We start from the raw sequence: 232,527 nt of genomic DNA, 5'->3' as shown, positions 1-232,527 counted from the left end.
GTCTGTTTGTCTACTATAGGTGAAACACATTATGAATAAGAAAGGCATAATGAGCAATATAATACAAAAGCATCATACAGTTAGGCTTTTTGTTGAGGAATATAGTTAAGTTAAAGGACCCGCTTGTTAGTTAAAGATGTGTACCAACGGAAAGGTACAAACCCCATACAACCCCCCCCCACCCCCACTCACACATATACAACTCCCTATTAACCCTAATGCATCTGACTACTGTATCTACTTAGCATGGCGTTAAATTAAAAGAATTCATAAGTTACAGAGCAGTCTGTAGGCAGCCTGTCTGGTACGACAACAGTAGATACGAGAACCAGTGGAATACCATTTGCATTTTTCTTTTAGTTTTGCGATACCACATGATGATCCACACTTGAACTTGATTAACCTGCTCAGTCCTGTACACCTTGGATAATGATTATACCCATTCCACCTACAGGCTGAAAAAGTACCTCAACGGGGTTGAGCAAAGGCGAGTAGATGGGGCAGAACAGCAACGCCATTCTTGGATGGTGATATGAATGTGGAATGCTACACTGTACCATGTAATCATACATGTTTTCATAATTGTCTTCCGCCTACCTGTTGCCTTTCTGCTTCTGGAACCAGTTTTTGGTAGAGGTCATCCAAAAACAAAAGAAGGAGCTCAGTGTTGTACATTTACATTTACAGCATTTAGCAGACATTCTTATCCAGAGCGACTTACAAAAGTGCTTTGTCATTTACTCATAGAATACATCCTAGTACAGTACAGTAGGTTAGAATTAAACATACCAATGAACTAGAATACTGTAGAATACAGGGATGAATGCTGATACCTAGAAGTACAAAATACATAAGGTCTATCTTAAACAATGATAAGTGCAATAAACAATAAATGCTAGAGTTTGTTAAACAACATCAGCAATACCCTACAATAAGTATAAATGTAGTCAGTCAATATGGGAGCAGTGTCCGCTGTCCTTTAAATATTCTGCAAATTGATGGGTCTTCAGTCTGCGTTTGAAGACTGCAAGGGACTCTGCTGTCTGGACAGCAAGCGGGAGTTCATTCCACCATCTTGGAGCCAGGACAGAAAATAGTCTCGATGCTCGTCGTCCATGAGACCTGAGGCAAGGTATTTCAAGCCGAGCTGTACTTGAGGTTTGAAGTACTCGAGGTACGGATCGGGCTTTGACCATTGACCTCATGTATGAAGGGGCTGGTCCATTTTTGGCTTTGTAAGCAAGCATCAATGCTTTAAATCTGATGCGTGCAGCTACAGGGAGCCAATGAAGGGAATGCAGCAGTGGAGTAACGTGTAAACTTCAGAAGATTGAAGACCAGGCTATGGGCAGCTTCGGATGGTGATACCAGGGAGTTCTCAAAGAAACAGAGAGGTCATGGTAAGTCACGGTCAGTCAAGCATGCAGAGATACGTCTCAATACAGGTGTGTCAGAGAGTGGAAAAGAAAGAAGTAATTGAGTGTCATCACCATAGCAGTGGTAGGAGAAACCATGAGAAGATATTACATCACCAAGAGAACGAGTATACAAAGAGAAGAGAAGGGGGCCTAATACTGAGCCTTGTGGAACACCAGTGGAGAGTCTACACAGTTTGGATGTGGATCCTCTCCATGTTCACAGTGTCAAAGGCTGCTGAAAGGTCTACAAGAATCAAAACAGATGACAGTTTGGCAGGTTTAGCAGCATGAAGTTTTTCAGTCACTGCTATTAGATCCGTTTCTGTAGAATGTGCCGGTTTGTAGCCAGACTGATTGGGACCATGCAGCTGATTCTGGGTGAGAAAAAGAGACAATTGATTATAAACTGCTTGTTCAAGCCTTTTGAGAGGATAGAGAGAAGTCATACTGGTCTGCAGTTGGTAACGCTGGAGCTGTCAAGTGTGGCCTTCTTGAGGATTGGTACCACTCTGGTGGTTTTGAATGCAGTAGGCATGTATCCAGAAGATAAGGAGTTGTTGATGATGACAGAGATAAAAGGAAGCAGATCTCTTGCAATTGTCTGGAACAGAGCAGAAGGAATTGGATCCAGCAGACATGTAGTCAGATTGCTGGAAGTCAGGAGTTGAAGAATTTCATCTAAAGAAAGAGGAGAAAAAGAAGTCAGAGAGTTGGATGTTGGGGAATGCACATTGGTTGGAGGAGTAGGAACAGAGGAAAAGGACTGGCGGAATGCTGCAACCTTCTCCTCAATGAAGGTGATAAATTCCTCCGGAGTAAGAGATGAGGAAGGAGGGAGAGGGGGAGGATTAAGGAGAGAAGAAAAAAATAGTGACGAGCTTGCGTGGATCAGATGCTGATGATTCCAATTTCTCTCTGTAGTAGGATGACTTTGCAGATGACTTTGCACACTTCCAGTGTGAACTTGGAAAGAAGAGACTTGTATGAGCTGAGGTCTGAATCTACAAGAGATTTCCTCCACCGCCTCTCTGCAGTCGTTAGTTCTCACCTGTGGCAGCGAAGTGTTTCTGTTAGCCAGGGGGCAGGTGGGGAGGACTTAACAAGTCTAGAGGAGAGAGGGCACAGAAGCTCAATTAATCTGAATGAGGAGAGTGTAGAAATGAAAGAATTTGTAACTGTATCCAAATAGAGAGTCAGGGTCAGAAGATATTACTCAGAGATATAGAGAGTCACGGTGAGGAAGGGTGGACAAAATAGTAGAAGTAAGGGAAGAGGGAATTATGGAGTGCGGATTGTGACAGAAGGAGGAGGAACATGTTGGAGAGGACTGGATGGGAAGAGAAGAAAGGGAGAGAGAGAAGGATAGAAAGTGATGGTCTGAGAGGTGGAGGGGGGTGATTGCGATGTCCAATGTTGTGGTATACAGGTGAAGACCAGGTCCAGAACATTGCCCACTTTGTGAGTCGGAGGAGAGTGGTTGAGGGTGAGGTCAAATGCTGTCAACAGCAGAAGGATGCAGGAGGAATGCAGCTAGTCTGATGGAAGGTTGAAGTCACCAAGGAGAATGAGTGGATTTCCTTCAATGGGGAATTGACTGAGGAGGATGTCGAGCTCATCAATGAAGTGATCTAGGGAACCTGGAGATTGGTAGATGACAATAATAAGAAGTTTTGTGGGCAAAGACACTGTAATGGCATGAAATTCAAAAGAGGAGATGGAAAGAATATGAAAGGAAAGATAGACGATAGAAAGATGGAAAGAGAAGGAAAGTGGAGTGAAACGCCACTCTCGAGACAATAGTAAACCTGTGCCACCGCCCCTGCCGAGACGCCTCAGAGAATGGGTGAATGAAAAGGAAGAGGACAGGGCAGCCGGAGTCGCCGAGTTCTCAGGGGTGATCCATGTTTCTGTTGGAGCTATTAAGTGTAGGAAGTGGAGGGATGCTAATGCTGAGATGAAGTCAGCCTACTGGACAGCAGATTAGCAGTTCCAGAGCCCTCCTGCCAACATGATATGTGATGGTGCTGAGCGTTGTGAGTAAGTGAGGTTGCTGAGATTGCGACGTCTATGATAGCGTTGAGGAGATCTGCGGGATATGTGGACAGGAATTGTGAAACACATTTCAGATGCTTGATTTGTGTATGTATGCGATAAAAGATTGAGATAATATGGGAAGATACTTAGCTGAGTTTGTGAAGTCCTGTAGGTGAGATGTAGATGAACTGATTGAGAGCACCACCAAACCTTCTCCAGATGATGATTACCATCCTAATTTAACGCAGTCATCCTAATTTAATTAAATTTAGTTCAATAAGTGCTGAGCCCACCCCTCAATTCACACCTAAGGCCAGGGTGAAACTACACCGGTAACAACTAGGTTTAGACAACAAGCCTTGAATTTCACAGAATCTAAGGCAAAAGTAAGTGAACTCAAAGCCTACCTTAACCAACCAGAGGATAATCCAATGAAACAAACCAAAGCACACTGATACACAGATAGTATACTATTGCTAGGGCTAGTGTACTGTTGTTAAATCTAGTGTACTATTGTTAGGGCCAGTGTATTATCACTAGCTCTAGTGTACTCTCACTAAGGCTAGTGTAGTAGCACTATATCTAGTGTACCATTATTAGGGCTAGTGTAGTATCACTATGACAAGTGTACTATTGCTAATACTAGTGCACTATCAAGGGCACTAGTGTAGTAGCAATAGGGCTATTGTATCATGTATGGATCTTTGTACATAGTCCAGTTATGTTTGTGTCACATGCACTAATAGGTATCCATCACACTGTCCCACCATATAAGACCACATATACCATAGATGTACTGTTCCTAATGGAGAAGATTTATATTTAACCTCCTCAAAACGTGTGATGAGGAGCAATTTGCATCCTTCTTATGATGACTCCACTGTGTCAAATCTGTTGCCCCCAATACTGAACTCAATCACAAGAATCTAAAGTAGAGTCTCCCAGAAACACAGTCAGTAGAGGTTACCTGAATGAAAAGCCCACTTTTTAAAGAAACCAAGCAGAATCAGAAATACTGCACAGCCTGTTGAGTAAGCACATGCCCAGACTGTTTGTATCTTTTCCCAGCCCTTTTTTCTACGCATCAAAGTGCATGGGATCCTGCTGAATTCCTGCAATATGCGATTCTGATCATCATGTCTATCATAAATACATTCTACACATGTGATTCCTGAAAAAAAGAAAGCGCTCCGGTTCAGATTATTATATCACCACTCAAAACCCTGTCTTTGTGCCCACCTCCCTGAGCTTGGAGCTCAGACAATGGAGGGATACATGTTTTGAAGGCAGGAGGAATTAACATCAAAGGACCATAAGGATTCCCTTCATCCAGGTGATCAAAGTCAGGGGGAGCGGCCTAGCAGAACCCAGATCTGCAGAGGAGACCCTAATTTGCATATACAGTTATGCTTTCTCAGTGCTACACATCCACAACGCTGGGACCCTGACTGCTAGCCACTTGGGTGTGATATCCTAGAGTCCACTGGTTGTAGAAAATGTCCTTCTCAAGCACAGTTGAAAAACAGATAGAGACAGGGTCCCTGTGGCAAGAGGCATGCATGTGATTTAGTGATAGTTATCAGCAATGATTCCTGGTCAGGCTACTTACTGTACAGCAAACATGATTAATACATGATTAATGAAATGAATTACTATTGAAATGATTATTTACATTTAGAACACAGAAAGAGCAATACTATAAAAAGATATTCAAAATTGCTCCACACAAGAATGAGGGTCTTAATAAAGAATCTGGCTGTTTGTCCTGTATTTAAGTAGGCAGGACCAGATAGTTGAAAAGAAGCCTCAGAATGAACAAGTACAAAATGAATTATTCTCGTCTGATGATTGAACTTATTTGGTATAGCTGTCTAAGCCTTTTTTTCAACATAAAACTATACTCTTCACCCAGAAACAAGCTACCTAATGCAATTTCTGCCTTGGTGTCAAAATACAAAGATCACATCCACGCACACACACACACACACACACACACACACACACACACACACACACACACACACACACACACACACATACACACACACACACACACACACAAACAACAGTCCTCTGCCCAGTACGCTGTCTTTTTTGTTTTGCTTCTACCAAAGAAATTTCCGCTTGACCAGTAGGCGGTATAAAACAGAACGGCACTGTAGTTTGCACGCACTGCTGCTCTCATTAATTAAAAGCAGAAGCTGTGTGCCGCAAAGAGCACGCGCTTCAAGGAGCAGTGGTGCGGTGCTAACATTGTAATATCGTGTCAGCTTCCCGTGTGGGTGAGAAAAGAGCCTCTCTAACTGCCACTCAGTAAGAGCTTGCTTAACAACAGAGAGACGAGGCAATATACTTTAATATATCTGCAGTATGACACTGCTTTTTCTGAAATTCAGTGTACTAAATACATGCACATGAAAGAATACAGAAGTGGATAGTTGAGGGACAGAAAATAAAAATTGTTCTGTCTTCCCACTTCCTGCCTTTGTTATTGGAATTACAGTAATTAGATAAACAGAATAGGTGCTGCAGGACTATGTTCAGGAATTTAGATTAGGCTACCTTTTGAATGTAACCTTTACATCTCTGACAAAATCATGTTTTTTTTCTGTTTCCTGTCAAAGACTTGTAGTTTGTAGAGGTTTTCTCTCTCTCTTGCTCCCCTTCATACCCTTTTTATACCACTTCTTGGTCTAACATGGGTTGAGCAGTGGCGTAAAAGGATAAACCTGGTACAGCCAGTGTTGTGGTGTAATACAAGGGTAACATGAGATGTCTAGTATAAAAAAAATGACTGGGACTGAGTGAGAGTGTGAGAGTGAGTGAGAGAGAGAATAAGAGTGAGTAAGTGGGTGAGAAGGTGAGAATAAGTGAGTGAGAGGGTGAGAGTGAATGAGTGAAAGAAGGTATGAGTGAGTGGATCAGAGTGAGTGAGAGGGTGAGAGAGAGAAGGGGTAAGAATGGTTTAGTGTGAGAGTGAGTGAGAGGGTGAGAGTGAGTAAGAGAGTGAGAGTGAGTAAGAGGGTTAGAGTGAGTAAGAGTGGGAGTCAGCCACACAGAGGTCCAAAGCCAGAGAGAGGACAACCATCACAAGGGCCAGGCAAAGGGGAAATCAAAAAGACAATCTAAGAGGTACAGATCCAAAGATCAGTCCTACAAAACAGACATGCCAGATAGGAATCAAATGGAGACGGAAGCCAGGTAGCAAAAAAGGTTGGTAAACAGAGAGACAAACTGAAATAATGCTCAGTATACATGAAAAGTTCAAAGAAATATGTGAAAGGGAAATGACAGGTTCAAACAGAAAGAAGATAAATGGGTGACAGGTGGAAAGAGTTGGTAATCAGGAGAGGTAGCTCTGGTGAGCGTGTGACTATTGAAGGATCTGGACTGAGTGACAGGTGAGCTGCCTTTGGGAGGATGTTGGGAAATGAACAACACTTGCCTAACATTGTGTAGGTTCACCTCTTGTTGCTACAACAGCTCTGATCTGTCAAACCATGGACTCCACAAGACCTCTGAAGGTCCTGTGGTATCTGGCACATGAGAAGTCAAATGAGAATGATTCGTAGCAGGCACTGCAGGAGGGCTGTCAGTGCACCTTGTAGGGTGACTACTGGGGTGAGGCGCGCATCTGTCTGGATGGAGGCTGTGGTAGTCTGTCACCAATTCCAGGTTCAGGATGTCCCGTGCCAACACCCAGTATCTGTCCTCGGGATTGTAACCATCCCAGTCCACAAAGTATTGTTGCTGACCAGCCCTTCACCCAGAGTCCAGCAATCAATGGACGGCGAAGACCAGGGTATCTTCGACCTTGACCAGAAGTGGTGGACCAGTGTTGGGTACCACCTCATCCAGCGGACATAGAATGACAGGTTTGAGGAGGGACATATGGAATGAATCTGACACACAGTAGTTTATAGAGAGGTCTAAATGACCTCCCTACTTCTTTTCATCCATTCTTGGACAACAGGTATGTCACAAGGGTTGGCTGTCTATGGCAAGAGAGGAGGCTGGTAACAAAAACAGCACTCAAATGGAATTAAACCAGTGGCTGAGCTGATAAGTTAGTTTTGAGCCATTTCAGCCCAAGAAAGCAAATGACTCCAATCAGACTGATAATCTTGACAGAATATTCTAAAAGATTTCCCCAACTCCTGGTTTACCTGCTCACACTGACCATTAGATTGTGGGTGTAAACCATAAGAGAGGCTGTCCCTCACCTCCAGGCATTCCAGGATGTGTGATGTAAACTGGGGTCGGGATCTGATACAAAATCATCAGGGATTCCAAAAAAAGACATAACTGAATAGAGCCCCCACAGTTTGGGAGGTGGTCGGTAGTCCCTTGAATGGAATAACCTGAATTTCCAAGGAGAATCTATCAACCACCAAAGGATTGTCATGAATCGCTGGGGAGGGATCAGTGTCCAAATCCAACAACAGATCTGACAAGGGACGGGGATGGTACTGGTGTTGGATAGAGGGCTTTCAATGGATGTTGGGTGTGCTGAGGTTATCTAGGGAAATGTCAAGCAGAAATGAGCAAGCTTAGTCTGAAGTTTCCCTTGGCCCCTGAGTCTATCAGACTGGAACAGACGCAGGATTAGGGCAGTAAACGATGACAAATGTCATGCCACCCATTTCCCCGGATCACTAAAACTCGCAGCATTGCGATGATGACTCAGAGGAACACCCAGCCAATCACTGACAGTTCACATGGTCCTCATCACCAGATAATTAACTCCACTAGTAACCTATTTACTCAGTCTATTTAAACCTGCGATTTCCTTTTACGCTTTACAAATTATAGCTACTGTTTTCTGTAATGCATACGAAGCATTCTATCCTATTATTTATATTGCCGACCCTCTTCCAATTGCTTACTCTTGATTTTTGCCCACTTCTTTGGATTTGTTTGCCTGGTTGTAGTGTTTTCTGGCTTTTGACCTGGACTCTTCATTTACTCTGTGAGGCTCCCTGGCTCTGATAATCCCAAAGTGCAGGTTCTAACCCTTGCCTGTTTTTTGACTATCATGTTGGATTGTCTTCTTATGAATAAAACCACACGTTTTTTATTTGTGAGCATCTAGCTTCATCTGAAACATTACACAATACCTTACCCCCTATGCACACAGCTAATTCAGAGGTGTTGATGAAAGCTGTGTCCAATCAAGGACATTTACTCGGTCAACTCAGGATGATAGAGACCTCACCTCTCAACTGCAAGCCATGGCTACATCTACCCAGTGGGATCTCCCTTCAGTGTCTGCTCCTCCTCCCGTTTCTCCTGTCAGCAAGCCAGACAAATATGACAGCTCCCTTGATAAATGTTGTTTTTTTTGCTGCAGTGTTTTTTGCATTTTAGCAGCAATCTACCTTGCTCCAACCAAGCTAAGATAGCCTACTGCTGTATGGAACAATGTACAGATGTTTCGTGAGGATTTCTTATCAGAGTTTAAAACAGTTTTTGACCATTCTTATGACAGCCTGTGGTGAGATGCTTCCTAAATTCCACCAAGGTAACCACTTGCTGTCTGACTATGGCCTTGAGTTCCATACTCTGACTATGGCCTTGAGTTCCACACTCTGACTATGGCCTTGAGTTCCCCTCCTTGAGGGGGCTGCAACAAAGCTCTGCTGGAACCCTGATGCAGAACAGGCATTGAACCAGCTCCAATGGGCTTTTACCACTGCTTCTGTTCTCAAGCATCATGATCCCTCTTTACCCTTTATTTTAGAGGTTGATGCTTCTTATGTAGGGAGGCAAGAATTATAAGTTACAACTGGTGGCCTACTTTTCCTATAATCTTTTTCCAGCGGAACGTGACTATAGAATAGGAGAATGAGAACTGCTAGAAGAATTGGCATTAGAAGAATGAAGAATGTTTGGAGGGTGCCAACCATTCCTTCATTGTCATTACTGACCACAAGAACTTGGAGCATATGCACTTAGCTAAATGACTAAACCCCTGTCAAGAACGCTGGTCACTTTTCGCTGGTCAAGATTCTTTATCACCCAGGCTCCTATACCACTCCTTGTCTCCCATCCACCAGGATGAAACAGATGAGGACCCTGAAATCCAGGACACCATACTTCCTGCAAGCATCAGTGAGATGAGGGACTGATGATTGACAGTTACTCCCAGGAACCGAAATCCCGGTTGACGGTCCTGAGGGCAAGTTATATGCGCTTGTTTTTTGTAGAGATCAGTGATTATCCTGGGCACACTCTTCTCTCACTACAGGTCATGCAGGTGAGGCATGAACTTGTCATCTTCTGTATAGCTGTTACTGCTGGGAATTCCTCACTAGGGACATACACAAATTTGTCACTTCCTGCTCAATATGTTGTCAAAGTAAAACCCCAAAAACACTTCCCACAGGCAAACGTATGCTGCTCCTGGTACTAGAGGATAGGCGTGTAGAATCACAGACCATGGCTTCAGACCAGGTAATGGATCCCCGCGGAAGATTGGAAATGGGAAGGGTCTCGGGTGGTCCATAGCTCCTAACCTGTGGATGCCTTATCTCCCTTTTACATCATGTCGACATTATATGGTTCAACCAAATGGTGAGGGCAATAAGCTTCTACAGATCCAGGTCATCATCCTTGCAAGCAAGTTTGGATACAATGTCTGCATGTGAACTATTACAATAGACTACTTGCAAGGCTGTTCATTCCAACCACTTCCTGCTGCCAGAGTACAAAACTCTAAGGCATAATCCGCTACAGAATGATTACCCTGACGTATCATGGTAAGTAACTCCCCATTAGCTCTCCCTTCATGAGAATATTCAAAAAACGACATGGAATTCCTGCTCGTCCTTGCTTGCATCTTTGGCCTCACAGCTGTGGCCCAGCCAGCACATTGAACTTTGCAACATTAAAGTGACCTTGGGGTCCCAAGAACGGTGTCACCAGGTCATTGGTTGTACTTCCTTGGTCCACTTTTGGCAAACATCAGGCATACCAGAAACACCCCACAAGACCTGCTGTTTTGTTGATGCTCTGACACAGTCATCTAGCCATCACAGCATGGCCCTTATTAGAGTCACTCAGACCCTTACACTTGCCCATTTTTCTTGCTTCCAACACATCAACTTCAAGAACAGACTGTTCACTTACTGCCTCTCCCACCCCTTGACAGATGCCATTGTATAATCAATGTTACTCGCTTCATATATTAGTGGTTTTAATGCTGTGGCTGATTGGTGTGTGTATGTGTATGTGGGTTCTTCATAGAAAGCAAGAAAAAGAAAGACTGAATAGAGAAGGAATGAAGAAAAGTGAACACCAGTGAACACTGAATTTTGTGTGGATGTGTGTGAGAAAGAGACAGACATTTAGCAAGAAGTAGAGAATGAAAGACGGCCTAACCCAACCTTAACCCAAGTGTCATAAAAGAAAAGTGTGAGAACCAAGCTCACTGTGTTTTCCTTCCTCCGCTGACTGCTGGTGGAATGTTGGTGTTAGGGCCTGTCTCTATCATATTCCCCATCATAAACAACAGCAGCACAGAAGACCACATGACAATACAAAATAATCCGCTGTTATCTTCATGCGGCAGCTGTACTCTAATCCCAATCCCACTCCTCTTTCAGATATATTTGTTAACAGGGTCCCATCATTGCATATTACACACACCAAACCCAACTTCATAAAGGCAGAACACAGAAGGGAACACGCACAAACACACATACATCATAGACAAACACACACACACACACACACATTCACACACAGACACACACACAAACAACATGTGCTCACCCATCTAGAATGATACAATATTACACAGGGTACAAATGAATATTTGCTTAGGATTAACTGTTCTCTTTTTTCTCACTTTCTCTCTCTCTCACTCTCTTTGTTAAAGTGAAAATTTCATTATAGGCTACTCGGGTGACACACTAAATCTCCTTTATTTCAAATTTCAATAGCCTTAAGAGCAATGGAGCAGGTTTAACTGAAAACAACAGTTTGTTTTGGGAATCAAGGATGTCAAAGTTTTGGAAACAGACATGCAGTCAAAACTGTAGTTTATACGATTCATTAATCACCACAGATTTGTTGGTTGTAATTCCAATAGTAAAACTGTTGCTCAGCCAATTGTAATGTCTTCCAGTCTGAACCTCCAGGGCAGAATGCTTCTTTAAAGATTAGGAGAGCTTTAAAAGAGTCATATTACACATTTACACATCCACAAAAACCCAGGGCAGCTCAGTCCATGTCCTGTGCCCATCTGACGGTCACTAAACAACCGCTCTCGTTACCCAGTAGGAGTGATCTTTTATCAGAGAGTTGAGTTACACGGCACAGACGGACGGTGTGTATGCTCAAATGCAAACAAAGGAGAAGGGAGAGAGAGAATGAGAGGGGGGAGAAAGAGCAAGGAGAGAGGGAGAAAGAGAGCAATCAGCTGATAAACTGTGGCATACCTTTTCCCACAGGGTTCTGAGAGTTAATGCAGTATTGATGTCTACTGAGCGTATGTCTACACACACACACACACACACACACACACACACACGTACGCACGCACAAACACACACAGGCACGCTCACACGCACACTCACACGCACGCACAAACACACAGGCACGCATGCACGCACGCTCACACACACACACACACACACACACACACATACGCACGCACGCACGCACACACAAACACACACACGCACGCTCACACGCACACTCACACGCACGCACAAACACACAGGCACGCATGCACGCACGCTCACACACACACACACACACACACACACACACACACACACACACACACACACACACACATCTCTTTCTCTCTCTTGTTCTCTTTCTCTCTTGTAATAAGAGACACTGGTTCAACCTTGTCAATTGGCCTGAGGCTCTTCAGTAAAGAGCTAAATTTTGTCTGTCTTTAAGAGGAGGCTTAACACTGCACTGTCATTGTTCTCTCTCTCTCTCTCTCTCTCTCTCTCTCTCTCTCTCTCTCTCTCTCTCTCTCTCTCTCTCTCCTGTCCTTGGAGATGATGTCCTGGCTTTATCTCAGGAAGGCTGAATGAATCTAGACTTCAGTAAATCGACTAACATGTGCAGACAACATGGGGGGATCATATGGACTGTTGTCTTGTAGTGTGATGCAGCCTTGACCCACTGAGACAAAATGGACCAAACTTCAATCTTTATGTACTGGAGCAAAACTTGAGGAGGAGGAGGGAGTTTCAGAACTCTTTGTGTTATTTTACATGGATCATTGATTTGACTGATGCCAATTTTTAAAAATAATTTTCCTGTGATAAATTCTTGAAAATGAGCAGGAGAGAGCAAGTTAAAAAATTGGACTTTTTTTCACAAACTCAAGTGCACATGTAAGTCTGCTGGGAGTGAATGGTGAATGCTGGACTCCTGCAGTGTATGATCCATTTCTAAGTGTCACTCATTTCCACTTCCAACCTGAAAAGTAGTACTGTCCTCCAAAGATGCTCCTCAAACTGCAACCAGTAGACAAGGCAGTGAGGCCTGAAACAAAATGGATTCTTATATCATAATCAAACATATCTTAATGCCCCTATTAAGCTTTAAGTAATTATATTCATAGGAACACTAAGATGTACTCCAAATTAATTTGTTTAAACAAATCATAGTGCCAAAACCGATTCACCTGAAGTCATATGTGAAAAGTTAATAAAAGCTTGCATTCCAAATAACGTATAAGAGTGTGGATGACTGATTCAGCAATTACATATTGCATTACCTTCGTAAACAGGTTTCCCTGAAGCAACTTAAATGCTTGACTGTTTCTGCTATAATATTTACACAGAAAAAATAGAAACATTTCAGCTGTGCATATGCTTTAATATTTACACAGTGAAAGGAATACCTGCAGAGCGCACTGGAGATTAGGCCAACAGCATAACGCTGGGATGTCACTGTGTAAGTGTGATTATTTCATACAAGCTTGTAGTGCATCACTACACTTCACTAATAAGGTTTCCTCTTAGGTGGAGAGCTTGTTAATGAAAGCAGGTGCATGCCTGTGGCATTGAGAGAAGCCCTTATAGAGCAGCTGAGCTCAGGAACAGCACAGCACTGACTAGGTTACTGCTTCCCTAGTGTCCATGCAGCCACTTAAAGCATGAGGCTTGCATGTGATTGGTCTGTCCCATACATACCCATGAAGTGTATGTATGGGAAAGAATGATGAAGTGTATGAGGGAGAGTAATGAATTAATGAATATTAATGTGTTTGAGAGTGTTATAGAGGCACTGCTTAGTATTTAAAATTTTCTATTGCATTATCTCTCTCTGTCTCTGTCTCCTAAGCTTATGACCTCAGATTTAACATCCCTCAAAATGCAATCCTACCCTTACCAAACCCTTATCCTAACCTTAGACTCAACTCAAAACCTAATCTGACCTTACTTCTATTCCAACCCTGATTGCAATCCTAAAATGCTATGTAACTTCAAATCCTAATTCCTTTGCGTTTATGAAGAGTGATCATGACATATTCCCACAAAAAAACTAAAAAACACTGGCCAAATTTGAAGGTCGACAAATGATAAGACAAAATTAGAAATGAGGTTAACGTTCCAAAAACGGCTGTTGTAATTCACTGCATGCTCATTACGGTGCTTTGGTTTCTCAGTGAGAGTGGGTGAGACGTCCCAGGAGAGGCTGTCTTCTGGTTCTTTTCAATTACGGCCTAATTAACGACAGCGGCTGTTTTTGTTTGAAATCGGTCAAATTACTGAAAGCTGGATGTGAGACCTGTCTGACGGAGCAGGACTTAGTCTGCTAAGTTTGAACTTGATTTGACCTGACCCTGCATGCATCACTTTGTGTTTTACCTGTGTACATCACCATGGCAACTTATGCTGCATGTCTAACATACTCTCTAGCAGGTTAAGTTCAAGATAATGAGTCAAAACAATCAGCTATAAGATTCCTGGTGACCCAAATTTAACTGAAGCTTTAATTTAAACTTAATTAAAGTTTCTTTAAACTCTAACTTTATAACATCTCAACCATATGCAAAGTATCTGGGAATGTATGCCAAATCCTACTCCAAGGATTTATGATACGTGCATAGGTTCAGAGGAAAACATTACAGATATTGATACTGGTGGGATATAGAATGTGTTTGATCTTCCTTTATTTCAAACACGGAAATAGAGTTAATTTTAAGATAAAACTATTCAATCAAATTATAAAATCTATAAAGGAAATACAAAGAACTAAATTCTGAAAACAGATATTGCAAATGCATTAAGAAATAAAACAAAAATAAATAAATGTCATCACTAATCAGAAAGCTAAATGCCCATCTTCAACCATTTTGTCACTCCTTGCTTATTTTTTCCTTTTTGTGAACTTTGAAGATGTATTTGTTTCGTGAATCCTCCTATTCTAGAATTCTGTTATTCTGTCATATTCTGGAATTCAATTAATGCCTACATGTCAACTGGAATTCGGTGGAATAATCTGGAATTGGAACTTAATATTTGCTAACTCATCAAATATTAAAACTGATATTTATCGTATTGTGTGCTAGCCGCAGAGGTCCCACGTTTGTCATTAGGACTGTGAAATGCTTTTGGGTGAGGCTGATGAGTGACATCGAGCAAAAGGGCAAAAGCCTCCTGGAGGGAGCTCACATATCTTGAAAAAAGAAGGTGAAAGAAAGAATGCACAGACTGGAAAAATGCTAAAAATCACAAGGAGAATGAGCTGACAAGAAGGAACAGGCTGGTAATAGCACAGAGAGTGCCTGGTAGTTTTTATTGTTTGTTTTTATTGTGGAGTATTTGCATCATTTATTTTACATACTGATACTTTAACAATTTAATTAATTGCATGTGAAAAAGTGCCATGAACCTATTTTAATACAAATTCTGTCATTTCTCTGTGAATCAAATAATCTCCAAAAGTCTTGCTTGAACGATATAGGAACCGATCAAACTAGTCGATCTGAGCTGAATCTAGTGTCATAGCAGTCAAGAATGTACTGACAGCTGCACAAAAGAATACACCAAAGCCAGTATGATTTACTTTCTTGAATTTTAAACGTTTAAGTTTCGTTCTCATCACAGGTTTGAGTGTAGAAGGGTTTCATTCAGTTCTCCTGGTCAAAAAACAAACAAAATGACAGTTACTGAATAAATCAAATAATCTCCAAAATGTGATATTCACTCTACCTTGAATGATATAGGAACCGGTCAAACTAGTCGATCTGAGCTAAATCTAGTGTCATAGCAGTCAGGAAGGCTGGATGTACTGGCAGTTGCACAAAAGAATACACCAAAGCCAGTATGATTTACTTTCTTGAATTTTAAACACTTAAGTTTCGTTCTCATCACAGGTTTGAGTGCAGAAGTTTCATTCAATTCTCCTGGTCAAAAAACAAACAAAATGCCAGTTACTGAATAAATACAGAATAAATAATGGAATATGTCCAGTGTCATTTTTAACCTGATGAGGATGCCCTGTACCAATTTTAGATGAAAGAAAAAGTTCCTTCATGTTAATAATCTATCCTCAAGCTTTTTAAAACTTTCAAATGTATAATGACAAGAAAAAACAGATAATTATATATATGTATATGCTTCAGATTCAATAATTCAAAGTTTACCTAATACCAATGAGAATGCACAAAAATGCACTTATTAGAAAGTATAAAGGATGCCAGATCGTGAAGTGGTGACACCAGCCCTCTATTATGATCTGAGTAATGTTTTTTAATGAAATAAAGGGAATGTGTTGTCTTTCGCTCTACTCTGCTTCTGCAGTGTTAATGGAATAAAACATGCAGCTGTAAGTGTGAAACTGAGGTGTGAAACAGGTGTGAACTGGCTGATGTGTGTCAGACTCAGCTGATTGCCGAGTGTGTATCTGTATTTCTTAACATTTATATAAGACAGTGAAAATGTTCTCATATTGGAAGTCATCAGTTAGTGGACACAGTACCACTCAGTAACTGAATTGAATAACACTCCTTTTTTAAGTAAAATCTAGTGGTTTAAAAATTCTCAAAGGTATTTTGCAAAAGTTGACTACTTTTAAAAAGTCATAGCTGATACAGTTTAATATATGGCCTTGTGCCTCCTTCACATTACCACCTGCCCTCTGTAGCTCAATATAGTGGAGATGACATCTGGATACCAGAGGCTCCTTAATGCAAGATGTAAGCAAGAATTTTTTGTTTGTAATATGCAGGCTGGTCTATGTGTAATATCAAAGAAAACACATTCATATTCATATATTCTATTGCTCCAAACACTTGTGTGATGTCAATAATAAAAAGAGTCCAATAAAATGATTCTCACAGAACACTCAGACACATACACACTGTTGATCACACTGGGTTTAGACTCTTGAATTACTGCACAAATAATTTACTTTATAATAATAATAATAATAATAATAATAATAATAATAATAATAATAATGAGTTCTTAGGTTCACACATGCTCCTTCTTGTCTCACAGATGAATCCCATCTCAGACTAAAGATTCCAGAATCAGAACACAAGCCTAGACACACTCTAGTGAGGTTAAATGGTATGTCCAATATAGGATAACAAGGGAAAATGTATAATCATTCAAATAGATTGTTTCAAGAGCACAGCTTTCCTGGAGACATTGTGCACATGAATTTTACTAAATAATGTCTTTACAGTAGTCTTTACATAAATGTGTAAGTACAAAGATTATAGCATCTTATTACTTGTTGTGGTGCAAGTTTCTTCACATTATCATTGCTTTCTTCTCCAACTGCTTTCCAAAAACTAGCAAGGCTTGAATGGTCATTTTCCTTTGATAGTGTTCCTCCTTTGTGTGGTGCCATCCTCTGTCTGAGCATGCTCAGTGTGTCCTGGTGGGCTCTAGTGAGATGCTCAGCAGTGTAACCCAAGCAGCAGCCCAGAGGAAGGGCTCAAGATTAAATGATTAAATATTTAAATGCTTTGTCTGCCTTTGAGAGGTTTGCATCACCAGCTGTCCAGCGTTATGGGATTCAGACCATGGGTGTGTAGCCAATTGACAGAACCATGCCATTTGGCTGAAGCATGGCCCTGCTAAGCTTTGATAAATATGCATGTGCAATGCGCGCACGCACACACATACACACACACACACACACACACACACACACACACACACACACACACACACACACACACACACACACACACACACTTGCATGATTCTTCATATGAATACCCTTCATATGTAACATCATTTAGCTGTTACACTCCTACACAGCTGGAAGGGAAAAGAAAAAATAAAACTCATAGATACCTCTTTAATCAAGACACTGGAGATCAAGAAACTGGTCTTTAGGCCATGAAGAGTATTACAGGAACTCTCTGGTCTTTATGAGACTCACAGAACCAGCTGCCGGAGGCCTCATAAGACACATTCAAAAGATTCTTTAAGCCTTATACCTACACAGCAGTTCTGAGTCTGAGTCTCCTGCAGTCCTGAGGATGGAAGTATAATGGCAGGCACTGTCCTGGGCACCCACGCTGTTTTCTGTCCTCAAGATGTTTCCTGCCATCTGCCTTACAAGAAGAAGGCATGAGGCAATGGACAAGTTACTGACTGATCACTGGGAGACACGTAGAGTTCCCTTTGGGCTCTTACCCTGTTTGCCCAAATGTCGTACCTCAGGGTTCATGGCAATTCTTTCTCGCTGTGACCCTCTGGGTCTTGGTGTGTGCTGGGCATGGCGGTGCAGTAACCTGCTCCGGTAGCGCACCGACTGTGAGCGCAGCAGAAGCCGCGTATACTGCACTTCGGGCAAGATCATCCTCATGCACATGTCCTGTTGCAGACCGGAACCTTTGATCGAGGTGTTGGTAGGTAAGTCATAGCCAACAATGGACACCTTGGAGCTGGGCTGCCAGGGCCTCAGATCCTTGTTGACAATCTGTGAAGCCGAACGCAACTGGGGCAGGCGTCCGCCGAAACAGCCGCGCACCAGCTGGTCGCGAGCATGGCGCAGCAGCTGGACCTCCCTAGCGACACAGGCCAGCCCCAGCATCTTCAGCTGCCGCCACAGGGAGGTGTTGAAGTGGTCGTAGAGCGCAGTGTCGATGGCGTTCCAAGCGCGGATCTTGCCCCTGAGCTCTGCGGACAGGCGGTTCTTGGAGGATGCCGTGCGCATATTGAGCTTGACGTAGAGCACATCTTCCAAGTCCCACGACAGCAGTCGACGCAGCAAGACCAGAGACTCGTCGAAGTGTTCAGAGATCATAACCAGCGAGAAGACCCGCTCCACCTTGGCTGCGAAGCGCTTTGCGTACGCTGCTGCGTTCACTGGCAGCCGGTCCTTGTCGCCACCCAGGTCGAAGGTCAGCGTGTTCCTAGCGTACATGGAGTCATTCTCCTCCTGGCGATAGTACATCCATGGATGGTCCAGAAAGGTCTCCAGGGAGCCGTTAGGAACTCGTCTGAAGCTCTGGCAGTACTGGTTGTAGTAGCTGAACAGTGACTCAAACATTGCGCCAGGCTCCCGCAGGATGGTGATGTAGATGGTGTTGTTGGGCATGAAACGGCGCACCTCGGAATGGCTGAAGCGCATGTGGCTGGTGACAATGTCCGGCGGCGTGGTGTGCGGGTGCACGAAGTTCCTGCTGAAAAGGCGTGGGTAGCAGAACTGGTGATCACACGCGGTGATGGGTAGCCCCACCGTGAGGTTGTTGCGCTCGGCAAAGCGAAAGAGCATGTTCTGCACAGTGGTGCTGGCTGTTTTGTGTGTCTTCAGGAAGGCCACGCTGGTGTGCTTGGGGCGACCCCGACTAGAAGTGGAAACACCGTCTACAGAGGGCAAGGAAGAACGCATGGATGAGCAGCCCATTCGGAATGCCTCCAAAGTCCTACAGAGACAGAGACAGACAGAGAAAGAGTTTTATTTAGCACTGGTTAAATACAGTACTTTATATATAGAGTAGGAGAAAGTGCAGGTGACAACTTTCCCTCAACATCTTAAGTTCTTACCAGCTGAGGTGACCCCCATGATGCAACAGAAAACTGATGGTAGTAACTGCCACCAGAACCAGAAAAAGCTTCTTCTGGGACATCTTCCACAGGCTGTTACTGAAAGAAAGAGAGAGTGACATAGAAACAGAGGCTTTTGTATAAACACATGCAGTACCACTCAAAGGTTTGGCTACACCTGACTGAATGTTTTTAATAGTAATAAAGGCATTTAATATAATGGGTTATGCTTAAGTTTGTTTCTAAGACAAATATAATTTGCGAAGGTGTTAGCCTATATATGAACTCTTTTCGAAACACACACATACGCACACACGCACCCATGCACAAGCGATTACACAATATTGTGTATCATCAGCAAATATTTTTCTTTCAGAACTTTAGGTCCTCACCCTACAAGGGATCTGCATATATGAGAAAATCGGATAGTTACTTTGAAGAATTTAAAATGTAAGATAGCAATATTGATCACAGCATGATTTATCACAGATGTGTTATTTCATTGTTTTGATACTTTACCTATTTTTTAAATGAAGAAAATAGTAAAAATATACAAAGAGTAGGTGTGTCCAAACTTTTGTTTGGTACTGTATGTATAGATCTGTTGTGTATTTAGGGTGTGAGCACTGATGCACACAGTGTTTAGACAAAATGACACAAAGTTAAAGAAGGGCATCCTGGTGGGAGATAATGATTGTGTGTGAGGAATGAGGGAGAAAGTGACACACGGTGGGAGAGGGGAAAGAAAGAGAACAGGAATAAGAAAGTAGCCGTGTCAAATAACGGCTTCCCTACATCACCTGACAAGGGCGCCCGGTACAAATGAATTCTGGGAAACTGTCCAAGCAGGTCGGGGCCTCCTCTACTCTCACTTGCATCACAATGGCTACTGTTGGCGCCTGATTACACTATCTTGTTTCCTCATTCCATTCACTTTAGCTATCTAAAATATCCCCTCAACCCAAACCCCCTTCCTCCCAGTGATCAAACCCCGATATGCAGGAGTCAAATTAGAATTGTCATTACTGAAGGTTAATGACATCATTAGCTATGCTGCTAGCTGATCTGGCAAAACAGGGAAGGGATTAGTCAGGCCTCAGACCCACATGGCGCTAATGAAGGTGGATTAACTGAGTTGGTGCAGTCGCATCTAATCTATTCTTCTGGCCAGGGGTAAATGTATCCATGCCTCAGTACAATCATGGGGGTAAAATGTAAATACAAAAGTCATAATGCTTTATTGTTAACCTGGATTGTTGAGCATGACACAAACATTAGCACCATGAAAAGTCACCGCAGGTGCTACGTTTCCCATAATGGCCCAGGATCGTTCCAACTGCCTGAGTGGCTTACACTCTGTCACAACCAGAATCTTTCAGTTTCTTTGTTCACTATACAGAGCTGGCAATAGAAACTGACCTACAATAGTATTTAAAAGCAAATTACCATTTAAATTGGTAATGCATTCATTTTAAAGCTAGGCACATATAAAAATGTAGCCTAGCAAAATAATTTCACATGTACATGTGCAACAATATTATGAAAATGAAATATGAAATTATTACAAACAATAGTCAGAAGTCAGAAAATGAGCAGGGAACAGCAGTGTGAAGAGAAAAACAGAAATAGTGAAATCTAATGCAGAATAGGTGGAATAACCTAAGAACATGGAGAAGAGAAAGGAGTAACACAGCAGGGAGGAGGAGTGGGCCTTTTTTACACATGCACAGCTCTGCCCCTACGACTGACTGGCAAACAAAAGTGCTGAACAGTGCCCTCTTAGTTCTTAGTTTTCCCAGAACAACAGGTAATGCATGCCGTTGATTCTAGCTCGATACTGAAATGGAATTAGGTTACATACCGTACACAATAACCAGTAGCAACTGAAATACCTGAGTCCAGGAGTCTGACTCACCTTACAATTTTAGCAACTTGGACTCAGCAGACATACTTTTAAGTTTTGATTCATTTTAAAATGTTTGTTTCATTTTTAAACGGTCATTTTAAAACATATAATTTACCTTGCATTTAAAAACATTTAAATAAATCAAAAGCTTTTAAATAATGTCAATAATCACCAGTTCAGGTCAAACCTTGTAAATTATTGCTGCACCCAAGGTAATAGACAATTCTTATAATATTCAATAATTCATTTTTGGTTTTGCCATTTTCATGGGATGTTTTTTCCTGCTTGCTTTTTCCCAATATTTCAAACTGTTTTCTTGCTATTGATAAAAAAAAAAATTGTTAACTGCACCTTTGAAAGGAAAAAAAAACATGAATGTGATTAGGAATTAGGCATTAGGAAGACTAGCTATAAGAAGAAGAAGAGTGTTTACACACTTTGTCACACTCTTTTTCTTGGAATCTTGGCACCTTGGACTTGCAATATTGTTATGTTGAATCTGTATTTTGATGACAAAATATCCTTATTTATTTTGAAACCGTCCCTCAGTTTTTCAGGTCTGAAAACGAATGCTTTTAAATCTGATACATTTCCAAAATTTCCAGACTGTGATGGTTTGATTGCTAATTCCCTCCGCCACATGGTGGTATTTTCCAGGTGGATCTGTGTTTGTGTACCACCTTTGCACAGGTCACTCATTGTCTAAAGTCTCTGAACCTTTTGTCTCATTATTATTTTTCATTCATCTAAGGTTACCATTCTCATCTGATCCCTGTCTTGATCCATGTCCTGATGTATATATAAATACCCTTTTGTGATCACCAATGTTTGTCCATTATTGACTGAACTTGTGTTTAGCTGTCTGGAATGTTCTTATGTGAAAGTATTTATTCATTTCACTTTTGTTTAAAAGTTTAAACAAAAGGTTTAAACTCTGTCTACCTAGGTTGTGCTTGTGTTCTACATTCCTTGCATGCTCACCCTGAATTGCAGCAACATTTAAGGCCAAAATGCCAAATGCCTTTAAGGCTTTCCAAAACCTAAAACCATCTCATTAACCATGTAATTTTATACAGATAAGTATTACATCAGTCCCATTTAGAAGAGTAGTTTAGTAACATAATTGTTCATATATTAATTTATTCATTCAATTAATCAATTTGCTCATTCAATTTAAGACAAATTCCTGCAATTGCAAAGAAGCTTACTAACATTCCCAAACAAGTTGTTCCTTCTTGGGTTTAATTAGAAGTTCTGCTATAATTTGCTCAAAGAATGGTTGTAGCACAACGATTTTCTTTGTCCCATCCTGTATCTGTGAAAGGGTGGCACCGATGCCCTTATTGCTGATTTCCGTGTCTATGATGAACTCTTCACCTGTCCTGGGAAATGGCAGCTCCCCAAGTGGCTGAACATGGAGAACAGGGAACATACACTCAGCCTCCCAGCCCCACTGGAACACAGCCCCATTTGCCATGAGCTAGTTTAGTGGTGTGTCTGTATCAGCAAACCTGTGCACATTGGTAGTATGCCAGTAGACCGGTGCGTTACATAGCCCAAAAGCCATAATTTTGAACTGCTACATGCCATGCCACGTTTCTCTTTTGCATCCATAACAAGCGTCACATACCAACAGTGAGATGAATCACCTGACCCATTCCAAGGTGTCATCGATGCGGGTGAGCTTAGTAACAGTGTGGAATCACCAGTAGTCCACACAGAAATGCCAGCTTTTCTGCCAGTGCTCTTTTTTCCTGCCAGGACTACCAGTGATGCCTAGGGTGTAGTGGAAATGACAAAAAATTAACTTTTTTTCTTCAAGTAGCAAGATAAAGAAACGATAGAAAATGTAAAGTTCATCACAGAAAAATATTAGAAGAGTAAAACTGACTGGCATCATTATGTGTTAGGTTAACCAGTCTTGTTTTCTGTAACACATTTGGTAAATAAGTGAAGGTTGTTGCAAAGTGCTATGCATGATGCAAACCAAACACTGCTTATTGCCCTGAGAACACAATCCCCACAGTAAAGGACTGACCCTCCTAATTAAGACTTGGATCCCCAAAAAGATGTAAAAGCAACAGTTTTGTGGGTTTGAAACATGCATAGCCATACATAAATGTAAATATTACAATATATTTATATGTATACAATGTATATGGGATACAGTTAACCCCCACAATTGACAATGTATAATTTGCACTCTAGTGCAACAGACATATTTATTATGTCAGTACGTACCCAGGTGGATGTCTTCAGCTGGCTATAGACCTCTTGCTCACACCTCCATAAGTATCTGGAGCACCTTGTCAATGGCTATATCCATACAAGTATTCCAAACACCAGGACCCCACTTCGCAAACAAAGAAAACCATTTTGAGGAGGATGCAGTTCACTGAGCTTTATACCAGGTCTGCATGGACCAGGAACACAGCATCTAAGTTCCAACAGTTTAGGATGGGATATACTCTCTGCAAATAGATTTTAGGTATTTTAGCAAATTGCCCAGAGGGCAAACAATTAGCAATTATTTGCCTTCCACTCTGGCACTTAGCACAGTGGATCCTCAGGGCTTTGTCTTGATTGTGTCATCTTGTGTAGCAAGCCAACTAGTTGTGTTCCCGATTTAAATATTAGTGAGATGAAACAAAATCTTGTTTGCTTTTAAGAAAAGAACAATGAAGTACTGCACTGTACTGAATAGAAAGGACTTGAACATCAACAATGCGCTTCTGTAGCTCACCTGATAGAGCAGGTCAAGCAAAGCGCTAACGCCACCCAAGATGCTCAGTGTGAAGGTAAGTGTGTCTGCAGGCATGCAGAACATAAAAAAATAGGTTAATAGATCAGAAGGTGCAACTGCTTCTTATTGAGTGATTGCCATATCAATTATTTGTATGTTTATCTTTTGCAAGTTTATATAATTCCTGTTGTGCATAAGTCAGGTGACTGCTTGAGTAGACTGCTCTAGGGACAATGCCTACACAGTAAGGGGGCACATCTTCATGTTATATGCTGTAAACACTGCTTACAGGAGTTCTCTGTGTAGTTAAAGGCTGGCATCGAGACCAACAGTGTGCCTTCCTCCTTTGTTCTTGGTCTTTAATCGGTACTTCTAATCTATAACTCTCTAGTATTGTAAAATATTACAGTATTACAGGGTTAGATGGGTTAGAGGAGAGGGAATGATCTTTTTGGCATAATTTAAGTTTTAATTTACTTTAGATAAGAATGAACATATGTTTACCACATTATATTTCTACTTTTACACATATATGTTTCTACTTTTATTCTTTTTAAACCTTTGAAAATGTTCCAGATATTTATTAGGGATGGGCTTGTGGTTAGTGTCAGAGTTAGCTCTAAACAAATGCTCCTCTTGATCTTTTCTTACATCTTCTGCATCTGTACACAGAACAGATTTTCTCAAGAAGTCCCTAACAAGCCAGAATTAGGCAGGAAGAAAAATTCCAGAATAATCGCGCTTATTCATGGTAGCTAGTAAAACAGAATTTGAGAAAATGCATATTTATCAAACTAATAATCTTTACCGCCTCAGTAACATGACAAAATTATGGCTTCAGGCCTTCATATGAAGAGCTACCACTGACCTTTGTGTAACACCCACAACGAGCATCTACAGAAGCACCAAACCAATTGATGATTGGGACGACCGCTGATGGCTTCAACTCCAGGCCAAGCTTTGGGGAGTCAGGATGGGAGGCGGGGGCAAGCCATGGGGAGTCAGGATTGGAGGCGTGGTTAAGATATGGGGATTCAGGATGGGAGGCGGGATCAGAATGGAAGGCGAGGCCAAGATGTGGGGACTCAGGATGGGAGGCGGGTCAGGATGGGGGGCAGGGTGAAGCCATGAGGAGTCAGGTTGGGAGGCAGGGGCGGACTCTTTTCCCAGCCATCCTAACCAGGCAGCTGCAGCTGAGCAGCCATTTGCTGCACTCGAGGCAGACAGAAAGCCCCAGCCGCTCTGCTTTCTTCTCCAGCCGTAACACGAGCTGTGCAGGCAGCTCGGCGAGCACCAGGTCCTTCACCCGGCCTGCTCTGGGCCCCAGCTGGGACGCCGTTGGATCAGATGTCTGCCCGAAGCTCATAAGAAAGGGATTTAAGAAGCGGACTGTCGGAAAGCACCTCAATGCTGGCACACAAGAACCAATCCACCCCCACCTCCTTTAATTAAACAGGCCTGATTGGGTTTCTAACGATCCACAGTGATACAACAGCAAAGAGGAGAAACCTGAGAGTCACACAGAGACACCATGATTTAGTCCTGGGAGAGAGAAAGAAGCACACACACACACACACACACACACACACACACATACACACATACACACACACACACATACATACACACACACACACACACACACACACACACACACACATACACACAGACAAAGACACAAATATATATATATATATATATATATATATATATATATATATATATATATATATATATAAACAAAGTGAAACAAATTGATAGCAGTCTGACAGACCACAGAGATCATAATGCAGCCAATCCTGTTTATATTGTATATTTAAAAATTTGAGGGGCATGTGCTACACCTGCTGTTTTATTGCTATTTCAGCATGAGGCAACTCACTATGTACTGTGTATAATGCATGGAGCACATTCATTTTAAGAAAGCCTGAATGACCAAGATGATTATACTGGTGTTTGAGTGAAAATGTTGTTTTTTCTACTAAGTGCTGAATGCACTGTGCACTCCCCACTGAGACGGTGTGTGTGTGTGGGGGGGCGGGGGGGGGGGCTGCTTATTCCTCTCTCTCTCTTCCAGCCTTAGTCTCCCATCACACCCAGAGGGGCTTAAGCTGCTATCCTATCAGCTCTCTGTTCTGGACTTGCCTGTGGTCCTGTCAGGTCTCTGTTCTGGACCGGACCTGCCATCCTATCAGCTCTCTGTTCTGGAGCTGCCATCCTGTCTCTGTTCTGGGGGTGACTCCATGGTGGGCTCATGGGGCTCACAGTGACCTGATATCAGTGTCTTGACTGCTCCTCGCTGCTGGCCACTGGTCAGGTAGGACCCAGAGGCTGACCACAGCAGTGGCCAGCTGGCTCACACTGATCCACCCAACCTGGACAACCCTGAGAAGCCCTTACCACCAGGGAACTTTGAAAAGCTTACAGTAGCCAAGCAGCTAAAGATAAATGGATGAATAAAGCAACAATGGTGTAAATGTATAGTTTTATACTAAAACTACAACATATTCTGCACTGTTCTGTTTCACTGTTCTGTTTCACTGACTCAACTCCCACTTCCTAATGTCCAGCAGACAAACTCTATTGTTTGCAGTTATTGTCAGATATAAATAGCCCACAATTAATTTAGCTTGGAGTAGAAAGTAAATTTTTAATGTTGGTGCAGACATGCATGAGTTTTTTGTGTAAGCATGTGTATGTGCATTTATTGATCCAAATCTTTGTTAAAAAAAGGAATTGCTACTGGTTCAACAAGCCACAATACTGAGATTCTGAGATTCAAACAGGGATTCTGAGCTAGTTCCAAAAACATGGAGACAAACCAGATCATAAATAATAAACAGGACTCATGAGATCTGTGCTTATAAATCTGAAAGTAGCTGTCACTCTGGCTAGAGTCATGATGCCACGCATCAACTGACAACCACAAGTTTCCAGCTCATTTTATGAAGAATGCTGCTTATTAAACCAAGCAATCCTCTCACTCCTTGCCCTGGGAGCATTTCATAGAGACTTTATCTTCCAAATCCCTCAAATCAGTCTGAGAGACGAGACTTGAAATTGCACATCAGCCACCCTCTGACTAGCTCTGCAAATGTGAGCGCGCGAACACACATACACGCACACAGAAAGACTATGGACCAAATTTGGTGCCAGATCTTAAAGCAATCATTACAGAGTAAAGAACTCAAAATGTAAAAATGTCATAAACAAATTGATTTTTAAAGAATAAAATGATGAATTTGTCTCTGAAGTAAATGTAATCCACTTGGAAAAGCATCTTCTAATGTCAGAGCTATATGTACTTCATTGCGCTTCTTTCTGTGAGCCCACTGTTTCCCATCTCACAGCTCTCTATCAAACGTGGGTCCGTGGTTGTAGTCACGTCAGTCTGGAAGGGCCCAAGGAGAAGTTGCCCATTGATCAGTTGCCCACTGATCCAAGATCAGCTTAGTTAACTGGTATGTCTGAGAATCAACAACTGGCAAAGGTGCAAATGGAAGCTGTTAACGGCCTCAGAGTCAGATGCAGGTTTATTGTTATCATCACATAGTTGCATGGCTCGGTGAACTGATTCTCTCAGCTTGCAAGGTCTTCTGGGGCCGAGCCCTAAAGGTCAGATGGAGTAGCCCAGTGCAGTATACTCACGCTTGCAGCCCTCTGCTTCTAAATAAATAAATAAATAAATAAACAAATAAACAAACTCTGAAATTAGTTCATGTCCCATGTTTTGAAATGTTTCAAATGTTCTGTTCCCCCTGCTGAGTTCATCTGCAAATTAAAATGTGTGTGAGTAGTGTGTGTGTGTGTGTGTGTCTGTAGTTATGTGCATGTGTCTGTGTGTGTGAGCTCATGTTACTGGGCCAGTACATAAGTCTGATTTTAGGAGTCAGCGCAATTACACACACACACACACACACACACACATACACACACACACACACACACACACACACACACACACACACACACACACACACACACACAGGCAGGAGTGAGCCTCTCTAATCCTTCCCTTAATGAGGGAACACTGTGCATGTCTCTTTATGCTGATGTGGATGAACAGAACCGAATGCTAATAACAAGAGTGTAATAATTATGCTGGGGCATCTGCTCTCTGCAGTCTTCAGGCATTAAGTTGTGGCTCTTAACCGGCTCCTTACAGACAGACTGCCGTTACACTGAGAACAGCTAGACGAGATGAACAGTTCTCATGGCAGTTCAAAGGAGGGAGATTTCACACAGAGAGATCACTTTCCAAGGCTCTTGTGTGCAGTTCAGCCTGCTTCTTTTCATATTAGGAGCAAATACTACTCAGGGGTTGGAAAATGTATACCCACTGTGTCCTAGGTGATGGACATTACCCAATAGGTTATGGGTTCAAACCCCGTCAGGCATCCCTTAAGTAATCCTCTAGAGTAGGACGCAGTGGAGCGGACTCCACTTGGGCAAGTGAACCTGCAGGGAGTGGGGGTGGGGTGTGTGAGTGAGGCCTGAGTTGAAGCGTGATGTAACAATCAGTGGTCTGCTTCTCAGCGTGATGTAACAATCAGTGGTGTACTTCTCAGCCTTTCTGGGCTGCTGCCGTGTTTGTGACGTATAAGCAGATGGCACAGCCTCAAGCATCTCTCTGCCACTGTGAGACCACAAATAGCTAAACAACAAAAAACATGGGGGATGAAGTCAACTGAAAAGGGAATAAAATGACATGCAGGGATATAGAGGACAAACAAAAAAATGTCATAACGTACTTGTGTGTGTGTGTGTGTTTAAGTCAGAGAGAGCTGAGGGGAGGGAGAGTGTAGGATCTCTTGCTGTGAAGGGGCCACTGTAACAGACTGATAGTCAGGTCTCAGGCTGAAGAATGTTTACTGAATCCACCAGGGGCTGTGCTCCCATCCGTAGTGGCAGTGAAGTGTTAGAAAAGCAACTGATTTTAATGGTGCAGAGCTTGTCCCGGGAAAGGCCGGACTAAGACACAGGCTGCAGGACTCTGTCGCAGACATACATGCAATTCAGTGAGACCATTTTGATCTCATATGTTTGATGACAGATAAGAGAGAAACAGAGAGAGTAAGAAAGAGATGTGTGTACCCAGGCCCTGTGAGATGATGGTATAAAAACTGCTGCTTTGAAATGGAATCTTGCTGATGCCACAACAGAAGCTAATTTGGGTCTGTTCTAACACTGAGGTCAGAGTTGAAACGTGGGCTATGGTGGAGGATCAGGAATAGACAGGTGGAAACATAAGATGGCTCCGTCAGACAGGGGTTGGCTTTGTTGGATCCATTTTTTTTCCATGCCTTGAGAGGTTTCGTGTTCAGTAGCCCTCCGAGAGGCTAGTCTTTCGTCATGGAAACCACAGCAGTGCTAAGGTTCATGGGAATATTCACCAGGAGGTGAAGTCTGTCATACCTGCTGAGGTGTCAACCACACATTTACCCATTCAAAGTATTTCTGCCCCATTAATGACTCTGATCTTGAAAGGTACAATACACATGACTCCTCTCAGACTGGAATGCATATTTCATAGTTAGAAACAATTTCCAATGTCTGTTATGTTGACAGTGCATCTTACTGAGGAAGATGAGAGCACGGATATACTCTGAAGGTCTGTGGATTTCCATATAAGATTTAAAAAATGGGCACAAAAGGCTATGTACATGCAGTCTTTATATATAAAAGATTAACTTAATTTGAAACAGTCTTATACCTGGTGTGCATAAAATCCAAACAGGATGAGGAACACCTGTCTCTATCATAACTGAATCCTTACATAATGGCCAAAGGATATTAGCCACGCACTGTGGATGGATCTGCACAAAGCTGTCAGGTGCTGACAGGCTGCAAACAAATGTCTGTGGGTATCCATCTAGCCTGAGCCAAGGACAGAGTTATATCTGAGATTATGAGGGGGTTAAAGAATAAGGGTTAGGGAATAGGGGTTAGGGAATAGGGCTAATCACTTCTGAAAAGAAAGCTTCTCAAGACAATCTCAGTGGTAGTCTCAACTGGACTGCACAAAGGCAGTCTGATCTTAGTGCAATCCCAGAATGCCTCGCTGTTAGATTTGAGCTCTGGGAACAGGGATGTTTGTACATGTACCAGACAAAAAAGTAATAAGGAAAGCATGAGCTCTTTCTCTCTCTCTCTCTCTCTCTCTCTCTCTCTCTCTCTCTCTCTCTCTCTCTCTCTCTCTCACACACACACACACACAGAGCTACAGGTACATGTGCACAAACACACAGCTACAGGTACAAGCATGGGGTTACGAGTGTATGTTAAGTGCTGATGCTGAAACCTGGTATCAGTAGGAGAGGGAAGAATATCAACAAGGGTGAGCAAGGGATGTCAGCTTAGTCAGAGCAGTCCTGGTGAGTGACAGCAATGTTCACAGAACAAGCTACAGCCAAGTGAGTTAACTGAGGAGATGCAGGGGTTTATGTAAGCATTAAAATAGTTATCACACACACACAGACACACACACACACACACACAGACACACACACACACACACACACACACACAGACACTTCTTCGTGGCTGTGGAGAAACCACAAGTAAATATTTAATCATAGGCCAGCCTAATCAGGTTCCCGATTTAAATGCCAACACACACACACACACACAAACTTATGAACTCCCTAGAAGAGAAGAGGGACAGTGAACAGGCAGCTAGACATACTAAACACTTTTATAGAGTTTATCTCAGTTCTCACCAATCTCCACAGCATATGCGAACAGCAGCCTGCTCAGGCAAACACAGCAGAGTGTGCAGTTCACAATGTAGCTTGCTGTAGGTTTAAGGGCCACACCAAGCCCCCTGCACCATTCTCCCCTTCAGTGACATAAAAGGTAACCAGACATGATTTCAAGATTTCTTGAAAGTAATTGATCTGAATGAGACTTTCCAGTTTGGCTACAGAGCTCATCACAGCACAGAAACCACACTAACAAAGGTCCTAAATGATCATTAGGCCTAAATGATCATACTGTGGCCTAAATGATCATACTGTGGCCTGTCTACCCTGGTTCTTCCTGACTTCAGTGCTGCATTTGTCACAGTGGCACACTGTGTAAGATAAAATGGTCTAAAAGACTGGGTTGCTCTAACTGGTGTTGCTCTGAACTCATTACAGTTATATCTGAGTAGTCATGAGTACAATGTCGTAATGGTTGAGAGCAGATCTAAATGCTATGTGCTATCCTATGGTGTCCCCTAACATGCTTTAATCTTTATTCCATTGGGTACAGTCATCAGTAAATATAACATTTAGTTTCATCAATATGCAAACAACACACAATTTATATATATATATATATATATATATATATATATCTGCAATTATATATATATATATATATATATATATATATATATATATATATATATATATATATATATATCTGCAATATTATATATATATATATATATATATATATATATATATATATATATATATATATATATATATATATATATATATATATATATATATATAAATTGCAGATCCACAGGGTTCCATTGCCTTGATTTTTGTTTAGAAGACATCCAGTCCTGGATGAGTCACAACTTCCTGAAACTCGGTGATGATAAAATGAAATTTACTATCCTTGGGAATGGTCATATCTCATTATCAGACAAGGCCCACCACCATATCAAAAACCTCAATGTCGCATTTGACTATGACCTAAGATTTATACAGCATGTTAGTAATGTTTGTAGAACAACATTCAATTCAATTTTATTGTTATTATATCCTTCTATCTTCGTGACACAGCCAAGGTCGGAAGTATCCTCACAGCAACTGATAGTGAAAAAGTCCCATGCATTTGTGTCATTACTTCTGGACTACTGTAATGCAGTGCTATCAGGTCTAACAATGAAAACTATTTCAAACCTACAGTGGGTAGACAAAACAACAGGCAGAGCGCTACTGCACATGCCAAGATGTGAGAACATATTACATCGATCCTTTAAAAGTGGCATCGTGTCACTCGGAATCGACTTTCTGCTGCCATTGGCCCCCAACTCTGTAATTCTCTTCCAGACAACCCAAAGGTTCTCGATGACTTAGACACATTCAAGAAGACATTTTTTTATTCTGTAAGGACTTTAATTAGATCGCTACTGTTTTATCTGTACCTCAGTTGCAGCTACTTTTGTTTCTTCTTTATTTCCATGAAGTGATACTAATATATCTGCATTTTAACTTGTACCTTTCCTTTATTAATCTTGTATTTCTTTTTACAACTCTTTTATTAACCTTTTTTTTAAGTACTTTTTGTTTAAAAAGTGTCATATACTTTATTATTATTATTATTATTATTATTATTATTATTATTATTATTATTATTATTATTGTTATTATTATTATTGTCTTGAATATTATAGGATGTTATGTGTGTGTGTGTGTGTGTGTGTGTGTGTGTGTGTGTGTGTGTGTGTGTGTGTGTGTGTGTGAGAAAGAGAGAGAGAGAGAGAGAGAGAGAGAGAGAGAGAGAGAGAGGTGTCGATGTTCAAAACTTATGTGATTGTTAAAGTAACCAGCCGGCACGTGCCAACCAACAATCGAAACGGGCTAATGATATCGATGGAGCCGCGTACCGATGGGCCGCTTTACCCGGAGTACGGGTGCGTCCTGCCATTCGTACCGGCTTCCATGAGCACCTACAGATGAGAGATCGCTCAATTTTCATTTAATTATTTTTAAAGACATAAAGACATAATGAAGACATGAAGACATGTGAAGAAATAAATGTAAACAGATATTTTGTGTTTTTATTAAAAATCCTATGTAATTAAATACATTTGGTCTCATTGTATTTTATAATCTTTTTAACTGATTCTTTTAAATAGATTTTGTATTACATTTGCGAAGAACTACTTTACTTGTGATTTGTAACAACTCGGGTTAAAATTTATTTTTCTGTCTCTGATTAACTCGCTGGGAAGATATATGCCAGGCCCCATTAATTAGGACACGGTGCAGCTACGATTTTGACAGATCTTTTACGTGCACAGCACGAATCGCGAGCTTCACCGGCATCTAACACGGCCGATGCGTGTCAGATTGAGCTCTGCACCGGTACCTTGCCGAACAATGCGCACGTTAGAATACAAAAGGCTATAGAAATATACTAAAGTCTAGGGCATATATAAAAACCCATGTTCGAATCAATGCGCTGTGATATCATGAAAGAACATGGCTGGTTATCAAAATCAAATTCACTAATGTTTCTGCTTCTGAGGGCAACGAAATAGGAACATTATACACACACCCACCTTTGTCATCTCACGACTGTGCCTGATTGAGAGGTTTCTATCCGCGGATGATTCCTGCTTTCTCGCCGGTTCCCCGCAGTCAGACGCGTCTAATCACTTTATTCACCCGACGTGTATTCAAAATAACGTGACGTAAGAAAAGGGGAGTAAGAGAAACGGCTCGGGGTCCAGCAGGTCATGTCAGGGTGCCGGCTACAGCACCGATGATGCCGTTACCGACGTTCGTGGTAGACTCGGCCAGTTGGCCACTGTCATCGAGGCTTCACGATTCCTCGTGCGCAGGCAGGATGGTCATGCCTCTCTCGACTTTTTTTTTTTTTAATAGCCAATGTGCGCTTGCTTTTGAATGCACACACACACACACACACACACACACACACACACACACACACGCACGCACGCACGCACGCACGCACGCACGCGCGTGTGTATGCTTGCACACACAATCACAGAACAAACAGAGGACGTTTATGTTTGTAGTACTTGTCTTATGTCCGATGTTTTAATATATCCCCCTATTATATTATATTATATTATATTATATTATATTATATTATATTATATTATATTATATTATATTATATCATATATGTTCCCCTGTTTTCTAGCTATTACTCTACTTTGTGTTGTCTTATTAAACTACATTTACATTTACGGTAGTGAGGTTTATAGGACTGGGAACAGCGGACGCAGTGCGCGGCACATCAGCATTCCAGCTCATTATATGGTTCGGTACCTGTCGAATTACACCGCTGGTATTGAGACGCACTTATGTACATTTAACTGCACCATCCCACTCAGATTGATTAAAATAAAACTGTACAGTTTTTCTGAATCTTTAAAAGTCTTTAAAAACTATTTAACCCCCTTCTTACATGAACATATCAATTCACAGTACTGTTCTTTAGTGTTTTTAGTGTAAAAAACTTAAATTGTTGAAACTGTAATTCTCAAATTCACACATCCACCTACGATGTCACCAAGTGGGCATCTCAGATGTGGGTATGTATACACGCACCAATGAACGCAGAGGAAGATAGACATACACATGCAGGTTACAGGACATTCTACAAGCCTTTTCTGGTTTCTTTTCCGAGTTGTATCTTTCGCTGTACACAAAGCACATCTAACAATGCAAATTGCTGACTGACTGACTCACTCACTCACTCACTCACTCAAACACACACACACGCACACGCACACGAACACCCGCGCGCACACGCGCACACAAGCGCACATTTCATTTTCACCACTTCTCAGAGTTTTCTATCACCATTTTGCAAATTTCATCTCTCTCTGATTAATGGTAAAATACAATTTTCTCTTTTAGTCACTAGTCAGGCGCACCACTGTCTGGCATATAAGGAAGGAAACAAAAAAGGCTTGAATAAAATCAAACCGAAGAGAAGCATGAAAAGCTCTCTACCCAACACCGAGCAGAGCGTGTTGCAGAGCGCACAAACGAGACCGCTCCTCTGTACAAAATCGGCACAAACACATGCCTCGGGGATGGCGCAGGTCGTCCAAAAAGATTTTAGAAAACCAAAAACACGTGTGCAATTGTATATGATCAGTCTCACCAAGCCTGCCATCATATACTACTTGTACTACTACCACTACTGATAATACTACTACTACTAATAATACTACTAATAATAATAATCTCTCTCTTTCTCTATCTCATTCACTTTTCTCTTTGTAGTGACTCTGTCCTTGTAAAATCATGTGTCTCAAAACATACAGAGCGGGCTACGTTTAACACCCATTCCAGCACTGCTGACCACCCTGTGTGTTTGAGTTTGTGAGTCTATGTGCACATGTATGTATGATGGACTGGAGTTTTCTTTAACCAGGTTGAATCCATGTTTATTTATATGAGCACAGGAGACAGAGGACGACAAGGAGGAAGTGAGATACACGCGCATAAAGAGAGAGGGAGAATGAGTAAGCAGAGAGAGGAACTTTGTGAATTTCCTAGACCTGACTGGAATGGCTCATTCCATGGAATGAGTCATCTTTAATACTGTTAATGCAGCATGATCAGTTTTTTTTGCCACTCTGTTTCACACATTTCAAATGATGCACCAACAAGTTGATTATTCTCACATCTTTGTTTTCTGTCTGGCTAGATTCAAGTTAGAACAGGGGTGTCATGGATCGCAGCACATATCTGAGGTGTTTTATGGTCATTACATAAGATTGTTTACATTTAATTTATTTAATAAACTGTTCAATATCACAGTAACATAGGCTTTGTGACCTTGACACTGGCACCAGATCTCTAGCTGCAGGACGGATATCTCAGTGTACTATAGCACAAATGGCAAATTAGCTCTCATGCCATTGTAATAGGGTCTCTTCCACCAATCACCTGGGGAAAGAGTGCTCTTTAACACGGAGGCAGGTACAGCGCTCTCTCTCCAGAGACTAACATCACACTCTTATAAGGGAAACCAACTGAATTTCTGTCAAATGAGCATTAAAGGGTGTTCTATTAAACTTTAAATATTAATTATTAACACAACTTTCTAAAGTTTCGGTTTAAACCAGATTTTAATTTTGTTAACTCTACTGCTTCTTCTATTTATATTTATCATGTTTGTGATAAATAAGATTTGTATGTTTCTAATTTGTATTTTCTAATCGCTAATTTTCTTTAAAACATTCATACGTTGTGTATACTTAATATCTTTCTGTAAAGCTCACTATAAAATTATGGTGTGTAAACATGACTTTTTGTTATTAAAGGTTAAATTACAGCTGTAGTGACATTTCCCAGAGAGCATGAAAGGGATAATGGACATTCATCAGAGGACCATCAAACACGTAACATATAAGTGTTGGTTCATGGCGAAACATGATAATGCTAAACAGTATATATAAATAGCAATAATACATTTTCATTTGCAGTTCTGGTTGTGCTCTGCCTCAGAATGGAATATGCATGTGCATGCTAAACATGAGTTAGCAAAGCTTTTTTCAGTATCAAGGATAAAACACAACTTGCGCCTACACGCCTACAAAAATGATTTTGGTGAGACATTTGCATGGACATCAAACAGCGTTCATAGTTGTGAGAGGACATAGTGATGAGTGTTCATAGTGATGATTAAGTCAGTGACGTAGTTCCAGTAGACACTTTCCCGAGGTAGTGGTCAAATTCCTGCTCGTGTAAACAGACTTTGGGCTAAAAGTGAGCCCACTATTGCCTTCATCTTTACTGCCATTAACCTTTTCAAAATTCCCTGAATTTGTCTGAATGAGGGATTATACATGTTCAGAGATCTGAATCTCTCTGTCTTTTTCTCTCTGTGCATGCTTGTGTTTGTGTTACATACACTGCCTGGCCAAAAAAAAGGTCACCACCTGGATTTAACTCAGCAGATAGGTAAGAGCCTCCCATTTGATAATTACTGCACGGGTGATTATGTTTCAGCTGGCAACAAGTTATTTAACCATAACTGATGCAGTGAGTAGCTTCTCATTTGTTAAACAGCCATGTGGAAAGTTACATCCTGTGGTTGTGGAAAAGATGTTAATCTGTTTCAGAAGGGTCCAATTATTGGCATGCATCAAGCAGTGAGCATGAGACATTATTTTCACACATGGAGTGGCCACCACAGAGTCCAGACCTGAACCTGAGAATCTTTGGGATGTGCTGGAGAAGACTTTGTGCAGTGGTCCAAATCTCCTATCATCAATACAAGGTCTTGGGGAAAAATTCATGCAACTCTGGACAGAAATAAATGTTGTGACATTGCAGAAGCTTGTGGAAACGATGCCACAGCGAATGTGTGCCATAATCAAAGCTAAAGGCGGAATAACGAAATATTAGAGTGTGTGACCTTTTTTTTGGCCAGGCAGTGTATGATGTATGATTGAGCATAAACCTATATGACTATAGAACACGTTGGTCTCTACTTTTTGTCATAGTGATCTCTGTTTTTGTGTCTTATTCTCTCTCTCTCTCTCTCTCTCTCTCTCTCTCTCTCTCACACACACACACACACACACACACACACACACACACACACACACACACACACACACACACTCTCCCCAAAACATCCACATATTAAGCAATTGCTTCTGGCCCATTGTAAGAATCTTAGCATTGTGAACTGCATGAATGAAACATCTGTATCAGTCTAAAAACCAGCTGAACAGGACCTGCGCTGGTTAAACTTCATTAACAATGATGTATAATTTTCCTAATGAGTTCCAGTCTAGTTACTCCCACTGTCCTTCCACCACACTCAGCTATTTTACGTCACCTATGCAGACTAAATTTTGTCTGCTAGGGTCCCAAAACCATTTCATCTCTGAGCCCTTTAGGCCTGTATACATTTAGCCAAATAATCATCTCAGAATGGACTATTACAGACACATAACCACTGTGTGAGAATAAACAGACTCTCTGGATTGTCTGATATGCACAGACTTTGCTTTTATTGTTTGGTCTGAATTCTATTTTTACTAAACAGAATCCGGACAAAACAATAATATTCCTGAACTCTCCTCCAGATGGATCGTCTGTAAAGAGCATTTCTATCAACTGGGGTCAGCAAGCACTATAATGCTCCATTAATAATGATCTGCAGTACAAACCCATTGCTGTACATTCAAACTGATAGGCGAATACATTGGCACAGATGCCAAATCAGTGATCTGTGAGCACGAGGCCACCGCAACAGCGGTGCCAGGCTTGCTAGGATGGACCTGGGTGTGCAAGTGTCATGAAGATCCACCTGTTGTGATGAAGGTTTGTCCGTTTCTGTCTATGGGCAGCAGGAACTTGGAAGAGGAACAATGTAATGCATCAAGCATCTCAGAATAAGAAAGCTGAACCAAGACCACCTATTAATGGTTTGTGTAATGACATTGATGAATGTAAGAGATGCAGAAAACTGATCCTATATCAGTGTTAACTGAGCTCTGATTTGAACTGTTTTAATATGAAACAAAAAAAGAGGGATAAAAATAAAAACTACGCACTCATTAATTTCAACTATTTAATCAACATATGTTCTGTAGATTTTGTTTCCCAAAAGCATCACAGAAAATGTTTCACCGTCTCCCTCTACCAGTTTGAATGATCTTAACTGTGCAATTTTCAGTATTTGAGTGGTGTGTTTGCATGCTATATGTATGTAATTAAACAGAATGGTATTATGATACCATATGTACTTCCTTAGAAGGATTTGATGGGTTATCCAAACCTGCCCTCTACTGGGGAAAAGTGGAAAACTTTACTTCACCTCATCTTTCTGTGGTAACACCCCCACCCCGGCCCTACACACACACACACACGGGAACAGACTTCCACCAGTCATCCAGACTTCATGACAGACTTTATTTGGGGGACATTTGTTTTCATTTAGCAATTGCTGCATGAAAGTGAGCATTGGTGGGTGGGAGGAAGAGACACAGAAGGACAAAGTGAAGGCAGCGTTTGGAGGGCAGAGGGCAGGGGATTCATGGTAGCACCCAACCCCACAGCCTGGGCCTGTCAGCTCCTACCTGAGGCTTTACTCCATCACCATATCAGATGCTGGGTCGTTATTCGTGTGTCTAAGTCTGCTGCAGTTTCCACCTGCTGGCCTGGGAGTCAGGGATATCAGACCCTGCTCCCTCGGTTTGTTAGGACTTCCCAAATTCCCTCCAAACACTCCAAACACCACTCTCTGTCTTTCTGCTTCCTCACGCCTGCCTGTGGGACTACCAAATATCGTTCTTTCTGTTCATGGAACACCAGGGACAGAAGTTTCAGGAGAAGGGAATGAGAACACAGAATAGGGAGCTGTCTCTTACATGATGCCCAGGTTCAGCTCCAGTTCCTCAGTCTGACTAACTATTGTTTCACCATGTTTAGTGACTACCCGGCATCATCTCTCTATGTGTATCCATGTCTTCTTACTCTTGTTCAGATAACATGCTTAGCCCAGTACACACCTTTCCTATTCATTTCCGAACCATTAAGAGGCATGTATATTTCATCCCCGTCTCTCTGCCCTGAGTTACTGTTGGTTCTGTTTGTAAATTCTCAGGAACAAATATGAGAAGTCACCGCCCAACCCCACGACTATACGAGACATACAAAAACAAAGAGAACAAAATTAAGGTTCTAAATACAAATATAAGCAATAATGATTTCCATGGACAAGACCAAAGCATGTGAGATCAGTGCAGGAGGAGGCTCACACCTCACACACACATTAGATTTACCAGAGAGGAGCAGAGAGGGAAAGAACAGGAGAAGGAAGGAAAGATCAAAGGCAACAGAGAGAAATGGGAGAAAGATAGGAGAGAAACAACACTGGAGGTGTGTGGGTGTGTGGGCACCTCCAGCGGAGCGTGGAGCCACACACCAGCACTGTAGGGCCTTAACGTGAGCTGGCGACAGGGCGGCAGTCTCTACTTATGGAGGCATCCACAAAATTACACATACACAGGACACAGGAAGAGAGCGGAGCTAGCGCAGCGGAGAGTGGGAGGACCGCTACAGACGGAAAGAGGGAAGGGACAATTTTCCACGGTTCGCTTATTTGAGGACTTCTGGGCAGGAGAGGAGTGTAACGGGGAGGGAAGAGAAAGAATGAAAAGAAAGGGTAAAGGAGGAAAGAAAAGAGAGGAGAGCGGAGGAGAGGAGGAGAGGAGGCGCGGAGGAGAGCAGTTGCTTATAGGTCGCTCTCCCCGTACAGGGCACTGGAGAAGGAGATGTAGTCGAGGGCTCCGGGGATGCTGTCTGGGCCGACGTACTTGGTCATGCGGGTGATGCAGTACTCTGCCTGCTCCGGAGGAAGCTCTCTGCGCAGTTCATCCACCGTGATATAGGACTGAGAGAAGGAGGGAGGGAGAGAGCGAGAGAGAGAGAGAGAAGAGGGGGGAAGGAGAGAGGAAGCGAGCATGGACTTATAGTTCATAGCATGGACATGGTATTGTAATTATAACATGTAATTGTTGTCAGAACGTATAGTCTTTAAACATTATAACATATTATTACATGTTATTACAGCAGGTCAAGTGCCACTATCACTATAAATGTGTTATTACAGGTATCAATTTCTCCTTTGCCACAAGAAAAAAAATGTCATGTCACAATGAGCAACAATTTCTAAGCTTTAGTTTTAAATGAAACAGCTGCTATGCTGTATCAGTAATGGTACGTCTGTAGAGCCCCTGTGCCCGACCCAGGAGGGCGGAGCCTGGAGTGTGCAAGGGCGCTCACCTTGTCGGAGGCAAGGATCTTGAAGGAGGCCATGACCTGCTCGGCTGTGTCAGTCTCTGCAGTCTCACGGGTCATGAAGTCGATGAAGGCCTGGAAGGTGACCACACCTGTGTTGTTGGGGTCAACCAGGGTCATGATGCGGGCAAACTCCACCTCACCCTGCCTCGGAGCAACAAATTACGTTAGGAGGAAAATATATTGTATATGTGTGTGAACATACATGCATGAGTCCGTAGGTATCTGCTGGAGTGTTTGTCCTCCTAGAACCAGCGACAGTGTGTGTGTGTGTGTGTGTGTGTGTGTGTGTGTGTGTGTGTGTGTGTGTGTGTCCGGTCTCCTACCAGATCATAACCCATGGAAATAAGGCAGGCACGGAAATCATCAGGATCCATCATGCCATTTCTCTTCTAAGGAAGGAGAGAAAGGCAGTGGTTACAGAAAATGCATGTACACACACACACACACACACACACACACACACACACACACACACACACACACACACACACACACACACACACACACACACACAGTTCACATATCTAATTAACTGGTGATTACATTTCCTCTCACAATTGCATACAATCACATTCTCACTAATTCTTGCTCCCACTTCTCTCTCTCTCTCTCTCTCTCTCTCTCTCTGCTGGCCCCCTTGCTGTCTCTTTGTCTCTCACCCTGTCGAAGTGGTTGAAGGAGGCCCTGAATTCATTGAGCTGCTCCTGGCTGATGCCCTTGGCATCGCGGGTCAGGATCTGGTTCTCCACCTCGTTGATGGTGCGGGCGATGGTGGTAAGCAGTTGCTCCCAGCCCACACGGATATGCTGCAGAGGAAGAGAGAGAGAGCAGTAGATAGAGAGAGAGCGAGAGAGAGACGGTGAGGGAGGAAGGGTATAATAGATCATGGGAAACAGATACACACACACACACACACACACACACACACACACACACATATATATATATATATACAGAGGGGTAAAGTGGTAAGAGGGTTAGGATATGCATAAAAAGAATTAGGTACAGTATGGTAAGGGAGAAGTCAAATCCCTTTTCTACATCATACTGTCTGTGCACACTGGAGATGCTTTGTGAGGTTTCAGTGGGGATATCCGGATCAACTATAGGGTCACGTGGGTGTGAGAGTGGGCTGATGCCCAGGCTCTGGATGTGTGGGTGTGTGGGTGTGTGTGTACCTCCATGGTGTAGTTGTTGTGTGTGCGTGCGTGTGTGTGTGTGTGTGTGTGCGTGTGCGTACCTCCATGGTGTAGTTGGTGTGTTTGTTGTCGAAGATGAGCGCCTCCTGGATGAGCTGGTGGTCTCCCTCCAGTTTGTCGATATTGGATTTGTAGTTGATGATGTTCTGCTCATATGTCTTCAGGTTATTCATCTGTTCCTCTAGGGAACCGGTGATGTCCACTGAGACATGGCCAATCTCCTAAACCCACACACACAGACCCACACACAGACCCACACACACACACACACACACACGCACACAGCAAAAACATTATACAGAGCAAGATGCTGTAACTGCATGCTGCTGTGTATAGCACCTATGTTTGGCTGTGCCTGTATTAGAGTATGAATGTAGCCCACTATAAATATGCTCAGTTTATTCCATTACACGGAATCTCTCCTCTCTTTTTTGTGGAACTGACACGAACGCAGAGCCTAATGAGAAACCCATGGCAGGAGAAGGTGCCCCGGCCTCATACCTCCATCTTGGTTTGGATCCAGGGTCCGATGATGTTGGCCTGTGCAGCAAACTGCCGCCTCAGCCTCTCGTTGGCCTGTTGCCTGGCAACCTCCTCCTGGAGCATCTGGTCTCTGAGGGGCACCAGCTGCTTCACCTGCAGGGGGAGTCAGAGAGAACAGCAGGGGTCAATATGTTAGACATCGCTTCTTGACAGCACAGGAGCCTGACGAAGCATGTTTTCTTTCAGAAAGCTGTCCTTGTGTCTCTTCTTATGTCAAGCTCCAAACATAAACAACCACCACTAAATCTTCATGGGGACAAGAGGCGAGCGTCACCATATGTGTTTGCCATATGGTCCCAGCCAATCGGGCGAGAGGAAAGGAACACTGAGCAATTGCACCAGCAGATGATGCGTGATGCCTTCACACCAGCTTTCCAGTTAGGAACAACAGCCAAGTGAAACCTTGTCCAACATGGACGAACGTCTCAAGCTGTCTCAAAGCCTTCTGCTGTGTCAGTTAACACCAGCAGCCATAGGAAATGCCACAGGAAAAGGCTCGGTCCTCAAACATGTCTGATGGGTTTTCCCACCATGACATACCATTTCACAAAACTATTCGAATAAGAACCACCATCCATGAAGCTTCTACACGGCACGGATTCTCAGCAGAGCTCATCAAGCCTTGACTCAACCGTGCACTACCATGTCCCATGCTCGATTCTCTAGTGAAACGTCTGGTGCTGGGTTGAACAGCTGTAACAGCAGCAGGCCCTGGGATCTTGGTGGAACCCCATGCTCTACAGTGGCGCTGTGGCCTGTCTACGGTGATCTATGGTGGTCTATAGCGGTCTACGGCAGTGTATGGCCATCTGTGACCTTGGGCTGAACGGCCGGTCGCACACCCACCGTCTCCCACTTGTTGCTGATGTCCTGGGAGCTGAGGCTGGTATATGGGTTCACTCCAGACAGCTTGATGCCATAGGTCTGTGCAATCTTCATGATCTCATTTATGATGCCCATGATGGCCACACGCTCTTTATCTGCCTCGGGGAGTGTGGCCTTAAACTGGTCGTGGGCTGTGATCAGACTCTGAGGAAGAGGAGCAGGGGGTGGAGTGAGGGAGGAGGTTAGAGGGGGGGATCAGAAAGCTCTAGGTTGTCTTTTTAGTATTAATATAAAGTATTAGAATTACCGTGCTCATTCTCAAGTCTTGTCATCTTATTACTGTTACATCTTTTGCATGTACAAGTTATGCATAATTCATACAAATATATATTCACAGTATTACCAAACTATGTCTATGCTATATGCCATAAAAGAAAGATAACACCAACCATGGACAGTGCATGTGATGGATAGTAATGGCTACCTGAATCTCCTCAATGCTGTGCACAATGAACATGTCCTGCAGGTCCTCCATGGCTCCATCCATCCAGTTGTTGAATGGCGCCGCCCTCTTGGCAAACTCCAGGTACAGCTGATCAATAGTCTCCCACAGCTTCTCCACACGCTGCAGAAGAGTTAGGCAAAGTGTTGACTTCATCTAACTCTGCAGTCCTGGGTGTGTGTGTGTGTCTGAGTTTGTGTGTGTGCACGTGTGTGTGCATGTACTTCCAGAGCTGTCATCATCTAACACTTCAGTCCTCAGTCACAAATGAGAACAGCCTTGTGTTATAGCAGTTAGTATTGGAGTTTGGGTGTGACTCAAGGTGTGACTCAGGGTGTGTGTGTGTTGACCTCCAGAGCATCTCTCCTCTTCTGTGTGAGAGTACCCAGGTTGTCCCATTGGTCGCAGATGCCCTGACAGCGTGCATTTACTGTAGCAGCATCATGGTAGTCCAGCTCACTGAGAGAACACACACATACACACACACATACACACCACCCTTATGTTTGAGTTTAGCTGAAAACTCTACACTCTCTCATCAAACAAAAAAAGGGATGTGTTTGTAATATCCTTGCCTAAACTGACAGATGTTACAAGCCAAAGTTGAAAACTAGCTGAATTTTCTATATGAATGTTGAATAAAATATAATCGGAATGTAGGTTCATGCTCTCTCTCACTCTCCACACACCTCTCACCTCTCTCTCCATCACACCCTCACTCTGCCCCCATTTTGCCACCCTTCCTGTGTATCTTTCTTTCTCTCTCTCACTCTCTCACTCACTCTTCTCTCTCTCAATCTCTTCTTTCTCACTCTCTTCTTTCACTCTCTCTCGCTTTCTCTCACTTCAGCTCCTGAGCAATAGCAGCGATCTGCTCCACTCTGTCCTGGTGGGCGGCGAGGTCGCTCTCAAACGCCTCGTGCTTCCTCATTAGAGCCCTGATCTCCATCAGAGACGCCGACTCATAGTCTTTTTGAGACAGCAGCTCCTCTTTCCCTAGAGACAGAGAGACAGTGAGAGACAGGAAGACAGAGAGAGGCAGAAAGAGAGAGAGAGAGAGAGAGAGAGAGAGAGAAAAAAAAAACAGACAGAAATAGAAGTGAAAGTGGAGAGGAGGGCGAAGGTGGACAGTTATTTGTGAACTTAAAAATGAGTCATATGTGAAATAACTTTTACATGAAGGAAATGTGTGTGAAATATGTGTGATTTATGTGTGTGTTTGTGAGTGTATGTGTTTGAATGTGTGTATGTGTGTGTACGTGCGTGTGTTTGTGTGTATGATGTATGGATTGTGTATGTGTGTGTGTATGTGAGAGCTGTATGGATATGTGTGTGAGTGTGTGTGTGTGTGTGTGTGTGTGTGTGTGTCTGCATTTGTTTTTGTGTATGAAATGTGTGTGTCTGTGTATAGGTTTGTGTCTGTGTATAAATATGGATGTGTGTGTGGTGTGTTTACCTGCGGTCCAGCCCTCATGCAGAGAGCACTTCTGCCTGAACTTCTCGGCGAGGTGGTCGAGTCTCTCAAGTCTGCGGATCTCTGTGAGAAGCCACTCCTCATAGCCCTTCTCCACCTGCTCAAGACCCTTCCACGCATTGGCAATGTCCTAGAAACCCCCACCCACACATACACACCCAAAGATTGTGTATCCTTGTCATGCTCAAATAGTATATATAAATAAGTGACAAAAAGGTTTTTTTGTTATTCTTGGCATCTACAAACCAGGAATGTGAGCAACTGCAGAGAATAAAAATGTTCTGAAGAGAAATGTACTACCAAACACTGTTTTTAGCTTGACCCGCTGGACGTACCGAAACCATCTTGCCCTCGGAGGGCATGAAGGCGGGCCTGTTGCTGAGCCTCAGTTTGGTCTGCAGCGTGTTGAAGTTGATCTCCAGCTGGCACTTCTCCTGCACGCGTGGGGGCTTGTGCACACGCCGGTAGTCACGGAAGTCCTCCAGCTTCTGCTGCATGGCCCGCATGGTCTGCTCAGCCACACGGTTCTCCAGCCAGGGGATCGTCCTCCTGATCCACTCCAACAGCTACCACCCCGGGGGTGGGGGTGGGTATACGGACGGATGGTTGATGGGTTGATGGATGGGTCGGAGGGGATGGAAGGAATGACCAAATAGGGACAAATAGATAAGACAAAGAGTGAACACATTAAAAGAAAGAGATGAATTCTTTGTAAGAGACCTAATAAAGTTCTCTGCAGGCCCCAGATGGCCTTGATAAGGAGGTAAACATCAACATTTAGCTGACACTTTTATCCAAAGCAACTTACGATTATGACTGAGTACAACTTGAGCAATTGAGGGTTAACAACTTGAGCAATTGAGGGGCCCAACATTGGCAACTTGGCAGCAGTTAGGCTTGAACTACCACTGCCCTCTATAGTAGGAATGGCCTACTGACCGAGATTGTCAGGACTGCTATATCTAAACTGTAATGACACACCTCACTGGCTACCTGACGGACCTCATCCAGGAGGCCCATGTGTAAATCTATTTTCTATAATGACCAATAACTCACCCCAGTGGTCCTCTGACGGAGCTCACTGAGGAGGCCCGTGTGTAAATTATAAGGGCCCATAACTCACCTCACTGGCCAGTTTCTCATACTCCTCCATCAGTCGCTCATTCTCCTGGTTCACTGCCAGAACCTTACAGATCCTGTTAGCAGCAGTCTCAGCCTAGAGAGACAGAAAAAAAGAGAGAGAGAGAGAGAGAGAGAGAGAGAGAGAGAGAGAGAGAGAGAGAGAGAGAGAGAGAGACAGGAATATGAGAGAGAAGGACTGCTTTGTTCTATGTGGAACTGTTAATGTATGTTGTGCTGTACTTGGACATGGGTAGTGGGGAGAGGGGTAAAATGCAGGGTGCAGTGTCTTTAGTGTGGGGTGGGTGGTGCTCTCTCACTCCCCACCTGCTCAGCCCCAGCGAAGGCGTGGTAGAAGCAGGACACGTAGGTCATAATGGCTTTCTCGTCTGGCTTTGGGGTGTTGACAATGTCTGAGAAAGAGGGAGACACAGGGCACAGGACAGGACATGTGAAGAAGGAGAGGCCTGACCTGGGATCCCTGCTTTCAGAGACACTGAACACAAACACTACAGCATGGCTGGAATTCTCGCTCATTTCTCACAGGAAGTGAATATCACCAAGGCTTCATTTCGTCAGCTGCTGTCAGGACCTCAAAGGTCTACCCTGCTGAGCGGGAACTCGGAATGACACATAATGCAGCCCGGGCTCACTTAAAAGACGAGCTCACCAACAGAGCCGGCTCTGACAGGCTTAAGATTGCAACATCTACAAGTGTGTTATTTGTGTTACAAGTGTTTGTTGTGTATAAATGTCTTATTTATAAGCATTTGTTGTCTATATGTGTGTTATCCGTGTGTGTTGTCTGTAAGTGTGTTATCTAAAAGAGTGTGTTGTCTATAAGTGTTTTATCAAAAATTGCGTGTTGACTGAATGTGTTCAGGTATCAGGGCACAGACTGCACTCATATAGGAATTCACAGAGAGCTGTATCCATGGTAACAGTGACATACAGTCTTACTGTTGGCATGATATAAATATGGAGCTTTCAGTTCATCACTGATGCAGAAATGTAAGTTTAAATGGGGAATTTAAGCAGATTCTAGGGAAAAGACAATATTCAATTCCATCTGTTTGTTTTCAGTCTAACTGGAAAATAACACTTATCATAAGCTTGGTGGTGGTCACGGTAGGACCACTACAGGCCTGTATGTTTTAACACTTTAAAATGGTTTAAGAAATTTTGTCTGAATTGCTTTTATGATCATTCTAATGCTCCACTGTGGTTCATTAATGGTTGAATCTCACCTTCAGCGTCCAGCATTCTGGGGATGTCAAGGAACTTCTCCGCCACCTCAAACGCTGTGTTCAGGTTTCCAATGGGGTCGTCCTTCACACAGAGAACATCAGAGGAACCCAGATAACCATGAGGTCAGTGTCATGTACACAGTGGAAGATCATTGTACACAGTGGTAGAAGTAGAAAATATGAAACAGAAGCCAAGAGAAGAAAGGAAAAATCAACCAGAGACAGAGATGGACAGAGAGATAAAGAAAGAGAAGGAGAGAGTGGAAGCAAAGCACCTTTCTCAGTTTGGAGTAGTCGATAAGGTCAGGTCTGTGCCTGTGGATGAGGGCACACAGAGCAAGGCCATCCTTCCAACTGAGAGAGAGAGAGAGTGAGAGAGAGGGAGAGAGAGAGAGTGTGAGGGGGAGAGAGAGAGTGAGACAGAGAGTGAGAGAGGGGAGAGAGAGAGAGCGCAGAGGAGAGTATCAGTGAAGCAGTAAAGCTGAAGCAGAGGAGGAGTGAGCAGAACCCATTCATCATTACAACAACTATCCTACAACCATTCAACAACAACAATCACCCAGCAACAAACAACAAATACTGAATAACCATAGAACAACAAGCCAACAACTATCCAACAACCATCCAACAACCACCAGCCTGGAAGTGTGAAAGATAATTCTAAGTGTGTATGTGTGTGTGTGTGTGTGTGTGTGTGTGTGTGTGTGTTGTTTCAATTGATGAATCTCTCACCTGATGTGGAAGTTTTGTACATTAACATTCCTATAAGGGGCAGTCTTTCTCTGGCACCATAGCAATAGACCCTCCTTAGCAGAGGTCTCTATGAGGGTGGTAATACACACACACACACATACAAAGGGAATGTGGTGAGAAGAGGTACTCTTGTTTTTAATTACTGTTAGTTCAGCCGTTAATAAGGGTTTAATTAGAAACACGGCTCATCGGGTTTTCTGGAATTAATCTTATCTTAGATGTCAGTCAAGGTTCATAAATGATCTCTAATAAGATGATGTCACTTCTGTTTGATTTTCTTAAATATCTTTGCATCCAAAACTGTGCATTTTCATGCTTTTATATAGACCTACTTTCATACAGGAAAATCTATGTACAGTATATTCTACTGCAATGGAACTCCCCTGCCAGGTAACCCATACACCCTACAAAGCTGCTTAGATGTCAGAGAGACAAACTGTGTACAACAAACTTGGTAACCATATGCACACTGCTTGAGTCTGGTGTGTCCTTCAGGTACTTTAAAACAAAATTCACATTCCCAAATTCAATTATACTCAAGACAGTAAGAGTTCTGTGGATTGAAATCTTAAATTCCTGGGTCAACTCAAATCCTTAATGTGTACCTTCAACAGAGATGTCCTGGATAGCAAAACGGAGAATGATGGTCCAGATCATTCCCAAAGTCATCTTCACGTTCCCATCAACAATCTCTGCACAGAGAGAGAGACAACGAGGGAGAGAGAATCCCCAACACAGTGAGCAGACAACCCCAAACTAGGGACACAGCCTGTGAACTGAATAAATATAAGAGTCCATGAAGCAGAACTCATTGGCATGGCTTCACATCTCCAGGTGGCAGTCACCCCCAGATGCTCACCCTCTGCTCCAATGGACACCAGCTTGACTCCCTTACTGCAGATGAAATCCAGGGCCTTGTTTACGTTGGCGATCTTGTGGAATCGCATCTTGCCTTTGTCTGGTTTGGGCAACCTTTCGCCTGTCAGACATTTAATCACCAGTAGTCAAGCAATAACGGACAAATATGTATGACATACGTCTTTGTATGTATGACATGCATGCAGATAACATGCCTGCATCAAAACACACAAGTACACACACACACACACACACACACACGTACACACACACAAACACTTGATTCAAATATCAGTCTCACTAGGTAAGATGCTAACAAAACAAAAACAAGAAGTGATGTAAGCCATTTGAAGGCTGCTCATCTCCAACTATTGTCAGTAAAAGCCAAAAGTGAAAATGAACTTCTGCACACTCCTGTTCTTGTCAGTGCTACAGTTATTCTGTAGAAGGGAGGGATTTACCTCCATGTACACACAAAGCTAAATTATTCACACTGACCTCCTAGGCAAAACAATTATGGATTCTTTATGTGTGTTAAGATTCTTAGCACACATAAAACATCAAAATAAATGAACCAATCATTTTAATTATATATAGTGTTGAAGTGAATTACACTTAGAATTATACCTAAAGCCTGAGTTGGGGCAGTTAGCTGTTCAGAATGTGAACTGCAGAATGACTGAGAGTGGGACCTGCTCTTTGCCTCAACAGAGCGTATCATGTTCCATAGTATGAAGGAGAGAGCCGTCTGTGGTCCTGGTGGCTGGGATCTCATGTCTGGGCTTTAATGAAAGAGTGCCTGGTGTGAAAGTCACCAACGGGAAGGTTGGTCGCGTCCCAAAATCGCCCCTTTACCACAGACCTCCGAAGTAAACTTGTCATGTTCAGGAGAACTGCTATACCACTTTGTGGAGTACTGTTAAATCACTTTGTGGAGAATCAAGCCTCAGAGAAGTTGTGGTAAACGTTTTGTGAGAAGACGCTTCCCACCAGCACCACAGGTCCGAAGGCCTCGCCTAAAGCAATAGTGCTGTTCTACAGAGTCCATGCTGAGGATCATGAGTCATTAACACATAATAACAACAGTCCAAGAAAGATCACAGAAGATGTAGCTGCAGACAGTTATAGAAGAGAACTTTCTACTATGGGTAAAATATGAACTTGTGTAACCTGTTAATGATCTGAGAATAAAGTAAATCATGATGAAGTATACCAAAGTTTTACACTTTGCTGGGTCAAAGGTTTAGAGGCTTAAAGGTTTACAGAGTCAAAGGTTTACAGGGTCAAAGGTTTACAGACATTTTTAGACTTCCTCTGGTGTTTTTTTCTAGTGATGCACAATATTCAAAACCCCTGCACAAGTCTTCTAAAACCCTACAGTATATCTAGCCAAATCATCATATTGTTGTAGCAGATCAAAATAACAACTGCTTACGCAAATTATAATCATTCTTCTAAAGCAAGAATCACATTATACCGCAACTAAGTACCATTTCGCTGTTTGACAGTTTCTTGCAGTTAAGAAGTTACATTATGGTTGAAATTGAATACATTTTCTAAAATAATATTAGATTTTTTCAACAGATATTTTATAAATGGAAAGGTCACGTGTGTGAATGTCTACATTTAGAGTTTTGCAACACCTTTGGATGAGTTATTATTATTGATAACTTTTGTGAGAATCTCTTCACAGGCAGGTAGTCATGTCACCATGGTTACCTGAGATGACCTCGAGAAGCAGCATAAGCTTGAGGCCATTTCTGAAGTCCTCCTCAATGTTCTCGATCTGGGTGCCAGCCTTCCGCAGGTGAGAGTTACACCAGGCTGTGAATGTCTGCCACACACACAGGCATGCACAGCAGGAGAAAGAGAGAGAAGGAGAGAGAAAGAAAGATATTACATTAGAATTTTACCAGGCATGCCACATATAACGAAAACTTAATATACATCTGAACTTTTCATTTTAAATTGGCACTATTTTTAGGCTTGCTTTCATTAAAAAAAACACAAAAAAACACAAAAAAAAACCCTTGTAAAATGCTGTATGAATCACATTTTCAATCAGAATTCAAGCTATTTCACATCAGTGTGTGGTGTGGAAAGTGGGCTATCATCCTCAGCTAAGGCTGTCATTACAGAGCAGAGCCCACACCTCTGACAGCAGAGGCTTCCGCTAAGCGAGACTCCAAAAGAACTTGAAGTAGGCGTTCAGGGTAAAGAGGCCCAGGCTAAAAATGAGCGTAGAGGAGGTACTGAGTGATCATTATAAAAGAGTATTAAAGGGAGTTAAAGCAAGTGAAGTGTAGGAGGAGGTGATGTACTGCGCCAGGGCCCCGGAGAGTGAGAGAGGAGAGAGAAAGCAACGACAAAAAGGGAAGTAAGGAACAGGAAGGGACTGAAACAGCATGAAAAGAGAAAAGAAAAAGGCAGACAGGAGTTTGGGAAAGAGAATTAAAGAGAGAGAACGAGACAGAAAGAAAGAGAGAGAAGAAAGTGAGCGAATGTGTGAGCTGCATGTGTGAGTACTGGAGCTGCAGAGGCCTGGGTCTAAATGTAGGAGTAGTGTGTAGTGTGTTTCCTGAATTGAGCAAAAACTGGCCATCAGAGACTGGCCACCAGTGACTGGTCATCAGTGATTATCGGAGACTGAAAAGCAGAGATTGGCTATCAGTGACTGGATATCTGTTACTGGCCATCAGAGACTGGCTATCATCCTCTGGCTACAGAGCAAAAGGGCTGCTGAGAGGGCGTGAGCAGGGCTGTGGGGAGGAGGATGGGGAGCAGGAGGGAAACTGAAGGCTATAGAAAGGGAGACCGCTGGGGTGAATGAAAGAGTGGCCAACGATGATGTAGTTCTAAATAAAAAGAGATGGAAAAAAATACAGGGAGGACAGGCAGGGCAAGGGTATAAAAGCAGAGAAAATAGGTAATAGGGAGGTGGGGAAAGAAGCTAGGAGGAGGAGGGGAGGAGGGGTAAAGAGTCTAAATCTGGGAGCCACGGGACACCGGAGAGACAGCTGAGAGAGCGAGATTCCAGCAGAGTTGTGTGTGTAAGTGTGTGTGTGTGTGTGTGGGAGAGAGAGAGAGAAAGAGAGTGGATGGGTAAACTGAAGTGTTTTTTATAAACAGAGGCTTACACAAATAGTTTTAGTTCACCATTTGTAATTGGCATTGAAATCAAGGAACTGCAGTATCTTAAAAAAAAAAAAACACCACCAACTCAACATGACTAATTTAAACAAAATTTAAACAAAACTAAAGCCAGTGCATAAAAGCTTTGGCTGTTCATTCATCTTCATTTCTGCATGTGCGTGTTTGTGTGTGTGTGTGAGAGAGAGAGAGAGACTGTGAGAGTGTGCGCACGTGTGTGTATGAGAGAGTAGGAGTGTGTGTGTGTGTGAGAGAGAGAGACTGTGAGAGTGTGCGTGCGTGTGTGTATGAGAGAGTAGGAGTGTGTGTGTGTGTGTGTATATGAGAGAGTAGGAGTGTGTGTGTGTGTATATGAGAGAGTAGGAGTGTGTGTGTGTGTGTATATGAGAGAGTAGGAGTGTGTGTGTGTGTGTATATGAGAGAGTAGGAGTGTGTGTGTGTGTGTGTGTGTGTGTGTGTGTATGTATATGAGAGAGTAGGAGTGTGTGTGTGTGTGTATATATGAGAGAGTAGGAGTGTATGTGTGTGTGTGTATATGAGAGAGTAGGAGTGTGTGTGTGTGTGTGTGTATATGAGAGAGTAGGAGTGTGTGTGTGTGTGTGTGTGTATATGAGAGAGTAGGAGTGTGTGTGTGTGTGTGTGTGTGTGTATATATGAGAGAGTAGGAGTGTGTGTGTGTGTGTGTGTGTGTGTATGAGAGAGTAGGAGTGTGTGTGTGTGTGTGTGTGTGTGTGTGTATGAGAGAGTAGGAGTGTGTGTGTGTGTGTGTGTGTGTGTGTGTATATGTGTGTGCAGCTGTTATGTGCACTCATCCCTCTCCACCTGTTGGCCATTAGCGTCTTTGCAGGTCTATCCCAACCCTCCATCTTAAATGAGGTCATCCGCTGTCAGCTGACAGGCATGCCAGTCCGAATGATCTGTCCCCGTATCCCTACTTTGCCTCCCACTGAACAGATGGGAAACAACCCAGTGATTTTGTTACACCCCATGTTGGAGCTCCTGAGTGCATTAACCACTAATGACCACTGGTGGCATTGTGGGTCCATGAAACAGACAGAATAGAAGTGACAATTCAGAAAGTTGCAAAGAAAACCAGATAGCTGAATTTTATTACAAAAATAATAGACATTTTCCATGTAACTTTTTAACACACCCCTCTGAGTGTGTGCGTGAAGTGAACCTGGGTGTTGTGAAACCAATTTCCATTCACCTCGAATTCTCTGTCGATGATGACCACAACATTGTACCTGCCACTTTTTTGACAGCTAAGGTATGAGATCTGTTTCCTGTGTACTTTACTGAATGAGTCACTGCACTGCAAACAGAGCATGACGTAGAAACTGCTGCTTGGAGCTGTGAACCGAGAGGAAGCTACAGAGACTATGGGCTGTGTTTAATCAGCTGAGAGACAGACAGAGAGAGAAAGAGAAACATACCCAAACACACACACACACACACACACACACACACACACACACACACACAATCTATAAAAAGTTACATAACTATTTATTATTTTCCATCCTTATAATTCATTTATCTTCCTTTGTTTTCACTTCTTCCCTTTATGATCATTTCAGACTAATTACAGCGAACTCTTAATTTCCATAATTGCAAAAGTGTGAACATAAAATTGTGTCATATTTATGTTGTAATACTGCTGTGGCAATACTATAATTGTATATGGTCATGCCAGTAAAGCTTACTGAACTGAACTGAGAGAGAGAGAGAGAGACTTATTATCTGAAATTAACGTCAATCACTCTATGCATCAGGGGTCTGCAGTTGTCCACAGTTCTAAGAGTCTGACTGAATGTGTTCTCCTCTCTGATCACTGACCACGTTCAGTCAAAAGGAGAGTGTTTCATGCACCCCTCTCTGACACATAGCAGCCAACAGGCATGCTGACAGCATATGTAAGACTGTTGAACTACAAAGTAACCTCTGACCCGCAGCTGATGTAGTAATATCATGCAGAGTTTTCACTAGCGGTAGAAATAAATTTCAACATGGACACCATCAAATGTCCTAAGAAAATAACACTTTTATTTCTAATTGAGAGTTTGCTCAGTTATATAGAAGTATTTAGACGGTGACAGAAACTCAAGTAGTTAAAATGTGAATCAGCTAAAGTAATTTGTTTCAATGGATTGCAACATGAATACAGTTGGATTTAATCACAAGCCAGTAACATCATTTATTAGTTCATGGCTAGGTTTCCTAAAATCATTGTAACAGAAAGATGATCATTGAATGGTAGCGGCAGTATGATCCAGAACATTCTTTCTCTCATTTAAGATGATCTTAACATACTGCCCATATTGTTTTTTCACAATACACATGTGCTCAAATGCTCATATCTGTGGGGTGTGTGTGTGTTTCAGAGAGTGTCAGTATGAGATCAGTCATACTAAAGGACAATGCTGTGGCATACTGTGGGCAACAAGAAATGCTGTTTCCTGACCACCACACTCACGCACACTCTCATACACACAAACACACCTGCATACACAGGGACTTTTCTGTATCTGCCCTAGTTCTCAACAGGGGGTGTTATCACCATTTTAGAGCATTTATAGTGCCTGAGCATTTAGTAACACACACACACACACACACGCTGTGTATTAATAGCTTGAGCTGGTCTGTGTGGAACACTGCCATTTTTTCCTCACTCGTTCAGTACTGCCATGCTCCCACCTGTTCAGGGTGGTCAATGGGCTGGTGGAGGGACCGGTGGTGATCTTTCAGCATGGTGACAATGTAACAGTTCCCCCCTGCCACAGAGTGTCAGCTGCCCCCTACTCATATCCATCTGGAACTGCACCCCCACATAGTCAGAACCAACTCTGGAACACAGCTCACACATACAGGAAACTCAGAGAAATACAGGACCAACATGCTGAGCCACCCAAGAACATTATGTTTAAAGCCATTTGTCAGAGCAGTGGGTGTTTATTTACTTTCAATTAAAAGTGGTGGTATGGTAAATTCTTCTTTTAGTTTTGAGTGCTTTACTGTCAGAGGGACCCCCTCATCTTCAGTGATTTTGAGGGTAGAGCCTCTGTTCTGTCCCCCTGTAAGTGTTTCATCTATAGTTCTAGTGTTTAAACATGTTTGTCATGTTTAACATAGTTTTGTTTACATTCAAGCCTGAAGGACAAGTTTGGGAACCAAAACTGTTTCCTCCTATGCTCCTCACAAATGTTTGTAGAACACCCACTAAGGAATCTTGTTGCATGTTATTGTATCAATCTTTAATTGCATTATTATCTTACTGCAAATCATAATTTCCATGGCCTAAGACAGTGTTTCTACAGTGTTTTACAGCGAAGACTGGGTTTGCAGGTTTGCACAGTGTTTTACAGCTAAGACAGTGTTGGCACAGTGTATTCCAACTTAAAGGGATGTAGATGGCACTCTGGATCCAGTGCTTATATAGTTCTAAGCAGTCATAAACACTAAGCCTGGGAGAGCTTTTAAACATGAACACCAATGCCTATAAACTGCATCTGATAGATGGGATAGTCCTGCCAGGCTGATGGTGGGTGCCAAGCGCTTACTAATTTTCCTTATTAAGATTTCCCTAAACATTAGATATGAATATTGGGACTACCTTCTAGGATTTCCAGAGCTTTGGGATATTTGTTCCTGTGTTCCATTGAAGTTACTGCTCAACCCTAGTAACATTTGGCTGGAGTTCAGGCTGGGATCATTCCCTTCTGTGTCTCAGGGGAGAGGAGAAGCAGAAGATATGTCTGTCTGGGTTGTCTTTATGTCAGTTAACATCTCTGGTTGATTTCAGTATGCTGTTTTATTGGCAAGGTATGTGTCCTTCATGTCTCCTCTGTTTTTCAAATTTTACGTAACACTGTGAGTGTTTAGGCTTGGCATACTAAAAAGGTTTGTTCAAGACATGAAAAACATGACTTTGAGGTATGGACATTTTGTCTTGAGGCTGAAGTATGACTAGTGATGAGATCCCTGCTGTTTTTTTTCACCCTATGGCCACAGCATGATCCCTGCCAGTATGGAACAATCTTTATAGCCCAGCCACCTCCACACAGTCCTTCAGTCCTCAAATTCCACCTGACATCATTTGAAGAGTTATGTAAAAAGGAAAGGAAATTGCTTATATTTTATAGTGTTTCTCTCATAAAATAATATTTTGTCATTCTTTATAATTCTGCCATTGATGATTGTTAACTATTTCAAAAAGCAGCTTTAAACTGAGTTGTGGTGTGTTGAATGGAGCATGAACGTTTAACAGTCTTTTTTTTAGGGGGGGGGGGGTTATCATGCAAGACATGACACACATTTTTCTTGTGCTTTTCCATCTTCCAGTACCTCAAGTAGACTTTGTCCAGTGTATATCTGTTTGACAACAACTACCTTATACAATTGCAGGGTACACTACATTGTGTTTGAACAGAGACCATCACTGACGATAGAAATTCATACAAAACTAGGCTAAATATGGGAACAGGGTACATTTAGAAGTTTAGAAGCTGACCATCTAGCTTGAACAGTCACCACAGCTGCTAATACATCAGTCCATAAAAAGGTATCACAAACCTCTACAGCATGACACTAGTACATATTAGAAGAACTCAAACTGTGAATCTGCAGTACTGTTAGATTTGCTATAGCTAAATCAGGGTAAGGGTCTCCTCACACACTAGGTTGGTCCTGCAACTGGACAACAGAACGAACTAATCATGGCTGTGGATTAGAAACCATGACTCACAGAGAGAAAAGTTACCATAGCAACAATAGTTCTCCCCATAAGAAGAACATGAGGTTTATATCACACTTCTGCGCAGCACACAGTGGAGTGGTGGACACCATAGACAGGTTAAGCACATCTACCCTGCCTCCATTCGCACTAATGATACCATGTAAAAAGACTCAATACATATAGCAGAATTTAATTCGCAAATCTTTCTGAAAGATGACGGTGTTGCTTTTGGACATGGTAATAAAACTATGTTTTTGTGCATTAGATTAAAAACAAAAACCAACAACAGCAGTAAGGCAGAGCCAGAAAGTTAAAAAAAGAGGCCATATTACCACATTCACCTCAGGAGCATAGTCAGCTGCTGTGTTGCATCAGTGACTACAGCAATAAGCAGGAGGAATATTAATCCATGAAAGCAGCCTTGAAAGCAGCCTGGGTGATGACTTTTGCAGAAGCAGAAAGGCTGGCCTTTAATATCCTTCAGGCTCTATGTGCAAACTCACTTACCTGACATCACATCTCACTCACACACACCCACCCACACATAAAATTAACATATGAATACAAAAATGGACACAAAAATCACCCATGACCACATAAATGTGTACATGAACACACGCAGATCACAAACAAGTACACGCCCCCCACCTACACAAACAAGCATACACAAACACAACACACAAGAATAAGCACACGCACACACACACACACACACACACACACACACACACACACACACACACACACACCTCAGCCTTTCCTGAGGCCTCTGTGCACTCCCTCTGGTAGTTTATAGCAGCTGCCCTATATGGGCACAGCTTCTGGAATAGTAACTGCCATTTGATCTATTTGATCTGACTACACACTCTGTGTGTGTGGTGTGTGTGTATACACTGTAATAATCAGGGACACCAGATGACATCAGTACCATATCAGGATTGGTAACATATTAACATTATATTGACATTAAACAAATTGGCATCAGCCCTGATCCAGAACTAAAGGAACAGTAAGAGCCACACCCCTAACACAGTACAGTATCCTCCCAGGGTCCATAGCCAGGAATCACACTCCTGCCATTTAAAACACACCACACAATGTATGGAGAGCACCACATTTCATTTCACATTTCATGTTTATTTAAATGTATCATCTCTGCTAAGTGCCCTAATGCACTTGTGGATAGAGAGTCACAGTATAGTCAATTATGAAGGAAAAAACAACAAAACCCCACCTGACTCATTGTAGAGACTGAGATAACCTATGAGCTACTGATGTCTCTGCGATCAAAGCCTTAGCCCCTAATCTCAGGAGTGGTTAAGGGCCTGAGCTCTGGTCTATGAAACATGCTCTAATATTAATTTTTAAAAATAAGTCTCCTTCATCCATGGAGATTACTGTTTCCATGGATTTAAGGGCCCAGAGACCTACATTGCATGAAAGGCCCAGTGTAGCAACATGTATCTCTGTGAGAGAGGTGGAATTGGGACAATGAGGTGGTGTACATTTCTATGACAGAAGTGGAACTGATGCCACACATTCCATCTTGAGTATGGACCTGAGGGTCAGTCGAGCAGAGGCAAGAGATCAGAGGTCATCCTTTTATCAACAACTAAACTAGCGTATAAAATTATTATATATATATATATATATATATATATATATATATATATATATATATATAAATAAAACGGAGCCTTGTAGTACACATCACATGTGTGGGTTAATTTCTTTTGGGTTCATTCTCTGAGAAGACTGTTCCCATGCACATCCCTGCTATACATCTACTGCTGTGCAAAATGAAAGGATTATTACTGAGAGCACACACATGCACACACTCGCACACACTGAGATGCACAGTTCGTTCACAAACACACACTCAGACGCACAGCTCATTCTAAAAAGCACATTTGCCTTGTCCTTTTACATGATATCATCACTTTCACTATTCCATAGAATGCTTACAAACATATACTTCTGCAATGGAAATACTGAAACTGAACAATTTTTCAATAGAATTATTAGCAGAAATAATTTTTCTCAATATAGTTATTAGCACAATTAGACAGATTCACTCTTCAGCCCAATTTGACAAATCCATGTCAATTTAATTTGATCAGGGATGACCATTCCCCTGTGTATATGCATTGGTTAGCTAATAAGGACCTCTGTCTGGATTGAGCAAATGATATTTATAGTTTACTTATGTTACTAGCTGGCCCCTTATTCACAAGGCCGGCAGGAGACCAGTGTTGAGTGCGTGCTGTAATGTGTCTGCATTTCTATGAGCAGAAAAGACATACTCATACCCCTCAACCTCTGACCTTTAGAAGAGCATAGCCTACACTACTCGTCAGCTTTGGCCACAGTTAGCCTTCCATTCTCACTGTTTAAAATTACAGCCAGACCTGTTGAGAAGTACCTGGATCTCGTACCACTCTATCTTTTTAGCTGATCCTCATACAGTCCTGGAAAATAATTGGTTTTATGTAATCTGATGTAAGTGACCATCTACAACTCTCCAATCTCCATATTACACATTTACCTGCTAACACCTTTATAGATATTACTGAGTTTATTATAAACTCAGGTAGATAACATATGTCAGTATATAAAATAATGGATATAAAAGAAACTCATCTAAACTTTTATAACATTTATTTTTGCAATGTCCTCGACATTCCCAATGACAGTAGGATAGAGACTCATACTACAAAGGATACTGTAGTCGCTATTTAAATGTTTGGATATGAGATTCAAACTCAGAATGTACAAGTCAACAGCAGTTATTGGCTGAGAAAAGTCACATCTAATTTCTGCTGCCTTTAGGAACACATCTGATGTAACAGTGTGCTGACAAACGGCGATTTGATCCAAGCATTGTATGTGCATGTGTGTTCTGTGGAAATCTGCGGGTAGGGCGCATGAACAGGTGCAGAAGCGCTCCTTTCAGATTCATTTCACCACAAAATGGTGCCCTTTCTATATCCATGTGATGATATCAGCTCCTTAAGCCTCTTGCCGCATAGCTAAGAGCATGAGAGCAGCCTCTGTTCCAGGCTGTCTGGCGCTCTGACAAACAGAAGAGCTAATTTTCCAATGGACAGAGCAACTTTTGAAAACTACTCCGCCAAAGTGCCAGGAGACGCTAATCCCAGCGAAACACATCATCATTGTCAGAGGAAATTAAGAAATCATTAAATTAACAAATTAGCATTAAAGGGGAATTCAAATATGAACAGATTAGTTCACTCAGATTGTTTAAAAACTAAAAAGTGTGTCGGCACACATCCATTCTTCGGATTCAACCATCTTTTTGATTGGAATTGACAAACAGAGAAAAGCACCAGGTGGACAAGACTTGCGCTTAAAAATGCCCCTCTAGTAAAATAGTTGCAACTGACATGGGGCCGTGTGTCTACTCTGGTGAGAATGCAGGAGGAAAGGTGATAGCAGTGACAGAAGAATGTAGAAAAGGACGCGTATGTGCCGTGAGGATGGGGACACACGCGGATATAGGAGAAGCAGCGGTGAGGTTTGAGAGTATTTTTAGCACATGTTTATTCGCAGACTGTAATAAAGCTTTTGGGCTTCTCCTGGCCTGAGTGCCTCTCTCCCTCTGGATTCTACCATCTGTCGAGATCTTTCACCTTTGTCAGGCCTTTTAGGTGTGTGGAGGGACTGCTTGACTGCAAGTAGCCTCTTCATGTATGACTTCATATACTTTGAATTTTAAAATTAAATGTAGAAATGGGTTTAATGGAAGTGCTTAACTAAACAAAAATACATTTATTTGCATTCTGTCCATATTTTACATTAAATGGTTTTGCATAAATGAAGGCGGATAAAGCAAACTGCACGAGTAAAAACAAAAACAAAAAAAACAATATAAATGTACTAAAGTAATGAAAGCCCCCGTTTATTTCCAGGAAAACAAATGTGCTCGCGTGTCACCGTAAACGTGGCTCACAATTCAACGGGTTGTTCTTCGTTGGCGTGTGCTGACGTCACACTGCAGGAGGTCCTCTGACGTCCTCTTAAACGCCACCTGTCGTGCGTGTCCGGGGAGCCTCACCAGCTGATCGTCAAGACATTGCTGCGTTACGTCCCGGTTTCACGACGCCGGATGCGTGATTTCGGCCTGGCTATGCAGGCATATCATGCCTGGTGCATGAGCAGAGCAGACTTTACAGGGGAGCGCCCGTTAACAGCAAAAGCCCATTACCAACCTCAGTGTACGTCAAGAACAAAACGCCCCAAGAGCTATCCGATACTGCATTTCTTGGCAACGGACTTAAATTCATGACAAACTAGTGATTTATGGTTCCATGAAAATACTACTTTTAAATGGTTACACATTTTTACTTTTAGCACAAATGTTATTCTAGACGTTAAGAGATTCTCCTAATATTTAGGGAAACATTTCCAGTTCAAAACTGTCCACTAATGTACCCAAGTATATAGTTTTATCACCTATTTTAATACATGAATATCTATTAGATATATTTAGAAGCACAGTTCATGAAGTAGGTAGGGGGCGTGAGGAGACACGGTAAGACAACACTGAGAAAGCAGCGAGGCCAACATATCTAACTTCTTACAGTCACCGGAATGCAATGAACAGCTGTGCGCCAAAAGGCTGTGGAGCAACAGCTAGTCTCCATGCGCCTGTCAACGTGCCCCGTAGCGAGCGATTCCGCGCCCCCAGTGTGTAGGATGGAAGAATAAAGGCAGTGAGTGTGTTTTTTCTTTCAGTGCTTTGAGAGCAGCTGTGCGTTTTCTTGCAGGTGGACATACGCTGCTCTAGACCTACCTTCCTCTGTTGTTTCTCCCAGGCAGGGTCAAGCAGAAGATCTCTGTCCCAGTCTTCCTCCTGAGTCATGTAATCCTCCGTGGACACCGTGTAGGTGGTGTTGTATTGCACTTGCGTCTCGACTGCCGTCATCATTCCACGGTATTTTTAAGGGCTTCAGTTATCCCTTCACAACTTTATGCGAAAAGAATTATGCAACCTTCGGTGCTGGGACGTAACCTGTCAAGTCGTGTGGGTCTTTTGAGACTGTCTGTATCAGGAGCGAGGAGGCAAGGGCCAGACTCCACTCTTTGTGCCTGTGTGGAGGTGCTCTTCCCGCTAAGCAGGACCTTCTGCTGTCCAGTGCTCCTTTCCTGGTCAAAAGAGAGACACGTGACCGCACCCCATTAAGTAAGAAAAGTTGGGCTTAGCTATCAAATTCGGCGCCCGAAAAGGTGAGACAGGCGGAGCTAAAAGTAACGGCCCAATCAGCAATGCTTAGTTTAACGAGGGGAAGGGAAGAGGGTGTGGGCAGGACGATCGAGCGCCCCCGCCCCGCTACGGACACCTGTTGCCCTTAGAATGGGCAAAGGCCTGAGCCAGTTAAGGCACTGCTTGAAGGTCAGCTCAAACAGTTCACTGCTAATGTTCAAAAATAGAAAGATGGAAGTGGTTGCTGATTCCAGACCTGCTGCTAGGTGCATGGTAACTGGAACCATTTGGCATCCACGCAGCCCAGATCCTTTTGGTAGTTGCACCATTTGTAGGCACAATTCGTTCAAGAAGTCGTGTTGCCGTCGTTTTGTTTTTTGAGTTTTTCAACTTTAAAATGCCGTGGGTAACTTTTTCTCTGTGTGTGAGCTTGTTGAATTGATACTTAAGCCTTGGAGGTTTAGTCTTGGATTAAACTGTATTGCCAGTGGGGAATCAGTGTAAATCTAGTACCTATGGTAGCCTGGGAAACCGACCATAAAATTACCATTTAATATTGAAACAAAATTAAGTCACACAAAATGACCCTATAAACCTTTTACGTTTACTTTGTGTATGGCGGCCACGGGGGGTTCTTTATAATTAAACCCGAGACAAAAGAAAACGATGTGCGCAAGCTCTCTTGCAGGACAAATTTATTAAAGATTAGCATGCGACGACAAACCGTATGCATGCAAACGCTGGTGTAAAACAGTACATTTATCCAGTCACGAAGTTTTTGCAAATAACATTATTACAAAGCATGCATTTACCCCCTCCATCATGGTATAATTGAGCAATTCACATCGTACGGCCTGCAGTAAGAACCGTCTCATTCATTACGCATCAAATAATTTACTTTTTCCCCCCCCATCTTAAATTGTACTTGAATCGGAAGATTAGTTGGGAGAAAACAACTGTAAGAAATTAAACAAAAATCGACAACTAGATTAGAAAACGGCAATAAGGGATCTCTCAGTGCAATGACTACAGAAAATGTTACTACATTCGTCACCTTACTATAATACTAGGCACACTAGGCCCAACACCATACCAAAAAGAGGAGGGGTGATTTTGTTAAAGGACACCAAACTGGGAAAGGAGATTTTGTATACACAGATCTAGGAAAGGTTAATATTGCTGTCACAGGACAAAGGATATAAGTGCCAACGCAATAAAGCAGGGGTGGCCAACTCTGGTCCTGGCCTGAGTCCAGCACAGTTGGGTGCTCTACCACACTCAACAAACTGTGCGGGAGTCTGACCTGCCCGTATTTTCTTTCAGCCTTGGTTACGTGGATATCCAGAATGTCATAGATATACCAGAGAATATTCACCTTTCATCTTTATTCTTTTCTCATTGTACCTGCCTTTTGAAAGGGGCCAGGTAATTTAGGTCTAGCGAACAGATACCTTCTCCCTGCAGTCCATAAGCAGCCGTTTCAAAGTTATACATGATATCACAAGGAACGTGCATGTGTGCGTGTGTGAGGAAGCAACAGTGTCTTTGCATGTTTTGGCACTGCAGTGAGAGATTCCTCTGCAACCCATACACAAACACACATACACTTAATATGACAAGACTTGCCAAAGCAAAGACATCACTTTCTCGTGAGCTCACTTACAGTCAATCTCTCCAGCTAAGGAAAAGTCTTATAGGAGCCCTGAGATGGAACTGAATTTGCAGGTGGCTCAGGATTCTGGAGGTCTCATTTTAAAGCACATTTCTCTGGGAGGCTTTGAGGTTTTTACAGACCACTTCACACTGGCCACTGCTAAACTTGCTTCTCAGAGTAAGAATGCTGACCACAGGCCACTTTGTGCCTTTAAATTCCAATTAATACAAAAACACGCAGACAGTACCAGGACCTGTGCAGGAGATAAGTACTCCTTAGTTTAAGATGCTTGTTAAATATGATCTGTTGTATGGATAAGCTCTGTCTCAGCTGAAACCTCAAATAAAACATCCCCATTGCAAAAACTGACTAAGGTTCAATGGAACACTCCTAAGGTGCTTTCAAGTATTATGTCATTTAGATTAATTACATAAAGGGTAGGCACACCCTCATCCTGCAGAGCCATGTTCACGCAGACGGCATCTGTGCAAGCGTCAGGCAAACTCACTGATCTTCAAGTCAGTATTCACCAGATGTTGCATTCAAATTTACTGAAGGTCACATTCATATATGATGTGCTTACTGTATAAACCGAACTTCTGGTGTATACTTCAGGTAGATATCACTTGAAGAGTGCGCATGACACCTGCAGAAGACTGAAGGGGGGTGCAGGCATGTTTATAGTTTCAACTCTAACCAAAGAAAGAAACCTTAAATCTTAGGGATGAGGAAATACGATGCGTTTAATACTTCTTTAACAAACTCTGGCACCAACACGCCCTCTGGGGGTGAAGGGTGGCCTTAATCTGTTAGCGCACGATCACAAATTCAAAATAAGAGCCCTAGAAGCTTGAGTGAAGTGCCTTACAGCCTTTTTTGGGTTGGGTGGGGTGGGGGGTGTTCAGGCAGTTAGGCAGCAAGTGCGTAACACCGAACAGACTCGAGAGAGCCGGTTTTGGGGAGGCGACGAGGGCGGCGGCAAGCTGTGCGTGTACGGCGAACAAACTCCAGGACGGGGGGAAGGGGGGGGGGAGGGGAGAGGATCGGGGAGGGGGGGGGGGGGGCAAAAAGCGAGATCGGCGATCTACTAAAATGGGGCTCCTGCGCGAAGTCCACATCTGCCAAGCCTCTACACACTGGACAGACTGACACCCAAGCACTCTTCACCATAGCAACACCGCCGTCCAAACACTCCCTAAACACTCGTAGCTGTCCAGATCCCACTGGCCAGTGTTCACCCCACTCACTCTCCTAACATGTCCGTGATCACACATTCACTCGGTCATCACGGTGCGACCACACACATCCTTCGCTCACAGCGGCGCGATAACATCAGCCCGACTGAAGCAGCAGCGTCAAACCAACAGCCCCTGCTGTCACTCAAGCTGCCCGCACAGCAAATGTTTTTTTGTTTGTTTGTTTTCGGCAGCAACACACTCTGGTGCAACACGGGGTGCACGGACGAGCCCCACCGGCTGTGGCAGTGTTGACGGTGGAGCGGAGACTAGAGGGGAGGTGGGGTGGTGGGAGGAGAGAAGAGCAGGTGTTCGGTAAAGGCGCAGGCGCTATCGGGGTTGGACGACAGGAAGGGGGCGGGGCACAGTGCGTTTACCTGGATGGAGAGAGAGAGAGAGAACTTCCTGTGCATTGCGCGATGCTAACTGTCCTCCCCCCACCAACACGCATGGTGTCCACAGTTCCTTTGGGGGACCTAGTTCAGTCGGGACAGCGGAGTCAGAAAGTTTTGCTTTTGGGCTTTGAAACAGAAAAGTAAAATAGAGCATGCACAATCAAAGAGAGCTGTCAAAGAAACCAACGCGTCAAGTGAACGGTTCAGCAGAATTCTACAGTTAAGACTGATGGACCGTCAGGCATCAAAACCCTGAGAGACAATGCACGTTACAGAAAAGGGCGCTTTCTGATACACACAATGCTTTATCACGTCCCAAAACCAGCACTTTTGTTCAATAAAAATAAAGGGGAAAAAAAGAAAAGCAAGCATCTCCCAATAAACTCGAGTTCTAGAGTGGAGGCGTTGGGTGGTTATTTAGTCAGTGGTTTGCAGCGCTGTACAGTACAGCTCCTTTGACGTTGGTGGAGCGACGTTTGTAAAGCTAAGGGGGACTGAGGGAGGGTCACCTCCAACTTACCCCGTCCACAGAAACAGAGAGGGAGGGGGCGGGCTCTAGTCCTTTCACTTCCTCTCAAGGCTCCCAATCATTTGAGTCTGGTCGTTTCACAGAAGAAAAACAAACATGAAACATGAACAAAATCAAAAATCTTTAAAAAAAAAAAAGAAAAGAAAATTTTTTTTTTAAATTCTTGTTCCCCTTATGCTTTCAGAAGGAGCAAAGAAACGATTTTTTCTGATTACGTTTTTCCGAAAAGATCATGCATAAACCTTTATTTTAATTTTTATTTCCCCATGAAAACATTTAAAGCAAAATGGTGTCACTGGGATACAAATTACACAAATGAAGACATTTAGTTTTATTTGGAAAAACAGTTCCTTTAAAAACACTGGGTTCTTCATTGTGTAGGTACATGTACAAGTGTTGAACCAGTGATGAGAAGCAGATGATGTCACAATTAAATTCAGGTGCACACACAGAGAGAGAGGAGAGAGAGAGAGGAGAGAGAGAGAGAGAGAGAGAGAGATGCGCAGGCTATCTAGATAGTCGGAGCAGCGCATGAGAAAGAAGACTGAAAGAAACTGATAGCCATCTCCCAATTTGTTTAATCCCACACCACAGCACCACAGAGCATACAGCACTTTGATTGTGCATTGTTTTCTATCCAGTTTCACATTTTAAGACTACAATCAAAAAATAGCAAACCTCTATACATTTCTCTTCTAAGGCATTAAAATCATAAGCCACTAGAGACACAATTTTGTCTGCTTTTTAAAAAAAGAATTTGGCTATATACAATCATTCTGTAAAAAGCTACAAGACGGAACGCTACCTTTTCCTTATTCGTGGACGTAAACAAAGTTTATGGAGAGTGTTTAGAAAACTGATGAAAGTCCCTTTTACTATATTTATAAAAACATCAGGGATCAATAAGACACTTCCAAAAATCTTCTACTACGCAAAATGGCAGTAAAGTCAACAAGTCAAGGTCTGCCCCACAAGACAAAACAGACAGGCTAAGCCACCCAATCCCAGTTAATGGCAAATTGCTATACCGTGCTCCAATTGATTAATTCCCATTTATCACCATGGTGATAGCAGTAGCTATGTTAAAGTAAATAAAACTAGGAGGGAGAAAATTCACAGTGTCTTTCAGCTTTCAGAATAGGTGACGTGAAATGGGGAGGGATGATAAAGACTGTAACTGTTTAACTTTACTCTTGGGATATAAGGGCAAGGACAGAGGTGCATGTATAGTGGTAAAACATCAAGGCGGTTTCCCTAAATGTGTGTGTCTATGTATGTGTGTGTGTGCCCATCACTGCAACCAAAGGATCTTAAATTATATGCTTATATGTGGCCAAAGTCCCAATGACAAGAGACAAACACACACACGTAAAAACAGTGTCCAACCCTGGTCCTACACTTCACACACCTTGGGGTAAACATACATTCAGCTTATCAAAGTGTTATCAATGTCTAACCAATATGCTTGTTTAATCTGCTCGTTTTTTTTTTTTTTTATGACACACACACACACTGACACACACACACACACACACACACACACACACACACACACGACATAACACACAGACACAGACACACATATATACGTAAACTGGTTATTAGTTCACATAACTAACTCATAACTAGCAAATCTTAAAAATCTCAAGTAGAATATCATTCAGAGGCTACTAACATCATATATAAAAAGCAATAAAAAAAAAGAATACATGGCTAATGGCTAGCCTACACCTCAAACCTGTCTACAGGGTTTAAGGTCTGAGAGAGTTGAAACACAGAGACTATACGTTAAGTTGTTAGTTGTGGTTGAACGCAAGCGTGCAGTTTCCCTTTCACTGCCCTGGCCCGCTACGCTGGGTGTGTGGTCAGAACCAAGGTCAGATATTCCAGTCCTTAAAAAATAAAAGTAAAAGAGACAACGCCCACCTTCTTAGAACCAAGACACACATGCACACACACACACACGCCTCCATCTCACCCATAATCAAGACAGACTCAGCAAGCACACACAGACACACACACAGACACACACACAGACACACACACAGACACGGTGCGAAGGGCGGGGGCAAGAGCAGGGGGAGGCACACTATCGGAAGGGCGTTTCAGTGGGGTGAAGGGCGAGGTCGGAGCGGCGGAGGAGGGGCTCCTTGCGTGACGGCGGAATCGGCGGAGGCTCATACACGCGGGGCGTTGCCACGGCGATAGCGGCAGCGGCAGGCACGGGGGCGGCGGGCAGCACTGGCCTGAGGGCATCGAGTGTGGCCACTGGGGGGGCAGGAACAGCAGGGATTGCGGGGAGGGCGGGCACCGCACTGAGAGGGTTAGGGGCCGGGTAGGGGACTGCTGGATACTGGGGGTACTGGGCAAGCTGCTGGTACTGCTGGTAGTACTCTGCATAGTACCTGAACGAGAGACACACGCGCAAACACACATAAAATCACCACCAAACAATCCAACACACAATATTTGTAAGATGATTAACAACCGGAAAGATTCTTATGTGAAGATTTTTTTTTTTTATTATTATTTTTTACGTGACAGTAAACAGTTATGTGAACTGACCAGAAATCACTCTTTCCCGCGGGTACGTCCTAGAGGACCCACCTGGCGACGGGATCATCGTCCTGGGCGGCAGCCTCTTCCCGGCCTGCAGGTGTGGGCAGCAGCGCCCTGCGCTTGGCTCTCTGGTACATGAAGGGCTTCATCACGGGGTCAGGGAGCAGCGGCGCCGACCTCCTGAGTGGGCTGCGGTCCCTCTCTCCAGACTTCCCACTGCTCTGCTGCTGCTCCGCCAGCACTTGCTGCCCTTGCGCAAAGTAGTGCGCCCTGGCCGCTTCGAAGATGGCTGTGGGGTCTGCCGCACCCAGGCCGCTGTAGGCCGGGCTGGCTGAGTAGATGGCCGGGGCCACCGTATAGCCGGGGTTAACCGCAGCGGCGGCGGCTGCCGCGGGGACCTCCATGCCGGGCGCTGCGGCTAAGAACACAGGGTTCGCCACAGCAGGAGCGTAGACCTGTGGCCCGTAGGCAGCAGCTGCAGCAGCCGCAACGGCGCCATTGGTCACCTGGCCATAGAGGGCGGGGTTAACAGAGCCATACACCTGTGCGGCTGCCGCCGTCGCGCCCGTGTTGAGTGCCTGACTGGCCACTGTGCTTCCGTACAGCTGGTTGGGGACTGTCCCATAAACTTGGCTGGCGAGCGCTCCGTAGACGGCGGGTGCCACCGGCGTACCGCCCTCCGCCCGCGCTCCAGCGGCGGTCAGTCCGGTCAGCGCCGCGTAGGTGGGATCTAAGGTGGAGGTGTTGTATACCGAATTGTGGACGCTCTGCTGTACCTGCAAGGGAAGACCCGCAGCTGCTGCAGCGGCAGCAGCGAGCACGGCTGCCTGGCTCTGGTACTGCTCCAGCGCGGGCTTCCCCGCGGGACACTCCCCAGCATAGTGACCTTGCTTCCCACAGCTCACGCACGGGATCTTCCCTGTGGGAGTCTGCTTGCTGGGCTGCACCTTGGACAGCTCCACGGAGAGAGGCCGTCCCTTGAAGGAGGTGCCGTGCAACGCTTCAATAGCCTGCAGGGCATCCTCCTTGTTCTCCATGTGCACAAATGCATAGCCTGTAGGAAACAAGAAGATAAATAAGAAATCTTACAACCAGTGAAATTTGAAATATTAACAAAGACTGAATATAATACCAGCAAACATAGGTTCATGCAGTAATAAGGAGGGAAAACTCACTATATTCCTCAAACGTGTACCAGTTGAGTATTCCTATTTCAAAGTTTGTACACTGTGGATAAATGGCGTCTAAGCTAGTAAAATTCAAGTGGACCATGTGAACACATACAAGCATGAAGCGAAGGTAGGCAACCATTTTCAAGTCTCTCTGAAACCGTCTCTGTGGCTACGGCAGCGGGGAACCTACTGCCCTCCTGGGGACAGTCAGTGGCCAAGCAACAGCCGCTGAATAAGAACTGCATTTCCTTTCTAAAGTTAAGAGCAGTATTTTATTATGAGAATATGATTCATTTAGGTCTCACAGATTCCCTGTAGCCAGCCTTAAAAAGTGGACCTCTTAACTAAGCCAGTCCAATCAGTCAATGCTCTTTAGTATTGTGGCCTATAGGATGTACGGTTCATGTACTTTTGGTCATTCAATTTTAATTCTGAAACCCGATATGCAAATTCATGGTTTTACAGAGGTTAGGTTTCCCCATCCAATCAGAATGTAGGCTACATGGGCAGTAACAATTTCATTGGTCAAAACTTGCAACCCATTCTAGTTGGTTGACTTCTTGGGCACAAAATCTGATAGCAAGGAGAAGGAAACCCGAGAGCAGGAGCACAAAGAGATCCACAAGCACCCAGGATAAACTGGAGGGCGCACACACCCACACCATCCAAATGAAAGGAAAGTAAATGAGTGTGCACGTACAACTTTGGCATGAGAACAACAGAAATCTGTTTGAGAACAGAATGAATTGGGCCCTAGGCTATTGGCTATAGCTAAACACTTAGCACTCATCTTCAAGTACATTGTTAAACTTCTCAGTGGTATATAGGTCAAAAGGAATCAGTGCATTTGAAAACTGAGGAACTTGCTCCTAGTGTCTGTTGTTTAATGTGCGGTAAGACAAATATGGAAGCCTGTTTTGAAAATCTTACCTTTAACTTTGTCACACTCCAAGACCTTTCCAAAGGTCTGAAATAGCTCCTTTAGGTCTTCTGTGGTACACATGCCACTCAGATTACCCACAAATACTTTGGTGGAGTGGAGTGGGCGTCCACGTGACTCCTCGACCACCAGGTTACGACCTTTGAACTCTCGTCCATTGAGCTCGCGTATGGCGCGCTCTGCAGCGCCCTCTCCTTGCAGGTGAACAAATGCGAACTGCCTGAGGACGCTACAGCTCACCACCTGGCCGTAGGACTCAAAGATAGCCGACAGTTCTTCCTGCGTGGTGTCCAGGGCCAGGTTACCCACAAAGAGCTTCACCGTGTGGCCCTTGTCCATCGTGCTAGAGAAACAGGAAGAAGGCCTCAATTAAAATGGGGAGCCGTGTTTGAGGGGTTGACAAGAAAGAAGAGACGAATAGAAAAATAAGAAAATAAGAAGCGCAAAAAGAGAAAGGGAGATTATTGACATATCTTATCAGCCAAGTCTGAAAAAGGCACAAAGTCCATTCTGCCTCAAGGCCCCAGTCAGAAAATGGTGAAACCACGGTATGCCATCAGTACTAAATTACAGTTTACTAGCACACGGTTGACTGTGGATGTGTTTCTGCACTACCAGAAACAGGGTGTGCGGATTCCAGCTAAGAGTTGAATACAAAAGCAAAGAAAGGAAGTTTCTGTGAACTCTTAAGATACAGGTGACACCGTCTACAGGTGTATCGTCTAACTCATGTTCGTCTGGTTTTTGTTTTGATTTTTTAAGAAAATTAACATACATACAGATGACTACATTACCTTTAACCCGACTGGGACCAGAACAGATGTTCTGACATTTAACTAACGAGTTTTCTTTAATCTAGCAAGGGCCATTTAACTGGGCACTTCTCGGACATACAGCGGAACCTCCATAAGGATGAGCGATCTGACGACGCCGTGGAGGCACCAAGTAAACACAACTGACTACTTCCTCAATGGGAGAGGAATTGGTTTTTAAAAAAGAAATACGTCAAAACGAAATTATGCTGACCTCACCTTGGGGACAAATAATCGTTTATACGTCTCGGTTAGTTTTTACAACAGATTAATGTGTGGAAAGGGGGCTGAACTGTTCCTTTTCTAGCCTACAAGCGTCAACAACGCACGCTTGTACTGGCGTAGCTCGAACGGGTAACGAGTCACCGCAACAATCTGAATGTAACAATGTAACACTTATACTGTATAAAACACCCCCAACGGCCACGAAAGACTATTACATTAAAGAGCACATAAATGTCGTTATAATACGGTGTTAAACGTCTGGTTTTCTCTTTGTCGCACTACCGCTGGATGACTCAGTTTGTGAACAAGATTTTGAGTATCCCCGCTGCCCAACCACTGCTTTCTCTATCCACGCGTGTCTATTTCACTTCACAGTGAATTCGTGATCGTAAAATAACGCCTCACATTCGGAAATTAGACGCTCACTTAATGTAAAAGCAACATAAATATCCGAAACGTAAGCACAAAGAAAAGAACAAAAAATCTTCCATCTTACCTAAACGCTGCAGTGTTTCAAAATGGTCGGTCCACTTCCGTTCTTCAGAGAGAGGGGCATTCTTCACCAGCGGGGAACGAACAGACCGCTGATTCATTACGTTTATTCAAGCGAAAATGGCGCATACCTCAAAATCGCAAAAATAACTACAACAGGCAACGCATGGTATTTTTTAGATTATTTATTGTACAAAAATAATTAATTAAATACAAGCGAATTTATTTAGAACATGATCCGAGAAACCGATTTCGCTTATTGAAGGAACGTGGTGTGGCTAACATCGCTTATTCTGAGCTTAATTGAACTTCTTTTATGATTTCAAATCGATTTCAAAAAACATTTCCTTGACAAAGCGGGCTGGTTAATATGCGACAAGTTCAGACGAGGAACAAAGGGGACCGGCCGCTTTTAGTTGTAGGGTGCAAACGGGGTTGGTGGAGTGAAGAATGTCGTACTTCGATTCCTTGCAATATATTAAAATCACACGCAAGATGATCAAATATCAAGAACATATGGGACTGATCTTCATGCTCACAGCACACAAGAATGCAGAGGGATATTTTACATGTTGTGGTCTTCTGCAGTGCCAATACCGCAACAATAAATTAATAATTCATCGGGCAACCTTAATTCCAGCTAACGTTATTTAGACTGCGTCTGTAATGGAAAATCAGTCTGCTGTGTTTTGAGAGCATTTCTCAGATACAAGGGGCTCATGTTAATTCCAGTACTGGACTATGGAACCTGTCTGTAAAACCAACCATTACCATCAGGGCAGAACACTGAGGACAATAACAGCTTTCATATGGTGAATGAAACAAAAAGAACCTTGAAAAAAAAAATAGAAGCTTTTTTTTAATATTCAAATAACAGCACTGGCTGTTAGACCCACAGCAGTAGCAAGGCTTTGTTCTATGTGCAGGCATGAGCTCATACTGCAGAGGCTGAGAAACAGCTCTTCCCTAGAGCTGCTTCAGTCACCAGGCACGAGATGAACTGGAATCATCCCAAGGTTTTAGCGAGTGGTAACTAATGAGGCCAATACTGAAGATACGAGGCACATTTCAGTTATCGTTTGGAAGGCCTTTACCACCAAACAGGATATTCTTTTTGTCTCTTCAGATTCAATGTATTGTTTTTCCCCCCCTTTTCTTCTCTAAGTGCACTTTTTTTTTGTCCATCATTAATAATTTGCTCATGCTGTCATAGATTGGAGGGTGGTGTGTCTGTGATCCGCCGGCCTTTTCCAGCTAGGGGCCGATCTCTCTCCTCCCACAGAGTGACACCATCACAGGCACAGATTTGTTTGGGGTTCTGGAACAGCCCTGCTGAACGTGCAATGATTCCACATGCTAGCCTGGATGGGGAGGGCGAGAGAGAGAAATCATTAGATAGGCAAAGTCCCTTGCCATAACATTTTTCATTTGTCTATGCAAATGAACATTGTGGTCAGTTGAGATTTTAGTTGGTCAGTTAAGATTAAAAATATATATATATATATATATATATATATATATATATATATATATATATATATATATATATATATATGTGAATGAACACTTGCCATTCACTCCAACATTAAACCGACATACCGTTGCCAAATGCTGTACTCTATACTGTCTAATTTACAGTCATGATTTACAAACTGGCTACCACCTCTCCCCTGAGTTTCCTGTTTTTGAAGAGAGAGGGTGGTCTCCTTTTCCCAGGTCATCCTCCCCTGAATCCACCACCAGCGATCGGCCAATCACATCCCACACCTGTCCAAAGAGGAAGAGGGTGGTAAAGAAGCAGGACATGGCTGCATCCTGTTTAAGCATGGGGGAATCAAGCCCACAACATAAGAGTAACACTGCTATAAACACAGTATACACAATATTATTAAGACTGTGACTCTTAATAAGAGGGATTAAGAGAAGTTGGTAACAGAACCAAATGTACATCAAGTGATTTTGTGCATCCACATTAAATAGACACAGGCCTGTTCCCATTTTCATCTGATGATATAAAAATAAAGCATGACAGGGTGACCTTGAGCTGGGAGTCTTCCAGTCTGAATGTGGCTCTGCCATCTGCTGCTGCCACAATGTTCCCCAGGTCCCCCACGTGCTACAGCCAAACACAAATAGAGCTGTCAGAACATCTCTACAGCTGGCTGTGTATACTCGACTTTAACATACTTGAAGCCATTTCCCTGATAAAATTCCACTTTTAAATAAATGTCATAAACGGCATGTCTTTATTTATGTAGTTCTTTAAGCTTGCTTGAGTTTGTACAGGTACCTCACTGAAACCATAATATGAGCTGACTGCAATTCGTCCAATTTCTCACACTGGCAAAGGGATGCTGAAGTTTCACCGAGTCAAAGATAAGTATAATGTTACCCTCTCTTTATCCTCTGGACCACCATGTTGTTTTCCAAAAGGATTATAGTGCTCCCCACAGCTGGAAGAGAGAAAGAAACAAAACATGATAGACAAAATCAGAGACACAGAAGAAGGAAAAGAGAAACTTATGAAATATGAAGCAATTACAGATCCTTTCCAAATAAAATTATTCTCATTGATACATCTACACAGCAAAGCACTTAAAAGTTTCTAGTGAATGAGAATATAGGAATTCATCTACTCGCTCAAGGCCTGGAAGTTAGCAAGCACAGCTTGCTTTGAATATCTCTCAGTGATCAGATGGCCAAACAGGGATGCGTTTAAATTCACAAGATTTGGAATTTGGAAGTTAAACTGTGAAATTTTTTATCCTTTCATTCCTCACCATTGCAATGGCACATTCTCAGTGTCCTTTAGCAGGTACAAAAGAGACACATGAATTCCTTCTGTCAAGCTCCTAAGCGCTCTGTATGTGTTAGTAAACAATGGCAGGTAAATATCACCCAGGGTTCCTCATCACTGCAAGTGATGACTTCAGTGACAAACATTTATTTAAAATAAGAATATGAGAAGTAGCATATTGTGCGGTGTAACGTCAAAGGTCAAGGCACCTCGTGCAGTCCTGCGTGAGGTCACCATACTCGTGCACATGCAGGCCGTGCAGTCCAGGATCCAGTCCATCGATTGCCCCATCTATCAAACAGCAGTCCTGAGACAGCTGCAGGAAACGGACCACGCCTTGCACACGGCCTGCCCCGCTCAGCATCGCCACGGCTGCGCCCAAGTCTGACAAACAAATACACAACATTAAACTCTGTCTCTGTTAAAAATAAAAATTTATTTTATATATATATATATATATATATATATATATATATATATATATATATATATATATATATAAATAAAAATAATACACACACATATATAATAGAGAGAGAGAGAGAGAGAGAGAGAGAGAGAGAGAGAGAGGGTCAAAATTGCAGTGAAGTACATAAGATTTCCAGAGAAACAAGTCGATTAAGGACCTCTCTGAAGTGTTGTCTTGAAACCCTGTGAACTTCACAACAGTTGTGAGGCTACACCTGTGATGAGCGTACCACCTGAGGACAGAGACACAAACCTGGCTCTGGTCCACCCAGTCCCTTCAGCACTGCTTTCCTGCCTGTACTCTCAATCAGGCCTTGAATCTCATGAGTGCTCAATGACGTCTCAACCAAAACCTCTTCACGAGACAGGTCAATCTTGAATGAACGTACACCTGTGATTACACAAAACACACAGACACACACTTATCAGGTCCAGACATTAACCTAAAGCAAAGTCATTTGTTTGGACCTAAGGTGACATGGGAAGGCTGTGATTCAGCCACAGGTGCCCTTCTGTACGACAGCACCCTCACCATGTTAAGATATCACTGTAGCTTCAATTAAAAGCTCAGCTACTGACTTCAACATTATGCCTTAGGGTTACATGGGCTGAGAGACAGAGCCAGCCACTCTGAATGAACAAAGGGCACCTATGAATGAATCACAGCATTACCCGATAACCTTACCTCTAAACAAATTATGGGCTGCTTCTATGACTAGGTCTTCTGTTCAAAGGTATTCTAGGTATTCTGTTTGGTTTTTGTTGTTGTTTTCATTTGCATGTTGTCAGATATGCAGCATATTGCTATGGAAAAGTAAACACTGCATTTTTATTTTGACACTTATTATTCATTCAATGAAGAAATAGCAAAGCCAAGCAAAGCTTTAATCAAAATATCTTTTGGGCAGGATTTCCATCCCACACAATCACACATAGCTAAGTAAGGAGAGAAAAAATATTCTGAAGAAACAAGTGCACAGGCTGACATAAATTCTAAATATTTGCCAGACTGCCTAGAAGAGGCATTTTTCCCCTCACTGACTACAGCCCTCTGCTGTAACATGTAATGAGCACATCCATGCAGTAGCTAGCAAGATATCCAGCCAAGTTAGTGGTTGAGACAAAGAGTTTAACAGTGAAAACAACACTTGTTCACACTTGCTGCATGTGAACAATAGTCACTGTTCTCCCATTAATAATGCAATGGGTACTTATTATGCAGGTGGATTACAGCCCAGAATATTTCATTTCAGTACAGCTAATGGCTTTGTTGGAGACACTTTAGGTTAGCTAATTTACAAGACTACGGTAATTATTATTATTCTAAGTTTGTATGTGTATATTAGCTATAACTAAAAATTGCAAAGTACAAAGTTGTCAAGCTATATAACCTAGCTAATTTATCTACACAACAGGAAATTAACTCAAGGATTAATACACTCATCATCAATATCAACATCAACATCAACAACAACCCCACTCGATTTCTGTTTTCAGACATTTCTGACTGTTCGCTATTAACACTTGATAACGTTGTGCAGTGGGGTGTGGTCGGCTAAAACAACGCTGACCATTAAGCAAATTGTGTTTCTCATAAATACCCCAGTTAGCTGGGATAAGCTAACAACTCACCCGGCTCTTTTTGAAGCGCACTCTCAACGGCGTTAGCACAGCCGTCACATGTCATCTGGACCGCAAACTCGAGCTGTACGTTTGAAAGAATATGGACACATTTTTAGTTAGTACCTAATCCTTTTTGCTTGACTAGACCGTAGTGTATCAGATAAAAGTTTTCAGTTTGTTTCTAAAAGGGAACAGCCAACCAGCAGCTGTCGCTAGACTATAATCTTAACCAAAGTAGTCAGCGTTAAGTAGGCAAAGATGCTAGCTAGCATACATGTTTATCAGAAAACACAAAAAAAGGTAATACTTGAAGCTGATTATGCAGTAATTGCAGATTACTAACTTGTCGTCGTGGTAGCTACTTATGATAGTTAGCTAAGATGTTCAAAGACCGATCTGTTAGCTTGGTGAGATGTCTCCAAAGCAATAGCAAGCTACAGCTGACGTTTACTGACGAACACTCCATGTCAAATGCGTTATGTGCAAAACACATTAATCACATCACTGTTAATTGAAAAACAAAACTCACGTTGGCAAACTGATTTGTTTCCATCTTTGCAACGATGGGCACCGTGACACTTCGATTTAGGAGGAAAAGAGCAAAGTGCTTCAAAACAAGCACAACCTTCCGCCTTTCAAAATAATAGTCTCCATACGTTCTATTAAAGAAAACCCAAAGTAGATAAAACTAAAGAACGCTAAGAAACCGTTTATAAAATGAAAATATCAAATACATCATTGGATTTATTTATTGAAACAACAATCAAGTGTTCAAAATATTCATATACAATAGAACAAGGCGCCGATATTTTATTTACAGCCCTACATTAACATCAAAGCTATACATTCTTTCATTTTAAATTTATGGTGAGTTACAGGCCCTGCTCTGCAGAGGGCACTACTGTCATGTGGGAGGGCAAAGAGATCCCCTTCTCCTGAGCATGTTGTCTCCAGTGTTCATCATCAGACTCATGGGTGAGGTACCGGTGGCCCATCCGCTGTTCAAACAGCTTCAGGTCACACCACAGCTGGAAGTTCTGAGGAGAGAGAGAGAGAGAGGCGAGGTGGAGTGTACTATCAACAACCAAGTTTTGTTTCCCCTTATATTTATAGTAAATAGAGAGCACAGCTCATTGCTCCTGTATTGGAGCCTCAGATTAAATTAAAAAATAGTTTACCTGGAGCCAGGGGTGTCCCATAGCTTTACCAACACTGAACCTGCGTCGCACAACGACTTGCAGCAGGTTATTAATCAGGCTCACCGCTGAGAGAGACAAGGGGGGGGGAGAGAGACAAGGGGGGGGGGGAGAGAGACAAGGGGGGGGGGGAGAGAGACAAGGGGGGGGGGAGAGAGACAAGGGGGGGGAGAGAGACAAGGGGGGGGAGAGAGACAGGGGGGGGGAGAGACAAGGGGGGGGGAGACAAGGGGGGGGAGAGAGACAAGGAGGGGGGGGAGAGAGACAAGGAGGGGGGGGAGAGAGACAAGGAGGGGGGGAGAGAGACAAGGAGGGGGGGAGAGAGACAAGGAGGGGGGGGAGGGGGGGAGGGGGGAGGGGGGAGGGGGGGGAGGGGGGGAGGGGGGGGAGGGGGGAGGGGGGAGGGGGGGGAGGGGGGAGGTGGAGAGAAATCAAAAAGGAAATAAGAGCATGAAGGCGAAGGAGATCAGTTACATCAATGGACTTTCAACTTTGCTTGTGCAATGGTTAATTTTAAATAAACGGGGGGGGGGGGGGGGGTTTGGACAAAGCATTAGAATTTCTGAGTGAAGTTTCAAACCCTACTTTCTTAGGACAGTTAAGCAGTTAAGGGTCACGCTAAAGCAAGCGGTGCTTTCAGCAGCTGGGAAAAGGCCCTGCCTTCACCCTCACCCTCCAGAGAAATGAGTGACCAGGGCTGCCGAGGGTACATGAAGGCAGCGTTGGTGATCTGCTGGTTGATATCCTCATCCTCATTGAAGGGGAATGTCCCACTCAGGCTCACGTACAGGATCACGCCCACCGCCCACATGTCCAGTGAACGGTTGTAGCCATGGCTACTGATGACCTCAGGGGCCAGGTACGCCGGTGTGCCCACCACAGAGCGGCGGAAGGACTTCTCACCAATGATGCGGGCGAAACCAAAGTCACAGAGTTTCACCTGAAACAAACAGAGGTGGAGTTAGTTTACAGAAGTTAGCCATCTCTGGGCGTTTCTGTCATTGATGTTTCAGGTCCTGCCAGATGTTTATATAGCCTTTAGCATTATATACTTGTGAGGCTTTGTGAAACAGTGCTTCTCATTCTAGACTACTTTGACATACTGCATTTCTGAGTGTGTTAAATGTGACGCATACATTTTTAATCATTGCTTGTTGCATGTTCTAGCCAATCATTTAAATATAATTTAAACATGCTGAGGGAGGATAAGATACAAGTTCAGATGTGATTCCGGGTCTTTTATCCTTCTAATTATTGCAGTTCATGGAAAAGTGGGAAAATAAATTCCCATTGGATCCTCAAATAGTTCAAATGACCTACAACAAAGATCCTCGAACCAGGGCCATGAGGACTCCAGCCAGTCTGCAATTTGTCTTATTCTGTCTACCAAACCACCTGATCCAGGACATCTGTGTTTTAAAGCTCTCCGACTGCTGCCCCGTGGCATGTGTTGGGTGCTGAAACACAAAGGTGCACCCTGGTCGGGGCATCCTCGAGCCATGTCCCGGGAACCTGATCTGCACCACGAGCCTGTTTCAGACCTTTGACTGTGGAGCATTAGGAAGTGTAAGGAGTGATCAGAGCCAGACCTGAGGGAAAGGGTCTGGTAAGGCGAGTAGCACATTCTCAGGCTTGAGGTCACAGTGGGCGATGTGCTTCATGTGCAGGTACCGTAGGGCCTCCAGGATCTGAAGAACACCACCCAGATAGCATTACCGTCAACAGTCACACCAGGCATGCAGGGCACTCAGTGGGATTTTAGTGTGAATTTCTGTATACTACTGCTATATACAGGGCCTGGAGGTACTGCAGTGACTTAGAATGTAAAATTTTGCCTCATCTAATAGACATGAGTCATAAGGAGTGTGAAAATTTAGATATGATTTGAATCGTGGTGTACTAAAGCATGGAAAATGCTAAACAGTGGCCTCTCATAAGTGACAGAACATGATCCTATGTCTATTTTAAACTGAGTGACTAATAATATTGCAGTCATATTTCCCTAGACAGTAAGTAAGAAGTAATCAAAGCAGTGTTTCCATAGTTACCTGCATAACCAGGAAGCGTGTGATGCGTTCAGGCAGTCGACCATTCTCATTGGATAGGATCATCTCCAACATGTCGCTGTGGAGCTTCTCCATGACGACAAAGGTGCACTCAGCTGTCTCAAACATGCCCTCGAGTACAATGATGCCAGGATGGGACAGATTCTGACCCACCCACACACCCACACCCACACACACACACACACACACACACACACACACACACACAAAGCATAAATAAAGCAATAAAAATACAAATATTAAAGCAATAAAGAAATAAAAGATATTTTTTTCTGTCATTTCAAATGTCATTTTTTGAAAGCAACAGATATTTGCATTTTTTAACAGAAAACAGTAAATTCATATCCTTCTCAGCAACCTGCAGTATGGCCGCCTCGTTTCTGCTCTGTCTCTGGTGTGTGGTAGGGAAGCGAGTCTTATCGATGACCTTAACAGCCACTAAGCGGCCTGTGTGCCTGTGTGTGCCTGTACTCAAACACACAAACGCAGTACTTATTAAGTGTCCGATCCAGCCAAGTATAGTGCAGAGCAGCGTGGCTCCGAGTGAATCGGGAGCACGGCTCACCTCCGTACACCACCCCAAACTGGCCGGAGCCCAGCACCTCGTCTGAGAAAATCTGATACAGCGCACTAATATCCTGAGAGACAGATGGGAAGGCAAACAGGCACACAGACACACACAGAGACCAGAAAAGACACACAGAGCTTTATGATCACATATCTGCGTGGAACTGGAGTGTGAAATATGATAATTCCATTTAACTCTGGAGGTGATCGGTGCTCACCTGAGTTTCTTCACTAATGCTTCTGTTGTCTAGAAAAAACAAAACAAGATCAGCAAGAATAAACTAAATCTGAGGTAAAATCTTCAGGGTGGTTGTGCATCACTTTAATAATGCCATAGTGAAGAGTTTGTTTTGAAGTAAAACATCTGATGTCCAAGGACTCATATCGAGTCAGAGTAATGCTGAGAAATAGAGGTAGAGCACTAGGAAACAACGAAAAAAAGCACATATGTGTATTAAAAATAAGACATTAAAATCAAAAGCGGTGTGTGTGTGTGTGTGTGTGTGTGTGTGTGTGTGTGTGTGTGTGTGTGTGTGAGAGAGACCTGATGACTCTCCCCTGGTGTGGCCTCTGCCCGGCAGGGGCATAAGGGCCTGTCTGATGGCAGACTCCCATGCTGCACCCTCCTTGTCTGCAAACACACAGTAGACCAGAGAGCTTGTCACCAGCTCAAATGAGTGACTATCGTCGCCTGGCAACTGTGAAAGAGTCATCTGGTCTGGCCCTCGAACCAGCAATACTTCAGACAGAAGCAGTTCCTGCAGAGCACACAGGTGGCCTATTACACCTATGAATCCTTCATTACAAGCTTATGGTGGCCAAACGCACAACACTGAAGTTTTTATGAGGCCTTATAAAACTGGAAGGGCACACATAATTTATGTTATGGTATAATATTACTGAGGCAGAGTAAATGCTGCACGAAGAAAGGCAGAGTACCTTGTAGTACTTGCTGCTGCTCTCGTTCTGGTACATAGTGATGGTTTTCCCATCTAGAATCCAATAGTGCTTCTTTCTCTGGAACACAAAACATATTTAAGGGTGTCATTTACAACACAACACACAGACGTGCTCCTGTAGATAGCCAATATGGCTGTTGTTTTCAAGGCAGCATGTGTTCAGTGAGGCCGGTGTGTGTGCATGTGTGTGTGTTCTTATTCACCAGTGTATCTACATCGGTATGGTGCAGCAGCCAGCCATTCTTCAGCACCCCACTGCATCTTCTCTTGTTGTGCTTGACTGACTGGACGACTCTCATAAGGGGAATATTACTGCTAAAACACGGACTGGGGGGGGGGGGTGTAAACATAAGGCAACATAGTAAATATATGTGCTGTAAGGACACTAAGGAACATAAATGAACTAGATTCTAGATTAATTTACTACTGAGGAGTATGTGTACAACAGCAAAGAAATTATACTATAATTATAATACTATAATAGTTCTAGTTTGTACTGTATCCATGATGATTAACGAATGACTATAGGACTGTATGTCTACCAAATATATCATGATTAATGAATAATGGTCTACTGTATCTGTATAACAATGAATAATGAACTATAAGACTGTATGGGCTCTAAATGTTTGATGATTAGTGAATAATTGACTGTAGCATTGTTTCTCAACACAGTCCTTGGGGTCCACTTAAGTGTTCCACAGTTTTGCTCTGTCCAAGTTGCCAACACATTTGTTTAGAGCAGTAATGTGGAGCCGCCTGGCGTATGGACTGTATGTGTATGATGATAAGTATAATGATTACTGAATAATGGACTACAGCCCAGGGCTGGTTACCCTATCGGTGACAGCGCCGCAGGTGTCTCTACCGGCCGAGCGGAACCTTTAAAGTGATACTCTTCGTAAATAGCGTTGACAGTTTCTACGGCCATGTCCTCCTCAGATTCTAAGCCCTGAGGCACACCGCAGTCTGTGAGGGACAGATGGAAGCACGACCTTCATTAGGTTAGAAGGTTCCGGTTCTTGGTGTGAACTTGGTTGGTGGGTCAGCTGCTGTCTGTGGAGGGGAATGGCCTCTTTGTGCCCTGCACTCACCGGCACCAGCATGTAATGCTTTTAGAGCAAAGCCTATACCTGATAGGCTATTTATTATTTTTCTTTAAGAGTATATCCCCATACACAGCATTTAATAGAACAATGTTCAGGAAGCCTAACCGAGTGTCATAAGAAATTGACATGACTGTCTTTAAATCAATTGCATTTCAATACTAACTTCAATGACATAACTGGTCACTAGTAACTCAAAACGGAGGCCAAGACCCTGATCTCTCGATAACTGTGTGTGCGTGTGTGTGTGTGTGTGAGAGAGAGAGAGAGAGAGAGAGAGACCTTCTCCATTGGCTTTCTCTCCTCTGCAGTCAGGTGGAACCTGAGACTCACAGCGTCGATGACAGTTAAATTTGCAGTCTATAAACAGGAGCAGAAGAAACAGGGTCCAGTAAAAGAAAAGCTCAAGTTAAGAAACTGCCACCTTGCAGCAACCTGTAAGCACAGCAGTAAAGTAATGGGCCAAGAACTTTCTGCTATAATGCTTCTGAGAAACAGAGCAACAGCATACTTCACTCCACCCCTGACAGCTATGACCTTTCACCTGGAAGTGTTAGGGGTTCTCACCGGAGCACTGCAGGCCCTGGCGGAACAGGCCCTTGAGCAGCCGATGGCAGTACTGGCAGGCGGTGGGCTTGGTGTAGGTGTGGATGTGGAACGTGTGAGGCACCAGGGGCCTGCCACCTCTGCCCACCTCACTTAGCCCCAACCACACAGGCCTGTCTGCCCAGGACTGGGGGCGAGACCTCGATGGCTTCGACATACTGATCTACAGAGGAGAGGAGAGGAGAGTGGAAAAGGGAGGAGAGGGGAGGGAGATGAATAGGAGTGAGGAGTAAGAAAAATAAAGACAAATCATTTAGTGAAACTGTGCAAAAGGCAGCCAACGCTCGAATGCAGTTTATTTCCTACAGAGTTAAGCATGAAGGTGTGCAGGGTTCATGAGAGGCCAGTGGAGGCAGTACCTCCTCCAGACTGCCCCCGGTGTGGCTGCTGAGGGATGGGGCTCGCGGGCGAGCAGGGGGGAACAGGGACAGGCTGGGTCCACACGGCCTGTACACACGCGTGCAGTCGTCGGACAACGTCAGTGCACAGCGCTTGTGAAAATCTAGACCACAACCTAGAGAGAACGAGGGAGAGAGAATGAAGCGAACAAGACCCTGTAAACATACAATTCACTCAGAGAAAACGTAGAGGAGGAAGAAGCCCAGTACAGTATACAACACCAACTGCCTTTCCGTGACATTTTGGCTTTGCATGAAAACTGAAACAACAGAGTTAAAGTGCAGAGTGTCAGCTTCTGTTCAAGGGAATGTATGTCAGCAGGAGATAAAAGGGGCAGAATTACAGCCCCAGTGATGTACTGTTGTACAGATTAAGAGCAGAATGTATAAAGGTAACTATCTGCTAAGCTATTTCTTGGCCAAGTAGGTGTTATGTTTTCAGCTGCCAAATGGCTGAGGATGTAGGCTTAGATCAGACAGAGATTATTACAAAGAAAAGAACATGGCATCATAATCTCAGAGGTTCCACATGACATTCCACTGCTAAGCCTAAAGCCAGTTTACGGTTTGCTAAAAAGCAGTTAAAACGTGGGTAAATGCCCAAGTTATAAATGAAATGAAAAAAATGTTTGTGTGTGAGCTTAGGCACTGGGTTAAAGAACAAGTTAAGACTTTGGAAAGTTGAACCATAGTTTCTACACAAATGTCAGTTGCTGTGACTACAACATAACAGACAAGTATGTGTGCTACCTTCACATTTTAATCCCTGTCGTACGAGTCCCCACAACATCTCTCCACATTGGTGACAAAACGTTGGTGTTCGATATGATTGGACCACCAAGGAATGGGGGCGGAACTTAACCTCAGTTAATGAGGCAGAAGCTGAAAGAATCAAAAGTATTGACATATGTAAATTTGACACACTGTGGAGAATGATAAAAGATCAGCTTTTGACCAACAGTAGAACTATTAGAAGAGTTTAATACACAGCAAATAAGTATGTCTTCACGCAAAATGTACATATATGTACATAAGTTTGTGTCTGTTAACATGCGTGTGTGTACTGACCCGCGAGAACCACCTCCACCAGGTCTCCGTCGTGCAGAGTGTGCTTCTCTGTGAGCCTCTGGAGGAGCTGATCAGAGCTGGGATCATGCCTAAAGAGAAGCAGCTTCTCACCAAGACCTACCACACTCCAGTCAGGAACCTGGACCAGCAGACACACACACACACACACACACACACACACACACACACACACACACACACACACACACACACACACACACACACACACACACACACACACACACACACACACACACACACACACACACTCCAGTCAGGAACTTGGGCCAGCAGACAGACACACACACTCCAGTCAGGAACCTGGGCCAGCGTACACACACACACCAGTCAGAAGCCTGGGCCAGCAGAGAGAAACACACACATACACACACGCACCCATTGCTCTGCATGTGCACCTCAGTACAATGCATCACTCACACACACACACACACACACACACCCTCTCACTCCATCAGGCATAATCCTTCCTCAGGTCTACTTGGACTGTAAATTGGATTGTGTTTGAGTCAGACACAAACACACACATGCACACACATTACACCATTAAGGGAACACATTCAGCAATCAGAAATTTAGCTTCTGTGCATTTCTATTTAAATTGTTGGCATTTAGCAGACACTCTTATCCAGAGCGACTTACAAAAGTGCTTTTGTCATCTAGTCACAGAAGGTATCCTAGTCAGTAAAGGAGGTTAGAGTTCAATATACTGTTGAACTGGAATACTGCTAAAATACAGGAATCAATGCTGATACCTAGAAGAAATAACCAGACAACGATAATGCAATATCAAATAATACCAAACAATAATTCCTAGAGTTTTAGATACTTAACATAGGTGCAGGATCAAGAGTCATTTAAATATTCCACAAATAGATAAGCCTTCACTCTGCATTCTGTACACAGTTAATTGCAGTGAGGTACTGATGATGTTCAGATTACAAGCTAAAGATAATAAAATAATTATAACAACACACAGCCACACACACAGACCCACAGTGAAGTGAGGTGGATCTGGTGTGGGGCAGGCTCTGCTTGGTGGGGTGAGGTCCTGGGGTGAATACAGACCCAGGGTGCAGCGGCAGCCCGCAGTGGATCTGTTTCAGCTGAAAGGTCAAACCTGCTGGCTTTTCAAACCAAGAGGAAATGACTCAAAATTAGAGAAAGGAAAACAAAACGGAGGGGGGTGGCCAGGTAGCTGTGACTGTGGGGGAGGGCTGTCTTCCAAAGTTCATACGCTTTGCTTGAAATGAGACAAAAAAGTCATACAAGAAATGCTAGAGCCAGATGACAACTCTGAGTAGCATGAGATGAGCTGTTGGGGAGGGCTCAGGCAGGGGGAGGGGTCAGGCAGGGGGAGGGGTCAGGCAGGGGGAGGGGTCAGGGGAAGCCTTTGCCAGGTCAGCGATGTGGGACCATTCTACAAAACTACTGCACCACCCACCACTCTACAAAACTACTGCAACTACACTATTATATTTGTATTCAGACAAAGCCATTTTTCTTAAATAAGTCTTTAATCAGTACTTGAAACCAGGTGAAATATTCTCCTGCAGAGAGGAGACAATCAGATACTATCCCAAGCAGAGACAGACACACACCCATGTAGGCAAATTCACCCATGTTTTTAAATTGTTATGCCTTTAACCATTTCACATATATATATATATATATATATATATATATATATATATATATATATATATATATATATATATATATATATATATATAATTTTTATTTTATTTTTATTTTTTTTCCCAGGCAGAGAGACATACTCTCTCAGTAGGAACTTCAGAGTCGATGCTTAAAAGGTAAGGCCTATTCAAATTTTTTTCAGTGACAATTATTGGTAATTATTTGAATAATATGAAAATCCATCACTGAGCAGCAAAGCAGTATTAGCTCTGTTCACGATGGTGTCTGCTTGTACAGAGTGATAAAAAGCAATGCACAGTGAAGTACGTGGTTGGTTATCGTTCTGATTTTGAGAAACAACAATGGCTTTAATGCAGTTTGTTACTGAATGCAGGTATAGCTCAGCTATATAGCAGTGGAGCTGCTGTGTAGGGTGCAGCATTGCATTTAGAGAAAACCCAAACAACAACAGCACCTCACTACAATGAACTGTAAACAAAGGCCAAATTTCTGAGTGTGCTGTGTCTGAGTGCATGCATGCACAGTGTGTTTGCATGTGCATGTGATTCTGCGGTGTATGTGTGAGTGTGTGTGCATGTGTGACGGCTGAGAAGCTAGGCCATAAGGAGATCTGTTAATTCATTACAGCTACGGTTGGCTGCTCCTCAATATAAAGTAAGATACCAAATATGTGTGTGTGAGAACCATGAGACTTCTGAGAGAGAGAGAGTGTGTGTGTGTGTGTGTGTGTGTGTGTGTGTGTGCTGCTGAAAGACCAAGCAGAGAGCAGAGAAAAGGGAGGGTGAGTGAGAGAGAACAGCAGAGGTGTCTGTGGTTGGAAAATGAGTTCCAGATGCTGTAAACCACACAGCAAATGCAATATGTGCAGAAAACTGATCCACTGTCACTTTAACAGGGTTTTCTCTCTCTGGTTTGTGAGAATCCCTTACAGTTTATTACTGAACACTGCCAACTGAAGAGAAGGTGAAAAAAATAATTAATTAGAAAATCCAAGACAGGATTTGGATTAGAGGCCCAGAACTGAATACTTCTGCTGTAGCCCATTTGTCAAAGAGACGTATTAATTTTATATACACTCCGGATGCACACTGAAGCTTTACCACCCTGCCGAGTTGAGTGAAGGTTCCCCCTTGTTGCAGGGTGAGGTGTTGCCTAGTAGCTACCAGCTTTTAGTCTCTCCTTGTGAATCTTCTCAAGATGCTGCTAATTCAACATCATAGGACAGATGACCACGCTTGGAGGAGGACACTAACGGCCCATTTCTGTATACCTTATCTAAGAAACAAATGTGATTGGTTAGAAAAGCGCTGAACAATAGAAAAAGAGGAAAAGAAGGCAATCCTTCCTACCCAGAGAGCATGGCTTTGGGCTCCAGGCCACAGAGGGCTGGGGCTTCACTGGGAGTTGAACGACAGGACAGTTGTGTTGTTAATGAGGCCTGTAAAGGACCCTTTTATCTAGATTAGGTGTGCGGGACCAGGTCACAGTCTCTGCAGGATGGTAGATCTTCCAGCGCTGGGTACCGCTGCTGTATCCCATATTTTTGGCGTTCATGGGCCAGAGACACTGGTGTGTATCAAACCCCCAGAAACACTGCTGTGTCTGATAGACTTATGCCAGTAAACACCCACCCATATGACACTGCTGTGTTAAGAACAGCTCATCACACAAATAGCAGTCCTATGGGCAAATATTTAACATGAATCAACAGATTAAACAGTCCCATTACAATCTGTACAATCTACAGTTACAAATCTGTAATCGTACAATTCAAAGTGCATCTATAAGACAGGTGAACATAATAAGTGCAGGGGGTCAGTAAGTGTACAAGAGAGTGGTAAGTACGTGTACAAGCCCAGAAACATCCAACATTTCAGTGGTTGCAGTAGGAATAAGGTCCCTTGTCTGCAAGATCCATCAGAGCACGTAATGTTCTGAGTATGTAATGCACACTTTCTGCTATCTTCGTCACTGATCTAGAACCAATTTTACCACAATGGCCTGTTTAAGATTCAACAGCATAAAGTATGAGCTTCTGCACCAAGCAGATTCCCATATGCTGGCTCTCAAACCAGCCACAGGTTTCATTCAAGCCAAGCACTTAGAAACCATAAGGACAGTGTCATAAGGTGTCAATCATTCAACACTGAGTCTGCTCAGCTACCAAAAAGATGCCTGTAACCTCATCTGTCATGTATCACCGTACATGTCCATGTCACAGACATAACTAAGTCACCAAACCAAGAAATGAGAAAAAAACTCAAAATAAGCAGCAAAGTCTTTAAAACATGGACAGACTGGTGCTACATTTAATAATTTGTAATATCTTGCAAAATAACATTGCTGGACATTTTTAGGGATGCTGGATTCATACCTGCTTCACAATGATCTCAGATGCCAGTTTCTTTGCACTTCTGAAGCTTAGCTGGCCCTCAGGCACCATGACACCCTCAATGAAGAGGCCGATCTGGAAGTTGACGCGAATGGGCCCTCGATGTACTGTCTCTGGCCCCATGGACATCGCAGATAAACAAGCTTGAGGGACAAAGAAGGGATGACCTCCTTATTCAAAATAAAAGTCTTACAAAATTGCAGGTATTTCATTTAACTGTTGCTGGTTGTAAGATGTGAGGCCACTGCAGGATCTGTCTGGACAGGCATCTTATTCTGAACACCAGCGCTCTTTCCTGGGCACGCCACTCAGTCTCAAAACGGCACTGAGATCATGAAACCGCTGTTTAGCTGGCCAAGTGAACTACAAAAACTTTCACTGATGACATCCAGTGGCTTGTATCAGCTGATAGAAAAAAGCCATAGCAAAAGCCTTCATGTCAGAGTATTTACAGAACCGTGAAGCATACTAGATATAGTTAAAAAATAGAGGGTGTAAAACATAGGCCCTGTCAGACAGAGTGACCAGAACTTACCAGAAATGCTGGAGTCCAGTGACTCAAGCTCCACCCTCGCTGACTCGGGGATCACACCTGCAGCCATTTTCTCTCACCTTGGAGAGGAAGGAAGAGCACCTTGTTGAAGGACACTTTGTGTGTGCTGCTTCTCTTCACACCCCGCTTTCCTTTTGTGAGGCGTATTTAGCTAATGAGATGGTGGCGGCAGACAGGAAGTTCTCTCTCTCTCTCTCTCGCTCGCACATGCACATTCAGATCACTTGTTTTTAGGTGATAAGAAAGCCTTCCTTCACACTTATTGTTTTCCCATCCTTTGTTTTGATGAGTCTTTAAAACAATTTACCCCAGGGACATTTCTACATTCATGTTAGATTATTAAGACTACACATTTATAATAGGTTCAAACACTTAACTGCTCACAAATAATCATACACCATCCTTAACATGTGACAAAATATTATTTCAACAGGTTGCTGTGATGAATAAAGCAAATCAACCACACGGAATTGGTTTGAAAAGACTTTTTTATTAATTTTGAACCTTTTATATGAAATACACGAGGTTGGCCCCCTCACAAGCAAAACCTTTGAAGAGCACTTGGCTAACTCCACCCCCTAAACCACATAAATCAGCACGACCGCATTCTAAAGTGTTGGGGAGATGTGCTGAACTCTGCTGCTGGCTTAAGGACAGTACTGTGGTGTGTCTGATGATGGTTTAGAATGGAATATGGTTGGAGAAAACAAATTTCAGGTCAGCACATAAAGCTGTCTGCCATTAAAGTAGTTCTCAGAGAAGCTCCTACACTGAGCAGCACTTTCCCCTTCACAGCGCATGAAGTGTTTGATAATCTAAGGTGTCAGAGGAAGGCAGGTTGCGGTGGCTGTGTCCGTGCAGCGGCTGGGCATGATCAGGTCAGTGACATGCAGCTCAGAGAAGGCCTTGAGGAGTGGAGCCTGAAGCTAGATTCACATCGGCAAACACACCACTTAGCAGAACCCTATGCTGGATAGGAAATGCTTGGACTAAGACGTTACCATTTACAAAGCAAAGGGCTACTGCATAAATGTGGGTGCACGCGCAAAGTAGGAAAGACAAAGGACAACCCAAGAAATTTGCTGCAGTCGACAGATCCTTTCTTCTGCATTCTTCTGACTGAACTTTTTTTCTTTTTAGCACATTCAATTGTGCTCATAAATAAACGTCTCTGCCTTTAGCTCTGTATATAACTCTGTTACCACTGTTATTGCCCGGTGTGATCAAAACCAAACTGAACTACACTTCTCCCTTGTGGTACATAATACAGCTGTATGACTAGGTATCTCTTTAGGTTTTTCCTTGGTTACAATAAGCCTTTTCTGATAAAGGCGGTGCAAAAGCAAAGCCATATAATAATGCACTAGCATCTCCTACCGACACAGGCAGATGTTAACAGTCTGTTACTCAAGTGACAAAGCAAGTGCATCAGTGCATGACAACACTGCAAACATTTTGAATTTCATCAAACTTGTTTTGGCAGGTGAACAGATGGTTAATGTTCATATAATTCCATGTAATTAGGAGGAGGAAAAAACCTTTTGAATTGTAACCATGGAAATCATGCCCCCTCAGTGATTGGACTCATTTTTAATTTTATATATATGGGCCTGACGAATCCTGTACAAGGAAATCGAACAAAAAGACATTAAATATGCTTGCACTAAATATTAAAACTGTCTGCCACAAATAAACAGACACACAACTATACCTACAGTCCAGTTTTATAACAGAATTTTGGACATTAGCCAGCATGAAGGAGACAAAGAAAAAGACAAACAAATACAAGAGTTCAACACAACAAGCCTCACCGGATATTCGGCTTGTCTCAATGTTCAGTTTTGCCCTTCACATTTGATAAAATGCATACCCAAGTAGTGCTTTCCTCAGAATTAATCACAAAAACAAGTTTTTTTTTTGTCTGCAATTCCTTCATTTGTAGCTAACTTTGTTTCCAGTTAATTCAAACAAAGATCCACTTCCTCTCTACTGTGTAAACAAAACCTCCTGTGCGATATTTACAAAAAAGGAAAACACCAAAATAATTTCAATAATTTAAACCCATATATACATAAAACTCAAAAGGCAAAAGTGAATTTTCACCAGTCACCACTATAGTTATTTAAATCTTGTCATTTCAAAGTGAAGACTATTCTTTCCTGTTGTTTTCTGAAGTCTTCTGTCATTATCTACTTAATTGTGTGTGGATCTGTGACCAAAGTCAGAATTTACGTACCATTTTACCTTTGTGACTGTGTTTGTGACATTTGCATTGGCAGGGTCCATGCCACTAACGCAGTAGACACGCAACATAGTTTGATATACGTGTATATATTATGTCCCTAAAGAGCATTCTGATTATGACTAATTAAGGTAAAATGTTTGCAATTACGTACAGTGATTCTTGAATGACTTTTTGTTATATGAGATGCTATTCTAACATGTTTTTTTCTGTTCAGACCATGCCATGACTCTACGTTTCTACCAGATGTCTCTAATTAGACATCCAGTCCAGAAAGCAGCATGCTGGATTATCTGATTTCCCGGCCACAGTTTCTGCCCGGTCCTGGACCGTTTCAGTGGAGAGCCTGCATCAACAGCTTAGTGCAGTTCAGCCACACACCCGGCTTAATCTGTGGGCGGGAAATGTCTCTGCTCGTGTTGTTCATTTGATCAAGGTCAGCATAGTTTTACAGCAAAGCAGACATAGCTACTTGATATGACATTGGTGATGTCAAATTAAAGACATTTTTACTCTTATGAAAATGTTGTAAAGAAAAATGACTTAGCAAGGTCTGATTCAATAATGCAAGGCAAACAGCCTCTCATCTTGGGCACTGCCCTCGCACAGCCCAAGATCACTATTTAACCAATCAGAGAGCTTCGCCTTGAAAGGTCCACATTGCTGGCACTCAGTCCTCTACACTCAGATAGGCCACTGTTTGCTTCCTGAAAATGTTTAAAAAAAAAAAAAAAGTTAAACCTTCAATGAATTCATTTTAAAATATAATTTTCAATTATTGTAAGTTGTGTTAATCATGGGCAAGTTAATAGATGATCTGGTATATTGAATTAAATGCTTCTGAGGGTATGAATTATTAACTTTTATGGTACAAATTAGCAGAACCCTTTGAGAAGTTATGAAAATTGTACCATGACATATACCAAAACCATCAGTTTTTCAAAGTTTGTGCACGCGCGCATGTTTGCACACACCTGTGATGTCTCTTCCATGCTCTTGTTGAGGAAGTTCAGAGAACTTGCCCTCTTCATCCTTAAACACAAAAACAGAGCTTTCGATCAAAGCTAGCTCCCAGACTCCACCGCCAGACCCCTTGCCCGCATGGACTGTGTGAGCTGTGTGAGGAGTGCTCCATGCCCCTTGCTCACCCTGGGTTGCGTGGCTCCTGGGGGCCACTGCCCTGCAGTTTCTTCACCAGCATCTCACTGCTTCGCCGCAGAGCATCCCGGATCTTCCCGAAGGAGCCACTCCGACGCAGAGAGCCGCTGCCGTCCTGCAGAGGGCATTATGAGCCAACATCAGACACAGCTCTGCACACGAGCTGGTCATCTCAGCAGAGAACGGCCAAGTCCTTCCCCATGACAGACTACCACTTTCAAGTAGGTGTTTGGTTCTATAGGCTTGCATTTGAGGGACACTGTTCTGTGAAAAGGCTACAAAATATGTCAGATGACCCAAACAAAAAAAACCCAACAAAACAAAAACCCAACCTTGAGATTATCATTTTCTGGGAAGACTACACTTTTGTCTACATTTGTAACACTGAACCCTGAGAGCTAGAAGTGCAAGCTAAGCAGAGTGAATATCATTAGGGTCCACAGGAAAGCCACAACTTTCTTGTACTTAAAATGGAAAAAACATGTGTTTAAAAAAAATTAAAAAAATTTGAACCTTTGCTATATATACATAATTGTATTAGGTTGGATGTGAAAAGCACAGTATAAAATATATAATACAAGGAAAGAGTTGATGTACAAACCCCGTTCCACTCTGCCTCGTCAACCTCAGAGTCCCCACGCTGGCCGCTGGGGCCATTCAGACTTTCTCTGCACTGCCGTCGGTCTCCACTGGGGGCACCATCCTTGAGCAACTCCACTACCTTACTCTGGTTAATTGCATCTATACCCTACACAGAATCACAGTGAAGGAAAAAGAAGGAAGAGGCAGAGAGAGGCAGAGAGAGAGAGAGAGAGAGAGAGAGAGAGAGAGAGAGAGAGAGAGAGAGAGAGAAACAGACAGACAAACAAGTATTTCAAATACTTAGTATTTTACTTTCGGTGGAAGATATTCACTAGCTCCAGCTTCAGGGAGTGGGTGTGGTGGTACCTGTTTGCGGTTCTTTGTGGCACACTCCTCCAGGGTCTCAGCCGCCTCCAGTTTGCCCTGGCGCCGGTAGAGCGCCCCCAGGCTCCTCAGGGTGTTGGTGACCGTGGGACTGCACGTGGCAGGGAGATGAAGCATATGCACAAGTTTCAGAGGGCTTGCCCTCAGCCAGTACACAGGAGAACGCCAGGCTTTGGCATGGGAATGACAGGCAGCTACACACTGTGTTAGCAGAGGACAAAGAGACTGAATCTATGTCTGGTGCCCATTTCTGCCTGGCCAGCACTCACCTGTCCACTTTACAGGCCTTGTACCAGCTGCCATACTCTCCATAGGGACCAGAGTCCTTCTTCTTACCCTGGAGTAGAACAATAGAACAAGCACATTCTCTGACCAGAAACTGCACATCACTGACTACTGGTTGCGTAAGCAGAGGTCTGGAATATTCATCAGCCTCAAGACAGATCTCTAGTACTGAAAGGACCCAGCACTGCACACTTTAGGGTTTTCACTGCTCTAATTTTAGATTCCTTACTTCTCCACAGTTGAGTTTTTCATATTCATAACTGCTCAACAGAACAGGACAGTACAGTGGTCCTTCAGCACAGGAGCTGAACTCTGGAGGTCAGAGGTGATGAGACAGAGTCCATGCACTCTACCTTGCTCTCCTCTCTCTCTTCTGCGTGCATCCAAATGGGCTTGTTGTCATCTGCAAAGAAACAGAACAACCAACAAATTCACACTTTTATTTTAATTTCATCCACATTGATTTCCATATTAATTTTTCGTCTTTACTTGTATAAAGGCATACTGCTCTTACATATAACTGAACAATTTTAGCAGACAGGTTTATACACAAAGACTCCAGGCATGTGTGCCATGCCAGCCTATAATCTCTCTGTAATGATCTTGAGCTTTTGTGTGCAAGCATATACAAGTCTTCTCGACTACAGGTCAGATGTTTGCTGGGAAACCTGTCAGCATGTTACACCAGGCAAGATCAGATCTCAGCCCAATCCTGCTGGGAAACACCAAAGATTGGTTTTACTTCCCATAGTGCTCTCACTCTCACACCCCCCCCCCCACACACACACACCCACACCCTTTCTCCCTCCTGTTTATATTTGCAGAGATATGAAAGGCCGTACTGTTGACTGATCCAAACTGCTTCTCGTGCGCGCGGGTCAGGATTTCCTTGTAGAGGGCCTCTGCGTCCTTAAACTTGCCCTGCTTTAGGTAACAGGTCGCCTGGGAATGGCAGAAGGAGAACACGCTCTCATTGGCTGTTGCATTTTTAGACGCATCGCCGATATCGAATACATGCTTGACGAGAAAACACACTGCACTGTTCTGGACTGCAGTTTCAACCTGAAAGAAGACACGATCCACTGCAGTCCTGAAGGGCTGCGTCAGAGAGATCAGTTTAAGTGTTTTCCTGTCAAGGTGGGCAGTCAGCTTACAAGGAAATGTTAAAAGATGAAGGTGAAGGGTCTAAGATGATGGAGATGTGTGCTGTTTGCAGTAGCTGTGGGAGAGATGAGGGGCCCTCACCAGGTTGTTCTTGGTCTTAGCCACGTTGGGGTCGTCTGCCCCCAGCTTGCTTTCGTAGATCTCCAGCGCACGGCGGTAATAGTACTCCACCTCCTCGTACTTGCCCTGGTTCTGGCACAGCAGGGCAAGGTTGTTCAGTTGCTTGGCCACGTCTGGGTGGTACTTCCCCAGCACCTGCCAATCACACACAAGCAGGTGTGAATACACAAACCAGGTCACGTCAAGCCCTGCAGCTGACGTACACATCATCAGCAATGTCAGGTGCTGGCCATGTGTACAGCGTAACTGTTAAAGCCATCATACCACTGTACCGCAGACTGTTAAAGCCATCGTACCACTGCACTGCAGACTCTGTTAAAGCCATTGTACAACAACATTGTAGGCTCTGACTGCACCTAGTCAGACCAGAATCCAGCTATCTGAAATGTCATGTTGGCTAGCCACTCTCTGATTCACACACCTTCTCCCTGATCTCCAGTGCCCTCTTGCACAGGGGCTCGGCCTCCTTGTATTTGCCCCGCTTGCCGTAGAGTACGGCCAGGTTGTTGAGGGTGGCAGCCACGGCTGGGTGGTCCTTGCCAAGGGTCTTCTCCCGAATAGCCAGGGCGTCGTTCAGCAGGTGGGCTGCCTCTTTGTACTTATTCTGGTCCCTATGCAAAGCATGGCCTTTCAGCTCAACACAGGGTGATTCGACATATGCATATAGATTTTGCTTAATAAAACATGTCCAACATTAGCATTGCATACTGTAGTTATCTTGTTTGTGGACAACAAACATGACCCATATATGTTCTTCATGGAACAGTGAGTCTACGCTGGCACACTGTTGAGTAAGACAGCTATACCAAACCAGATATATGCAAATGAATACAGCCCACCTAATCTAGGGCAGCATTATATATCACTTGCAACTCGCGATCTCAATATTGAACAAATGAAAAAATGACACAAAGCCATGACACATCAACTAGTGTGTTTGATAATATTGCAAGGCATATATCGCAAACATGATATGAAATATGGCTTGCACAGCACAACAGGCCCACTATCACTGAGCACTGAGCCTTCACCCCCGGTCACCCGCTGACCTGTAGACAAGGGCGAGGATGTTGAGCATGGTGGCGACGTCGGGGTGGTCGTGGCCCGAGGTCTTCTCTAGGTCCTCCAGAGCCTGCTTGCAGAGGGGCACGGCTACCTCGTACCTGCCCTGCGATGCGTACTGAATCACCAGGTTGTGTAGGGTGCGGAGACGTGCGGGGATCTCGTAGCCGCCCTGCTGGGCGGCCACCTCACCGCTGGGCTGGGCTGAGGTCAGAATAAACACAGTTGTAACCAGACTCCAGTATCACAGGGGGGATTACAGGAAATGTTTACCTCTTTTTTACGCAGCTAATCCCTCTGACGGGAGACTTGTTTGCTATGGGCAACATCCATTAAGGAAATACTGGACCTGACTCTGCCTGTAGAACACTGTCCCTGTGTCTTGTTGTGTAAGCACACATTTTTATGGCTGACCACATGGTCTAAATAAATATTTTCATTTTCATAACCCACACTAGCCCCTGATCCAAAGGGAAATTCAAACTCATCTGAACAGTTGACACCTATGCAGAGCTAAGGTGAAAGAGCAGACTCCCTCTCGCCGTCTCTCACCTGGTCCCTGGTCGTCGTCATTGGGGAACAGGTCATCCAGGCTGTCCTTGTCCCTGTCCTTGTCGGCAGGCTTGTCGTCGGCCGGCGAGGCGCCGTCATCGTCCAGCTTGCGGATCTGGCTCATGAACTCCAGGTGCTTCTTCTCCTCCTCAAGCTGAGCCACGTTCTGCTCACTGCGCTGCAGTTTGTGCTGCGTGTTGGCCAGCTCGTCCCGCAGCCACTGGTTCTCCTGGCACAGGCGCCGCACCTGCGCACGCAGCTTCTGCTTCTCTGACTCCACCGCACTCAAGTGACCTGACAGTGCAATCATCACCTGCCCAGTGACCAGCCAATCATGACAAGTGCGTTTCCAGCCATTCAGGAAACAAACAAAAAAACAAAACAAAAAAAACAAAACAACTTCAGTTGCAACCTCAGACAAACTCTTGTGGGCTCTTAAGGCAAACTCTTTTTTTAAAAAACCCATTTAATTCCCCCACCCAAAAATCTTAATTTTAGTCATCAAGTTAATTCACCCCTACCAGCCAGCTAGCTATCCCCTGTCAGATGATAACTACAAACTGGGAAAGAGAGACCCAGACACATGAACCCAATCACCAACATCTTTTTGAGCTACTGCTCATTCAGATGAAACTGCCCTCAACTGCAAGCATGAGCAAACTGATGCCCACGGCTGCCTAGGGCTTTACTCCTTGACCAGCCCCAGCTGGCTGTCGCAGCCATGGATAGCCATGCCATAACTGGGCTCAAACCACAGCACAACAGGGCAAAAACTTTTCTGTAGCATCACTCAGGAGACCAGAGGGAGCTGAGAGCAGTTCCTCATCCACTTAACCACTCTCCAGGCCAGCTCTGACCTCTCTCCACCAGCAAGATGCAGCCCCGCAGAGAGATGCTGGCTAAAGGGCTGGGGTGTGGCAGCAAAGCGGCATACCTGCGCCTCGCCCAGACCCAGCTCGATGGCCTCCAGGCTCTTGCGGAGCAGGCCGGATTTCTCCTGCGCGGCGGGCGGCTGGGAACACTCCAGCAGGGAGCTGAGGAGCTGGGCGTGCTCGCCACGCAGTGTCTCCAGGCCCTGCATCACTGCCTTGGTGTTCAGCACGATCTCGTCCTGCGTGAGCCGCTCCAGGGCCTCCTCATGCGGGTACACCATGGTAGACATCGCCAAGGACGTCTCAGCTTACAGTTACAAACACTCGCTGGGGGAGAACTAGGACAGAAAACCACAGGGAGAAAATGTGCCTTGAACATAGAAATAAAACTGTTTCCTAGCAAAATATGTTGCTTGTATTGGGATCACTGTTTAACTTAACCTTGACGGCTAAACCTTTAAAATCCTTGAGAATATTAATCTGATGTAGACCTTTAAAATTAATTTTAAATGTTCCCCAGGCTACAGTTAAATATTTGATGCAATTATCCTTTGGGAAAAAAAACGCGAGCGAACACAAAGCCTAAGTATCTCTTCCATAATTCACACAGGCATTAAACATTTCAGAGTAAGAGCGCCACTTAATATAAAAACGTCAAAAAGAGCAGTACTCACTCTAACTGTGAAACGTAATAATTGTACGTCAGGACTCCATTAGCGACTTTGCTGCATTACCGTCCTTGTCTGAGTAATTATTGCACTTCAGGGCTAACAGTCCATCTCTGGGACACCTCAAAAAGACACTCAGCACATTTTTGACCGCCGAGCCTTGCGCGCTGACAAGAGATCGCTCTCTCAGCACTGTGGGCGCTCATCAAAACACTACTCTCAATGTACGAAAACTACTAAGCCCAGCGCGTCTGCAGCAATCCTATACGTGACCACAGTGCCACTTTAGCGCAACCACTGAATAACGTACGAAGACCTCCTATGTCCTGTGTTCAATTTTTTTTATTTTTTATTAAGTTTTATCCTCACCTGGGCTTTCGCTTTCTTGCCGCCAGGTGGCCCCCGCTTTCCCTGCCCCCACCCTCCTTCGTCCCGTGTATTCACTGCAATGCAGCAAGATGAGGAAGCCCCTTAACGTCCCAGAGGCCGTAGTGGGATGCAGAACCGCGAATAGCTAGAAAAACCTTCAAGCATCTCAGCATTACGAACTGACCGCTAAGAAAAAAAAAAACATGAGCTATGGTGAAATTAAATTTAACAGCTAAGGTGATACGTAATTACCTAAACCAGATCAATCAAGGTGACCGGTTGGCAAGCTGCGGACACAAAGACTCACTAGCATCCATACTGCAAAGCACGGCATTCCTGCCAGGTTTTCTTCCATTGCAGACCTTGACTTTAGTTGGGTGTAGACACTTAGCTACCTAGTTTGGCGTGAAATCCTCTGTTAACGGTTGTGTAACTTGAAAGCTTACCAATACAAACTCAAACGTTCAAGGCCAGTTATACAAGAATAGGCATTTTCTCACAAAATAACTTTCAGATAATGCAGCTGGCTACTTGTTACATTACATGATGACCGGCTAGCTACATTTGTCACGCCAGGATTCCGTGATCAACACGTAAACTGCGCATCACTAGCTATCTGATGATTCTGTTTTTAAGTTACAGACTCCAAACATGCTGATATATCCAGACAGAAACATTCGGAAACCTAGCGTTATTGGATGGTTAAGACTAGACACGTTCAAACTAACTGGCTAGCTACTGTTTTTAGCCTCAAGCTAGCTGGTTTTCTTCAGGCTTGGACAAAAGCCTACCTGCCAAGTCTCGCCTGCATCAATGTCAATCACAATCTAACGTCAAGAACGTCAACTCCTTATCTTACATATTTACAGAAAACATGCAACGACCAACTTACACAAGCTAACGCTGAAATAGTGCAATTTGACAATAAATAGCCATGTTAACAGCATTTCATTCAAATATTTACCTTCTCCGCCGACACTGATGGGATTGTAGTGTTTGTGTTCAAATAAGTTAATGGTAGAGAATCACTAGTCTGTGGTTTAAAAAAAAAATAATCGCAGTTCTTAGAGGCTGTGACCACAGGTAGCTAACCTATGTTAGCTAAATGATTGCGAACTGAAACGAAATCCGTTAGCTAACCTAGACAATTACAACTGAAGCATCCTAGCCCAATACGACAGTAAAAACAGCTAGGTTAGCTAGCTTAGCTCGCCAGCTACCTGTGATGGACCGGTTGCCAGTTTGCAGTCGCATCCGATTGGTAAATTTATACCAATTAGTTTATAACAACGGCTTGCCCAACGAACAAAAAGCACATCTCGGCGAATAGCTTACGTTTATTTATTTATTTATTCATCGTCAGTCGGCTACGAATAACGCAGCTATCCACCCCCGCAGCTGCTCTAATGCATATGGGTGACAGCCGCACACTGAAGATGGCCGTTAATCCTAACTCTCCCAGAACCCACAGCCCTCGCGCGGCGCCGTGACATCACGAGCCCAGGAGACTTTGCGTGTGCCACATTTTATTAGCATAGTAGTTGCAGTTTTGAATATAATCGACAAAAAGTCGCTTAAAGGGAGCTAAAGAACCCACTAAAAGCGTTAAAATCTGAAACTTTATCCTCCGCTAGTAACACAAGCCAATCTTTCTTTTAAATAAACGGAAAAAAAACGAAGGCAGAGTACAAATAAACTGTTTATTAAAAAAAGACCACTTTTTGATCCCACACATTAGCCCACTGACAACTAAATAATGAAAAAGCAGTACTACAAAACATTGAATTGAAAAAACAACAAAAAAATATCCAAGAACTAGATTCATATTACAAGCACTTCTTAAAGATATGTACAAGCACTGTTATTTTTTGATATAGGCAAAAGGCAAAGGACCGAAAACTACTAAACCAAAAACAGTGCATGTGCAAAAATACTTTCATCCACAAGCTCGGCTTCTCTAGCAAGACGTTTGCGCCAAATGTCAGTGCGCTATTCTACCACACTGATCCTGAGCCTTGGGATTAGCTTTTGCAAGAACTCAGAACACCAAAGCTTGTTGAATTCAATACAAGTATTTTCTCAATGTGATGAAGAAACTCAAAGGCTCTTAAGGTCTGATTTACTAAAGCAAGTGACACATGATTAAGTTTATGGATCAGTGATTATGATAAACTTCACTCCAAATAACTGGTTTTACATTTCTGACAAATTCCACACATGGTAATAACTTTAGCAAATCAGGCCCTTGTGCAGGAGTGAAGAGAATTATTTTTTTCAGTTGCCTTACAAAGTATTAGTTTTCAATCAGTGTGCAAGGAATTTGTTCAGTAAGGACAGTAAAACATTGACGTCACACAAAACACAGATTCAATGACTGGTCCAGACATCATGACAGATTGAACAGCACAAAAGGGAAAACACGCGCTGTTCATACACAGACCACCAGAAGAAGGCAACAAGACGATTCAAATGAGACAGTGGCGCAACTTCAAATGGAACAAAGTGCATCAGTCTCCATTAAAATGACATTGCATTAAAATAGGTAACATTGCAAAAAAAGTCAATATTTGTGACCATTCTTATTAGATCAGCAATACTACACCAAGCCCTGTATCTTGCACTTCTAGTGATATAGAATAAGACAGCTGGAGCTCTCTGGCAGTGGCATTCATCATCATCATTTCTGGGCTATTTTACAAATATTCCATATTAAAAATTAATAATGTAAAACAAAAATGAAACAGCTCCAACTAATGAATTTTTTGAAATACAGCCCAAGCCACATTGGATCAGTCAAAAGATCTGTGTGCATAAGCTTGATACAGCTGGACAGTACCACTCAAAAGGTGTTCACTGTTGAAAAGGTTTTGCACAAAGAGCCACTGCTTACAACATGCAGACAATCAGCGCACCAGAATGGCTGCCAGGTTCTTTGAAGGGGAAGATAGCAGGCACTCTGTCAGAGAATGACTGACAGTCTGGTCTACTTCAAGATCTGGCCAAAGATCCCCAGAACACTAAGCAGGCAGAGTTTGAGGGGTCTGGTAGGGCTCAACTCCACTGGTGACCACCATGACCCAGCACTAATCTACTAAAAACTCATTTGGAGTTTCTTTAGTTGTTGGCATTTGGTGAGCTATATCAGTAGGGAGTGGTGACAAGCAAATGTGCTATGGAATATTTATTAGCATGTTTGCAAGCTCTTTTTGCAAAACTTGCATTAAAAAAAAGAATATGGGAAAACATAAAATAAAATTAAACTAAAAAAAAAAAAAAAAAAAAGTTTTTTTTGTTAATATCCACTCCAGAAATAAAGGTTCCAACAAATATTTCAGTTAACCCATTTGGATTGTAACAAACTTAATACTTTTTGCCACACAAAAATCCCAAGAACTGGAATCTTTGTAATCTACTCAAACCTTTAGCATTTAGAATGTGATAAACTGAGACAAAAACCCTAGAAAATACATCATAATTGTCATGTAATTTTCTTGTACACTTCTGTATATTTTGCTGTATTTAAATGGGTGGAGAACTACTACTTTGCGTGTCATTTCTGTAAGAAACACCCCACTGAAAGGTCACAAGCTTAGCCAATCAGAGGTCTTATGTAGCCTTGTGTCATGATTAAAGGGTAGGCATACTGCTAAAAATACACACCACAAAATTGATCAGCAACCACTGAAATTAACACATGCTCACATCACTCTTACAGTGGCACAACATTATTTTATAGCCATTTTGTTTTCAATAACCTAATTTCATACACTAAAACCTTTGTCACCTTAACACCAACAAATATACCTCACATAACTCAGACAAAAATAGAACATCACTTTAGTAGAAGCTGCCCGTTTCTACAACTAGCAGCTAAGCAGATAAAGGGCGATAGTAGCTCTTAAACTCTGACTGAAGATCAGCATTGGCTCTTAGCTCTTCATGTTAATGACTCCAATTGTGAGTGGCAACCTGATGCCAGATCTGCTCTTAAAACCTGATGCCAGATCTGCTCTTAAAAGAGCTTTTCAGAGTTTAATATTTGATTCCTGATTGTGAAGACAGTTGTGAGTTAATTTAGACATTACTCAAAACCGCAATATGTGAACAAACTGTGCTTGAAGTAAATTAGCAATCACTTCCTCATAAGAAAGTAAATAAAAAGATCATAAAAAGGGAATGATAACATCTGAATATCAGGGAATGACATACATTATCAAAGCATAGAGGAAGATCATTAAAAAAAAAAAAAGTGTGTTCATTTTTATATTAAATCCATGCCTTTGATACATCTTGCTATATTTATTTTTTAAAAGGCCAAAATGAATTTCCGTATTTCAAGCCACATAACCTTGATTCTGAGGATGTTTTACCAGTAACCTCCCCCAATCACTGAAACAGGGAACAGAATGGTTTTGCTTTGGCTACAAGTCAAAAAGCTTTGACTGAGGTAATCAAATGTAAAGACTCCAAAATGAATGATGTCTAATTCTTTTTACCGTAATGTTTAGGAAACAACAAACCAAATATGAGATGGAATTTTAGATAAACCTTTCTTTGGTTACCAAACCAAACATCAATGACAGTAGGAACCAATATACTTAACTTACGAAGAAGAATAAACTATGAGCCGTGTTCGAAATATCCCTTTAAAGACAGTTTATGCCAACAATGATATCATGCTACTTGGCAAAAAGCATCATATATTCTTTCATTCTTGAGAACTCTCTCGTTAAGAGTAATTTCCTAACTCCCAACAATATAGTACTGTGGAAGAAAATGTGTTTGTGAAATGTAAATTAAGTCTAATGTAAATTAAGTGCATGTAAATTAAGTGCACAGCTTGCAACAGCATTTCAGATCTAAAAGATCCTTACCCTGGCCAAGTCTGCTGAAGAACCTTGGAAAAAGCTGATGGTTGGAAAAAAAAAAAAAAAAAAAAAAAAAAAAAGAATCTTCAGAAACTAGTAAATTAGTCTCACACACTTTGCTAAAATGAAGTATGGGATTATTATTTTTTTTAATCTCCATATGATTTTAATTCACCTCAACCTGGATGAAACCATCTTTCCTCATTACCACTAAACGGACAACTAAGAACACCAGTCGTTTTTACAACCATGAGGACTTGGTGTGACCACTGGACAAATGACATATGTTTGCATTCGGACTGGCCAGTGTGATCTTTGGAGATATGTTCTATGAAGAAAACAAACAAACAAACAAAAAAACAAAAAAACCTTGAGCTACATACATTTTATAAAAAGGACACTTTTTGATGTACTCACATTAGAACCAAACAGTTGAATGCTCCTATAAGACAAAAGCTTAACTTGTGTATAAAATTAAGAACAAAACGCACAGAAGTAGCCGGTGGACAGAGCATCCACGCCACAGCAAAATGGGCACGCTCAGTGAAAACAGCAAAGCTTTAGGTGGCGAATAGTAGGTGCACAGCTGATCACATGCACAGGTACATACGCTGCATAACACAAATTGTACTAGTGGATGGTGGGTGCTGTAGACATGCAGATCAGAGGTTAACAGTGTTTGTTGATTCCACCAAAACATTGACAGTGAGGCCAATTATGTTCAAGAGTGCACTGCATCAGAGGTCATGACTAGGGTCATTTTTTTTGGATTTCTGCTTTGTCATGCTGTCAGTGTGACTCTTGTTGGTAGACTGAAGGTCCCCCGTTTTGTGCTTGTATGCTCAGAATTGGTGCTCTTTGACCTTTCAATAAATAAAAGTGACTAGCGCCATTAAAAAAAGTACACCTCAGCCACCAACTCAAACCCTGCAACACCATCTACCCCCAATCAGAGCATCACTTAGGGTAGGCTGCCTCCTCACAACTCCGCTACAATTGGCTAGCATTCCGACTGTCAGGAACTGTGTGCAATAGGGCGAAGGCTGCTGAGTGAAGGGGAGGAGTTAGAGGCCAAGTGGGCCGTCCTAGGAGGGCGGCTTGCTGTAGCCAAACAATCCAACTGGGAGGTACTTGACGTGCGTTGGCCACTGGGCTGCAAGCTGGAAGAACTTCACATCATTCCACTCCACGCCGTCAATGGACACTATGAACAAGGAAGAAATGTTAAAAGAAAAAAGGTCACAGCTTGTGATGAAGAAAGATACAAAGATGTTTGCTTTCAGGGCTGGAGTGCGGTACCTTTCAGGATGGTCTGCTGCTGCTTGGCTGAACAGATGAGCCTGCTGATGCCCTCAATCACCTGACTCTTGGAGTCCACCTCTTTCTCTTTAGGTTTCTTCCCCAGGAAGATGGTTGGAACTACAGAAATAGAGGAGATGAGGCAAAGAGGAGATGGCTGAACTGCTCTCATGAAGCAGATACTATAGTACATGCAACTGAAAGAGGGATTTGCTGAAAAATTGGGCATTGGGCTTAATTTTGTCTTTATATAACTGGAATGTTCAATGGTGGGTGTTCCTCTTTTTGGAAGTGCTGTTTTACCAGTTTTTGTGTAGTCCTCACTAACCACAATTGTATTTATTTTACTATTTTTGTTCATCTCACCTTTTTTGTTCTTTTCTTTTGTGACCACGGTCATGGACATGGTGGAGACGGACGCATGTGGCTCATTGGCAGCGCCTCCTGGCAGACGGCTGACCTGCAGGGACCTGAAGGCGCTCTTTAGGGTGTTCTTGCAGCCTGTGTCTCTTCTCTCCCCCTCACGTCGCTTCTCTGCCAGAGACGCCAGCCAGTAGTCCACCTGCAGACCAATGGCGTCCACGCCATGGGACATGCTGGGGCTCCTACCCCCCACACACACACACACAATTTTATATAATTATTTATTATATAAATAAATCATAAATTATTAGTGATTTTTAACGTGACCACAAGCCACATGATGTGAGGCTCCGATACACAGTAACTTTTCATTAAAATTATGTTTATCCGCAGCAGTTATCACAATGTGTCGTAAAGCTCGTTTTTACATCATCTTTCTAATTGGGTTAATCCTGCTTTTCTGGGCACGCAATGTGCTTATACACGTGTGTTCTATGAATAAGAGTCCAAAGTCCAGAGAATGACCAACATATTTTGGAAAAAAACAACTTCCCTAGCACCAATCTTGTAGAATCATGAGTTATTTTAAAATTCTAATCAAAACAGGTGTTGGATTAGACCACAATGGCATTACCTACAAGAAACCAAAGTCAGTACTAGGCCCAGATATTTTGCAGTAAAGTCCATGAACATTTTCAGATATAGATAAATGTGTAATTCCATGCCAGCTCACCTAGACCAACCACTTCATGTCAAACTCTTGTGAAAACTATAAAAGTGAAACCTACAGCACTACTCCGAATACCTTTTTAGTTATGAATGTGAAGTTTGGCCCGCTGAGCTAAATTGAATCTCTTTTGCAATTCTTTATATGTATCCCGTCATCAGTTGCCTATTTTTCAGTCAAGTGGGATGAGCTGTTTACTGAACATGCAGGAAACACTAAGGATTATTTTTAACATGTATTCATGTAAATATTTGTTGCTTTACAGTAATCAAATAAATATTTTTACCCAAACAAGGAATCATTAAACCCATCCTGAGCTGTTCAAATGACACATGAAGACTGACACACACACACACACACACACACACACACACACACACACACACACACACACACACACACACACACACACACACACACACACACACACACACACACACACACACACACACACACACTCACCCCTGCACTGCCAGCACCGCACCCATAGAGGGTGAGGAAGGGGGCGTCGCTGTCTCTTTAAGACTTGCTGGAGAGCCATGAGAAGGCGGCGATGTCGAGGGGACTGACAAATTTACAGACACGCCCTCTTCGGCATCACCTAGGACGTACAAAATGGAAGATGGCAACAACAATATATAATTTGCTTTATTGAAAAACCTTCTGTATTTTGTAAAGATAAGGAGTGAACAGAACTGTTAACAGAGAGATCAGCCTGTATACTGACCTGTAGCTGACTGTCCTGGCTCGATAAGACCCACTTTTACCACCTGTAAAACATTTTAATGTCAATTCCACTGTTGCATTTGTACAATAACTGATTCAAATCACATCATAAAATATCAAACTTTAACTCACACCAATAAAGGGGATAAACTTCTGATAGGAGTCTTCATCCCGCCTGTCACAGTAAGGTGAAAAGGGAAAAACATCAATAAAACCATCATAAAACCGCTTTGTCAAACTAATAAAAAAATAAAAGTTCACAGGCAAAGCGTCATATGTGAAGGTTCTGTTTGCTTACAGACTAATTTGCAATAGTCAGAGATTAAATCTTTTCTGACGTAGTAGATTAACCGTTTGCTTCACTTAAAGATTATAAAGGATTAAGTGTAAACCAGAGACAATGTAGTGCCCAGGTGTGTGTTTGTGTGTGCACACAGCACTAGTGAGGTTAGAGCAGTGTGTTATGCAGTTTCCAGCTGGGCTGTGCGAGGCGTTAGGGTGAGGCATGTAGAGCATCCACTCACGTTCTGGGCTTGCACGTCAGCATTGCCTCGGCAATGGGGAGCTGGTGGGTGAGCGTGACCCCGCTGATGTACTGAGCTATACGGCCGGCCACATCTAACATGTCTACACACACACACACACACACACACACACACACACACACACACACACACACACACACACACACAAAGAGAATATGAGTCAGTATGTCTGCGTGCATACGCAGATTTGTGAGAGAACAACGAGTGAGTCAATGTGCGTGCATATACATACGTCTGCCCATGTACCTGACTGTGGCGGTTCAGAGCGACTGAACAACTCTCTCCATGCTCCGTCCAGGAAGACGGAACAGTAACGGTTGTCAAGGGCACCCAGATGCTTAGCAACAGGATGGGAGCCTGGATACAAAGATTAAATAAAGGAGCGTGTGAAAGAGAGAGCAGGTACACTGAGCGATGTAATTAAAATTATTATCTGCAATTAAAAATCATTATGAGCAAATTCAAATGGATTACTAAGATTTACTGTCAATGATATGAATAATGAATTCTAGAGATGCCCTTAGATTAGGTCAGGGGTCACCCTGTGGTGTGCCCACCAAGAGGAACCACCAGGAAGCGCATGTGGTTGAGCCAATCAGATGTCTTATTGGCCAGCTGGCTGACGAAAAACTGCAGGATAGCGCCGAGGTAGCTCTGAGGTCCGACCACCGCCACCTTCACCGGCCGGGGCATCAAGGAGTTGCAGTTACAACTGAGGAGGGGAGATTTGGGGGAGGGGGCAGGAGAACAGGAGAAGAACAGAATGGGACACTCTAGAAAAATACCCTGAAGAGTGATGGACACGAGGAAGAGGGAGAGCTGGCCCACGAGGAAGGCCTGTGATGGAATATTTGGTTGGTTGATGGTGGATCACTCACAACTTCTGTATGCGTGTGAGAACAGCAGAGAGGATGGTCTGAATCTCTGCAGCTGAACACGTACACACCACCGGCTGCTTCTGGATCTGCAGCTGCTCTGCTACATACTACACACCCACACACCAAACCAAAGCGCTTTGATTAAGTAAACACACCAACACCTGTGTCCTCCTCCATAGCACAGCAGTCTATTACAATGCCTACATAATTAGAGCAATAAACTGCATTTAGTGTAATTCACACACATGCGCGCGCACACACACAGACACGCACACACACACACAGACACGCACACACACACACAGACACGCACACACACACAGACACGCACACACACACAGACACGCACACACACACACACACACACACATACCTGGCCTTGCCAGTCATTGCCATTGACAAGGATGAGACTCTCAGGTAATGCAGAATCAGACAACAAAATCTGATTCAACTGATCATACACAGCTTTCCTAAGGCCCTACAGACACACACACACACACAGAGGAGAGGTTACATTCAGATGAGTCACACCAATATTAATAATTCAGACTGAATCAGTGTAACAAGGTGACACAGTGCTCCTGTGCATTAACATTATTTATTTAGAGAAACTCCTGCTCCTGAGAGAGAGAGAGAGAGAGAGAGAGAGAGAGAGAGAGAGAGAGAGAGAGAGAGAGAGAGAGAGAGAGAGAGAGAGAAGGCGAGGGTGCTATAAATAATAAGAGGAGAGAATACTTCAGAAGTATGCAGGCTAGCATTAGTGTTCCTGTCTCTTGCTCTGTGTATTACCTGTGTGCTGTGTCCTAGTTCTGGGGACCGCTCACTGTCTGAGCTGTTGGTTCTCTCAGTCAGTGGTTTGGAGAGCTGTCGCTCCTTCATCGGGGTACTGCGCTTCTGTCGTGGTGTGTGTGTCCCCTCCAACCTGACAACACACACACACATGCTTTAATCATCATCATCATCATCATCATCCGTGACCCTAAAATATGCTTGCGATATGCAATGTGCACTAGTGCTACTATTTTGTGTGCGTGTGTGTTTGCGCTGACCTGGGTGAGGGCATTGTTTGACCTTCACTCTTGCTAGACTTCAGCGGAGTGCGGGGTTTCTCAACTGCTGACACAGTAATGGAGGGACCCATGTCCACAAAGAGCTCCTGATCATTCCCCTCCTACACACACACACACACACACACACACACACACACACACACACACACAGTGAGACTTAAAACAAGATGTGCGACCAGAAGTGTGCGTTTCTTTGATCTAGGTCAGCATCTCACCAGTCCATCTGTCTCAGTCTGTGCCTCTTCCAGGTTACGACTGCGTGAGTATTTCATCTTATCAGAGGGGGGCTGCTCCCCCTGCTGGAGAAACACAGGAAACGCAGTCAATCCTAAGCACCTCATTACTGCAATCACTGCAATTCCCTTAAATCCAGTACCACCACAATGCTAGAAGCTTGGCGCGACCGTTGGCCACGGGCCTATTACGTATTGACCACTGGCAGTAATTTGGGGAGAAAATGCATTAGAAAATCATCTAACATTCACTATGGGATGTTAACAGACTTAACAGGCAGAGTCATCTTTCTTGACAACCTTGGACTGAATTATACTGGTGCCAGGAATCAGATGGAATTCAATGAAGCTGAAATCCTTCCATCCACAGATGCATGTGTAGGCGGGAAGCTGCACCCTAGTGTTGACACGGTCCACTTCAGCTCTTTCTGGTCAGTGTGGCTAACGTAAGCCTCCTCCCTTCTCAAATCCTTAATACTACACTGCCAGCCTCTTCTCCCATCCCTCTAAAATGTCCTTTTCCTGGCATGTCACCATTTTTACTCATATTTCTCTAATCCTTCCTTTATCCTCCCATCATGCTCTCAATCAGACATGGGAACAAAGGAGGCTCTGTTCACTCTCTCACAGACCCACGCGCACACTCACGGGGCTGAAGTTCTCTCTGGTCAAGCTCCCCTTGCTGTTCAGGCTGCCGATCTCCGTCTGTGAGCTCGACTGGGACATTCCCTCAAAGAATGGCCTGCACACGCACAAACACAAAGCTCTCTCAAACTGACAGCCCACACACCCAAGGCTTCACTCAGTGCCCACCAGACTGTTGCTGTATAATTTTCCCACTGTACTTGTTTTTAAACATCCGTGTGTTTAGGCTATGGTTCATCAGACTGATTAGACTGATTTAAACAGACTGAGTTATTCCCTGATTATAGTGATTTTTGCTAATGATATAGTGTGCACTAGAGGTTACTGTGCCAAGGAAATTATAAACATTGCTCACCACCAGAGGGCACTCTATACTCTCTCTTTCTCCATTTCTGACTGACTTCAGTCTATGTACTGTTCATGTTGTGTTTTTAATTCGACCATATCAGAATGATATGAATGCATATGAATTTATACTTGTATCTATACACACACGGAGCACAGTGTCTGTATGCACATGTCCATGTGTGTGTGTGTGTGTGTGTGTGTGTGTGTGTGTGTAAGTGAGCGTGGATTACTACACATGGCTCTGTGTGTGTGTGTGTGTGTGTGTGTGTGTGTGTGTGTGTGTGTGCTGAGGGAGACCTGAGCTTTGGCTTGGGGGTGCTGAGGATGCTGTCCGTCTCCTCCGGCTCGGGTCCGCTGTCGCTGGGGTTGTACATCTCCAGGCTGTCATACAACTCATCCAAATCCTCCTCCACTTCCTGGATCTGCTCGCGGGACACGTGCTCCAGGCCGAAGCCCACCTAGACGCACCATGCAGACATGAGATGTGTGACTCTCACCGTTCACCATTACACACACACACACACACACACACACACATTATGGATAACAATCAGGCAGAGGAAACGCAGGCACTCGCCTCATCTGAAACCTTAAACCTCTTCAGCAAGGCCACAAACTTCTGCTTGATGTTGGGCTGCTGTGGAGGGAAAGGAGAGTGTCATTGGATGAATTAAGACCGCAGGAGCGCACACACACACACACACACACACACACACACACACACACACACACACACACACACACCTCAAAAGAACTCCACCACTTTTTGGCCTGAAGGAATAGATTACAACCCCAAACAGTGCAATTTTTTTATTGGTGGTTTCTGGTCTTAAGTCAGTCCAGACGCTGACAGATCCAAGGGAGCTTGATAGAATGTTGTGCACAACATTCTACCACAACATGGCCCATACCTGCTCTCTCTCTCACACACACAGACACACACAGGCAGTGACGTTGTGTTAAATGGGAATCAGTATATGCATTTATAAACTGTGTTATAAAATGATGCATTATCCTGACAGTTTTAGTCCCAATGATTGATAGTCCTGTTTGTGTGCGCGCGCATGTGTAGTTAAGCTTAAAGTTAAAATTCTGAGTGTATAAGCTGCAACGATCAGTGCCATTTACACTCATTAATTTCTGATTTATTGTGGTTCAGTTTTGAGCATTAAAAAGGTTCATTCCAGCTCCTCTACAGTTTTGGCATTGCTCTCTGTGTGCGTGCGCGTGGGGCCAGTTTAACTACGGCCTCTTCCTGGCAGACCATTACAGCTGAGTAAGGCCTCCACACACATCCCCATATAAACTGAAACTTAGCATATTCAACTCTGACACACACACACACACACACTTACTCTGGTGATTGCTGCACTGGATGTAAGTTTACGCCGAGGTTTCTTCTTCCTCACCTCATCATCTTCATCATACAGATACTGTGATGAACAGAGAAATGGAGTCACACACACACACACACACACACACACACACACACCCGCTTACAAGGTCATGGCTCTCACTCTCACACAACTCTCCCCTTTCTCATCCTGCTCCGCTCAATCTGCTTCCTCCTGTTCTCCCTCATCAGCAGACGGACTGGTTCAGTCTCTGTTTCCTTTCCTCCAGCACCCACACTGCTTACCTGTCCATGAACAGGGTCATCACTGCCCTCCTGCTCCGACGAGTAGCTCTCCTCTTCCTCCTCGGAATAGTTATCCATGTCCGGAGAACGATCTGAACAAAGTGTGAAAGGAAGGACGCGAGAGAAAGGAAAAAGGAAAGGAAAGAATAAAAACATAAGGGATAAAAACATAGCAAGCAGGTAGGGAAACAGACCGAAAGTTAAATAAAGCAGGCTAGCCAACGTCTCCAAGTTCCTAAAGATCTCTCCAGCAGTTCATTCCACTGACATCACTCCCTCCGCACAAACCCGTTCTCACCGTTCATCTTCGCTTTGGGCCCCTCGTGGTCAATAGGCTGGCTGGAGAGGGAGTAGACCTTCACCTCTGCCACGGGCACAGACGCCTCCTTCAGCTGGCTGTGGAGGCCCAACACTTGAGCACCTTCTGTAGGGTGCTGCATCACCTGGGGGAGGCGGAGGCAGGCGACACACACATACACAGAGAGAGGTCAGGGGTCATTATTAAAAACACAGTGCTGTAAAACTCTTCTTCCCTTCCCTTCCCCCCCCGGCCTGGTGTCACGGGGATCACCTCAGCCATGTTGATGAGGCCCAGGGCGAGGGTCTTGTAGCCCAGGATGGTGCGGTTCTTGTAGCGCTTCCTGCGCTGGAGCATTATCTGGAGCTTGTTGGCGTCGCGCTTCAGGAAATGTGGGTACTGCAACACAGAGTCAGAGGGGCTCAGTGGGGGTCAGAGGCCGTCAGGCATGCTAGTCAAACAAGCACTGATCCTGACAAACACAAACACATTAAACAGCTGAAGTATATGGACAAGCTCTCCGGCCATGGGACGGGCATCAAATTCTCGCTCACCCTGTCAAACTAGGATGTCTTACTTCAAAACAGTTCAAGCTTTGGAATTAAATAATTCTCATTTAAAAATGAGTCTCGGGAGCCTGTCACTAAAGCTATTTTAAGAGTTAATGTGTAATAAGGACTTTAGGACTCTAACAATGCACCCAACCATTTCACAGCGAGTTATACTGTGTATGACTATGTATGTGACAAATAAACCAAACTTGAACTTGAAACTTGGATACCTGCAAAGAAAATGTAAGCTGCAAGTCAGTCTCTGTCAGTCCAGCTGAAGACAGCGAAATTTCATTGGAGCGCAGAATTCGTTTTGATCCCTGAGGAAAGATGAGAGTGAAATAAGGAGAGAGAGGGGAAGAGAGCAGATGGCGAATATTTTTGCACTTTCACACATCTGACAGCAGATCTTCCGTGAGGTTCCCATTAACACTTCACTCTGACAGGATGGTGAGAGTAGAAGACAGGGTGAGAGAGGAGGGGAAAAGGAGCACAAAACAGGAAACTGACAGATAGAGAGAGAACCCGAGAGGGCGAGAGTGACAAGGACAGCGTTAGGGGGGCGTCGGGTTCCAGACGTAGCTGCACCTGGAGTTTGACGGCGATAACAACAGAGGTCAAATCCTTATCCAATTCCTTCAGCATCACCAGCTTCTTCAGGGTCAGGTTGAAGAGCCTGAACACAGAGGGAGAGGGTCAGAGGTGCAGGACACAGACACGGACACACAATCTCTCGGGCCAGCCCGTGACCGGGGAGGGCCGCACGCCGGCACCCAAGCTCGCACGTCGCTGCCCTTGTGCTCGCCAAAACAATTCAGGTTGGCTGAATGAGGACTGTGCCTCCTTCTCTTTTCAGAAAAAGAATAAAGCTGCCATCTGTAAGAGAGCTCTCTTCCATATCATAACTAGCTGCAAGACCACTATTGTAAAGGAAAGTTATTGCCCTCCATGTTCCTTTGGGTGACCACTTCACTGGAGGTTTGAGCACTGATTACCAGCTCTGATTATCTGCTCATGCAAAAATGTCGATTATGAAATATAAAGTGAATATAGATGGTTTAAAGCTTAGTGCGCATATTTTTAAAATGGTGTCAAGCATGCCTTTTAATTTGTGTACATATAAAAATACACTGCCCCACACACACTCCCACGGAGCACTGCAGCATTGCTCTGAACAGACCAGGAGTACTAGCATATTGCATGTGTTCGCGCGCACGCATGTTTGTCTTTTTGGGCAGAAAGAGAAGGTCACCATGGTGAATTATTCACAGTCTGCTGGGACTCTGAGATAGCTCCTGAAATAGTGCGGTTCAATCAGCCCATCGCTCAGCAACATGGATCAATTACAATTACATGCACGCACACACACAGCTTTGTCATTAGCTTGATCAGACAACGTACTGCAGCAAACAAACACAATTTGTGTGTGTGTTTATAAAGGGTATTGTAAGCTTGTTGCAAAACATCTCATCTGTAGTGGCCAGACAGGCAGATTTGGCTGAATGTGCAGATGTATAAAATAGCACTGCACACAGGTTGGCAATAAGAGCTTAGCATGCCCTATAACACTGAGAATGAGGGTTTAGGGTAGTTAATAAAAGTGCAGTTAGAGCCATTAAGTCTGAAATGCACACATAATGAGCAGAGCTAGCTGAGCAGCGCTGGCTAATAGCAGTCCAAGTGGAAGGGGACTGATCTCTGCAGCGTGGTTGCCCCTGGTGCGAGCTGGCACCCGGAGCACGCAGGCCTGCGTTCAGATCGCACACATCCGCACCCTGCCAGCCGTGCATGCAGCGCCATGCACACAGTGAAGGCTACGCAGTCTGCCCCGAAAGCCCCGCTCGCCCGCCCAGACGCCTGGCGGCACACCTCGGCTCACCGTGTTTAACGCAGCGCTGGACAGAGTGCAAGACGCGGTGGGAACAGGTGGGCAGGGCCTGGAGGCCTTCCATGAGTAGTGGTTTAACGAACAATTCATAGGATATGCAGTCGGGGAGGGGCGGCATTGTGGAGCAGGTCCTTCTGTGAACCACGCTGGGTCCACCGTGCTGTGGGAGTGTTGGGCAGGACAGAGGGAAGACTGAGCATCCATCTGGCTAATGCCGCCATTACTAAAAGTGTCATTAGAAGAAATGCAGGCACTGTGAGATTCCAGGGAGACTCCCAGAGGACACGACAGATGTTGACAAGCACCTGTAATAGACCAGGAGGAGGGGGGAGGGAGGGGGTCCGCATCAGTGTTTTTTTTGTCGGTTTGGCTGCAGCACAATCACACGCATACACACGCACACAATCTTTAGGTTCAGCCGACACTCTGGATCGTAATTCATCATCAACAGACCGTTCTAAAGACATTACTCCACATCAAGTGCTATTTGGCCTCAGACATGGGGGTCAGGTCCTGGGTCCATAAACTGTCCCTGGCTCATGCTCGGTCTCCAAGATTTGTGAGTCCTGAGTGAGTCAGCTGTTTGTCCTTAGGTTTCGTCCTCACCGCCAGTTTGTACATGTTTTTTTTTTTTTGGGGGGGGGGGGGGGGGGGGGGGTTCTGTTTGATTGTAACTACCACTAAAACCATGGGGAGATGAAAGATGATCTTTCGTGGCAAGGAAGCTGATCAGTTGATCAATAATTCAAATTACAGGTCAATCAATAGCAGGCAAAGTAGCTAAGCACATACAAAACATCTCAAACGCTTACACTGACTATTCCTTAGCTACACAGATATAGAGAGACACACAGACAACACAAAATAAGATCAGTGATAAGTCAGGTAGTTCAGCTCATTCTTCAGGTGCATACATTTGCTGGGTGAGATATTTAGATCGTACTTTGTGTACAACAGACTATGATATTGACATATTACGAGATCAGGCTGCATAAGAGCAGATATAGTTTCCCCACCACCAAGTGGGTAGAGTCCCAGCGTAGGTGGAGCCTCCTTAAAGATCTGCTGAGTCATGCAAGGGCAGTTGTAGCAGCCTGAGTGGGCATGAATGGGTAAAGATGATAACACACCGAGTCATTTGCAGGACATGCGCCTGATGTGCGATTCTCCAATTGCAGGTGCCAAAGAAGTTGAAACAATACCATTCAATACAATACAGGCTGTAGCAACACTCCAGCAATACCTGTTCTGGTCTCACAGAGGTGCACACAGCACTGCAGCCACATTTGACCTTGTCAAGATGAATACATGGTTCATTTCCAGCCAAATGCATGCACGCAAGCATGCGAGCACTCCATCCCCAGTGGATTTTCTAGGACCTGGAGAAGGTGGGGGTATAGGTCTGTTGGGACTGCTGTCCCTTACTGTCTCTGTTCTGATGCATTCATCTCTCCATCCCTCTCCTTTCACCAGTGCATTTCGTGGGATCTCTCTCTCTCTCTCTCTCTCTCTTTTTTTTAATTTTAAAAATCTACTATGAAAAACCAAATACCTTTCTCCTTTTCATCCTGGAGCCTGACCTGAGTCCAAAATCAGACAATACATCAGCTTTCATCCTTCAACCCTAATGTGCAAATACACGTATGTACGCGCACACACATATTATGCACACACACAAACAGAAATTCTGAACGCTTTTGGGTTATAAACCCACTGAGCTCATATCTCTCCATACAGATATTCTATGTTTGTGTGTAATTCCTGCCCAAATCCTCATCTGAAGATGAAGCAATGATCTGACCTGAGGCAAGCTACTGGCCTGCACCTATAATCCCAAACGAGCAGGGCTGGCTAACACACACACACACACATACATACACACACACATACATACACACATACATACATACACACATACATACATACACACACACACACACACACACACGTGCTTGTGTATGTGCGTGTATTTTACATACATGGAGCACAGTGCAAGGTTACTGGGAATCACCATGGAAAAATAAGAACTTTACTATGAACACGACAGAACACACATGCCTGCACCTCTTCGAATGGAAATATGATGCTCAACACAGAAAGTCATATCGTTAGCTTGTGAATGAGCGCAAGTGTGGATTTGTTTGTGCGGGAAAACTGAACTGCTTACAAGCAATGGAATGGGAAAGTACTGATCAATGTGACCATATCCACAAAAAAAAAGGAAAGTTGATATATATATATATATTTGCAAAATTAATGGGTTCACTTTAGCAGTATGAATATAAGGCAGCGAACACTACATCGATCTGGAGGAGGGTTAGGCGGTATATGTGTAATGGGTATCGAGTGACGTGTGAAAACTGCAATGGGGTCACATTAGTTTTCCATCTATTAAGACACGTAAATTCCATGGAGTTACATTATGGTGTTAGGAGAACGTTACACTTTCTGTGTACTTAACTTTTGGGACACACTGCCACTGATTGGTGGCGTCATTTACTGATGAGAGAGCTAGAAACTCCATTTGGTTTGCTAGGTATGTTCCGCACGGGCAGTCGACTTGCTCGCGCTAGAAGATGCATTTTAAAAGGGACCAGCTTCTTTTAAAATTGTGAAGGTCTACCTAACGTAACACAAAAGTGGTTCAACATATTAATGTAGAACACACTTTTTTCTCAGCATGTATTTCCTTGACTGTTCATTTACAAGAGTATTTTGGATACATTGAAACTTTTACGATATGGTTACAATGGTTCATGTGAAAGGGATTCAAACTCGAGACACAAAATAAATATTGCTTCTGTTAGCAGGAGACCGATCTGCCACACACTGGGGTAATATTAGGAATTGTTTGAAGATGTGGAACAGTGTATATTACCCAGTCCTAGTTTGGAGCAGGTGGGCTTTGTGTGCCACAAATGTGAAAAGCCCTGAAATAAAAGCAGCTTAAAGCAACAATGTCAGAAAAGCTGACTGTTTAATGTCAAGGTCAAAACATGCAACTCCTTATACACAAGCAATCAGACCTACTTAAACAGACCCAGAACTCACTTCTCTTTTGATCTCAGGCCTTTCAGTCAATTTATTCTTAAGATATTTGACAAGAGTAGAATCTGTATGAAAGCATACTCTGCATGGGAAAAATAAATTAAGATGCAGCTCACACAGTTAAATAGCACAGCCAACTGCACTCTGGCAGGACCTGCTCACTGCAGCCCCACCCCCAACACACACAGAGATTAAAAGTGAGGAGGTTCATTAGTATGCATGCATGCCCATCAGACAGTGCTGTCTGCTTTATCTTATAAGGGTATGTGTGCTCCGTTTCATTAACCATTTTGTCCAGCTCATAGCTGGCACGCACACACACACACACACACACACACACACACACACACACACACACACACACACACACACACAGCTTGTGAATTGACTTCACATCCAAAGAATTAGAAAAATCTGTTTCATATAGCAATTTAAGCATGACAATCTTCACCCCACAGAGGACATAAATAGTACACAAACACAATGGAATAAATGCAATGAATACAAAACTGCACTGTTCTTTATGAATTACTGGTCTGCACTGCTTTAAATGTAATGCTTAACTGATCTCTCTACAAGCAGTGCTGAATTATCATAGGCCTCCAAAAGCACATTAAAACAATGAAAAATTGCCCTTGTACACAGATCAATAACTGAGTGTCAATCTTTGGGAACTTCTTAGAAGTGTCAACATGTCATTTCGTATCATATGAAAATTGCATGTTTGGTTTTTTTTGGCTGGACCCATCTATTAAAAATACAATCCACGTGCATCGGTTTACAGTAGTCCATTTAGAACATTTCCAAAAAGCATTCTGCTGTTATAGGAGATGCTTGTACTGTAACAAATCTTGCAACACAGTTTACGATGCACTTGGATCGCTTTCACAAAGTTTACACTTGGGCAACATTTGGTCATTTCTGTAACAAGCAACAGAATTAACGGGCCTGGAAGCCTTGACTGAACCTCTTAACACTGCACTCTGAAACCAGCAAGGCTCTGGAATCAGGACCACGTCTGAAGAGAACAGAGGGGGGCATTACGGAAGATGACACATTTAATAGATCAGTCACTCATTCTTCCACTCCTCTATGAGGAAGACATTTTCTCCTCGTCACTACAGCTGACAGATTTTGCCAGCTAATAAGCTAGTGCCTTTACAGTCAAATTTCAATAATGACACTTCAAGATATTTTTACATCCTTTTATTCTGGTGCCTTGGGAATCCTCGGAAAGGTCAAAAGAATTTGTTTGATAAATATAAAATATGAATGACACTTCCTCATTTCACTTACTGACCACACAACCAAAACACTCAAGACCAGATTTCAGCACGACTGCTTTTTTTTTTTGTTCGTTTTGACATGTACACGTTCCACTTTCCAGCAGTCCAGCACAGTGACAAAAAGCACAGCGAGCGTCTTTACGCCACCACACTCTCCCACATCTCAGCTTTTAAGTGAATGGATGAGCTGTGTTGCGCTGCTAAAGCTAGTCAGCATTAACAAACCTCACGCACACGTTCCCACAACACAAGCGCATGACGCCTCCCTCGGGGGAGTAGGGAGCAAAAAGCACACACACCGTTTAACACTCACTGAGTCTTACTCTCCAGAGTCTCATGTTAAACAAGCCTAATGATAGCTTTTTTTTTTGGTCTAGGCAGCAGATCCTTGATCATATTTAAACCCCATTCGTTGAAAGTTCATTCCAGTCATAGACTTACAACTGTCCTCTGATCAGCCCTGACTGTTTAAAACAATGAATGTATATATTAATCATTGAAACTGCACCAATGAATTCACCAATGAAGGGTGAATTCATATAAAATGGTTGGGTGAAGGAGTGAAGATCACCTGAGCTATTGTGTGTGTGTGCGCACTCGTGCAGGTGTACTCACTTCATTTCAAGCTCTTAAACTATCAATCCAAAGATGTAGTGGTTTGGCATACCATGATGTGATGACAAGCCACTCCTTATTTCTCAGTGGAGGGTGAGTGTGCGTGCGCATGCATGAGATGCAGGGACACCTTGCGTTTGTGATCCTCCTAATTCGCAGGCTTTTTAAGTCGACATTTTGAATAACCGTCATTACACTTCAGCGATTTTGTGAGCTGCTATAAATTAGTTGTGAACATTTTTACATCAATATCATTTTGCCACGTTTTTGTTTTTGCTTTGAGACCATTTTTATGCATAGGCCTATATCTTTCTATCACTGTGTGTGTGTGTGTGTGGGGGGGGGGGGGGGTGTCTTTTGTTGAAGAAATGGATTTCTTATAAGAAGGAGCAGTCCACAAGAGACTGAAAGACTTCATCTTAAGCCCTACAACAGCCAGAGCCATCTGACAGACCTGACAGTTACTCATCCCCTCCCTCTACTCTCTGATCACATGTAATAGAACTGTCTCCCTCCATCCAATATCCTCCCTCATCAGGTCTTTTTCCCCCCTCGTTCTCTTCCCTGTCCCTCTCTCTCCCCATCTTTCCTCACTCTTCTCTCCTTCTTAGATGCAGTGCAATCTCTCTCAGATATTAACTGATTCTCTCTTTTGCTCTCAGATAACACACAGTGTACCGGACAAAAGTAAGTGTGTGTGTGCACGCAAGCGATGATCATTACACCACGCCCACAAAAGACACCAAGATTTCATATAGGGGCGCACACACACACACACAGCCCAGTTCTACATCCAGCACCCTGCATCCAGGGTGGGCAGCAAGTTGCTGTGTGTGGGCATGTGTGAATACTACTTCTGCAACCTAGTTGAGCTAATTGTTCAACTGGGTCGACCTAGCCGAGCTAAAGCAACTTCACTTTCCAATGGAAAGCAAAGCAGCCTGATCCAGCCAATCAGCCTGATGAACTGACAGGAGGTGAAGGAGACATGGAGTTATGACCAGCAACTCATTTGCATACGGCACTTGGGCTGTCGTCATGACAACAGGAACATTTTTGTTTTTTTGGGCTGCATCACAGTTAGAGAGGTGTAACCTGCCAGGAGTATAATGAGCTTACAGCATGTAGGTACAGAACCCCGTGGTAATAACATGCCCCCCCCCCACCCACACACCCCTGTAGGTGCTGTCTAAAAGTGCATGTTTACTACATGAAAAAAATGGAAACAGGGGCAGTCCAGAAGTGTCTGTCTAAGGGTCTGCAGCAGATCCTGTGTGTGCAAATTGATCATTTGCAGTGTTTATGAAATACAGCTTGTGAAACAGACGGGACAAACATCCATTTTGCCAGTGTCCTGTACACCAGCTTTTGCAAGATGAGCATGCTCATGTACACACATATCTAGGTGTTAGTCCATTGCTTGTGTCCTCCATTTGGAAGCATTAACGGGAAGGATGCCTGTTCTTTCACTTCCTCAAAAACAGCCCTCTTGCAACCTCCTGTTTTGCCTAGCAGTCTGGGACGCACGCACGCACAGCTAGCCATGTCTTTGGCCTGATTAGCTGTCCTTGTGCTGTCTACAAAAAAGTTCTATAGCTGCAAAGAAGCTGGTTAAGACCTGACTTTTTAGTAAAGGTTTTAGCTAACGTTCCTAAGCTGGTCTCTCTCACCATTTTTCACAGACACGTTGGGGCCAACCTTACTCAGGTGAAGCTGACGTTGCCTCTTGTGTACAAAGGGCTGTTAGAGGGGACCGAGCACTGACTGGGACACCCCTGAGTGAGGAGACACGCCGTCGTTCTTGTGTGGGCGTGTTGTGAATAGCTAAGACATCTCTAGGAGGAGCACACACTCCCGCCCTCAACACGGAGAGTTATGCACATACACCCACGTGACGATCAAGCTGGAATCACCACAGACGTCACAATCTCTCTCTCATACACACACACACACACACACACACACACACACACACACACTGTAATGCAGATGCACGAGAGGCTGAAAGAACTAGAGGGGGCTTCGGTAACTGAGCCACTGCCCGCACACATCATCATTAAAAGGCTACTGCGGTAATGATGCGAGCCTTGCAGTACTCCTGTTAGAAGACAAAACAGAGACACATCCTAAGGCAGGACAGGGGGCGTACGATAGGGGACTGAGGACAGGGGCAGCAAGCGTTTCAGCCATGAGCTGCTGCTTCTCCACTACCACTGTTGCCTTCTGATGGGGTGGGGCTGAAGATGGAGTTGTAATAAACATGTACAGGGAGGGAGAATCATTTCCATTGGGAGAAATGTGTTTCAGACAGGGTGCCATCATAGTTTGATAAAATATATTGTAAAGACACTAAACAGTTATTTCTCCATTACTGAAAATGGAGTGGAAGTGATGTCGTGTTCCTCTCAGTCATCTTATGGCTCAGGATTTTCTCTGACTCAAACTCCACAGTGACACATGTACAGACAAAAAAGGTACAGGACTGAACAGGGTTCCAACAATGCAAAGACTCAAGAGTTGACTGATGGGTCCTGCAGCCAATCACCTGCATTTTGGGCACAATGGAAACACCCCTCACTCCTCCCATGCCCAGTGTGAGTTTCCCCATTGTTTCACTGAAGCAAGCTTCTAAATAATTTATTGGACTGGCCACAGGTTGGAGAAAAGGAGAGAGAGCGAGCCATAAAAAGAGAGTCAGTGAGAGTGCCCTGGGACCATAGAAGGAAGAGTGAGTCTGCAGTCAGACACATTTATTTAAGCCTGCAGTGTCAGCAATTTCACTGAGTCACGCAGCCAGTCATATTTCACTGTTGTTAATTACAATACAGAATGCATCTTGAAGTCAGTGTGTCAGTGGGTCAGTGTGTTGGAAGATTAAAACTTTGTGGGGTGTGTATGTATGTGTTCATGAACGAGAGCAATGGATTAGTTTAGGTTTTGCCTCATGTTTGGGTTTTCGCTCAATACAAAAGTCCAGTCAGTAGCCTGTCCTGTAACTTTAAACCAAGTTGGACTTTCCACTTTTGTAGAGGAAAAATAACTTGAAACTATTTTTTCCAGAGGCCACATGAAATGGTCTGAAATATCTTTAATGCATTGCTGAGCAAAAGAAAACTGCTTTCAAACCACCTGCTAAATTAGAGCGTCGGAGGACGGGAGGAGGAAAAACCAAAACAGAAATGAAATGATGAAACATGGGAGAGGAGTATGACAGCCAAGATGAAGAGGGGGCAGAATGGGATGAGCGCTGAGCCAGAGAAACGAGGACGGAAGGGGCACCCATTAGGACGAGCCCGTGCCAAACACGCAAAGCTTCCTGCCAAGCCCGACAGCCCCGGAACCTTCTCAAAGGTCGACAGGAAACGGGAACAATGAATTAAAATGCTACGAAATGAAAAACAGAGGAACAGAAATGGACCCTCATGAGGAAAACAACAGCAATGTCATCAAACCTCAACTAGTGTTCTACAAGACAACAGTCCGAAACTTCACAGTTAGTTCGGTGGCCTGCTTGTACATCGGGGTGATGGGAGAAGCGCAAGAGACAATGGCGCTCACCGGCTGGCGTTCGGCTCCAGGAGCATCTCTCTCTGCTGCCAGCCAACGGCAAACAAATGGGTAATTGGTTCACTGGGTTGAGGTGCATCTGCCCTACCTTCAGTTCTTCTGGAACCATCGCCAACTCCATGCATCAAGAGAGCTTCAGTATCTCTGTGGGTCAGTTGCTCTTTCCGTAGGTCTGCGCTGGCCCTCTGCCAGGACCACGCCGGGTGTTCACTGCGAGCGTACCGATGCCAGGTACAGCACAGCAGCGAAGCCGTTCTCAGCCTGCAGTCTCTCATCACAGAGGCAGAATGTGGAGTACAATACAGGCTGCATCCTGCATCCTCCAGCCCCTCTTCCATGGTGATAGATACAACACCCGATATTCAGCCCAGTACCCGCAGTCTGCAGAAGTGCCTCTCTGCTGCGCGTGCTGTACCCACTGCACGGACCTTCTCTGACTGCATGGTTTACATGGTTAATTGAATATTCAGTTTTCATGACTCCATAAATTATCCTTAGGTTAAGAAACTTGCCATGAATAACTTGTTACGTCTCTGTAATACTTTAAAAATAGGTTCTTCAAAAACATTGTGTTGTGTTTCAACATCAGATCCCACACACATTTTCACACGTACATGAAGCTGAGCATTTCAGTTATACATGCATAGCTTAAAGCAAAAGGTTCAGTCAGATTCAGTTTGCCATGATATCAACATGATTGGCAGCTAAAACAGCTTCATGGTTATATGACCATGGACTAAGGCAGAATTGAATCTGGTCAGGAAAGGATTGGAGCTTTGTAAAGTATTACAACCAGCAGTTTAGACTGCTGATCTAAACAAATGGTTAGAGAATTAACTGGAATTTACTTCTTTGCAAAAGGGTTACATGAGTAGTCTATAAAGCATAACATTTTAGGACTTCATTTCTGTGCATGTAAATGAGTCTTTCTATAATGTGCTGGAATACTGCAGATTTATCACATAAGTGTTACATTCATAAGTAGGGGTTTACCTGAAATGGTCAAAATCAACCATAAAGCACTGCTGCCTTCCTGTCACTCTATGCAGGTTAGTTTAAAATAACCCAAAAGTTCAACTGCAAGTTTCTGAAGTTTCACACAGGAAGGGTATTTATATACTTCTCTGCGTCTCTCCCCAAGTCATAGTCTGTGTGGAAACAAATGAAAAATCTCAGAAAATAATAAAAACCACCAAAGGCTTTGTCTTAACCATAATGAGAGTGACTGGGCAATGAGGAAGAGAAACAGAGACAGAAAAAAAAGGGAGACAACAAGCACTAGAACAATAAAACAACACACGCGCTCACACACCAGAAAACAATCTACCCAAAGCCAAATGAATGTTTCCTGACAAAAATGGTTACTTCATCGTGCGAACTTCCCATAACTTGCTTAAGACGTGGATGAAAGTTGAAGAATGCCAAGCATCTTGAGTGTATGTACCATTACATAGCCTTCACTCCCAAACACCAAGCAGTGTGATGGTGACAGATAACCATGCTCTGTGGGCACACTCGTGTGTGTGTGTGTGTGTGTGTGCGTGGTCTGAAGATGTACAGATAGACACGCTTCAGTCTACAGCCAACTGCTCAGATTATACTCCTACTAGAGCTCGAGTGCGACTGGAGTAACCTGGGCTACCGTTAGAATAAATGAAAAAACCCTTACACAGGTAAAGATGAGCTCAAGAACGACCCTTGTGCTCAGGGCTTGCTTTATGGTGTGGTGCTCCAACCCCAGACGTTTTGGGCTAGCTCAGGCTGCAGGTCAGGCCCGCTGCCCTGCCTGCCAAGGCTCAGTGGGTGATTAACAAGATGTTTCACCCAGCAAACCACTGCTCGCATGCACACCCAAGCCACTTCATGTTAAAGCTTGCTCCGGCTTGTTCCAATATTGAGCAGCATCTCTCCCTCTCCCTGCAGCCGTTTTGTAAAACTCAGAAGGCATCAGCAATAGTGGAAACAGGAAAAGTAGTGGGAGCAGTAACAGTACCAGTAACAGAAGAGCTAGTAGTAACAATAACAGCAGCAGTAGCAACAGGAGCAAGGTCATGACTGGAACTCGAAGCTCTCCACTTTCCCTTCGTCTTCCGCCAATCTCCAGCTCTCACCGTTTCTCTGTGGATTTAAATCTGCAGGACTGCTGAGGAACTTTTGCAACACACCGAATTTGGCAGCAGCGCAAACAAAAGGATGCGACACACTCGGTCCTAACCGACTGCAGGGGAAACTGATGTAAATGAGTGACCAGCAGCGCATTTGCATAAGGCAACGCATTGTGCAGGCGGCGCTTTGAACGCACGCGTCGCCACCGTGTGCCTCCTCGCTACTCACTGATAACGACACACTCAGCAAACTAATAACCCACCGAGTTGCTGCTCAATGCCCGTCAAACCGGAAGGCTCTGCAATTGTTGACCTAAACCAAACACACCTTAGGTGTTCAATGATCATTCAAATTGCGTTTGTATTAAATCACAGAACCATTACAATAACATTTTAAAATGTCGCACGTCGAACGACTAGACTGCAGATGAATCAGTGCCGTCAGAGGGCGGCATTTTGAATTCCGTTAGTAGGCTATAAACTTGTTCTGATAATACCGAGAAAATGATGTAGCCCATTATATGGCATGTTTTGTGATGAGTCACACTTTCTGGTTCGCTGAGAAATACGCCACTCTTTCCCCAAGGGACTCTCCCTCTCTCTCACACACACACACACCTGGGCGACTGATTCAACAAACATCTGGGACAGAGTATAAGGAGAAACAACTTGCGTCAACAAAACAGACGGTTTCACATTCTGTTGTAGTACGTACGTGTATACACAAACACACACCCCTCACGTGACTCATTAAGCCGTGTTAAGATGGAGCTGCGCAGCCGGGGAGCCAAATGTTTCTCACTTAAAATGTTACGAAACAAAACAAAATTACATCCGTTATTAATGGCTAGCCCCAAAACCATGCAGGGAAACAAATCGAGAAATATGTATGCCGACTAGTTCAATTCATTAAGTGTCAGAAAAGAATCCGTTTCAGTTTTAACCGGGGGGGCTTTTCCCCAGTCTACCTTAGGCCTGACGAGCAAAATTACTCGTTACCTGATTCAAGTAGCCACAAATAAAGCTGAAGAGTCATTAGTTTCAAATGACAAATAATGGCTCTCGCTGTTTGCCCCAACAGCTTCGATAGCTTATATTTATGTTACATTATATGACACTACAGAAAACCGTAAGACTGCAAGGACAGAATCGGGGGTCGCACGAGGCGTTGCTCTATTACTGGGTATATGCAAAGCATGGATAGTTTAGACCGACATATAGCTGTTAAAAGGAAAACGCTTCACGTATTATATTTGTAACTCCAGGCAGCAGCAGAGACCCAGACTGCGTGTCCAGATTGTTGGCCGCTACTAGTCAAGCAAGTCTCTTTGTTTTGCAGAAGTGCTGGTGAAAACACGCATCCCTCCGCACATCAAAATGCTACATCGTATTCACGAATGAGTTTTTTTGTGTTGCCTCCACCGACGGACGCGACACAATTCAGTTCAAATGCATCCGTTTTGTATTGAACGGCATGCCTACACATGCACACGACTGCCATGAAAAAGCTTCTCAAACCGATGTGTTACATGCCACACAATGTCTCTGCATCCGGCAGCACGTACAGCCTCTTTCCCCGCACTCCACGCGCCTTACCTTGGCACACAGCTCGGGGACGATCGGTCCACTTCCCAGGTGGCATAGAGGTTCATGTGTACCGGGCGATTCGAGCTAATCGCAACCGGTTTGGAGGGCTGCGGTGACGGTACCCCTCCAGTCCTCGGGAGCCCTCCTCGCTCCGACATGCTGGAGGTAGATTTGGTTTCAAAACAGCTGAAACGCTTAGAGGTATTCGGGCAGTTCCTCGAAGCTCCGCTGCACCGAAAATCACCTACAGCACGAGGATTACCATCCGTCCACGAGGCGCGAGGTTTAGCCCGTTCTTGTAACGATCGCTTGGGTGTGCAGGCTACAGCGTTCACGGCGTAAAATCCCGTACTCGTTGCGAAAGGACCGCGGGGAGTGTTTCTCAACTCGGTGAGGATGTTTATCGGTGCAGGAAGCGGAAATTTCTCGGTGCCGAGCAGAGCAGTGCTCGAGCGCTCCTGCCACAAAAGCGACGCCTCCTGTTAAAGACGCACGCTCCAATTCCTACTGAATAAATTGCAGTGTGTGTGTGAGAGAGAGAGAGATTGGTAGCCTAGTTGAGGAACAGAACAATTAATTTTTTTCCATAACGAAGAAATAAGATTAGTTGTCTTTGGGCGCGTGATTCTTGGTGACGATCCACCTCCTCCAGAGTTCATTAGGATTGATCAATTTGTTTGTGTGTTTATTTACTGGAGGAGTCGCTTTGTTATCTAAACACCTGCAACAGTGCGTACGTGCGCGAATGACCTTGGTACTCAGTGAAAATGCCAAATGTATTAAAATCGAAAACAACAAGCCCGCTGTAGGAAACCCATATGGCAAAGGGTGCAGGTTTTTTTAAATGTGTGTAATGCCTCACCTTTGTCTCGACGGACGACCTTGGGGAATTAACCTGTTCTCCATAACAGACCTTTTCATTTAGCACGTTATTGTCATGATATAAAAACGCTTGTTGAGCCCTGTCGCTAGAGCCAATTCGTCGTGTTTATTTGCTACCTGAACACTGCTGTGAAGTTTGTTGATAACAGAGCAAGACTCTTTGCACTAGACGGTTATCGTCTAGTGTTAAATGTTGGAGAAATGAGGGAATCTGAGAAAGACAAAGAGATTTCGTTGACAAGTTCACAAACGTACGAGTATGATTTTCTATCCATTTGTCTAACCTATCTTCCGCTTTTTTTATATATTTCATCATACATTCGTTGTGAAGTAAACTTCGTGTAATTTACGCTGTTTAAAAAATATGGTTTTCCTCCGGATGTCTCCCAAGACCAGTACCTCCATCAGTCAGGAACATATGACCCACCCCCCGTCCATGAACGCGCCATTCCTATCCTACGGGACCGTAGAGACACCCGAGCGATGAAAATCATCAAAGAGCAGTTTTACGCAACTATTTTGCAGGTGAATAGGAATGCAGACCAACACACATTCAGTTTTCTCATTTCTCTTTGTATTTGCAAAGGTAAAGATAATCCAGCCACTTTTTCAGATGCCCTGCTTGTGTGAGATGTCTCTAACCACAGATCCTCAGATTATGAGATTATCATCACTTGGATTAATTACAGTTGTAACACAGGCTTGATTAGATCTCACAGGTCTATAGCATCATTCCTAAACAGAACTACACATATGAGTTAACAGCCAATGTCACATCATAATAAATTGCTATAGCCTAGAGTATCTTAACTAGCACTGTACCCAATGGCTGTAAATGTGCGATTATGTATCTTTTTGTAAAATAATTATCTTAATCAGTCACTTGTTTTAAGTCTATATAATGATACACAAGTTTGGGAAGGTATATTGGGGTTTTATATGGAAATGTTGGCAGAATCAGCCTCCATTTTATCTAATTGTGTCAACTATATTCACACTCCACAGGTACTAATAATTTGGCAGTCACACTTTCCAACTCTCTCCCTCTCTCTGCGTTTGTCACTCACACTTAGTGAGTGTTTCACAGAAATGGTTCTGGTGTCTGCTGGATAGCTGCTAGATTTTGAAGAGGTATATAATAAACAGTAACATGGTGGATGCAGAAAGAGTGAGACACTTGCTACAGCTGCAAGGTTTGTTCTTGAGAAAAAGCAGGCAGCTCGATAACAGCAATTCAGCCAGCCAGAGCCCACTCTCACCTCCACCGCGAGCAGTAAACTCAATGCGCGAGTTGCCTGAATAAACACCTCGCTCCCTGTGTAAACTCAGCAAGGTGACAGAGCAGGGCAAGCATGCTATGCGTTTTCTTTCTGATGATCACCGTGCATGGAAACACCACCTGGCTGCTATTGCGAGCACAAGCACAGACCTCAAAAAAGTGCCTGATCCCGACATGCAGGGTTAGGCCCTGCCATAGGGGAGGAAGCAGAAGTCCTCGGCCGAGACATGCAGGGGTTTTCCTCTGCTGTGGCATTTCCCTTAAAAGGAACACATTGCAGGCTGCCTGAAAAGACCAGGGCATTGCAGTCAACACCTTGCCGTTTCAGCTGTCTTACGTAAACCAACGACGTCAAAAGCAGGCGTTGCGGTGCAGCGTAGTTTAGTGCATCCTTTCAATTCACACTTCTACCAACTCTTTCTACATGTAACTGGGGGTGCTACACCAGAAGACACACTCAGCTGCACAGTTCAGAGACCCTGAAGATGGCATCCCTGCTGTTACCGAGATGGAACTACCGCCAAGACAAGAAAGGTATGCTCAACAATAAAAAGTGGTCACATTGGGGCACGCAGAACACACGTCAAATCTGCCCAAAGCAACTCATTTCCTACGCATTGTTTACTGCTGTAAAAAAAGAAGAAGAAAAGTTAGATACACATAAATGTGTGTGCGCTTTAAAGACAATGTGCTTTTAGCTGAGGGAGTGTGTGGGCATGGGTGACAATCAGAGCCAGTGAAAGCAATTAAGTAGGTCTAGCTGTCTCTCAGACATCAGGTGATCGGTAGGCTACCAGCGACTCCTTGCACCCCCCTGATGGAACCACTATGTCGTTGCACCCTTGGATTGGGTCATTAGGCTACAACTTAATACCAGGACCACAACAGGTTTTCACCAGGCCAAACAAACTACAAGCTTGCCTATACAACATTGAAGAAAGGAAGTAGCTTTGCATTGCAAGTTACAGGAAAAGTCCAAAGCAAGACCTGCCGATATTTACAATCAACTGCTATTTAGAAGCTCTAAAAAGGAAGTTGCTCAAACAGAAGTCTGTTTACGATGCCCTGAGGATATCTGCTCAATAAATAGACATGTGTAAAATGGCATGGGATTTGTATTTTATTTACAAAAGAGACTGAAAAATAAACATGTCACATCTAAATCAGCCTACACATAGGGGCTGTGGTTTCTATAGAACTCAGATTAAAAAGAACTTCAGACGGTGTGAATGTCGCTGGCCTGCTGCCTGACTCCACGTTAAAACTTGAACTCTTTGTATTTCTTGGCTCCTGCGCGAGTGTCCTGGGGTTGTCCCTTCCTCTTCTTTTGCTGCCAGACACACACACACAAAAAGCAGTTAGAGAGCAAGAGTTGCCTACCACTCAAACAAGTCATTATGACTCACACCAACTCAGGAAAGTGGGAGGAATTTAATCGTACTCTACAGGACTGGCTGTTACATTTTTAAACAAACACATACAAACAAGTTTGATTTTTAAAGTTTTACTGCAGGCTACTTTGGCTACATGGCTTAGAACTACAGTCTAAGCCAGAATTACAGAATTACAGTCCTGAACCACACCTCCTCCTACTGGTGTTTGCAATCTGAAAGCCAGGAATATTTTTCTAAGGGGGAAACAAAAATGGCAATATGTTGACCGATTTAGAAAAGTAACATGTACGTACATATATCTGAATTACCTGTTAAAGATGTAAAGATACTAAAAGTGTCAGTATAGTACACAAGGTTTACAAGGGAACAGGACATTTCAGACCGAGGTCCTTCATCAGTGAAAACAGTGTTTCTCACGATAAAGCGCCCCTGGCAGTGATGCACAAGGAGGACTGGGTGAGGACAGCGGCTCCTTCATCACTGCAGGAGTTATCTGTAGGAGCTTTTACAAGATTTGTAATCGGAGAAACCAACACCCTTCGGTCCATCAGAATTAAGAGAGAATGGCCAAACTGTCAGTTCTGGTGGCAAGGCATTTTAATACTAATGGACCCTGCCGTCCATATTAAAACAGCTCTGTTGCTGATGCTAGTGTTGGTAGAAACGGAACTTCAGAAGAAAGCTCAACTCGACTCTCAGAGCTCTACAAGGCCATGGGAGGGACGGTATGATTTAAACAAATATCGACTGCTTGAGGGTGCATGGCGGTACCTTCTGCTTGGCAGCGTGCTCAGCCACCATGTCACTGAAATCCTCCTTCTCCACCTGGGCCTGCTGCTCACGCACGTGCTCCTCGTACTTCTGCGTCATGGCCATGGGGTCCAGCTCCAGCTCCTCCGGAGCCAGGGCAACCTCCACACCCTGGGAGTCACCCGCGCCGCCTACTGCTCCGCCCGCCTTACGGCCCGCTCCCGCCTGGAGAGGAGAGACAGCGGGACAAAGACACAGACAGAACGAGGGAGATGGAGGGTGGGAGAGAAAGAGCGAGAGAGCATGCACATGAAAACCAGAAAGAACAAGAGTGTGACAAACAGAGAGGAATGTTTAAAAATAAGCCTGTGTCAGTATGCGCGCCATGACACGCTGATCTTTTTCGTCATTTAAAATGCAAATGAGGCCCATCTGGAAGATGGATCTGCATGTAATGGAGGACCAGTGGCCTCGCCGATGAACGAGGCGGCTGGCAGGAACACAGATACCGGCATCAATCACGCAGACAGGCTTATCACTCCTGTTCCAGGTCTACAAGCCGCATTAGCTGAGGATTTGGGCCATGCCCACACACAGAGTAAAGTAGAGGGTGCACATCATTCGACATCCTTTTCACACCTATCGCATACAGACGCATGCACACACACGCAGATGCTCACCGCAGACATGTCGTAGATGTGTGTGGAGGCCATCATGGCCGCCCCCACCGGGCCCGTTGGTCTCACAGGCAGAACCGTGTACAGCTGAGGAGTCTCGTTCCTGTTCTCAGAAAAATCCATGGGTCAGTCAAGACAAGATCAACTCACCAACAAACAGCTGAAATATTCATACAAACATCCTTATCCAGAATCTCCAACACATATTTTCAAATATAAACAACATTCTTGAAATATCTTGTTTTGATTTCACCCCCTGCCATGCCGTGTTCCTCGCCCATATTCACACACACACACTCACCCGTCCATGGCCTCTTCAATCTTTTTCTTCCTGAGTTCAATCAGCTCGGGCGTCTCCATACCCGCAGGAACAGAGGAGAACCCACCAGGAGTGATTAGACCACTGAGAGAGAGATGGATTAGTCCTCACATTTGTGTCAAAGGCGCATTCATCTCCTTACTTCTAATATGTAGGATAATGTAGACACATAGGCAGACCGCAAGTCATACCTGTCCGCAGGTGTGAAGAATCCGGTTTCATCCGGTTTGTCCTCATCACTCTCCTCCTCCTCATCTTCTTCTGAGGACTCTTCATCCGACGGCTCCAGCTCACCCCATGGTGTGCGGTCCACCTCTTCCTCTTCTGCTTTGGCCTGGTTTCACAAACCACGCACACATGAAGGTTTGAAATCCCACTTCAGCTTTCTAAAACATCCTAGTTAGTATACAGACTTGCTGAATGAAGAGTGTGTATCTCACCTGGAAATCAACAGCATTGGTCCCAAACACATCTCCATAGAGGGGCTTTCCAGTCTCGTCCACAGGAGGCTTCCCCCAGCCTCCGGCATGGTAGCCAAACGAGCAGTTCTGGAGAGGTGCGTGTATGCGAGAGAGAGATTTGGCACACATCAAAACAAGTTTGGATTCTGTCTTCCACTTAAGATACAGCATACAATACCATTGCTTGTGTTAGTGTTGCAAGCTGGATTTTTTTGGCCTTCCAAGTATATTAACCAAACTTATTCTACTCAAATGTACATTCATTCAGGATTTTTGAAAATTAAAGATTCTACTAAATCAGAAAAGGAACTGCATTCTGATTTTTCTCCATGATTACAGACTTGCAAGACGGAAGTAAAAGTGGAATTCTGAAGGCGCTGGAGGCTCCGTTGGCCCACACTCACCTCAGGAATGGGGGCGTTGAGCCCAGGGATCTTCAGATTGGGGTAGGAGGGGGGAGGACCGTACCTCTGCATGGCAATAAGCCAGGGAGGAGGAACCTTATGGGAGTTCTGCAGGGGTGGAGAGGTGGAGGGAGGGAGAGAGATGATGTTTCAGCACTTCAAAATAATTATCCAAACTCTTCAGTTGTCTGCTTCTGTGCACCAGATAAAGAAATCTACTATGTAGCAAAGTGTTAATTATGTACAATAAAATTATGACTTTGCCAGCAAATCACTCCAAACTAAACTGCTTCATGTCCCACTTGAAAAATGCTGGCTCAAATATACACTGCCATCTGCTGGACAAAAAGCTTCATGACAAAGAAAAACACAAAATCTGCTACTTTAAAATTGGATTCCGTACAATCCAAAATGACTAAACATGGAGGAAATTAAACCCTAGAGTAGGATGTGATGAAAAGGAGGGGGTGTGATGAAGGACTCACGGGGCCAGTGGGCATGCCCAGAGCTATCCTCAGCTCATCAGACAAATCTCCAGGCTTTTTCTCCTTCAGTCGCGTCTCAAACTCCTTCCCCTAGAGGCACAGTCAGAGCAAAGCGTCACGCCACAGCTGGTCTCCACAAGACCTCAGAGAGCATGAAAGAACCCATCAGGTGCCAGTGCTTCATGCCTCTGTGCCCTGCAAGTGCAACACTGAAGCTCAAGGATGAACTCTGACCTCGTAGTACAGGTCCCCGTGAATGGTGAGCTTGGGCTTGATCTGCCACTTGAAGAAGGCATCGTGGAGCTTCTGGTAGTCGATGTCGATCTTGCCCATCTTTGGCCGAACCTTCTCTCGCATTTTAGTCTTCATCGTTTTGGCATCCTCCTGCAGGTCAAGACGGGGTCAGCCTCAAACTACCTGCCAGTTCTCATCTTATAATAGGAAGTTAGAGGCTTCGATCTCGGGCTTTTCTCATGTCAGTAGGTCTTTTGCTCTCTGGTTAGGATGCACAGTGAGGAAGAAATGCCTTCCTATCACCTCTAAGAGCTTACTGAAGTTATAGTGAACTTACCATGAAAAGGGGGTAACATAACATCACCTCAGCTATAACAAATACTGTCAACAACTAAACGGAACCTATAGTCAGTTAGCAGGCACTGAGCAGCCTGGAGAGGAGATCCCTCACTGAGCGCCTGTCATCCAAGCCCCCGGGGTGAGGCTCCATCAGCATCCAGCACAAGCCTCCAACCGCTGCCCTTCCCTACGCAGCCGGAGCATGAGCCTCACCTTCTCTTGCAGGGCTTCCCTCATCTCCTGGATGCCGGTGCGCTTGATGAACTCGGGCAGCTCGAAAGGTGGCTTCTCTATGCCCCTCTTGCCCTGCAGGTACTTGCGCTTGAAGCACCAGTGACGAGGCACGGGCACCGTGTTCCTCGTGGCCTTCAGGTGCACCAGCAGCTTGGGCTCCTGCGCCGTCACGTCGTGCATCTCCACCACATCCGGCCGAGCCACCAGCTGTCAGAGTGGGGTTAAGGGTCGAGGGTCAAAAGGGTTCAGAGTTAACACAGTCAAGGCGGCTACTGCCTTGGAACTACAAAAATGTAATCTGCATATGGATGCAAACGAAACGCTTTGTTCAGGAGGAGTTCTAGGAGGCGTGTACGTGCTGGCGAGTGTTACTGTGCGCATGTGAAACCTGTTTGAGTTCGGCTACAGTCAATCGGTTCATCCGCCTTAGCTTCTTCTTGGACAGTTTGGGAGTGTCTTTCTTGGCTTCCTGTTGGAGGAGAATGAGGAGGGGTTAGTGCACACAGGCACGTGACACTCTGCTCAATAGAATCACCTAATGGTTTCAGATATGCTGATTACCTCATCACTGTCATCGCTGTCTTTCTTTTCTTCTAAAAATCCTTTCTTTTTCAGTGACATCACTTCCTGCTTTTCTGCTTTCTCAGGCTCCTTTTCCTTCTCCTTCTTCACCTCATCCGTCAGCTAGGACACAGACACGTGAGGAACTCATTACCCACAATGCAAAGAAAAGTTAACCATTGACAGATAGCAAAGCTGAACTGGCATCTCAACTAACGTCAGTGTGAAGACTCATCACTTCAAAGTTTTTGGTAAAAGACATGACAATGTTCTTACAGAATTCTACACAAGTATATATAACTGAAATTATATACCAGTGTTCAACACAAAAAAAGTAATGAATAATCTCCAAAGCCTTTATAGATGTCTTTTCCACAAAGCCCCAAGCTCCCCTCACCTTGAAGGCTTCGAAGATCCTCTTAAAGAATATGAAGTTGGGGTCGTATATCTCAGGCTCCTCCGTGACGTACTCGATCTCAATGTCTTTTTCTTTCGCTGCCATGTTCTTTCGCTCCTCCTCTTGATCTTTTTGCTCTTGACTCCTCTTCTTCTTGTTCTTCTTCTTCCTGTTTCTGCGTCTTTTGCTTTTCTGCGGGTCACGTTAGAGATGGGGAGGGGGAGCAGGAGAGGGATCACTCTGGGAAGGCCGACTACTCAGAAGAGCAAAGACGAGCTAAGCTTGTGTCAGTGTACTGTGATAAAGGTGAGAATATTTAGTAAAAAAACCTCACATCTTTTTTAGACAGACCGCCTTCATCTTCCTCATCCGAGTACATACGAGTGGAGTTCATGTCTGCATCTAGGGTCTCGTCATCTTCCTCATCTAAAAAAAATTAATAAATAAATACAGTCGATATAAATGTTTTAGGACTTCCTCCAACCACACTCTGGTCAATGTGCCAGAAGCCCCAAACAATCTTGGTGTTGCAGGTCCTCATTCTGACCTGTAGTAATGAGCTGCTCCTGCCTGATCTCTTTCAGCTGCAGGATCTTCTCCAAAGCCTGGGGGATCTTTGGCCCAATGCCAACCTCCTCACTCTGCCACATCTGCCCCGCACAACACACATACGCAGAGTCAGCACCCATGTGGCCAAGTGATAAACTCACGTCCAATAATACGCCATGTGACTACACAAGAATGAACATTTTAATGAAAAACAGCGACAGAACATATTTCTGCAATAGAGAGGAATTAGTTGTAATTCATGTTGAGTCAATAGCTCAGAGTAGGACTGCAATGCGTGTCTATTCAGCTTGTAAAGTTGTTAAATAAATAAAATTTAATCACTGATCTAGGAACTGTTGGGCTGTTTTTTTGCAATGGTTCAGGTAAGTACTTGGGTAAGGAGGGCTGGTTGTGCCCGTAGCAACCACTTCCCAGCAACTCTTACCTCTCTAGCATCCTCTCCAGGTGGAGGCGGTACTCTCTGCCTCTGACTAGCCTGTGGTACCATGGAAACACCGGGAGGGGGTGGGCCACTAGTTGTCAAGGCTACAGGACAAAAGTGAAATGCTGAGATGCAGTGGGTGAAGTGACAGCTGTAGTCAAAGGTGCTATAATATATATAAATAATGAAAATATATAAAATCCCACACTAATTCCCCACAGCCTTCACAAAAGCACTAAACATACAGCCTCCATAATTCTTAGAGCAAGAAACACCCGAAAGTGAGAAGGAATTTAAATAAATCACTGCTAAATTAAATAGCACATTCACTGAACTTTGAAAGTAGGACAAAGGAAGTACAACCTTTGACCTTAGACTATGGTGAGTTTACATGGGATTGGCAGAGAAGTGGGCCAATGAAAGATGGATTTAAAGTAATTGTAGAGCGACTATAATTTACACATTCATCCCTAAAAAGGTGGTTATTGGGGACTGAGGGTATGGTGACATACAAAGCACTCACCACCAGAGGTGGTAGAGGGGTAAAAAAATATACCCGCTAGTACTTAGGTAGGACTGGAGGGGCAGTAACTTGGCTCGTCATCGAGCAGTGTCTGGTTAACGACCTCTACACTATGCGACAGTGAGATGGGCACTAACTTCTTAGTGGAGGTATGGGGGGCAGCAGGTTGGGGCCAGGGCCGGGTCCGGGTCCGGGGCTAGGCTCTGGACCCCGGGTGCCCGGTGGGCCCTGCTGCATCTTAGCCAGCTCCTGCTGCCTCTCGTGCTCCAGCAGCTGTGCGGCCTGGAAGTGGACAAAAGCGGAGGTTCATTTGAGGTGAAGGAACGCAATGAGACGCGCCACACTTCATTTCACAGGGAGATTTCCACCAAGGTAGCGCCTTTAGGAAACACACACCTGAGGAAACTCACAGATCAGCTGTCATTAACTGAACTGGCAGCACTATAGAGAGAACAAAGCTTAAAATAAAGATTGTGTATGTGTTTGTGTGATGGCAGAACAGAGCCCTCGCACTGTGCTCCAGGTCTCACCCTCTTCTGCTGCTCAAGAAGCTCCTGTTCTTTCAGCTGCTCCTCCATCACTCTGGAGTCACTCTGATAAACACACACATACACAAAAACACAGCAGACGTACGAGACTACATATTAGCATCTTGAAAAGTGCAGCTTCTGGATTGCAATCTGTTTTAAATTGTAAGCCTGTCATTTGTTAGCTCTATAGCCTCATGAGATTAGGAATTCATTTAAACTAGGACCTCGTGAGATTAGGAAAAGGGCACACTTATCCTTGAAAACTAAAGACATTTTAAAATTATTCTTAATAGTTGACACAATCCCAATCCTCTTGATTACTAATATTTTAAATGTCTGCCCTGTCTTTTTTGTTGCATTTTATTTTTTGAGCCGTTTTCCCTCATCTATGTTCGTTATTCTTAGCTGCATTCTCTTCCATTACTATCTGCATCCATTGCTTTGTCATACTTAAGCCATTTTTAGATCTCTTAAATAGTGTTTGCTTTTATAAACCAGTTTAATTGCTGCTGTATTGCATGTGAACCATGAAACTCTATTAATACATTTTGTTAATAAATAAAATGATCATTCTTTTTCATCCAAGCTGATGAACCATCGTGTGTCACGCGTACCTGACCCGCTCTGTCCTCCTGCTGCATCATCATGGCAGCCCTCTGCTGGACCATCTTCAGCGGGTCGTCTGGTGCCAGCCCGGGAGGTTCCATGCCCATATGCATGCTGGCCGGAGGGGGGCCTCCCATCATGCCCATAGCCTGAAGCATACCCATGCCTGGGGGCAGAGGCATGGAGGGCATTGGGGGCATGGGAGGCAGACCCGGCATCTGTGAGAGGGAGGGAATCAAGGCGTTCATGCATCAGAAAGAATGACTGCTTTAACATACACAGAAAAAAAAGGTACAGTCTTGCCATAAACTTTATGCTTTCATTGATCATGACAATGCATAGTAAAAATGCAGTAATTTAGTAGGAAAGTGGAAATTAAACAACTTTATTTTAAGCTCAAATAGAGCAATACTACAGAATTTGTTTTGCACCTTAATTACTGGAGGTAGCTCACAGAACATTGGTTCTCTTTGTCTTACCGTGGTCATGGCCTTGTCATCTCCACTTGCCATGCTGGATTTACTCACGATCATTCCAGTCTAGGCGAGAGAAAAAGTCAAAGTTCGAGTTCAGTGGAAGCAAAACAAGCATTCAGAATGCAGAAAGAGTGATTTTTAATAGATTGTTTTACCTGCATCATATACGTTTTCAGCCGGTCAATTAACTCTTCTCTTGGGCCTAAATAAAGAGAAAACGTAAACAAGAGAAATCTCGTACCATTCATAAAAATGCACCAACAAACGTCCTGTTAACACCATAGCTGGACAATCTAAATGAGTTATTGCGTTTCAGTGAATGGCCCTTTAATCTGACGCCAGTGGTTTCCACACATTTGCGTAAAACAACAAATAAAATTGAGTTAAAGAGCCAAGATTCAGCGATGACCCGGGTTGCTAAATAGCTATTCCTGGCTAACATTAAATGCGGCTAGCTAGCGTTAGCATGGTTTAGCTGTTAGCCAGCAAATTCATACAACACAAACATGGCGGGGACACTGAGACCTATATTCATTCGCAGCTAGATATCTAACCTACAGTACTAATTAGTCGTGAGATTAGCAACACCGTATTTACACACCGTATAAAAGCGTCTGTGCAATAATCGGCAGTACTGCGCGTATCAGGACTAGATGCCGCGGATTCAGAGACACTCGCGGCCTAGACAGCCTAGCCGCTAGCCTTATTAACCAAGTTAATTACTACTGCCAAAACGCCTTTCGTTGCCGCTTTACCCACCCATCACAGGAGCCCCGATCTCCGCCAGTTTGGCTTGCAACTCCGGAATGCTCCATGCGTTCAAAGCCGCCACTGCGGCACCCAAATCCGGGTTAGACTCGGTGCCCGGGGGTCCGTCGCTCGCCATTTTCACTCGCGTTCAGCAGCACAGCGACAACAGCCACGAGCGGCGTAACGCGCGGACTCATGGGATTACGCATGCGTCCAAATAATATATTTCCGGCAAAGATTCTCTGATCTGCATGTCATATCCACGCAAAGCTATCGGAATACGATGAGTTGGACATTAGCTCATCTATACAGAATCGTTTGAAACCGATGGGATTTGTGAGCACTATTATGTCCATTGGTAGTTTCTTGTATTAGGATTCTAAGCATGACCAAATACCAGCATTATTTTCGTTATGTTAGGCTTGGAGATAGACACATTCAATAACGTGACTCAAATGCATGACTATGCATTGGCGACATTAAACCATAAGATGGCAGCATTTTACGTCGAATCTATCATAATTAGAACTAATAAATAATCTGTCACAAAATTTGGCATTTAGATTAGATAATTGATGTGACCAGATAACAGACAAAACCAAATACCACAGGGAAATCTAGCAGGAAATGGACATGGTCGTGTTCTTAAAAAAGACAATGCAGTCAGTTTAAGATGATCTGTTTTCAAAAAGCAAATCTACCGTAGGACTCAGTAAAACTGGGCTGAAAGCATTAAGTGCGCAGACGCGTTTAGGCGCTGGGGCTTCTATTAGGGGCGGTTCTGGAAGCTTTTTGATGGTGGAGAATCTCTGGAAAGGAGCGCTGTACCGAAACCAGATGGGACCATGAAATAGTACAAAAAGCTTTATAATAACCCTTTGTTCAACAAAGTTCCCAGGGAGAAACGCGTAAGTAGCTCATTTACTGTCTCTTTGTGTAATTGTTTCTAAAACAAGTAGGCAGCAAAGTTCATTCTGTTTTCAGATGGCGTGCAGGCTGATAGTTGACTAGTAAGTAACGGCTTTTTGTGCTTGTTTAGGCCACATCGCTTAACGTGACGTACGTTAACGTTATTTTTTCTCCATTTCCTTTATATGTGAACGGCCAACTAACGTTTAGAAAAGCTATTCTTCAGTCAGAATATATTTTTGCCACTTCTTCAGTTCACTTTGAGTGGTCCCATAGTGATTGGACACTATGTGCAAGTTAGGCTATTTCTAGAGATTTAAATAAGTGTTATGGCCAGCTGTTGGCAGTGTGAATGCTTGATCAGACAACTGATCTTTCAGAGAACCCTATAGAAGTGTAGAAAACATTTTCAACGCGTGTTGACTTGACATTAGATGTTATAACAGCCACGCTTATCTCTGTTCCACACGCTTGACTGTAATTGATATTAAATGTCTGAGACTCTAGGCAATTTCATCGCTGAACATATCACTCGGTGGCCTGCTGTTTCAGCATTTACAACACATTAGTTGTGGCGTCTCCGGTACTTTAGGCCTAGCAACAATATCGCAGATTTATTTTGATTAAAAATAAATAAAACTATCTTTAATTCTCCTAGTCTCCAGATGTTTCACTTGGGGTATTCTATCTATTTTTAAGGTAACTTTTGAATAAATTAAGCGCAATTCTGCAGTAACGCTTACTTGTAACTCATTGAAACAGACAGTGACAAGTGTGTAAAGCAACATTAGGTTGCACTCAGAAACATGTGCCTTGATACCCTGCACGGGGTCCCATTCGTTTGAATCTGAAGCGGACTGCAGAATTTTAGTTTGCAGACTCAGTGACATCACGGCCATGCCCAGAAGTAAACTTGAACCACGTACCTGCAGTTCAGGTAATACCGTATGACCCCATCAAGGCACTGATTGCTGTTGTATGTGCACATGTTCTATATGTATGCCTATGAACTCTGTGGGTGGCATATTTGGAGAGCAGTTATTACAATGTGAAAATCCTTATGTATTTTTAGAGAAGGCAAAGATATGTTACAGCATTGGGTGACTTTTTTTTTTTTTGCAAGTGTCACTTCTAATGTTGCATTATAAAATAATGTATCAGTTTCTCATTACCACAATTAAGACATATTTTTACATATCTGCCTCTTCATAAAGGATAAACATGCATAAACAAAATATCATCACACTTTCTGTATTGTGGTTCTCTGACATCTGGTTTGATCACTAAGCTCTAGTGCACATTCAGGTACCCGTAGCCATGTATTTCCGGTTGATTCGCACTTCTCTTGATCTTTTTTTGCCAGGCATTTGTGTAACAGGCTGCTTTGCTCTTGCATTGTGCCTTTGTGTGTGTGTGGAGCTTGTGCAATGTGCCTGAACTTGCTCTCATATCCTTGTCACTTTTCAGAGTATTAGCAGGCTGATGGCAAAATAACGAATGTCCACTAAAGATGCCTTGAATATAATGGTAGATTAAATGTGAATTGCCTCTTAGTAGCTTGTCTCAAAGAAGGGCATTTTCTGTTTCATGGCAGAATACAATGTTCCATCAAACATGATGTTATGTAACACGTAGGAAGATATCCAGATGCTAATGCTAGTCTTTGAGTAAAGTTGGGGGCTGTACGTGAAACCTTCTGTTTGGCTTTGACCAATAGGAACCCAGACTGAAAATGGAGCATGTCAGGAAGTAGGAGAGCCAGAGTGGTGGTGGTGGTGGTGGTGGTGGGAGGGGATTGTTTGGTTGAGAAAAAGAGTACGAGATCGAAAGCCTCAGTTCTAGCCATAGCGAGGTGGTAGTCAAACCTGCTGTTTGTTTCTCACTCAGTCCCTCCCTCTCTCACATACTGCTGCAACCTTTGGCAGCTGGCCACTAGACTAATTTCCATGCGAGCAGCAGAGCACCGCACCCTGTCAGCTGCTGTAGATGTTTCCCATGCTCAGGAGGCCGTGCTGAAAAGCAGAGGGCTGACCAGGGACTGGTTGCTCAGTGCACGTCCTTGGCTGAGATGATGAAATCGAGTTTGTCTTGAGAGCACAAAAGTTTTCACAGACTGAAGCGCCCCTCTTTTGTCCTGTAGCTTGAATAAACAGCACCAGCTTATCGAGGCCGTGACTGGGGTAGGACCAGGGTGTGCATGCGGCTTTGCACGCATCTGGACACGGACAGTAGAAGGAGGAAGAGCCAGCGCAAAGTTTTATTGACTGTAGCAGCTGAGAAAGTGCCTGCTTATTTGAGCACCAGGCAAAAGGGAAACATACACCACCTGGTAACTAACCAGACAGTCCCTTCCAGTGTGTACAGACTGATTGGCGAGAAAAGGGTAGGACTGTGGCACACAGGGAGGCACTGTGTGGCCTGGGACATATGGAAGAATTTGACCCAATTCAACTAGCTAGGGCTGGGCCTACTCTGATCTGAGTCATTTGTTTGACAACTTTTGTTTCTTATGGTTTGGTTTTCTGTATCTTTATATTGTTATATTGTCACATTTTGCAATAACAAATAATACAACAAACACCTATTTCTGTGTAGGTGAATATCAGAAAATCATATTGTGCTTTGCATATGTGTAAGAAAAGTCAGCATTTGGAAATATCATATGCATGCTGCAAATATATATTTTCCCTGGCAGACCAGGGAAGAAGCTGCATTCATACAGCTCACATTGGTTTTAACTTCAACTAAACAGTTGCACATAGTTAAATAGCTTAATAAGTAATAAATACAGCTTGCTATTTCTAATCAAAGAAATCTTTTTTTTTTTTTTTTCCTAGAAAATTTAGGGTCCATTGTAGATTTTTAAAATGCTGTTTACACTTAATAAAAAGGTGTCATGCAAATAAGCTTTCTCTCTTTCTGTTTTAGGCAATTTGGGACCAGACAACTTCTACCACATCAAGACTACAGTCTGAACCCAGGCCTTGTAGAGTCAGCTCCTCCCTCTTCCCTTGCCTCACTAAATGCACTTGTGCATTTACACACCCTAATTAGACACTGAGCCTTCTGAATCCCTATTGGCTGATCCTTGCCCTGCCTCCATTTTCTGTGGCCTGTTAACTCTCTGTTGCTGGGTGGATCACAGTGGTGGGAAACATGGAGCCGATTGTAGCTATGGGAATGGCAGCCAAGCTACGCAGTCAGTGGGACCGGGACGGTGGTCTGGGCCAGAACCACAATGCCCTCAAGTTTCTGGGGCAGGATTATGAGTCGCTGAAGGCGCAGTGCTTCCAGAGGCGGACCCTGTTTGAAGATATGTACTTCCCAGCCGCCGCATCCTCCCTGGGCTTTAATGAGTTGGGGCCACGCTCCTCCAAAACCCAAGGCGTGCGATGGATGAGGCCGACGGTGAGACACAGCGCACCATACATCACGTGTCACCTGAAATGCATCTTTAACATGCGTCCCATATGTCCCAGGCACCCCTTAAGGTCTTACAGGCCTGAATTTGCACTTCTGTGTTTGCCTGGTGCCAGTGCACTTTCACACAGAGAGGGAACCTTTAATAGTCCAGTGTAATGTGCATATGTCTCTCCGCCTGTGGCTTGGGTGAGGGCAGAAGGTCACTGGGTCCTGATTGGTCCCTGCATGGTCACCGTCTCACTTGGAAAGCTGGAGGCTGGAAATCTTGGACCACTCAGTGACTTACCCTTTTATGGCACCCCTGCCATCGGCACACAGCTGCAGCTCGCTTAGAGCTAGCTTGCGGGTGGGCTCTGGGTGGGTGTGGGAAAGAGCGAATGTAGTGGGTGGTGCTGTAGAGGACTGTGCCATGCCTGAAATGTTTTGTGCTGACTAAGTGATGATTAGTGTGCCGTGAGCTATGGACTGATCCAGTGGATTGCTCGCAGTAGTACACAGCAGAGGCTGCGGCAGTACACACCAGCGTGGGCCCAGATCCAGCAGGAAAGCTGTGACCTGACACTGTGGCCTTAATGGAGCACTTTGGCTTGGGCTAAGGAAATGCGATAGGGTGTGTGTGGGTGTGTGTGAGTGTGTGTGGGGGTGGGTGTGTATAAATAAAATGGTTAACCGCTTCATTTTTTGTGCATTAATGCATGAAACTGCAACATGGCTTTGTTTACACCAGTTCTTCCCTGTGTGGCTTAATATGAAACTGTCTGCGTGTGCGTTCACAGGAGATATGCTCACGCCCCGAGTTTATCATGGATGGCGCCACTCGCACAGACATCTGCCAGGGGTCATTGGGTGAGTGCAGCTTTGCCCCGCCTCCTATTGGGGGAGACCTTCCTGCTACCATGGTGACAGTGTCCTGAGGAAGAAGACTTTAGTTCCATTGGCACACAAATGCCATAAAGAACTCCTGTGTGATCGATGCATGCGCTACTGTTTATAGTTTGTCACAGACAAACAGGAAGTAGATGTCTTCTCAGCAAAACATGGTGAAGGTTAATGGGCTGGTGGGGAAAGGGGTTGAATGCACAAACATTTTCCTTGCTTATTCAACTATTTGTACATTTCAGATGTTGCATGTACAGTAGTGAGACACAGCTTTAAACGTGCCTATAAAATTGCTCTTCACATCAGCAGTGGCCTGATGGGTAAACCTCAGTGAATGCATTAGGCTGTAGGCTTCCATAGAGGCATGCTAAAGTTCTTTCCAAACACATGGCCTTGTTTGGCATGAGTTCTCTGCACCTCTGGGCCACTACCATGTTAACACTGACGCTAAAACCCACAGTTTGCTCGGGCGTTCTTTCTCAGGGCGCATGGTCACTTAGTGCTTCTGCTCCTGGAGAGCCCTCAACCTGTACAGACATTACAAAAGCGGCAGTGATTGGTCAGGGACAAAACACTGTCTCACTGTTTGTCTTTGTCTTGAGCAAAATTCCCATGTTGATGCTTGCTAAGTGTGTCATGTAATTAGTCTCATTTTGGTGTTGAATGTCAAATTGCCTGACTTTGTAATCTAATGTTATTCACACTAGACAAGCTTTTTGGGGGGCTATAATGTTTAATCACTTCATTATATGGAAGAGTTTTTTTATTTTTAAAAGATCATCCCATCTGGATGAGCCAGACACTGTGGTATGTAGGCAGTAGTTAATTAGACACTCATGACCATCAGACACTCATGCGCACACTTCTTTGGCCTTATGGACTACACTGATATTAGGTTAATGTTGTTAATATTGTAGGCGTATTATTATGAATTATTGTAGGAATTTATTAAGTCTTTCAGATGAAGTAATTTAATAATGTGAATGAAGTATGAACAGAGAAAACATGAAAATGACTGCGTGTATGTATACAGGCGATTGCTGGCTCCTGGCTGCTATAGCGTCTTTGACTCTGAATGATAACCTGCTGCACCGTGTGGTACCACATGGACAGAGCTTTGGCCACGGCTACGTTGGTATCTTCCATTTCCAGGTAGGTTCACTCTCTCACTCAGCTTCGCTGAGCTTTGCCTGGGACTCATAAGCCGGGTTTATGGAATGCAATGGAACCTTTCACTAAGAATAGGTGGGCTGTGAAAGATAAACCCTGCTGATGTGAAAACAACATTTTTGAACAGATTTAATGCAGTGTTGCTCTTGTAGGTCTTGTATCAGTCTCTAAGACTGGAGTTGTTTAATCAAGTTTCAAGTTCAAGTTTGGTTTATTTGTCACATACATAGTCATACACAATATAACTCGCAGTGAAATGGTTTGAGAGTGCTCTGTCCAAACTGAGGAGAAAAAAACAGGGGTGTATTATACTCAATATTAATCAGGACTATTAATCATCTTACAGATTTTTATTATCTCGTATATCGCAGGTTTCATACCTCCAGCATCTCTCTTAACCCATTAGTGCATTTGGCAAGTGTGTGGTCTTCATGGAAACCTGATTAGCTTGTTTGAACATGTGTGTGCATGTGTGGGTGTTAAAGTCTTTGTGTTCATACCAGGGGCACTTGCTGTATACTAAATCCCACGCTAAATGAAATACCTCACTATATTAAAACCTACAGGAACAGACTGGCTACAAGCTCTCACACATGCTCATACACACACATTCAGCATGAGAAAAAGGTGGGAACAGTGTGGTGTGTAATTCTGTGTTAAAGGTTGCTTGGTTTAGCTGTGTGTGCATGTGTGTTGGGAAACTGGCTGTGGGCTGTCCTAGCATCTCTTACAGCCAAAGGGGCAATTGCAACGTAAGTTTTGTGAGTTTTTAACTCAGATTTTTGTGGGTGTGTCTAAACAGCAATGCTCACACATCATAAAAAATTAGTCTTTTATGACACACGAATATTCCAGTGAGATTTGCTCAGTGTAGCGTGTGTGTGAATGTAGGTGTTGGGTTGCTCTTTTAGCTCTGTGTGTGTGTGTGTGTGTGTGTGTGTGTGTGTGTGTGTGTGGTGGGAAGCTGGGTGTGTGCTGCTGTAGCATGAGATTAACTAAGGGGGCAGAGGTGACTAAACAAGTTTTGTGACTTTACACACAGCATGAAAAAATTGAACTTTTATAACACAATGTACAGTAATGCATTTACGTTCCACTGGGATTTTCTCACTGTACGCTTTGTAGGATCATGTGAGTACCACAGCCCGAAGCAAAACTATCAGCTCTCCACCTCTGGCAGTCTAACAGGACTACATGCAGTGTCCCTCTACTCAGAGGTGTGAACCAAAACCATCTGACCGTCTCTGGTCTGATATGGTGCAGGTAGATTAGCTTTGTGACTGTACTGGCCTCTCCTGGCTTTCCTAGTCTAGCAGTCGTGTTCTTGGGTCACTCCAACCAGTGCTTGAAGAGGGCTGGCGCTGACTGGTACGCAGTATTGGCCCATTTTTTCTTGTGTACTCTTTTTGTGTCCTCTCCGTATCAAGTTCTGACCCAATATAAATGACATTACCTCGGGGGCACTAAGTGAAGCTCACCAGTTTCTGTTCTCTCTAGTACTAGACGAATAATGTTAATGCTACACAATAATGTTGGCTTGGCCACAAAAGGCACTAAGAGAATGGGTGAGCCAGACAATGACACACCAGAGCTTCAACCAGAACTAAACGCAGGATTGGAGCAGCAATCTAGCTAGAAGCAAGAAGCCCGTTAATGTCGCATCAGCAAAAACACCTAGCTACCACTACCGCAACCAACTATGACGTTAGCAGCACACACGTATATAAATAATATATAGTGTCATACAGATATTACATTCATATTAAATATGAGAAGTTTGCCAGACTATTAATTTTGTCAATTTTGAGTAAAAAATAAAATGTTGTGAACATCAGTGATATCTCATGTAGTATGTTTTATTCACTATAGAAGTTCAGAATAAAGTAATTAACGTTCTGCTGATACTAGCCGCTAAACACAATAACATGTAAATAAGGGGAGTGCCGGCAGTTTTTTTTCCCCAACTTTAAGCACTGATTCCAACAGAATGTTAAAAGATTGGAAGAGGGAAAGAAAGGGGAAAAAAATACAGACACTTAAGATCTTTTGATCAGGGTTGTCCACAGGAAGCTCTTCCTAATAGTTAATTAGGTGCCTGTGCAAACATATTTACTCACTCATCTGCATGCTTACAGGTGTATGCACGCACCAACACGCACTAGAATGAGAATATACGTATAGCCATCTGTTTGTTTACACACACCGACACACACACAGGCGCATGTACGAAAGCTGTCAAAGAGGCGTTTAAGAGGGAAATACTATGAGGCTTTGTGGTTGACAGGATCCAAATATGCACTTTTAGCTTTCTTTTTCCTGGAGCTCCTGTTTCCCCTGGAAACCTAAGCAGGCCTTTAGCACCAGCATCAATGAGACATCATGAGCCATCCTGCAGGGATCTCTGCTTCTGCTGTCAATGAGAAACTCTTATGAGATTCCCCATATTGGGCTGTTTGGACTGATCTACATGGCTGTCATTAGAAGCAGGATATGTTGTGTGTTTGGGGAGGGGAATCATCACGTGGTTGTTACTCTCTTTACCTCAGCACATCTATGGACCTGAGAAGATCTGCAGTGCAAAAAAGTTTCCCTAATCCTGTCCTCCACATTACTATATATTGCCTGCTTCAACCAGCCTGAGTTCACCTAGGTTGCCTTGAGCTTAGGGTGGGTGTGACCCCGGTGTTCACAAACCATGCTGGAGCAAGACGCACTTGTCTGCCCCCATGAGTGATCAGCGTAAGGGTGTTGGGGCTTGGCTGCCTCTCTCTGCCACCTCCCTGTAGCAGTGAGATTGCGCTAATGCCTTGGAATGTGGGAGAGGAGCGCCCTCTACTGGCATACAGCAGTGTCTCAAGGCTCCAGGCCGTCCTGGAGTAAATGATGGAGGAGCTCTAAGCTGTGCTTTGAGTTTTGGAAGGGGTCATGTGAGGTCACAAGTGCACTAGGGCTAGTTTTGTGTGTTAAACAGTTCCCGTTGGTATGGCGAGAGCAGGTACAGTCTTGTTCACTGGCTCTCACCCCGTGCTGATGTAAGCATGTCTGCTAATGGGGGAGGGGAGGACTGACATGGAATGCCTGTATGTGAATGCACATGGTCTGTATTTATGTTGATGTATGTTGTCATACTGCCACCTGCTGGTTGTTGTGTGTGTCTGTGTGTGTCTGTGTGTCTCTCTCGCTCTAGTTTTGGCAGTTTGGTGAGTGGGTGGATGTGGTGATTGACGACCGACTGCCTGTTAAGGATGGGAAACTGCTGTTTGTGCATTCATCAGAGGGCAAGGAGTTCTGGAGTGCTCTGGTGGAGAAGGCGTACGCTAAGTAAGACCAGAGCCAAGGCAGGAACATTACACACTGGTGCCCAGGTTCAGAGTCCACAAGTTTAGCTTATTTTCAGTTATTTAAGTCATTGATCATGTATCAGGAAAAACGTATTTTTCCTTACACTTAATTTTACATGATAAATGCTAAATTGAACTATGTGCACATTAGACTGAATGGCTGCTACGAGGCACTGTCGGGTGGCAGTACGTCGGAGGGCTTCGAGGATTTCACAGGCGGAGTGACGGAGCAGTATGAGCTACGGAATGCCCCGGCCGACCTCTACAGCATCATCCACAGGGCTGTGGAGAGAGGCTCTCTGCTGGGTTGCTCCATAGACGTAAGCAACACCTGCCTGCTCCATCCACTCACGGAATGTTCCAGAACACGGGTGACCTGCACTGCAGAGTTTAGAGTTTTCCTCAGCTCACATGAAGCTAGAATCAGGTGTGTCAAAACCCCCTGAACTTTGCAGTGTTGTGGACTTCCAGCACTGGAGTCTACCACCTGTTCCAGGATAGCAGCACAGGTGTAGCAGTTCCTGTACATGCCTGACAGAGAAGGAGAGATCAAAGCAGTCCTCTGTGCTCAGTACCCTGAGCCTAGCTCACAGTGAGGCTTAATGCTGCAGTCAATTTGTTTATTTATACTGCAGTGCATTTTAACTGACCAGTGTCAACACAGAAGCCTGTTAGGCCTTGTATAAATAATACTAGCACATGTAAGTATTTACTCATCAAGGAAGGGTTGTCTTTACTTCTTATCTCTTGTCATTGACTATACATGACATGTTCTTGTATAATCTCATTTATGCAAAAAAAAAAAGAAACATCTCCTCTTGTTTTGTAGATCTCCAGTAGTCGGGACATGGAGGCTGTCACCTTTAAGAAACTGGTCAAAGGCCATGCGTACTCTGTGACTGGCGTAGAGGAGGTGGGCACCTCAGCTCTCAGAAAAGAAAGTCTACTCCTATACAGGCAAACCAAAGCAGTCATGCTGCAGCTGGACTTGGCATAGATTTGTGTTGTCAGTAGCAAGGGTTGAGTAAGGTGTGGGTTTTTTTTTTTTGGGTTTTTTTTTAAAGAAATGAAAAAGTAAGACTTCCATGAAGACTGTGGCAGGCTTTGCAAAGTCTCTAACTGGCACCTACACACTGCAGAGTATTGAACTCTGGCACCTGTGGAGAGAAACGAGAGACAGGTGTAGGTGATTATTCAGTAAACAGGTGATTGTGAATGGGGGAATTGTATGTGTGCTGGATGTGTTCTGTGAGGGCTGACTGGGTACCAGCCGGACTTGAAGCTGTCTAATTTACTTTGGGCACTGTTAACAGGTAAATAAATAGCTTGGTGCCAGATGTAATAATAGAACAGAGTAATAATAGAATACTATATCTGGTATACATAACAGATATTAATGTATTGTACTTATACATTGTAAAGTACAGGGAGAACACAGTGTCTTACTGATTAAAATATTTATCTTGCTCTACATATGAGTGTGCCAAATGCTGAAACATGTCGGTGTAATTCTGTGTGTGTGTGTGTGTGTGTGTGTGTGTGTGTGTGTGTGTGTGTGTGTCTGCCTGCTAGGTGGTTTACAGAGCAAGCCCCACCAAGCTGGTACGCATCCGAAACCCCTGGGGGGAGATTGAGTGGACCGGAGCCTGGAGTGATAAGTAAGAGCAGCAGTAGCCTCTAGCAGCACTGGGTCCAGAGTGCTGATGGCAGCTGCTAAATACTCATGTACTCTTCTCAGTTCCAGAGAGTGGGATGGCGTGGATGCCTTTGTCAGAAGCAAGCTGAACTATCGTAGTGAGGATGGAGAGTTCTGGTAAATGTGTTGTAATTAGTTATTTATGAAGATGATGACTTCATTTTTAAGATATTGAAGTCTGACCTCAAGCATTTTTTTCTCTCTCTATCTTTGTTCCCTTGTTCAGGATGTCTTTCCGGGACTTCCTGCAGGAGTTCAGCAGGCTGGAGATCTGTAACCTGACAGCAGACGCTCTGGACGCCGGCCAGATGAAGAAGTGGAGCACGTCTCTCTATCAGGGCGAGTGGAGGAGAGGCAGCACTGCAGGTGGCTGCAGGAACTACCCAGGTGTGTGTGTGTGTGTGTGTGTGTGTGCTTGAAGTAAATTCAACATTGTAGAGCCTGTAGTTGGTGTCCCAACCCCCTGAACCCCCTCTTCCCATGATCCCTAGCCACATTCTGGCTCAACCCACAGTTCAAGATCAACCTGCAGCACCCGGACACCGTGGGCAAGTCCGACTGCAGCTTCTTGGTTGCGTTAATGCAGAAGGACCGCAGGAAGGAGCGTCGTGAGGGCAAAGACATGGAGACCATTGGCTTCGCCATCTACGAGGTCTGAGGGCAGCCGCATGGTTTGACAAAGCCCTGGAGTCCATATGGACCACTTTATTATGCCTACGGTTATGTCCTGATCTAGTTTTTCTCCATTGGCAGGTTCCCAGTGAGGTATGATGGCAGCTGGTGAAGCTTTTTGACTTGCTGTATGTATGCAAAGATCATTAAAAACACAACGGAAAGGTGCTTTAGAAAATTAGCATCATGTTACACTATATGAAACCATGCCGTGAACATGTGCATGACCATCAGGTATGTCAGACCAATACACAACTGGTCCAGTGTAATGTCATGCCTCTTGTCCTGGGTGTCTCTTTTTTTTTTTTGGGCAGTTTGTAGGCCAGTCGGGCGTGCACCTGAAGCGGGACTTCTTCCTGACGCATGGGTCCCGAGCTCGCTCCGAGCTCTTCATCAACCTGCGCGAGGTGAGCTCACGCTTCCGCCTGCCCGCCGGAGAGTACATCATCGTACCTTCCACATTTGAGCCACAGAAGGAGGGCAACTTCGTGCTCCGCGTCTTCTCTGAAAACCCTGCTGCCTCCATGTAAGGGGGGGGGCGAGAGAGATTGATTTATGGTGTATAAGGCTGTGTGGCTATGCATAACTCAGGAAATTTGTAGTTGGGAGATGTTTTGAAGGTTCAGTGCTAACCAGACGTACTTTTCCTCTTCCCTAGAGAACTGGATGATGATGTCACAGCTAAACTCCCCCCAGAGGTGAGTTGTGGAAAGTACAGATGCACTTTTCCGGGGAACATATTGATATTTAACATAAACATAGATGAGCCAACTGTTTTTAGTCTGGCTAAATTTACTTCGATGGGTCTAGATGTGTTGTCATTTGACTCTCCGTTATCAATGATTCTTTCTCTCAGAATCATTTGGATGAGAGCCAGATTGATGCAGGATTCAAGAGTCTCTTCCGACAGCTGGCTGGAGCGGTGAGGACAAGAAGTTGTGCCTTAAGAGAGGGAAGATGTATTGGTGCACCAATCCTGTGTGTGTGTTTGTTTTTTATAGGACATGGAGATCAGCACTACAGAGCTTCAGACCATTCTTAACAGAATCATTGGCAAACGTGAGTCTTGTAACTAATGAGTCTGTACTTGAAAATGATATTCACAAATCCAGGTGAAGTGCTTCATTAACCATTTAGGAAACCTTATGCATTTACATGTATGGCATTTAGCTGACGCTTTTATCCAGAGACTTTCAGTTATGACTGAGTATAACTTGAGCAATTGAGGGTTAAGGGCCTTGCTCAGGGGCCCAACAGGAGCAACTTAGTAGTGGTGGGGCTTGAACCCACAGTCTTCTGATTACTAGTAAAGAAACTTAGCCACTGAGCTGCTACTGCCCCTATGCGTTAACATAGCTGAATATGTAACTTTTTATTAGACACTGTGTCCTGTGCCAGTGATTTTGCTGAATGAAAGCTGTCGTACTCTCTTACAGATAAAGATCTGAAGACGGATGGCTTTAGCTTAGAGGCCTGTCGCAGTATGATAAACCTCATGGACGTATCCTTATATCATATCATTCACATGTGCATGCATGTCTTAATTGGCTGTTTTGTCTTTTATTGGTGTTGGTCTGTCTGTAATCACTTCATCTGTCCTCTTTTGGTTCAGTCTGAATGCTTGTTCAAGTTGCTGTAAGTTTACTTGTCTCTTATTCTCCATGATGACCATGTTCAGACAGACGGCAGTGGTAAACTTGGTCTCACAGAGTTCCATGTGCTGTGGGAGAAAATCAAACAATATCTGGTGAGATTTGTTTGTTTATTATCTACTTATATATGTACCTACTTATTATCTAATGTACTATTTACTTTATGGTTATTCCTTATTTCTAACACATGTGAAACTGCATTTTGAGGACATGTGAAGTAATGTTCCAGCACACATGACCAAAAAAAAAAAAAAAAATTTAAATGCAAGTGACCTCCTTAAGTAATTTGGTAGTACCTTTTGTGATATTACATTGTCAGATTTTTGGTGGTTGAAAAATGTTTTTAAAAGGTGGCAAAGTCATTGCTCAGCTCTTTCATGAATTATGAAACCAAAGTGGCTTCATGTCTCTGTCTCTCTCAGACCGTGTTCAGACAGTTTGATATGGACAAATCTGGCACAATGAGCTCATATGAGATGCGTCTGGCCCTCGAAGGAGCAGGTGAATCATGTGTCCATCCATCCACCTACTATTATACATTCTCAAACTTCTCCCTCTCTGTTGTCTTTTACCATTCGGTGCATGGCCCATAAGTGGTTGTAAACATGGTTGGGGTTCTGTACCTGCATGTAAACATGATTCCTCTTGCTTTCTGCCAGGCTTTAAGCTGACCAACCACTTATTCCAACTGGTCATCTTGCGTTATGCAGAGCAGGACCTGAGCATTGACTTCGACAACTTTGTCACCTGTCTCGTGCGCCTCGAGACTATGTTCAGTGAGTGTGGGCTCAGATTCAACGTTGATTGTTGCCACCTTTGTTGAATTCTGATATGTGGGGCGGGTTATCTAGGAAGGTTATTGGAACATCTATAGTGGGGAATAAATTGGGTAATGATTTGATGTTACTGACACATACCATTTTGGTTCTGCAGAGACGTTTAAGACCTTGGACACAGATACTGATGGACTCATATCCCTAAACTTCACGCAGGTTAGATCCTGAGCTCTCTGTTCATATCTTGTAGATAATACTAGATTGCCATTAAATAGATTGTAACAAATGTAGGGATATCAGCCAGCTCCTATAAAATTTTATATATTACTGCTATATGATTTTGTATCAGACTAATATTTCTCCTTGCCTTTGCAGTGGATATCTATGACTATGTTTGCATAAACAGACAGACATAAAAGCCTGTGCTCTTGGACTGAGACCCGGCCTTCCCAGTGGTCCAGAAGTGCCGACTTCTTACAGTTATTTTTTTTTTTGTCTGATGGTTGGGTGACTTCAGGATCCAATCAAAAGGCTGTTTAGCATGCTGGTAAGCATCATAACAGGAACTCCCAGGTCACAGCACTTGCACTCTTCAGTCTGAGCTGAAGTTATTAACAAATGTCAGAAAAATGTTAGTTTGATTACAAACTCTCTGACCAGGCATGTGGCAGAAGACTCTCTAGCAATCATACTTGCTCTTCCACACAGTGAGACAAAGACTGAGCATGTGCTTTATCGCCAAACATACTGGTCTGTTTACGCTTCTTGTGCCAAATGTATCACTTCCTTCCAATCCTAATCTTCCAAAGTCTTTGTAATTTTCTATTTTCACTTCTCACTCTTACCAGTAAGATCTACTAACCAATACCAGCATTCTGTACTATGCGTTGTAGATTAGGAATTTCGAGGATTTTTTTTTGTCTGTGTGTGCAGACTGATTTAAGTCGTTTTGGGCTTAGATCCTTCTACAAATGTAGTAAATAAATAATTTCTTGTAGTTTTTCAGGCCACATTTCTAGAAACTCTGCAATCAGCAAGAGCAGTGACCCTTTGAGTACTGAGGAATTGCTTCTTTTTTTTTTTTAATTGGTGTTCTTTTTAACAAAAGTACTTTTTTTTTTTTTTTTTAAAATATGGACGATATAGCTGCAATCTTTTGCCATAAATGAAATACTGAATCATAAAGTCATCTGTTGGTGCTAAGATTTGAATCTTAAGAAACACTTCCTTCAAGTGTATAATTTTGTGAAGGAGAATGCACCTGTTTCTGCAGTATCCTATGGCATGATGTCAACTCTGGGAACAGCGTGTTGAAAACGTGGTTAGAAAGGAATTCATGTGATTTGATGTTATTTTGCAGCTCTGAAATCTTGACAGTGGGCCATGCTGCAATTCATATAGACTACTCTGGAATACATGTACATTCCTTTGAAGTTTGGGTTACTTCAACAATTATTGTTATGTAAAACAAATGTCCAAGGTGAATAAATTAAAACGATGCAGAGATATACGAGAGCAAGCAGAAGTTTATATTCAGCTTTTCACCATGTATCTTGCAAAATGGGTAGTAGTATGTTGACATGCAGATATGTACTCCTTTCTATTCTTTTGGTGCCAGAGCTTGTAAGGTGGTGTGTTCTTTATACATTTATTTACATGTTCTTATCAATGGGCAATTTCTAGATTTTAAAATGTTACATATGCAGTATATGTTTTGAATAAATGCATTTTGGAAATACATTTCTTGTTCAATTCCTGGTCACCATTAAAGGTAAAAGTGTATTGCTGCTCGAGGACCTTGTTTAATGAACGCTATAAAGCCCGTGTGGTTACAGGACTTTAATTTTGACATTTGCTCCAACCTTAATTGCAATGTGTAGTTTCACGCTTCTGTAATAGTTCCTAGTTTAGTGGCAGGCCTAACCAGAAGAGTCATTATAAGCTTAATATGAGATTGTTAAATATTTTGTCATGAAATCTCTCGGACAAGAGATCCAGGGATTCTCCAAAGCGCGTCTGAAGAAGCAGAGCACGCGAGTGACTACGCTTACCGGGAAGGTACTTGTTGAAACGCGAAGCGGCGATGACGCTCGTGTCTCACTAGCTGTGGAGGCGGGCACGAGCGGGTCGTATGGCTTTGTCCAAGATCTGAGTTTGGACCTGCAAGTTGGCGTTGTAACGCCCTTTCTGCTACTGTGTAAGAGAGTTTTCTGCTAGAGTTACACAATACTTCCGAATAAACTAGATATCTCGTGACAAGCGTTGCCGTGAATTACTTAGAAGTCTTAATTTATTAAAATGTTCACTGTCGACTGATTTCTTCGTAGCATCACAAGATGTTGCCAATGACATCGAAACTTTGCGGAGATTGAAGGTAGAACAAAGTTCGATCATTTTAACCTGTTCCCCTCACTGTGTTCGATCAACTGTACAGTGTTTATTTTACTATAACCCACTATTTATTTCAGATAGCATCACAGCAGCTAGTACATTTTGGACATTAACGTGCGTATGTCCAGCACAGGAGGAGGAATATTTAGAATAATGTAGTTTATCATTTGTTAGTTATTTTAGTTCACGCCTTGTGTTGCAGGTGACTCACGTGCTCAACGTAGCCTATGGGGTGGAGAATGCGTTCCCAGAGCTCTTTACTTATAAGACTGTCACCATGCTGGACCTGCCAGACACAGAGCTCACCACCTACTTCCCCCTGTGCTTTCAGTTCATAGATCAAGCTAGACAGCAGGTGTGTGTTTGTTTTTATATATATATATATATATATATAATATATATATATATATATATATATATATATATATATATATATATATATATATATATATATATACACACACACACTCTTCTTGGGCAGGATGCTAATACAGATGATAAAATTATTTGCATATTTTAAAGAAAGTTTATTAAAACTCTGCATGGCATGTCAATGTAATGGCACATTCTGCATGCACGCACACACGTTGTGTTAGCTCTCTGTTGTCTCTTACACAGGGTGGTGTTGTGTTGCTCCACTGTAATGCCGGCGTGTCCCGGTCTGCCTCAGTTGCCATTGGTTACTTGATGGCAGAGCAGAAGATGTCATTTGAAGAAGCCTTCAATAGAGTCAAATTGACCAGGCCGGCAATTAGGCCGAACCCTGGCTTCCTAAATCAGCTTAAAGAGTATCACCCCTGAAAGAGCATTGTGGCATTTTGTGTAGTTTGTAATAGATATCATTTTATACGTTTATCATCAAGCAAAAAAATGTCTATAAGGTTACACCATTTTAAAGTACTTGTTGCATTTTTTTAAGATGTTACATTAAGTATTAAAAATATAATAAAGAAGATAGAGAGGTTTGTAGGGCAGGCAGGTCAGGAGGAGACAACATGCCCTCCGCTCAGGCCTGTGAGACCTGTCTGTCCCCCAGTTCTTAAGTTTGATCACTCTCCTGTGTAGTTGGACCGACTGCCTGATGTTATTTTCTGGCTAAGGAAAACTGATCTGAAGTTTCTCCACATGCACAAATAAAACCATGAGAATCTGATGAGTCTCCTGACTCTTCACTGCTGAATTTTCAAACACTTTGGTGCTGAGGATCCAAGGACTTGACACTTCTTATTTGAGTAATGGCATCATCCTGAAAAAAGAAAATTGTCAGTGAATTTACAGAAAGATTCCTGGAAACCTTCTATCAAACCAGCACTTTAGTTAATGGAGGGACAGAGGTGCCCAGATGTGGTTGTGGATGGATGAATGAGGTTGTGCCAAAGCACATCTGTGACCAGATTTCTGAAGATTTCAGTTCAACAGTTAATATATAATATATAAATTAATATATAATTAAAAAAAATGTTTCTATCTATGAAATAAAAAGGGAGGGGGGCACTTACAGTTTTGTGTATTTTGACCATATGGTAACTTGTACTGTAATAAACTATGCTGAAGGCCTACTGATAAAATTGTGTACTACTAAGTAAGTAAGTTTGTAGACTGTTGTGCGATCATACAGTAGTACCATGGTGAGTGAAGCAAGGTACACTATGAAACATTTGATAAATAAAATGGACTTATGAGACGGTTGCTATCAACATGTCAGCTCATATATGGATGGCTGAAAGGTTATGCAGTTTTAAAACATGATGCACTATTTGTAGATCACATGGTAGCCTGCATTCAAGCATTTAAAAGATGTTTTGGTGATGTGGACTCATTTGACATTTGCTAGCTACTGGTGGAGTTTTACAGAACAGTATTCTCTGTAACTGAGTTTGCAAGTGGAGGAGGTAGTTAGTAGATAACAGCAGCAAGCGCCCTCTGCTGGCCAAAACCATCACAACGGGAGACGTCTGCCTGTCTGCTTTGCTGCCAGGTTTGTCTTAGGACCATCCGGGTGTTTTTAATTCACAGGTAAAATGCGGACATGACCAGGGACAGCTCCAGCTGGGTCAGGCCACCAAAAACGAGGAAAAACGGACGTCTATTCACCCTAATCTGTGAGCAAAAGCTACCTGCAATATCATCACTGCAAATGTCATGCCACTACTTTAGCCACCCCAACGATGTAATACAAAGTTCTTGTTTTATATACTTATTTACACCAGTTGATTAAATTTCTTTGCTTATCCAGTTGTACTGTTTTTTCATAAATACAATTACATCAGTCACTATGGGTCATGGTTAATCTTTACTGACAATGCTTTGTGATGAGACTGAACACAATCACAATACAAGGACTTAGGCATTGATAATAAATAGATACATTTCATAACAACATTACAAAAGACAAATAGACAGGCATGACATCTGTACATCATAGCACACTGAACTCAAAGCAATTAATAGTTTACAAAGGATTCTGTTAAATTAGTTTAAACATAAGATTAATAAAAATAAATGTCTCAGTATTAAATTATTAAATTGCATTTACATGATTATCTGCAGTATGGCATTTTATATTGCCTACTAAGGGAATGTACATCAGATCTCTTCTGTTATCAGGAGAAGGTGATATAGAGCAGACAGAATTCACCAAAGAATCTACAACACACGATGCTGCCTATTTTGGAGTATACTAAAACATGCTATGAAGGATTAAGAGGAATAGAACAAAGTTTTGTGCTACTTGCTACCAATAATGACTCTGTAGTGACTATCTGAATGTTCCACAGCTCTGTAGCCTGCTGTAAGCAACCCCGTGTGGAAAATGTGTGTCTTGGTTTTGGATAATTTTCCAACGCTTTGCTTTGGTGTTCGTTTGCCCCGTGTTTCATTTAGGAGTAGTTGTTGTTGTGCTTCATGCGAATGACCATGGTGGACACCAGCTTCTCCAGCTGCTGCGCCCTCTGTTTGGCTGTTTGCAGAACTTCGTTGTGATTGGCCTTCTCCTCACTGTCGTAGTCCATCACTGCCTGATTGGTTATGAGAGACAGGGCGAAGACCCGCATGCCACAGTGACGAGCCACAATCACTTCGTGGACTGTGCTCATCCCTGACAGAGATAGACAACGTTACACCCTTATTGTGAAAAATATGGATTATAAAATATTCATAACACCTGTACACATTATTTAAAGTTTATGTTCATAATGGAAATGCCTATTCCAAAAGCCTATTCCACTCTAACACTGTATTTAAATCAAAGCTACTCCAACACTTGAAATCTACATGCTCTTAAGGACTGTACTGTGTAGATATAGTGTGTAGATTGGCACCCGACATGAAATGCAAACAGTTTTAGTGGGGCAGCGAACAATAATGGCCCTTAACGAAGCCGGGCGGGACCCTCACCGACAGCGTCGACGCCCAGCTTGTGCAGCATGCGGCACTCTGCGATGGTCTCGAACGAGGGGCCGCCCAGCGCGCAGTACACGCCCTCGCGGAGGAAGTCGCTGTAGCCGAGCTCGCTGCCCACGTCCATGGCCATCTGGAGTAGCTCGCGGTCGTATGCATCAGACATGCAGGGGAACCGCACACCAAACCTGGAGAGTGGAGACAGTGCGGAGGTGCAGAGGTCAGCTGAAGTGAGTGCATGTGAAGTTTTGCACAATACAGTGTGTTTACAGTAAACCTTGAACTGCCATATTAAGGCTTTTCTTTTGAACTCTGAAGACACATCCCCACACTCCCCTCACCGTTCATCGTTGGGTCCTGTTAAGGGGTTGTTGCCAGCAAATCCAGGCATGTTTAAGTGGTCTTTGATGATCATGATGTCTCCCACCTTGAAGTCCTGATTCAGGCCCCCTGCAGCATTCGTTAGGATCACGGTCTTCACACCCAGCATCTTAAATATGCGCATGGGCAGAGTAATCTACAACAAACCAGATTATTGAATTATTCTGTAGATGAGTAGGGTGGGTTAGAGCAGTGTTCCTCAGCCTCAGGAGTCCGCAAACCCACACAGCGTCATTGTCCCATTGCTTGAATTAATCCACAGTTTTGTTATGGATGGTGACAAAACCCACTGGCTGCTGTATGTTTGCACTTAGCCTTTTGAAAGACATTAAAAAATATGGAATCAAAATATGCAAAATAATAAAGATGTTAGGAACCTTCAAAATTGGGTTTTAGTGCACCCGGAACTCATGACAAAGAAATGTAACAAAGTGCAATATTGCAGTGTGTCCTGAATAAAATACTCTTTCAGTGTACCCTTAGCCACATAACCTGAGAAACATGAACACTTTGAAGAGGTCTTAAGAAAAGAGAACTTGTAGTGGAAATAAGACTAAAAATGATGGGATGTGATGAGATTTCTATACCTTCTGAATGGGGTATCCCTCATAGAGATGGAAGCGACCCTGCATGCAGACGCATGGCCTCCCTTTCAGAGTCCCAAACACCAGCCGCCCAGCGTGGCCGTGCACTGGTTGAAACAAACCAGCTGATAAATGCACGCAGCAAGAGCAAAGGAAAGAGCCTAGGCCAGTGATGAGATCACAAACGGGGAGCAGGAATTCTAGCAAAACAATTTCACTCAACACACCACGCACAATAATGCAATAAGACCTGCTCAAGTAAAGCTCAGGGTGTTCAGGCTAACACAGTGCTTTAAAACAGATATGCATATTCATGCACACACATTAACCTGTGCTCTGGGGGAAGTTGGGGATGTCTCTGTAGTTGAAAGCCACTTGGTCTTTTAGAAGGTCAGCTAGTCCACCCAGCCCTGAGCCACACACAATACCCACCAGGGGGCGCACAGCAGTCTGAGTCAGCAGCCAGTCAGCTATAGCCCTGCATTCCTCATAGCTGTACCTGCAGAGAAGGACAGCGAGGGAGAGACAGAAATGTTTGGTCACTGACCAAGAGCTCACGTAACAGTCCGACTTGTCCAGACAGACATTTCCTATGAAATGCCAGCATGGATAAAAGTACATATGATAAGATCTCTCTCTCTCTCTCTCTCTCTCTCTCTCTCTCTCTCTCTCTCTCTCTCTCTCTCTCTCTTCTCTCTTCTCTCTTACACACACACACACACACACACACACACACACACACACACACACACACACACACACAGACACATTCTCTCTCATTCACACACTCACTCTTGCACACAGGTATGCGTGTAGTCATATTTCCCATATTTCTTGAGTCACAAATGAACCTCATCTGAATCATAAAAGGTCACAGAGACACTTGCCCAGATCCAAGTGTATACACATATTCTCCTGTGTGCACATGTACACTTACACACTCTCACCACCCACTAAATATACCTCACATGACCAGAACTTAGCAGCCATCATTCTTCTTTGTCTGACTGAATCTAGCCCACGTGGGTCTTCACTACACCTGTAATAGAACCTGTGTCACTCCATCACCTTTATACAGACATAAACCAAATATATCCTGGCTACATGCAGCCATTCTGAAAACTGAGCCAGCCTATAAACTCAAGCACTGAGTGACCAAAATAAACTGCCTGTAGCCTAGTAGGAATGCGATACCCTATACCACTACCACATATGATAGCTTTAATATACCAACGATTTTACCCATAACAGTAATTTTAAAGTTTCAATACTATAACGATGTAGTGAATGGTGATTTGAGTGGTTTGTGCGTGTGATGTGACAAGATTTACTGCTTAACGTGATTGCGAATTAAACGTTAAATTACAGCATTCTTAAAATAATCTTGTACGTCATTACTGACTTACAGAAGATATAAAAAGAAATTATTTTGCAAGGAGCAAAATGTCAGTCATATGGGCACCAGACAAATGTGCTACACAAAATACACAAAAATATTGTTTCAATACTGGGGATAGCCAGCGAACTAGGTTAAACTTAATCTTAAATATAACGACAGAGAACTCCACCAGTGCCCAGTTTCATAAAACCAGCATAGCATATTGGCTATGCACCAGCTAATGGTGCACACACACACACACCCCTGTCATTTGCAGAACCCACACAAGTGAGCTTTCCTCATGTGCTTAAATGAATGAGTGACAAAACACTAAAACACACACAAAAGCAACGGGACTTAGAGACAGCCAGGGAATAAAGAGAGACCAGCTTCTTACCCGATACTGCCCTCAGGGAACATGTTCACAGAAACGTTACGTGAATATAAATATTAGAAAAATTACCTTCAGTGAAACTGAGTTCACCAAGCAAATGATAAAATTAAATGACTAAGTCTACATTAACTAAATAAAAAATAAATATGGTAAGCGGATGTTCTTTCTTGGCACAGATCACACCTAATGCCTACTGAAATCTTGACTCACCCAGCAAGAGTATGGCCGGTAAATTTATATATGCTCCGCTTCCTCTGCCCCTCCTCATTATTTGATGCAAATTCAATCGACGTGTTGCACCGCCTGATGTAAATTGCCGTGGAAATGTCGGCGTGCCTTAAAGGTGCACTCTGAGCTGCACTTTTCTCACGGGTTTAGGACCACTTTGCTATTTTTTTGTACTATATGTTTTGTAATAATCTCGTTGACATTTGAAGAGGATGAACTGGTCCTAGAACTGGTCCTGGTCCTAGTGGGTTAAAGTGACTTAATCCCAGAGTTGCTGACCGTCCTTAACCTTCAAGGCTGGGAATTCTGTTATCAGCTAGACATAACATTTTTCCTGGTCGAACATTTCTCATGAGGACGACATTTGGATTATAGTTACTGACAAATATAGTTAATAAGAACTGCACATGTGACTAGAATTCCTTAATTGTATAAAATTGTAACTTGGTTAAGCCCTGGCACGGCGCATAATGGCCCTTTTTATTATTATTTTTTCAGCAATAAAGAACAAGAATTTATAATTAGGGAAAGGTAGAAAGAAATAAAGCCATAAGGAATGCATACTTACAGTAGGACACACACACATACACACACACACAAACACACACACACACACACACACACACACACACACACACACACACACACACACACACACACACACACTACAAACTACACACTCACAGCCGAAATATTAATTTGCTTCTCAAAACCAGCTGATACAAGTTTCTGTGACCTTTTGAACTAAACTGTGAAATTCTAAACATTCTCTGAATCTTAAAAACAGCTACAGATTTATCTTCACAGTATGCAAAAAAGTATTTGAATGACTAAAACCAAACCAGTCAGTGTATGGTCAATTTATATAATGCATATCCATAAATAATGTAATATTTACAGGTCTATTCCAGTACCCATGTATCAATTGTTTATTTAATTTCAACAGTCCGGAATTGACTGATTGAATCAGGTCACATGACCCACATCACAGCCTGTTCTGTCAGTCAAAACCACTTTTATAAGATGAGTATTATAAAATATATTTACCAAACACATGAACAAACATATTGCATTTCAGTATTCACTATAAAGCTACAGTATTCACTATAAAGCTATAAAGCTAATGGCCATATTATGCTTATATTCCTGGACATGATCAGCATAATCATTACAAGCATTGCTGCATGGTTTGGAGCCGCCCTTATTAGCAGGTGTTTTTGTGTCATAGTTGTGACAGGTTTTATAAATCATCCTGGAATGTTTTCGTTGTGCAAGGCCAAGTAGGTGGTCCCTGTGTTCCCGTGGAGCCGGTCACCCGCCTATAGCCTGGCCAATGGAATGAGTCAATTAGCCATGATGTAACAAAGCAAGCGAGACCGACTTTTTCCTTTGGAGAAAAGGAATAAAAATGTTCCCAGAGTGACATAGCTTGAAGGCCAGTTTCCTGTAGATGTGTAATAGAATCTACTTTACTCTGAAAAAATGTACAGTAACACATTACTGATATTGAGGTGGTAAAACCTTCACAGTGACTATATCTCACCCTTCTCTCTGTCTCCCTTTCTTTGTTAGACACACACATGCACACACACACACGGAGTACCATGTGCCAAATCTTATATTGTTTAAGCATCAAACCTGTTTATCAGCTCTTATTAAGTGCTTGGAAAAGCATAACCATCGAATGAGATTACATGTTCAATCACAAGTGTTGTCACTGAGCTCTCATGCAGCAGTTGGGTGAACCTGCACCCCGTCACTCCAGTGTGACTTTACCCCTTCACCATGTTCGACCTCTGCGGATCATAAGCTCAGCTTATCAGTAGGCAAATAAACCGTGGAACATACAGTATTGCATAAAGAACTTTCTGACATTAGCTACTTAAAGCTATTTATGCTGGAAGCACCACTCAATCCTCAGGGGAAGCTTTGACTGCTCGGTGACCATTTATGTACCAGTGAACCAAACAGCAAAAGATTTAAGGGCTATCTTTGAGTTCACCTAATATTTGTTATATAAACATATAAACATAAACTGTATGTGCAGAGCAACACATCATATCAAAAGTCAGGAGCTCAGTGACTGTATAACATTGATTGGAATAATTACACAGTGTACCAGTGATTGTAAATAAAAGAAACCAGGATGTATGTGACTTTTTTTATTAGAATAGAAAAAATACAAATGAATGATTCATGATTCATTATTAAAAACATTCTAGACTACATAATGTAAGTCAAGTGTGTGTGTGTGTGTGTGTGTGTGTGTGTGTGTGTTGTATACATATCAATATAAGTATATAACCAAAGGGAGTGGCTTTGTAGGAAGGGCAGTGTGTATTTGCATATGTGTGTCTATTCTGCCTCAAAGTGCTTGATCATTATTACATAATATTATGCCACGTGCTTGTGTGTGTATGTTTCTGTGTTTGAGAGAACGACCGACAGAGGGTTTCTGTTGTTGTGGACATGTGTGCACATGTTTGATGTGGTAATAGGTGATATATTGATATACTCTGGTCATGTTTGCTCACACAGTAATGGCAGCAGTTGGATTAGAGCAAGTGTAAACAGAAGTCAAATATGTCCTACACCCTTTGTAGTGATGTGCTTTATCCAACAGTGAGCGAAAAAGGCAAAAATAAATTAATACATGAAAAATCAAACTGGATTTCTGATGACATTTTATAAGTAGGATAATTAATGTCCCAGACTGTTTCAAAAATGGTGCCAGCTGGTATCTGAATTAAATTCACAACTCTAATTGGTAATGAGTTTAAATCTTTAGTTTGTAATGACTTTAAATGTTAATAACATACAATTTTTTATTTTGTGTACATTTATTTACTTGCAGTTAAAAGGAAAATGGAAAAAATCATATTCTGATTATTATTCTACAAAGAGTAACCATTTTATGTAAATTTTCTTAATATAAGTTGTCCTTTAAATATTAAAACATATAAATCCTAATCACCTAATATGGCATGCTTTCATATATGATTTCCTTGGAAGATTCTTCTTCTAGATCTTTCATGATAAATGTTTATAATATGTTTGTGCTGTAAAGTCTCAGGACCTTTAATGCTTTATAAAAGCTCTACACCTTTATGAGGCAGGATATGGCATTGCCAAAGACCTACTGAGCACGGATCCTCTCGTGAATCACCATGGTGTATGCAGTCTGGGCAGAATGGTCTTACTTTGTCATCTCCACTCCCAGTCTCTTGTTTAATATTTATAATGGAACAAACCTTCGAATCTTAGAATTTATCAGCTAAAATCTTTAGTAGGAAACCCTTGATATAGCCTGCTTTCATAAATGCAGCTTGACCCTGCTCTCAATCAAGAGTTTGGTTTTGATTAAACAAAATGGAAAAGAAGAAAAACTTTCCAACTAGTCTGTACAAAATATGTGTTGACAGTGAAGGTGACAATGCTGACTGCTGCATTTGCGGAATATACAATAGGTTTGTGGAAACTGAAACTTGACCCAGTTTCTGCACAGTCAACAGTTAATGAGGCAGAAACACAATCACAGAATGTGAGGGGCAGAGCCTGAGAGGAGCCATCACCAACAGCAGCTTTCTGATGATTGGTGCATGGAGGGGACAGTGCTGATGTGAAGACAGATGCGTTCTAGACCTTTTAAATAATCTGCTAAATTGACACAAATATGACACTACCTCCCACCCTGTGTTCTTCATCATGGTTAATAAATCACTCATTTACTAATTCCTCTGTTGCTCAAGCTACTGTACTTTCTGCATGTCATTATGCACTAGAGGCAGGATATTGACTTAATGGCTTGTTATTTCGCATATGGATACTTTTATTAAAGCCAGTTATATTATTATTATTAGTGTTTTGGCCTGTATATGATATGCTGAAGGCAGTTTCTAAATATTCAATATACAAAGATTAGATACAGAGATTACAATAAGAAATGTAGTTTCATAAAATAATTTTAGACTGTAGCTGTAAATTCTGTGAAACACATAATGTAATGTCACTTATTTGCCATGATGGTGAACATCATCATGACAGTTCTGTTAGGCTGTTATTCTGTTAGCTGTTGTTAGGCTATTATTCCATTAGATTGTTAAACTGTTGTTAGGCTGTTATCCCATACAGTTATTAGGCTGTTGTTAGGCTGTTATTCCTTTAGGTTGTTAGGCTGTTGTTAAGTTGTTATTCCATAAAGTTGTTAAGTTGTTGTTAAGATAAGTTATTCCATTAGCTGTTGTTAGGCTGTTACTCTGTAAGGTTGTTATGCTGTTGTTAGGCTGTTATTGCGTTAAGTTGTTATGCTGTTGTTAGGCTGTTATTCCGTTAAATGAAATGCAAAATAAACAATTGTGTCATCACATCAGACAAATTAAAATAAACGAGAGTGAGGGGAAATGCACACTATAAAAACACATTCTTCATTGTACTCTGCTCTCTTTTCACCAGACATGGACAGAAATGTGAACACAAACCTACTAGTTGCAAGGCATGTCAGAGACTAGTGCTGGTAGCCACATACACTTCCTGGATGGCCCTCATGCTACATTTATATATATATATATATATATATATATATATATATATATATATATATATATATATATATATATATATATATATATATATATATATATATATATAAATAAATGGTAGCCTACTATCAAATTTTAGACATGTATGATAAAAATATTATGAAAAGCACTGGCAAATGCAATAGAGTTTCACAAGAAACCTTTAAACATTTTGCTGAGCAGCTGCTTTTCACATCAACCAGTAGCAGTACCTTTGAAAAAAGTAACACACAAAGTGGAGTGATGGATGGGTAAAAGTGGAGAATTCTAACTGTGGTGAACTGTAGTTATGCGAATAACAAATGTGAACAGAAACAGTGGATGAGATAATACTGTTTTACTAATATCTAATCTCTACTAATACTAATATCTCTTATATATCTCTTCTCCGTGAAGGCACAGAATTAAGAATGAACAAATTAGGAAGTCCACTAACAGAGAAGTCCACTAAGAGAAGTTTGCTTACACTCACCTTTGTAAACCCCACAGATAATCATAATTAAACCATCCACAAGGCAGCCAGCTGTGCTCAAAACAGAGAAACATAAATGAGTAAATACATAAATAAATAGATTGTTGAATCGTATTCAGTCATTCTACGGAGAAAGTCATTGTGAAAATTCAAAATGAAACGGTAGCTTCATTTCCCCAATAACAACAGTGACTCTCTACTGTCCTCCAGTGGAAGCAACCTTGTCAAAAAGAAGCTTTCCAAAGACCCTTCCTAAGAAAGTAGTGAGACACAGTCCAACAAAACCACCACATCCGGACTTAACTCATTAGTCTAATTAACGATTGAAGGCTAAATTACCTCTTCAATTTCTCTTTTTCTAACACTACTCTTAATTTTCTTCAGTAAATAAGATCACACAAGAGAGTTAGGATGATAAAAAAAAAGTAAGTGAAATCAGACAATATAACTATCATAACAAACAGAACTATCAACATTACAAGAAAGGACATTTCTACCTGACCTGTGGTACAACACTAAAAGACACTGCAGCAAAGGCGGTCCTTCCCTCCTAAACTCTCTGAATTTGAAATGTGGGTATTCAGAAGGGAGTGCACAGCACTGATAATACTGAGCAGAAAACATCATTAAGGCTCTGATTACACCAATAAACCAAATTACTGAAGGAGAACTACTTGAATCTTGGAATAGATACTCCCACAGACAGAAAGTGGGCACTGTCATTTGATGTGAAACAAGTTCACGCACGCACGCACGCACGCACGCACACACACACACACACACACACACACACACACACACACACACACACACACACACACACACACACACACCATATTTTTAGAGATAATTTGTCTGCTTTAGTCAATAGAAAAATAAGTGCATTTTTAATTCACACATAAAAAAAACGTGTTTTGCCGAGTGTGCATGAATGATTGCGTGTGTGTGTAATATCCTATATCCTTTGTATCGGGGAAACTGGGAACAACGTGCGTGTGTCTAGACTTGTAGAAGAGGAGGAGGGTTGCTAAAGGGATGTAATTTATCCGGAATATCAACAGCTTGAGGGAATGCCTGAGAGAAAGAAACAGAGGGGGGGACCATGTGACGGAAAAACAAACGATGTGCAAAGCCAGAGAAAAGGGTCAACAAAGAGAGGGAAGGAGAGGGGGAAGACCTCTTCCGACCGAGCTGCGTCAAGCCAAGAATTGCTCTAACATGCTTTCTCACTGCCACCTCTGTGACTGTGCCAAAGACTACATCCTCTCTCTCCAAGCCGGCATCCTCTGCTGACACGAGTGTCTTGTAGTTCGCCACCCAAGAACCGTGTTGTTGCACAGTCACTCGCACAGCAGACAGAATGGATTCCTATTCAAGTTTTGGAAGTTAAACGTCTAAAAAACGGCTAAAACGCTAATAATTAACTAATAGAAGATCATCGCATTCAGTTTTTTTTTGTGTTTTCATGCTACACCCTCACGCTAATATAATGTAAAGACGAAACAAACAAAGAAGCGAATAAAACTTAACGGCATAGTGACACTTCCGGGGCCCCGTACCAGGGGAAGGAGGGAACCTCGCGAACAACAGGTCCGGACGCTGCGCCGGTAACAACAGGCGGCCTGCCAGATGGGAGGGTACTGGACATGAATGCGCCTGTGAAAACGGGCCAACGCCGCGCAGACGTTATAGTATGAGAGTCCTCACGGAAACCCGTGTGTCTGTCCTCTTCCACGACTTTCCTTTATGGTATGCGTAAAGTACCCTTTAATCGAATGCGTCAAATTCTCGCCAACGGGGTGCATGGCATAATATCTCTAAAATATGTTTAAATGTTGGACAAAAAGAATTTGGCTTATACATTATAGGTTAAATGTATAAGAGATATTAAACCTTTTGGTTAAAGGGAAACATCTCCCATTGTGTTGTATATAGTTTCAGGCCTTATACTCTCAGTTTAAATGCAAAATTTACTCTGACATCATCATCATCATCATCATCTTATTATTATTATTATTATTATTATTATTATTATTATTATTATTATTATTATTATTGTTGTTGTTGTTGTTGTTGTTGTCTCCATTACTTGCTCATTGGAATGCAATAGAAAATTCCTTTAAAAATTTTAAGGGGATTTAAAGTTAAAAAAGTAAAAAGGGGACGGGTTCAGCATACGAGGTCGGCTTTACATCAGTGCATGCAGGGAATTTAAACAGTGGCGACTCACAATCATTGCATATCAACTTATCTAAATATACATGACATGTTTACGAAAGCTGCATAGTTGAGAAACTCAACAACGAGTCCATTTATAATGAATAGAGAGGAGGGAGAACGCGAGAGGACAGAGAAAATCCTGGGGGTGGAAGGAGGAGCAACGACAACGGAATTAATGAATTAAAAGGTGCTGAGATGCAGAACTCGAGCGGCCGAATACTCATTTTCATCTACGGTGGGAGGCAGAGTTAAAGCGAGAGGGAAAACAGTTTGCTTAGAACTTGTGACAAACTTTAACAAAAAGTTCTAGCACCTGAGGGAGGGGAGAGAGAGAGGACCGGACAGCCAATATCATTACATAATAAACCGATTACGTCCAAGCAGGACCGGTACCGACTGACACTCGACTCTAGGATGAGCAAATGATTAAACTTCTGTAAACTTTATTCGCAATATATTTATTTGGTACACAATTAGTAATTTGGTGAGGAAAAATGTAGATGGGGCGTCAAAGACTAAATCGAGAGATTGTTGACACCCGTGGTGTGGACATGTTGACATAGTTGTCAACAGTGCATTCCACTCTGAGCTTGTGAAAGGGGACTCTTATTGGTCTCAAGTTCCCCTCTGATGTTTCCTTGGTCTGAAAAATTGAAGTAGATTTTTGTCAAAATTACACATTCACAAAGCAAGAGTCAAGTTCTAATCACAAGGTAAGTGAAAAATAATAATAATTGTAATCAGTATACATATTGACTCAATACACGTAGCTATAGCAGTAAATTGTGATTGTTTCTGAGATCAAGTCATGTTTAATGACTCGGTTAATCTATAGCCTCTGAAGTGACTCTATGCTAACTTTAACTTTAGTTTTAATGAGTGCCATAACAATATTGGACACAAACAATTGATTGATGTTTTATGTATTAAACCCAAAGGCAAACAGGAAGCAGAGCTGTGCACATGTGGTATGTGATGCACTGTGCTGCTCAATTGAGATGTGAGGGGTGCCTCCTCGCAAACAGGTGCATTTGCACGTGGATTTCCAAATCGAGCCATATATGCTGTAAATATGATGTTGTTCTGCATTGCTTGGCTATAATTATATTATTAGTGTTATTAATGCAGACGATTTGTTCTAAAGAGTAGTGTTACAGGGATTTAAACCCTAGGCCTGTGATAGTGAAAAAAGTATTGCCGATGTTGTACATCAGTTGGATTCATATGCAATATTAGCAGGAGTGCATCACTGTAGAGATTTAATGGGAGTGATGGACCTGCGTTTATTTACATTTTTTAATTGAAGCTCTTCTTGTTTCTAAAGCAGCTTTTTCAAAAGTCCCCACCAAGACATTTCCATCCTCACAAAAATGCAATTCACATGAACTAATTAAACAGACAGATTGTAACTGCCCATCTGCTATGGGCATTTTTTTCTCAACTACATTTTATTTTATTCTTTTGTAACTCATTAAATAGACAAGCAAGAAGTTTAGTACCTCAGCTACTGTTTCCACACACAATTTTGTATATTTTAAAAACAAATATTTAGCAATTCAGCAAATAAGAAAGGATATTCTTATAATTTTTGACACTATTAAAAGTGCAGTTGCTAATATTTGCCATATGTTAAATGTAATGTAGAGCACAAATAAACCTACTAATGACTGTGTTTTCAAGGATATTCAGTTACTGTACAGTACAGCCAGTAAGACATTATAATATAGTTTTCAAATGCATCAAATGCTTTCAGATGCAAATCCAATTGACTCTTCTTGGCTCTATATGGAACTGGCAAAGTGAGTGAAAAAACTCAGATTCCTTGTATGGCTCTTTGTTAAATTAGGCTAATCTGGGTTCTTTTGAAATGTATAAACTTTGCCTTGATTATGTAGTAGTAATAAAACATGATGCTGTTTGCCTCTGCAACGAACTATCCAATGAAAGAAAGCATGTGCAGAGAACCATCCAATGAAAGAGAGCACGTGGAGAGAACTATCCAATGAAAGAGAGCATGTGGAGAGAACCATCCAATGAAAGAGAGCACGTGGAGAGAACCATCTAATAAGATAATGAAGGCTACTGCAGACACCACTGATATTTGTAAGTTAAACTGTTTCATAGAAAATTTTGCGGTGAGCTGAATTTACATAGAAATTACCTCATGAAATCTAAAAAAGTCAAAAGTGTTTGTTGTAGCACTTTGTTGTCAAAAGAACAAAATGACTTCAGTGTTAACAGTTTTCTTGCCTTTTGCACCAGAAAGGCTCATGGATGGTATTTCTTTCAGAAAGCGCAGAGGAAGGAGAGGTTGTCTAAAGGTTGTGTGGAGGCTGAGTGGAGGATGTGAGAAGGTTGATGGCAGTTTTTGTTGGGGTCAACAAGAATGAGAAGGGTGGTGGAATGCACAACTGTTGAATACTGATGAGCATGTTTTGCAACTGATCTGTTTTCAATCCATTTTTCAATATCCTTTGATCTCTTTTGCTTCTCTTTCTCCTTCTGTCTATTTCTCTCACACACACATGCATGCACATACACATATGCATACCACACACACACACACACACACACACACACACACTACTTAACTTCACAAATTCAGATACATCTTCTCTCTTTCTCTCTCTCTTTGCCACACACACACACACACACACACACACACACTACTTAACTTCACAAATTCAGATACATCTTCTCTCTTTCTCTCTCTCTTTGCCACACACACACACACACACACACACACACACACACACACACACACACACACACACACACACACACAGTGTCGTATTTGTCAATGGTGGCTTTTGTCCCTTTCATCTCCTTTCCAAACAAAGGATTCTTGTGCATACAGTTCAGAGGGCGAGGGATGGAGAGAGAGGTTGCGTTCGAAGAGAAAGTGAGTGAGAGTGAAAGTTTGAGAAAAAGAGAACAATTTGTAAACCTATAACAGAAGCTCCAAAGATCTTTCTCACAAAAACATTAAGTGTTGAGGTGTTGCTTGTGACACTTCCCCAAGATTGTATCATCATATGCCAAAGCGTACTTATGTGTGTATTATAAATGTGAGTGCCTGTTCAGTAACCGCATGTATGTGTTTGCATGTGGGTGTGAACTCGCCTGGGTTCAGAGGTCAGCAGTGAGTACACTCATCCTATCACACGTGGCTTTCTGAGATCTGCTGCCCCCTTCCCAGTGTTAGTATTCAGAGCACAGAGTGGCAGACAGATACCTATTCATATCCTCAGTGTGAGTTCAGCAGAGAGAGGGAGAGAGAAACTGTGTAATAGTGCTGGGGAGAGTGTAATTAAACAGGGAAGGGACAGAGAGAGAGAAAAGAGGAGAGAGCAGAAGACAGGAAGAGAGGGAGACGTGTATCGTAGATGTTTGTAAAATGAAAGCAGCAAAGAATGAGAGAAAAGGGAGAAAGAAGGAAGAAAGGAGAGCTTAAGGTCAGAAAGTGTCAGATCACTGTGGTCCTTGTTCTCCTCTCTTAGTTATTTCACTGGTTCCAGAAAGCAGAAGCTAAGTGTGGCGAAAGCTGAATGGGAGAGAGAGAGGGAGAAAGGCATAGACAGAGAGAGAGAGAGACATAGAGAGAGAGAGAGGGAGGGAGACACAGACAGAGAGAGGGAGGGAAAGAGAAACATAGAGAGAGAGGGAGTGAGACACAGACAGAGAGAGGGAGGGAAAGAGAGAAACAGAGAGAGGGAGCGAGAGACACCCAGACAGATAGAGGAAGAGAGACACAGACTGAGAGAGAGAGTCAGGGAGAGAGAGGAAGAGAGACACACACAGATAGAGGAAGAGAGACACAGAGAGAGGGAGAGAAAGAGAGACACACACAGAGAGAGAGGGAGAGAGACACAGACAGAGAGAGGGAGGGAAAGAGAGACACACAGAGAGAGGGAGGGAGTGAGACACACCCTGACAGATAGAGGAAGAGAGACACAGACAGAGAGAGGGAGGGAAAGAGAGAAACAGAGAGAGGGAGCGAGAGACACCCAGACAGATAGAGGAAGAGAGACACAGACTGAGAGAGAGAGTCAGAGAGAGAGAGGAAGAGAGACACAGACAGATAGAGGAAGAGAGACACAGAGAGAGGGAGGGAAAGAGAGACACACACAGAGAGAGAGGGAGAGAGACACAGACAGAGAGAGGGAGGGAAAGAGAGACACAGAGAGAGGGAGGGAGTGAGACACACCCTGACAGATAGAGGAAGAGAGACACAGACAGAGAGAGGGAGGGAAAGAGAGACACAGAGAGAGAGAGAGAGAGAGAGAGAGAGAGAGAGAGAGGGAGCGAGAGACACCCAGACAGATAGAGGAAGAGAGACACAGACAGAGAGAGAGAGTCAGAGAGAGAGAGCAAGAGAAACACAGAGAGAGAGAGAGAGGGAGGGAAAGAGAGACACAGAGAGAGAGAGATATTACATTTCTTAAATTTGAATTTGAGTGTTGGGTACTTCCCCCAATTCTAGACTTATGGATTTATAATTCCAGTTTTTAAGACTGGAGATAAATTTGACACTATCAATTACAGAGGCATTTGTATTAACAGTAATCTGAAGAGGAATCTGTGCAGTATCTTTAAATTTCAGAATTTTAAAACTGGAATCAAAGTCAAATTGGATTTTTACCAAACTACAGCACCACTGATCATATTTGCATGCTATACATCCTAACTGAAAAATATGTTACCCATCATAAAACAAAATATTTGCATGCTTCAGTGATTTTAAAACACTTTTGCTTCTATTTGGCCCAATAGAAATTTGCTTCTAAGATGACTTGAAAAGTGGTCCTTGAAAAGGACCAAAACAATGTATACAGAAAATACAGAAAATAAACATGGCTTAAAAATTGTCAATAAGCGAACAGATTTCCTTCCTCAGGAGCACAGAGTGAGACAGGGCTGCTCCTTAAATTTGACTGTTTACATTTACATAAACGAACTGGCAAAAATGGTAGCAGGTCTACAATTCCTGGCCACACTCTGCACAACTGAGAGATCAAATTCCTGCTCTATGGGGACAATCTAGCTCTCCTGTCTCCCATTGAAGAGGGTCTACAGCAGAACCTGGACCTGCTGGAGCAGTACTACCAGATCTGGGCCCTGGACCTGCTGGAGCAGACCTGGACCCAGGCAGTGAACTTAAACAACACAAAGGTTATTATATTTCAAAAGTATCCAGATCTGAGGGACCAGAACGCACATTTATATTACAAACTGTTATGAACTGAATCAGCCAATAATTATTTAGGTATCAGTTCCTTCAGGAATAGAATGAACTCAGAGAAAAAACAAGGAATAAAAAGTATTTTAATCAATTATTGATCTCATTGCCCTGTATGGCAGTGAAGTGTGGTTTTCACCACTCAACTGAGTTCTTGCATGTTGAGTTTTGTAAACAAATACTAAACGTTCAAAGAAACAACACAACCACTGCATGTGGGTCAGAATTAGACCAATATTCATTAATTATAAAGTTACAGAAAAGGGCTATAAAGTTATGGAAGCATTTAAAAAAACAGTGACCCTCACTCATACCATTACAAAGCTCTTTAATACCAAGAGTTGAGCAAAGAAAACTGTCCCCTCACTCAGCTGGTCCTGAGCTACACTTTCTCACACTCACTTATTGTGAATCTCAATCAAAATCACAAAATAAAATGAAATGATATCTAGTTCTAAAAAGACAGGGTACCTGTCCCTGGTGACCACCTTGATGAACTTTGGTGAAGTACAAACTCAGTGAGCACTGCCTGGCTATAGAGACAATCAGACATATACTGGCTGCGAAAAGAACAAAGACTTTGCAACAATGGGATGAAAATAAAACCAATGCAGAGCTGAATTTTCTGCATTTCAGAATACTCAGTTTGAGGAGATTTGTGAAGAATTCTTTCTAAAACATTAATGCTAAATGTCCCAGATTTAACAGCCTCTCAGCTATGCAGAAATGACCGCAGCTGCTCTGGGAGCACAAGGAGTGCTATAGATTAGCAGCACAATACGTCCTCATCTGCCACCGTAAAATGGACAGTGAGTGAGACAATGTCAGGACACACACACACGCACACACACACGCGCACGCGCACACACACACACACACACACACACACACACACACACACACACACACACACACACACACACATGGCAGTGGTAGCTCAATATTTAAGATACTAGACTTGTAATTGGAAGGCCAAGTTGCCACTTTTGGGCTCCTGAGCAAGGCCCTTAACTCTCAATTGCTCAAATTGTACTCAGTCATAATTTTAAGTTGCTTTGGATAAAAGTGTCAGATAAATGTAAACTACATACTTTAAACACAAACATGCTACTTTATTTATTACTGACATTTTTCTCCCACTGAGTTTAATCTTATTTTCTTTTTCACAAGGTATATAATGTTCAGTTTCTTGTTGCATTATTGTTTAATACTCCTAAACTCTGTAAGCCAAGCTTTTGGCAATATAAGCAAACCATTATTTGTTAATGGCAATGAAGCACCTTGAATTGAATTGGAGAGAGAGAGAGAGAGAGAGAGAGAGAGAGAGAGAGAGAGAGAGAGAGAGAGAGTAATGCATGGTCTTAAAGGAAGGGATTCACGTTTTCAAGTGATCTCCAGTCAGCTTGGACTCAGGTGCTCCCTCTCTATCTAGCCCAGCTGTGAGGCCATGGCCTCACTGTTCCTGCTCACTGCTCTAGACCTAATGTGTACAGGCTTCTCTTACACTGAAACTTTATAAGCTGTGCTAAAGCTAGTGGATGGAGGCGCTCTGTCGCGGGTCTGTAAATGTAGGGAACCGTGTATCTGGGACAGGCTGAATGTAAAGATGGAGGTCCCTCATGAGGCCAGTCACTGGAGAAGTAGCCTCTCAGGCACTATGAGCAAAGATCCATGTAGCATAAAATGAGACTATAGGCACAGAAAGCTTAGCATGTCCTTTCAGCTTAAAATGCTTTGCAGAAGCACATTGAAAGAGTTGGCAGAAGGAAGAGAGGAAATTAGGAGAGGGAGAAGAGAAGGAAGAGGAGAAAGAGAAGAGGAGAGGCAGAGGAGATCTGCAAGTTGGTGCATATATACATTTTTTCATCCCAGATCCATCCATCCACAAAGTTCTTTAAGCTCGGACTGTTTCCCAGTCTCCCTCTTTCTCAGTCTCTGTCCAATTCACTCCTTCTCTCTGTGTTTGCATGCTGAATAATCTGCCCCTTGTCCACCCACCCAGCTCTGCAACACGTGAGTAGACCCCTGCTAAAAGAGAGCTGGAAGGGTCAGAGACCAGCTGCCTCTTTCGTCTCAGTCAGACGTGCTTTCCGTGCCAGCACAGCTGAGCTATCTGAATGGAACACTCCAGACAAGGGCCCCGCCCGGCTTGGACCTGGGCCCCAGAACCATCTCTCTGGACCTGGGCACCTTTGGCATCTACAAGCCTCAAAGGGAAAGTCTGCTCTTACCTGCCCCAGATAACATCAGCCGTGCCCACACCAGATTCCCCTTTTGTGACACTGGGAGATACTATCTCACAAGCAGTCTGCTGCTAAGAGTACTTAATGTGTAGTCCTTTAGAGGGGAAGTGATTAGTGCCGTATGGTTGTTTAAAGGGCGCCACTTTGTCCCAGATGCTATCATATCACCCCTGCAGGGGTGATGAGTTTCTCACAGTCCAGACAGACAGCTGTGGCTCTTCACTGCTTCTGCTTTGCTCTGTCTAGTGTGCGCTCCTGCACTCTGCTTCTTTTTTTGTATTAGGACGAGGGGAACTGTAACTGGCACCTTGCGTAGCTTTTAACAAATCCTGTTTTGAACAGGAAGCCTTAGAGAGAAGTTCTGCCAGTGTATGATAGACATTGTTGGTGTAGAAATGCTGTTGGTGGTCTAGAATCAGTTGGGACGCATATGGAAAGTGGATTTTAAATCCTAGTAATGTTGGGTGCATTTTAATTCTTGGTGCGGTCATTTGAGCATTATAAATGCTTTACAAAGATTTACCTGTTAGAGTTTCTCTTTACAGCCATGACTTCAGCAACTCCCCCCTCCTCCCGTAGCTCCTCCCCCCAGAAGGTGTGCCACTCCCAGACACAAACAGATGTTCTAAAACCGCTGCTGGGAGGAGGGGGTGGGGCTACAACGGGGGGTGGTCCTGCAATGTTGAGGAGAAGGCGGCGTGTGCTTTCCAAGGATGGGCGGAGCAACGTGCGCATCGAACACGTCAGCGGCTGGGGTGCTCTCTACCTGCGTGACCTGTGGACGACCTTTCTGGATATGCAGTGGCGCTACAAGCTCTTCCTGTTCTCAGCCACCTTTGCAGGCACCTGGTTCATATTCGGTGTGCTGTGGTACCTGGTGGCACTGGTACATGGAGACCTACTGGGTGAGCAGATGACACCGGGGGTGGCACCTACAAGATGAATGGCAGGGAGAGCTCTAGTGAACATGTTGGCTTTTCCCTGTGCTTAAACATTGCATATATGATATATCATCTTTAGGTGTCCAGGAAAGTAGTTTGTGCGCTGTAAAACAATAAAGCATCCCCCCAAAATTAAAACCTGCACAACATTGATCATTTTGGTTCAAATGATCATGAATAAAAGTTTCAGAAGCTCCACAAAGTTGAATAATTTGAAAGATCACCTACTTCTGTGTCCTTTACGTCCTACCGTCTTGTAGAGTTTGACCCACCCTCCAACCACACCCCCTGCGTGATGCAGGTCCACACACTGACGGCCGCCTTCCTCTTCTCACTGGAGTCGCAGACTACAATTGGCTATGGCTTCCGTTGCATCACTGAGGAGTGTCCAGTCGCCATCATCCTCCTCATTGTGCAGCTGGTCATCACCATGGTGATGGAGATCTTTATTACAGGGACGTTCCTCGCTAAGGTAAAGAAAAAAACTGTTTATATACCATTAAACACATTATAAGTCAACTGAGAGCTAAAATTGTGAGTATACCATCAAGCATCTTTGGTATGATGCCTATGCAGTATATTTTCTGTGATTTTGATTTTGGCTTTTATGCTAAAATATCTATGCCGTAATTGGGATTTTGTGGTTTTGTATGTATATTATCTATGCACGGGTTGTAGACCTATCTATAATGTGTATGCTATATATACATCATTCTGTGCCTATAGTGTCATTCTGTGTCATTAATGATTTGGTGATGTACTGGTGACTCTGTGCCTATATTGTCATTAATATGTATAGGTCATGCTTAGTCTCTTTTGTCAATAGGTAAATTTATGCTTATGTGTCTACAGTGTTTATGCTGTGTTTAGGTCATTCTGTGTCTATAGTCACTGCACTATATATAGGTCATTCTGAGTCTATATATTCTGTGCTATATACGAGTCATTCTGTGTACATTATCAATACAATGGCCTATTTATTAGATTCTGTGCCAGAGGTTTCACTGCCATGTGTATTATTTCTATGTTGTGTATAAATTATTCTGTGTTTGTAGTCTCTGTAATGTGTACAGGTCATTCTGGACATGTTGTCTCTGTAATGTGTATAGTTCATTTTGTGTCTATAGTCTCTGCAAAGTGTATAGTTCATTTTGTGTCTATAGTCTCTGTAATATGTATAGTTCCTTCTGGGTCTATGGTCTCTGTAATGTGTATAGTTCATTGTGAGCCTATGGTCTCTGTGCTCTGGTGTATGCAGGTGGCTCGGCCAAAGAAGCGAGGTGGGACTGTAAAGTTCAGTCAGCATGCTGTCGTGGCCAATCACGAAGGCCATCCTTGTCTCATGATCCGTGTAGCCAACATGCGAAAGAGCCTTCTTTTAGGCTGTCAGGTAAATGTCGGTGTCTTTGTGATTGGATGTGTTGGTTGATATAAGTATTAGTCTTGAACTATTCAAATGTATTAAGTTGCTAATTAATACTCAACTTTTTCTAATGTGCTTCTCTATTGATGTTTTTGTGTTTTTATCCTACTGAAATCTGGATGATTTATTAGTTTTATTTTCTTTTTGCTGTTCATAGATAGCTGATAATTATGGAAATAAAAAATGTCTTAAATAGAAAGGATTTCTTGTATGATGAAAAGTTGATAGAAAATGATAATATGGAGTCTCACAAGTTTCAAGGGCATGAAATACATGGTTTTATGTGTACTGGGTATTAATGGGTTTATGTGTAGAGTGGTATTAAGTGATTTTGATGTGGTGAGTGGGTGTGAACTGCATGTGGCTTACACCTCAACTTAGTCTTTCCATGTGTTGCCCAGGTAACAGGTAAGCTGCTACAGACGTCACTGACCAAAGAGGGTGAGACAGTACGTCTGGACCAGAGAAACGTGTCTTTCCAGGTGGACACGTCCAGCGACAGCCCCTTCCTCATCCTCCCCCTCACCTTCTATCACATCATCGACAACAGCAGCCCCCTCCGGGCCTGGGCCGCTAAGGGTAGGTAGGACCAGCTTCCTATTTAGAATAAGAACATTTCTGTTCTGAGACCCTATCACAACAATGATACTCCAAACACCCATTCCAAAGTACATGATAGTGATCTGCCAGGAGAGATCAGCAGCACGGAACGCTCTAGGCCAAGGAGAACAGGGCTGGATGCAAGCCCTGCACAGAGTCGCTCTGAGGACAGGGCTGTGTGACTGGGGAAACGTGACCGGTAGTGTGGGGAGAGGTGCTCTGTTACAATGTCAGAGCAGAGGACCAGAGATCAGGTTGGAAGTGTTTTGGCTTTTTGGGGATAGACTACTACTGCCTTTCCACTGACATTTTATGCCTGGGCCAGAATCAAGCACAGCTGAGCTATGAAGGGCCCATAGGAATCAGATCACATTGCTGCCTGACTGTTAATACTAACTCAGAACAGTTTCTGTCTTTGATTGAACATATCAGACCTGAGCAAAGAACAACAGCTTTAGCACAAGGTATCTATGCATGCATCTATAGCAGTGTTTTCTTCATGCATTTGCTTTGCAGAGGATAGAAGGTAATAACTGACATTATAGATATGAAACACTGGTATGCTCTTTAACTATAGAACACTGATATGCTCTATAGCTATAAAACACTAATATACTCTATACTTAGAAAACACCAGTATACTCTATACATTGGAAATGCCAGTATACTCTATAGCTATAAAACACTACTCACACAACTCAGTTGTTTTGGATTAGAATTGGAGATACTGGACTCTTCATTTGTAAACAGATGCATGAGCATTCCTTTGCAAACACCAATTCCCATAACAGAAAACTATGAGACAGCAGCAAATGATCTCATTTCAGACAGACTCTCTATCTATCTATCTATCTATCTATCTATCTATCTATCTATCTATCTATCTATCTATCTATCTATCTATCTATCTATCTATCTATCTATCTATCTATCTATCTATCTATCTATCTATCTAATGAGGAGCAGCTGTGCGGTGCAGGTGCACTGCAGTGGACAGGACAGTCAGTGATACATAATGTAATGCCAGTGGTAATGTGATGAGTGTGAGGTGGTCTAGCGAACAACAGGCTAAAAAAGATGCGGAGGCCAGTGTAGCTCGGCCATGGTCACCTCTGTTTCCAAACAGTGGAAAAGTCCAGAACTGAGGCCAGTGCTGGGGTGAGTCAGCAGAGCTGAGGCCCCAGGCTCCAGGCCCCGGGCCCTTTTAGCTGCACCTGTGAGGAGACAAACTGGGAAGCTGGGGGTAGTCTGTGGCCCAGGGCTGCACAACCAAACACACCACACCAATGGGTGTAGCAAGGAACAGCTCACTGCCAAGCTGTAATTTACTGCTGGATGTAACTACTTATTTTACTGCTGGATTCATAACTGGAATTCAAGATTTGTGTGTCACAAAGTTCTTAATATGTGCTGTTAACATTTTGTGTTTGCAAGCACTGCTATTGAGATGTTCAAGCATGTATCCTGGGGTGCATTTATTTCCAGCAGATATCTTTAATAAATGTGAGTGAGAATTATTTGAGGAGAGGGCATAGAATAGAGCTTGAATGTGTGAAGAGCGATTTGATCTGAGGTTAGAGAGCAAAGGGATGTTAGCACCCAAAAAAAAAGAGCTTTTTGCAAAGGGCTGGTCTTCTGTGTAAGGAACAATGTTAACTTGATTTGAAGATATCGAAAGACAGAATTTGGTATCATGACTGGGTGATTGGGACATTTTTTATTCTTCTCACACAATTACTGTTACACAATGGGGTTTATGTGTTTGTGAAGGCTTAGGACGCAACTGTGGCCATGAAAGGTTCGGTGTTTATGTGAGTATGGGCTCTCTATAATGGGAGAGGGTTTGGGAATTGGCACACATGTATAAATCACTCAGCACTCTATCCATCCCTCTCTCTCCATCCCTCTGTCTCATCCCCTGTCCTTTATTCCTGCTCCCTGCCTCTATCCTTCACTCCCTGCCTCTGTCCTTCAATCCCTGCCTCTATCCTTCACTCCCTGTCTCTGTCCTTCACTCCCTGCCTCTATCCTTCACTCCCTGTCTCTGTCCTTCACTCCCTGTCTCTGTCCTTCACTCCCTGTCTCTGTCCTTCACTCCCTGCCTCTATCCTTCACTCCCTGTCTCTGTCCTTCACTCCCTGTCTCTGTCCTTCACTCCCTGCCTCTGTCCTTCACTCCCTGCCTCTATCCTTCACTCCCTGTCTCTGTCCTTCAATCCCTGCCTCTGTCCTTCACTCCCTGCCTCTGTCCTTTACTCCATCTCCCTCTCTGTCCATTACTCCCTCGCTCTCTGTCCTTTACTCTCTCCCTTCACTCCATCTCATCATCTGTTCTTCACTCCATCACTGTCTGACCTTTACTCCCTCTCCCTGTCTCTGTTCCTCTCTTCTAGTTCCTCTCCCTCGCTGTCCCTCTTCCTTCCTGTCTGCGTGTCTTATTCTCATTCTTTTTCTGTTTCTGTGTTTGGTGTGTGTGTGTGTGTGTGAACATTAGAGTGTTTCATTAAGGGTATAAGGCAGCTCAGTCTGCTGACATGCTGGTGGTGGATCTGGTTACTGAAGTATGGCTTCAGCAACAGGCAGGGGCCATTCCAACCCCTTCCTCTACCCTGCTCACCATTTACTACTCACCACTTCAGCTCAGTTAAATTCAGTGTCGTTTTACTGTGCAGTCCTTTCTATCAATCTATAGTCCAATCTATCAGTTGACCAATCAACCAATGTATCGATCAATTAGTCACTCAAAATCAATAGCGTACATGCCATCTGTGTCCCTTCCCCTGTGTCCCTTCTTAATTGAGACACACATAGAGACATTCATGTTGCTAAGACACACAGAGACACACCTTCTCTTTACCTCTCTCCCAGAGAGAAAACCACACATGCTTTCACAAAAACAAGCACACACACACACACTCACTCTCTCATGCTGTCTTGCTCCTTCCTTTTCTCTGTTTCACTCTGTTGTACCATGCTTTAAAATCAACTTCATGCATTTGCTTCTACTGCGAGTGGCAGCAGCATTTCCATTCTGGCTGACTGTGTATGTGTGATGGGGCCACATATAAGTGCATGTGTGTGTAGCCATGATCTCTTTTTAAACTTTGGTTTTGTGTGTCTTTATTTGTATTAGCCTGTGAACGTGTGGTTAGGTGTTTGCATATATCACTGTGTGTGTGTGTGTGTGTGTGTGTGTGTGTGTGTGTGTGTGTGTGCATGTGTGTGCATGTCTACTTTTAGCCATGACCTTTTCTGGGTGCAGTCTTCTCTTGGAACTGTTTCATGTGGGTAATGCTGCACTTCACTTTTAAGCACTATGACGTATTTTTATTTGTTTTAATTCTTAATTTATTCTTTTACTTTATATCTTTATATTTTTAATCTTTCATTTTTTTTAATTGAACTTTATTTTAATAAATTGAATTTGTATTTTTTGGCAGAGACATTATCAAGGTGATAGACTTCAGGGTATAATAAGCTTTATTATTCTTCTGTGAAGAACTTTGAATAGCCGCTGTGTATGAAAAGTGCTATAAACGTGCCTTGCCTTGCTTTGCTTTGGCTGACATCTACTCTGGTGAGAGCATACATTCTGGGTAAGCTCCTTCTGCCTGTCAATTTTTGGCTACTTGTTTTCACTACAAATGGCCACTAGGTGATGCCAAAGACGCTATTTCTGTGTTTATTCTGTTAGGTGTGTGTTTGTGTGTGTGTTTTTATTAATTCACAGCAGCATATTTCATAATTTTCATTATCTGTTTGATCTGTTGAGACACACATAGAGACATTCATGTTGCTAAGACACACAGAGACACACCTTCTCTTTACCTCTCTCCCATAGAGAAAACCACACATGCTTTCAACTTCATGCATTTGCTTCTACTGCGAGTGGCAGCAGCATTTCCATTCTGGCTGACTGTGTATTTTGGTTTTGGTTCCTTTTGATTGCGCCAATATCAGCTGTTTCTTAACAACTCTGCATGTTTCCAGTTGTCCTTCCTAAGGGTATAGACATGGTGGACAAATGATTTTCAAGAAACAATGGTACAAACCATCATTAGAATGTTTTTCATTAAAATGTTGTTTTTCTCATTTCTAATTTCTGGTTATTTGTTCAAGAATGGTATGAATGCAACTTCCTGTGTGTGTGTGTGTGTATGTGTGTGTGTGTGTGTGTGCACATATTTTTTTTATTTGTATTAGCCTGTGAATGTGTGGTTAGGTGTTTGCATGTATCACTGCGTGCGTATGTGTGTGTGTGTGTGTGTGTGTGTGTGTGTGTGTGTGTGTGCATGTGTGTGCATGTCTACTTTTAGCCATGATCTTTCTTGAAATAATTATTTATTCGTCCAAGCCTGTGACTGTGTGTATATATTCATCTGCGCTCTCTGTATAAAAGTGTGTGGGTGTGTGGTAGAAAAGGACCAGCTTTACTGCTGAATGCAACATTATTTTTGCTACAGGAGCGAGCAGCTGAGGTTTGGTAACTCAGCTGCATACTGCCATCACTGAACAGCATCCTCTGTTACATGTGTTCATCCTCATCTACTCACCATAAGATCATGCTGTCCTTACTCTACTAGATATGATTTGAGTACTGGTTTAAATAATACACTGTTGTCTATGAATGCGAGCAATAGGATGTGGGTAGTGGTAGCTCAGTGGTTGAGGTAATAGACTTGTACTTGGAAGGTTATCAGTTCAAGCCCCATCACTGTTTTTTTTGTTAAATAGGTACTCTTTTGGTTGAATGAGGGACTTATGAAACACTATTTTTCCCTCATGGAAAATAAAAATAGATCTGCGTAGGATTGTTTTTACAGATGAAAAAGGCCACATCTAGTATGTTGATGCAGGTGTGTTTGTGCATGTGTGTGTGCGTGCGTTTGAGTGAATAGTATATTTATAATGAGGAAGTGCAAGTTTCTTTCATGGCGAACTTACAGAGCTACTGTAATACGGTTATACACAACCACTGTTTATTGCTGTAAATACACCACCACTGTGTGTTGAGCTTCCAACCCATAGGTTTGGTTAGTATTGTGTAGTGGAAGATATCTGCTTTACCCATTGCAGTGAAACACCACATTCCTTCACAAGTAGTGTGTACTTTCCCACATGTTCGGGCTTTTTTGTGTTTTCCCTGCACACACCTGATAAGTCAAGAAGTCCTTTATAATGGCCCAAATTGCTGAGTCATCTGGTGGTTTGCAAGAAAATCCAATGTGCTGTGCAATGGTCCCACAAGACTCTGGGCTTAGCCAACATAGTGTTTAGCAAGGGATTTTATGCAAACGATCAGCTCAGACTGATGAACTAAAAATGAATGTGGTGCTTTTTGAAAGAAACATTCCAGTCAGGAGGTATGGTACCTGGTATGTCACTGGTGTTTTACTGGTATGTTACTGGTATTTCAGCGTGTGAGTGCATTAGTTGAGTAATGACTCTTGGCTTCGTTTCTCCCCCAGGCGGGGGCTGGACAGACCCTGAACTGGCTGATTTTGAGCTGCTGGTGATAATGAGTGCCACGGTTGAGCCCACCTCAGCTACTTGTCAGGTGCGCACCTCCTACTTGCCTGATGAGATCCTGTGGGGCTACGAGTTTCCTCCTGTCGTCTCGCTCTCCCCATCAGGCAAATATGTTGCAGACTTCGCCTTCTTCGACAAGGTGGCCAAGACCAAGACACCCCCCCTTTTTAAACAAGCCTCACCTGCCAGCCCCCACTCACCCTCTCTCCAAGGCAACGTAGGTGGAGAAGGTAGAAGTGTCATGGCGGACAAGACAACACTGGAAGAAAGCTACCAAGAGGGGAGGGGGCGGGACAGGGGGCGGATCCAGGATAGCAGCCCCCACAGTGTTCGCATTAGTAATGTGTAAGGAAAGAGTGGGTGGAGCTAGAGACAGGAATTAGTAAACACAGCAGTGAGACTGCAGACATATTTTTGTTAAGTATGACAACCATTTAGGCACAGAGAGCTAAACATAAAATGGAAAAAGACAGAAAGGGGACACAGGAGAAATATATACTAATACTAAACTACTAAAACAACAGGAATCAAAGGGTTTCATTGTAGATCAGCTGCTTGAGGAGTGAGATTAAAGATGAATATATGTACACACACATAGTAGCGCACACACACATACACTGGGCCTGCCTAGCAGGAAAGATTGTATCATCACATTGCAACAGAAAAACATAGTGCCATCAGCTAAAAAGGAAAACAACGCAAAAGGATGAACACCTGTACAGCTATGTCATAGAAAATAGCTTTCATTTTCTGTATGTTATTCTCTATTTTATTCTAAAGCATAAAATAACAAACCACTGTTATGAGGGTAAGAATAGATCAGAGGAATTAGAGCTATTGTTAGCAACTGTCTTTGCTTTCCTTATTGATGGACTGAACTGAAATGATATGACATGTATATATTTTTACTTAACTGTGCCAGTTGAGTACTCATTTGAGTACAGTTCTAGTTTTTTAATGTCTAGAGTATTTAGTCACTGGAACTTATTGATGAGGTATGTTATTAGTACTAAAAGCACTTTAACTCAGTGAGAGCTCTTTCTGTGCATTGGTTTGAAAGGAGATTAAGTTTTGGTGTAGAGCTCTTCTCTCAATGTCTGTGGGCAGCCATGCCCTTGTGTCTCTGTGGCATTTAAGCCTATGACTTGAAGAAACGTAGGCTGGCAAAAAGCATTTTTTCAACATAAAATTTCATAAATATAGGAAATACATTTCTGAACTTTAATAGACACTATTGCATATCAACAGGATATAAATGAACTCTTATTTTTATTGTTGTTGCCTTTGTTGTTGTATGAGGCTTTAATTATTGTTTAATAAGCAAATAAAAGTGATGTGTCCTTGTCTATCAGAAAGAAGCTTACTGGACTTTCATGCCCAGTAGGTCTCAGTTTTAAAAAGCCCAGTGTTCAGCACCTTAACTGCTAATGACTTTAAATGACTGCTTTTAATAAATTATCACTTCTGAAGAGGTTACAGCGTGTATCTGTGGTGAACAAAGTGTGTGATGTAGACTTAACACAGTATGTACAGTCAGTGTAGTCCTAGATAAGGTTTTACCTGTTTTGGTAGTGTCTTGTTGATATAATACTACTGATAGACCTTAAACGCAGGCATGGAAATCACTAATTTAACCTTAAGTCCTGATTTAACCTTAAAAATTTTAAATGTCTTTTAAGTTCCTACATCCACAAAAGGTATCTGCAAGAAGTAAAGTTAGTCAACAATTCAAATTTCCCATATACAACCCCAATTCCAAAAAGATGAGAAAACATACAAAATGGTAATAAAGTGCAAAAGTGACTTGTGAACTCTATTCACCATGTGCTATATTGAAAACACTACATACAAAACAATACATGATTTGATGTTTTGCTTTGTGAATGACATTTTTTGTTGTTGTTATTGTTGAAAATCTACACTCATTTAAAATTGGATGGCTGCATCACACTGTAGTTGAGTGTTTCTCATTCTCATAACATTACTTTATTCTTTTTTAATAACACACATTAAGCTTTTGGGCATGGACTATTCCAGTTCATGAAGTTTAGAAAGTGGAATAATATGTCTGTGCATACTATAAAAATGACAAGAAATCATACTTTACAGGATACCACACATTAAACCATACTTCACTGGTTTCTTGCACTCAGCAAGTTCAACAGAATTTGCATGTTTGCTGAAACATTACAGGAAATGTATTGCTTTCTCGGAAGCCTTCAGAAAGACAGACAAGAGTGAAAGGAAGCCTGAATTTTCTAATACCTCTGCCATACTTTAAGAGCAAGTCAAAGAAAGGTAAATCTCCATGTTTAAGTCTTACCATTGTTTCTCATGATATGTCATGATTTATTGTACTGTAGCTTTGTGTATATAAACAAGGATTTGCAGATGTATTGGTTTAAACTCTGATCTGATAAAACACTGACAACACTGTTCTCCAAATGACAGAAAGGTAAAGAGAATTTTGGTTATTTGGATCTTGCATGACAGGTCAGCTTTTGTATCTTGGTGATAAAAATGTGACGTAACTGTTTTTTTTTTTAAACTTGAGTGTGAAGTAGCTTAAAGAGGCAGGCAACAGTTCAACCTCTGAATTAGACACGAAATATGTTCACATCTTGTCCTTCTCTCACTCAGCAAACACATGGTACAGTTGGTCAAGTGTAGGCTGGTGAGTCATAGATTTTACTGTAATGTTTCTCCCTGAATGAGGGGAAAAAAACCTCAATTCCTTTCTGAGGTACAGGGATGAATTGATGACAGAATAAGAAGGGCATATATGACTAACTAATACTGACAGTGTTTTGGAAAACCTCAGTCAGGGTATTTACTTACTCATATATACTATGAGATGAGATAAGACCATTACTAGAATTTGTTTAATATCACAGGCACTATCACAAAACAACTTTTATAGAAATCCAGGTCCAGACAAATAAATGTATGTTGTAATGTTGGGTTCACTGGCAGAGACAATTATAGCCAGAAATTTGAAACAGAACCATGATCAAAGAATCGAACTTGGTGGAAAGTGTGATTGGACTCATGTAGTCATGTAGTTATCTTGCAACAACAAGTTGATTTAACAACATGTTTTATCTATAATGGTGCTTCTCCTAATTTGTGTTTGTGCACATATGTGTATGTGTGTGTGTGTGTGTCTTATAGTGGGAATAATGTGTTATCACTCTTGAAACATGAAAAAGTCCCTTTGATTATGTTTTGCAAAAGCTCTAGATGGAAATATGTCTCTTCTTCTCTCTTTCGCTTGTCACTTGTTTTTTCCTGCCTTCTTACCCACAAATCTCTGTAGAGCTGCAGGTGTACACTATGAGCATATGCTGATGCAGTTTAAATGTTTGATTTCTCAACCTTACAGCTTTCCTCTAGTGATGAGAAGCCCACTCTGCATCTTCACCTTTATCATCATGAGCTTCATAGCAGGTTTGTAACTTATTATTACAGTAATGTATTAATGTCACTAGATGATCATCTGTCCATCATACTCACAGTGTGAAGGCTCTAATGATACCCAACATGAATTACAATATGTTAAGAATGTCTGTTGCTCTATGTATTATTGGTGATTTTAAAAACTTTTAGAGCACAAATTCACATTGGCTAATTGATGGGTTCAGAAGCTCAAACAAATGCAGTCCATCTCATTCTGAAAAGTCTCAGTGCAATGCAGCTTTAGTGTGCCACAGAACATGACCATTTCTGTTCTGTCCTCAGACTGTGCAGAGCAGAGTCCTATGGTTCTATATGAAATGAAAGGAAAAACAGTCCATCTCTCACTGGGTGAACAGCTTAACATGACCCAACTCAAGTGGAGGAAAAAAGAAGAACTAATTGCTACTCTAGAAAACCAAAAGACAGAGATTAAGGTTCGGAACAAATATGGTTTAGAAGTCTCTAACGGATCCTTGACAATTAAAAATGTGACAGAGGAAGACAGTGGACTTTACAAAGCCCAACATGGACAATGGGAAACAAATGTCATCCAATACCATCTGAAAGTACAGGGTAAGCTTCACAAAAGATGTGTAAAAAATATTACTCTATATATATATATATATATATATATATACATACATACATACAGAAATGTATACAGATAGATAGACATTTAAAATAGAAGTAAAGTACACAGATTTTTCAAAGAAACAATGTTTCGGACAGAGGTCCTTCATCAGCTGTGTGCAATATATATATATATATATATATATATATATATATATATATATATATATATATATATATATATATAGAGAGAGAGAGAGAGAGAGAGAGACAGAGAGAACTTTTCTCATATTTGGTCTGCACTTGTCCCAGAGGCTGTCTCTGATCCAATTATTAACACCGGCCTCCTCCAGTTGAACTCATCTGCCGATGTTTGCCGTGTGTTGATAAACTGTTCAGCTGATGGAGACACAGTGATGTATGACTGTGATCTCCAAAACTGCCCTGGGACAAATTTCTCACTGTCAGGGGTCAACATTACCATTGCTGTAACCAGCAATGGAATTGTGGAATGTGAAGCCATCAACCATGTGAGCAAAAAGAAGACATCAACACCCATGGATATCACATGTAAGTGAACATTGATTTAGACAACTCTTACTGCAGGAAAATAGACCAGTTTAATATAAAAAAAAGAAAGAAAAAAAATTATATTTATATTTATATCTGTCTTTGTTGTCTCAAAAAGGAACATTAAATAAACTCTAGACAACAATTCTAGATAACAATTACCATCTTGCATTAGACAATTACCATCTACCATTACCTACATTTTCCTTAAATAAATGTGTGTCTTTTCTTTGGCATATCATAGGTGCCAAAATGAACACTGCAATCCCCGATAGAACACCTGATTTCATTTTGGTTTGGATACCTGTGTTGGCTTGCCTGATGATGGTTTGTCTACTGGGGGTCTTCTTTCTGATCAAAGGTTACTATTCCAAAAAGAAATCACAGGTAAATACATGGCTTTCTATCTCAGTGCAAGCATGTAAGTGAACCTACATACCCCAGTGCAAAAGTGTTCATTGGCTACATTGTTTTTTCCTGTGTGCAGGTTGAGAACATCCATTCAGACAGGGAGATAAACACGGTGTATACTGTAGTGCACAAACGACGGACTCCAACGGAGAACCCTGCTGCAAACTGCCCACCACTCACAGTCTATGACGTTCCCTCAAAATATGTAAGATGATGAGGCTTTTCTTCTGAAAACTAGAGTGACTTTTTCTTCTTCTTTTCTGCATACACAATATAGCACTTGCTCAGTAGACTGTATATAAGGCTTACAAATTTCTAAACAAACTGTGATCTGTATACATCTTATGTAGACATGACAATACCATTTTTCTATAAGACTATTGTGATTTCATTCATATGTTCTTTATTATTGGCCAATTGGCCAAAAGGGGACACAGATGAAATAGGGGCATTTTTAGTTGGCTAGAGAGATTACTTATAATCATACATAGCAAAATTTATCATACTATTTTAATTTTTCAGGCAATTTTCAGGCAAAAAACCCCTAACAAATCTCCCCTTTAAAAGAACAGGAAACATACAGTTTTCATGCCTTTGTGTTTTATGTGCCTTCAGAACAAATTTTAAAAAACAGCATCTCTTTTATTCTTCAGAACTAATATCTCCTCTGGTATGCACATGTATTAGGTGCTACAGTTATGCAAATAAATGACACAAAGTCCCACCTCCATATCAACACTGAAATATGACTTCCCTCCTACGTTCACGGAACACTGTGAGGATGGAACTCACCCACTGCATCAGGACCATAAAATATGCATTTGACAAAGTCTGTTTGGTTCATTTGACATTTAAAAAAAATCGTGAAATGACATGTCTTCCATTTATTACATTGTTGATACAATTGATACCCGTTTACATAGATGTGAGATAAAAAGTTTAATAAGTATAAATATCTATCAAGCTGGCAAAATATGGTTGATCATGTGACTTGCATTAAGCTAATAACACTCACAATACACATAGGCTATGCACACTACAAAAACATAAGCAAAATAATTGAACCAAACCTAGACAACATCCCTCATGCCAGAGGCATGTGTTAAAGGAAAATTTAGGTATTTGTGAGTATTGTTGTTTGTGTCACAGCAAAAGAAATTATAATGATCCATGAAGTTTTGACATGGCTTCATTGAGGGCTTCAAAAGCTTGTGCAGGCCATATGGATTAGAGAAAGGTTTGATGTCATGTCTAAAAGAAAGCAGAGGCCTGAGGTTACTCTGCATCAGTCTGATGACATTGAACCTACAATGTTTGGCGATAACTCTTGCTATGGTCTGCTGTGCAACCTGCTGTTGCTCATTTCCTGAATTCACCCATCTGCAATGCTAGGAGCATTTGAGTTAAAACTGCTAGGAGAGCACTATTTCCCAGACCCAGATTAAGTCTAACCTTAGAGTACAATGTCCAGTGAGAATTCACTGATGGTGCTGCAGGTTAGGCTGAGACTAGGCCTAAGTCATGTGTGGAAACCTGGGCCTTTGAGATAGGGCCTTAGCGATAGAAGCACAGATGATTGTAATGTCCAAAATAGAATATGTATGCTAAAATAAAATATATTATGTACATTTGAAAGAAACTAAAGACTTTATTCCTTTTTTTCAGGTCAAGGCTTTTCAAAGTACCAATGAGCAAATGCAGACAGACAATCGGGAGCACTCTCTGGAGGAACAAACCAGTACTGCAAACACTGAAGTACAAGAGAAAGCAGAAGATAAACATCTTACAGTTTACTGGACACTGGGACAGAAATTATAACCATGAAACAATACCATCATGGTTACATAGTGCTGAATAAGCATTTCTGAACTTTGAACAGTTTATATCTCCAAAAGCAATAGCACACACGACTAAGAAACAAAGAAACAATGCTTATTATACATAATTCAATTCAATTAAATTTTATTTATATTTTAACAGCTGAGATTGTCTCAAAGCAGCTTTGTAGAATCCAGTACTAGAGGGACATAACAGACTGTTAAGTATGCGTAGAGGGTGTGTGTCGTATTGCCAGCAAGGATATGCCCTGGTGCTGAAGGGAAGCCCTTCATGCACTAAAGTCATGACATCTGGAGAGACAGAAGGACTGGACTAGAAATAGCATACTGCAGTCATGCACTACCAGCCAATCAGACAACAGGTCCAGAATGGCTCAAGAGATACATGGAAGTTGTTGCTTGGTGTGCAGAGATGCATTAAGTATGCATTTATCTAACCAAATGCCTAACAGCTAGGTTTAAAGAATGAAAGTATATCTCAGTCTCACATATTTCCAGAGATTATTGCATAGCTGAGGGGCTTCATAGGAGAAGGCTCTGTTCCCAGCTGTAGTTTTCTAATAGTTCCTGGAACTATTAGAATTGTAGCATTTGCAGTAGATCTGCACAATATGATTGCCTAGGGACTTAGGGACAATATCATTTCAAGCTTTATATATTTTGAAGTTAAAACAGTTGAAACATGTAACTAGTAACCAGTGCAGTGTCAACAGAATATGGTATTTGGATTGTAGACAGTACTTTAGCTGCTGCACTCTGGAGCTTGCAGTAGGCTAACCTTAAGATGATAAACATATGAACTTCCATTTGCATATAATTTTTTGTTTATACTGTATAATGTACATATTATCTATCTATCTATCTATCTATCTATCTATCTATCTATCTATCTATCTATCTATCTATCTATCTATCTATCTATCTGATAAAAATGATGTAAAATGTAATTAATTTCCCTTTTTAACTTTTTTTAAAAAAATAAATAAAAATTACTGCACATTGTGGCATCCCATGCGCTATGGATGGTAGAGTTTGAGCACATGCACGGGAGCAGAGAGAGAGAAGGGGAACAGTGAGTGATACCACAGCTCCCATGGTACACCACTGTTCTTCTCTTTTTGTAGGGTTTGTGGTGCTTGTTTTTTTTTTTTTTTGTCATTGTCTTGCTAAGTGAATTAATTGAAGCATTCGTCAGGCCAGAGTAGTTTTGTTAGACATATTTTAGTTTTAAAAGACTGCAGTTATAACAAACCATTAAAAATGACATCCATATACAATGAGACATGGCTATTTAATCTTACCTGAAAGTATGAATTTTGAGTTAACAGCATTACTAATTGTTAGATACTGGAGCCTTTCTGTCTTCAGGCACCCAATGCGAAGTCTCTGCCTATCAGCCATGACATGGCAGCTTGACTGCGAGCTGGTCCCCGAGGTCATCCGCTCCCTGTTCTTGTCTCCTTTACCCCTCCCTTTCTCTCTCTCTCTCCCTGTCTCTCTTTAAGCACAGGAGTGGCTCATGGTGGGCACAGGAACAGCTCGTGGCTCGTTCATGCAGAGAACATCTAATCTTTACTAACTTTGTCTCTTTCCTTTCTACATAGACCCTTAGAACATGCCTCACTTTTCCCCATCATCCTCTATATTTAGATGGTAGATATAGGACACATATATACTCTGTGCTTTCCTCAATAAACTGGAACTCTCTGGATTCGCTACCTTGGTGTCAGTGTCTCTTGACTTCCCCGGATCCGGCTACAGAGGACAGTGGGCATAGGGTAACTTGGAGAAGATCGAACCTGAAGGACTGGTCACTTTGAACCAATTTCTAACACTAATTATTTATTTAACATGATGGAATGTTTCCTCAGAAACAACACAACAGTGGGGGATATTGGGAAGTTGGATACTGCTGCCAAAATTCAGTAAATTCCAGCATGAAGTGAAGTGACAGTGGATAGGCACCAACCTGCTGTGGGTGGGTACCAAGTGCTGTGCTTCCCCAGACATTCCCAATGGGGCTAACCACCTGTGAGCCACTGTGTGTTGCCTAGGCACCTACCATGGATTGAGTAAAACTGGACACAATTTGAAAGCTCTTAAGGTGCTGATTTCATGGTGATTTCACTAAACACCAGCCACTATAGCACAGAGGTGACAACTTTGTGACAGGCAGTGAGACAGAAGAGCGGCAGGTGTTGCTTTACTCCAGTTCTTCAGCCACATAGTCAGCGGTGAGGCCACTGAACTGTAGAAAGTCAAGGCAGTTGCCCAGTAAAAACTAGTAGGAACTTTATTCTAAACTCCAGTTAAACTGGGATGGACTGTGTGAGGTGTTGGGGTGGTTGTCTGAGGGAGTGTACTGGATCTGGGTAGACCAGTGGATGTTGGTGGTCCACTGGGGCCAACATGCCCAGTACCGCCTCCAGGAGAGCGAGGACCAAGCAGCTAGGGTTGAGTAGCCTGTTTTTCATCCATTTTTCTCTCTGTGTGCCCCACTAATGCTGCTGTTCAAAACTGAAGCCTCAACAGCCCAACAATCTCCAGCAACACTGGGCTAGTGTGATCCACCTGGTTGGGCTTGTTCAGAAGCCTTTGGAGGGTCTCTCTCCATTCCCAGTTTACAATGTGAGACCTTTCTCAGAAAAGCTGACTGTTAGAATGTGGTTGATGGAGAGTGCTCGATAATGTGACTGTTCTCTTGCTACTCATCATTTCAGAAAGGCTTCAAAAGAGTGCTCTGAAAATACAATTGTTTAAAAAAACAAAACAAACAAACAAACAAAAAACTCAGCAGTAAAATAATGTAACAGTGACATCTACAGTGCTGCACTTACAATAACATTCCTGAATACAGTACATTACTTACCAGTGCAGTGACTTACAGGGACATACACACAAGTAGTAAACACGTACAGTGCTGTTTCAATTATAAAAGGGTTTATCCATCTGAATTTAATCTATCAGAATATTTCATGACTATGGGCTGGTAAAATAAAATTTATGTGTTGCACAACACTCTCTGCAGATTTTGATGTTTATTATTTACAACTGTAATAATTATGAGTTTAAAAAAGGAACATCACACACCTGTATGATACCTGAATTATATAATGGTGATTTTATCAAATACACTTTCCAAAATCACTCTGGATGAAGCTTTACCTTGAATAACTCCCCACTTTGTCTCAAAGCTGTGAGAAATACAAACAAACTCTAGAACTAATGAACAAATCAACATTTCACTTTACAGTGCTCTAATCTCCACATTTACATCAATAAGATAAATTGTTACAGTAGCAATCTAATGCATTTCAGTACTACACAGTGCTTCTTAAAGCATCCTGCTCATCATATGAGACTGAAACTGCTAATGAGCTAAAGATGCCATCTTGCATCATCAACAATTTTAAACTCATTGATGACCATATGGTTTGTATCAACACAGAGATATGAACATGAAGCAATGCCTGAATACTTAAACAAACAAATAAATATATAAGCGGGACACAAACGAATACAAAGAAAATTCATCCTGAGATTTCAATTCCCTACATCTTATGTTATTGCCATAATTAACATCTCTACTATCTCTATGTTTTACATTCCTGCTTTGGCCTCACAGACACGCTTGTGTTTCCTGTTATCTTCATTACAGAATACATCCTGTAAACCATAACTGGCAGAGCTGAGCTCCATTACAGCACAGTCTTCTCCTTCAGGGTGAGCATTTTGAGCTCCTTTCCAGTCATCAGGCTCATTTCCAGCCCTGAACCTGGTGGTCAAGGGAACAAAATAAACAAATCACTATTACAACTGTGTGCCATTTTGTTAACATCATGTAAACTAAATGTGTAGAGATCTACCATGATATGATCATGTGACCTCAAAATGAACAGGACAGTGGTGTCTGTCATGGACCAACCTCGATGTCTGACTGAGTTTTGTGCCATCTAACCAGCGCCATTCTCCCTCCACCATAGCATCAGTCAGACCAATCCAGTAGGATTCCGCACCAGAACCAGGCTTTGATCTTTTTAAGAAATCCTTTAATGAAAAATATTGTGATTATAATCTGTAAAACATTCAGATGAACAGGACAATAAGGGCATAACCTTTCTGTTTTTCAGTGAGTATTTTAGTGTCACAGCTATCACATTCAGACGTCATCATACCTGCTCTTCTGTACTGGTGACAATCACCAAATGTCCTCCCACAGCAACACAAGCATCCCGACTGGCAGTCCAGGTCTCCTCATCAGTAGAGAAGTAGTAACACTTCCCACTGAAGAACTTCCAACCCCGAGCACAGTGGTTTGATTTCATCTTCAGAGCTGCAGCAATGTGATTGCACAGTCTTAATACACTGTTCAGAGACAATGCTGAAGAGATCAGCTTATTATACACAATATAAAGTCTGATAAATACACAAAATATTATGTATTTACTTTCAAGTATCACATAGTGATAAACCAAAGGACACTCAGGCCAATCAGACAAGATTAAATAGACAATCAAGCATACCAACAAGAATAAATTCACCTCAACACATTTTGCCCTCTACTATTCACAGTAAAATACTCTTTGAAAGAATAATGAGACAGAAAATGTCCTTTGCAAAATTAGTAAATGGCCCACAGAGTGCTGACTATGTAAATGAAAGATACACTACAGTGGACGTTCTTGTATATGCTGCATAAATTGGTAAGCTGAGAAAATTCAGAGGGAAGCTCTCGTATCTGAAGTGTGTGTTTAACAGCCTTACTCAATATCTGCTCTACTACAGTGAACCTGGAGTATTAACCCACGTACATGGACCAAGCACTCACTCACTGTCTCTGTATGTGTGGCACAATCACAGTATTTATATGTGACTCTATCACAGTTCCTGTTTGTGTGGCTCACAGCGGTTCTGCAAGTCGTTATGTTGTTGCGATATATCAAAACAGAGATAATGAAGTATTATTGCTATAGAAACTATAAAAGTAAATCTGGATCTCACTTTGAAGTTCACTGCTCAGGTTTTTCTTTTCTTCCTGCAGCTGCTTATTGCTCCTGTTTATCTCTGGAAAATCAGGACAACATCAATATATCAGCACATGTGAATATCAGGTCTATGACAGCTAACATTAAAACAGTTTAATAATCATGAGTTATATAGTGAAGATGAATACAACAACAAAATATATATTCTTTCCTACAGTACTGATTCTATATGAGAGTACTGATATTTAGCAAAGCATTTGACTGTAAAAGTAGGAAGTGGAGGTCAAAGTGTCACGATTGGCCTTTCCTAGTGTCCCTGTCTCCATGGTTTCTCTCTCTCATGTCATTGGTTCATTTTTTCCATTCTTTTTCCAGTGCTTCTTTTGGTTTTCACCTCATTTGTATCACCTCTGCATTGTTAGGCCTCATTACCCTGTGTTTTTCCGTGTTAGTTTGCTGGTTTGCCGTGTTTCCGTGCCTCTGTTGTGTTTGTTCTGCCTGCTATTGTAATCCATGCCTTGTTCGTTATAGCTTGTGTTAATTGCTTGTTCACTGCTTGTATTTATCTTGTTTAGTTATAGTCTGTTCCCTTTTTTTGTCTCTGTGTGTTTGTATTAACTATGTATTCCCCTTCTCTTTGTATTGACTCACTGATCCTGTACTGTAATAACAACTCTGATTATGGATTTGCCCTTAATAAATCTCTCCTCACAGCATCTGCGTCTGCCGTGTGATTGCTCTACATTACACAAAGTGACATCTTTGTGTCTGTATAAGAGAGCAGACATTTCTGGCTTTGGCAGCATCAGTTTTAGTGGTGTATTCCAATACAGAAATGGAAGGTGAAACCAAGATGCACAGATTAATGCAGCACACATAGCTTGTCTGTCTGTCTTTAATTCTCAGTAAAAATCTTAGAAATAAAGTTACATCTTGACTGTTATAATCTCACCAGAGAGCTGATTGACCAAACTAGTCTCACGAACAGAAAGATCCTCTTCTTTTTCCAGGTTTTCAATGTTTTCTCTAAAATCTGAATGTCATGGAACATGTATGGTGAGCTGTTTAATAGTTCTAACTGTCTAACTGACTCAGGATTTCTGCTATTCCATTGATACTCCAGAATCCAGGCATATTGTAGAATTCTAAATATGGGAATATATGGCAAAATGAGAACAACTATTATAGTTCTCCATCTGGCGTTTTGGTTCACGAGGCGACCATGCCATGAGGTTTTGTTTCTTCTCAGGTACCTCTGTGACATATCATCTGTGTTTCCCGCCCCTAATGTTCCTCATCTGTGCCTTGTTTAGCCCTTGTTAGTCTGTGTATTTATACTCCACATATTTCATTTCATGTTTGTGAAGTGTATAATAAAAATTAACAAAATTACCTTAATATTTATTAAATCTCTATTAATTCTACCGTTATAATGACACTGGGCTGTTTTTATGATCATGACATTTGTAATACACTTAATAAATATTACTCATTACCACATTTGTGTACTGATCAACCTCACGTAACGTTCTGTCCGATTCTCTGTTCCCCCGCAACTCTACGGAATACAGGCATCTTTGTAGAATTCGAAACTATTGAACTGCACATTGAGCATTCACACCATGTCTGCATGTTGTTGTGATGGTGTGCTTCTTTCTGAACAGAATAAAAGCACTGACCCACAGCTACAGCCCCATGTCCACCTGTTCAGTCTCCTTGTGAACAGAGAATGACTAATGGCTGGGGTTGTAGAATCCGAACTCATGATTATGGAACTTACTGCCACTCAATCAGGTGGAGTGGATGCTACATTAAAATGACATTCTCTGTGTTCACAGTCCATCTGTGACATTCTCTCTGTGTCACTAGCATGAGTATTGAATGTGTAAGAATAATACCCTCTTCTATAAGTGTACAACAATCTCCTAGACTAAACATCTCTGTTAGGTAGTATATGAAGCACTATGTACTTGCTGTCTCTTAGGGGGGAACTGCTCCCCCCCTCATTTCCATGTCAGTCATGTTTGTTAATATGTTAGACTATCAATTTGATGTCCTTTATGTATCAAATTAATCTGTCAGTAACATGTCGACCCATTTACTTATCCTCTCTAGAGGATTCCCTTCTTCCTCTCTCTCAAACACACACATACACACAGACACAGACACAAATGCACACACATTCTTTGTCTCTCCTAAACAAAGTCAGAGGTTTCTGTTGAACACTCAACCCCCCATGTCTTGAGTCAGTGTGGCTCTCTGAGCATTTGTATGGAAAAACCAACCAGACATTTGAATGACAGCTGGGTTCATTCATAACAATTTTAACTCAACAGTGTACATTATCAGGGAGACTCTGCACATTTATAAGATATGAGGATTGGTAAAATATTTTACAAATACAAAGGTCAAGCTATGATTCAAACTTAGATTTCTACTTACCTTTGAGTTCATTTTCTAACTTTTCCTTCTCTGTTTGGTAGTTTCTCTCTCTCTCATCCATAGTGTTCTTTGTTCCTGAAATGAAAGAACAAAACAATCATCAATCTACTAGTGTGGAGGTCCAGATTAGTCAGCCTCTTATTCTTTATTTGAGGTTTAATATTTCTAGAGGTAAAACTGCATCTCACTTTGAAGTTCACTTGTCAAATTTTCCTTTTCTTCCTTCACCTGCTCAATAATCCTGTTCAAATCTGGAAAATCAGGATGACAGCAGTATATCAGTACATCTGAATGTTAATATAAATAACCAAAGGTAAGTAATATATTTCCTCCTTCAGTACTATTCCCTATTGTTATTCTATTAGAATAAGCATCTTTCCTTAGCTAGTATATGAAGCCTTCTGCACTTGCAGTCTTTATGGAGGAACTGCACCTCGCTCATTTCCATAGCTGTCGTGAAGTTTGTTAACCTGTAAGATTATCAGTTTTGATATGTTCTTAAAGTTCTTTAATATATCTGCCAGTAACAAACTGACCCATTTATTTATCTTTATACCACTTTCCTTTTTCCACACACACACAAAGTGTCTTTTGGCTGAAGATGTGACCCTGGCCTTGATTCAGTGTGGCTCTGAGCGTGCTCATATGGAGAAACCAATCAGACATTTGAATGACGTCTGGGTTCGTTCATAACAATTTTAAAACCAGTGTACATTATCTGGGAGCCTATAAGCTATAAACAGATACAATATTTTACAAATACAAAAGCTATGATTTGTATTTACCTTTCAGTTCATTTTCTAACTTTTCCTTCTCTGTTTGGTAGTTTCTCTCTCCCTCATCCATAATGTTCTTTGTTCCTGTCATGTAAGAACAAAACTAATCAACCACCTATTAGTGTGGAGGTCCAGATTAGTCAGCCTCTTATTCTTTATTTGAGGACTAATATTTCTAGAGGTAAATCTGGATCTCACTTTGAAGTTCACTGGTCAAATTTTCTTTTTCTTCCTTCACCTGCTCAATACTCCTCTTCATCTCTGGAAAATCAGGATGACAGCAGTATATCAGTACATCTGAATGTCAATATCAATAACAAAATGTAAGTAATATATTTCCTCCTCAGTACTATTCCCTTTTGTTATTCTATTAGATAAAGTATCTTTCCTTAGCTAATATATGAAGCCCAATGCACTTGCTGTCTTTGGGGAAGAACTGCACCTCGCTCATTTCCATACCTGTTATGAAGTTTGTTAAACTGTAAGATCATAATTTTCGATATGTTCTTACTGTTCTTTAATATATCTGTCAGTGACAAATTGACACATTTATTTCTCTTTATACTACTTTCCTTTTTCCTCATAGACACACACACACACACACACACACACACACACACACACACACAGTCTCTTTTTGCTGAAGACGTGACCCTTGCCTTGATTCAGTGTGGCTCTCTGAGTGCTCATATGGAGAAACCAATCAGACATTTGAATGATATCTGGGTTCGTTCATAACAATTTTAAAACCAGGGTACATTATCTGGGAGCCTATAAGCTATAAACAGATACAATATTTTATAAATACAAAAGCTATGATTTGTATTTACCTTTCAGTTCATTTACTAACTTTTCCTTCTCTGTTTGGTAGTTTCTCTCTCCTACATCCATAATGTTCTTTGTTCCTGTCATGTAAGAACAAAACTAATCAACCAGCTAGTAGTGTGGAGGTCCAGATTAGTCAGCCTCTTATACTTTATTTGAGGACTAATATTTCTAGAGGTAAATCTGGATCTCACTTTGAAGTTCACTGGTCAGGTTTTTCGTTTCTGCCTGCAGCTGCTCAATACTGCTGTTTCTTTCTGGAAAATAAAGATGATGTCACCATGTTAATATGAATGTCAAATTAATGACAACTAACACTAAATTAACTCCTCAGTCAACACTGTATAATTCCACACTATACATGTCTGCTTATTAAAAAAAATCTTACCTGAGAGAATCTTTTCACTTAAATTGTAACTCCTTAAGATCGTCTTGTAATTATCTAAACTCACATCAGTTTGAAAAGTGACAAGTCTTTTAGTCATTTAGTTTCATTATACGTGCTGGTGTTGGTGTTAAAAATCAGTAATCCCTGTCACCACCTGAAGCCCCTGATTACTCCTGAGCTTTGTTTGAACCAATGAAGGAATGACAAAATTACTAAATTAATAATATACACAAGATTGCATTTCCAGCTCTTATTTCATACTTCATGTGTGAAATAGTTTTGATTAGTGGACTGACTTTGACTTCATCTTGCACTGACCTCTGAAAAAGTTCAACTGCTTCTCAGATTCTTCATGGGACAGCTTTCCAAAACCATCTGAGAAAGAAAAGAAATCTACTGTCTACTTAATTAACAACAAGGAGGGAAAAACAATAACAACATCAGTTCGTAATGGCCCAGCATGTTAACCCAACCATGATCTTAAGCAAGTAAATAATGATAAAAACAATTTATAACAATTAACAACAACAATAATAATTTAGCCAGTGAAAAGGCATACTTTATTATTAATGTATAAGCATTTGATTTGTCACTCACAGAGCACTCCAATGACGAGGGCCACAGAAAGGAGAAGAACACACAGAGAAACCAGCAACAGTCTCTCTATAAGTCTCTCTTTAACCTGTGCAGTGTTAATGACCTTTGACCTTGCCTCTGATGAAGGGTCATCAGTGACATTTGGTCCAGGCTGAAGACCAGCTGCCAGGACCAAAATTAATTTTGGTGAATTATTTAACAAATAAAAGGCATTGAATGTTAGTTAAAGATTTTGAGCTTCTGCCTCCCCTTGTTAGTCACTAAAAATGACTTTTCCTCCATATGAATAAACAAAAAAGACATCCAACAAGCATTTGCCACCCAAGCGTCTGCTGGTGTTTTTAAATAATTTTTAATAAAGTTCTACATGGTCTCGAGCTCAGATCAGCATGACAAACACTGTGGTTGCAGGGATTACAGGAGAAGGGGAAATGGAATACTATTTAGAACCTGTAGACTCTAATAGGTCTACTCTTTTTGAAAAATAGCAGTAATTTCCCCAAGTAGAAATTGTTTAAAATATGTACAGTACTCTAAATATATATAAACCTTCCAGAAACCTAATTAGTGAAAGACAACTGTGCTGCTTCTTCTTAGTTTTTTCCAGATGCTAAGATGCATTTCCTTAAAAACTAAACCATTTCCTCAACTCTATAAGCACAAACCCCAAGATTCACACTAATTCATAGAAACCTGCCCACAATTTCAGTTAAAATCACAGTCCAGTTAAAATCATATTCTCATGCAATTAAATCAAACTCAGATGCCACAACAATACTCATATTTCATATTCATAAATCATATTTAGACTTTCATTACATATTAGGAGGACCAATTCAAAATAGCACTTAATTTTTTTTTAATACAGTCTGCGTATATTTGTTCTGTGAAAATGTATGATGCTCATTCCCTTTGTCATCATCAACAGTCAGTGTGTGTCTAATGGACTGCTGCTCTCAGCGTAGTTTAAGTATTTTGCTTTGTTGAGAATGGTGCACACCATTCTCAAAAAATAATGAAAGTCACTCTTGTAAGTCGCTCTGGATAAGAGCGTCTGCTAAATGCTGTAAATATAAATGTAAATGTAAACACAAACTATTAACAACAAAGCACTAACATGTCATAGCTGTGATCATTGCACTGGTACATGTATATCCAGTGAAAAAGTGCAGATAATGTTCCCCACCTGTAGTGTAGAGGGTTGGCAATCACATATAACATTAGATGGGCTACAGTCTGTACCTGTGCATGTATAAAAGGTACCAACAGGGCACAGGCTAGTGCCCAATAAAGTGGCCAGTGGATGCAGGTGCAAGGTAGATGTTCCTAATAAAGTGGTCAGTGAGAGTGTACATATACATGTATTTACACCAACATGAGCCTTAGATGAAACTAATTACAGAAGTGAAACACAAAATACACATGAGCTGAGATGTATTAATAAACCATTCAAATTCTCATACAGACTCACCTGGATTAGAGGAGGCCACATTTGAGTAGGTGACCTCCTCCTCCTTTGCTGCACCAAATGACAAAGAGAGTCATGGATTAATTCCTAGATTAATTCTCAAGTCATTACATTAGATAGTACGTAAGGTGTTTCTTAAAGCTGGTTTATAGTGGACAAAAGCTGTAGATGGTCATTGCACTCACTTCTATTTTGATTTGAGTCAATGATGCGAACTTCAGAGTATATGATGTCATCAGATTTGGAACTCTCTTGTCACATGAACATGAGAGCAATATAAAGAACAGAGAAAAAGAGAGAGAATGAATGAATTTAAAGGTATTTGTGAAATAAACAAGTCTGCAAAAAGCAGTGTAGTGTTTATATAAAAAATATTGGCTGTTGGAAATGTACTGAAAATTTGTAACAAAGTCCATCTTGTATGATGCTTTATGTCATTTCCCCAGACCACAGTGTGTTGGAATTACAACATTTTCCCCAAACCTTTTCAGAATTCATCAACAGCTATTACCAGCAGTATTAGTATTAGCTGTATTGTGTCATATGCAACTTGTCAATCACACTGTACAAAAAGGATATATCAATAACACTGTCTTATGCTTTACCTGATTACTAATCAACAGATTATGACAGAAAAGACAAAGTAAATATGTTCAAACAGAGCTTCAAGCTTTTGTTTCATAGTTTACATTTTTGGGGGGGTTGAATAAACTTTGGGAGAAACTTTTGGGATTGGACCCTTTACATTTTTTTCATCAATTCATCACTTTCACTGTCTCGGTGCGCCTGGCACCAAGACAGAGGGAAACAGCCTCTCACACACACACACACACACACTGCTCGTACCTTCCCCCTTATTTAAATCCCACAGGTACTCTCCTCCGCATTGCTTGTCATTACAGCACCTGGAAAACGTGCCAAGTGAAGCCTGCTCATTCGCGTTGCTGCTCCAAGAGCCTTTACTGCCCATGTGATTGATTTTCTTTTTCTGCTGCTGTGTTTATTGTTCCTTTGTTTTATGGTGATTCTCCATACCTGCTGCCATCACATTCACATTTATTTCAATCTAACCTTAACAAGGGTTAAAAATTGTTTTTCCTGTGCTTATAATATTTCTCAAACCTAAACTCCTCTTTCATCAGCTCTTGTCTATGTTCTGTAAATGATATTTGTAAATGTTCTGTATACTGAATATGTTTTGTTTTATATGTCTAGGTTTTCTTTTATTTGCTGAATATGGTAAGCATCTTTGGGTCACTGAAAAGCATCATACAAATATAATGTTTTATTATTAATAATAATTATTTTACTCATTATTAAAAATATAAGTGAATAAAATGAATGGGAAAAATGTGTATTTTTTCAGGATGGGAAGAATCGGTTATTATTAAGGTATTTATTATCAAGAAGGCCGTGTGTTGAGTGGCTCAACTTAGAGATCAACTTAAAGGATCAACTTAAAAGCTAAATATGATAGACACTGTGATTGTGGTCATGTAACTGCAAATTCGAAAAACTAAAACTAAACCATTTCCTCAACACTATAAGCACAAACCCCAAGATTCACACTAATTCATAGAAACCTGCTCACAATTTCAGAATCAAACAGTCCAGTTAAAATCATATTCTCATGCAATTAAAACAAATTCAGATGCCACAACAATACTCATATTTCATATTCATAAATCATATTTAGACTTTCATTACACATTAGGTGGACCAATTCAAAATAGTACTTAATTAAAAAAAAAATACAGTCTGTGTATATTTGTTCTGTGAAAATGTGTGATGCTCATTCCCTTTGTCATCATCAACAGTCAGTGTGTGTCTAATGGACTGCTGCTCTCAGCGTAGTTTAAGTATTTTGCTTTGTTGAGAATGGTGCACATCATTCTCAACAAATAATGTAAGTCACTCTTGTAAGTCGCTCTGGATAAGAGTGTCTGCTAAATGCTGTAAATGTAAATGTAAACACAAACTATTAACAACAAAGCACTAACATGTCATAGCTGTGATCATTGCACTGGTACATGTATATCCAGTGAAAAAGTGCAGATAATGTTCCCCACCTGTAGTGCAGAGGGTTGGCAATCACATATAACAATAGATGGGCTACAGTCTGTACCTGTGCATGTATAAAAGGTACCAACAGGGCACAGGCTAGTGCCCAATAAAGTGGCCAGTGGATGCAGGTGCAAGGTTGGTATTCCTAATAAAGTGGTCAGTGAGAGTGTACATATACATGTATTTACACCAACATGAGCCTTAGATGAAACTAATTACAGAAGTGAAACACAAAATACACATGAGCTGAGATGTATTAATAAACCATTCAAATTCTCATACAGACTCACCTGGATTAGAGGAGGCCACATTTGAGTAGGTGAACTCCTCCTCCTTTGCTGCATCAAATGACAAAGAGAGTCATGGATTAATTCCTAGATTAATTCTCAAGTCATTACATTAGATAGTACCACTTAAGGTGTTTCTTAAAGCTGGTTTATAGTGGACAAAAGCTGTAGATGGTCATTGCACTCACTTCTACTTTGATTTGAGTCAATGATGTGAACTTCAGAGTATATGATGTCATCAGATTTGGAACTCTCTTGTCACATGAACATGAGAGCAATATAAAGAACAGAGAAAAAGAGAGAATGAATGAATTTAAAGGCATTTGTGAAATAAACAAGTCTGCAAAAAGCAGTGTAGTGTTTCTATAAAAAATATTGGCTTTTGGAAATGTACTGAGAATTTGTAACAAAGTCCATCTTGTATGATGCTTCATTTCATTTCCCCAGACCACAGTGTGTTGGAATTACAACATCTCCCCCAAACCTTTTCAGAATTCATCAACAGTTATTACCAGCAGTATTAGTATTAGCTGTATTGTGTCATATGCAACTTGTCAATAACACTTTACAAAAAGGATATATCAATAACACTGTCTTATGCTTTACCTGATTACTAATCAACAGATTATGACAGAAAAGACAAAGTAAATATGTTCAAACAGAGCTTTTACATTTTTTTCCATCAATTCCACTGTCTCGGTGTGCCTGGCACCAAGACGGAGTGAAACAGCCACCCACCCACCCACCCACACACACACACACACACACACACACACACACACACACACTGCTTGTACCTTCCCCCTTATTTAAAGCCCACGGATACTCTCCTCCAGTGCTGCGCATTGCTTGTCATTACAGCACCTGGAAAACGTGCCAAGTGAAGCCTGCTCATTTGCGTTGCTGCTCCAAGAGCCTTTACTGCCCATGTGATTGATTTTCTTTTTCTGCTGCTGTGTTTATTGTTCCTTTGTTTTATGGTGATTCTCCATACCTGCTGCCATCACATTCACATTTATTTCAATCTAACCTTAACAAGGGTTAAAAATTGTTTTTCCTGTGCTTATAATATTTCTCAAACCTTTTTTTATATGTTTTATATGTCTAGGTTTTCTTTTATTTACTGAATATGGTAAGCATCTTTGGGTCACTGAAAAGCATCATACAAATATAATGTTTTATTATTAATAATAATTATTTTACTCATTATTAAAAATATAAGTGAATAAAATGAATGGGAAAAAATGTGTATTGTTTCAAGATGAGAAGAATCAGATATTATTAAGGTATTTATTATCAAGAAGGCCGTATGTTGAGTGGCTCAACTTAGGGATCAACTTAAAGGATCAACTTAAAAGCTAAATATGATAGACACTGTGATTGTGGTCATGCAAATTCAGTTGGGAATACAGCAAATTATTTTTGTTTAAGAAAATGATTATTTATTCTGCACTGTTAAGGATGAAAGGCTGCTAAAAGGCTGCTGAAAGCCCCTCTGTCCTCAGCATTAGATAGAAATATGTTCACAGGGAAATTATATTGCAAACACAGATACTTTTTGCAAGTGTATACAGGATACCACTCAATTTGTTTTGTGTCAGAACTGCCCAGGATAAGCTGTTACGGTGGGGGTTTTATTCCCTCTAAAATCGCATGATCACCTCAAATGGCGAAGCATAGACAGTGGAAATGATTCCATGCCACAGAACAGCCTAACCTGTGTAATCCTTCCATTCTGTCACATTTGTTTAATTTTTAAAGTTGTATTAATTACTTCTATTTCTTCTCTCTCTGTCTGTCTGTCTGTCTCTGTCTGTCTGTCTCTCTCTCTCTCTCTCTCTCTCTCTCTCTCTCTCTCTCTCACACACACACACACACACACACACACACACACACACACACACACACACACACACACACAACTCTCGAATTGGGACATGTTAGAACTATGTTTGAACTTTTTTAATTCCTGAAACTAACCTACACTTATGGCCAAAAGTTTTGAGACTGACACAAATATCAGTTTTCACAATCAAACCCACTTTTGGTTTGGAGTGGGTTTGTTCAAATTTATCCTAAAAACACTGCCATGAACAAGGAATGGTATCAAAACATCCTCCAAGACCAACTCCTCTCAATGATCCAGGAGCAATTTGGTGATGAACAATGCTTTTTACTGCATGATGGAGCACCATGTGACAAGGCAAAAGTGCTAACCAAGTGGCTTGGTGAACAAAACATTGAAATTTTGGGTCCATGGCCAGGAAACTCCCCAGATCTCAATCCCATTGAGAACCTATGGTCAATCCTCAAAAAGAGGGTGGACAAACAAAAACACAGAAACTGTGACGAAATCCAAGCACTGATTAGACAAGAATGGATTGCCATTGATCAAGATTTGCCCAGAAGCTGATATCCAGCATGCCAAGGCGAATTGCAGAAGACTTAAAAATAGAAGGGTCAACACTGTAAATATTATGTCTTTGCTTAAAGTGGATGTATTTGTCAATAAAAAGTAAAAAAAAAATAAATGAAATGCTTATAGTTGTACTTTACTACACCATATAAACATCTGACAAAAGGATCTAAAAAAAACTGAGGCAGTAAACGTTGTAAAACCAAACTTTGTGTAAATCGCAAAACTTTTGGCCACAATTCTATTTCTGTGCAGATGACGTTTTGTTATTCAGCCTTTTGTCCTTTTCTCTGTTGATATATTTTTCTTTCCTTTTGTTTTATTCATGTTTTGGTTTGCCTTAGTGTGTCCCTCATGCTACGCATCTGTTTTAGTTGTAATTTTAGCCTCCTGTGTTGTTTATTAATTCTCTCGCTGTTTATACAGAACTGCATTTGCATCCTGCCTCTCTCCTCGTCCCTGCTAAACATTACAATGTGTGAATCACAGGTTGAAGCAGCAGATTTCAGTGGCGCGTTAACACTCTAAAGTATCGGTTATCTACGATAACATGACATTTGAATTAAAACCACTGGTGCGTAAAGGGATTCAAAACGTATGCGCCTCATAAACTCCTATTTTCGAGCGTCCCATTACTATCAATACCAAAAAAAAAAGAAAAGAAATTTGCAGAATAAGCACCTTAGAAATACAATCAGTAGCAAAACTCAATAAACTACAGTAACTACACAACCCATACAACGTTCTCATTTCTGTTCTGTAACAGACAAACATAAAATATGCGTCTTACCATCAGAAAATTCACCATCTCCAGTTGCCCTCGTCACATGGTTCTTAATGTTCTTGTTGGAATAGATGGCCTCCATTGATTCTCTGATTTTATAACCTGTTAACCTGCTTTAGAAAGATGGACTGTTGAAGGACTGTACTGTATGCAGCACTTTCTCTCACACAGTTCTGATACAGCAACACTTCTTAGTAATTCTTAACTTCTGAATAAGATCTTGTGAGAGATATGACCTGTAAATGCACATGCAAATTTTTTTTCAATTCTTTCTTTTTTTGTTCTTTTTTAATGATCTCTAGTTCCTCTCTCACAAATAACTGCTAAGACAAAAAGAAAAACAAATACATTTCAATTTCTTAAATCTAATCCAGAGTGACTTACATATATTACATATCATGTATATTACATATATTGTCAAGTGGTTTAGCCTTTTTTTATGCTGCAGCCTGTTGCTCTGAATATTTCTCAGTATCTGGTTCATTCAGCCTCCGTTCTTCATCTGTGCAGTTGACCAACATGGTCAGGCCTCTGAGGGGGCGCTTAGCTTTCTACTGAGAGTTTGCAGTGCAGTGCTTAGACTGGCATGGTCACTAATATGGAGACGCTCACCTTCAGCTTCACTAGGTGTCTACAGTTGATTAATGTAAAGCTGTTTGAGATCTTGCCTGTTGTGAAAGTGCTCTATTAATAAACTCTCATTGAATTAATGTGTTCATTCATCCAGCAATTCCGGAGAGCCGAGGAGCTCTGCTTACTCTCTTGCTCTGCCATACAATGATTAGCATTAGCATTTCCTGAAACTCTAACCTTAGACTCAAAATTACATCTCAGAATACTACAAGAATGGCACATCTTCTCACTGCGATATTTCACTTCCTATATTCTCATGAAATGTGAACTCTGAAAGTAAAATATGCAAATTGCTTAATGCAGCTGCAGTGACAAAATTGTCATTTAACTTTCACATGGTAAAAACATTCTGTACTTTTTTCAACTGGTGTAACAGGGTTAGCATTATAAAGTTGTTAAAGTTAAGTGTTACATTGCTTTTGTTAAAATGATTAAAATTGATTTGAAATTCTAGAATAAAATTATTAAAATTGAGTTAATTTCATTATCTTAAAACAGTAAAAACTGGTTACAGGGAGCCTCTCATTTAATGACGTCATTGCAGTCTGAGTTCCTTGGGATTGCTGTACTGCTCAGAGCTGTATCACCCAAAGCATTGTTTCTGACCATGGTTTAAATATATCACTCTTAAAATACATATGAACTTCATAGAAGTATGGCATCTGACCACATTTGCTTTTCTAATGTGGCTAACACTCGCTAACCTACAATAGCAATCTGTGAGAGTGTGTTTCTCCACATTTGCCATGGTAGCTTAGCCAAATAATCTACAAATTTCTAGTATATTATATATAAATAAATATTATAAATATATATACATTTCTAGTATATACTCCCTTTCCACTCATTTATCTGGACAATATTTATTATTTAATTCGCATCCGTTTCCCTGACCCGTATATATTTTATGTATCTCTCCTACAGGCAGAGCAGCCACCAGAGGCATTTCACTGCCAGTTATACTGTGTAGGACTATGTATGTGACAAATAAACTTTGAACTTTGAACTGTTTCCTAATTTTCTTGCTTTTGCATGCCACATCACAGAATAACTGAGCCACTCAGGGATGCAGTGAATCTCGCTAAAGGGGATGATCATGGGAACCCAGTTCTTGATGAACCTGCCTGACGACATGGAGCTCTGGTCACAGGTTTCACCATACCCTGTGCCCAGGACCACCTGCCCTGTACCGTCAAAGAGTCCTGGGTCAGGCAGCACGACAAGTGCTGACCCCTACTTGAGTCATGCTTTACTGTAGAACTGGCAACACTAAGTAGCCTTTGTCTACTTAGACCAGGACGTCACTCACTGTCTCTGTATTTGTGGTTCAATCACAGAATTTATATGTGTGGCTAAATAACAGTGCTATGCATGTCTGTAAGTTGATGCAATAAATCAAAATACAAATAATGAAGGATTCATCTTCTTATGCAATCAATACTTTCATGAATGCCATCTTTTCTGGTGAGGTAATTTTTTGTAGTTTTCTAGCTGAGAAATGTCTGGCTTTTGCTGGATCAGTCTATTCCAGTAAAACTCTTCCCAATGCAGAAATGGAAGTGGAAAGCAAGATGCACAGATTAATCAAGCCTTGTCTCTCTCTAATTCTGCAGTGAAAATCTGAGAAATAAAGTTATATCTTCACTACTGGAAGATGATCTCACCAGAGAGCTGATTGACCAAACTGGTCCTCCTTTTCTTTTTCTAGGCTTTCATTGTCTCTGAATGTCCTGGATGTCTGAAGGTTAGTTTATTTGGTCTACTGTGACAATAGAAGAAGATAAATAATAATAATAATAAAATAAAATAATAATAAAAAAAACATTTTTAAGTTAAGTACTTTTAACTTTGTAAGAATTATACATTTGAAGGTTAAATTGTCATCTGTCCCATGTGGTTTAGTTTTTGTTCCATTTTCTTGTGAGGTCTCTGTGCTCCCTGTCCTTAACGTTCCTCACCTATGTCTTGTTTAGCCCATGTTAAACTGTGCATTTTTACTCCACATGCTTCATTTAATGTTTGTGGAATCATTATTAAAGTAAGAGTTAGTAAATTAGTAAGGTAAGGTAACTGAAGTAAATTAGTCTGTTTGAATGACACCTGTTTTGCAGTTTCCAGGCATTCTTTACATCTGGTATAACTTAATAATCTGATATAACCTCCAAGCCTCTTTCTGAATTTCTCCATCTTTGTAAGGGCACTCTTGCCACACACTCCTATTTTAGATGTTATTCAGTGTAAATGAACAAAAGAACACAATAGAAGCAAGTGTCAGAGATGTTAGGGCACATTATTTCATCAAACATTTACACACAATAAAACCTAGGCACAATCATCAGTGTGGGCTAATGCCAAAATAATAAACAAAACATCATCTAGATATTTTTATGCCTAACCTCCCTGGTAAAGAAAAGAAAATCACATTGCTTTTATTCCCTCCATACCCTCCACACAAACCAGGAAACAAGAGAACAATGAAGGGGATGGCATCCACCACTACACCTCTAGCACCTGGGTCCTCTTTTGTAATCACACAAACTTTGTATAATAACCAAGAAACTGCTCATTACACCTCCATGACTTAACAGACTGAGACTGTACAAATTACACACAGTCTACGGAGGTACAGGATCAGAACACCAGTACACAGTACGAGGATGCCCAAGGCCTTCACTGCTGATGACATCTCCCAGAGTCAATGAAATAGCAAGTCACCGGTATGGCCTACAAATCAGCACTTCCATCTACTTCCCTGAAATAGCCAGTGTGATGCAAGCCTGCTTTCACAGGGCACTGTGCTGAGAGAGAGCGAGAGAACAAGCAATACGTACAGGGATGTAACAATAACTACAGTGAACATGTTTACTTACATGCTATGAAGACATAATGAGTTACAGGTAAGTTAGCTAAAATGGTGCCATTTTAGAAAAAAGCAGGTGAAAAAGGAACAGAAATCAGTGACACTCATCACATGTATAAAGAAAAATTATGATCAAGTCTCTAATAATTACTGTATTAGTGAAGTGACTGTCTTTAACAGTCAGGATGATCTTAACGGTTCAAAGCTTTCAGAACACACCCATTTTTAACAAGACCCACCCTGAGTAAATTTCACACATCTTCTGACCCACAGCTTGCTTCTCCAGACCACAGTGTGCTCACATGACTGAGGAAGGGGAAACAGTCTTCATAATTCTCTGATATTAGGCTACAGAGTCTAATGGATCACTAACACTTGTTCAAAAGCATGCTCTACACTTCCCAAACAATTTACCATTTAGCACATCACTTTAAAATAGTGTTTGATGTGATTATTTCCATTTCTTGAAAACAATCTGCTGAATGTATCGTCAGGCATATTTTAGGACACCAGGTGACACTATGCAAATTTCCAATCGTCTAACACACTGCGAGGCTTTTGTTGCAGAAGTAGAAAAATTAGAGTCTTCATTTATATGCCTTTGGAGGGTCTCCCTCAATTCCCAATTTACCTTGTGAGATCTTTCTCAGAAAAGCAGATTGTTAGAAAGTGCTTGATGGAGAGTGCTCTGTCAAGCTGTTCTCTTGCTCCTCATCCAGTCAGAGTGGCCTCAAAAGAGTGAGAGAAAAGTGTTCTTAGTACCTCTACCCTGAAAATACAATTGTTTTTAAAACATCTCATCAGTTAAATAATGTAACAGTGCCAGCTACAATACTGCCCTTACAATAACATTCTTGAATACAGTACATTGATTTACAGGGAAAGGAAAGATTTTATTCAATTACAAAGACATCACTGATATCACTGTTTACATTTGCCTTTGTTCAGGACATACACACACGTAGTAAACATATACAGTGCTGTTTAAATTATAAAAGGGTTTATCTGAATTTAATCTATCATAATATTTCATAATTATGGGATGCTAAAATATATTTTTATACACTCTCTGCAGATCATTATGTTTATTATTTACAACTGTAATAATTATAATTTAGCAAAAGTAAATTAGACCTGTATGATACCTGTAAGATAAAAAACTCTGGATGAAGCTTTACCTTGAATAAACCTCCACTTTGTCTCAAAGTTGTGAGTAAATACAAACAAACTCTAGAACTAATGAACAAATCAATGTTTCACTTTACAGTGCTCTAATTTCACAGCATCTCCGCATTAGCACCAATAACATGAAGTGTTACAGTAGCAATCTAATGCATTTCAGTACTACCCAGTATTTCTTAAAGCATCCTTCTCATCTTGAGACTGAAACTACTAATGAGCTAAAGATGCCTTCTTGCATCATCAATAAGCCCAAACTCATTGATGACCATATGGTTTCTCTCAACACAGATATGAACATGAAGCAATGCCTGAATACTTAAACAAACAAATATATAAGCATGACACAAATGAATACAATGAAAATTCATCCTGAGATTTCAATTCCCTACATCTTATGTTATTGCCATAATTAACATCTCTACTATCTCTATGTTTTACATTCCTGCTTTGGCTTCACAGACACGCTTGTGTTTCCTGTTATCTTCGTTACAGAATGCATCCTGTAAACCATAACTGGCAGAGCTGAGCTCCATTACAGCACAGTCTTCTCCTTCACGGTGAGCATTTTGAGCTCCTTTCCAGTCATCAGGTTCATTTCCAGCCCAGAACCTGGTGGTCAAGGGAACAAAATAAACAAATCACTATTACAACTGTGTGCCATTTTGTTAACATCATGTAAACTAAATGTGTGGAGATCTACCATGATATGATCATGTGACCTCAAAATGAACAGGACAGTGGTGTCTGTCATGGACCAACCTCGATGTCTCACTGAGTTTTGTGCCATCTAACCAGCGCCATTCTCCCTCCACCATAGCATCAGTCAGACCAATCCAGTAGAATTCCGCACCAGAACCAGGCTTTGATCTTTTTAAGAAATCCTTTAATGAAAAATATTGTGATTATAATCTGTAAGACATTCAGATGAACAGGACAATAAGGACATAACCTTTCTGTTTTTCAGTGAGTATTTTAGTGTCAGAGCTATCACATTCAGACATCATCATACCTGCTCCCCTGAACTGGTGACAATCACCAAATGTTGTCCCACAGCAACACAAGCATCGCGACTGGCAGTCCAGGTCTCCTCATCAGTAGAGAAGTAGTAACACTTCCCACTAAAGAACTTCCAACCCCGAGCACAGTGGTCTGATTTCATCTTCAGAGCTGCAGTATTGTGATTGCAAAACATTAATACACTGCTCAGAGACAATGCTGAAGAGATCAGGTTATGATACACAATATAGAATCTGATAAATAAACAAAATACTGTTTACTTTAAAATATCACATAGTGATAAACTAAAGGACATTGAGGCCAGGCATACAAGCATACAAACCAAAATAAATTAACCTTAAATTTTGCCTGCCACTATTCACAGTAGAATTCTATTTGAAAGAATAATGAAACTGAAAATATTCTTTGCTAAATTAGTAGGTGGCCCTAAGTGTTGACTATGTAAATGATAGCTATACTACAGTGGATGTTCTTGTGTAGGCTGCATCACTTAAGATGAATAAATTCAGAGGGAAGATCTTGTATCTGAAGTGTGTTTAACAGCCCTCACTGACTCATCTGCCCTATCTGCTCTACTACAGGAAAACTGGAGTATTAACCCACCGTACATGGACCAAGCACTCACTCACTGTCTTTGTATGTGTGCTCACACTGCCTCTCCATGTTTGTAAGTTGTGATATATTAAAACACAAGTATTGAAGGATTCTTCTTGGTATACAATCATTTTTATGAAGGCCATTGTTTATACTGAATTTTTTTTTTTTCTAGTTCAGACTGAAACTAGATAGATCTCACTTTGAGACTCTATATATAAACACAGGTACTGTACTTTACAAATACAAACATCGAGCTGTGATTCAAGATGATTTGTATTTACCTTTCAGTTCATTTGCTAACTTTTCCTTCTCTGTTTGGTAGTTTCTTTCTCCCTCATCCATAATGTTCTTTGTTCCTGTCATGTAAGAACAAAACTAATCAACCACCTAGTAGTGTGGAGGTCCAGATTACTCAGCCTCTTATTCTTTATTTGAGGACTAATATTTCTAGAGGTAAATCTGGATCTCACTTTGAAGTTCACTGATCAAATTTTCCTTTTCTTCCTTCACCTGCTCAATACTCCTCTTCATCTCTGGAAAATCAGGATGACAGCAGTATATCAGTACATCTGAATATCAATATAAATAACAAAAGGTAAGTAATATATTTCCTCCTCAGTAGTATTCCCTATTGTTATTCTATTAAGTAAAGTATCTTTCCTTAGCTACTATATGAAGCCCAATGCACTTGCTGTCTTTGGGGAAGAATTGCACCTCGCTCATTTCCATACCTGTCATGAAGTTTGTTAACCTGTAAGATTATCATTTTCGATATGTTCTTAATATTCTTTAATATATCTGTCAGTAACAAATTGATCCATTTATTTCTCTTTATACCACTTTCCTTTTTCCTCAGACACACACATAGTCTCTTTTTGCTGAAGACGTGACCCTTGCCTTGATTCAGTGTGGCTCTGTGAGTGCTCATATGGAGAAACCAATCAGACATTTGAATGACATCTGGGTTTGTTCATAACAATTTTTAAACCAGTGTACATTATCTGGGAGCCTATAAGCTATAAACAGATACAATATTTTACAAATACAAAAGCTATGATTTGTTTTTACCTTTCATTTCATTTGCTAACTTTTCCTTCTCTGTTTGGTAGTTTCTCTTTCCCTCATCCCGTTCCTTGTTGCTGACATGCAAGAACAAAACTATCAACCTACTAGTCTCAAGGTTTAGATTAGTCAGCCACCTATTCTGTTTTTGATGTTTAATATTTCTAGAGGTAAATCTAGATCTCACTTTGAAATTTACTGGTCAGGTTTTCCTTTGCTTCCTGCGGCTGTGTATTAATCAATAAAACCAATCTTTGTATATTTAACTCTTCAACACAGATACTTAAAGCACTTGTTGAATGACACATTTGAAGGGCAAGGGATATGAGGTAAAACTAACAAGTATACCAGTAAAACAAGCATAAGCGACACATGACATCAGCAGTTTAACATCTCATTGTATCAGGACCTCCTCTGTTCCAGCAAAACTGCATACAGGCCTCTTTCTCAAAGGTCAAGCTATTCACCAACTATACACAGGCTGACCCAGAACTTACACCATGTCTGCATGTGTGTGTGTGTGTGTTTGTATATATATGCATCATGAAGCCTCTGCAGATCTCACATTTTTGGGATATGTATCATTGTGGTTCAATGTTTGTATAGGAGTAAAGTCGTCGCCAAAAGTTGAGACTGACATTTTGGTTTTCAAAAGTCGACTGCTTCAGTTTTTTTAGATCCTTTTGTCAGATGTTTATATGGTATATTGTACAATTATAAGCATTTCATAAGTTTTTTCATAACTTTTTGACAAATACATCAAGTTTAAGCAAAGCCTTAATATTTACTGTGTTGGTCCTTCTCTCTTAAGACTACTGCAATTTGACATGCTGAATATCAGATTCTGGGCAAAATCTTGACAACCCATTCTTGCTGTGACAGTGTCAGTACAGCCCAGTAGCCTTTTCTTGCCCAGACATAGATCACCCTCACCTCAATACTAATTGACTACACCTGTCTTTTGTTTCAGTTTCTTTTAAAACCTCCCAGTTCCCATAGCATACTCAAAGTATTTTATCCTCTTGCATATCAATCCTTACTTGTTCCTGATGTAATTTCTCACTACAGGTGTAGGTATGAATTGAGGGGTGGACTCAGCACTTATTGAACTGACCTAAATTTGGATGACTCCGCTATAGACATATGTAATCAACATCTGGGAAGGCTTTGTTTTTGCTCTCAGTCAGTTCTACATCTCAACTGCTGGACTTCATGAAATCATCTAAATATATTCTCATATTATCTCAATCTCATACATCCACAGATCAAGGATCTGAAACGTGTCTCAATTCCTGTCCACATATCCTACAGATCTCCTCAATGCCATCATAGACGTAGCAATTGCAGCAACCTCACTTACTTGCAACGTTCAGCACCATGACAGGTCATGGTGGCAGGAGGGCTCTGAAATTGCCAATCTGCTGTCCAGAAGGCTGACTTCATCTCAGCACTAGCATCCTTCCACTCCCTGCACTTCCTGGCTCTAACAAACATGGATCACCCCTGAGAACTTGCGACTTCGGCTGCTCTGTCCTCTGCTTTTCCATTCACCCATTCTCTGAGGCGTCTCAGCAGGGTTGGTGGCACAGGTTTACTATTGTCTCGAGAGTGGTGTTCCACTCCACTTTCCTTCTCTACTCTTTCCATCTCCTCTTTTGAATTTCATGCCATTACAGTCCCTTTCCCCACCAAACTTCTTATCATTGTCATCTACCCCCCTCCAGGTTCTCTAGATCACTTCATTGATGAGCTTGACATCTTCTTGAGTCAATTCCCCATTGAAGCAAAACCACTCAATCTCCTTGGGGACTTCAACCTTCCCTCTGCATCCCACCCTGAATTCTTCTGCTGTTGACAGCATTCAACCTCACCCTCAACCACTCTCCTCTACCTGCTTTATGAGACAATGTTCTAGACCTGATCTTCACCCGCACCACTACCACATCGGACATCGCAGCCTTCTGGACACCTCTCGCACCATCACTTTTTATCCTTCTCTCTCTCCCTTCCGTCTCTTTCCATCCAGTCCTCCCCAATGTGTTCCTCCTCCTTCCGTCGCACTTCATAACTCCCTCTTCTCTTACTTCTACTATTTTGTCCACCCTTCCTCACCCTGACTTTCTTCTCCCTCTTTGGATACAGTTACTAATTCTTTCATTTCTACACTCTCCTCATCAAAGAATCTTCTGTGCCCTCTCTCCTCTAGACCTGCTAAATCCTCGCCATCTACCTCCTGGCTAACAAACACTTCGCAGCCACAGTAGAGAACTAAGAATTGCAGAGGGGCAATGGAGTAAATCTCACCTAGATTCAGACCTCAGCTCATACCAGTCTCTCCTTTCCAAGCTCTCACTGGAAGTAACATCTGCAAAGTCATCCTACTACAGAGAAATTCGAACTATTAGCATCTGATCCACATAATCTCTTCACTTTTTTCTTATCTCCTGAATCCCCCCCTCCCCCTCACCTCTTACTCCAGAGTATTTCATCACCTTCGAGGAGAAGGTTGCAGCAATCCACCAGTCCTTTTCCTTGGTTTCCTCTCCTCCAACCAATGTGCATTCTCCAACATCCAACTCTGACTTCTTTTTCTAGTCTCCACAGATGAAATTCTTCAACTCCTGACTTCCAGCAATCCAACTACATGTCCACTGGATCCAATTCTGTTCCAGACACTCTATTCCAGACAATCGCAAGAGATCTGCTACCTTTTATCTCTGCCATCCTCAACAACTCCTTATTTTCTGGATACATGCCAACTGCATTCAAAACTGCCAGGGTGGTACCAATCCTCAAGAAGGCCACACACACGACAGCTCCAACGTTACCAACTACAGACCGGTATCACTTCCATCTTTCCTCTCAAAAGCCCTTGAACAAGCAGTTTATAATCAATTGTCCCTTTTCCTCACTCAGAACCAGCTGCATGATCCTAATCAGTCTGGCTACAAACTACATTCTACAGAAACAGCCCTCATAGCAGTGAAAGATTTCATGCTGCTAAAGCTGCCAAACTGTCATCTGTTTTGATTCTTCGAGACCTTTCAGCAGCCTTTGACACAGTGAACCACAACATTCTTCTTTCTGTTCTCTCCAGGCTGGGTGTGACTGGCTCTGCTTGGAGATGCTTTCCAGATCCACATCCAAACGGTGTAGACTCTCCACTGGTGTTCCACAGGGCTCAGTATTAGGCCCCCTTCTCTTCGTATATTCATTCTCTTGGTGATGTAATATCTTCTCATGGTTTCTCCTACCACTGCTATGCTGATGACACTCAATTACTTCTTTCTTTTCCACACTCTGACACGCAGGTCTTGAGATGTATCTCTGCATGCTTGACTGACATCACTTCATGGATGACAGCCCACCACTTGAAGCTCAACACCAGTAAAACTGAGCTTCTGTTCATCCCAGGCACTCTCAACCCTTACCATGACCTTAGTTTCCTTCAAGAATTCCCTGGTATCACCATCCGAAGTTTTCCATAGCCTGGGCATAACTTTGGACAACCAGTTGTCATTCTCAACTAATGTTTCTAATCTAACCCGGTCTTGCAGATTTCTCCTTTGTGACATATAAAGGATTCGGCCCTTTCTGTCACAGGAAGCTACTCAGGTGCTTGTGCAGTCTCTTGTGATCTCAAAGCTAGACTACTGCAACTTGCTGGTCTTCCTCTAAGAGCCATCAAACCTCTACAACTTGTCCAGAATGCAGCAGCATTACTGGTCTTCAATCTTCTGAAGTTTGCACGTTACTCCACTGCTGCACTCCCTTCATTGGTTCCAAGTAGCTGCATGCATCAGATTTACAACCTTAATGCTTGCCTACAAAGCTAAAAATGGACCAGCCCCTTCATACATGAGCTCAATGCTCAAAGCACGATCCGTACCTCAAGTACTTCAAACCTCAAGTATGCCTCGGCTTGAAATACCTTGCTTCAGGACTCATAAACAACAAGCATTTTCTGTCCTGGCTCCAAAATGGTGGAATGAACTCCCACTTTCTGTCCAGACAGCAGAGTCCCTTGCAGTCTTCAAATGCAGACTGAAGACCCATCTATTTGCAGAATATTTAAAGGACAACTGACACTGCTCCCATGTTGACTGACTAATTTAATACTTATTGTAGGGTATTGTTTCTGTTTAACAAACTCTAGAACTTATTGTTTATTGCACTTATCATTGTTTAAGATGGACCTTATGCATTTTGTACTTCTAGGTATCAGCATTCATCCCAGTATTCTACAGTATTCTACTTCATTGGTATGTTGGACCCTATCCCACTGTACTAGGATATTCTATGAGTAAATAACAAAGCACTTTTGTAAGTCGCTCTGGATAAGGGCGTCTGCTAAATGCCATAAATGTAAATGATCGCACTCATCTCATGGTAGCACCTCATGTCCATATGTCACAAACAGTCTGATGGGGGCTTCTTCAGAAAAAAGCTTTACCCCAGTCCTCTGCAGCCCAATCCCTATACTTCCTGCAGAAAGTCTAACTGTCCTTGATGTTTTTTGGCAAGAAGTGGCTTCTTTGCTGCCCTTCTTGACACCAAGCTATCCTCCAAAAGCCTTTGCCTCACTTTGCCTGCAGATGCACTCACAACTGCCATTCCTGAGCAAGCTCTGCACTGGTGGTGAGCCGATCTCATAGTTGCATCCTCTTTAGGAGACAGTCCTGGCACTTGCTTGACTTTCTTGGGCACCCTAAAACCTTCTTCATTGCAATCGAAACTCTTTCCTTGAAGTTCTTGATGATTCAATAAATGATTGAATTATGTGCTATCTTAAAAGCAGCAATGTCCTAGCCTGTGAAGTCCTCTTGATGCAATGCAATGATGACTGCACGTGTTCCCTTGGAGGTAACCATGGTTACCAGAAGAAAACTTCAAGCACCACCACCCTTTTAAAGCAATCATTCTGCTCTTCTAATCAGCATGACACAGTAATTTCAGCTGCCTTGTCCTTGTTAACACTTTCTCCTGAGCTAATGAGAAGATCACTGAATTTATGTTAGCAGGTCATTTTGTGGCAGGGCTGAAATGCAATGGCTGGAATACAGTCATTTTTGTGATTAAGTTCATTTTCATGGCAAGGAATGACTGCAATTATTTGCAGTTTATCTGATCACTCTTTACAATCTAAATTTAATGCAAACTGCCACCATAAAAACTAAAGCAGCAAACTTTGTGAAAAGCAAAATTTGTGCTAGTCTCAACTTATGGCCCTGACTGTACATGTATGGGTGTGTGCATTGTGATGCTCCTGTATATCAAATTATTGGTGTGATGGTGGCAGGGAAGGAGTGAGACAAGAGTGTATAATTGGAGTCTCTTAGTTCTTCATAAAGAATGAAAAAAGCACAGTGCAGAGCTGCTACAATACACAGAAGAAAACACAGACTAAAGCAAAAAGCACTGGCAGTAAAGCTCAAGGCATGTAGGCACAGCAGAGTTTGGAAGCACAGTAGATCGCTGGCAGTAAATGCTCAGGACATCAGCAACACAGGAGTGAGGAATAACAGCACTGGATGACTGATCCTGTGGCAGCACTGGACAAATGTTCCTATAGGCTGATATCAGAGGGAGACACAAAATGGGCAAAAGAGGCACAAATGCAAGTGGTCAGTTATCAGGAGATTAAAGGTGGTGCAGGTGTGCTGTGTGTGTGTCATTTGGGCTGGGTGCCTGTCACACGCTGACAGTTGGTAAATGCGAAAAAAACCCAAAACTTTTTTTCCTCTAAAATAATTGTTACAATTTTACTTTTAAGAGACATATAAAATATCTTTCATAAAAATAATTCCTCTAAGTTTTGTTTCTCTTGTAAGCATGTCATCCTTCTTGTTTTTTACATTCTTTTGCTATGAGAAGTCCAAGCTCAAGTCCTCAAAAACTCCAAAAGTACACAGGATGACAGGCTACGACATTAGTATGTCTTATTAGTAGACAAAAAGATCCTTGTTCTTCCTCTCCAAGTAAGACATATTTGTCACGCCCCCTACTACATCCTCTGGTGGGTTGCATCCTTCTGTGTCATTGGTCTATTAATTACAAGCCACACCTCCTCATACACCTGAAGGACATTACCTGTTCCCTTTATAAAACTCTTTTGTGGTAAGAATTGTTATGAAGTCTCTTGTGCTTTTAACCAGGGTTTGAGCTGCTTTGCTCTAGTGTTAGTTGCTGTTTGTAATTTTTCCTTTTTTGACTATTTTTTGACTTTGCCTTTTGCCGGCCTCTGAATGCCTTGTTCGACCAAACAACATTGTTACTGTAATAAATACGTTTCATCACTTGCACTTCCTTCCTGTTATTAGCAGGTTTGTTACAATATTCACCTTCAGTCCTGTGACTGAAAGCAGTTAAGTCAAAAGCAGTTAAAATAACTTGAAATTACACCACGTTAGGATTCCATAGTATTGTGATCAACCAATAAAAAAGCATACTTACCTTGCAAATTGTGTTCATTCAGTGAACAATTCCTCAAGATGAGATTGTACTGATGTAGTTGTTCTAGAAACAAGATCAAATTTAACTTTGAGAGCAACAGTTATTCAAGTGATTTGATGTCATTTTATAGATGCTGATGTTGAATGATTGGTTTGTTATTTCATCTCTCTATTCATAACTGAAGCTTGTCTTATCTCTTCTGAGCTTTGTGGAAACACACAAAAAAAATCCAGTATTTGTCATCCACGTTCAACAAGAGAAATGTGAATTGATTTTGATTATGGTCCATTGATGCACTGTCTATGCACTATGCACTATATTCATGGCCATTCTAATACTGAGCTGTGAGACTGTGAATACACTCTTCATGCGCGACATTTTCTACAAAATCTGTGGAGGAGAAAGAACTCAAGTTGCCATAATCAGAAGTGCAATAAGAAGTCATTTCAGCATAAGCAAATAATCCAGTGTCAAGCAAATACATATATAGACAAAATATTAACAAACAAATATACAAACAGGCAAAACCCATGGCTGGTACCAATAGCAATAATTGTTTTGAGTATTCATTTGGACAATGAGGAGATAATTAGATTTTTAGTGACAGATCTTTGATTTGGGACTCACAGAGCACTCTGCTGATGAGGGCCAGAGCAAAGATGAAAGCACACAAAGAAACCAGCAGCAGTCTGTCCTTAGGTCATGTGCTTTGGTCATGACCTTTGTCCTGGCACCAACTGAAGGGTCAGCAGGGTCAACTGGTCCTGGTACAGTAGAGGGGCTCGGACCAGCTGCCAGAAATATGAGGAATGACTTTATTATATCATATATAATGTTTAGAATGAAAGGCCTAAACATGTTATACATTTATATGTTTATACTGATTTTAATATTCATAATCACAAGTGTGTCATAAAACAGAAATAAGTTATATGTAGGTGTAGTAGGTATAGTTATTTTTTTTCCAAATCATATTTTCTTACATGCTATCATGTTCTGAATTGAATGAATACGTGATGTTCAGGGATGTGAGGCAGGATGCGGGTGAAATGGCATCTTTAGGGAAGTCCAGTCATTATCATCATCGTCAAGAAACAAAACATCACCAACCAAACAAACTGAAGGGCAACTGATGTGCACAACGTTACAACCCAACTGTATAGTCAACAACAAGTCACAGATGAAGAACATCCCTGAACTTTAATATTCTTTTCAACTCCCTCGTTCATTCGTCAGTTCCCCTCAGTGGAATGTCACAGAATATTGACACCATAGTTCCACTACTTTATTAACTGAAATTGTATTAAGTTAGTTCTACATTCAGACAGCATAATTTTATGGAAGGTGTTTGAACAGGGTTTGATTATTATTATTTATTTACACAAACCCTTATTAATTATTTACTATCTATCTATCTATCTATCTATCTATCTATCTATCTATCTATCTATCTATCTATCTATCTATCTATCTATCTATCTATCTAGAAATGCACACAGTTTTTTAAGCTTGATTTTTCATTATTTAAAATGTGGTATAGACTGCGGCCTGAGCGCCCTCTACAGATACATATAGACCGAGAGCCCCCTGTGTGCTCTCTCAGACCCCAGTCCCTCCTACAGAAGGGCAGGCCTGGTAGGTCACGTTAGAGCCAGACTCAGGGGCACACAGCCACCCCTCCCCAATTCATGAAAATCATGGCTCCCAACCCTGTTTTGACTGCTCCACATCTTGCTCGTTCCGCTTGTCGGTGTCTCGTCCTAGTCCTGTGTTCTGTTTTTGCGCACCCCAGTGTTGAACACTTTAGTGGGGGGTTTGGTCACAACTGGCCACCCTCCTGGCATTCCCGTTTTCATCTGTTCCCTGTCGTGTCTGTTTTCCTTTACTTCTTTGTTCTGTTCCTTGGTTTCGTTTTCTCCTCCCCTCGTCTGTTCCTTAATTCCAGTCCTTGTTTTGGTGTTCACTGTTCTTATGTTCACCTGTGTCTGGTTAGTCTTTAATTGTCTTGGTTGTTTAAGTCCTGCGTTTTGTTCCCAGGGTTGTCGGTTATTTTAGTAAGTTTGTATGCGGCGGCGCCTTCATGGTTCCTAGTGTAAATGACCATTCACTCAGTGTACAGTTATTTGTGACTGCACCTTTAAGAATGAGAGTAGATGTGGTGCCCTAGCAGCACGGGGAAATTAGTAGCCTTGTTTTCTTTCTTTTGTCTCCGAAAAACTTTTTCTTTATGTCAACCTTGATCTTGAATATCCACCCTAAATTATCACCCGTTTGTGTTTGCATGTGTAAATTTTGTGAACACCCTTTCTTTACTGAGAGGTCTACTGGCAAGTTATCTTGCCCATTTAGTGTGCAGTGTGTTGGTCATTGTTGATGTAGCGTGTTGTTTGTATTTATACATAACAGTCAAAACTGTTTGTCTAGATCGTGTTAATTGTTAAACGTGTTTAGTGTGTATGTTTATTGTTTGTATTATACATAAGTGCCACTCTCGTCTTTATGTTTTATGCAAACAAATGTTTGTCCAAGTTAAGGGAGTCTGTGCGTCTTGCTCCACGCCCTTCGGCACTCTAGCCGTACATTACACACAGAGCTTTGAGAAATCCTGCACCCCTTGGCACGGGGAGCGAATTCGCCAGGGTGCTCTTTACATTTACAGTGTTTGTCGCAATGCTCATCAAGGAACTAATGACATTTGGAGTCTAACAAGGTGAATAAACCTACGCAGCCGTTATAAAGTCTACATTTTATTCATCGAGGCCAAGGGCTGCTACACGTAGACTATGTAATTGCCTGCTTCCCTTGTTTGCTTTTGTGGGCTCTAGTTTCTTTATCATGTATCCCCGTATTTGCTCTATAACCAGGGACTACTCCAACGACTATGAGTCTGGATTTGCCCTTATTAAGTTTCACTCCTCTCCGCACATGCATCTGCCTCCTTACCACTCACCATTACTCATCATAAGTGTTTTAGATTCGTTAGAGATGAATGTCGATTGAAATATGCCATAGAATTAACCTACCGAGTTTGTGAGATTAATGTGGCTAATTTTATCTCTAACTAGTAATATTATTAGTAGTAATAGTATAGACTTAATCCTCAGTTGTAATGTACAAAGTGTATTATTCTGTGCTGTGAGTGTTGTTTCTATGGCAAGTATAGGACAGATTAAGTTTGCTGCAATAACCAACATTTTAAATCCAGTGTCCAGGGCACTGTGAAATGAAATATCCATAGCTCATCAGTGTTAATGAGGGAATAAAACCACAAAATGGGCCTAATACTGTTAATGAGAGAAATGACCGATGGGATGTATGTTCTGTTTCTATTCCAGACCACACATACATACATACATATATACAAATGGATGCACAGAAATACATAAAAAAATAACTCAGGTCAACACTTATACTTATCTTTCTACTCTGTATGGGGAACAATCATTTAGCAACTTTCTTATAACTGTTATGGGCTTTATCCTTTACCAAAAAGATTAACCCTTTCCTCTCTTCAAAGACTAAGTCCCCTTTTGTATTAGAGGCTGTTGGTTGATGGGCAGAGGTAGTGTAATTGGTATGTTGCCTTTCTTACATTCATTATCTTTACGCATTTGATGGCAATTAGCAGATGCTTTTATCCAAAGTGACTTACAACTCTGATTGAATATTGAATTCTTTATTTGCAATAAATGAAACTGTAGCACCTGAGCATCTTCATTCCATGTTGTGGGTCTCTGAAGCAGGTTTAAAATATTTCTGTGGGGGAAAATTCCTACAGTGGTGTAGTTGGTTTACTTTTACAGGCACTGTAAATCTTCCAATTGGTGGATTTGGGCTTTATTGGCCAAGTATGCTCATGCATACAAGAAATTTGTTCTTGGTTACAGTAGCTTGGTTACAGCATGTCCTGCATTTCCACCACGCTCACAGCACATGTGTATGCACACATGCAGTCATACTTGTGAACCTTTCACAAACATGCCTGATTTAAAACAGGTTTTTACAGGTGTCATAGTTACAGTTATGAATTTGGTATGTAAGGAGCCACAAAATGTGTTATAACAGCTCTGGGATTGGGAACAACAAAGTTGTTTGCAGTTGAGCACCATTTTGCTATCAACAGTTGTCTTTCTTGGTTGTAGTCAATGACACCTATATCTGGGCATGTATTTTTTATTTTTTTTAATGCCCTGACCACATGGCCAGAGAGAATGCAAATGCATTTTTGACATACATATGTAAACTCCAGTAATATTGACAAAATACATCAATTTTTTTTACAGTCAGTACCAAAAACAAAAAGCAAGCATTTTTAATCTTTGTAATCTTGTCAATGCTGAGAACCTTGGAGATCGAATTTATATATATATATATATATATATATATATATATATATATACACACACACATACATACGTACATATATATACTGCCTGGCCAAAAAAAAGGTCACACACTCTAATATTTCATTGGACCGCCTTTAGCTTTGATTACAGCATGCATTCGCTGTGGCATCGTTTCCACAAGCTTCTGCAATGTCACAACATTTTTTTCTCTCCAGAGTTGCATTAATTTTTCCCCAAGATTTTGTATTAATGATGGGAGATTTGGACCACTGCGCAAAGCACATCCCAAAGATTCTCAATGGTGTTCAGGTCTGTGTGAAAATGATGTCTCATGCTGACTGAACCACTCTTTCACAATTTGAGCCCGATGAATCCTGGCATTGTCATCTTGGAATATGCCCGCGCCATCAGGGGAAAAAAAATCCATTGATGGAATAACCTGGTCATTCAGTATATTCAGGTACAAGTCTGACCTCATTCTTTGGGCACATAACATTGCTGAACCTAGACCTGACCAACTGCAGCAACCCCAGATCATAGTACTGCCCCCACAGGCTTCTATGGTAGGCACTAGGCATGATGGGTGCATCACTTCAGCCACCTCTCTTCTTACTCTGATGCGCCCATCACTCTGGAACGGTAAATCTGAACTCATCAGACCACATGACCTTCTTCCATTGCTCCAGAGTCCAATCTTTATGCTCCCTAGTCCCAATCCCTTGAGTTCCCTTCGCATTGCGCATGTGGAAATACTCTGACTTTCACCATTAAACATATCCCTGAGTTCTACTGTTGTTTTTCTATGATTTGATTTCACCACACGTTTTTCAGAACACATTTCTTCCTTGAAGATAATGTTTCCCCACTGTCCTTCCACTTCTTAATTATGCTTTGGACAGTTCTTAACCCGATTTTAGTAGTTTCAGCAATCTCTTTAGATGTTTTCTCTGCTTGATGCATGACAATAATTTGACCCTTCTGAAACAGATCAACATCTTTTCCACGACCACAGGATGTGACTTTCAACATGGTTGTTTAACAAATGAGAAGCTACTCACTGCATCAGTTAGGGTTAAATAACTTGTTGTCAGCTGAAACATAATCACCCATGCAGTAATTATCCAATGGGAGGCTCTTACCTATTTGCTTAGTTAAATTCAGGTGGTGACCTGGCAGTGTGTGTGTGTGTGTCTGTGTATGTATACATATTCTTTTTCATACTAGTTCACATTTAACACTGCTATCTTTGATGTAAAGAAACACTACTTAAAGAAGTTAACTATGGCCCATAATCATGTTAGAAATACAAATTAAAAACCACCTCAATATACTACAATAAATACAGCCTTCTTTTTCTGCCCCATGACTGTAGCTAAAACTCACCTTGGGCAGATTCACTGTCTCTGGTCTCCCTTGTCACGTGCTTCTTAAAGTTCACGTTGGCATAGGTTGCTGTCATTCCTGCCTTGTTGCTTGACCCTGTAGAGTATTAATTTATTGGCTTCAGTTCCCGCTTTCAAACTGGTTTCATGTGGTGCAACACTTCCTCTTAGTGTGTTCTTAACACTTCCTGAGGTGCAAAATTTACGTGCATGAGTTATTTTGGTCTTTTAAATTTTTTTTATACATCACAGCATTTTTCAGCAAAGCCAACAAAAATAAATGAATGAATACAGAGCCTTTTTGTAATCTGTCAAAACAAAATGGACCTTTCATGACCTTATATGAACCTTCATGACCTGCCCCTGTTGTAATTGATTTACAGTGCAGGAATTGCCCACCTGAGTACACTGAAGGGTTTAATTATGTCCAGGCTTCATGTCCAGCTGTGATAATTACATGGTGGTCACCAGGTCCAGACTGAATGGTTATTCACATGAATGATCTTTGCCAGCTAATAACAAATTAAAGATTTAAAGATGTCTGCATTTGGGAGGGTGTGGATACTTGTGGTTGTGTTTTTTTTTCTTTTTTTTTTTCTAAAAGGCAGAAGTCTCTCTATCTACTTCTAACAATCACAAATGCAGGAAAGGAGATTTTTTTCTTTATTATTAGCCCAAGGAATCCATCTTTTTCTGACATGCGGGGCATGGCACCAGGGTAGTGAACTTTTATTTAGCTAACCCTTTCAGGCTGGTTATATATAACATACATCCAACACCCCAAAATGCCAGGGATTAAAGCTTTCTCTTTCTCTCTCACACTCACACACACACGCACGCACGCACGCACACACACACACACACACACACACACACACACACACACACACACACACACTTATAAATCCCCCAAAGTCAAGGCTTGCCTTATCTCACTGACACACATTTCATGAACACTAGTTATTAAATTCTCCAATTCAAACAGACATGGATCACATACTATATGTTAAAAGTCACACTTCTCTCTTACAACCCCCTTACTGCTTTAGAGGTGGGAACATAACATAGTTTTGTCATTACCGCTTTGTTATTACTACTAGAACATAAGCTAGCTAACAGTAGGGTTAATATGCTGTCTGATCAAATCTTTTTTTTGTTGTTGTTTTGGTTTTTATTCTGTTCCCATAGCTGTCTACCATGTTTTGGCTTCTATCCCTGCCATTGTCATGTGTCTTTTGATTCCTTGTCCGTTGGGTGTGTTAGATTCTGTTGGGGTGTGTGTGTGTGTGTGTGTGTGTATTCTCCATCCATCCAGTTATTGTATATTGTGTTGTATCTGTATGTACTGGTATTCTCAGTGTTCTACATCTGTTGTGATGAAGCCTTCTGTTGTATTCAGTGTTTCTAGTTGCCATGTTTTCTGGTTTTGCTTCGTTGTCTCCAAGCTCTTTGATCTTGATCTATGCGGTGGCTAATGAACGTGTATTTGCCTTAGTCCAGTCTTGGTCATTTACAGTTAAATATCCTGAAGACCATAAGCTAGCTAAATGTTGGGCTAATAAATGGATAAATAAATTAAATACTATTAACTATTGTGCTATGTGAACTTGATTCAAGCACCATGAGGTATGAAGTATGCAAGAAGTGTCTTATTTTGTTTAACTTTTTATCGTTTTGAGCCTTAGAATATCTTGATTTAAAATGTCTATAGTTTGAGACAAAAACTCTCCCTATTACTCTACGCCTATCGTTAAGACGCCTGCCTGACTTGGGTACTAAACCCGAAGCAGTAAAAGTAAAACAGAGTGAGAAGGTGGCGTTAGGATGGAAAAAGATGGTTTAGTTTTGGAACAATAAGTAAAGTTATGCGCGAAGATGCTAAGAATGCAAGGCTGATATAGATGGAGTAGGTTATTTATAGAATTACAGAAACGAATTTACATCTCAGACATTCCTTAAGTTAGACGTTGGGCAACGAAATCGACAGGCTCATCAGTCCTGAAAGAGTCAGCTTTGAAGCCAGCATAAGATTTCCCATCTCTAAGCACACCGCGGTTACGCCATCTGCAGTCCGCAAAAGCTCAGTTGCGTTATCCACAGTGACTGCTCAAATGCGCACCTACATTTTGTAATACGGTAGCCAGCTTGTGAAACGACGCAGGGGGTAATTTTATTGCATTTTTAGTGCAGACATTGAAAAGCTAAAAGAAATGTTTCAGCTTAATTAAACATATCTTACTGAGGTCTAATGTGTTAAAACGTATGTAGAAAAGTCTAAGATTTGTTGGAAATTCAAACCTTCCCAGTTAAAATCTATTTTCAGTTAAATCCACTATTTCCACAATAAATGGGCTAAGGCCAAAATAATAAGCTGTTTTATGGCAAACTTCCCTGCTACAGAAGAAAGAGAAATCACATTGCTTTCATTCCCTGTCTCCCTAGCCTCACCACAAACCAGGGGAAAAAGAAACTATAGGGCAGAGGCGGCGACTTTGTGACAGGCAGTGAGACAGAAGAGTGGCAGGTGTTGCTGTACTCCAGTTCCTCGGCCACATAGTCAGCGGTGAGGCCACTGAACTGTAGAAAGTCAAGGCAGTTGCTCAGTAAAAACATGCCTGATTTGAGTTAAGAACTTTGTCCTAGACTACAGTTAAACTGGGATGGACTGTGTGAGGTGCTGGAGTGGTTGTCTGAGGGAGTGTACTGGATCTGGGTTGACCAGTGGACGCTGGTGGTCCACTGGGGCCAACATGCCCAGTACCGCCTCCAGGAGAGCGAGGACCAAGCAGCTAGGGTTGACTAGCCTGAATTTCACCTGTTTTTCTC

The 232,527-nt window shown here is 42.2% G+C and overlaps 14 protein-coding genes across 44 annotated transcripts; 4 read left to right on the top strand and 10 right to left on the bottom strand.

Moving 5' to 3' along the window:
- Nucleotides 1-15,217: 15,217 nt before the first annotated feature.
- On the bottom strand, nt 15,218-33,803 carry gal3st3 (galactose-3-O-sulfotransferase 3). 11 transcript variants are annotated; one of them, XR_014126782.1, is made up of 6 exons: nt 33,377-33,796; nt 23,589-25,632; nt 22,978-23,123; nt 19,442-19,540; nt 17,741-19,320; nt 15,218-15,567 (listed from the first exon to the last, which is right to left on the bottom strand). XR_014126782.1 is itself a non-coding variant. In XM_081725414.1 (5 exons), exons 3-5 carry the CDS (start codon nt 23,003-23,005, stop codon nt 18,048-18,050), a joined length of 1,341 nt encoding a protein of 446 aa, XP_081581540.1. In that variant the 5' UTR covers nt 23,006-23,123; nt 23,589-25,632; nt 33,377-33,803; the 3' UTR covers nt 15,218-18,047. The 11 variants fall into 11 exon arrangements, 9 of the variants coding, with proteins under 9 accessions (XP_081581540.1, XP_081581541.1, XP_081581536.1 ...); XR_014126783.1 differs by having other exon boundaries at nt 17,891-19,320; XM_081725414.1 differs by having other exon boundaries at nt 15,218-19,261; nt 33,377-33,803.
- Nucleotides 33,804-38,710: 4,907 nt separating this feature from the next.
- Nucleotides 38,711-62,213, bottom strand: actn3b (actinin alpha 3b). The gene is made up of 21 exons (XM_035519828.2): nt 61,841-62,213; nt 50,862-50,976; nt 49,144-49,263; nt 48,890-48,976; nt 48,264-48,351; nt 47,807-47,885; nt 47,532-47,613; nt 46,612-46,697; nt 46,289-46,381; nt 45,501-45,731; nt 45,148-45,295; nt 44,537-44,687; nt 44,042-44,150; nt 43,674-43,814; nt 43,211-43,393; nt 42,323-42,457; nt 41,863-42,042; nt 41,282-41,428; nt 40,946-41,011; nt 40,605-40,763; nt 38,711-40,212 (listed from the first exon to the last, which is right to left on the bottom strand). The coding sequence occupies exons 1-21, from the start codon at nt 61,973-61,975 to the stop codon at nt 40,054-40,056; spliced, it is 2,694 nt and encodes an 897-aa protein (XP_035375721.1). The 5' UTR covers nt 61,976-62,213; the 3' UTR covers nt 38,711-40,053.
- Nucleotides 62,214-62,929: 716 nt separating this feature from the next.
- On the bottom strand, nt 62,930-72,406 carry rbm14b (RNA binding motif protein 14b). 6 transcript variants are annotated; one of them, XR_014126781.1, is made up of 6 exons: nt 72,269-72,406; nt 70,726-71,078; nt 68,672-69,677; nt 66,056-68,469; nt 65,518-65,616; nt 62,930-65,409 (listed from the first exon to the last, which is right to left on the bottom strand). XR_014126781.1 is itself a non-coding variant. In XM_027022471.3 (4 exons), exons 2-4 carry the CDS (start codon nt 71,072-71,074, stop codon nt 68,154-68,156), a joined length of 1,671 nt encoding a protein of 556 aa, XP_026878272.2. In that variant the 5' UTR covers nt 71,075-71,078; nt 72,269-72,406; the 3' UTR covers nt 62,930-68,153. The 6 variants fall into 6 exon arrangements, 2 of the variants coding, with proteins under 2 accessions (XP_026878272.2, XP_035392545.1); XR_014126779.1 differs by having other exon boundaries at nt 65,518-68,469; XR_014126778.1 differs by having other exon boundaries at nt 62,930-65,616.
- Nucleotides 72,407-73,110: 704 nt separating this feature from the next.
- ccs (copper chaperone for superoxide dismutase) lies at nt 73,111-77,856 on the bottom strand. Of its 2 annotated transcripts, none has more exons than XM_035536654.2 (8): nt 77,682-77,856; nt 77,162-77,234; nt 75,783-75,920; nt 75,271-75,445; nt 74,657-74,717; nt 74,303-74,380; nt 73,928-74,031; nt 73,111-73,625 (listed from the first exon to the last, which is right to left on the bottom strand). In XM_035536654.2, the coding sequence occupies exons 1-8, from the start codon at nt 77,703-77,705 to the stop codon at nt 73,472-73,474; spliced, it is 807 nt and encodes a 268-aa protein (XP_035392547.1). In that variant the 5' UTR covers nt 77,706-77,856; the 3' UTR covers nt 73,111-73,471. The 2 variants fall into 2 exon arrangements, with proteins under 2 accessions (XP_035392547.1, XP_035392548.1); XM_035536655.2 differs by lacking the exon at nt 77,682-77,856 and adding an exon at nt 77,496-77,613.
- A 22-nt stretch (nt 77,857-77,878) lies between these two features.
- On the bottom strand, nt 77,879-89,873 carry prkd4 (protein kinase D4). Of its 2 annotated transcripts, none has more exons than XM_035536651.1 (19): nt 89,723-89,873; nt 89,170-89,330; nt 85,119-85,257; nt 84,801-84,932; nt 84,012-84,166; nt 83,614-83,815; nt 83,329-83,406; nt 82,777-82,909; nt 82,144-82,267; nt 81,921-81,998; nt 81,526-81,739; nt 81,200-81,228; nt 80,980-81,052; nt 80,773-80,879; nt 80,397-80,558; nt 79,938-80,036; nt 79,021-79,288; nt 78,331-78,416; nt 77,879-78,189 (listed from the first exon to the last, which is right to left on the bottom strand). In XM_035536651.1, exons 1-19 carry the CDS (start codon nt 89,787-89,789, stop codon nt 78,025-78,027), a joined length of 2,472 nt encoding a protein of 823 aa, XP_035392544.1. In that variant the 5' UTR covers nt 89,790-89,873; the 3' UTR covers nt 77,879-78,024. The 2 variants fall into 2 exon arrangements, 1 of the variants encoding a protein (XP_035392544.1); XR_014126777.1 differs by having other exon boundaries at nt 78,160-78,189; nt 78,934-79,288.
- Nucleotides 89,874-90,210: 337 nt separating this feature from the next.
- klc2 (kinesin light chain 2) lies at nt 90,211-100,649 on the bottom strand. 6 transcript variants are annotated; one of them, XM_027022505.3, is made up of 15 exons: nt 100,534-100,649; nt 100,163-100,231; nt 98,224-98,499; nt 97,290-97,602; nt 96,725-96,941; nt 96,097-96,286; nt 95,637-95,810; nt 95,234-95,333; nt 94,745-94,794; nt 94,376-94,443; nt 94,089-94,197; nt 93,742-93,888; nt 93,131-93,255; nt 92,957-93,014; nt 90,211-92,689 (listed from the first exon to the last, which is right to left on the bottom strand). In XM_027022505.3, exons 3-15 carry the CDS (start codon nt 98,449-98,451, stop codon nt 92,606-92,608), a joined length of 1,863 nt encoding a protein of 620 aa, XP_026878306.1. In that variant the 5' UTR covers nt 98,452-98,499; nt 100,163-100,231; nt 100,534-100,649; the 3' UTR covers nt 90,211-92,605. The 6 variants fall into 6 exon arrangements, with proteins under 6 accessions (XP_026878306.1, XP_026878304.1, XP_026878305.1 ...); XM_027022503.3 differs by adding an exon at nt 99,199-99,272 and having other exon boundaries at nt 100,163-100,637; XM_027022504.3 differs by having other exon boundaries at nt 100,419-100,637.
- A 230-nt stretch (nt 100,650-100,879) lies between these two features.
- Nucleotides 100,880-139,952, bottom strand: LOC113585174 (splicing factor 3b, subunit 2). The gene is made up of 45 exons (XM_081695054.1): nt 139,786-139,952; nt 139,182-139,228; nt 139,030-139,089; nt 138,559-138,768; nt 137,945-138,007; nt 137,552-137,696; nt 136,895-136,995; nt 136,448-136,550; nt 136,235-136,326; nt 135,901-136,092; nt 135,504-135,626; nt 135,331-135,411; nt 134,922-135,149; nt 134,370-134,519; nt 134,136-134,225; nt 133,651-133,758; nt 133,226-133,333; nt 132,977-133,119; nt 132,768-132,869; nt 132,470-132,569; nt 131,811-132,014; nt 127,494-127,963; nt 113,977-114,064; nt 113,619-113,708; nt 113,111-113,236; nt 112,838-112,982; nt 112,540-112,631; nt 112,256-112,333; nt 111,478-111,537; nt 111,198-111,358; nt 110,556-110,649; nt 109,890-109,970; nt 109,654-109,775; nt 109,394-109,526; nt 108,978-109,082; nt 108,605-108,711; nt 108,284-108,438; nt 107,973-108,083; nt 107,706-107,808; nt 107,314-107,356; nt 107,183-107,225; nt 106,918-107,056; nt 105,732-105,970; nt 105,366-105,485; nt 100,880-105,270 (listed from the first exon to the last, which is right to left on the bottom strand). The coding sequence occupies exons 1-45, from the start codon at nt 139,910-139,912 to the stop codon at nt 105,152-105,154; spliced, it is 5,601 nt and encodes a 1,866-aa protein (XP_081551180.1). The 5' UTR covers nt 139,913-139,952; the 3' UTR covers nt 100,880-105,151.
- A 524-nt stretch (nt 139,953-140,476) lies between these two features.
- capn1 (calpain 1) lies at nt 140,477-156,034 on the top strand. Of its 2 annotated transcripts, XM_081694450.1 has the most exons (23): nt 140,477-140,684; nt 140,761-140,786; nt 143,614-144,093; nt 144,885-144,954; nt 146,021-146,139; nt 149,345-149,478; nt 149,650-149,818; nt 150,328-150,411; nt 151,071-151,156; nt 151,237-151,311; nt 151,421-151,581; nt 151,686-151,846; nt 151,948-151,959; nt 152,181-152,392; nt 152,525-152,564; nt 152,723-152,788; nt 152,868-152,925; nt 153,303-153,367; nt 153,545-153,613; nt 153,941-154,019; nt 154,178-154,294; nt 154,452-154,510; nt 154,670-156,034. In XM_081694450.1, the coding sequence occupies exons 3-23, from the start codon at nt 143,842-143,844 to the stop codon at nt 154,694-154,696; spliced, it is 2,115 nt and encodes a 704-aa protein (XP_081550576.1). In that variant the 5' UTR covers nt 140,477-140,684; nt 140,761-140,786; nt 143,614-143,841; the 3' UTR covers nt 154,697-156,034. The 2 variants fall into 2 exon arrangements, with proteins under 2 accessions (XP_081550576.1, XP_026878279.2); XM_027022478.3 differs by lacking the exon at nt 140,761-140,786.
- A 110-nt stretch (nt 156,035-156,144) lies between these two features.
- On the top strand, nt 156,145-157,838 carry dusp19b (dual specificity phosphatase 19b). The gene is made up of 4 exons (XM_027022480.3): nt 156,145-156,491; nt 156,622-156,668; nt 156,888-157,040; nt 157,304-157,838. The coding sequence occupies exons 1-4, from the start codon at nt 156,266-156,268 to the stop codon at nt 157,484-157,486; spliced, it is 609 nt and encodes a 202-aa protein (XP_026878281.2). The 5' UTR covers nt 156,145-156,265; the 3' UTR covers nt 157,487-157,838.
- A 1,121-nt stretch (nt 157,839-158,959) lies between these two features.
- On the bottom strand, nt 158,960-163,025 carry pnp5a (purine nucleoside phosphorylase 5a). The gene is made up of 6 exons (XM_027022470.3): nt 162,825-163,025; nt 161,379-161,548; nt 161,053-161,156; nt 160,426-160,601; nt 160,082-160,272; nt 158,960-159,782 (listed from the first exon to the last, which is right to left on the bottom strand). The coding sequence occupies exons 1-6, from the start codon at nt 162,845-162,847 to the stop codon at nt 159,565-159,567; spliced, it is 882 nt and encodes a 293-aa protein (XP_026878271.2). The 5' UTR covers nt 162,848-163,025; the 3' UTR covers nt 158,960-159,564.
- Nucleotides 163,026-170,488: 7,463 nt separating this feature from the next.
- kcnj10a (potassium inwardly rectifying channel subfamily J member 10a) lies at nt 170,489-187,763 on the top strand. 3 transcript variants are annotated; one of them, XM_027022483.3, is made up of 6 exons: nt 170,489-171,031; nt 178,346-178,705; nt 179,002-179,213; nt 180,000-180,131; nt 180,566-180,743; nt 186,232-187,763. In XM_027022483.3, the coding sequence occupies exons 2-6, from the start codon at nt 178,348-178,350 to the stop codon at nt 186,639-186,641; spliced, it is 1,290 nt and encodes a 429-aa protein (XP_026878284.2). In that variant the 5' UTR covers nt 170,489-171,031; nt 178,346-178,347; the 3' UTR covers nt 186,642-187,763. The 3 variants fall into 3 exon arrangements, with proteins under 3 accessions (XP_026878284.2, XP_026878285.2, XP_081581525.1); XM_027022484.3 differs by having other exon boundaries at nt 170,491-171,031; nt 178,380-178,705; XM_081725399.1 differs by lacking the exon at nt 170,489-171,031 and adding an exon at nt 172,266-172,421.
- A 567-nt stretch (nt 187,764-188,330) lies between these two features.
- si:ch1073-220m6.1 (uncharacterized) lies at nt 188,331-194,855 on the top strand. 2 transcript variants are annotated; one of them, XM_081725408.1, is made up of 7 exons: nt 188,331-188,590; nt 189,675-189,739; nt 190,031-190,321; nt 190,787-190,888; nt 191,133-191,275; nt 191,376-191,504; nt 192,965-194,855. In XM_081725408.1, the coding sequence occupies exons 2-7, from the start codon at nt 189,688-189,690 to the stop codon at nt 193,115-193,117; spliced, it is 870 nt and encodes a 289-aa protein (XP_081581534.1). In that variant the 5' UTR covers nt 188,331-188,590; nt 189,675-189,687; the 3' UTR covers nt 193,118-194,855. The 2 variants fall into 2 exon arrangements, with proteins under 2 accessions (XP_081581534.1, XP_081581533.1); XM_081725407.1 differs by having other exon boundaries at nt 188,334-188,590; nt 190,631-190,888.
- Nucleotides 194,856-195,873: 1,018 nt separating this feature from the next.
- Nucleotides 195,874-213,779, bottom strand: LOC113569268 (uncharacterized). 5 transcript variants are annotated; one of them, XM_081725395.1, is made up of 19 exons: nt 213,673-213,779; nt 210,176-210,282; nt 207,158-207,223; nt 206,973-207,020; nt 204,804-204,869; nt 204,622-204,669; nt 203,151-203,312; nt 202,872-202,928; nt 202,554-202,607; nt 202,360-202,422; nt 202,171-202,245; nt 201,539-201,601; nt 201,350-201,424; nt 200,753-200,815; nt 200,565-200,639; nt 198,139-198,201; nt 197,313-197,470; nt 197,063-197,184; nt 195,874-196,912 (listed from the first exon to the last, which is right to left on the bottom strand). In XM_081725395.1, the coding sequence occupies exons 2-19, from the start codon at nt 210,249-210,251 to the stop codon at nt 196,738-196,740; spliced, it is 1,509 nt and encodes a 502-aa protein (XP_081581521.1). In that variant the 5' UTR covers nt 210,252-210,282; nt 213,673-213,779; the 3' UTR covers nt 195,874-196,737. The 5 variants fall into 5 exon arrangements, with proteins under 5 accessions (XP_081581521.1, XP_081581520.1, XP_081581522.1 ...); XM_081725394.1 differs by lacking the exon at nt 213,673-213,779 and having other exon boundaries at nt 210,176-210,396; XM_081725396.1 differs by lacking the exons at nt 202,554-202,607; nt 213,673-213,779 and having other exon boundaries at nt 210,176-210,396.
- A 1,409-nt stretch (nt 213,780-215,188) lies between these two features.
- Nucleotides 215,189-219,472, bottom strand: LOC145643536 (C-type lectin domain family 4 member E-like). The gene is made up of 4 exons (XM_081695053.1): nt 219,412-219,472; nt 215,854-216,011; nt 215,604-215,725; nt 215,189-215,453 (listed from the first exon to the last, which is right to left on the bottom strand). Exons 1-4 carry the CDS (start codon nt 219,470-219,472, stop codon nt 215,279-215,281), a joined length of 516 nt encoding a protein of 171 aa, XP_081551179.1. The 3' UTR covers nt 215,189-215,278.
- Between the last annotated feature and the right edge of the window lie 13,055 nt (nt 219,473-232,527).

This window comes from Electrophorus electricus, chromosome 13, assembly GCF_041902795.1.
Source record: "Electrophorus electricus isolate QZ-2024a chromosome 13, ASM4190279v1, whole genome shotgun sequence".
Classification (NCBI taxonomy): domain Eukaryota; kingdom Metazoa; phylum Chordata; class Actinopteri; order Gymnotiformes; family Gymnotidae; genus Electrophorus; species Electrophorus electricus.
Note: the sequence above shows the minus strand (reverse complement) of the source record. Positions and strands in the feature narration are given on the sequence as shown.

Excerpts from the sequence above, each read along its gene's own strand:
- gal3st3 (XM_081725411.1), bottom strand. The coding sequence starts at position 23,018 with ATGACACCTTGGAATGGGTCAGGTGATTCATCTCACTGTTG. Across the intron at positions 19,541-22,977 it reads GGTGATTCATCTCACTGTTG|TAACAGCCTGTGGAAGATGT; the intron begins GTATGTGACGCT and ends TCTTTCTTTCAG. Across the intron at positions 19,321-19,441 it reads CATGGGGGTCACCTCAGCTG|GACTTTGGAGGCATTCCGAA; the intron begins GTAAGAACTTAA and ends CTGTCTCTGTAG.
- actn3b (XM_035519828.2), bottom strand. The coding sequence starts at position 61,975 with ATGATGACGGCAGTCGAGACGCAAGTGCAATACAACACCACCTACACG. Across the intron at positions 49,264-50,861 it reads GCTTCTCGAGGTCATCTCAG|GCGAAAGGTTGCCCAAACCA; the intron begins GTAACCATGGTG and ends AATGTCTGACAG. Across the intron at positions 40,764-40,945 it reads TTTCCATGGGTTATGATCTG|GGTGAGGTGGAGTTTGCCCG; the intron begins GTAGGAGACCGG and ends GCTCCGAGGCAG.
- rbm14b (XM_027022471.3), bottom strand. The coding sequence starts at position 71,074 with ATGGACAAGGGCCACACGGTGAAGCTCTTTGTGGGTAACCTGGCCCTG. Across the intron at positions 69,678-70,725 it reads GGAGTGTGACAAAGTTAAAG|GCTATGCATTTGTGCACATG; the intron begins GTAAGATTTTCA and ends TGTTTCCTACAG. Across the intron at positions 68,470-68,671 it reads GACGATGATCCCGTCGCCAG|GTACTATGCAGAGTACTACC; the intron begins GTGGGTCCTCTA and ends TCTCTCGTTCAG.
- ccs (XM_035536654.2), bottom strand. The coding sequence starts at position 77,705 with ATGGAAACAAATCAGTTTGCCAAC. Across the intron at positions 75,921-77,161 it reads TGCGCTTCAAAAAGAGCCGG|GTGTACGTTCATTCAAGATT; the intron begins GTGAGTTGTTAG and ends GTGTAATCACAG. Across the intron at positions 75,446-75,782 it reads ACTGGGTGGACCAGAGCCAG|ACTTGGGCGCAGCCGTGGCG; the intron begins GTTTGTGTCTCT and ends TTTGTTTGTCAG.
- prkd4 (XM_035536651.1), bottom strand. The coding sequence starts at position 89,789 with ATGGCTGCAGGTGTGATCCCCGAGTCAGCGAGGGTGGAGCTTGAGTCA. Across the intron at positions 81,740-81,920 it reads GCAGCAGCAAGTACTACAAG|GAACTGCTTCTGTCTGAAGT; the intron begins GTACTCTGCCTT and ends TGTGCTCTGCAG. Across the intron at positions 81,229-81,525 it reads CACCAGGGGAGAGTCATCAG|ACAACAGAAGCATTAGTGAA; the intron begins GTCTCTCTCACA and ends TGTTTTTTCTAG.
- klc2 (XM_027022505.3), bottom strand. The coding sequence starts at position 98,451 with ATGTCTACCATGGTGTACCCGCATGAGGAGGCCCTGGAGCGGCTCACG. Across the intron at positions 95,334-95,636 it reads CTAAGACCAAGAACAACCTG|GCGACCTGTTACCTAAAGCA; the intron begins GTGAGGGCCCCT and ends TGCCATTCCCAG. Across the intron at positions 94,444-94,744 it reads AAGAGAGAGAGGAGAGCAAG|GGTAAGAAGAAGGACTCTGG; the intron begins GTAGAGTGCATG and ends GTTCTACTCCAG.
- LOC113585174 (XM_081695054.1), bottom strand. The coding sequence starts at position 139,912 with ATGGCGAGCGACGGACCCCCGGGCACCGAGTCTAACCCGGATTTGGGT. Across the intron at positions 113,237-113,618 it reads AGCTTACATTTTCTTTGCAG|TACCCACATTTCCTGAAGCG; the intron begins GTATCCAAGTTT and ends TCTGTGTTGCAG. Across the intron at positions 105,971-106,917 it reads GCGGTGCTGGCAGTGCAGGG|GAGCCCCAGCATGTCCCATG; the intron begins GTGAGTGTGTGT and ends TGTGGGGGGTAG.
- capn1 (XM_027022478.3), top strand. The coding sequence starts at position 143,842 with ATGGAGCCGATTGTAGCTATGGGAATGGCAGCCAAGCTACGCAGTCAG. Across the intron at positions 150,412-151,070 it reads CTGTGACTGGCGTAGAGGAG|GTGGTTTACAGAGCAAGCCC; the intron begins GTGGGCACCTCA and ends TCTGCCTGCTAG. Across the intron at positions 153,368-153,544 it reads GTATGATAAACCTCATGGAC|ACAGACGGCAGTGGTAAACT; the intron begins GTATCCTTATAT and ends GACCATGTTCAG.
- dusp19b (XM_027022480.3), top strand. The coding sequence starts at position 156,266 with ATGAAATCTCTCGGACAAGAGATCCAGGGATTCTCCAAAGCGCGTCTG. Across the intron at positions 156,669-156,887 it reads AAACTTTGCGGAGATTGAAG|GTGACTCACGTGCTCAACGT; the intron begins GTAGAACAAAGT and ends CTTGTGTTGCAG. Across the intron at positions 157,041-157,303 it reads TAGATCAAGCTAGACAGCAG|GGTGGTGTTGTGTTGCTCCA; the intron begins GTGTGTGTTTGT and ends TCTCTTACACAG.
- pnp5a (XM_027022470.3), bottom strand. The coding sequence starts at position 162,847 with ATGTTCCCTGAGGGCAGTATCGG. Across the intron at positions 161,549-162,824 it reads TTCCCTGAGGGCAGTATCGG|GTACAGCTATGAGGAATGCA; the intron begins GTAAGAAGCTGG and ends CCTTCTCTGCAG. Across the intron at positions 161,157-161,378 it reads CAACTTCCCCCAGAGCACAG|TGCACGGCCACGCTGGGCGG; the intron begins GTTAATGTGTGT and ends TGTTTCAACCAG.
- kcnj10a (XM_081725399.1), top strand. The coding sequence starts at position 172,352 with ATGAAAGAGAGCACGTGGAGAGAACCATCTAATAAGATAATGAAGGCT. Across the intron at positions 172,422-178,345 it reads TGCAGACACCACTGATATTT|CCATGACTTCAGCAACTCCC; the intron begins GTAAGTTAAACT and ends TTCTCTTTACAG. Across the intron at positions 178,706-179,001 it reads GGTACATGGAGACCTACTGG|AGTTTGACCCACCCTCCAAC; the intron begins GTGAGCAGATGA and ends ACCGTCTTGTAG.
- si:ch1073-220m6.1 (XM_081725407.1), top strand. The coding sequence starts at position 189,688 with ATGAGAAGCCCACTCTGCATCTTCACCTTTATCATCATGAGCTTCATA. Across the intron at positions 190,889-191,132 it reads AACACCCATGGATATCACAT|GTGCCAAAATGAACACTGCA; the intron begins GTAAGTGAACAT and ends GGCATATCATAG. Across the intron at positions 191,505-192,964 it reads ATGACGTTCCCTCAAAATAT|GTCAAGGCTTTTCAAAGTAC; the intron begins GTAAGATGATGA and ends CCTTTTTTTCAG.
- LOC113569268 (XM_081725395.1), bottom strand. The coding sequence starts at position 210,251 with ATGGAGGCCATCTATTCCAACAAGAACATTAAGAACCATGTGACGAGG. Across the intron at positions 207,224-210,175 it reads AGATGGTGAATTTTCTGATG|AGAGTTCCAAATCTGATGAC; the intron begins GTAAGACGCATA and ends TCATGTGACAAG. Across the intron at positions 202,423-202,553 it reads AAGTGAAAAGATTCTCTCAG|AAAGAAACAGCAGTATTGAG; the intron begins GTAAGATTTTTT and ends TTTATTTTCCAG.
- LOC145643536 (XM_081695053.1), bottom strand. The coding sequence starts at position 219,472 with ATGTCCGATGTGGTAGTGGTGCGGGTGAAGATCAGGTCTAGAACATTG. Across the intron at positions 216,012-219,411 it reads AACATTGTCTCATAAAGCAG|CTCTGAAGATGAAATCAGAC; the intron begins GTAGAGGAGAGT and ends ACAATACTGCAG. Across the intron at positions 215,454-215,603 it reads AAACTCAGTGAGACATCGAG|GTTCTGGGCTGGAAATGAAC; the intron begins GTTGGTCCATGA and ends CTTGACCACCAG.